The sequence below is a fragment of the Ahaetulla prasina genome, chromosome 2, assembly GCF_028640845.1.
Source record: "Ahaetulla prasina isolate Xishuangbanna chromosome 2, ASM2864084v1, whole genome shotgun sequence".
NCBI lineage: Eukaryota > Metazoa > Chordata > Lepidosauria > Squamata > Colubridae > Ahaetulla > Ahaetulla prasina.
The window spans coordinates 172,773,245-173,031,745 of record NC_080540.1 but is presented as its reverse complement, the minus strand read 5'-3'; the positions used below and the strand labels follow the sequence as shown (position 1 = coordinate 173,031,745).

Genomic DNA, 258,501 nt, shown 5'->3' with positions numbered 1-258,501 from the left:
ACCCCATGCCTCCTTTTGGTGTGCACTGCACACGTGCAATGTACGTTTGGTACACATTGAGCATGTGCAGCCAGCGAACTGGTAGTAAACCACTTTAGATTTCACCACTACATAGGAGGCCTCAATTAAACCATCGTTCCGCCTCCTTCATAACATTTTATAGAGCATCACAAATGTCATTGTCCCCCATGTGAGACCCTTCTGTATTTTCCCATTGTTTCTTCCATCTTTTCCTTCCAGAGAGAAAAATCCATTAACAATAGAAAGATAGTCACTGTCCCATTTTACACTGTATTTTTTGAACTTTCCATCCAGAGGCTTCCTGTCTGCCATTGACAGAAATCCGCCAACCCTTAAATATGGAAAACTTGCTTAGAATTTGTCAACTAACAGAAATTTAGGCTCCTGATGAACTGTCTGACAGTGACATACAAAGGGAAATACATTTACCTCAGCATTTTTAATATTGTCCATGTTTTGCATTTTGGGGGAAAAAACGTGCAGCTTGATCTTTTCCCCCAAAAAAATACAAAAAAAGAAAAGGTATAATGCTGAATAGGCCTATAGGAGTGGGTGGGGGAGACATTCAGCCTGTATCAATAACATTTTACTGAATGTAATAATTCTTGGTAACATTAAGAGGAAGTTTTCATGCTGACCTTTTATTTTGATAATTGCAACACACTTGTTTTTCTCCCATCATATCCTTCTTTGAGTAGAAGCTCCTCCCAGCTGAAGTTTGGTCCCAGAGCCTGCAGACTTCACCATCTTCAAATGCAGAGGGTAAATATTATATACCTGATTTGCTGCAGTGAATTTAGCAACAGCTTACATAGTTAAACATGGGCTGTACAGATCCAGACAACCAGTAGATGGCAGCAAAGAGATATCATTTTCTAGGCCTGGTTGCTACCAACAAGTGACCCTCATTGCTACCAGCAGCTTATCAGTTCTGAAGTAGTAGTTTACTTCTAGTTTTTTCCCTACCCCAAGATAAGAATGGGATAAATCCTCCCTCCCTTCCCTCCTTTCCTTGCCTCTTGAAATAGCGTTTTCCTTTTGATATGCGATTGACTTTGATCTCTAATTTGTTTTACCAGGTTTTCCTCATTTTGTATGATACCAATTTTCTGGTCTTCTTTCCATCTAGCTTGCAGCTGTCCATACTGAAACGAAGTATAAATTATCCTTTTTTCTTCCATTATATTTAGAGGTTTCAATTGTAATTTACCCTTTTCCATAAAAAGAAGCTCTTTATAGGTAACCACCTCCTGTTTTTGTTCTACACTTATGTTCTCTATAACGTGTCTGGGAATTGCCCATATAGGTATTTTATAGTTTAACTTATATTGATACTTTTTCCAAACCCGCAACAAAGCACTTCTAAGTATGTGACTTTTAAAAATCTTATCCACTTTCTTATCATATAATAAATAAGCATGCCATCCATATAGCAAGCCATAACCTTCTATATTCAATATTCTTTCTTCTGTTGAATTAAACCAATCACTAATAAGTGACAGGGCAGCTGCTTCATAATATAATCTTAAATTAGGCATTTTAAGACCCCCTCTTTCACGCGTATCCTGTATTATTTTTAACTTTATTCTCGGTCTTTTACCCACCCAAATAAAATTGTTAATCCCTTTCTGCCATTCCTTCAATTTTGCATCTTTTTTAAGTATTGGTATCATTTGAAACAAGAATAAAAACCTAGGCAGGGCATTCATTTTTATTACTGCTATTCTTCCCAATAAAGATAATTGTAGCTTTTTCCAATTCTTCATTTTGGTTATATAATGCGTTGATAGAAATAGATTCAGAAACGGAACTAGTTAAGGATTGTATGATAAAATGGGCACAAAATATTCAGGAACCTATAATGATGGAAACCTGGGAAACAATTTGGGTTAGGAATGTTAAATTTACACAAGCACAAAATTTAAGAGAAAATTTTTACAAAATGTTTTATAGATGGCATTTAGATCCTAAAAAATTAGCGTGCATGTATCCGAATTTGCAAGCTAAATGTTGGAGATGTGATTGCGATGATCCCACTTATTTTCATATATGGTGGACCTGCAAAAAAAATCAAATAATTTTGGATAAAAATTTGGTGGATTATGCAAAACATTTTGAAAAAGAAGATAATGTTTACTCCACAGTTGTTCTTACTGGGTATAATTACGGATTGTACGGTAATAAGAGAGTAAATTGATTTTAAATTTAATATCAGCAGCTAGACTATTGGTAGCGCAATATTGGAAGAAGGAACATTTGCCTACTATTGAAGAGTAGACATTAAAAGTAACAAATCTAGCAGAGATGGCAAAAATTTCAGCGTATTTGAAAGACTATTCACAAGAAAGATATATATTGGAATGGAGAAGATGGATTGACTATATTCAAAACAAATATCAGACCAAGAATAACCAAATAGCTTACGAATGAATAGAGTGTAAGAATTGTATCCGTATTTTTATGTAAAAGGGGAGTTAAGGTTCCAGGGGTGGGATGGGAGCTTATGGATAGATAGCGTAGTTTAGCTTATGATTGTTAGTTGTTACACCCTGTATTTTGCTCTGGGAAGTCCGGCAGGGGGGTGGGGTGTTGGAGGGATTGGGTAAAGGTGAGAGGGAAAGATAAAGTGCTATTTTGTTTTATTGTTCACATTTTGGAAAAAAATAAAAAATTGTAAAAAAGAAAGAAAGAAAGAAATAGCTTTTTCCCTAAAAAGGCAGCAAAAGAACAAAAGAAGGGGAAGACAGGTTCTTATTCTCTTTTGAACCCTAAAATAAGAGCTTAGCTTTATTATCAGGGGTCTTATTATTTTGGGGGTGCTCATGGTTGCTGTATGTAGTGCTGCTGCAGCAGCACGACATAGCCCCTCATCAGCTGTTCACCCGAGGCCGTACCTGCATCCTCACATCCCTGTGCCCAGCTGTTTGGGAGCCTGCTTGCAAGAGAGCAGCCGCCCAGCACTTCTTGCCACTTGGTGCCCACCCAGAGGACACCCCCCTCTCCAGCCAGGCAAAGTGCCACTCACCAACCTAGCGGTATCCCAGGATCACAATGTGGGTGAAGCCGGTGAACACCAGGTCCTTGAAGAGTCCACACTGCCACCATCCCAGCACTGAGGCTGGCTTCCTCTGCAGCTTCCAAACCCCGGCTGGAAGCCGCTGGAAGCCGCTGGAAGCAGAGAAGAGGCTGGTCGGGCCAGCTGCCTGTTGTCGAGTCTTCGGAAGCCAGGGCAGAGAGGCGGAGAAGGGTGAAGGGAGCCGCAACCCCGCATGGGGAGTCCCCGTCACCACCATCCCAGCACTGAGGATGGCTTCCTCTGTGGCTTCCAAACCCCGGCTCAAAGCAGAAAAGAGACCGGTTGGGCCAGCTGCCTGCTGCCGAGTCTTCCGGGAGCCGGGGCAGCCGCATGGACCTGGAACCTTGCAGCTGCCCTGGCTCCCAGAAGACTCAGCAGCAGGCGGCTGGCCCAACTGGCCTCTTCTCCACTTCCAGTGGCTTCCAGCTGGGGTTTGGAAGTTGCAGAGGAAGGCAGCTTCAGTGCTGGGATGGTGGCAGTGTGGACTCCTCAAGGATCTGGTGCTCACTGGCTTTGCCCACATGGTGATCCTGGGATACCACTCAGACAGTGAGGGGCGCTCTGCCTGGCCGGAGGTGTGGTATCCGCTGGGTAGCCACCAAGTGGCAAGAGGTGCCAGGCAGCTGCTCTCTTGCGAGAGGGGTGGGAGTTTTCAGGCGAGGGGGATGGATGGATGAATGGATGGATGGGAGGTGGGCGAGTGCCAAGAACGCTGGGGCAGCTCCTGATCAGCTCAGCTGATCCACGGGTTGCCATTAAGAAGCCCAGCTGCTATTAGCTGACCGGGAAGGGAAAGGCTGCCTTCTGTTCTGCCCATGCCCAACCCTTCACTAGGGCTTTTTTTGGGGGGAGAGCGTATATTCAGCCCACCCCAAAAATCAGGCTTGGCCTTATTCTTAGGACATGCTGTATTTTTGGGGAAGCATGGTAACACCTCAGAAGATAGACTCAAGATCCAGATGGTTCTTGACAGATTTGAACACTGGGCACTATCTAACAAAATGAAATTCATTATAAAGAAACATAAGGTTTTACACTTAGGCAGGACAACACAAATGTACAGGTACAGATTAGGTGAAACATGACTCAATAGCAGTAACTGTGAGTGGCATCTTGGAATCTTGGTGGACAATCACTTAAATATGAGCCAGCAGTGTGCAGCAGCAGCCAAAAATCCAATGCAATCCTAGGTTACATTAGCAGAGGGACAGAATCAACTCCAAGTAAAGTGTTAGTACTGTGTTTCCCCAAAAATAAGACCTGTCATGTTTTTCGTGTGCGCCTAATATAAGCCCTACCCCCAAAGTAAGCTCTACTTAAGCATCTGTGCAGCCAACTGGCTGCCCATTCCATTGGTTGTTTGTGGTGGCACGCTGAAAGGCGAGGTGGGTGGAGCCATCCACACCCCGACGCCTGCCTAGCCTCGTGGCGGCGGCTCCACCAACCCCATCCAGCAAGACCTTGCATGGTCATTGGCCCAATTTTTCTGCTTGCTCACGTAGCCACAACAGAGCAGGAGGCCGAGCAATGTGGTCACGAGGCGAGGCAGGTGCCAGGGCATGGATGGCCAGGCTGCAGGGGCCCTGAGGTAAGCCAGTGCGGCGTGCAAGGGGCAGTTCTACTCCCTGCCTCACAGCAGCAGCACTAACTAGAGCAAACAGAAGAAATGGGCCTTCTGACATCCCCCCAAAATAAGCCTTAGTGCTTATTTTGGAGCCCCCCAAAATAAGACAAGGTCTTATGGAGCCTTAGTAAGACCACATTTAGAATACGTCATCCAGTTTTGGTCACCATATTATAAAAAAGATGTAGAGACTTGGAAAGAATTCAGAAAAGAGCAACGAAGATTATTAGGAAGCCGGAGGGTAAAACATATGAAGAATGGTTGGAGAAATTTGGTTGGTCTATTATTGTGAAAAGAAGGACATGATAGCAGTGTTCTATTATCTAAGGGGTTGCCACAAAAAAGAAGGTGTCAATCTATTCTTCAAAGCACCTGAAGGCAAGACAAGAAACAATGCATGGAAACTAATCAAGGAGAGAACCAATCTAGAACTAAGGAGAAATTTCCTGACAGAACAATTAACTAGTGGAATGGCTCGCCTTCAGATGTTGTGGGTGCTCCATGACTGGAAGCTTTTAAGAAGAGACTGGACAGTCACTTGTGTGGAATATATAGGGTCTCCTGCTTGAGCAGGGGGTTGGACTAGATGAGCTCCAAGGTCCCTGTCATTCTGTTATTCCTAGCCAATTCCTGAATGGAGAATTGCAAGTTATGATGGCAAGAATTGTTGTCTGATCCAAGTTGGGAAAACCTGCTCTATACAATTTGAAGATAATATTTTTGGCATGGTCTAAAAAATGAGGCTGGTGTTAAAGATACAATTACAGCAGCCTTGTGAAAGAGGTTCACTGTCTGCCATAGCAATTCTCTGGAACGCTCTTCCCACAAATCAGGGCTCTGATTACAACCGCAGTTGGGAGCAGATTTTTTATTGCTGAGCAAGAGAGTTGTTAAATGAGTCACGTCCAATTTTACAGCCTTTTTTTACCATGGTTGTTAAAGCAAATCACTGTAGTTAAGTGAATTGTGATTATTAAACAAATCCAGCTTCCCCTCCCCCCTTTGTCGGAAGCCAGTTGTGAAGGTCGCAAAAAGGGCAATCACATGACACCAGGATCCTGCAACTATCATAAATACGTGCCAATTGCCAAGCAACCAGATTTTGAGCATGTGACTATGGGGATGTGGCAATGTTATAGGTGCGAGGACCAATTTAATTTGTAAGTCATTTTTTCCCCCACTGCCTTTGTAACTTTGAACAGTCACTAAACCAACGGTTGTAAGTTGAGGACTACCTGTCTGTGCTTTTTTATTTTTTGCAAATCTTTAAAATTCATCAAGTTTTCAGGAATGGATTGTGAAGTTACAGGTGCCAATATTCATTTTATTATATTATAGTTTTTGTAATTATTATTATTCAAGTGGTAGCAGAGGTTGATGGATCGAAATCATTCTCTACTACCACTTGTATATCTGTATATAGACCTCTTGTATATAAAGCACTGTTTGTAAGACAAACCTCTGTGTCCTGTATTTTGCTCCTGGATTGTCTCAAAATAGTAGTCGCACTATAAACACTCTGATATTCTTTTTATATTATCTTATTACAAGGCTCTGTATACTGCCCGGAAGCTCTCTGGTTTGAAGCAGTAGATAAATCTTATAAATAAATAGGAATAAATAAACAGAAATATATTTCCTGCTACAATAAGAGCTATTCTAGAGAAGTGATACTTATAGGCACTGCTGGCATACCACAAGCTTTTCTGCAGAATTCCACTTAGCATCCACCACAAATATTTTTGAAATATTCCACCCACACACATGCACACTTGCCCAATAAAAATATTTTTTTTAAAAAAATATTCCAATTGTGTGCATGCAAACTGGGTCATTGTTTTAAACCTGGGCCCTCCCACATAACACCCTTGTGCAGCACACAATTTGCATACTGGGTTGCAATGCCCCTGGGTGCACATATGGCTCTGATGTGGAAAAAGAGCATTATAACACTAGAATGTGGAAATATGGAAATATAATACACGGATTCCTTAAAAAAATCAAAATAATAAGTGAATTTGCTAGAAGCAATAACATACCCTCATTATTTTCCATTTGGGCAAAGAGAGGTTAAATCTGTCACCCTCCTTCTTTAAAAAGGAAAGAAAAAAAAAGGCTTCCCTCTTTTATTTCCTCATGTTGCACAGTGAAGAGATATGTGGTAAAACCAGTGCCACTTATAGGTCAACTATTCCCAGAAACCACAATAGAAATTCAGCTTCTTTATTAGGAACGGCTATTCAAAGCACAGAAAAGTAGATAATGTAGAATAAAAGAATCCTGGCTGTGAAATAAAAGAGCTATGGTCACCTGGTGAGGAGGAGTCGAGACAACCTGCTCCAGAGGGAGACAAAAATGTGGGGGGGAATGGAATCAAAACACAGGGCTTCCTCATTTAAAATTAAAGGCACTTCCCCAGGACTGCAATGTAATAGCCAAGTGGATCGCACTGCATTGACCTTCCAATATTTTGGGCCACAATAGCCATAATCTATGAATATTGCCGCGTTCATTGGTGCTGATAAGAATTGACATGAAACATTTGGAAGTGTGGATTAGAGAAGGCTGGCCTTAGCCCTGTTACCTGCAGTAGGGATCTTCATACACTTTCATGTACTGTATTTTTCGGAGTATAAGACGCACCTTTTTCCCCGAAAAAAGGGGGGTGAAAATCTAGGTGCGTCTTATATTCCAAATGTAGCCCCGGCCAGCTTCTCAAACGGAGGTTTCAGAGATTGAAAAAAAGCATCAGGAAAAAAGCTTCAGAAAAGAAGCCCCCAAACAGAGAGGCTTTTTTTTTCTGAAGCTGTTTCAGAGGCTTTCAGAGGCAGGGAAAAAAGGTTTTTTCTGAAACTGAGTTTTAGAAGTTTCTGAGGCAGAAAAAAAAGCAAAAAAAAGCAAGGCACAGAGCTCACAACCAAGGAACCTGTTGCTAAAATTCACCTCTGGGAACAGCTGATTGGGGGTGTTCCGGGAGGCCAATCCACCTGCCAATCAGCTTTTTTCTTACTTTCCTCCCCAAAAACTAAGGTGTGTCTTATACTCTGGTGCGTCTTATACTTTGAAAAATACGGGTATATTGGATAATTATACAAATTGGCCTTGCTAAACTTCCAGCATACAGGCTGCCTGGTGCAAAACTTCAATCTCCCTGAATAATTCACTGCCCAAATGTTGGTGGGATGAGACCCATCACTGCCAGGGCACAGGCAGGACAAAGAACTCTCAGTTCTTTTAAGAGGCCTTTCTCTGACAATGCATAATTTGCTAATTCCTCCCCACCCCCTTCTAACTCACTTAATTTGGTTTTTTGTTTTGCCAGATTCTGACCTGCGTTCTTGCAATATGGCAGGGATCTCTGGCAGAGAAGGGTAAACAGACACTCCTCAGTGAATGTATCAATGACCGGAAGAAAGTCACCTCTCCTCAAACCACCCCTCAAACAAGCAACTTTGCAAGTACCTAAATTTGCCATTCCTAGTGTTTGCCTACCATCCTCTGACCCCTCCTATCCACACCTCCTGTTGAGAAGAGCAGTTGATAGTCTTTTTGCCCCTAGCATGTGGCACTTGGGGGCAGGGGAATGAAGCCTTGCCTCTAAGGACAGCACCATTCCCCAATTTTCTTACTGGGGCAAAATGCAGGGAGCACAGTTCATGCCGGCATACTTCTTGGACAGCTCAAGGACTAACAGAGGGTATTTTAAATGCAGGCATCTGGAAGATCCTTTCCCTCTTCTTGCCTGGGTAAAACCATTTGCTCTGCTCCCTCCTCTCCCCATCCCCCAAACTAATATTTCTTAGAGGAAACCATAACAAGTCAAAAATCACAATTTATTATTTATTTATTTGTCAACACGTACAAGGAAACAAGTAACAGTATCAACATAGACATGGACACATGGAAAAAAAATTAAAGGATATAAATAGGCAAAACATAGCCATAAACACATAGAATGATTACATATAATTGGGAACAGTAGGACAGGAACGGTAGGCACGCTGGTGCACTTATGCACGCGCCCTTAGGGACCTCTTAAGAAACATAAAAGGTCCATGGTAGTTTAAGGTAAAAGGTATGTGGACTAGAGAGACTAACAACAGGATCAGGTAGAGTGTTCCAGACATTTACTACTCTATTGCAGAACTCATATTTCCTACAATGAATCACAAAACACAGCAACACCAGCATTCATCACCACACCAAGTCCAACCCAAAACAAGGATGCTTAAGGTGAGTTAGGCAATCCTTTGGGGCCAATGTCCACAGCTTTAATGTTGAAAACGTAACATGAACATGGTACTTTCATGCTGTCATGAGAAGGTTGATGGCAATGCCATGTTCCTCCGAATGAATATGAAAGAACATGAGGCAGGTTCCTGAGAACATGAAAAACATGGCACAATCTTCATGCCAAAATATTCGTTCAAAACAGTGTTCGTTCAGCTTCAGTTTAGTTGAAGTTTCCTGCTTTACTATTGGTGGCTTGTATGTTCCCTGAAGCAGAAAACATCTTAAGATTCACTGTAGCCCAATCGGTTGACCAAGGAATGAATTTACAATGGCAGTATTTGAACCTCTTGCCTCTACAGCCAATGTATTTATTTCATGGAATGTTTTATTTCCTATTTACTGTATGGGAAATCTTTCTCCCATAATAGTATGCTTCAGTAGCCCTTTGCTTCCAGAAACCACAGTAGCATCATAAGCATTATGATGATTTTAGGGCCAGTCTAGGTACCAAGCATACAAATGTAGTATGGATAGTGCTCTTTCCAGAAGAAAACCAAGGTTTTGAAAGTAACAGGGTTGGACCATCGGGCTGTATAATCTAACCTAGGAAGTTGAAAAACATCCCAGAAGAAAGCAGTGGAAATTAATGAAGGAATGTCACCTGTGGAACCAATTCTGTATTACTACTGCTAAGAAAACTACCATGGAGTGTTCATGAACTCATGAAGCATTCATCTCAGTTCAAAGGAAACCTTACTTCACATTTGCCAATTGATTCAGGATGAAATCTTGGTTTGAACATAGCAGGTGATGTGAACATGCCGGTAAAAGCTTCGTTTGGTTAACTTAAATTTAAGATTTAATTTTGTGAACCCTGGTGTTTGCTTTTGAAAAGCCTAATGAGCAATAGAGAAGTACTGAATATTTTTTGACCACTTATTTTAACCTCAATCAAATAAACCAACCTTGTATTCCTTCCTTTTACTTCTAACCATCTTAATCTTTAATTTAATCAAATATTGTCATATGATTTGATTTCTCTTCTCTTCTTCTTCATCCTATCACCTTCAGGTTTGGGATGATTTCTTCTAGACTTTAACAAGGCTTTTGTAAATCCAATAGAAAAGCATTTTTCAGATCATTATCTTGGTTTATCATTTGCATTTCCCTTTTAGTTTTTAAATCTTCAGTCAGTTTATTTTAAATAACTGCCAAAAGTCCTCATTCGAGTCATTCTCTTGTCCTGTTATTTGTAGTTCCACTTTCAGTACTTTATCTGTTTTATTAAATAACATTTGTTCCACAGGTGACATTCCTTCATTAATATCTTTTGGACATGGTTTATCCAGAGAATCAGATATTAATACTGACAGTATTGATATTGTAGTTACTAATTTCTGGCTCCATTCTCTTTTAGGGTTCCAATAATGTAACATTTGGTATCATTTCGTAAGTCCTTGCATTAATTGACATTAGGAACAGACATATTTTTTCTCCCTTCTGCTTAGAACCTTCCATGCCCGCTAGTGTTCACTTTCTAAAATAATAAAACTTTGTCAATAGCTAGGAATAAAATAAGTCTTTTTCCAACAAGTAGCTATTTATTTTCCTAATTAATTCCAAAATCTTATAGTAAATAAAAAATATAGTCAATATTCTAAACTTATAGAGACTCTTAGTCCATTTGTAACTTTTTAAAATCAAAATTTTGGCTTATCATTCTGAAGTTTTCCTATAGCTTTAAGATGGCTAGTAAGCAATTTCCAAAAGTGATTAGAATGTAAGATTTGTGAATTTAATGTCTTTTAAAAAATTAATGTCTTCATCTTTAGCCCACTCAATTAATGTAATATAATTTAATTCCCCCCCTTTTTTTTCTATGTCCCTTCTCACAAGCTTCTTCAAAGATTTAATAAAGCTCTTTTGTAAATCTAATACTGCATAAAAGAATTATCCAGGTTATTATCCAAATTATCCAAATTCTCTTGATTTATTATTTGTAGTTCTCTTTTGATTTTTAAAACATCAACCATTCTTTTGTATATCTACTAGGGAAACATCCTTTTCCATATTATTCTTATATCTGTCTTTTGTGAATCTATTTCGATGCTGTCTCTGTCTTATCAAATAAAACTTATTCCTTATCTGCCATTTTTTACATAGCATCTTTTGGTATATGGTACAATCTGACCATAGAAACATCCAATGTTATTAATATTGTTGATAATAACCTCTGTTTCCATTTTTTCAAAAGTGTCCTTCAATATTTTCAATGTTTAAATGTTTTGCATCATTTTATACATGCCAGTTAATTAGCTGTTAATCAGGCTTGTGTATTTTTCTCTTTTAACTAAAATCTTTAGTTCCCTCTAGTGTCCAATTTTTAAAACTTAGCTTATTGCTGTTTATTTATTTGTCACATAGTACATATAAGCATAAGCATGAAATAACTATACAATATATAAGCATACATATAAGCATGAGTATGTAATAACTATATTAATTGGATATAACGAAAGGAAACAATAGGACAGGAACGATAGGCATGCTTGTACTCTTATGCACATCCCTTACAGACCTCTTAGGAATGGGGTGAGGTCAATAGTAGACAGTTTTTGGTTAAAGCTTTGGGGATTTTGGGAAGAGACCACAGAGTCAGGTAGTATATTCCAAGTATTAACAACTCTGTTACTGAAGTCATATTTTCTGCAATCAAGATTGGAGCGGTTAACATTAAGCTTAAATCTATTGTGTGCTCATGTATTGTTGCAATTGAAGCTGAAGTAGTCTTCGACAGGAAGGACATTGTAATAGATGATTCTATGAGTTAAACTCAGGTCATGTCGAAGGCGGCGTAGTTCTAAATTTTCTAAACCCAGGATTTCAAGTCTGGTGGCATAAGGTATTTTGTTGTATTCGGAGGAGTGGAGAACTCTTCTTGTAAAATATTTTTGGATGTGTTCAATTGTATTGATGTCAGAAATGTGGTATGGGTTCCAGACAGTTGAGTTGTATTCAAGAATTGGTCTAGCAAATGTTTTATATGCTCTGGTTAGTAGTGTAGTGTTTTTGGAGAAGAAGCTACGCAAGATTAGGTTTACAACTCCTAAAGTCTTTTTTGCAACGTAGTTGCAGTGGTTTTTGACACTTAGATCATTTGATATGAAAACTTCAAGGTCTTTAACAGGGTGGGGATCATCTGTAAGGTAATGTCCATCAAGCTTGTATTTAGTATTTAGGTTCTTTTTTCCAATATGTAAGACTGAGCATTTGCTGGTTGAGATTTGGAGTTGCCAAGTTTTAGACCATTCAGATACAAAGTTAAGGTCTTTTTGAAGGGTAGCTGTATTGTTGGTGGTGTTAAATAGTTTGACATCGTCAGCAAAGAGAACACAATTACTTGTAATATGGTCACAGAGATCATTAATGTATAATATGAAGAGTGTTGGTCCAAGAACGCTGCCTTGGGGAACGCCACTTTTGACAGGAACAGGATTTGATAGAGCATTGCCAATTTTGACCACTTCTTGTCTGTTTGACAGGAAAGCTGTTATCCAATTGTGGAGGGGTCCTGAGATGCCATAGGATTTATTTTATTTTATTTTGTTTATTTCACTTTTTTAAAAAAAATTTGAAATTTATGATTACAATTTTCCTTCATTAAGGATTGGAACAAAACTCACCCAACATTTTTATACTTGTCAATCCAAAAGTCTCCAATAACTTAAAAATAGTTAATAATCAATTTCTGAATGTGGGTTAGAAAAGGAGGTTCGTGAATTTATTGTCCTTTAAAGCAGGGGTCTCCAACCGTAGCAACTTTAAGACTTGTGGACTTCAACTCCCAGAGTTCCTCAGCCAGCACAGCTGGCTGAGGAACTCTGGGAGTTGAAGTCCACAAGTCTTAAAGTTGCTACGGTTGGAGACCCCTGCTTTAAAAGGTGCCAAGTACAGTCTCTCAGGCCCCTCTGGATCTCTAGAGAGATACTGTCCTTCATGACACTTTCAATCTAAATTAAAATGTATAACTTCTTTTTCCTGAATAAAATGTAGACTTCCTGGAAGATTTGTAAGACCTATAATGAATTTTCACGCCAGATGAGGTTAAAGTGGAAAAATAAAAGCCTCTTAGCTGGGATATCTGTTACTTCCATGCTAAAACTTTTTAGTATTGAATTGTTCTATGCTCAATTATTTTCACAATCATTCATGTAATCCAATTATTTAGGGCTACCAAGCTGAATAACTTCAGACGATCACTGCATGCATTTTTTTAAAAAAAAAACCTCTGTGCTGCCATCTACAGGGTGCCCAGACCTTTGTAATTAAATAAATAAATATAAATGAACATAATTTTTATGTTGCTTTCCCAAAAGTGTGCGTATCTGTGGGTACCATCATCACTCCTTGCTTTATCTCTTTTTAAAGGAAGGGTGACTCAGCAAAGCAAGCAGAGTTGCGTAATTTGTAGAGAAATACATATCTATTCCAGAAATGTATTCCAAGTCTGTGGGGAAACAGCTGCTGATTTAACCATTTTTTTTCCTTTAATAATTCACAGAGCTATAAGACAAAAATGAATACAATGTCTACTGACATGAATCAGGTTTTTTGTGCCATTCACTTTTGATTTATATGCACACTGAGAGCATCTGCACCGGAGAGAAATTCCTTATGTGTCCAATCAACACTTGGCCAGTAAAGTATTCAGTTCTATTCTGTTCTGTTCATAAGACCATTCACCAGAAATCGTAATTACTATGACTGAATTCCTCACCTCCACTGCAAAATAGAACAGAGAATAGAGTGAGTGGTTTTTTTCAAGCAAGAAGACCTAAATATTTAGCAAATATTCATGTCTCTTTTCAACATAAAATTCCCAGACTGGTTTTACTGTAAATATAAGACCAGCTTCTATGGAAAATCACATCTTGCATGGATATTTCAATCCTATCAAATGACTTTTTTTGTCTGCAGCAAGTAGTCTGAGGAGTGAAAGCTTAATGATCAGCATATATCTTTAAATATTTTTATACAATACATACTCGACTTGAATAGTCATTGTAGTCTATTGGGGATTTTAAAAAATTGAAAAGCAGAGCCAATGATGTTCATCCATCGTTTTCAAAGAGGACCTTGACATCTAATGAGTTGTGGGCTGTCCACAGTGTGTCCGCAGATGGCTGGTAAGGCCTATACGGGCACAGAATGTTCTGCCACCTGTCAGGCAGACATGTACGGGCACCACTATTGCAGCATTTGCAGCTCTGGCTTTGCAGAGTGCTCGGTTCTCTTGTGCTATGGTTGTCCTTCTGTCTTCAAATGTCTGGCAGCCTTGGTGGATCAACATGCACCATGTCAATCTATCTTGTGCCAGGGTTTCCAAGGCGGTGGCGTCGATATCCAGGGACTTGAAGGAGGCTTTCAGCATGTCTTTGTATCGCTTCCTTTGTCCCCCATGCGATCACTTTCCTTGAGACATCTCCCCACAGAGGAGCTGTTTGGGGATGCGGTGGCCTGGCATCCTTGCAACATGGCCTGCCCAGTGTGTCTGGCCTTTGATCAGCAGGGTGTGAACTGATGGCAGATGTGTTCTAGAAAGGACTCCTGTGTCTGGAACTTTGTCCTGCCACTGGATCCTCAGAAGTCTGCAGAGGCAGGTCGTGTGGAAGTTCAATTGCCTAGCATATATACAGTCCAAGTCTCACTGGCATACATCAGGTAGTTAGCACTACTACTCAGTAGACTTTGAGCTTTGCAGCAAGGCTTATTCCACGGCGGTCCCACACGTTGGTCAGTGGTCTGCCAAATGCAGAGCTTGCCTTGGCAATTCTGCAGTTAACCTCGATGTCAATTGTCACTACAAGGGAGAGGGTGTTGCCAAGGTATAGAACTTTGCCGTCTTCAGTCTGATCTAAGCATAGTACATAAAATCATCTGCTACAATGTCCTACCAGCCAATGAATACTTCAGCTTCAATCAAAACAATACAAGAGCACACAATAGATACAAACTCATGGTAAACTGATCCAGACTAGACTGCAGAAAATACGGCTTCAGTAACAGAGTTGTCAACGCCTGGAACTACCTGACTCTGTGGTTTCTTCCCCAAATCCCCAAAATTTTAACCTTAGACTGTCTACTGTAGACCTCACCCCATTCCTAAGAGGTCTGTAAGGGGTGTGCATAAGCGCACCAGCGTGCCTACCGTCCCTGTCCTAATGTTTTCTTTTATTCTTATCCTTTACATGTATTTATAATTATGTTTACACTTGTATCTGTCATAAAATACATGCTTGACTAAATAAATAAAATAAAATAATAAAATATGTAAATTGGTCTACTGCTTGCAGCTTTTGTCCCTTCATGTGATGATGGGCTCTTGGTGTTGGGCATTCAGAGCTGGCTGGTACATCACTTCGGTCTTCTTTGTGTTGACGAGGAGGCCAAAGTTGTCGCATGCTGCTGCGAATTTTTCCATGCTGGCTTGCATTTCCTGCTCTGATCCAGCAAACAGGGCACAGTCATCAGCAAAAAGAAGGTCTCATAGCACAGTCTCCTTTATCTTGGTGAAAGCCTGGAGTCTTCGCCGGTTGAACAGTTTGCCATCAGTCCTGTATCTCAGGCTGACTCCCAAGGAACTGTTCTGGAAGGCTTCCGACAGCATATAAGCGGAGCCAATAACTGCCATCTCTGCCCACAAGAGGGAGATGTCAAACCATAGAATTCATCACATTCACTAGGAATGGCATGTTCAAAATAACCTTCAAGTCTATGTGGGTTTGTTTTAAGCCATTTTATGTATCACCTGGATTTTTTTATTTAATGATATTTCTAGTTACACTTTTACTGGCTTGTTTTTATAGCGTTTGACTGCTGATTTCTATGTAGTATTTATTGGGTTTTTCTTGTGTATTTTATTGCCATAGCCATTTTTTTGTGGGAAAGGCAGAATGTGAATGTAACTGAGGAAATGTAAAAAGAAGGCTCGGATAAATATAAAGTATTTGTAGAATCTTACCTCCCCATAGAACAAGTTACAACAGCAGCAAGAGCCAGATATCTGATAGCTGCCCAAATTAGTCCGATAGGGAGTTTTTGAGTCGTGCTTTACTTTTATAGGGTGAGGTCATGTGATGAAGGGGGAAGAAAAGGATAGTAATGAATATTAGTGCATAAAGGGCTATTCCAAGCATTTGAATGGCACATCATCACCATCTGTCCAAAGAAAAGCTAAAAGCATTTTTATTGCTTTCTCCTGGCATAGTTGCTTAGATGGTGGGAAGTATGTGGAGGCAGTGAAAGCTACTGGTGCTGCTATCTATTGCTATGCCAGCCAAAGAACAGTTGTGTCACCAGCTTTTTTTTTGGGGGGGGGGATTGTTTCAGTCAGGAAGTTGGGATACTTCCAGTGGTGAAATCCAAATTTTTTTACTACTGGTTCTGTGGTACTGGCTTAGTAGGCGTGGTGTGGCTCGGTGGGTGTGTCAGGGGAAGGATACTGCAAAATCCCCATTCCCTCTCCACTCCAGGGGAAGGATATTGCAAAATCTCTATTCCCATCCCACTCTGGGGCCTGCCAGAGGTGGTATTTGCAGGTTCTCTGAACGGCTCGAGATTTCCGCTACCAGTTCTCCAGAACCTGTCAGAACCTGCTGGGTTTCACCCCTGGATACTTCCTGGGTTGCATGAAGTCCAGGGGAAAACCATTGTTAGCCCTTAGAGGTAATCCAGACCAGAAGCACTAACCATGAGTACTAATGCTGCCTTTATTGTAAACTTACAGTGACAAAATCTTATAAATGTGAGCACACATCCCTGTTCCTTCTGTTCCTCCTCCTCCTGCCTCTCAGGGACATTCTCACAGACCATTACAACCACTAATGCAAAGACTGGAACTCTGGAACATTGTAGAGAAGCATGGATATGGCTATGAGGAAGAAATTCATTAGGTAAACTTAGAAGAGACTGAGAAGGAAACTTAAGATTACCCTGTTTTGTGTATAAAAGATTCTCTTGGGTATAGGAGATGGGGGAATAAAAGCCTTTGTCAGGCTTTCAGTATCCTGTCATTATAATCATTATATCCTTTAACCCTAACCCCTCACATCCTGGACATAAACTGTTTCAACTCCTACCCTCAAAACAACGCTATAGAGCACAGCACACCAGCACAACTAGACACAAGAACAGTTTTTCCCGAATGCAATCACTCTGCTAAGCAAATAATTCCCTCAACACTGTCAAACTATTTACTAAGTCTGCATTACTATTAATCTTCTCATCCCACTACCACCCATCTCCTCCCACTTATGACTATATGACTGTAAAGTTTTTGCTGGTATCCTTAAGATTTATATTGACTATTTCCCTATGACTATCATTAAGTGTTGTACCTTGACGAATGTGTATTTTCTTTTATGTACACTGAGAGCATATGCACCAAGACAAATTCCTTGTGTGCCCAATCACACTTGGCCAACAAAGAATTCTATTCTATTCTATTCTATTCTATTTAATAATACAGTACCAGTAGTTCCTGTGGTATCTTCAATATTTCCTGATTATATTGAAATATTGAAGGGCTGAGAAACATGGAGAAGACCCAGGTTTTTCCTCCATTGCTACATCACTCCCCATTTTACAGGAATAGAGCAATCTGGCCACTGAAAGAGATACTTGCAACAATGTGCCCATGGTGGAAGAGTTTGTAGATTATTTTATTAGCATTTGAAGGAAAAGTTCAACTTTACTCTATGCCTTCCAATTAAAAATGATGTTTGTCTCCACTTTCACATGTTACATTTGAAGTGATGCGCAATATTTCTGCCTGCCATGTCGGATTGTGACAAAAAAATTTTCACCTAGAGCACAACTACAAGCATGTGTGAATGTCACTCTCAGAGCAAAGCCCTTCTCCTCAGGGATTCCATCGCATGTTTTATTTATTAAATTCCACCCCAACCTTCCTCATCCAGAGATCTTTAAGATCTGCTGGACTTCAATGATAACAATTCCCAGATAACATGCTGGGAATTATCCCTCTCTAGGAATTAAAAGGATTGCAATCAAAGACATCTGGAGGGCACCAAATGTTGATGTCATTTGCTGCCCAGAAAGGGCATAATTTTGGAGGTAGTCATAAGGAAGAGTGTAGCTGTTATGTCATTTCTGATTTGGACTATTGGACCATGTCCAAATCCTCCTCTGCTGTTACAATATAACTGAACAATAACTCTTGTGTGACTTTCTATTCCCCTCTCTTTTCCTCTAGTTTTATTACTAGAGGTTCCTGGTCCTTTATGTGGGCCCTGAAATCTTGAACATTAAACTAGGAAGCAAAACTAACTAGACCCCCACTAGAAAATGCTGTGAAATTGACAAGGAGTCTTGGGGTTGGAAATGTTTCTGTCTAGTTTTTAAGGGAGGTTCTCCATCGCTGAGCTGTCCACCAATCCTCAGGTCAGCAGAAAACTCTACCAGCATGGAATTGCCTGCCTGCTCTGAGTCATTGCCGAATGATGCTGTGCTAATTTTGCCTGCTTGGCATACGATAGGCAAAGTGATCGGTTGAAGTCCCCCAGCTTTGTTGTCCTCTGCCTCTACAGCAGCTGGCAAGAAAAGCATTGGCTAATCACAGCACAACAGCAGGAATGGAGCAGATCTTACTGCAAGATTCTGTCCATCAGCTTTAGAGTCCTTCTTGGGCTCTCTTCCCCCCCCCCCCTAAACTCCTTTCTGTTGGAATTTGAGTTGCATAAAGTTGCTGATGGGACTGCAGTCACATAGGTGCTTGAGCCCCAAGCAGTGTTTTTATTTAGGATTTCTATCTCTTCCAAACTCCCTCACTTTTCTTTCTCTGTGTATTCAACAGATGCAATTTTCAATGTGCTCTTGTTTGGTTTGGAGGCAGTTGGAAGGAAGTTGGTGCCACCAGTTCAAGGTTGCACCAGTTCACTATTCCTCCAGTTCACCACTTTGGGCTCACATTACACCTTTAAGATCTATAAGGCATGGTGAAGCATAACAGGTTTTAGCCAGTTTGTGACAATCTTTGATACTGTTTACCAAGGGGAGAAATTGTTCTTTACCATTGGGTACAATTTAGGGTGACTTAAATCTGCTTTATTCATGGGCTGGTGATCCAATGACAGAAAAAAAATGGTACTAATTTAATTGCATTGGGAAAGTTCACAGGGGTTCCTTCACAAAACATCTTATGGGTCTGTAAATCAGGGGTCCCCAAACTCTGGTACCATGGCCAGCCCATGAGGAACCAGGCTACATAGCTGGAGGTGAGCGCAGGTGAGTGTAACTGCGCATGTGCAGGATCTAAGTTATGTGTTCCTCACCACCACCACCACCCGGTTCCATAGAAAAATGGTCTTCTATGAAAGCAATTCCTGGTGCCAAAAATGTTGGGGACCGCTGCTGTAAAGCATACCCTTTTCTGGAATGGGCTTCAGTGGATGGTTATGGATGAACTGCAGAAAAAACAATGGCTAGCAACCTGCCTTTGTGGACCTGTATACTGCACGAGTCAAAAAGGGGGCTGTGAAAATATTTACAGACCCCTCACATCCTGGACATAAACTGTTTCAATTCCTATCCTCAAAATGACGCTATCGAGCACTGCACACCAGAACAACTAGACACAAGAACAGTTTTTTCCCGAAGGCCATCACTCTGCTAAACAAATAATTCCCTCAACACTGTCAAACTATTACTAAATCTGCACTACTATTAATCTTCTCATCGTTCCCATCACCCATCTACTTCCACTTACGACTGTATGACTGTAACTTTGTTGCTGGTATCCTTACGATTTATATTGATAATGATTGTTCCTGATTACTTATTTGTACCCTATGACTATCATTAAGTGTTGTACCTTAGAATTCTTGATGATCTTTTCTTTTATGTACACTAAGAGCATATGCACCAAGACAAATTCCTTATGTGTCCAATCACACTTGGCCAATAAAAAATTCTATTCTATTCTATTCTATTCTATTCTATTCTATTCTATTCTATTCTATTCTATTCTATTCTATTCTATGATTGCTTGGGTGGGAGCAGTTGGGCAGAAGAGAGGAGAATAGCCTTATACAGAGCTAGCTTACACAGAACTAACTTACTCTAACTTTGTTTTGAGACCATATCCTAAATGAGAGCGTAAATGCTGGAAGAGAAATGGCAGTAGGGGTACCAGATAGTTACCAAAAGGAAAAAGGCATGACTAAATTTCTGAGTAAACTTATGATAAAACCCAGGAGCAGATCACATGACCAGGTTTTCTGAAAAGAGACACACCCTTTTTGTTGCGATAGGAGGCCTTTCGTGGTTTAGCAGAAAAAACAACAGATAATCCCTGATGTGATGATTTAATAATTCTAAACTGGGACCTAGATGAGGTCTGTGTTACACGATCAAGGAGGATCCTCAGAGCTGCCAGGACTGAGAAAAATGCTATTGGGCTTGGTTTGTTGGATAATATTGAAAGTCTGGATTGTTGTGGTGGTCCTGAACTCTGGAATAGTCTACCTACTATCAGGCAGGTAGCGTTCTTACTGATCCAGTTTATCATAAGATGTCACTTCAAGGCATTCAGTCAGACTGACCTTAAGCAATGTTTTAATCTCGGAGCTATTTTCAGGGCAGCCATTGTCATAGCTGCTTTTATTTAGATTTATAAATACATAAAATCAGCAGTGAAATCCAAATTTTTTTACTGCCAGTTCTGTGGGCGTGGCTTGGTGGGCATGGCAGGGGAATGATACCGCAAAATCTCCATTCCCATCCCACTCCAGGGGAAGAATACTGCAAAATCCCCATTCCTACCCCACTCTGGGGCCAGCTAGAGGTAGTATTTGCCGGTTCTCCGAACTACTCAAAATTTCCGCTACCGGTTCTCCAGAACCTGCTGGATTTCACCCCTGCATAAAATATTGGATAATGAGCAGCAAAACACGGAGCAGAATACATATCTGAATGCCTATGGAGCACAGCTGCTGCTGCTATTCTTCCCAAATCCTCAGAAGCAGTTCTGCTCTGGGCCACATGGCAGGAGGATGAAGGAGAAGAGCTTAGAATGGAGGAGTCAGCCACTCTCCCTTAGGGATGTTGCTTGGGGGGAGTGTTGTTCATTCTGGAACCTTCTCCTTCACAGCCCTTCTCATTCTCCCATCCTTCCTTTTACATTCTCTCTTTTTACATGATTTGTACCATTCATATTTACATCTATATAGATTTTTTAACATTTTATATTTCTTCCCACCTCATCTCTTTGTGATGATCTATGACCACAATAAAAATTGATTGGATTTTGTCTGAATCTGGTCCATTTCCAAACTTGATTTTGCCTTTTTCAGTTTCCATCACAAACACATGCAAACATCAAAAATGTCTCTTTCTGTTCTGATTTCAGGAACCTGTCCTGCTAACATAGTCTTGAACTCCATCACATAATTCCTTTAATTCCTTGAGCTAGAAAGAATAAAAAGAGTTGAATGAGAAGGAGAGGGAAAACATGAAAAGGATCACTGAAGAGAACTTAGTAAGCAATATAAAATACAATCCTGCAGAAAATGATCAGCCATAAATACAACCCCTTTTTTCTTACAATATAAAAATACATCCTTCTAACTCAGCACCTTCACGGTCTAATGGACATCAGGTCTCATAATTCCTAGCTAGTAGCCTGGATGAGATAGCAAGGATAGTTCCTCATCCAGATCTAGAATCTCCGGATCTAGTTGATGGATGCTGTATAGATCATTTATCTAAGGATAGCTGGTTATTTCAGAAGCTAAGAGCAATGGTTTTCAAAATTGTTTATCTTCAGCTGTCCTTTTCCTCCCAGCATTTAAACCAGGGGGTCCCCAAACCTGGCAACGTGAAGACTTCTTGACTTCAACTCTCAGAATTCTTCAGCCAGCTATGCTAAGTTGAAGTCCACAAGTGTTAAAGCTGCCAAGTTTGGAGACCTCTGCTCTAGTCTAAACCATGCTTCCATGTTTATGATGGAGGGATTTTACTGCTGCTACAGCACCTGAGTGAACTTTTTGTAACCACTCATCTGTACCATTTGACCTTGCAATTTGGCATTACAATAGACTGCTGGCTTAACATAGAGTACCTGGCTTTGCATATAAAAGGCCCCTTGTAGATTGTACCTGAAACTTTCCACAGCCATTCATTACTAGACATTATGCTAAATTATGCTAAGTTAAAAACATCAGCGCATCATCATATATTCTTAAGTAACAGTATATAATTTCATTTCCTAACTTCATGCAAGATAGCCCTTTAAAGCAGGGGTCTCCAACCTTGGCAACTTTAAGCCTGGTGGACTTCAACTCTTAGAATTCCCCAGCCAGCTAAGCAAAGCTGGCTGGGGAATTCTGGGAGTTGAAGTCCACCAGGCTTAAAGTTTCCAAAGTTGGAGACCTCTGCTTTAAACCAAGACAAAAAGCAGGCCATATTTTAAGACTGCTCTTAATATATTCTATGACATGTCTCTGGCTCTATGACCCATTTGATTTTTTTTTACTGTTTTAATTACAATAATAATAAAAATTAAAGGGAAGCTAGCATACTAAGGAGCAAAATGCCAACATCTGCAGAAAGATTTATGTCCAAGAATGCATCTGGGTCTCATCTGAACACCAGAAGCATTTTTAGAAACTAAAAAGAATAAGTGACAACAGCTTAGTGTCAGGATTCCAAGTAACGACCCCGTCACAAACAAAACTCTGAGGCAGATTCTCAAAGAACAGTTTTATTTGGAGACATCATCTTGGCATTAATAAATCATGTTGGCATTTTATTTGGAAATGTGATCTCCTGCTCAAAAGAAGAAGACAGCTGCTGATGGGACTTCAGAGAGCATCTATGAGGACTAGAGGAGGCAGTAAGGAACAACCTCATTGGTTTAACCTGCCGCTAAATGGGTGCTTTGTGATATTAGGTCCTCCATGGCAACCATTTTGTGAGCATTATGACATGCTATTATGACATGTCTCCAAATGGTTGAGGAGCCCTGCTTTGTCCCACATGCTTTTGATCAGTTTGTGCAAGGACTTCATTGGCATTAGTGACCACTCATATCTCCAATTCCTGTGAGGGCATATAAAATTGGTGCTGGGCTACTTGTTACTTGGGTAACCTTAGGAGTTTCAGATCTTAATCCTAGCCTTTGTATCAAATCCCAGTAGAAGGACAAAGAAAATCATCTTCAAAATATGTTGATGTCATTTGTATGAAATCATCTCCAACCCCATCACCGTTGTACATCTCACAGTTACTGGAACAGTTTCTAAAATTAAACAGTGTCATAATCAAGGTCTTTGTTAGCATAGATTATGCTCTCTTCCCAGGTAATGTTTCTGGTAGTCAAATCCCTGATTTAAATCTCTCCCAGCACTTACACAGAACTCTTATAATATAACATGCTAGCACTCAAATATTTCCAAGAATTCTTCATCATAAATGATTGCAATGCATGGAAAAGAAAGATGGGCTTTTGAATGCAGTGGAGATATGGGGTAAAGTAGATCCAGGCCCACACTGCATGACAGACTTTCCTGGGCGACTTTGGATCAGTTATTATCTGTCAGGCAATCTCCTTCCAAAATGCTTGCCTCTTTTTCAACGAAGAACATTAGGAGTAAAATAATAGAAATGTGAGGAAAATCTGAAGACCTGCTTTGATGTTTTCCATACCAGCTCTCTGGCTCCAGTTTCATTCGGGAGTCCTAGCTCCCATTCAGGCAGATTAAGTTAGAAGCAAGTTTTACTGAGTTCAATACAGTTCTTTAATCATTTTTATTCTTAAACAGTTTGTTCTCAGAGAAAGAGTATCTTCTGTACCCTTAAACTATCTCTAACATAGGTAACCCTTCTGTTATTCTTAGTAAGCACCCAGCCCTTGCTAGATTTTTTTTTTTTGGCTGTTCCCAAATCCAATCTTTTCCCAAATAGGCGCCTTTCAATTGTCTTGGGTGAACTCCTAGCCCTCTTAGACAATGAAGTCCGCAATCCAATCCATCCGGAGATTGCCAGAGTTGGGGAAGCCTACCAAAATCCAACAGATCCACTTATCCAAGAGAGCGACCCGGTGCCCAAATTCATTCAACCCCCGCCTCCTCCTATCCAGCAAGTAACTGCAACGTCCTCTCTTCCCCGAAAAAAAAAAAGGGGGGGGGGGAATCCGAGTCACCGCTTCCCCTCATCCACTCCATATATCATGACATCATCCCCCGTCCTTTGCCCACCTCGCCGAATGGTGCTCTCCATCTGGGAGGCTCGCGTCTCCCTATTGGCCAGCGGGAGCTGCCTGTCATTCTCAGAAGTAGGCGGCCCCACGCCGCTCTCCCTACAACCTCCCTCCCTGGATCTGGGACTTCAGAGCTTAACAGCTGATAGTCGGAGTTGGGCACCAACCCCCAGCAAGAGGAAGACAAGCCCGATTCGGTCACAGGCAAGCGGGTGAGTGAGCCTCTGGGTACCACATGCCGCTTCTGAGGGATGCAGTTGCTGGGGGAGATGGGATGCAGGAGGTGGGAGGGAGAAGCAGCTAGGCGGAAAGTTTCTCCGTTTGGTCTGGTCCTCTTGCTGACCTAATTTCTCATTCCGCTAATTTGGAGCCCAGCATCTTCCTTCTAGCTCCTCTGGGCTTCCTTGATGCTTTTTGCCCATTCCTTTGCTCTGTCTTGCATTCTCACTGGTGCACCATCCCCAACTCTACTTCCTGGCCCCAAGACAATATGCAGGGAAATTGCTTAGCTCCTGAGCCGCCTGCATGGTCCAACACCTTACCTAACGGCAAGGAACATAGCCCTGAAGTTGCTGCTTGTTCTTACAAACTGTTTGTCTCTGAATTAATTTGAAACAGCCCGAACAGTTCTTCCACTGGCACAGAAGGAAGAAAGGCTGTGAGAAAGATTGTAGTAATTGTTAAGCAGCATAATTGTTAAGCTGCTCTCTTTTTGGGATTGAAGAAAGCCCGGCTGGGATCTCTCTCAGAGAGCTCCTGAAGGAAAGTCAGAGAGGGAGGGCAGCCGAATTAGAGGAAAGAGTGCTAGAAGAAATCCTTGCAGCAGAGAGGGACAATAGTGATTGGGGGCCCCGCCTTCCATCCACCCACCCCCCACCGTGCCATGATGCCTAGCCAACCTCTTGTGATTTTTAAGGCATCTAGTTGCTTCTCATCTATTTAATCATCCATTTCTCCTTGCTTTAATGTCAAGGGCTTTAGAATTAATTGAACAATCCCAGATTGCAATGAAGGGCATGATGTATCAACAACCATTGCATACTTAAGTAACTCCATTACTTAACTCTGCTGCAATGCATGATTTACATCAAAGAAGGGCATGACTGTGTGGTCTCTCGCTTCCTGCCATCCCCCCCCCCAACTCAGCATCCTTTAAAAGTGGGGTTAAGAAGAAAAGCTCTTCAGGCAATCTGACCCTCATTAAAACTCTTTTGGGAGGAGGCCCACTTGTGGCCTGGACTGAGATTCCAAAGTTGGGTAAAACTCCAAGAGGAGGACCAAATTTCAAAAGAGGAACTGGTTGAGAGGGAAGCTCGAAGGATCGGTGAAATGAATTCCCATAATCTAAGAGGCCTTGGGCAGTTTGACCTTGCATCTGCGTTCATTTCTTCTGCTTTCTGCTTTCACTTTCTTCATTCCTTTTATTGCTCACCAGCCTCTTCCTCTGCCTGGTGCTTGCTGTATGTGTTGGTACTACAGCTCACAGAATCTCCAGCCCACCATGAATGAAGGAGTTGTAATCCCAACACAACCAGGGAAGCTGTTGTGCTGGTTGCGAAAGAGCGGGTGGCTGCTTCCCTGTTGGGAAGGAAGGTTTAGTTTGGTGAGGAACTGCAGCCTGTTTACTGTTAGATTGTTAATTTTGTTTCTTGTAGGAGAGCAGTCTGGTTATTTATTTAGCATATTTTGGTGGCATTTTTATCCATAGGGAGGGGAAGGGGTTTTTGAGAATGATTCTGCCCCAGTTGTTGAGAATTGATGCAGGGACAAACCATGTGAGGTAATTTGAGACAGGATATCTAAGGTAAGGGATCCCCTGCCTTACCTGCCATTGTCTTTTGCTCCATCCAGTTCTTCAGATTTTCACACATCCACAGTAGCCTATGTTTATTCATTTCTATATCTTTTAGTTGTTAATTAGCATCCTCCCTTTCCTCCAAGAACTCAAGCCAACATTCTCCCTCCTTCCTCTAATTTTTCTCACAACAACAGCCCTGTCAGGCAGACCAGACTTAGAGAAAGTGAATAACCCAAAGTCATGCACTGAGCTTCCATAACTGAGGGGAGATTTGAACCTGGATCCCTGGTTCTAATCTAACACCTTTGTGGTTAGTTAAGATTTTTTGGATAGGCCTGAAGAAGCAGGTGCCATTGACTGCTCTGCCTCAGGCAGCAGAATGCCTTGGCCCTGTCTTGAAGCCAGTCAGAATAATAATAGCAATAGCAGAATAATACCAATTAACAAAAATAGGAGGGGAAAGATAAGCTAGCAAAGCCCTTTGAATCCTCCCCCAGTAATAGGTTCCTTTGGGCATCCTTCCATTGAAGGATTAATATAATCATTCAATAATTCTCTACTGTACTGATTCGTCATCAAATTCCCTCGGAGCTTTGCTTCTTTCCCTGATTCTTTCCCTGTGCAGCTCTGGCTTGTGGGGAAAGAAATTAAATATTCCGGGGATAAATCAGATGGGATCTAGAGAGGGCATTAGCAGATAAAAGAAGGGAGGAAGTAAAAAAAGAAATGGACTGTTTTCACAGCTTTGAGTAACAAGGGATCCTTGTTCACAGGAAAGGTTAAAAACTGAAATTGGCAGGAAAAGGAGGATCTGCACTCCCGCCACTTACTAGACCATGAAGAGCAAAAGGCTTCTGTGCCAAAATGCCAAAATAAATAAATAAACAAAAAGAAGACCTATTTTCTTGCTGGGAAAAAAACCCAAATAAACAGAGTTCATTAGTTGTCCTGAATACATAACTGTCCAAATTGATTTCAGATGAAATTGTCGTGATCTAACACAGAATGCAAAGCTTTTCAAGGTGCCCTTTTGAGCTATCTTTCTGGGACTGTTGGTGACTCCTGAAAATAATATTCTGTAGGACATGCTTTTATTTATTGTTTTAATTCAGCACTAAGTATGGCAGAGTACCTTGAGCTGTACTCTACTCGCTTACTGTTCTATACAATTTCTATTTAGTATAATAATTGCTTTCTAGTCCAATTGCTTAAGTTCTTTTTTAATATCATAACAAAAGCATGAGTACAGTACTGTTTAAAAATCACAGCCCACCCAGCTGTGCCTGAAGTAATAAGAATTTTTAATAGATGGTAAAAGAAACATCCAGCAACGGCTCAGTATGGCCAGCCCACTTAATTTGATTATTGAATTAATTTATTTTCCAGTTGTGCCAAATGCTAAATAGCAAAACAATAAATAAATACATAATAATAATAATTAATAGAATAATATCACTACATTGAAAAACAAACCAAAACAGGCTAACACTGAAGATGGCATTTAATTTCGTTGTACCGTGTGCAGTGACAATAAACTAAACTAACCAAGGTTAAAACTGTTATGGTGTGAATGCATCTATTAAGTCTTTAACTGGATATGTTAAGCGTGTTGTGGATAGCCACCATTAATAAGAAGTTACAGGAAACTCAGGTTCCCAACTTGGCCTGTCATTTTGGTAATTCTCTCTCCTTTCCATTATTTTCAATAATTCTCTCCTTTCCAATTAATATAGTTATTACACACTCAAACTCATATATATATGCTTATATATTGTATAATTATTTCATGCTTATGCTTATATATACTGTGTGACAAAATAAATAAATAAAAATAAATAAATTTTCCTACAAAGTGAGTCATAACAAAGGGTTTTAAAAAAGCTGTTAAAACATCAAAGGCTTTAGGTTACCATCAGTCTCCTAATCCAAGATAAAGACAAAGGACACTGAAGGAATTAGGGTCTTTGAACAAGTCAGTTAAACCTCACCCGTACCCCGGCAAAATAAATTGTCTCCTTTAAGCAGCAATTATTGAGGTAATAGGGGGACAGGTGGGGCAGCCCAGTGTGACAGCTCATTCTGAGAGGACTGTAATTAAGGGCCTCAGTGACTTGGTGACAATGCTATCGTATATTGGCTGATCTTTGGAATATGGAAATGGCCACAGTTCTGGGTCGGATTGCTCCTGCTAGACCTCATCCTAGTAGCCAACCTCCTGTAACTCCCCGATATACCAAGAAGTTGCAGATGAAATGGATGTGTCTAAGTACAGGTCCCTAGCGCCACGTAAGGGGTGAACTCCTGTTACTTGTCTCAGCTTCTGCCAACCTAGCAGTTCAAAAGCACGTAAGAAATGCAAGTAGAAAATAGGGACCACCTTTGGTGGGAAGGTAACAGCGTTTTGTGAGTCTTTGGCGCTTAGTCATGCTGGGCACATGACCACGGAGAAATCTTCGGACAGCGCTGGCTCTTCGGCTTTGAAAAGGAGATGAGCACTGCCCCCTAGAGTCAGGAACAACTAGCACACATGTGCGAGGGGAACCTTTACCTTTAGCTTTAAGCAGAGGTATGTGCCCATGTTAAGATCTACACACAGGTGATAAGAATGGCAAAGTCTCTGCTTTCCTGTGGGCTTAGTGCAGCCACAGTTTTCCAACAAATGGCTCTAGTCAGGATGACTTGATCTCCAGCCATCTGGAGGTTTTTGTGGGGTACCTTATAAGGGAAGTTCTTTACAAGATGAGGATTTTAGTTGGGCGAAGCCAAGTAAGATGAAGAGAGGTAGAATCTGTGACCTTGAATTCGTTTTAGCTGGTGCAATCCAGGAAGAGTTATATTAGATAGATAGATAGATAGATAGATAGATAGATAGATAGATAGATAGATAGATAGATAGATTATATATATAGAGAGATATAGAAGATATAGGATAGGATACAGAGTATATGCCCCACCACATATGGGCTGGATCTAGACCCCTCCTCACTTCTTTTGTGTGTGTGTGTGTTTGCCCTTTATTTTCTTGTTGTAGCTTATAATAATAGAATCCTGAAAGCCTGTCAGAGTTTTCCTATGTCTCTCTTCTATCTCTTTTTTTTTTAACTATATGTTTCATTGGTACATTTTTTATTTAAAAACATAAAAAATTCCATGTCTATTTGAACAGCGTGTTGTATGAGCATAATTAATTTTGAGTAAAAGTACAACAATAACCATAATCATACTAGTAATCTTAATAAACATACCAATATTAATCATAAAATAATAAAACAATTGGTTTGTCCATCTTACAATATTTTCAGTAATTTTTTGTTTTCTCTTTAAATTCTTTTTAAATTCAAACTCTGTTTTTGTTGGTTAAACATTGGTAAAATATATCCCATGTTAAAAAGTATTCTGTTTCTTTCTTTTCTTTTCTCTTAAGTGTCAATCTATCCATCTCAGCACATTCTAATTTTTTTTATTACACTTTCATCTGCCGGGACCTCTTCATTTTTCCATTGTTGTGCAAACACTATTCTTGCTGCTGATACTACATGCAAAATTAAACATGTCTTTCCTTTATTATACTGTTCTGGTAGCATCCCCAGCAGAAATATTTCTGGTTTCAAATCTGTGTGTTGTTTTATCATTTTTTCTAACCAATTATGTATTTTAGTCCAATATTTTTTTGCTTTTGGGCATGTCCACCACATATGATAATATGAACCTGGTATCTGATTACAGTTCCAGCATTTAGCTGATAAGTTTTCAAACATCTTTGCTAACATTGCTGGTAGTAAATAAACATTTTATATAGATTTTCCTTATAGGCCGTTGACATTGTTAATTTACAGTTTCTATCCCACAATTTCTGCCATTTGTCTAGTTCTATTGGGTAAACAAAGTTTTTAGCCCATCTTATCACTGTTTCTTTCACTTGCTCTTCTTCCATTTTAATACTCAGTAAGTAGCTATACATTTTTTAAATTAATTTTTCATCTGTCCCTAGTAATATCTGGTCTACTTCTGTTGGTTTTTTATAAAAACTGTACATTCTTGCATCTTTCTCACATCTAGATTGTATTTGCACATATGGCCACCATGCTAGATGGATCCCTTGATTAATCAGTTCTTGTTTGGATTTAAGTTCCCCTTTATCATTCAAAATGTCCTTATATCTTACAATTTTTTCCATATTAATCACATTCAGATGAATCAGTGCCTCCATTGTGGAGAGCCAGACTGGTATTTTTATATAGTGTCTTTCTTTAATTTCCCCCCATACTAACATTAGTGCATTTCTAACAAGTGCCTTTGAAAATATCCATGTATTTTATTTTTCCCGTACCATAAAAAGGCATGCCACCCCAGTTGGAGATCATGTCCCTCCAAAATTAATAGTCTTTTATGCCTCAAGTTTATCCACTCTTTCACCCAGACAAGTGCAGAGACCTGGTAATATAGCTCCCAGTCTGGCAAGCCAAGGCCCCCTTTCAGTTTAGTATCTTGTAGCAGTTTCAGTCTTACTCTTGCTTTTTTCCCTTGCCAAATATATTTAGTATCATTTTGTTTAGTTCTTCAAAAAAAAAAAATTTCTAATTTATATCGGAATTGTTTGAAATAAGAATAACAGTCTCGGCAAAATGTTCATTTTTATTATAGCTATTCTTTCTATCAATGATAGCTGCACGTTTTTCTATTTCTCCAAATCTAATTTAATTTGTTGTAATAGTTTCATATAATTATCTTCTTTTATAGTTCCACATCTCGCTGTTAGCTGAATTCCTAAGTATTTAATTTTCTTAACTATTTGAATATCTATTTTTTCCAGGAAATCTTTTTTTGTTTGTTGTTCTGTGACAGTTTTAACTAGTATTTCAGTTTTCTCTTTATTCATTTTCAGTCCTGGAACTTCACCATACTCTGCTATTATTTTTATTAACTTGGGTCTAGATTCTTGTGGTTCTTCTAAGATAAATATCACGTCATCTGCAAATGCCTGTAGCTTATATTCTTCTGTTTTTATTTCCATTTCTTTTATTTCTGAGTCTTGTTAAATGTTTCTATTAAGTACTTCTAATGTTAATATAAATAATAGAGGGGACAAGGGACATCCATGTCTCATGCCTTTTCTTATGTTAAAGTTCTCGGTCACATCCCCATTAACCATTACCCCTCTTCACTTCTGAGTGGAAGTTTTATTATTGGATTTAGGACTTGGTAAATTCTTCTCTGAGGGAAGACATTATTCCATCAACTTTGAAGGAGGTAGCGGTTTCTACTTGTAATGGTATGTGGCAATGACCTTGGGAGACAGGAGGAAAACCCGCACACTGGACAATGGTCAGACAAGCTCCAGCTGAGTCTGCAGTAAGAACGGCCAACAGAAGAGACGTTCCTTAGTTTCTTGGATTGTAAAGCAAGGAGTGAGAAATGCACTTTTACACTTGCAAGACTGATGTCAGCTTTGTAAGGCACTTCAGACAAGAAACCTTACAGAAATACAGGCTCTGATAGAATCTTGTAAAACTAAAAGTACACCTCTACTCCCTTTCTCTATGGTTTTGTCTGCAGATATTCTTCCTGTCTTTCAAGGTCATTCCCAAATACTATTAAAGTACCCCTCCAGAAGAGACCATCCCTTGATCCCATCATATTGGAGGACATGGGGCTGGGAGAAGAAAGAGGTCATGACTGCTCCAGTGTGAACTGCCACAGGGTTTCCTTCTGTCTGTGTCCTCCATATTATTTACTACTTATATGAAATCACTGGATGAGGACAACTACAGATAGTCCGTAACATACGATTGTAACAAAGCCCCAAATTTCTATTGCTAAGCAAGACAGTTATTAAGTGAGTTGGTCCCATTTTATGACTTTTTTGCCACACTCTTTTTTGCAACGCTCTGGAATGAACTCCCCCCTGGTCTACGTCAAGTGCCTGATCTTCGGACCTTCCGTCGTGAGCTAAAAACATATTTATTCATCCAAGCGGGACTGGCATAAATGGATTGATTTTAAATTGGGTTTTAGTAGTATTTTAAATTTTAAATTCATTTTCATTCTGAGCCATTTAGTAATTTTATATTTTAAATCCGTTTTAATTGTATATATTTTGTATTTTACTCTGGCTGTACACCGCCCTGAGTCCTTCGGGAGAAGGGTGGTATAAAAATTTAATAAATAAATAAATAAAATAAAAATAAACAGTTATTAAGCAAATGCAATTGCTAAGTGAATCCAGCTTCCTCCATTAACTTTTCTTTGTTGGAAGTCAGCAGGTAAGGTTACAAATGGTGATCACATGACCTCAGGATAGTGCAACTTTCATTTATCTTAACAACTGTGACAAGCATTCCAATTTTGATCACATGACCATGGGGATGCTGCAATAATCATAAGTGTGAAAAACGGTCATAAGTCACTTTTTTCAATACCATTGTAAGTTTGAATGGTCACTAAACGAATGGTTGTAAGTCGAAGACTACCTATATTGGTTGGGAATGAGGCATCGATAAATTACTGATGATACCCAATTATACAACCCATCCCAGAAAACCATGAAGTCCTAAAGCAACGTTTTGAGGCTCTAAGACAGGGGTCTCCAACCTTGGCAACTTTAAGACTTGTGGACGTCAACTCCCAGAGTTCCTCAGCCAGCGAAGCATTCTGGGAGTTGAAGTCCACAAGTCTTAAAGTTGCCAAGGTTGGAGACCTCTGCTGTAAGAGATTGAAAAGGCCAAAACAAATCCAGGTGAAACCCAAGGAAGACAGGTGTTGATCATCTGTAAACATCTTGCCTATCTGGAAATGTTGGTCTTGAAGGTTGCTCTAGACAGGTCCACGTTTCCCCTTAGGAAGCAAGTCCATAAACTGGGGGTCTCCCTCGAGTCACAGCTCTTTCTTAAACAGCAGATGCAGGCCATGGCAAAGGGACTTTTTACCCACTGGTGCACCAGTTAGAACTCATTTGAACCAACAGGCCCTGGTGATGACAAGAACATTACATGACTGGACTACCGCAATAGGGTGCCTTCTATGTGAGGCTGCCTTTGAAGACAACCTGAAGCTGCAACTAGTTCAGAATACAACAGCCAGATTCCTGGTGAAGGAAATCTGTTACAGCAGCAGCCCCCAACCTTTTGGGTACCAGGGACTGGTTCTGTAGAGAGAGGTTTTTCCATGGACCGGAGGGGGTGTAGTTTCACATACTGCCTGCGTCCCACAGATGGGGTTTCACTTGTTTACGTGGCTCAGTTGCTGGCATGCTGCGGACCAGTACTGGTCCACAAAACGGGGATTGGAAACCCCTGTACTACTTTCTTCTGTACTACTATGTAGTAACTAGTCTCATGGACAACAGATTTCCAAGCCTGATTCGGGGTGCTGTTTATCACATATAAAGCCCTGCCTGGAACAATACTGGATGATATCAGTGACCACTTTATGGTCACTAAATATGATTCTGCCTCTCCTATCTTTACAGTTGGAGAGGGCCTGCTCTCCCTGCAAAAGAGGGGCTACAGTTCAGAAGATAATGCTGGTCTTTTTTGTAGTAGCTCCCACATCATTGAATATCCTGACCCTGAGATACATCTTATATTTCAAAAGACTCTGAAAATCATCTTGCCTCAGCAGGCTCTTTTGGTCCTTGTGAGGAAATGTGAGCAAAGCAGACAGCTCTATGTTTTTGAAGTCTGTTTAATAGTATACTGTGGATTGTCGCACAGTCAGCCAGATGTTTAGACTACTGCATTTGGCATTTTTATCTACCTTCCAAGGGGCCTGGGACAAGCAGGTGTTATTTGATGTTGTTAAAGGTATTATTGCTTGGTGTCCATCGTTAAAGAGTAATGCTGCCTTTTGCAGTTGACTGATGGTGATTTTGTCAACAAAGATCAGAGATGGGTTTCAGCAGGTTCTGATTAGTTCTGGAGAACTGGTAATGAAAATTTTGAGTAGTTCGGAGAATCGGTAGTAAAAATTCTGAGTGGCCCCACCCCCATCTATTCTCTGCCTCCCAAATCCCAGCTGATCGGGAGGAAATGGGGCTTTTGCAGTAACCTTCCCTTGGAGTGGGGTGGGAATGGAGATTTTACAGTATCCTTCCCACATCCACCAAGCCACACCAACAGAACTACCATTAGTAAAAAAAATTGAAACCCACCACTGACGCGGATCGTGTTCAAATGGGGCTCTGTAGGGTTTGGGATTGCACCCAAGGCACCCATTACTATTGATACTATCTTTGCTTTATTTTGCCACAGTTGTACTACTTCTACTTGGAGGTCTTTGTATTTTGTGATTCCCCTCCCCCACAAACCAGTTCTTTCACATCTATTCTCCAGGCACTACCAAAGTCTTTGTTTTTGTTATTGACAATTGTTAAGTCTGTGTGGCAGATGCTTCAATGTTTGCATTTTAAAGTACCAGAGGACTTCATCTTCACTTTCTATGAATTTGTGTAATTTGTGGTCCCAAGAGTTCTTGTTTGCAAGCAAAAGGTATTTCTTGCAGATATTGCAATGCACCGCTGTTGCTATATTGTTGAGCCGTTTTCAGTACTGTATGTGTGATCTTCTTGCAGCAGCTAACTAGGCAGTCCACTGTTTCTTCAGCTTCTATGCAGAGATAGCATTTGCTGTCTGTTGCTGCCTTCTCAACTCTGGCTTTGTCTGCATTTGTTCTTGAGGCTTGATCTTATACAGCCAGAATTAGCCCCTCTATGTCTTTCTTCAACTTTCCTGCTCTTGGCCACTGCTGTTGTTGTTCTCTGCTTTGCCTGCTAATGTAGTGGCCATATATTGCTTCGCCTTGCCATGTCTTATTTCTATTTCTATTACTTCTACTGTTCGTTAGCCTTTCTTGTAGGCCAGCTTGGTCTCTCTACTATTCAGTAAACTTTCATGGTGTACTACCATAGCTTCAGTAATTCTCTTCACTGTCCTTCAGATATTTTTACAATGCCCTTTTTTGTCTTCGACTGTCTGGTGTACTTGCAATGTTTCACACCCACCTAGTTCCTTGGTAAGTAGAGTCTGTCAGTGTTGCTGCGTGGAAGAGATTCATTGTCATTATTTTTCTGGTCTTCTAATATCCAGGGCTTTTAGTTCTGCTTGAATCCAGTACACTATTCCAGCTATGTATCTAGTGACTGGAATTGCCCAGGTGTTAATTGCCTTGATAGTATTTCTTCTGCTGACTTTAAGATCTCCTTCACTCTCTTGATGTATTCACTTCTAACCTCCTTCTTGACTTCAGTGTACTTAATGCTATATTTGTAGTGTTCTTCTTCACCAAGACTCTTGATGTTATTTCCATAGGGCATTTTTGATTTTTTTAGTGTTTACTGGTTTTCTTCTATTGATGGTAAGGGCGGTGCATCTGTACGGTCCAAACTCCACTGAAATATCTTGGCTGTATATACAGTGTTGATCAGTGATTCTATTTCAGATGGTGTTTTTCTATACAGCTTCAGTAAAGAAGGTTGAAGGTTTTCTATACAACCTTCAGTTGTATCAGTGATTCTATTTCAGATGGTGTTTTTCTATACAGCTTCAGATCATCCCTGTAAAGAAGGTTGGATAACTTAGCGGATGTTTTTGATGTTTCATACCATGCCTGACTTGTTCAGTACTGTTGACAGAGGAATCAATGCAATGACAAACAGTAGTGGTAATAGAAGGTTTCCTTGAAATATTCCTCTCTTGATATTAACCTCTCCCAGTCTATCATCATTGACCAGCAACGGTGTCTTCCACTGTGCCATTGATCTTTGCACAAAGCTTCTGATGTTTCTACTGACTGCTGTTATTTCTAGGCACTTGATTATCCAGAGATGTGGCAAAGAGTTAAATGACTTCTTGTAATCAGTCCAAGATACATTAAGGTTGGTCTTCCTTCTCTTGCAGTTTGTCAATTAGAAGCTGGTCTTTTGTTCCTCTGCTATTTGGACAGTTTCCTTTCTGACCAGGTGGAAAGAGCTTCAACGACATGCTGTTGGAATGCATCAGGTACAACACTAGTTAGCAATTTGAAAACCGCCACACATTTGAAAACCTTCAAAACCACAGCCGAGAGAAATTTGAACCTCTCTGAGACTAAGAGTGAAGGAGGAAAAAAAACCTTTTGCAGAGAAATTAAACTTTTGAGAAATCGCCAGGCTGATTTCAACACATTAGTTCCAATAGAGAAGGCAGAAATCATTGCCATGATTTCTCTTTACCCAAACTAGGGATCCCCTCCCCACACGTTTATGCTGAGGAGTGTTTTGGTGCTTTTGAGATGAGAATCTAAGAGAAGGCATCCATGTGGTAAAGGCATCAGACTAGAAACCAGGAAACCATGAGTTCCAGTTTCTCGTTGGGCACAAAGCCAGCTGTGTGACCTTAGGCCATCCATACAGTCTCAGCCCTAGGCAGCGGGCAATGGCAAATGAGTTTGGAAAACAGCTTGTCCAGTCTATCAGTAGGGATCAAGGCAAAACAACAGTAATAGATAGCCCTCACAAAATGTGTTTGTGTTTGTTTGTGTGTGTTTGTGTGTGGTGTACGTGTGTCTGTGTGAGAGAGAGGGGGGAGGGGGAGAGAGAGAGAGAGAGAGAGAGAGAGAGAGAGAGAAAACCACTCAAAAAATATAGATTTACAGAATATTCACCATTCATGTTTGTTTGCTATTCTGTGCGGTCTGCCATATTAACACTGCTTATCTTCAACCTTTTTCAGGAGTAGAGGGAGAAATTTCAAATATACTTCAATCATACTATTACTACTACTTTGTTTTCACTTTCTAAGAAAGATCTAGGATCTATTTGCAGCTCAGAGGGATTGCTGGAAATACAGATAAGGGAGGTTGACATTTCACTTTTTCAACATTCCAATTTCTTTTTTAATTAAAATAGATTTAATATTAAAAAATTCAGGAGGAATTGGAGCCTGACAGGCAGTAAAAAAACTGTAGGCATGAACATTATTGCTTACATTATATATTTCTGCAAAGGAAGATGCAGAATTCTAAGACGCTTGGGAATGCCTTGGGAATCGTTAGTCCAATTTATTTTGGAAGGTCCGGATTTAGGAATGATACTTCAGTTTCACATTGTTATTAGCCAGTTTAACCATCTCACAGGAGAGGGGAAGTTGTAGGCGTTCCTTAGGCATGAAAACTGGATGGGTGGCTTTGGGCCAGTCCCGCTCTCTCAGGCCAATCCTGAGAGATTCTTTTTTGATGTGATAGAGAAAATAGAAGGATGAAGTAGTATTAAGTACCAGTATGTTTGCTGCCTTGAATATATATTAAAAATGGCAGGATAAAATCTAACAATAACAACAGCTATCTGCCCACAGTAATTGCTTTATAACTACCTCTTAGAACCATTTACCCTTGGCATTTTGTAAGTTTTTGCTTGCTTGTTTGATTTTTTAACTTTTATCTTTGGCTGAAAATGTGCCAGGGTAATTTCAGTCTCATAAGTAAATTCCTACTTTCCAGAGTTACATTCTTAAGTCTGGGTGCACCACATTTATGTCTTAGCCTAATGTGTAAACCCAATTATTGTGGTTGGTTAACCAAAATCCGTATGTAATGTTCTGGATGAAGTCAGTCATTTCTGATATATTCAGTGAAAGCATCACTAAAATCATGGATGCATTATTTGAAAAAGTTATGAGGTTAAAGCAGACAGAAGGGGAAAAGAAGCAAAGGCAAATGTTTAAGGCTAAACAGAGGTTCATAGAAGGATTGTCAAGAATCCAGGACAGCCCACATTTTCTGGTTCTTCTCCCTGATAAATCAGTGTCTTTGACATAGCCTTTTGTGGGAATATCTTCTAAAAATGTTCCAGTGAGGATGACAGCTGCCATTTGTCAGGACTTGGCTCCTACTTCATCTCTGAATGATTTCAAACACACAGACGCACACACTGGGCTATGGAGAGCTTTGCACAAAGCAATCGTGCTTTTGTATCAGTTGCCAAAAGAATAAACTCAATTGGGTTTTTAAATCAGCGATAGAGATGTGGCTGGGGAGTAAATGGAAATAGCAGCCAGTAGGTTGCAATCATCACAATATACAATAATCAGGGGAAGAGGCAGACTCAGACATCTGTTAGGAGAAGAGGGCTGTCTCTATTTTCATCTGTGAACAGACAGAGAATTCGAAGCAAGCTAAGATTTCAAATCCTAATTAAGTCCAATGGTAATTAGACTGTGATTTTTTTTTTAAATGTAGAGACCAATCAGCATCTTCTTGCCTGCAGCCCAGCATTTTAGCAGTCCAAGAGTAGTATTGAAAGAGTTGACTGCATCCTCTCCTTTGGCTAAATGTGTTTGGAATGAGAAATAAACCAGGAGAGATCAAAACTCTTCATTTCCTGCCACTTTCAAAGTGACAAGCTGCCTTTAAATTTGACTGTGAAATTCCAGCTTTATAGATAAGCTGCTGACTTAAAACTGCTTTTTTATTAACGGGGAAGAGTTTTTTAATGGAAACTTGCAGCAGATTTGCTCCAAGACCGAAAAGAGCTGAGGGGTGTGCATGTAGAGACGATGTGCAGTTAATTAGTTGTGCCTGAAGATAGGACAGGTGGTTGGAAAAAAAGCTGTCTTTCTCCAGCTAATGAGAAATACACTCTGCCTCCCACCCTGTCTTTGGCTCTTGTGGATTTAATGGTGGGAGGTGTGCAATTTATCTGAAGTTGGCCTGGGAGATGTCCTTTTAATTGGGCCTCTTTAGGGTACCGCTTCATCTGTATAGCTGAAGAAGCCTATGGGAGACAAAAACTGTAAAAGGGAAGAGAAGCAGCTCTGAGATGCTGTTTCTAGAGATGTAGGCTTTCTTAGAACACAGAGCCAAAATAATGGATGCTCGAAAATGCCGAATTGATGGAAAGGGATAGAGGTCTTTTTGTCCTCCGGAGTTTAGAGGACAGCAGACACCCAGATGGCTTGCAGCCCTTATTCTCTTGTTTTCATCACTGAATGTTCAGAACCAAGGTTCTGAGAAATATGTATATATCTGTCACAATTCACATGCGTTTCCTTGCTTAAATATTTTATATTTCATTCTTTGCTGCAGTGAGCCAAGGAGGGAATGCATATTTTCCTTAGACACAAGATGGGAAAACCAAACATTATGAAATTATCTTAACAGCTAGATGCAAAATCTGACTGAATCAATGCCTAAAAAGCTGTTTGAAATATACCAATAAATACTTTTCATAGGCATCCTAAAAATACCGTGTTTCCCCAAAAATAAGACCCTGTCTTATATTTTTTGAACCCTGAAATAAGCGCTTGGCCTTATTGCCATGCACTCAAAAGCCCGATTGGGCTTATTATCAGGGGATGTCTTATTTTGGGGGAAACAGGGTATTAACTTGCATGGTGTGTAGCATTGTTTTAAAAGGTCTCTTATTTTTAGCATTTAGATTTAAATTAGATTTTAGGTTTAGGTTTTTTAAAAAAACCGCCTTTATTCCAGGCTACTGGGTATTTCTGAGTCATTGACTTTAACTTTTGCATATCAAGAAATTAAATTTGTAACAAGAAAGGATAGCTTCATAAAACCAGAACAAAACAGATCAGTCCATCCAATGAATGAACAGTACCCACTGAAGTGGGGTCTGTTTTTATACTGCAGATCCAGAATAATTTCCAAGTTAACTCTGCAGTAGTTCTTACTGCATAGCTTAGGCATTTCTCATGGCAACTATCACCTTCTCTCTGCATGAACATCAGAGCAAAAACATCTAAAACAACAAAATCTCTCATCTGGACGATTAATTCTCAAGACTATGCTATGTTTCAACATGAATTTATATACTACAAGCATAGTTCTTAGGACTGTGCATGCTTCAGAAATGATTAACCAAGAGCTACATTAACTTGAATGAGTCACTGGCTTAAAACAACCATGCATCCTTTTTTTCAGACTCACATTGAAGCCTGACAAAAGTTAGACTGCATTAGTGAACAGGATCTCCCTTGCATGGATTCAGAAGCATTTCTTACAATCATTTTTGAAGCACATACAGTATAGCCCTAATGGTTGCCTCTTTTCTCAAAAGGAGGTAGCTCACCATGAGCTCATATATCACCTTCCTCTTTATTAATGGAAGCAATTGTCCAGGACCTTTAGAAGTCATTTGGGTGGGAAATGTGAAATTAAACTAAGCTAGAATTATGTAGTCTTTGAAAACCAACAACATTTCTTCCATTCTTTTCTGTCTATCTATCTAACATTTATCATCTACTATTCTATTCTATTCTAGTCTAGTCTAGTGTCTTAAATGTAGACTTGCCATCAAAGACTTAAGGAAAATGATTACCTCTATAAAAAGTATGATTATATAAACGCAAATACACATTTGCAAGTTATTCACTCTTTAGCCATAAATGGGCTGCATATGACATCTGCATATGGATGCACAACAAGTTGAGGCTCCCCCCTCGCTCCCAATCTTATAACACTGTTGTTGGGTGCTTATAAGTCCCAGTTTATCCTGGTTCCAATCGCAAACTCTCTATTACTCCATAAATATTGCTTTTAAGCAGCAAGCACTGCTGGACACATATAATCATTTTATCATGTTGTCTTGCATAGAGTGATTTGGTGATCACTGAAGAGGATCCCTAGCTTGACCTCCCTTCCATTTCCTGGTATCCTGACATGGCGGCTGAATGTCTTGTCTAGGTAAAGGGGCCCAAATCCAGTTTAGCTACTAGGACTGTATAAATAGCTTGTAAGACAAGACTGGCTTGCCACCATGTTGAACCCAGAAACCCATTATCATTTCTAGAAAGCCATGGCCTTATTTTTCGATATGATACTCAAAGAGCAGCGTGATGCACTGGTTACTAATTGACAAGCATACACTGGCTGGCTGATAGTTTTTTATGTTTAGCTATAGGCTAGGGAGGGAAAATTCTCAGTGGCTTGTAGACACAACTGCTCCCTTGGTGTTCTAATAACTTTCAGTTTTAGAAACAGTAAGAATTAATTTTCCTGCATTTTAATAGTGGAACCAAGAAGATTTCAGGCAACGGAAAGAATGGCTATCTCAAAAGAACCCCTGTTTGCTCCACTATCTCTTAAGTTTTATATTTTATATCTGAAACTGTATATTAATTTCATTCATTCATTCAGTCATTCTTTCATTCATTCATCAATTCATATTTGTAATTGAGCTTTACAAAATATATATTGACTGATGAAAATCTTGAATAACATAATTGCAGACTTCCTACTGATTTGGGAAAGGTACAGCCATATGATGATACACTTTGTATTCTCCACTTCATATACTATTAGTCTTGTCTGGATGAAGCCACAGGGTTGTTATACTTTTTCCCCCCAGTTTTCTGGGAAGAATAGAAGCACTTTAATCATTCTGTCTTCTGAGCATAAATTGTCTAAGTAAAACAGAGGAGAGTAGTTCTGTGCTATTAAACAGAGAGAAATATCACAGGGATAGCTCTCATCACCTTTGCTGAACAAGCCTCCGTTCCTACAGAACAGCAGCCCCTTTCATCAGCTCATCTGAGGGAAGAGAGGCTTCACGCACAAAGGCATGTATGCAAATAAGCCCAATAGACAAAAATCAGTGATTCTCAACATTTTCTTTACCATGGACCCCCTTAAAATATCTTTTGTGGCCACAGACCCTACAAGACTTAACTCAAGATTTAAATCATAACATTTCTTCAAGGCTTCGTGGACCCCCACCCCCTGTGACGACATCACAGATCCCCAGGAGTCCGCAGACCACAGGTTGATGTTGTGGTCCGCCAGCAGCCTGCGGAGCTAGCAGCGGAGTCAGACAATGAGGAGCTGGGGAGGACAATGGGCTGGTCCTTGAGTTAGGGTTAGGGTTAGTTAGAGAACCATTGGACAAAACCATTGTTCAGGCTCCAGGGTAGAAATATCAGCGCATTATATTTTAAAAGAAGTATTGTTTGGTCCAGTAATAGAGAGCAAATGACTATCTACAAAGAGGGACAGCTCAGGATTGGATGGGAGGGGGAAAATCAATTATTGAGGAGACCAATTCATATGCTTAAGTCTTGGGCACCAAACTGTCAAAAATTAACAAAGAACAAATAATACTTTGTGGACAGGTGAGGGGGGGGTAACTCACTTCTTTTCTTGCTGGTGCCTGGCTTAGGTGGGATTTTTCTCAGGTCAAAGTCCTGCAAGTGATCTCGCTCAAGTGCTAAGAATAAAATATCATCGTACACAGGTATCTTCAATTCTAACAACCATGAGAATTAGAGGGGATTATGGATCAAGAGTCATGTATGAGCTTGAAGCAACCTCCTGTGTAGCAACTAAACCCATCCTTGAAGATAGCCCACTGCCACCTCTAGGCCACACAGTCTTGTATATATGTCTCCCCAGAAGTCCAAACAGTGGGGAAAGGTATCCAGCTGACTTCAGAGTTTGACACTATAATAAATTCCAGGGTACTTTCTTGCTAGGTGAACCGAAATTGAATGTGAAATATCAGCTGTTTAAGTATAATAAGTAACAAGTCAACAAGTATTCAAAGCAACATAATACCAGGTAAACAAAATTAAATGGCTGTCCAGAGAGAATAAGACAGCCGCCATTTTGCATCCAAATGGAAACAAACGTACCAAAGAAACATTTCCGAATGTTCTTTAGAACGTTTCTAAAGAGGCAGCTTGCTAGAGGAGAAGTCTTGTTTAGAGTGACCGCCTGCTTAATTTCCATTGTCAGGCGCATCCAGAACAGGGCTCCTCATGAAAATCTGAGGAGACAAGCTTGGGATAAGCTCCTATCAAATCTAGCCAATGCCAATTCCTGTGCAAGAGGCCCCAGAATTAATCCAAACAATTAGAGGCTGCATGTTGCTGTCGGGTACTGACTCTGTCCAAATACATACCAATTCCTGCCATTTCATCTTTTCTGTCACTTCCTTTCCCCAGTGAATGCTGCTACTTAAAGCGAGCTGCTTCACTTTGTTACATGACACAGCCTTTCCTAAGATGCCTTTCTCTTTTGCCCAAATATCAATAATACAATCAGATATATACCATCACTTATTTGTTTGGGTGACAAGCTTTGCCAGGAAACCCTTGAAGTCCAAATATATAGAAGGCCCGCATATTCGGAAACTCAGCCAGTATCTTATTCCAATAAATTGGGATTAAGAAATAAAGGCTTAAATAGACATGTTTGCATAAAACTTTTATCAGTGGGTTGGGGAAATGTTGTGACTTGCCCTGTGGCTTTAACAAGGGTGTGATGTGCAGAACCCAACCAGCAATGTTCTTCACTGCAGAGTCCCCTTTAGCAAAAGAAGCTGACCAATGTTGGCCCTTTTCCTGCTCAGGCCTCAGGTTATGCAAATTCAGGTAGGCCGGCAGATGTAATAGAGTTTTTCATTTTCTGCACAAGTGCAGCATGTTTTTCTACAGATCAGCAGTCCACCATTACCTCAGGCCCCACTGCCAAATCGCACGCACGCAACCTGTCTCAGTGTTTTTAGCAATAACCTGGCAAACAGTAAAGCAGCGGGTGATGCTTTCTCTGGCGTGAAGAAACTGAGCAGGTGCAGCCTGTCATGGCAAGGAAATGAAAAGTGGCAGCTGCCAAACCTTTTTTTGCAGGAATGTTCTCCGCTTAGGCATCTGCTCCCCCTGGTTATTGCAGACCCCATTGTTTCTTGTAATGACAGGCAATTACTGAACAGCAAAAGGCAAGGCAGAAGGTGGCTTGGCTTAATTTCTTGCTTAGGGGAAATCTGTGTTTCCTGACCTTCCCATGCAGGGCTACAGTCTGGACTTGGAAGCCACAGCAGAAACATACTGGTAAACAAGGGCTTGCTAGGGAGAATGGCTTGGAGCTGATGGTTAACCAATGCAATGACCTGTTTGGAAAATGTCACATGAGCTGCGGTTGTTACTGGTTGTGTGAAGGTGTGAGAGACCCTATGGGCTTTCGATGGTTTACATTACAGGCTTCAAAAATGAATTCCTACCATCTGATTGGTTCTTCCTCATTAAAGAATTCGGAAGTTCTTCTGGCCATAGAGCACAATTTTAGTTGGAAAAAAACAGACTCTTTCCAACTGGAAGGCAGCCCTCCAAAGTATGCTGTTGTATCTCTTTTAGTAGTGTTGTATTTAAGGTCCATCTATTTCTTCTCTTTTGTCCTTTCCATTTCATTGTTATGGGATTATGGTCCGCCCAAGTGTTAGTTTCTATCTCAATTTCTTCTGTAATGAGTGTCAATTGCACTGTCATCCATATCATATCTATTCTGGACCATGATAAATGTCTATTCGAGTAAAAAGTATATTGGTTATTTCCCGGGTGTCTTTCTCTCCATGCATCCTTTAAGTTCATTTCCTCAACCATTTTAAAAAATGATCTCGGAAGAGTCTTTCTATTTTGTTTTGTCACTTTTTGGGTTCTATAGTCTAATTTCCCATCAATCACGCCATTTAAGTCTCCCATCAAACAAATATTATCATATTCCAAATCAGTAATTTTCACATGTAACTTCTTAAAAAAGTCCTCTTGATTATCATTTGGGGCATATATTACTATCATAAGTATTTTCATATTGTTATTTATTATTTCCACCATCAAGACCCTACCATTTTCATCAGTATATACTAACTTGGCTTCAATTGTATCTCTTATATATAATACGACTCCTCTTTTTTTACATTCTGGCAGGGAGGTGATAATTCTCCCCAATTTTGGGTGGATCAGTAAATGCTCATGTTGTTTTTTAATGTGTACTTCTTGTAAACAAATTATATCAAGCTTTAATTTCTCTAACTTATGAAATATTCTTTTTCTCTTAATAGCCAAATTAAGACCATTTATATTTACTGTAATCAATTTCCTCTCCTCCATTTATACTTTATAATTAGGATTTATAGCTCTGGTTGATCGTAGTACACGTTGTGGCTTAACTTCCACCTCTCCACCAACAGCGCCTTGTTCCTTTTCAACCATTGCTAACAACTCTGACTCTTGTAGTTCGACCAATGTGACTTCTCCGCTTGTATCCATTTCTTTCTCTTTAAAAAACTCTGCATGGAATTCTTTAGCTTTATCTATTGAATCAATTTTGTATCTTTGTTGTTGCCATGTAACCAACAAACCCTCTGGTATCAGCTATTTGTAGTTCACACCTTTCTGCAGCAAGATCTTGGTCAAAAAATTATATTCTCTTCTCATCCCTCACTCTTCTCAGTACTTGTTTTAGTACCACAATTTCTTTATCTTTATATTTTAATGTTTTACCTCTTGCCACTTGCAATATTTGTGTTTTAATCGATTTTTTGGTGAACCTTATATGAACTTCCCTTGGCAGGTTATTCCTTGTAGCATATCTAGTATGGACTCTAAAAATCTCGTCAATACCATCAATCATCTGTTGTATCTCAAATGAGTCAGACAGAACAGTGCTTATTATTCAAAGCAATAGCTATTTCACTAGCTTCCCATCCCCATTCTATTACTTGGACCAGATTTCAATTATTATTATTATTATTATTATTTAAATTTTAATGGATTGACTGCTACTGTGGTGTGGTAGTTAAGACCTTGGTTTATGGACTAGGATTGGAAATATTTAGGTTCTTCCTTCCCCACCCTCCCCATGAGGTGACTTTAGATCATTGCTTTCTCTTTTCTTTTATGTACACTGAGAGCGTATGCACCAAGACAAATTCCTTGTGTGTCCAATCACACGGCCAATAAAGAATTCTATTCTATTCTATTCTATTCTATTCTATTCTATTCTATTCTATTCTATTCTATTCTATTCTATTCTGTTCTTAATCCAACCTACTTCACAGAATTGTTATGGAGGAAAATTGGAGGAGGATTTTTTGATATGTAACCTTGAGCTCCAGAAGAAAAGTAAGATACAAACATAAATCAATAAATGAAAAAACAATGCTTTTACTAATTAATAAAAACAGATAGTTTAGAAAAACAAATGCTTTCATAGGTTGCAATGAGAAGAAAGTGGTGGTGGGGAGAGTATCAAGTGTATATTTGCCCCCCCCCCGGTAAAAAGACACATTGTGTGTAGACCATTTCCAATTTCTAGAAGGCTTATCTCCAATCTTCTTTCCCTAAACAGATCTCCATAAGAAGCTCCCTTTGTAATTGGCTTTCCAGCAAAGCTGGCAAGAGAGGCCACCCAAGAAGGTCCATGAGGTCAGGATTCAAAATGTTTCAGTGGTGGAAGAGAACCACCACAGTCACCCTGTACAGTAGCTTACATCAGGGATAGGATCCAGCCAGCCTGTACAAATGTATTCCTTCTAGCCACCATAGCCAAACCAAGGGAAGCATCCAAGGAAGACCTGGGCCAGGCTCAATGTTATGTCTCTTCTGAATCAATTGACAACTTGGGTGCTGACCTTCATTCTCTCAGCCTTCTTCAGGATTCCTATTCTCCCCTCTGCAGTTCCATCTCTCCCTTTCTCTCTAACACATCTCTATTTTTAGCGTCCCCTTCACAATGTTTGGTTGCTGTTGCTGCTCTCAGCCCTTGTGCAAATGAGCTCACGCTCTACCTCACACAGCTCAGTCACAGCACCTTCCGGGCTCGGTGCCAATTCAGCAACTTGGGGAGGGGGGAGAGAAGGGAAGGTGGCGGAAGGAGAGGCAAGAAGGAGTCCCCATTCTTTCAGCCATTATTAAGAGGACACAATTATTTGCACATCTGTGCAAGTAGGGCTGAGGGGTAGGGCTGAGGAGACTCAGTTTCTACTCCCTCCTAAGGTCGCATTATGCCATGTTGAATATGCCGTTTTTTGTCAGCTTGAGGACCTTGTCAGGCATCAAATGCTATTTCTTACTTCAAAGATGAGTAAGGTCAAGGTTTATGGAGGGAAAGCGTTTGAGGCTTTTAAAGTTGTGAAGCTTAGAACACTCATTTTCACACGTATCCAATAATAAGGAAAAAGGCAATATGTTTTAAGTCATACAAGAGGCCCCTTTTAACATGGGCAACCCAGAAAGCCAAATCCAAGCCAAAGATTTGAAATACAGATTTATTCAATGAATAAATCAAGAGAGTTACTTTTACAAGGGTGTCCCCAAGAGGTCCCCCCATCCCCAAACAGGGTTGGTGGTGAGGAGAGCATCATAATATGCTAATGAAGGGTGGTGGTGGTGGGGATCATCCTATTGATTTCTTGCTTTCCCAGCACTGAAGTGAGCACTGAGGAATCCCTCAAGGATTCCATACCATTTTGAAAGCAGCCCCCACTGTTTTCTAAAACTGGGCCAAATTATTTGTAGCTCAGCTGTGGTGCATCTAAAACTGCAGTGAAATGTGTTGTTGTTGTTGTTTACTTAAAACACTGCAGTTCTGTGAAATTTATGGGTCGTCTGTTTTACTATTTATGGGGACTCTTGCTTTATCCTGTCCCCCCCTCCACCCCTTGGGCTTTTCAAGGAGAGAGGCGGCCTTGATCACTTTCTAACTCTCCCTCATAGGAACTGTTCAGATTAATTTATTTATGTATTGCCTATTTATGTATGGACGGATAAGATCAGAAAATGAATTTCTTTATAGAATAGGATGAGGGGAATTCTGCTATTCATAGACTGGCAACTGTTCATTGAACGGGACAACTCCTATTAACGGTGTTTTGAGATAGGCAGTTTTGAAGATGATAATGGTGATGGCTCATCTTCAAACTTGCTTTGAGGAATTGGGGTGTGAAAACAACCATAAGCAGACTGAGCCTGACCACCTAACTTGATCTCCTTTGTAACCAGTATGAATTAACATCTCTAAACCCACATCTCCATTTTGGAATCTGGCCTACAGAAGTGTCTGGAATTTTGCAGCTGAGTCTAGATATGGTAAACGAAGTTTTGAGCTCTCCTTTATCATTTATCTCTCTTAGCAATTGCAAATCCTGTGTGCTGTCACATTCAGGCAGTCCAGAAAGTAGATCAGGTACCAGCCATTCTACACAGTGGTTTATCTAGGTCACCAATTATGCAGCAGGCACTCTTTTCACCAGCATCACTATTAATATTCAAAGAACTGACGTGGAGTTTATGGCCAGGACTAGCAGATTTTCTTTTTTTTTTCCCCTGAGTATTTTTATTAAAGATAATTGCAAAAGTAAAAAAATTAATGCAAACAGACAGAGAGAAAAATATAAAGAGTACAAGGTGCAAAGAGAAAAAATAGGAAAGATGTAAAGAATAGACAGGAATAGAAAGAGAAAGAAAGAAAGAAAGAAAGAAAGAAAGAAAGAAAGAAAGAAAGAAAGAAAGAAAGAAAAAGAAAGAAAGGGAAAGAAAAGAATATAGTAAACAAAAAGAAAAGAAATATGTAAGAAAATGACTCCCAATCTTCATCACAAGTATAAAGAATTTTAGTAACTTTTTGTCTATTGTTAAATTACATTGAATGAGCTCTTCTGCCCATATTCTATATCTTGTCTATTTTAAAAATCCATAAAGCATTGTTATCTCAGTTCTGGTGTCAGCAAAATTTCATTAAAGGTTATCAAAAATAACAGCATATTTATTTTAACCTTCATGAAATAAATCAACTTTATACTCCTTCCTTTTACTTCTAATAACCTTTATCTTTAGTCCATTCAAATAATGTCATAGAACTTGCTTTCTTTTTTATTATTTCCTCTTTATCCCTTCTCATAAAATTCTTCAAAACTTTCATAAGTCTGTTTTGTAAATCCAATATAGAAAAATTATCCAGGTCACTCAATCTTGCTTTATTGTTTGCATGTCCCTTTCAATTATTAAAAGATCAGTCAGTTTCTTGTATAGTCAGTGTAAAATCTTTTTTGATGTCATTCTTGTAGCCTTTCATTTGTAAGTCCATTTTCAACTCAATCTCTGTCTAGTCAAATAAAACTTGTTCCTCTTCCATAACATATTTTAAATATAGTCTATCCATAGAGACAGATGTCACTGTTGACATTGTTAATATTTTCTGACTGTAGTCTCCAAAGATGTCCTTCAAGAATTCCAGTGTTAGAATATTTTGCACTCTATAACTGTCATTCATGTATTCTTCTCTTTTAATTGAAAGCTTTATTTCACTCTAGTGTTCAAGTTTTAAATTTATTTTGCCAGGTTATTTTTTAAAATTCATAACAAAAGAACTTTCCCGCAGGAAGGATTATCATTAATTTCAAAATCTTATTTCAAATTTATTTGTACAGTTAGTCTGTGTTTAGCTTTCTAAAATTAAAGTCATAATCAACCTTTTGCTGTTCTTGGTTAAAAAACTAAGTTATTAAGTTTGAAGTTAAATTTTTATTACACTAAGCTCTGAAGGCAGACCCATCCGGTGTTTTCATACCTGTCGATTCAAAAATTTCTCAACCTGGAAATAAGGAGAAATTTTCTGACAGTGAGAGCAATCAATCAATGAAACAGCTTGCCTTCAGAAGTTGTGGGAGCTTCATTACTGGAAGCTTTCAAGAAGAGACTGGACTGCCATCTGTCAGAAATGGTGTACGGTCTCCTACTTGGGTGGGGGGTTGGACTAGATGACCTACAAGGTCCCTTCCAACTCTGTTAATCTGTTAACCCTGCACTAGCACAAATAAACTCAGAAAGTTGTACTCAACACCACACTCTTGCCTCTGCCTTTGGGAAGATATGCTTTCAAGTGATTTCAGGATATCATTAGCCAGTGAGAAAAATATCCCTGGATATATTTGTTTTGCTGCATTTATTTTTGTTTTACCTTGCTACCGCATCTTAAAATAGAGCGGCCAGTAATGAAAAACAACCAGTTAAAACAAATGACAGGCTAAAACTATAACATATTAGGAACCAGCAGCAATATGGGTCGTTGTTATCTGGCAACAGACACTATTTGCAATGGAGATGAAAAAGTAATTCTTCTACGTCTACGACCTTCAGAGGTATGCAAAACAAAGGAAAGCTGAAGTATATTCATAAGCATAGTTACAGGTTTACTTAGCAACTGCTTCACTTTACAAGCAAGTTGCTGCTCCCAATTGTAGTTGCAACTGAGAACTATCTGTAATCATAGATGTTAAACTACCACCACCCCTTCTCAATTTTACTCCAATCAGATAAAAAAAGTAATTTCATTACATCTAATAAAAGGCTGGAAGACAAAATGAAAAAGACTTCTGGCCAGGACTCCAGCGTCAAGCATAGCCTTTTAAGGTCATCACTTATTGTTTTCCTCTTGAGAATTAGGGGACTCCATATATTTCCATTCACTCTCTGGAATGGCACTTCCATGATCAGCAGGAATTGTATGTCCTTTTTTCACTCTAGGTCGGGGGTGTTAAACTCAAGGCCCAGGGGCCGCATCTGGCCTGCAGGGTGCTTAGATCTGGCCCATGGGGCTGCCCTGGAAACAGCAGAAGTCCGGCCCGTAGTGCCTCTGCCAGCGAAAACTTGGGGGGCTCTGTTTTCGCTGGTAGAGGGCTGCAGGAGATTGTCCCAGCCAAAAATGGAGCTTGCCAGGGCTGCGCATAGCCCCACCAAGCTCCGTTTTCATTGGCAGAGGGTTGCAAGAGGCTGTCCCAGCTGAAAACGGAGCTCGGGAGCCTGTTTTTGTTGGCAGAGTGCTTGGGCCACAGGCGCTCCTGACACAAGTGATGTCAAGCTGGCCACACCCACCCCCGGCACCCCTAGGTCAAATACAACCCTGATGCAGCCCTCAATGAAATCAAGTTTGACACCCCAACCCCCTTGCTCTTACACACTGGCAAACCTCACAAAATGTAACATTCTGCTCAGTAGAAATCACAATGAACGAACTGAGCAATCACAAAAAACAAACATCACCTAGGAACATCTGTGTCTCCTATCTTTGCCGTGGCTGGTGGGTCAAGAGGAAAGTGAGGATTAGCATTAAAACTGGGGTTTTAAAGACAGGATCCAATGGCCCAAGAAGGAAGTTGCATGTGAGATACAGTGTGTAATTGAGATGCGCAATCTGTGGCTCCTTAGACTACAATTCCAAGGAACCAGTGTTACACAAGATTCCAGATTTCAGTTTATGGTCACTCATAGCCCGTTGAGGCACACAAATCTTGTAAACCCCTTGCTTGATTTGGGTTTTCAAGATAAGTGCAGCTAGAGACACATCTTCTACTTCTTCTTGTGCCATATCAGTCATCGGACGTTGGCATCATGTTGGTGATCCTATTTTTATCAATAGCGGCACGAAAAATGCTGCTGAGTTTTGTCCAAATCAGTCCGTTAGATTTTGAAGCCATGATGTTCTTCTTCTGCCTGGACCTCGTTTGTCTTTCCCTGAAGGATTAAGTGAAGTACGCTGTATTTTTCTGGGTGTTGCATCACATATCCAAAATATTCTAACTTTCGCTTTTTTATAGTTTTAATGATTTCCCTTTGCTTTCCCAGGCGGCTTGGTCAACAGCCAGAAAATAATTGGAGAGTCAGTCTGTCTGTCTATCTGTCTGTCTGTCTCTGTCTCTGTCTCTGTCTCTCTCTCTCTCTCTCACATACACACACACACACACACACTAACGTCAGAGGGATGGAAGCTGCCAAGTCTGGATCCCCATTTTATTGATTAGCTAGGATTTGGTTTTGGGGTTTTTTCCCTGAGCTAAGGCCCTGCTTTGTTTGCCTGGTTCAGGAGATATTTTTCCTTTATTTCCTTAACAACTTGTTTCCTTCTTAGCTATTTCCCTGAAGGGATCTTTTAGCAAGATTCCTGTTTACGTGCCAGCTTCATCTTTTGTTATAGCAATTTCAGCCTACTCTCATACCACCAAGAACAATGCTAGGAGATGTAGGGAGCTGGATTGTTTGGAAAATAACAAATCCCTCTATTCCTGCAAAAAGAAACACCTCTCAATATACTTGTCACTCAAGAGTAGACAAAACATATTCTGCTGAAATTTTGTTTTCCTTACAGTCTTTAAATATGTAGGATCCTTGTTCTCTTTTGCATCTAGTTACCCTAGTGTACCAATTAAAACATACCTATTTTATGCCCAGATTAAATTCCTTTTTGGTGAAAAAAGCATCTCTCTCTATATAATAAGAATATGAAAGCTCACTAAGATTTATTTAAAGCAGAAGTATGATGGGCATATTGATGACAAGGTACTCCCTCCATGCCTTTGGGATGTCTACATTAGTAAATCACCTCCGTTTAATCCCTGATGGATGAAAGCAGTTTTTAGCAGTAACTACCTGTATATATTTTGCATGTTCCACTTTGTCATTGTCATGCTTACAGCGAAAATGCATTAAAATGTCACCTATGAAAAACAACTACAGTACGGAATCTCCACACTTTCAAAACCTCTCTGGCTTTTAGATATTTGGAAACACCCAGTGATCCCTTCCCTCACGTAAGCCATTAAGCTAAGGGCCAGGCAAATCCTGCAAAGAAACAGCACATGGTAAGAATTAGGATATAACTGCTGGGGGCAAAGATGGAATTTAAAGCTTTCAAATTAGGATGCGAAATGAATTTTCAGAGTGCTAATCTTAGAAAGAGATGGAGAAGATAACTACCATTTGGCCGAGCTGAACTGCCTCAGGAGAACAGCAGTTTATGAAAATTCACATAAAGAATTCCTCTGAATTCCCACCAAAGCATCTGCCTCACTGAGAGAGGCATAGTCCATAATCCATCAGCAAAGGGAATATATATTATCTGAAGAGTAGCTTTTGCCAAAACGGTCGCTGCTCCCCAAAAGAACATAACTTTTGCCTGTCAAATATCTGGCTTTGGAGTGTGGGGGGAAAAAGCTGAATATTTCCACCAGACACTTTAGTCGAACAGAGATGGAAGAAAGATGAGGGTGATGGGCACATTCTAGTGAACGCCTGTGGTCTCACCCAATCATCTCCTTGTCCCTATTCAGTGCACCATCTTCACAACTTTAAAAAAGACAGCTCTTGTTTTATAAGGAACAAGAAGGCAAATGAAGGGTGTAGTGCCATATTTAAAAAGCATATATGATCGGTTAATAGCAGGTAGTATCTGCTTACCTAAAATATGTCGGATGTACATAGTAGGATTTATTTCTTTAGGAAATTTATTGCAGACTGAGAACAGACCGACATTCTTGGAGAGAAAAGTAAAATCAGTTCAATATTCAATTTGCAACCACATAAAGTAGGTTATTTCTTTTGTGCTTGCACATTCTGTCATTATCCTGCTAGAAACTCAAGGAAGCATGTATAGATTTTCCAAACAGAATTCTATCCAACTATAAACTAGAACCATGATGGTGAACCTGTGGGCACATGAACTGTCCACCAGCTCAACTCCACTGTGCATGTGCGTGCGCCTCCCGCCAGCCAGTTGATTTTTGGGTCTCTGGAACAGGGCGGGGCACATGCGGAAAACGTGTGCATGCGCAGGGGTTGCAGTGTGCTCCCGCACCAAAACGGGCCACAGGGAGATGTGGCATGCCCCCCGCGACCCGTCTTTGGTCCCGGGAGGCTTCAGGGAGACCTACTAAGCCCAAAACAGGCCTTGCGGGGGGTCACACGCGCATGCGCTGGGGGAGGGGGAGCATGGGGTGGTCACACGAGCATGTGCAGAGGATGGGGCGCGCAGGGGGCATTGCATTATGGATATGGGCATGCGCATGTGCAACCCCCACCGCGCTCCCCCCCGCTTTTGGCACGCGACGGCAAAAAGATTAGCCATCACTGAACTAGAACCTGATTTTCTGAGCTTTTAGGAAAGACTAACAGAATAATAGAGTTGGAAGGGACCTTGGAGGTCTTCTAATACATCATCCATTGCTCATTCATTGTCCATCATATATCATCCATTGTCCAACCTCCTGCTGAAGCAGGAGGTGATGAATTACATCATCCAACAAGATGATGGATTACAGCATCTATCATCTTCTTGTTCTTATTCCATCCAGATATATTATCTTGTAGTAGCAACTACTCCATTTCGACTGATCTCAAAAAAAATGTTAGGCAGAGTCAGATCTGGCTAGTGCTTGGGTAGGAAATCCCAGAAGTGTAGGCTGCATTGAGGAGTCAAAAGGACAAAGAAAACTGCATGGATGTAGCCTTGTAGTCCTCAGACGTTGAGCTACAATTCACCACTTCCTTACCTTTCTGTGTATTCATTAATTGAGACGGTTGTCTGTATCACCAAGTGTTTTGATGGGCAAAGCAAGACAGAAGGCAAATTGCGTTTTAGTGCAAAATATACAAATGTGCAGTTCTTTCTCCTGCATCAGTAATATCAGCATCATTTACAAAGATCAGTTCAGAGAAGCATTCGTTGCCACTTTTCACCATACAGAAAAGATTTTGTCCAGCTGCCTAACTAGTTTATTCCAGATAATACCAGCCATGAGGGAGGAGGTTGAGGACAGCTACAGTGGATCCCTTGTTTTAGCTCTCTGCTGTCTTGACCATCTTCCAATGCTCCGCAGATTCTCTTCTTGTGGATTTTCCATCCTAATGGCCACAGGAAGGGCTGCATTGGAGAGCTGCCTTTCAAATATATACAGTCACACAAAGTGATTGCATAACAAAGAGTGCTATGGTATGTTTTAGTGTGAATTACTACCATGTTTGAGTGAACTGTCATGCCGTGGTTTATATACATTAAACCCTAAGTCAAAACAGCGGTCCGTTTTTGGTCGGCAGAATGCTGCAGGAGGCTGGGGAGGCCAAAAACAGGTTGTGCAGGGTGTGTGTGTGTGTGCACGTGGACTGTTTTGGCTGGCAGAGGCACCGTGGGTTAGTCCTTTGATATTTCCAGACCAGCCCTGCAGGGCAGATTTAAGCATCCCGCAGGGCGGATGCGGCCCACAGGCCTTGAGTTTTGACATCCCTGTTCCAGGGGTGAAATCGACTTACCTTCCTTACTGGCTTGGAAGTCCACACACTGCATGTAGCGCGCTTGCTTTGCTCGCGCGCGTGCGTGCGTGTCACATACTTGCACATGTGCATGTCGCATATGCGTGCTGACCTGCACATGCGCAAAACCTTTAAAACTAGGAAGTAATGACACCCGGGCGGCGGGTGTCACCGGCCACAATCACTACCGGATCGTGAGATATGATCAGGACCGGGAGCATTTCCCTCCTGCCCTGTTCTAGATTGTTCGTGTTGGCAGCTGCCTTTCCCAAGCTCTGTGCTTTTAACTATCTGTTTCTGATAAGTGGTCCTGCGTATCATTATCTAAGAAATCCTAATTGCATACCAAGTTGTTATTTCAACTCAGGCTGATGGCTGATCCTGAAGTATAAAGATTGTCAGAATAAATTCTGCTGTCTTTAATGAATCATGTAGCAAGCAAGCTGAAGGAATTCTGTTTCTCCTGAGTATCTTAAAGCAAAGAAACAATCACCAATCACTGGCTGGATGACTTTCACTGCATTAGGGAGTCTGGCAAATTCAGGCCTCCTCTTTTAATTTTTATATATGGTAATTGATGCAAGATTATTATATGCACAATGATGCAAAAATACTGAAGCACCCACAATGGAGGAATGGATAGCAAAGATGGCAGAACTGGCAGAAATGATAAAACTGACCTGTTTGGCCAGGGACAAAATTATAAGTATTGATGGAAACAGTTTATAGACTTTTTTTCTGAAATAGAAAAAAAGTGAAATGAATGTGCGACTTGACGATTGAAAAAGGATCAACTAAAGGACCAAGGGATTTTTGTAATATTAAAAGAGGGTGGGCAATGAGTTTGTCTATAAAATTTATTTTTTCTGGTTCTTGTATCTTTTAAGTTTCTCTTCTTTCTTTCACCGCATTGCTTTTTGCAATTTTCTTTTTTCTCTTTTTTGTTATATACCGGTATATATTACATTTGTCTTTTATCTAAGTAAAACTCTTTATAAAAATCACATTAGACAAGTTTTGCCCTTTTAAAAAATTGCTGTGACATTTTCAAAGCAAACAAAGCCACCCTTAGTTTATTTATGTAGTGCATATGAGGTTTAGTAATCTGGTCTGTCATTTTGTGGTAACAATAGGTGACCTAAAATGCCATCAGTCTGAATTTAGAAATAGAATCTAAACTGGGGTTATGAATGGAGTTTTATGTGGCAAACTTAATGCAAGCTCTCTAAGGCCACAGACTTTCTATGGTTTAAATCTGTCCTGAAATGAAGGAACTAAACAGATCTGAGCTTATCACCTCAGCTCAGAGTTGGGAAATGGATGTGAATGATATGAGGAAAAACAGGAGCTAGGAGAGACGTAAGGATCACAACGGCTACAAAATAGAGCTTGATTATTACAGAGTTTCGCTTAAAATTTCTGACTGAGGTTACCTACCTTTTGTTTTATAAAATAACATGGAATAGGAACCAACTCTAAAAATTAGTACTTGTAGAAGTGCACCTTTTGTAAAACCGAGGGTCACATTTGGATTACAAATGATATTTCCAGGGCTGCACTGTAAAACATTAGCAGAAAAAGGACAACTGATGTACATAAAATGAATAAAATTAAATATAGTTAATATGACATTCAGTCATTCATTTTCTCTTTTCTCTGTTAATGCTGCCACCAATTATAGTGGGTGGACAATGTTTGGAGAAACTTTTTGAACTTTTAAAGACCGCATCACCTCCAGACCCAAGCTGACTGCTGACTAGACTCTCAACAGCTTTGATGACTTTTCAGAATAAATGTTTACCCTAAGAAGCCTTATACTTTCATATCTATCTTTTCTTTTCTCTTCCAGAGATGACAAGGCTCCATAGGCTATTCTGAGCTCGTCTGATGGATTAAAGTCATCCTTTATATCCAAAACTACACCACAAGCAGCCGGTGGTCAAGAAGGCTCATAGCAGGGGAGAGCACCATGTCCTGTCTCCCCTTGTATGCTCTGCTGTTGCTGTGTCTACAAGGATCACTGTTTGCCACCCACACCTGCCCTCCACAGTGTGTCTGCGAGACTCGCCCATGGTTCACTCCCCAATCCATTTATCATGAGGCCAGCACAGTGGACTGCAATGATCTGCTGCTCACCCGGGTACCCGGCAATCTCTCCTCAAACACCCAGGTCCTTCTGTTACAGAGTAATAAGATCTCCAAGGTCAACAGGGAGCTCCAGCACTTGTCTAACTTGACTGAGCTGGACCTCTCCCAAAACCACTTCTCTAGAATCAGTGATGCTGGGTTGGCTAACCTTTCACATCTCATTACACTTTACTTGGAAGAGAATCAGGTGGAGGAGCTTTCCAACCACTGCTTAAGTGACCTTACTTCGCTAGAGGAACTCTACATAAATCACAATTGTATCTCCTCTATTGAGCCATTGGCTTTTGCGGGCTTAACCAGCTTGCTCCGGCTGCACCTCAACGCCAACCGTCTCCACGCCATTGACCATCGTTGGTTCCTCCCACTCCACAACTTAGAGATCCTGATGATTGGAGAGAATCCCATCTCCCAGTTAACAGGGGGGAGTTTTCAGCCTTTGGAAAGGCTTCATAGCCTCGTCTTAGCTGGGATGCAGCTAATTGAAATCCCTCCTGATGTTTTCCAAGGCTTGGACTACCTGGAGAGTCTCTCCTTTTATGATAACCACCTTTCATACATTCCCACCAAGGCACTAAGAGGCCTACCTCTCTTGAAATTCCTGGATCTCAACAAAAATCCTATCACAGAAATTCAGCCAGGAGATTTCAAGGACATGCTGCATCTGGAAGAGCTGAGCCTCAATGGCATGGAGGAACTTACTGGCATCCACAAAGGGTCATTTGAGAATCTTCCAGAATTAGCCAAGCTTGAGCTGTGCAACAATCCACATCTCTCCTACCTGCACCCAGCTGCCTTCCAGGGGGTGCCAGCTCTTCGCACTCTGCTAATCAGCAATACAGCCCTTGGCTTTCTTCCCTTGGGCCTGAGAGATGCCTTGCCAGCTTTGGCTGAACTTAGTCTCTATGGGAATCCATTGCGATGTGATTGCTTAGAGAACTGGAAACCATGGACCACAGGACACGTTCGGCTGATTGAATCGCAAACTACTCTCTGTACTTCACCTTCAGAAGCCATGGGTCAAGAGCTCCAAGAAGCCCTAAAAAGTGTCAGGGGGGGAGGTTGTTTGCCAGAAATCACACCTAATCTTCCAGAACACCTGGAGGCATCATCTGGTTCTACAGTAATTCTGGATTGTCAGGCCAGCTCAGAGCCGCCACCACAATTCCACTGGATCTTACCTTCTGGGAAAAAAGTGACTGCTGGAACTGGGAAGATGCATCTTAGGGCTGGTGGAACCCTTGAGATTAACAGAGCCAACCCAGCAGATTCAGGAGTCTACACTTGTGTAGCCCGGAATGAACTGGCCTCTACTAGCCACAGTCTGTCCCTCAATGTCATTGGAGAAAGACCTGTAACTCCTGCCAGGCTACTGATCTTTGCCAAAAAGGTGCAGTCACATTTTGTGGTGTTGGAGTGGACCACATCTTACATAGAAGGGCATAAAAACGAGAGAGATGAATCAGCCACTGCCCACCCACCACCTCCTCCACCCTGGTCATCAGCTACCATGCGCATCCATAACCCCCATTTTACCTACACCTCACGGGTTCCTGTTAGCATCCGGGAATACAACCTCACACACTTGCAACCTTCCACCCGTTATGAGATTTGCCTTACAGTCATGTCTTCCATTCCCAAGTCCTCAGTTGCTGCCAGTTACACTGATGTCCCGTCTGCCTCAGCAGCTTCTACAAACTCTCCTTTGTCTTCTGTGAGTTCTTCAGAAATGGTCACAGCAACCACAGGTGCTTCCGCGCCATCTCTGAGCTCTTTGATAATCCCCAGGGGTCCTTCCTTGTCTCTCATGAGTCATTCAACTGTGGTTTCTCCAGGAACTTCCAAACCTTCCTCTGCACCCATGACAAGTCCCGTGGAAGCTTCTGCAGGTCTTCCATCTGCTTGGTTATTGCCCCACGCTCAGCACGTCTGCCTCAATGTCACCACCAAAGATGCCTCCCTCTCAGTGGAGCTGATGGGAGGCTGGGCCGGAGGGGCAGCCTTGGCTGCTATTACTGGTTCCTTATTAGCAGCTCTGAGTGCTGTGCTCCTGCTCCTTTGCGCTTCTCGTCGACTCAAGGAGAAAGGGTGTCGCCATTCACTCAAAAAGTACATGCAGCATGCAGCTGCCATCCCACTCAACGAGGTCTACCCTCCCCTGATCAGCTTGTGGGATGCAGAGGGAGACCCTTCCCTCCCAATGGCCCCGTTAGCACAACTGGCTCCGCCCACACCAACCTTGCCACCTCCCCCTGCCATAGGTGGGCACACTGTTTTGCTGCCATCTCCTCCTGGCCAAATTGACACTTCCAAGACTTACCTATGGCAACAGCCATGAAGGAATTTGAGGTGTGCCGGTACCCGTACCTCAACACAGACATTGGTGGGAAATCTCTCCTCCCTGCGGCTTTTAGGATGTCAGAATTGGGTCTCCAGGCCTTCCCAGTTCAGGTTCTTGCCTTCCACTTTCACCCCTTGTACTCACCTGTGCACTATATGTACCGAGGGCACGAGGAACTTGGACATTTTTTAGCCAAGGTTTCACTGTGTAGTTATAGCCAATGAGGGAGGAAAGTATCAGGCAGATAACAGGGCCCCTGGGACAGTGTAGCCCCTGGGGGGCAGGTAAAAAAAAATGAATAAAATTGAGTTGGACAAAATCTAAAATGTGTGGATGTGTTTGTTGGGGAAGGAGATATATTGAAAACAGGCAGTGCAAGGAACCAAATCTCTTCGCCTCACTCAGGATCAAGCGCCTTTTTTCTTTCACCCAAGAAGATTGATATGCTGCCCTCTAGTGAACATTTTGGGGATAATAAGCCTGCTTCTTTTGAGCAAGATGACAGGCTCCCATTTCAAGGGTCAAAAATAGCAAAATAAGAGTGAATAGAAATCTCGTATATCTTCTAAATCTATCCTTCCATTGTCAGACAGGAAGGTTTGTTATTTTTATTGAGTGATAATATAAAGGCACTATGCATATGCCCAGAGCCCCCTAATTATATTATTATTATTTCACATACTGTAGGGCAGAAGTCCCCAGACCCTGGGTTGCGACCCACTACCGGGCCTTGACCTTGAGCCATTCAGAACTGAGCTGCAGAAGCGGTGAGAAAGCGCATACACCCCCACTTGCACAAGTAGTGGGCGAACGCCTGCGCGCTTGCTTGCCTACCAATCATGCAAAACCATCCCCTCTCCCTGCCACCACTCCCATTTCACAAAGCTGGAAAGGTTAGGGAATTCTGCCCTAGAGGCATGAGCAATTAGGGAAAAGTGACAAAAGGCCAGGAGTAGTGGCACCATTGGGCAGGGTGAGACAGGCCTCCAGTGCAGTGCTAATTTGCAATCTTCCAAAACTGTTCTTTTGGAGGACAGACCTGAGCATGTGCAGTTTGTCCTGGGGCTGACAAACTAAGCTGGTGCTATGGCACAAAGAAGAACATTATCCTATTACCATCACGGATGTGCCGGTCAATTATTAATGCAGTCTACTTCTCGACTAGAAAGGAGACACCATAGTATTATTATTGTGTCTTGTCTTTTGCCTTGTGAAGCAGCAGCAAATTGTCTTTGGTCCAACTCAAGTCAGTCTTCGACACCACTTACAGGAAAGGGTTCTGTGGTTCCCACTTTTTTTCTTTTACTATTATTTTCAGCAGTTATTACACTACCCTATAAGTATTGGGGAGTGAGGTTTTCAGTGGGGGTGGAAGGTATTTTTCAGGGTTTCTTTCTCTCTTTCTTTTCCTGTTTAATTTCACTTCACAAATTGGAAGGCTTCAAAAGGCTTTATTTTGTTTCCATTAAAACTGGCAGGAAATCCCCCTAGCAATTTCTCACTGAATTTTGAGAGTCCAGTTCTCAGGGGTTTAGGAAACCACAAATGTAGTGCAAGCTGAGCTGTGAGTTCCTTCCCCCAATTCTATGTGCTCAGGCCTGACACTTGTTGGCTTGGATGTTGTTTCTGCTAAAACTGTTAGCTCTTGTTACCAGAGGAGGCAAGAGAGCACCAGGGACCAGGCTTCTTATTTTATCAACAGGGTTTTGCTGAGATTTGCTGAGAAACTAACTGGGGGATGCTGATACCTTCGCTATTCTTTCTCCAGGGCAGACCATTTCTTTAAAAAAACCTTACCAAAACTGCAGAGACTAGAGTCTATCAGACTCCAGGCAGTCTAAGGAGCTTCACCAGGAGCTAAGACTGACTTGAAGGAGATACATACGTTTTTAGTCTTCCTCCACTACCCCCCAACACTTCATGGCAATATGTGATCATATCTTAAATCTTGTTTTCTTTATTTCTTTTCTTAATTAAGCCACTAAGCAACTGCATTGTGGCTCACAATGTTTTTGAATCTAATCATTGCATTCTCCGGTCATCTGGCATCCTCAAAGGGCTGATTCTCCTCCCCCCTCCCTTGTTTTCCTCCCTCCTAATTTATGTGAGAGTGTGAGAGAGAGACAGAGAGTCCACAGAGAGCAAACATATGTGTTCTTTTGCAAAGTTCTTAGTTCTCCAGGCCTGCTGATACCAGCTTCTTGAGGCGTTGTTATGCCTCAATGCCTATAATAATAATAATTGGCAATTGGAATGAGTTTGTTATTATTATGCTCATTATTAGATGGACTACCTCTTATCTTATACACTTAAACACTAGATCATCAGGGGAAGTCCATCACTTTTACACTCTGTTTGTGACAATCTGGAAGAAGCTGGCTGGCTGCTAATATAAAGAAAAGAACTAGATCAGCCTTTCCCCACCCAGTGGATATAAGAGATAATTACTCTCATCATCTCCCAAAGGGTACTCAGTTTCTAAAATGAATCTGGACTCTGAATCCTGAATACTGGCTTTTTTGGGGGACAAACTTCTGCTTTTAGGATCCACAAACCTTGAAGTCAAGCCTGGAGATGCAGAGTGCGTGTTCCAAATGACCTTCTATATTGCATTATACAGATCTGTACCTGTTATTGTGCGTGCTCCGTTGCAGCCTCTGCTGATTGGCTTACTTGGCACAACAGTGCACAAGGTCAAAATCCTTCCATATGTATTTGTATGGTCAGTGTTGCCAGTCTGGTTTCTTTGAAGTAATGACGATTTGTCATTTGGTTGAGACTACAAACATGACAGGGCACAGAAACCTCGGGGCAGCCTGGGAGTCAGGAAGTATAAATAGCCTACATAGCTTAGAATAAGAGGGGCTCTGTAATATTGCCATAAAGGAAAACACTTTGCAGGGCAAAAGTATAGAACAAGATGCTGGTTGTCAGGGATACTACTGCTATAAATGCAAGCATTGCATATGATGGAAATTCTACCACTTTTATCATTTGATGTTGACAGATCAATGTGATCTAGATGGCAACCTGAGGATCAAGAAGATGAGTGGAAGTAATTTTACTTAATTGTCCTATTTTCTACCTTAAGGGGAAGTCAAATTTTGGTGGCTTGCAAATGGCTCCATAGCCTTAGAGCAGGGGTGTCAAACTCAAGGCCCAGATCTGGCCCATGGGGTGCTTAAATCTGGCCCCCAGGGCCTGCCTGGTAATATCAAAGGACTGGCCTGCGGTGCCTCTGGCAGCTAAAATGGGGCCCAGGGGAGTCGCGCATGCCCCCCCATGCCCATTTTCGGCCTGGACAGCCTCCTGCAGCACACTGCTGGCCGAAATGGGGCACGGGGGGGAGGGCAAAGTGCTGCAGGAAGCGTCCATCCCGTCTCCCCATCCCCAGCTGGCCTGCAAAGGAGAACTATAGATTGTAAGCCGCCCTGAGTCTTCGGAGAAGGGCGGGGTATAAATGTAAACCAAAAAAAAAAAAAAACTACAATGCTGATCCTCAAAGAAATCTAGTTTGACACCCCTGCCTTAGAGCATCCACTTGTGCATATAAGATTCCTGGTGAAGAAATAACACAGTTTGTATAATCAGAAACACCATTTTGCTATTCTATTGTTTGTTCCAAAGTGGAGCTGTGCTAGGAAAAAAAAAAAAAGCTAGCCCTAGCAACATTCACAGACACCTCACACACAAAATATTAACTGTGTGGAAGATATAGATGATCACCACAAGCTGTTTATGGGTTCTGGATACAACAAATGATGTGCAGTTTGTGTTGTGATCTAGGCTTCCTGAGTCATTAAAACACACGAGTAGTCCCAAAAACCTCTTTTATTGTGAATTACGTTCATTCACAGCTGAGTCCCAATTAGTTGCAAAAAGTCCTGCGGGAGCTGCCAAAGACCTACTTGGCAAAGCCATACTGAGTCCAGAATCAAACTGGGAACAGAATTAACAATGTTGCTTTCCTGCAAAGGGCCCACGTGCCTTTGCTCCTTTTTTAAGCCTTATGGGAGGGGCCACTCATCTCCAGGCCTTACTCCCGAATCATCTCGTTTTAACTGTTCTTGCCTTCTGGCAGCCCTGCACATGCACGCACTAGGAACAGGCTCCTCCTGTTCCTCTGGCTCTCTTATGTCTGATTCTGGAGGTTCCAGAGTCTGTGCATAACTCCCAGATGGCCCTGGCCCCATCTCTGCCTCCGACGCAGAGCCCTCATCTAGCCTTTCGCAGACTCCAGGACTGGCCCATGTTCCTTCCCAGCTTCCTCACTGTCCGACTCCACTGCCAGCTCTACAGGCTGCTGGCGGACCACAACAGTTTGGCAATGAATAGTGAAGAGAGTACCATGATGAAATTAATCATTGCTAGACTTGGTAAACCACAGAACCAGGGACGGCAGGATTAGAAAGATCCAGAATGATTCTTGGCAAAGAAGGAGGACTAATATTACATTTAAACAAGTTGGGTTTCTTCAACACGCTAGGCTAAAATTTACCTACCAGTTGTAGTCATAACCAGCCAGGATAGTTGATCAGAGAGTTGTTCCAACCTGTACATTGATGAATCACTAAACCATCGTTCAGTTTAACTATAGATTCATGTTCTGTGAATTTGCAATGTGCCAAAGGCTTAATAAAATTCTTAGCAGTTATATAACTATTTCTGGTGGTTTTGCAGCACTCCCCCCACCCTGCCACAACACTATAAATTGGGTCAGAATTTTTATCATCCTACTGTATTGTGCCAATGAAGGCCTGAGGTAGAAAAGTTGCAGCTCTGCTAATGTTTCCTAACCATTGACCAGCGATGGTAAGATTTCGGTGAAGAGTCTTTAACGGAACAGCTGTTTCCAACCCCCAATGCCACATAAGCTATAAGAAACAACTCCCTCTCCTCTTTTGTTAAAAAACTTGGCTTGAAGCAAAGCAGCCAGAGCCAAGGGTGCCCAGGTGGGACAGAGAAGCTGGAAGGAAGACAAAGCAAAGTAGAATAGCAACCTTGATCTCCAAAGCCAGATTTGGCATCCACCCACATTGCAGCAGACTAGAAATATACTGGCATGAATTAAAGAACAAAGAGACCAGGTACAGTAGCTACATTTAAAATGAACAGTTAATAAGCGCCAGAGGGAAGGAAAAGGTGGAGCAAGTGATTCACCCACTCATTAGACTTAAAGCTGCCAACTTTTCTATTACTTCCTGGCAGGGCTCCCCATATTTTTAACAGCAGTGTGACAGGCTGAATTTCTTTTACATACAGCTGTCTCCCCAGGCAAAGTTCAGCTGAATGTCTGTTATTTGGAAAGCTTAAAGACACAGAAGCCATGCCAGAGAAGAAAGCTGGAGACCCAGAACTCCTTAAATCAAGGCTGCAGGAGCTGAAGAAACAAGAAGTTCAGGAAAGAGACAGAGGAAAGGGCAGATTGAAAAGCAAGCTTAGACTCTCTGGAGGCTAAGCTCTCTAGGGCTCTAAATATGTTATGTTGTATGTCAGGGAAATTGTGTGAAAAAAGCATTTGACTCTGGGAGTGAATATAAAGTTAATACATAAAAAACATTTTATGAATATTTATAGTGATTGCTTCTAAATTTTAGAATGACAACCTGAAGGATCTGTGCAAAAACATTCTATGTGCCCCTCCTCCACTTTTCTTTTTTTGTTTATTTCATTTTGTCACAACAGTATATACAATCATCAACATAAACAATAACCCATCATGAAAGAAAAGTATATATAAGTAAAAGTATAAGTAAAAGTATGCATATAATACTATAATGAAGGGAACAATAGGACAGGAACGGTAGGCACTTTTGTGCTCTTATGCACGCCCCTTATAATCTGATATATTTCTTAAAGGAAATTATTTCTTAAAGGAAATCTATTGGTGCTTTGACAAACTTTGTGCTAGATAGATAGATCTTTCTCACACATACTAAACAATCCACAAAGTAAATAGAATCGACTATACAGTGGTACATTGGTACTCAACTGCTTTGTCACTCATCTAATTTGGTACTCAATGCATTCGGATGTGAAAATTTTGTCCCAGTGCTCATCCTTTGTTTGGTACTCAACACACAAGCTAGAACCTGTCAGTGTCAGCTGCCTTGTGACTCACTACATTATTCCTTACAGGAAAATTTTGTTTGGTACTCACTGTTTTTGGTACTCATCGCAGCTCCCAGAACTAATTAACAATGAGTACTGAGGTACCACTGTATATGCAAATAGTATAATCACATGAGGCACAAAACCAAGGTGGCAGTGCTCTAACATTTCTTATCTGCTGTTCTGAGATTCATTTGGAGGGCTAGGAATAGATGGCCGTGTGGCTCACATTCCTTTACAGACAATCATATATCGGAAGGCAATTATGATGTCGAACTTCAACTCCCAGGCTTAAGCAGGCTGGTCAGTGGTAAAGGATGCTGGGAATTGCAACAGAGCCCCAGGTTGCCCATCCAACTCAAAGGGCTGTGGATGTAGGTCAGATATAAAAAATCCGGGAGTGCTGTGTCTGCGCCCCCCGAGCTGGGCCTGCTGCCAGAAAGTGACTTGGACAGTGAGTGGGAAGGGCCGTCAGGACTTACCTCGGGAGCACCGACTTGCCTGGCTCAGCTCCAGGAGCCAGAAACAGGCCAGGTGGAAGAGATAACGAGGCCTCCATCCCCTGACTCTTCCCCCCCCCCAGGCCACGCCTGCAGATCCAGCTGACGGCAATCAGGCTTGGTTTCGTAGGCAGGAGAGGAGGGAACAACAGAAGCAAGGGTGGGGCAGGCCTAGGAAGTGCTGAGTCATGGAGCCACACCCCACAGGATATAAAAGGCAGCCAGAGCTGCTGTGTCTCTTTGTAACAGGCAAATCCACTGATTAAGAGCTGAAGTTTGTGACTCACTAGTGTCGTGGAAGATAACGGAGGCTCTTGGCAGACGCTGGCTATTCTGCTGCCAGAGCTGATAGTGACACCTAATTAAGCCATCATTCGGACGGAGGCGAGGGAGGACAGAACAGGGATTATATGAAGTGTACAGACTTGAAGTTGTCTATTAACAGGAAACAACTGGGTAACAGTTGGAACAGATGCATGAATTATCTGATTATATAATAATAATCTATATCAGATTAAAAAGAATTGTCTACATTGTATAGTATACGACATTGTATAATTATTCCTAGAGTGTATTTGCTGTATACACACACAGAAAGCAAGTTTATATACATGCAAATTTTGTGCACATCTACACTCAGTTGATCCTCTTTTGGGCATTACCCATGCAGCTGTTTTCATTGGGAAGAAAAAGCAGATAGTAGATGCCATATTGGGAGGGGATAAAGTGGGAAAACCTGAAAAGGGAGCAAATCTGAAATACATTCCGAAGGATTTTAAAAAATTGTAAACTGTGCTTTACAAAGGAAAAATGAAGAGCAAAAAAAATAAATAATTATATTAAATAATTCTAAAGGACTGCTTTCTGAAATAAAGAATGGTCTTTTAAAATAAAGGATGTATTGTCATTCTAGGTATATTAAACTTCCAAAAGGTGCAACACACCCAAAATGAATCCTTCCTTGAGTATTATTAAACCAGATCAAAAATTCTACTCATTGAGGCCTGAGGCAGATTAAAAAGTTTTTAAAAAATAATAATAATTTTCAACCATGAAATGGTCCCGTGCCTCTGCATTAAGATGAACATCATTTGGGGGAGAGTGGGGGACAGGAGAAAGAGTGGTTGAGGAAAGCCTGTACCTTTTTTGCCTGCAATTTACCTCAGAACAAAAAATAAAAGTCATGCTGGTTTTGCAGGTTTGCTTGAGCTGTGGTGAGGGTAACATACCAACATGTGTAAAGATACTAAGTTTAACTTAGTATTTAACAAGACCTAAGTTTAACTCATAGAATCATCTATTGTAATGTCCTTCCTGTTAAAGACTACTTCAGCTTTAATGCAATAATACAAGAGGAACCAATAGATTTAAACTTAATGTCAACCGCTTTAATCTAGATTGCAGAAAATATGACTTCTGTAACAGAATCATCAGTGCTTGGAATACTTTACCTGACTCTGTGGTCTCTTCCCATAATCCTAAAAGCTTTAACCAAAAACTCTCTACTATTGACCTCACTCCATTCCTAAGAGGACCATAAGGGGCGTGCATAAGCGCACAAACGTGCCTACCGTTCCTGTCCTATTGTTTTTCTTTTCTTCTTCCTATATATATATATATGCTTATACCTCCTAATATTTACTCATATATGTGTTTATATGCTATATAATCTTTTTGTATGATACTTACATATACTGTTGTGACTAAATAAATAAATAAATAAATAAATAAATACTTCCTTGTGCCTTGCTGTTTCTAACTCTCTCCCAGCAGATGGAGTTTTTTTGGAGAAGGACGCCGGCACATAACAGGCCCTGAGGGAAAAAAACTGTTGGAAAGAGCAAGTTTCCCTTTCTTTCTTATCTCCATTGTAAAGGAGAAGCCATTCTCAATGTGGAGAGCACTGAGAGAACACAAGCAGGAGCATTTCAGGCTGAATTCTTCCTGCACAGCAAGAACAAGGGCTACTAATAAAGGATATAAATTAAATAAATATTATGTCAGTGTGATTTTAGGTTTAACCAAAGGTTGCCCCTCTGGGGCCGAGCTGAGATGCAATTCAGGAAGGGTATTTTGTGTTTTAATCCCATGTAAGCAACCTTTCTCTCCCCTCTTTCTGAGTTCCTCCTTGCTCTTATGAAAAACATGAAGGTAAGCCGAAGGAGGAGAAAGAAGGAAAGGATCCAAATTACCGTATGTGCCAGTTAGTGCCTTAAGGCATGATAAAACCTGTGTTAGTTGTCCTTGCAAAGATTCACAAACATTCATATTGTTGATCCAAACACACAATGCTTTTGAGTGTGCTTCGTTTTATTCTGTATATCCAGTTTGTTGTGGGGAAGAGAGTTAACACTTAGGGTTAGCCCTGAAAGGATCATTTTGCACTCCATGTAACATGTACGCCGCAGTGGTGGGATTCAAATTTTTTTTACTACCTGTTCTGTGGGTGTGGCTTTGTGGGCGTGCCATGGCTTTGTGGGCGTGGCTTTGTGGGCATGGCATGGGAAAGATACTGCAAAATCCCCATTTCCTCCCCACTCCAGGGGAAGGTTACTGCAAAATCCCCATTTCCTCCCAATCATCTGGGACTTAGGAGGCAGAGAATAGATGGAGGTGGAGCCAGTCAGAGCTGGTATTTACCAATTCTCCGGACTACTCAAAATTTCCACTACTGGTTCTCCAGAACTGGTCAGAACCTGCTTAAACCCACCTCTGGAATACCGTACTGAGAGGCCATGTCGCAGGGGTGAAGTGTTGAACTAAGAAGGAGGCCACGGTTCAGTCATGAAAGCTTATGAGGTGATTTTGGGCAACTTATTTTCTCTCTTTCAGCCCAACCTACCTCACAGGGTTGCTGTGTGAGGACCACTAAGACGAGGGAGGGCTTATGGATGCTACCTTGAGCACCTTTAAAAAAAAAAAGGCCAAGCATCCAATAAATAAATAACGGTGCTGTTTGGGAGGGTATTATTTCTGTCATTGTCTTGTTTGGCCACCAGGTTGGTAGAATACTAGAGGCCAATTGGGAGACAAAAGTAGAAATCCTGTCCTTGCCCCCCTTTAAATATGCCACTGTTAAGGAAGTTTTTGCTGCTCCCAGATGTTCCATATTCATCTACAAACCTGTTTGTTTTCTCTCAATACCAAAGCCTACCACATATGTGGAAAGTTTCCATCTCTGCTGCTTAACCCTCTCATTGCCATCGAATGCATGATAGCAATTGCAAAGCCCCCCCCCCCAACGATAGCCGGATGTGTGTAAAATATTGGTGCTGGTAGTCCCAAAAGTGCTTTTCCAAAAGGCAACTGGACTTCTTTGGTTCTTTGCCTTGAAAAGTCCAATTGCTTCCTGAAAAAACCACCTTTGGGACAACCATGACCTGGCTGATTGAGAATCTCTAGATTTTCCTTGAGAACGTTTTGCTTCTCATCCAGGAAGCTTCTTCAGTTCTCTCTTCTTCAGAACTGAAGCAGCTTTTTGGATGAGAAGCAAAATGTTTTCAAGGGGGGAAAAAAACCAAGTCCAGTTGCCTTTTGGAAAAGCACTTTTCGGACAACCATGACCTACTGTAGGTAATTGAGAATCTCCATAGGCCTTGGTCCTTGTAGTCTCAGAGAATAACATTTTGAATTTCCCACTGTTTCAGGTATGGCAGAAGCAACTTCTTTGTATTGGCCTGCTGTGGTCTGTTCTCCCAAGCTATGTATCCTGTTGCAATACCAATGAGTTCCCTATAAAATGGATTCCTATCTTCCCAAGAGAGGTGTAGAGGCATGGAGGCAGAACAGGGAGGATCTGCATAGAGCACCAGTTGCACTATGGCAGAGCTCATACCACATGAGAAATGGCTGGAACTGCATTCTTGTGATCTGGTGTGTTAGCAGCCACACTGGTTGTTTTGCACCCCAACAGCTCTTCCCTAGAATTATCTTTTTTCCTTCCTTGACCATTGACTGGAGCACCCTTACCCCCCTCACTGTGAGAGACAAAAGAAAATATCTACTTTGTCCTTCTTGCCCTAACAAAATGGAGCATTATGTAGCCTATACCACCAACATTTGGAAGTGGAGTTTGTGGTGTGAAAGCAAATTTGTACGTCCAATCAAAACATAAGGTAAGGTTGTCTGGTGAGGGTCTGTCCTTTCTGAATTCTTCTCTTCGCAATGGCAAAAGTAACCATGTTATGGAGTCATTTTTTTAAAATTATGTTGGAGCATATGCACTAGGATACCCAGGGAAAGGATTGCTTGAATTTTGGTTCATCAGATAGATGCTGATCCTCCAGAAAAGTAAATATGAATTAATCACATGGACCAAGAGAAGGAAAACTTTCCTGGAGACATATAGAACTGGAGTCTGGTAGAGGAAACAGGAAAGGAAAATAAAAAGAAATCAGCAATGAATGAGTTTTGTTGAAAAATAAATTTATTTACAGGGCAGGATCCCAGAGAGTTTCATCATAAAAATAAACAGGATCCAAACCCCAGTGCAGAGGTAAGTAGAGAGGGACAGATCCCTATCACCTCTGGCTCAGGGACCAAGACCAGTTCAACAATGAAGAGAACAGGGAAAATAAATAATTTCCCAGACCATCTTGTAGGACTTCCTCCATGGGAAAAGAATCCCAACAAAATATCTACTTCAACCAAAAATGTTAAATCCCTGGATTTTGCCGTTCTTTTCACATTATCTCACCAATCCCTGCTACACTGACACTCTTAGCAACTCAAAGTGCCACTGCGAAAGAAAGAAATTCTGAATATCATAGACTCAGCATGTTCAAGTGAGAAAGGCAAAAAAGACATTCCTGGTTTTTAGTATGTGTTAGGTACACTCTCTTGCTATAAATTAAATCAAATATTCTTGAAATCAGTCGTGCAAAATATCCCATTCAGAGCCTAGGAGGGAATCATCATTTTCCCCTGACATTCTCCCAATTAAATTTGGAGGCTACAGTCCTATTTCTATGGTCAAACATAAGCCCGAAAGATGTGGATACACATTCCCATCAAAGCTTTGCAGAATGACAGATCAAGCTCTTAGCCCTTTTCATCAAAAATGGCCACGCCAAATTAATGCAGGTTGGCTCCAGCTTTATTTTATTCAAGCCCTATGGGGATCGGAGATCATCCTATCTTCTTGGTCCCATCTTTTCAAAATCATCTAAAAGCAGCCTCTTGAAAATATAAGACCAAAGGCAAGCTGAAAGACTTGCAGAATGTAGGCAGCATGTGAAATGGAATGAAATTAAGTCATGGTGCTTTATATAAACCACAGAACTGAGCAACAATATTTTTCCTGGATTGTACTCTCGTTAAACAACAATGCTCCACCATGTCCCATTCTCTACCACCATCACTTTGATTTCAATTAAAGAATAAACAACTGATGTACCAGTTGGGCATTGCAGAAAAATACACTTTATAATGGGAGCAAAATGTAATCACAGCTGCAAACCCAGTGTACATTCCAGGGGGGAAAAATGCTACACCCGATTCTTTCATGAGGAAACACAAACCTCAATGGGTCTTTAAAATTAATGATACTGTGATATTAGCTCTTTGGGATGGAAGCTCATTGACATTAAATTTTGTGTCCTAGTACATTACAGTTAATAAGATTTTATGATGCTTTAAGATTCCTGGTAGAGACTGGGGGCTTTTATTAGTCAAGTGAAATTATTTGATCTATAATTTTATTTTCACTTGTTTATTTCATTGCAGAGACTTGGATCTTTGCTGGAAGGTCAAACTTTAGTCTTAAACAAGGGGCTTGTTTTGAATTCACTAGCCATACATTTGAGATTGAATCTTGCATTATTTTCCAGATTCCTTTTCTACAAGGTCTTAAGTATGCAAGCTGGATGGCTGTCTTTTAGGACTGTCATCATGAACAGTATTGAACAATTTCAGGGCAAATAAGGCTGCTCAACATCCAACTGATAATGGCACCTGCTCATTTCTGCCTTTTGTGCACTGTCGAAGAATTCCTGCCTCTGTTTATAAAAATAGTGGCAACTTTTCCTATTAAATTTACTCATTTCGAAAAGTTGGCCAGCTGGCAACCAGAGCTTCAGCAGTTTTTAGCCATTATGTAGAAATACAAATTTTTCACAGGTACCTTTTCTCTCTTCTACATCAAAAGCCACCTCCCTTTAAATGTCATCTTGTAAGAGGACAAAGTGCCTTATTTCATGGCTGTAAAAAATCTTGTCAAAGAAACACACTCAAACCAATTGTTTGAGAAGTGTGAGGAATGCTATGTATTGTGCATTTTAGGATTTTACTGGAATGGAGAGAAAATATACTTTCGTGCTCATCTGATCTAGAAGGATGTCTCCTGATTTAAACTGCGGGGGTATTTTAAGGATACTGCTGCTTCTCTCTCATTTAACGTTTTGCCAAGCAGATACAGTACACAGTTTATTAAAGTACTTCATCTTTTCACCAGGAGGAAGGTGTAAAAGGATTCACATCTACTGCCTTCACCCAGTTCAATTAAAATTTTTGGAAGCAAACCCATGGATTTCAATGGACTTAAATCATGAAAGATCCCCATTTAAGATTAATTTACTTTTGTGGTAAGAATACTATCAGCTTATAATTACTTTTATTAATGTTATTTGAAAGACATTAAGCACTTTCAGAGTAAATTATCTAAATTACCTGCTTTCCCTTTTTTGAAGATAAAGGAATCCATAGCCCTATGAATCCTGAAGAGTTACTTATGAAAAGAATATAAATATATACCTATGTGTCTGTATTCTGAATGTGTGTGTGTGTGTGTGTGTGTGTGTGTGTAGGTCTTTGGTTATTTGGGTTTTCTCCCGCGTAAAATTAGAAGTGTCTTGGCGAACGTTTCAATGAAGTCCTTTATAAGGTAGGTAAAATGAGGACCCAGATTGTTGACTTTGTATATCATATACAAATGGATGAAGACTATTGCTTAACACAATGTAAGCCGCCCTGAGTCTTCGGAGAAGGGCGGGATATAAATGCAAATAATAATTTTTTTTTTAAAAAGTCTCATTCGTCATCTTCAGGCTTCAGCTTCGTGCTTCTAGGAGCAAAGGCTTCAGCTTCACAAAGCTGAAGCCTGAAGATGACGAATGAGACTTTGTTGAAACGTCGCCAAGACACTTCTAATTTTACGCGGGAGAAAACCCGAATAACCAAAGACCTACATACAAACACCCGCGAAAACCTCAGAAAACATATATATATGTATCTTTATATGTTTGTGTGCTTCCCTGTGTGTGTATGTGTGTGTGTAAAACGTTTGCAATTTTCTTTAATAGTCCTTTTGCAATTGCTCCTTGAACATGCCGCCATAGCAGGGATACCTTTGTTGTATGTGTCAGCAATAATATATGGCTACAAAATATTGTCTTACTCTAGCACAAAGTTTCTGAAAGCTGCACAAGTTGAAGTGAGGAAAGACTAGGAACCTAGCGCTACTGTTTAGCTCTGGGAGCCACACCCTCCTAAGCCCTATTAGGACTTTAAAGCAATTAACCCTGAAGACCAAGCTTCAGGATGGAGGGTGCCGAAGCAGCCACTGGACCTAGACAAGATACTTGTAAAGCTACTTTGCTGGGTGCTCTCAATAAAACTGGGCAAGCCCAATGGCACCTGCATGAGAAAAACAGAGGTTTAATGTGGAAAGCCAATGACTTAAGAAAGCAACCATACCCCAAAGGGTTTTAAACATTTGTATCGGCTTCCACATGGCTTGACCATAGGTCAATAATGGCTTACATGACTTATTGTTTGCATATGGTGTACTCAAAGTATAACCACATTTCACTTACAGTTTACAAGAAACAATGTTTGCAATTTTACTGATGGCTACTCATGGTTTACCCATGGCTTGCATGTAGGAAGGCTTAAATGAAACTGAAGGTTATTGTCGGAAAGTACACAGCAGATCCATTACAATGCAAATACTTACTCTTGATGTACTAGTGGCATTACATAAATGTGCCACAAAATACCTGTTTGTTCATTTTTTACACATCAGCTTGGATGCTTTGTGCTCAGCCACAATATAGTCTTCCTTTCCATCTGTTTGCTGAATATATGAGTATAGCAGGCATGTGTGCATATGTATATGTGTGTATGTGTGTTGTGTGTGTATATACACTCACATACCCACACCCACACACATGCATGCTGTGCTCACAGTTTACTTATACACAAATCACATACAATTTACACATGATTTGAATGGTAACACCCATGAATTGTACCTGATTGTTTTGCAGATTGCTGATTACACAAAGTGCCTAATTTATTAAATAAAACTGTAAACCACCTCTTATAAAGCACTTAGATTTCTCCCAGGAGGAGGCAATAGGGAAGTGCAACAAAAATATAATCATCATTATTATTAATGCTACAGAATAGGATGATTAAAAATAAACCATATTTTTCTGGCTATATATGTTCGCTTTTGAAGCCTTCCCAAATCCGGTATCTAAAATATTGATTACATCTTGAATCTTCTACTCAGTTTCATCTCTTTCTTGCCAGAATAAATCCAGGTAGACTTGCTTAATTCTCTATGAAATCGGATTCTATCCCAACACTTCAAAATTACAACAGCGCTCCATTGGGCATAAATGTAGCATATCTTTTAAACTCACTTCTACACCAATCACTTAGAAAAGTTGGAGCAGGGAGTGAGTTAAAAGCAAGTTGGCATCTAGATGGTGAAATCCTGCTCCTAGTTCACCTCTCTGCAGTCAGTTTTCCAGGTAATTTAATTAAAGTTTTACATACTGAATGAGACTTCTGCTAGCGCAGAGATCTTCAAACTTGACAGCTTTAAGACTTGTGAACTTCAACTCTCAGAATTCTGAGAGAGAATTCTGAGGAGAATTCTGGGAATTGAAGTCAACATGTCTTAAAGCTGCCAAGTTTGAAGACCTCTGTGCTAGAGGATAGAAAAATCAACTTGGGAGTACAGTACAAATTGTAAGCCTGTTAGTTTCAAAAAATTCAGGCACATTCTTCTTTTGCTTTTTTAGCTGGGTCCCTTACCCTGCTGCCCATTTTCATCATGATTGACTCATACGCAAGATTTTAACCCACAAATGTTCTGACATTCTAATCTAAATCCCAGTGATCACTAATTTTAGTGAAGTCATTCTCCAATGACAGATTTTCTAAATCTAGAGTCTGGCCTGACCTTCTCATCAAATGTTTGCTTCAATCCTTCCTATTGGTATTAATGTGTTGATTTGCTCTTACAGAGCCCATTTTCGTTATCCGTATTCTAAGGAACTGCTCAGTAGCTGTTAGTATTCCTGGAATGATACCAAGGATTCCAAAGGACAGTGTAGGGAACACTTTCAGCGCAAGACAAGATAGTGTCTATGGGACCGCACACTCTCTCCAAATACACCCTGGAAAAGGCTTCAGACTGGTGTCTTCTCAATAGTTTGGACTAAAACTTGAGATCTTCAACCATCACAGTTGGAAACTGCTCTTATAGAGAACCTGGTCCATCATTACTGAAGTTCCATTGCAAACTCTACTGGGAATAATTTCAAAATCACATTTTTCCACACTACGCCCTTATCTTCTTTTCACTTCAAAATTTGTACACAGGTACATACAAACAATTAGAGAGCCAAATGCTTTCCAACTTCATTTTAAAAGAATCTTCTCTCATTCCCATCCTGCGGTTTAAAAAATAGCTATCAAAATGGACAGACGAAAAGATAAATATAGATCTGAACCATCTCCTTTTCTCTTAATACAACTCTCTTGACAATAGATAAAATTGTGATATATAGATATAGATACTCTGTGAAAAAATAGAAGGTGCCAGGAACTCTGATTAAGAATTGGCTGATACCTCTGAAATAGCATATCTTTTATGGCATTAACAAATACTTATGGATAATCTCCAAAAAAACCCCACAATAGACTAGTGATGAAATTCTTGTCATCTGAATATATGAGTTCTAATAAACCCACTGACAAAGAGACACAGCCCTTTGCAGAGTCCCTTTATGATGCCTTTGAAATAAAATGTGGAACTATAGAAATATACCATTTCCACTGTTTCCATTAAAAAAAGCTTTTTTGGTTCCAGAAGATTGTAAGATGGTGGATTTGTCATTTGCTGTTTCCAGGATGACTCAAGAGTTGGAAGAAAACTGGAGAGGTATGTGAGATCAGGATCAATCTGTAATTAAACATTTTCCACCATAATAGCTGATGCCTGATATTACTTCTATGATGACAGAAATGAAACCATAAAAAGCAGTCAAAAATGGAGAGGGTTAAGACTTCCCCTTTGGCCATTTCTGTCATGACCTCTGATCGCCAGTAAATAAATTAAGGAAACCATTCTGCTACAAAAAAAATAGGTCTTGAATTCAGTAAGCAGACTTCATTCTCTGGTCTCCATGTTGACGAATCGGTGACTTTTGACCAATGGGGGGAAATGAACAAAACCTCCCCAGCACCACCATTTTGGTGTCAGATGGAGAATTTTTCTCCCAAAGAAATACCAGAAACATTCCAACTTCAGTGAGTAAAAAAACAAAACAAAACCCACAATTAACTGAGTTTAACCTAAATGCAACTGATGCTGTTGCTTTTGCTGGTCAAATAGAAGATGGCTGACAGTTTATTCCTACTGTGTTGCACAGCAAACACATCCTGTTATTTTTCCCCCCCTCTATGAAACCAAATCAAATACAATAATGACTTGTCAGTATTCTTGGAAGAAACATGATCAACAGTGCTTCCTCTTCTCTACTTTGTTCACCTGCAGTTGCTTTGGCACTCCCACACCTACCCATCCAAGATCAAAGCTGACCAAAATTCCTTACGATTGTATATCCTGCCAAAACAAAAATGGCTTGCATATCAACGTGTTGTCCATATACAGACAAAACAAATAGGACTGGCACTGGTTTCTTTGTATTCTCCTAAAATGAACCTGGCTGGCAGGATCTACTTACTTCTCTAATAATTACTAAGCTAAAAGTAAGCCAGTTTTAAAAAAAAAAAGGTAGAGATGAAGTGAGAGACTTGATTTATCTTGCAAAGTGGATGAAGATTGGTAGCCTTCTTGACCTTGGACCATCAGATGAACTGTTATTAAAAGTGATTACCACCACAGGGGACAGATAAAGAAAGCCATATTGCCACAACAGTGTCAAATAAGGGCAGCCTCTTGGAGAGGAGACCAAATAAAGCTTATATTCTCGTTGCCCTCACAGACGCATTTGAGGGCTGCCTGAATTTTGCAACAAGAAGCAAGTGCGACACATCAAGTGCTTGATACCAGCAAAACACCATTTGGTTTCAAAGAAAAATTCTGGCAGATCAAAGATTAATGGATGAATCTGCTTGCTATGCCATTTTCATTCTTCAAGCTGACGCGGCTTGAATCATCAAAGGGTTCTTCCAGTTAACGAAGGGACACATAGCTGTCTAGCTGAAGTAGACCCAAGTGCTTGAAAAGAGACTCAAGCCAGTTCTTTGGCAGGAGTAGAGAATATGGTGATGCAGAGGAAAGATTATGGCTTCTGGGGACCAGGAGAAAGGACTACAGGAGTGGAGAGTCCATCCACACTGAGTGACGGGATGTGAACCTGTGAGCTAGAATTACTGGGAAACTGAAAAGAGAGAAAGAGGGAAAAACTTAGGATCTACCTAATAATCATTACGCAATCGCGTAGCCTATGAAAAAACAATTTTGAAACGGCATGATTTGAAGCGTGAGTGTTGAAATGCTCCATCTTCTCCTTTCCTTATTCCAAATCTCCATACATGCATACCACATACACAAACATTGGCTTTCCAACAAAAGCCATTCTTAAAAGAAAAAGAAAAAAGCAGTAGCTTTGAAGACCTGGCTGTTCTTCCAGGCCTGAAGTTAGGATGACTGGAACCCCTTCGGAGTTTTTTGTTGTTGGCTAGGTTTGACACCCTACACTTTTATTTTAACTACTTTCTTATCTCTTGCTAGTTGTTGTTTTTTAAAATATTGTTTTTAATTTGTATAGTATTGCAAGCTGCCCAGAGTCATTTGGAATTGGGCAGTGCTAAATTAAATTATTAAATTAAATTAAATTAAATTAATACAGAACAAACTTGGGGCTATCGGGGGCTGAAACTAATATTTTGTAATCCCGCTGTTGAACAGATTGTCAAATTTGTATTGTACATTAGGTCCACGCTTGACTCAATTAAAAATAACATACAAAGAGGTCCATCAAGTTTATTTTAGGATGTTCGTATCCTCTTGAATTACATTCCTGTTGCATGGAAGCTGATATCTGGACCCAAAAAAGTGGATTACTTGTGTCTTACTTATAGCTCTAAGATTCATTCAGCATTGGAAAGATAAGAGCTCCAACTACTCAATTGGTTAGCAAAACTGGTATTATTAGTAACACACCACTTCTTGACATAGATCAACTATGGATGATTATAATGAAATATAACTTTATTTTACTGAAGTGTTTATGTAAAATGTTTATATATGTATAGGTATCTGGTAAAATATGCCTTATACCAAAAACCTAACCAAATTCATTCCCAATCCAAACTAATTCTTCATTCCATACTTGCTAACGAAGCCGGCAAACATCCCAAACACATACAGCCTTCATGTGTTCCTTTTATGAGCCAAGCTTGACTATTCTTCCACTCTCTCAGGAAATTATGCCTTCAAATTCATCCACTATTTTTGATCCCAATCTCAAGTTTTACCTTCCCCTCACAGACACCTTTTCTCTCCCCTCACAGATGACATAGATTTCAAACCATACCTGGAAGGAAAGCTTGGCTGGGCTACGTGGTGCAATGGGGCTCAGGGTACTCCAGAAATGGATGGTGGGTGGCAAGGAACTTGGGGTGAGCAGTACTGGAGTCTGCAAAGAAGATCAGAATAAAACAACAACAAAAAAATTAAAAAAGGAAAACTAGCAACATCCCAATTCTTCAAAAAGCCACTTATTGCACTGGCCATTTTTTCAAAGTTTGGTTCTCATGAAGAAAGACAAGGAATGATTTTGAAGGAAGGGTTGGCACTCTTCCCTTGCGAATATTCTCATTTTTCAACAGGTATTAAAGAGACATTTTCCTTCTTTGCATACAGAGAAGCATCAGTGCTGTGGACAATCTTATAAGCTGTTTACTTTGGTGTTTATCTGGTTATATATATATTTTAAAATCATGATTTATTATTGAAGAGACATACTTTTTTAAATTATGCATTATTATTTGACAGACATAACCACTTGCAACACTCAGGCTTATAATTCAGCTACAAGCTATTTTTGGAACTTGGCAAACCATTTTTCCAATCTCCACCCCTCAGCAGGTAAGGTATGCACAATTATCAGTAAACACCAACTTTCAAAAGTCACCAATACTAAATGAGTTGGGCTTTTCTAACTATAATGGCCATTTAAAAAGCCTCTTCAGAAACATCTAGGTAAAAGTATCAGTGAAAGGGCATAAAACTATAAATTTTCACCTAGACCAGGGGTCTGCAAACTTGGCTCTTTTAAGACTTGTGGACTTCAACTCCCAGAATTTCTCAGCCAGCTTTGTTGAAGTCCACAAGTCTTAAAAGAGCCAAGTTTGCAGACCCCTGACCTAGACTATCAGAGACTCCTTTCTAATATCCAGAATATCTCCTCAGATTTCTCTTGTGTTTGGTCTAGTAAGTACAAAAATCAATTCCTGGTGTTTAGGGAGCAGAGTTGATCCTGAAGGTCCTAGCTGTCCTACTGTATGGGTTTAGCTTTTAGATATTGATGATAATGATGATGATGAAATAATAATAATAATAATAATAATAATAATAATAATAATAATAATAATAATAATAATAATAATAATAATAATAATAATAATAATAATAAACATCAACAAGTTGCAGCTTCCTGCAATAACACCAGCGGAACTGCAAAAATGTGCGCTCCTTGGAACATTGTACATTTTAAAAAGGTACTTGGTTGATACCTAGGACGCTGGCAGAAACCCGTTAGCAGCAGTCAATGGTATTTGTGATGCCTTTTTGAATGTTCAGTTGACTGAGTTTCATGTTTAATGGATAAAGATGATAATAATAATCTTCAAAGAAATTTTAAGCAATTTATTTAAATCAGATTTGCTCCTTGCAGTTTGGAAAGCACCACCAGGTTCTATCCCAGGTTTAGGGAACAGCTTAAAACTCAGCGGAACCTGCTGTTAAAACAAGAGAACAGCCGCAAGACTTTTGATTGCTCAGTATTGGAAGAAAGAAGAATTACCTACAATTGAAGAATGGACACTCAAAGTATCAAATCTGGCAGAGATGGCAAAAATCTCCGCTTACTTGAAAGATTATACACTAGAAAATATATATTTTAGAATGGAAAATGTGGATTGATTATATTCAAAATAAGTATCAGATAAAAAAATATCGAATAGCATATGAGTAAATTTAGGAAATATTTTGTATTAGATATATTTTTGAAGGAGAGGGGAATTGAGAGTGTGACTAAGTGTGGTGTGACTAGAGATTATAATTTCGGAATTATTTTAGATTATGATTGTTAGTTTTGATACCCTGCATTTTGTTCTGGGAAGTCGGGGTGGGGGGTGGGGGGTAAGGAGGAGGGAATTGGGGGTTTGGTAGAGATGGAGTGATGGTTAATGTACAGGGATTATTGAAGATGTATAAATATAATTAATGTAGGGTCGGGTCTGCCTAGTTACCATTTTAGAACGGTGAGGAGGGAGAAAAGAGAGAGTAGGAGGTAGGAAAGAGGAGAAGAGGAAGGAAGAGGGGTAGAAGAGGGAGAAGGAAGGAAGGTGTAGGGTGGAGGGAGGAGAGGATGTAGATAAGAGAAGGAGAGGAAGGTCTGGAAAGCAGAAGAAGGTAGAAGAGGGAAGAGTGTTAAAAAGGGGGGTGGTGACTGGGCAAACCCGACTAATTGTATATAACTGTACATTGGATGAATTATTTGATATGATTGTAAAAATAAAACTTTTTATAAAAAAAAAACAAAAAAAACAAACAAAAAAAAACAAGAGAATGTCACACGGTATATACATTTAATGTGTGCTGGCTTGCAAGATTGCCAAGCTTGCAGAGAAGAACATGAACATGTCTGGGGATAAAAATAGGTTTTGGCTACACATGTGGTATACTGGTTAAACTATTGTCAAACTTTCCTTTCAGCAGGCAATACTATGGGTGGCCCAGATGCAGTACAGTAAGTATCTTACTAAGAAGTATTGTGTGAATGCCTTGATTAGTGGCAGAGGTCAATATTTCTGTATTCATGTAGTAATCACTTTTTTTTCCTAATTTATAAGTTTTTTTACACCAATCCAATCCATTGAGCCTCTAAATGGGGTATAACCAGTGGTGGGATTCAAATAATTTAACAACTGGTTCTCTGCTCTAATGACCAACTGGGTAGGCGTGGCTCAGTGGTCATGTTACTGTTACCATATGCCTCCCACCAACCCGTACGCTCTCACAGAGAGGGACTTCTCAGGGTGCCGTCCGCCAAGCAATGTCGGCTGGCGGCCCCCAGGGGAAGGTCCTTCTCTGTGGGGGCCCCCACACTCTGGAACGAACTTCCCCCGGGTTTACGCCAAATACCTGACTTTCGGACCTTTCGCCGCGAACTGAAGACGCATCTTTTTATTCGCGCGGGGCTGGCTTAAATTTTATGGATTGTATAGTTTTATTATTAATTTTAAACGGGGTTTTAATTTCTATATATTTTAAAATTTTAGGCAAATTATAATAAGTTTTTTAATTTTGCATTTTATAGATTATTGTCTTGTCTGTTTTTATTTGCCTGTACACCGCCCTGAGTCCTTCGGGAGAAGGGCGGTATAAAAATCAAATAAATGAAATGAAATGAAATGATGTGACCGTGTGGGGGTGGCCAACTCAACGTCACTCATGTCGATGGGTGCTTCGCCTTAGCTGTTACAATATAATAAGGGTTAAGCAAAGAGGCAGTTTCTGTAAGCAGGGCAATAAAGATTAGGCTAGAAACATCACCAGAATGTTTCCTTCCTGCCTTCCTTACAGGATTAGCCCTGTAAAGTGGGAGAAAAAAACAAAATAAGATTTCTTCCAGCAACCGGTTCTCCCAACTGCTTAGAAAGTTAACAACCGGTTCTCTCGAATAGGTGCGAACTGGCTGAATCCCACCACTGGGTACAACCAGTGGTGGGTTTCAAAATTTTTTACTACCGGTTCTGTGGATGTGGGTTAGTGGGTGTGGCATGGCTTGGTGGGCGTAGCTTGGTGGGCGTGGCAGGAGGATACTGTAAAATCTCCATTCCCACCTGACTCCAGGAGAAGGTTTCTGCAAAATCCCCATTTCCTCCCGATCATCTGGGACTTGGGAGGCAGAGAATAGATGGGGGCGAGGTCAGTCAGAATTTTTACTACCGGTTCTCTGAACTACTCAAAATTTCCACTATCGGTTCTCCAGAACTGGTCGGAACCTGCTGAAACCCACCTCAGGGTTATAATGTACACTGGGTTTTTATGTACTCAGGGTTTTTATGTACACTGAGAGCATATGCACCAAGACAAATTCCTTGTGTGTCCAATCACACTTGGCCAATAAAAAATTCTATTCTATTCTATTCTAACAGTTATATAGTTAACAGTTCACCCAAAACTGGCTTGATGGAATTTAATTGTAATATGTGGTCAACGGCACATAGAAGATTTCAACTTGACATGTAAGAGAGGTAAATGCTAAAAAGTCTTATGAAATGAATGAAAGAAAAACTGATACATTTTTTGTATGAAACCAAGAGAAATGGGAAGGATGTAATGGATATGAATGAAGGTGATTTGGTCTTGTGGACTGGAGTTGCTGCATACATGCAGGTATATGAAAGTGTAGGCTTAATTATGAACAAAATGGCTGAAGTGTACGTCTGGAAGAATGAATTGATGCCCCTTTTACACTCTTTTGAAGATCTGTGAAATCAAAATATGAAAGAGACATCTTATCCTCCATTGATTTGGAAATCAATAGAAAAGAATCAGGGATGAGTTTGAGGAAAATTGTGCAACATTCTGAATGGATGTGATGGGGGGGAGGAATTATTCTGAGGGGGACATGGATGTGTGGATAGATAGAAATAAAATGAGAGTAAAAAATGTGATTGGGCTGTTAGGAAACCCAGGAATAAATAAGAAAGATAACTGATGAGCATCTGTTTAAAAGACATATGCAGTATTATAACTATCATGGAAAAGGGATAAATCAAAAAACCTGATGAAAGACTAAGATAGTGATCATTATGTGATGTAGATCTTGGAGAAAATGTACACAGAAGGAAACAAAGCCAATGAAAGAACAACTGCAGGAAAAATAAACAATATGAAAAAAATGTATGAAAAGTATTAGCTTAGCCTCCCAACAGAACAAATAGAAAGGGGACATGGGGAAAGAGGGCACGAAAACCTCTTGGAAGAGAGAGAGAGAATACACTTTGCATTCCAAAGTGTATAGAAGGGAAAGTATGAAAAAAAGATGCTTGGTGGAGTTATGAACTGAAAGAGGCTGGGTAAGAGAAATTGCTCAGAGAATTACTGTGGCAAAAATGGGGATGAGATAAAGATGTATAGAGTCAGAGAGAATAAAAGATAATGGCATAAATTAAAACCTTGGTCTTTTTAAAAAATTGTCTAATTAACAGGCTGCACAAGATGGAACCGGAAAAAACTGTTCCTACATGCCCAGGGTTCAGCCTGCACTGCTTCTCACATGCAACCTGTTTCCTTCGCATTCTTTCTTTTCTTTTCTTTTCTTTTTTTTTGAATAGGGGCCATGGTTGTTCTAGAAGGACCCTAGAATTTGCTTCACAAGTGATCTACACTACAGCAGTATGTTACCACTTGGGGAACTTGAAAAGAAACTCAAGTTACCAATCAATGCACACCTTAAGGAAAGTGATTGTAGAGGTTTTTTCCCCCCTTCACGTAATGCTGGCTACTAGAAGGAAAAACAAAACCGGAGAATGGATCAACTGAGGCCTTTGAAGTGTCCCACATTAAAGCTGTAAGGACAGCATCATTTGCTTGCACCGAATGCAATTTTGTCAACATGCTGGCACAAGAGTGCAGTTTTGTCAACATACGCTTTGCTAATTTAGGAGGAATGCACATTAAACATGAGGATTCAGGTTTTTGCTGTTGGGCAGATCCCTGATAAATATATGAACATGAGAAAGTCTAACTCAAATGTATTAACTGAGAACAAATGTAAGATAAACAAGTGCCTAGTGTGGAATGTTTTCCATAAAAGTGGAGTTGAAGGAAGGTTGCTGAATGCAACACAAGTGGCATACAAGTAAAATATATTAAATGCTTCCTGAATCATTCCAACACCAAGAACAGCGCAAGAGAATATCTGATGTTGTACCTGGAGCCAGTGGCGGTGTGGTTGGAGGGAAAGTGGGTCAGAAAATGCAATAAGTTAATAAATAAGGAATGGTTGTGGTGATATTAGAGATGTGCTAGTCAGAGAAGTGAATGTGTATGTCCTTTTGTATGTAGATAATTCCATTTACTGGCTGAGAAGCTGAACAATTTGCAATTATGTTACATCAGTGATTGCTAACCTTTTCTGGACTGAGTGCCCAAAGCGCGCATGCGTGTGCCCGAACCCCCAAAATGCAATGTGCGTGCGGTCCCCACTGCATATGCCCCGCCCCACACACATGCGTGTGTGCACCCCGCCCCCTGCACATGCACTTTTGCCCCGCGCATGCGCAGCAGAGACCCAAAGAGCAGCTGGCTGCCGGGAGGTGCGTGCGCATGCGCAGCAGAGCTGAACTGGGGTGACGGCTCACGTGGCATAGGTTCGCCATCACGGTGTTACATGGTATGTGATGTAGGGACAATGGAATAAACATATACAATTAATACATAAAGGGCAAAAAGAGCAACTGGATAAATGCATACATTTAGTGAATGTTTATCAATATGGGGAAATGGATGGAATTTTTTAAGATATGCCCATCCTTTTGGAAAAGTAATGGGAAATATATGGTCAGCTGCAAGAAACGAATGTTTATCAAAATGTACAAAAACATGATTCTGCACACTCTATTATATGAGTGTTGGAAATGTCAGAAGAAATATAGTAGTATTTTGAGTGCAATGGAAAATAATATACATAAGAAGTGTGCAAGTGTACAAAAAGAGGTACGGCTGGGAATGAACAAGTGATGAAAGGATGTATGAAGAATGCAAAAGTTAAGTGCCTGTGTTAAAGAAGTACAATGAGGTGGTTTGGTCGCATAGAGAGCATGAATCAACTATATTAATGTGCTTTCCTGCCATTCCTGAATTGGAAGTATTTTGACATATTTCCTTCAAAGCCTACCTGCAGTTTAATGTGAGGCTGTTTTAGAGCAATGATTGGTGGGTTCCCTGCTACCCTTCTCCACCCACCCAGTATTGTCTATCAATGGTAAAACCAACCATCAATCACTTTTCTCAACATGTAGCAGGGTAAGGTAGGACAAGGTATTCATTTGTATTATTTCTGCATGTTCACTGAGTGCTTACCATGGCAAGCTGAATCACCTGTGAAGTAGTCTTTTTCTCTTCTTATGGGGGATGGAATTCATGTAATGTTTTTAAAAAGTTTTTGCCATAGGAATAGCGCTCTCTTAATTTCTGAGACGAGACCGATATGCTTGTTGCAATTTCAATAGAAAACACCTCTTCCTCAGTTTGGTATGCCTCTCTAAGCAGTCAGGTAATTTAAATAACTAAGCCAAACTGCACATTATACGTCAAGCACTAGCCATGATGTGGATAGTAGACAGACGGCTATATCACTGGTGAAATCTGAACCGGTTTACTACCGGTTCGCTGGCTGTGCATAAGCAATGCGCAGTACACACCAAATGCAAGGTGCGCGCATGAGCACAGTGCACGCCAAAAGGAGGCATGGGGTAAGTAGAACAGCACGCGAGGGGGATGATCAGCTGTGGTGCACAATCTTTTTTTTTTACTTTTAAAAGCATTTTTTTTAGAACCTATTCAGCCGAGGTTGTAAAAAAATGCTTTTAAAAGTAAAAAAAAATGGCTCTGACGATCAGGTAGCTCAGCTGGGATCGTCAGAGCCTCCTTTTTTACCTTTTAAAAGCATTTTTTAAAAGAAGCGGCAAGCGGGGAAGCGGGCGACCGGGCATTGGGTGGGCATGGGGGGTGGGCGAGGATTTTTGCTACCGGTTCTCTGAACCACCTTTACCATCGCTACCGGATCAAACGATCCGGTCCGAACCGGAAACATTTCACCCCTGAGCTATATGTATGGTGGTGACGATAGGAGAGAGAAACTGTAGAGCTGGGTAGAGAAAGTTACAGTAGGGGAAGGGGGGCATTCTGATAGGCAGGTGGGAATAAGAGAGATGTGCCCAAGAAGAGTGACTGAATCAAGAGGAAAGGGAAATTCAGGGTGAGACGGAACTGATGAGGTTCTCAAAAAGAGAAAGATGAGACGTTTAAAGAACAAAAGACAATGTAGGAATCAGGAAATGGATGTGGTGGAAGCAAAGATAGACTGTAAGGAAGGAACAGTAGGAAGAGGTGTAGTCAGTGGTGGGATTCAGCCAATTCGCACCCCTTCGGGAAAACCGGTTGTTAACTCTCTGAGCAGCTTGGTGAACTGGTTGTTGGAAGAAATCATTAGGGCAGAGAACTGGCTGTTAAATTGAATCCACCACTGGGTGTAGTGAATGGATGGAACAGTTTGGTGCAGTAGTTATTGGGGTAGAAAACATGAGACTGTGAGTTTAGACAAAAAAGCCAGTTGGGTGACCTTGGGCTACTCTCAACTTTAGGAGGGAGACAAAGGCAAACCCACTTCTGAAATCTTGCCAAGAATACTGCAGGACATGTTCAGGCACTCGTCAGGAGTCAAGACTGACTTGAAGGCACACACCCCACCACCCCAAAAGTGAACAGTAAATTAGAATTAGATCTTTTCTTCTCTGTTATCTCCTACCTTTAATTCCTTTTACTCATTGCTTTGCATTTATTTTCTGTGTCTTAAATACTACAGCTAATCTCTGCCCAACCCCAAGAAACAGTGGGATAGGTCTGTCTGTTTTTCTGCCTGGCACTCCAAGGAAACAGTTAAGCATCCCGTTCAAATTAGATGTATCCACAACAAAAACCAGATCCCTTTAACTTCAGAAAAGGGATCCCCCAGTTCATCACTATCTCATGGGAACGGATCAAAATCCAGTAAGACCTGCTGAAAAATATGGTCTCACCAGTGCATGTGAGGAAATAACCGTGGTTGGTGTCAAGGTGCTTCCCGTTCCACCCGGCGCCAGGAGGCTGTTAACAGCTGCATTCACTTTTTCTTGAGTTGGCAGTGAAGGAAGCTCCAAGACTTTAGGCTTCTTGCCCTTCTGCGGCTGTCCCTCAAGAGAAACAGACACCAGGCTGGGAGATAACTGGGCTTCCTTCTTCAGTAGCCTCTCTCCGTCTTGTTGTAGATCGGCCTCCACAGATTCCTTCTCTGGAGCAGACTTCTCCGGAGGAGCCGTCTCTTCCTTCACTCCGCCATCCATTAAAACCATCAGAGCAGCTGCTTCTTCGTCAAGGTCCAGGTTCTCCTCCACTTTCACTAGCACCTTCTCATCAAGGGCAGGAGTCTCCAAAGGAATGGGCTCCACTATGACCTGGATGGGGACAGAAAACAGAGGTAATAAAAGTGATGCTACCAGGAGAAGATTTGGGAGATCAAAGAGAGTCTCCTAAACAAAGCAGAACCAGTTTACTTGGTTGGGAGTTAATTACTGTTTCCAGGGGAAGTCCCAAAAATAAAACCCAGAGCCTAATTTTGCTCAAATGATTCATCTGTAGAATAGTTGTCAGGCACAGCTCAATTTTCTTCCAGAGTTCTCTGCTAATAACCAGTCCTATTGTAAAAAAATAATAATAATCAGTACTCACTCTTGGTCTACTGATCTAGGACTAATTTGTTTGCTCTATTTTCCTTAAAACTGAGCTTTCATAAAATGTATCTTACATTCTCTTTCTTTCAAAACACTGTCAGATTATTTCAAGATGGTCATGACACTGCTCTCTCCTGGTCATGGTCATGGCCACGGTCATGAAACATCCTCTCCTGACGCATTCGGAAACATATTGTCTCTACAAAACCATTTTCCCCAATCTGGCGTCCTTCATATGTGCCAGAAATAAAGTTCCTAAAATTCCAAGCCAGGATAGTCACTGTCTGTATAGGCTGGGGATTTTGAGAATTGCAGTTTCAATACATCTGGAGGGCACAGGGTTCAAAAAAAACTTCTGTTAAAAAAAACTGGATCCCAGGAAAAAAACTATTAGTAGGCTGGTTACAATTTTAATTAGAAGCTCTTTCACTATGTCCAACAGTCCCTAGGTTACCACATCAACCTAAAATACCATATGAGTTTTTCCTTAGTATGTTATATGAACCAATTGATTTCTAAATCATGATTTACATTACAGCATAATCTATGATGCTGCTACAGAAATGTGCTTAGTCAACAAACCATTTCTAAGCACATAATTTAGCATAATATGAGACTGTAATCATTGATTATATTCTAAATACATCGTTATTTTTTATTGTCTAGCTCAGTGATGGCTAACCTTTTTGCCGTCATGTACCAAAAGTGGGGTGACGGCGGGGGGGGTGTCGCTTGCGCGTGTGCCCACATCCATAATTCAATACACTCCGCTGCCCCACACACATGTGCACATGACCCTCCGTGCTCCCCCCACTTTTGGCACGCGATGGCACAGTGGGCCCAGTAGGCCCGTTTTTTTGCCCAGAGGCTTTCTTGGAGCCTGGGGAGGGCGAAAACAGCCTTCCCACCCCCCTGGAGGCCCTCCGGATCCCGGAAATGGCTTGTTTCCCAACTTCTGGTGGACCCGGAAGGCTGAAAATCAGCTGGCTGGAGCTGAGCTAGAGCAACACTCGCGTTCCCACAGATATGGCTCCACGTACCACCTGTGGCACACATGCCATAGGTTCGCCATCATGGGTCTAGCTCCTCTCTCTTCTCAGGCTTCTTCTAAACATGTTCTCCAGTCTAAATCCACTTCATAAGCCTTTTCTGGCTATGTATTATCCCAGCCATTATTCTAGCTATGGCCATTTCTATATTGGCCGACCCCTTTCTCATAATTTTAGTTAACATGTTCCTTATGGTGCAGACAAACAGAAAAAGAAATAAAACAAGAGCCCCACTTTCTGATCCTTGTTTATAAAGTTGTTGGACAGTTATTGTTCATTGTGATGTACAATTTAAACATAAAGCAACTTTAGAAAGCTCTTCTCAGTTTTTGCTCTTCATTTCCTTGTGTGTCTGTTGCCATCTCCTTTCAGCCACTGCTTTTATACTTACTTGCTTTATATATTTATAGTTAAATGTAGTTGCTTTCTGTATGACTTTTATACACATACACATGAATGCACATATGTGATTTTTTGTAAAAATATAAATTAAAATAATATTCTTTTTTAAGCTTGGATTTCCTATGATGGGTCCTGTTTTCCCTACATAGTATCTTCCTTTGCTTTTTATATTATAGTTTTATACTTCTATAGCATTTGTATATTTTACTGCTTTATTCTGGTCTTTTGTCATAATAAGGGTTTTGTGTGTGTGTGTGAAATTAAGAAAAGCCCTGTTGGGTCACGGCAAAAGCTAGTCTAATTCAGCTTTCTGCAAAGTGCTCAACAATGAATAGCTGTTTGCAAGTGGGATACATGTCCAATAACACTGTCAACTGGTAATTGGGACATGCGATTTTTGATTCTGGAGGTTTCTGTTTAAAAGATATTTCCCCTTTTAAAAAAGCATCTAATAAAAGGTCATGACCACAGCTGGTAGCTGCAAATTCGATATTTACCATAGCTAACGGACAGCTACACATTAAATGTCATAAAGCAGAAGAAAAACATCACATGATACATCTAATACATTAAAACCAAGACAGAAAAATATTTTAAAATACAGAACCTAGCTGCATTTTAAAGCCTTTTAATACGTGATGAAATAAAAAAAATGTAACTGTCTATTTAAAACAGAAGAACACATACAGAGTGCCTCTGTTTAAATGCCACTTAAGGCTCTTAAAATCCTTGAGAAAGACCCCAGAACTTCTCTAAAATTCCCAACAAATAAGAACAATAATAATGGTAGGTAGATAAAAATGCCAAATCCAGTCTAAATTTATGTGACTATGCAATGGACCATAATAATTGAATATATGGTGTATATATATATTTTAAGAAAATAAAACAAGAGCCCCACTTTCTGATCCTTGTTTATAAAGTTGTTGGACAGTTATTGTTCATTGTGATGTACAATTTAAACATAAAGCAACTTTAGAAAGCTCTTCTCAGTTTTTGCTCTTCATTTCCTTGTGTGTCTGTTGCCATCTCCTTTCAGCCACTGCTTTTATACTTACTTGCTTTATATATTTATAGTTAAACATAGTTGCTTTCTGTATGACTTTTATACACATGCACATGAATGCACATATGTGAATTTTTGTAAAAATATAAATTAAAATAATATTCTTTTTTAAGCTTGGATTTCCTATGATGGGTCCTGTTTTCCCTACATAGTATCTTCCTTTGCTTTTTATATTATAGTTTTATACTTCTATAGCATTTGTATATTTTACTGCTTTATTCTGGTCTTTTGTCATAATAAGGGTTTTGTGTGTGTGTGTGAAATTAAGAAAAGCCCTGTTGGGTCACGGCAAAAGCTAGTCTAATTCAGCTTTCTGCAAAGTGCTCAACAATGAATAGCTGTTTGCAAGTGGGATACATGTCCAATAACACTGTCAACTGGTAATTGGGACATGCGATTTTTGATTCTGGAGGTTTCTGTTTAAAAGATATTTCCCCTTTTAAAAAAGCATCTAATAAAAGGTCATGACCACAGCTGGTAGCTGCAAATTCGATATTTACCATAGCTAACGGACAGCTACACATTAAATGTCATAAAGCAGAAGAAAAACATCACATGATACATCTAATAATTAAAACCAAGACAGAAAAATATTTTAAAATACAGAACCTAGCTGCATTTTAAAGCCTTTTAATACGTGATGAAATTAAAAAAAATGTAACTGTCTATTTAAAACAGAAGAACACATACATGCCTCTGTTTAAATGCCACTTAAGGCTCTTAAAATCCTTGAGAAAGACCCCAGAACTTCTCTAAAATTCCCAACAAATAAGAACAATAATAATGGTAGGTAGATAAAAATGCCAAATCCAGTCTAAATTTATGTGACTATGCAATGGACCATAATAATTGAATATATGGTGTATATATATATTTTAAGAAAATAAAAAGAAAATCAAAACTAATCTTTATGTGAAATATTACCTGGAGAGTAAGGAATTGCAGAGGTTATAGAACAACTCAAACAAAGTGTCATGATTATTGCAGAGAAGATCAAGAGATGTGACAAGTGAGTATGAATATTCCAACAAATTTTGCAGGTTAGAGCAAATTGGCATCAATTCTGTAAAACCTTTGAAAATGGGAAAGGACTGACAAATAATGAAAAGCCTGACAAAAAAAGATCCTAAAGTTTTAGAAAGGTTCTTGGGGAAAACAATACAAGTCACAATAGGAATCCAAAATAGATTAAGCAAGTTGAAAAAAACAGTGAGAGTATTTATATGGAAGACATTACAATAACTGAGAAATGGTATGAAAGCAATCAGAGAAGATCAAAAACTCCTGGACTAGATGAGCGCCGTAAAGGTAAAGGTTCCCCTCGCACATATGTACTAGTCATTCTCGACTCTAGGGGGCGGTGCTCATCTTTGTTTCAAAGCTGAAGAGCCAGCGCTGTCTGAAGATGTCTCCATGGTCATGTGGCCGGCATGAATTAAACACCAAAGGCGCACGGAACGCTGTTACCTTCCCACCAACGGTGGTCCCTATTTTTCTACTTGTATTTTTTACATGCTTTCGAACTGCTAGGTTGGCAGAATCGAACTGCTAGGTAGGCAGAAATGAGCGCCATAGATTCTGGCTAAAATCGATGACAAATCTACAGTTGAGACTGGCAGGCTACATGAATAAGGTTTTGGAAGCATCAGAAAACAAACAAAAAATGCCTAACAACCAGAAGGTTATTCCTATTTCAGAGTGAGAAAGAGAAGGGAAACAAGCCTGGAAACCATAGGCCCATCACCTGTTTGCCAACAGCATACAAGTTACTTACAGGCATAAATGCAAATCAAATCTATAGTGATTTGAAAAGAAATGATTTACTCCCTGTAGAAAAAAAAGGGTGCTCCAAAATTTTGAGGGAACAAAGGACCAGTTATTGATTGACATGCTTTTAAAGAATTGGGGGGGGGGGAAGCAAATATGTTTACACTTGGATAAGCTGCAAAAAGGCATTCAATTATCTTTCACATTATCTGGATGGGTCATAATTTTTGGAATCAGCAGAAACATGCAGCAATTTATGAACACATCAATGAAGTTTTGGCGAACGAAGCTAATGGCTAATAGGGAAGAATCTGAAGACGTCAAAATCAAACATGAAATTTTCCAAGATGACTCATTATCACCTTTGCTTTTCATACTATCAATGGCCCTGCTGAATTTTAAATGACAAACTATGGACATGAATTGGCCAAAAAGGAGTAAAAAATTCATATTTATTTATTTATTCTATATAGATGATTGATTGATTGATTGATTGATTCATTCATTCATTCATTCTATATAGATGATTTTTATTTATAAATAATATTTATTTATTCTATATAGATGATTTTAAACTATTACGAAAAACAAAGGTTAAACTTGATTCCTTATTAAAAAGCACAAAAGACATCAGTAAAATATTTGAATGAAATTTAGCATCTACAAGTGTGCAGCCATAGCCATAAAGGCAGGCAAAATTGGTGAACACAATGAATGCAACTTAATGAAGATCTAATAAAGATGGTAGGACCAGAGAAGGCTACAAATATTTGGGAATTTTGGAACTGTCCAATTTATTACAGAATCAAGTCAAAGAAATGATCATGATGACATTATCTATTCTAACATCAAACAAGTTCAGAAACTTTTCAAACTAAAACTAAATTGTGGAAATATCATGAAAGCAATTAAAACCTGAGCAGTTCTTGTTGTTTGCCACATAGAAAGAATAGTTGACTGGACTCAGATGGAATTTGATAACTTGGATTGGAAGACAAGAAAATTAATGACAAGACGCCATACTTTGCTCCCAAAAATGATATTTATTGACTATATTTTCAAAGAGCTGACGAGGTAGAGAACTTCTATAGGTGAAACAAACTATGGAGGAAGAAAAGCATGGTCTGAATGATTAAATTAAGAAAAGCAAAGAAACTAAATGAACATAGTTATTCAAGGAAAACTCTTAAAACAATAAAAGTGAAGGCTGAACATAGATAAAAATACAGAATTGAACAATTGGTTAATTGGAAGAACAGGTCAATGCATGGTCAATGCTTAAAGGATATAGAAGGAAAAGCTGATTTAAAAACCCATATATAGTTGGATAAGATCAGGGGTGTTAAAGAAAGAAACTAAAGGCTTTATTTTAGTGGCTCAAGAACAAGTTTTGACAACTAACTGCATGAAGGTAAAAATTCAACATGTAACAAACAAATGTCATCTTTGTGGTAAAAAAAAAGATGAAACAATTGACCATTTGATCAATGGCTGGAGGAAAATTTCACAAACTAACTACAAGCACTATAAGTCACGACCAGGTTGCCAGAATTATTGATTAGAAACTTTGCCAAAGGTTTGGATTTGAATGGAGTAAAAACTACCAGGACCATGAAGTTGAGGTGGTTTTGGAAAATGAGAGGGTTAAGCTATTACAGGACTTTAAAATCCAAACAGACAGTCATCCTCTTCATAACATGCTTGATATAGCAATTATTGAAGAAGCAAAAGTATGATTCATTGATGTTGCTATTCTGGATGATGCTAGGATTGAGGAAAAACAATTAGAAAAAAATTATGAAATACTGCAAGTTGAAATTTGACTTTGAATACTTATGGAAAAGGAAATCTGTTGTTATACCAATCACGACTGGAGCACTTGAAGTGATACCTAAAGGACTTCTTAGATATCTGGAATATTCAATTTATCAGACCTGAATCACCTTCCCTGGAACTGTCTATATTCTTAGATGCTATCTTAATAATTCTTAGGTCCATGGTTACGACTTGAATTATTAAGTATCTCCCAGTTTTAGACTGTGAGTCTAACTGCAGATTACTCATACATAACAATTAATAATTGCACGTTGCCAAATCTTTCCAGACTCGTGCAGCTAATAGTGAGACACCGAAACCCAATAAATGTATATAATAAAGTAGGAAAATTAATCCATAACCACAAATAGTATCATAATAAGAGCAAAATAAAAACTACAATTGTAGTGTAATTAACATTCAGCTATCGATGTCAAGCAATCACTCCCCAAAGCCACCTTGAAAAAGTTTGGTCTTCATTTACTTCTGAAGCACTATCACCAAGGGAGCCAGTCTAGTTTCTAGAGAGAGAGGGGCAGAGCTGGTATTCAGCAGGTTCTGACCAGTTCTGGAGAATCGGTAGCGGAAATTTTGAGTAGTTCAGAGAACTGGAAAATACCACTTCTGACTGGCCCCGCCCCCATCTATTCTCTGCCTCCTGAGTCCCAGCTGATCGGGAGGAAATGGGGATTTTGCAGTAACCTTCCCCTGGAGTGGGGAAGGAATAGAGATTTTACAGTATCCTTTCCCTGCCACGCCCACCAAGCCATGCCACATCCACCAGGCCACACCCACAGAACCGGTAGTAAAAAAAATTAAACCCCATCACTGGAGAGGGGGTTCATTGGTTCCATCCCATCACTGGTGCCATGATTGATGCCAGCATTTTCTGGCATCAAATCCTCTCACTTCACTACATTGGGGTCCCACATTTGGTTGCAATAGGTGGCCCTGAAGATGCATTTTATAAGTCAAAGTAGAACTTTGAATGGCACCAAGAAATCTACTGGTAACTAACTCACAACATACCCGATCGATGTAATCATAGCAATTATTGTATGCCAGCCAGCAAAAGGCTACTGCATTGTGAACCATCTGTATTTTCAAGGGCAGCTCCATGTAAAACACATTGCAAGAGTTTATAACCTTGTGGTGAAAAGGGAATGAATCACTGTGGTAGGTCTTCCCACTTCAGAAGGGCCATAATTGTCTCACCAATCACCTTCCTAGCCACAATAGCCAACAATCTATTCAGTTATAGCTGTGAGTTCTGGAGGTTGACAGAGAACCATATACAACTATGTCTTGCTATGTAACTTAACCTGTCTTGTTAGGGCTCAATTTCCACCTGTTTCATTCCATCAAGATCCCAAACATCTTCAAACAGCGGGAGAAATTTTATTCAGAAACTCCAATGAGATCCAGACACTATAAAGATTAATATCATCATTCTATCATGGAAGGACCTCTCCCAGCAGTTTCACACACATATTAAACAGCAAGAGGAGTAGACTGATTCCTTCAGCATCCCACAAGGAAGTGACCACCAAGCAGATATCTCCTTCCCTACCAGATTGGAATTGCCCATTGAGCTAGCAACAGAACCACTGCAAAACCATGTCCTTGGTCCCCTACCTCCACAGGAAGTCTAGGAAGATTCTATAGTTAATAATACCAGAAGCTGCATGCCCAGTAATGTGCTGGAGTCAGCTCACACTGGCTCATGAGAACCAATTTAAAAAAAATATATATATTGCAAGCCAGTTGACAGCAGAGGTGAGCCTAGCATGCCAATTAGCTGTTCTATGACTAGACCCACAGCACAGCAGTAGTAATGGAGTGGGCAGAGCCAATCCTTAAAACATTTAGCAGCACACCACTGCCTATGCCCCATGCCCAAGCTTGAACTCTCCCTGAAAGGGGCACAGATAATTTACTTTCTATGAAGTGCAGTTGAATCTCCACCATGCATTCAATGAAATTCTGTAAGAAGGTAAGAAAGGAGGCTGGGTTATAATTCTCAAAACACTGCAGGATCCAAGGAGGGCTCTTATGGATTGGGTTCACACAACAACCTCCTTTAAAGCTACCAGCAACGTACTCTCCTGAAGAAAGACCCCAATCCTCCTGGATCCACGTCATCATGTCCATGTAGGAGGCAGGCAAATCAGCACCAAGATGCAATATTTCCTCTTTTACTTTTTTGCTCCATTTTCTCTCCATGCAATAATCTCATCCATTTTCAAGTTTAAATGAAAACTTTTTCTGTGTTCTTCCTCCCAAATTAAACTGACCTTCCTTCAGTCACTTTATTTATACATCTGTACATACAATAAAACAAAAATAAAAATAGCCGCTACCACTAAATGACCCTACTAGAAAAATCTAAAGAACATCCATTTGTCACTTATTCCTAATCCAAATATGAATCCAATTTAAGCTGAAGATGAAGGATGAAAGCCAAAAGAACTGGCATAGAAATATGTCATGTGGTCAACAGAGGAAGGGGAAAAACGCAAAAAGCAGAAGCTGCAGTTTTCACTGTTTCAAGAGTCATTCACTGCTAAACTTGTCAAAAATATTTCAAAAGACAGGATTAAAACAAATTGCTAAAAGGAGGATAGCCTTCTCTTGAAAAGATAGCCTTCTCTTATATTGCTTCAGCCATACAAGCTGAAGCAAAGATGATACGGGTAGTTTGGGAACATTTAATTTTTTTTAAAAGTAAACCTGTAGAAAAAAGTTGAAAAAAATTGGGATACAGTGTTTATTCTGTAAAGAGCAGCCAGAGAATCAAATATTTGCCATTTTTTCCCCTTTCTAACAGTGAAGCTACAGTGAAGCAAAGAGCTGCATTTTCTATATAAGGGGTCCTCAACCTTGGCAACTTTAAGACTTGTGGACTTCAACTCCCAGAATTCTGGGACTTGAAGTCCACAAGTCTTAAAGTTGCCAAGGTTGGAGACTCCTGTTCTATATGATATAATGCTGTGATATCATCCAGCATTCACAAAAATAAAAATGTGCTTCTTGGACAGGGAATACCCATGTCTCTGTCTCAAGCAGGACCTTCCTGAGGAGAGAGGCTTTTAGCATGTCACAAAAGAAGCCATTCTCAGAACCACTCCCTCTCCAAGTAGAACAACTTTTATTCTTCTGAAAACGACATATAAAGTTCTCTGAGAGAATGAAAAACAAGCTCAGTACAAAGCCTTCCCGAACCTCTGAAAAAAAGATTACAATCTACATTAAGCTGGGAAAAGGCCCAAAGCGAGAAAAGGGACTCTGGCTTCAGTCATTAGATTATTCTAGGGAACTTATTGTAGGCAAGTTGAGCTAGAAATACTGCATGCAATTACTTCTATTTTGAATCTCTGCTTTTTTAGTGTAATTTATTACTTCTTGTATGTATTGTCTACTACAAATTCAGTGTCTTTATCTTCTGACAGACTGGAACTCCTATATAATAGAATTAGTTCTAAATAGGAACAGGCCAGCATTATCTCTAGTTAGCCAAACCTTTCTGTTTTCTTAGGGAAAATCCCTTTAAAATGCTATCTGAGATTCAGCAACTTTTTTTTTTAATTTGCTTTGCCTTTGAATATTTTGCTTCTGACTATTTAAAGACAAAAATAATGTTTACATTCTCCCTTTTGTTTTTAAATGAGGTTTTATTTTATTTGCCTCCCGTGAGATTGACCTAGCTCCCAAGAGGAGAGGGAAGAATGGGCTATTTTCAGGGGTGAAATGCTCCCGGATCCAGTAGCGATGGCAGCGGGTAGTTCAGAGAACCGGTAGCAAAAATCCCTCCCCCCCCACATGCCCAGCTGAGCCGCGCAATCATCAAAGGCTTTTTTTTTTACTTTTAAAAACATTTTTCCTCTGCCGAAAAAATGCTTTTAAAAGTAAAAAAAAAGCCTCTGATGATCGCGCGGCTCAGCTGGGATCGTTAGAGCCTTTTAAAAGCATTTTTTTACAACCTCTTCAGCCAAAGAGGTTGTAGAAAAAAGGCTTTTAAAAGTTTTTTTAAAAAAAAGTTGGCCACACCCACCCAGTCACATTAACCCCCCCATCAAGCCACACCCACAGAACTGATAGCAACAAATTTTACATTTCACCACTGGCTATTTTCCATAATCAAACAAACCTCAATACTACATGGACAGAAGATGGTGTTATAGAATTTATTTTATTTATTTATCTCTCTGTTTTCTTCATTTTAAATTACCAGAAAGTGACAGAAGGTGTGAAAAGCTTATCCTGCTTGTATGCCAGGATCAGTGGAGAAGATGCTAGGGAACAAGTCCTAGCACATATGTGGAAGGGGAAGCTTTACCTTTACCTTATGCTAGGGAAAGCATTCCCAGCAAGAATTACCAAACTGCATACCAAAGCAGGAGGTGGAGCTAGGGTGTGTAGACCCAGAAGGGGAGAAGAGCTGAGACTGCCAACCTTTCATCTCGCAGGCTTAGTCCTGCTGTCACAAACATATAATAATTAAAGGCCCAAAGATAAAACCAGAAACAAAATGGCAACCCCAACCCCAACGCTGTACAGGTAGTCCTTGACTTACAACCACAATTGAGCCCCAAATTTATGTTGCTAACTGAGAAACTTGTGAAGTGAATTTAACCATTTTATGATTTTTCTTGCCACATTTTTGTTAACTGAATGACTGCAGTTGTTAAATTAGTAACCCAGTTGATAAGGGAATCTTTGACTTTGCTTGTCAGAAGGCTGCAAAAAGTGATCACATGACCCCGGGACACTGCAACCGTCATAAATGTTAAGTCGGTTGTCAAGCATTCGAATGTAAATCCCGTGACCATGCAGAAGCTGCAATGGCCATTAAGTATGAAAAATGGTTGTAAGTCACTTTTTTCAGTGCCGCTATAACTTCAGTCACTAAATGAACTGTTGTAAGTCGAGGACTATCTGTATGCACAAGGTTCCCATGACTGCCAAACGTGTGCATTATATAGTTCAGTCAGCACTGCTGGCCCTACTAAAATCCCCTTTCCTGCTGGAGATGGCTATCCATTTTCAGAAGCTGGTTCCTTTTCCTGCTGTTCTTTGCTAGCCTGATTCATTTTTCTGCCCTGGCTAAAATATCAGTATTTTTCTTCACAAGGATGAAGGGGGAAAAAAAGCAGGCGCTTTTAATTGCTTTGCCATTTCCTTGGGTGTTTTAATCCAATACAGGTAGTCCTCGATTTACAACAATTTGTTTAGTGGCCGTTCAAAGTTACAACGGCACTGAAAAAAGTGACTTATGACAGTTTTCCACACTTACAACCATTGCAGCATCCCCCCCCCCAACCCGTGGTCACATGATCAAAATTCAGATGCTTGGCAACTGGCTCATATTTACGACGGTTGCAGGGTCCCATGGTGATGGGATTACCTTTGGCGACTTCCTGACAGGTGAAGTCAACAGGGAAGCCAGGTTCACTTCACGACTGCGATACTAATTTAACAGTTGCAAAGATTCACTTAACAACTGCGGCAGGGGAGGTTGTAAAATGGGCCAAGCTCACTTAACACGTCCCCCTTAGCAACGGAAATTTTGGGCACTTCGATTGGGGTCGTAAGTTGAGGACGACCTGTATAGAAAGAGAGCAAAGGAACAAAAAGTAACAACCGCTGCAACGGATGAAGCAAATCCATCCAGGGAGCGATCTGCTGAGATCTTATTCAAAGCCCCCTTAAAATCTGAAGCTAGCTCTAGTCTTCCCCTTCCAGCAATCTAGAAATCTCTTTTCATGACTCACCTGCAGGGACTCTTGAGAGTCCTCTGGTTCTTCAATGCTGATATGTAGTTGTGGGAGGTCCTCCACTGGGGCCATGGAAAAGGGGGCCATTGGCTCGGGAGCAGCAGCAAGAGGAGGCACCACAGGCAAGACCTCTGCCTCCTGGCGCGAGGGCCGTCCAACGGGGGAAGGGTTCTGTAGTGACTGAATGGTGAAAGTGGAATACAGTCCGGAACGCATGTATTCATTTCGACTGCTACGTGGGGCACCTCCGCCTCCTCGCGGAGCTTTGGAGGTACCAAATGCTCCTTCAGCCCCTTTGGCCTCACCTGGGACCTGCTCAGGTTTTTTGGTACCTGCCTCGTCCTTCATGCCTTCCATACTCGAAAGTTCCGGGTAAGAGACAAACTTGTAGACAAATTTCTGACCACTGACTTTACGGATGATATTCTGGAATGGACAGAAAAGGATGGCTGAATTAGAGCGGCAGAGACAAAGTAATACAGCTACGTTTTTCATGAGAGAACATTCTATTGATTAACGTTTTCTGGAAAAATATTTGAATTTTAAAAATCCAGTGTATTCTGAAATGAGCTAGAGTGCAGTTGATACTTTCTGACTTGTAAAAATATGACAGTAATTTGCATAAATGGGTTTTACTCGGCTTTTGAGACAATTACGGATAAGGTGCACATGTCTGTATCCTTTAAAGGAGAGTAGCTTTGAAACCTTCACACAATAATAATGTGTAGATGGATTACTATATAGTACCCATGGGATTATCTTGTTCAATGAGTCTTACTTTAAAGTACGTAAGCACAGATTTACAGAAGCAGAGAATGAAGATACATGGGATACCAATCTCTCTTTTTATAAAATCTAATATCAGGTAGTCAAAGGGGTAAGGAATTTGTAGCTCACATTAGCTGTTGCTGAATTTCCAGCATTTGATAATGACTGGCAATATCAATTGGAGCTACTGGTAGATTAGCAAAATCTGAGGGCCACCAGATATTTATGGTGTTTGTTTCCATTTATATATTCCATAGATTCACAAAGTTGGAGGAGCTGTTGAGTCCATCAGGATTTGCCCATCTGATGCAGGAATCCTAATTTAGCATCCCAAGCTAAAGCCTAGCATCCGTTGGAACAAATACAAGAAAACACCACCCTTCTGTGTTAGTATTAATTCCACTGTCAAACTGCTCTTGCTATTCAGAAGCATTACCTAACCTTCAGTTGAATTCTGACTTCTATTGTATTTTATTTCCTGCATTCATAATGACAGAGAATGGGTTTTGGCCTCATATATATATATGTATAAACCTCAATGGGCTTTCTTCCAAGGGGAAAAAAAAATCAGGTCACTCAGCTCTGGAAAGTGGGATGCATATAGCAAAAAAGGTATGTTAGTTGCTAGATGCCTCTAAATCTACTTTGTTTTCCTACAAATAATTACTCTTTTCTTACCGAGACACAAATAATTTTCAGAGATTTCATATGATTTCAAGCTTATCTTTGCAGGCGTAAGAACATACACACACACCCCAAAAAAAAACGGGGGGGGGGAGGAAAATAAACTTGGGAATCTCAGAAGACAAATATAGACTTCTAGCATTTAATTCTTGCAGAGATTCTCAAAACAAAGCCTGTGCTTTGTTTTGTCCATCATTTACTCCTTCCCTATTGATCTGTAAGAAAAGTTCATCTGCCCAAATATTCATTTTGAATTTACAAAGTGGTCTCTCACTTTGTCATAGTAGTACCGCAGGGCCCGGCTCAGCTTGTCATAGTTCATGTTGGTCTTGTTCTTCCGTAGGCCCCAGAGTCGTGCAACCTCTTCTGCATCCACCAGCTTGAACTCCCCATCATTGGATGTCCATGCAATCAGATGCCCATTGCTCTGCTGTTCCAGCAATTGCAGAAGAAACTGCCACAGAGTGACTGAAGGATCCATGACTAAAGGAAAAAAAGGAAGAGCAAAAGGACAGCCAATTCAGGGATATGAGCTCGTTGAAGGGCACAGTCCTTGATAGGTAACAAATAATATTTGCAAATTAGAAGAATCCAGTAATAAATGCTATTGCTGAGGTTGACTAGAAAGTGTGGGTGAGGTAGAACTTCATTCACAGAGAGAAAAAACAGTATCTAGGAAAAGATTGAGCTGAATCATTCTTTGACATACTTGCCTTCTACATGCAAGGAGATGGGGGGTGAGAATGGGGTTCATTGCAAAGCAATCAGTTATTCTACCCTCCAGAATAGAATAGAATAGAATAGAATAGAATAGAATAGAATAGAATAGAATAGAATAGAATAGAATAGAATAGAATAGAATAGAATAGAATTTTTTATTGGCCAAGTGTGTTTGGACACACAAGGAATTTGTCTTGGTGCATATGCTCTCAGTGTACATAAAAGAAAAGATAACTCACACATGTACTCTCACACCCATGCTGAAGAGATAAAGTTAAAAAAAAGTGTAAGCACATGATTTGGCTAAAACCAGTTTGGTGAATACTTCCAGATGTGCTTTCTAAAGTTGTATCCAGTCTATTGAGCTGGGAAGCGAAGAGCAGCCTAGGATGGAAAACAACACTCCACAAATACCACAAACATCAACTCTTTTGGCTACTTGAGAATCTTGATACATAATGTTTAAACAATGCTTCATGGCTTTCATCAAAGACATTTGATTTTTATAGGGAAACTCTGAAGATAACAGTAATCTTTTGTCCAGGTTCCACAGACTTAAAAGAACTGCAGTCCTCAGCCTTCCTGGAGAGTGTTTCATCAGTTTTCAAACAACAGAATGGATTCTTTCTTTGGTCTCTGGGTTACACAGGACTTTTGAGTGCTGGGTGAGAAATGTACTCTGAAGAGTGAGCATGGCCCAAGTTAAAGTGGAACCAAAGCCAAAAAGATATTTCTTTTCATATAATTAAATTTACCCAGTTACTCCCTGTGTTTTTATTAATTTCCTTTTATGTCACCTCAAACTTACAGTTCAGCAGTAGTTTTTGAATGAGTTTTTGGGATAATGTGTAACTCTGGGAACACTGATTGGAGATTATTGATATAATAGCACACACGGTTCTCAAATAACCAGAAGTGAGACCAAAGAGCACTGGCTATGGCGATGAAGTCACTCCCTTGCAGGCTTTAAATATAACTTCTATAGCTGTAAATGATTATTTGTGTGATGCTGTTCCTTTATCACTGGAAATTATACAAGCATCTCATGCAAAACCTTGATATTTTTTTTTGCCAGATATAATCAGGGGGAAAAAAATCTCTATCATCAATTATGCATGCAGTATCATTTCATCAGTTTACTTCATCAAGGACTATGAAGATAATCCTTGATTATCCCAATCTTTAAAAATAATGCTACAACTTGTGCTGGGACATAACTATTAAAATAGAACAATGAGTAACAACAGAGCAGATACCATTCCACCCTTCAAAAGAGCTATTATAATAGATGTTGCAGTACTACCCATACACATATGTACACGACTGAGAATGGGTTAAAAACACAGTTTCACCTCACAAAACAAGGCTCCCTCCCAAAATTAGCCATGGGAATTGTTCCAAATGTCTTGAAGCAAAATTAATTCATGGAGAGCCAGCAGTCCTATTCAACATCACAAACACACAGTCATCCTTTACTTTAGATCCAGGTAATTCCTGAAGAGCATCTGGCATTTTTTCCCTTTTTCCCCCCTTTGGAAAGGCTTAAAATATCATATTGTCACCTGAACAAGACCTCATACATCCAAGCAGAAAAAGAATGTGATAGCAAGGTCCACCATCTTTTACAATGGGGTTGCTGAAGCCCATATTGAACCTCTGAGAAGAATGTCAGGGGCCAGGCCCCAAAAAGTACGTGAGAACAGATGAAAATGGGTGTAAACAAGGACAAAAGTAACTTTTGTTTTGCATTTTATATAAATGCAAACTGAATTAAAATGCATTTAATTAAGGAAAATTCACTTCCCTTTAGTAAAATTTTCCCCTTCTCTCACATTAATTATTCTAATTTAATAGCAAGTTTTGGAAAGGTCCTTGGGATATCCAAGACTATTAAGGGCCTAAACAACCTGTGGGCTGCTGGTTATTTATTCTTGCTTTAGAATGTAACGTTTTTTTTTAAAAAAAGAGTTAATTCTATATTTTCAACAACAAGGGAGAAAAGCTAAGGATTCATGCTTAAAGATCACTAAGTTAGATGACTTAGTGCCAGATTATGCAATGAGGGCTTAAACCAAAGCTTCACAGAAAGAGTAAATTTCAAGAAGGCATTTGAAGGAAGTGATGACACTCCATATAGATGTCTAGAATGAATAAACAAGCAAGGAAAAGGCAGTTGTCTAATTCCTATAGTCTTTAGTTTTGTAATCACTTTTATTCTGTCCATTATTTATTCTGATATTAAAAAATTACATGTTAAATAACTATCTATTTCAGACATCAGGTACAATGAAGGATGAGTTGATCCTACAGTACATCCGAATGCTCCTGTCCTACACTGTGTCTCATTTACACATAACCAAGTGTTGCAAAACAAGACAGTGTGAGGGAGAAAGAAGACAGAAGATTATATACAGAGAATATATACAAAGGACATAGCCACAGGTACATTGTAAGAAACAGATACTTAACAGAAATATGTAAGTGGCTGTTTAATCACATTTGCATATATATGAGATAAATTTTAAACCATTGTAATTCATACTACCATATCTTAACGCCTCAAGCAGCAATCACTAATTTCTAAAATGGAATCACAGAGGTCAAAATTGCAGCTTCTGTTCTGAAAAGACATTCTTCAGCCCAGGTGTACACTAAAGAGCTGAGGTATTCAGGGGGAACAAAATGCACACTACATATGCTTCAAGAGGTTTCAGGAGGCTGAATCTACCTGGGTGCTTCCCAAACTTAAATCCTGAACCAAAACAGAGATAAACCCCATTCCTTTCTGAGCTACTGTAGTCTATTTCCTCTGTCTTATGTATCCATGGGATTTCTATGCACTGTCATAGTGAGAGACCTTCTAGCCATCCATATTTTTTAAAAAAGAATTAACTTGTGTTCACCTCTTTCATTTTCTCGAGAAGCACACAAAATACCCAGTTTGTTGTTTCTTATTTTGGAGGAAAAGTATTCACCAGATCTGAGAGAAGAATCACACAGCGTAAAGGCTTTTTTCACCCACTCATTTCTCTCCTCCTGCTTCCTCTGCTCCATTTGTAAATGCCTATCTGGATTTGGCCTAAAGAAAGGATTTTAAGGCTGGATTTCATAAAAATCTCATCAAATGCTGTAATCCAGCAGTTAATGTAGTGAAGGCTATAGGGAAAGCTGGGAAAGACTACAGACCTTATCAGAAGAGATGGAGGAACAAGTAAATACTTAGAAGAGAGGTGGGAAAAACCCAGAATTATTTTTGACATCTAACTGACATGGGTTTGATGGTAAGAGCATTTTGGTAACCTATACTTCATGGGATTTTATTGTATTTTATGTTTGATGTCTTGGTCCAAACATGTCTTGTTTGTGTATATATAAACAAACAAACAAATAACAGGTAGTATTTGAACAGGAGATCCTAATAAAAATAGCTAGTGGTAAGACTCAAGATGTTCTTGTAGGAAATCAATGGGATGAAAGTGCCACGAACAGGAGAGATATGATACCCCATCTCTCCTTTCCAAGTGAAAACAAAATTATTTTAAGGTAATGAAGCATATGTGACAGAAATTTCTTTGGCTGCTAGGAGTCCCCATCTCAAATGCCCAGCAAAGGGGACCCACAAATAAACACATACAGTTCCACCCTGTTTGCACATCAATCCTGTCTCTCTCTCTTTTTCCCAGATTTTAACAAGAATGGGTTGACAATAATCTGAAAATGACTTCAGACTCAAGATTGGCAGAAGGACAGGTGTGCCTTCTTTCTGTCACTTTCCAGTCATGGGAGTGGGAGGTGGTATCACTTGCCCAAAATGCTGTGCCCATCTTTTCCCAGGCTGCCTAACCTAAAACCAGCTGTCAGCTGTGTGGAGGGATCATTACCTTCTGGATCTCTTAAGGTCTTAGACTTAGAGAAGAGGCATGGACAGAGGTCTCTCCTTCTCCCTCCATCGTCTACTACTCACCAGTGAGCATGGCAGTGCCCCCCAACCCAGATCCCGGCGGCTCCATGGGCTGGGTAGGGGGGCCCAGCTCTGCCGCCGGGAGGTGGGTGGCTTGCCAGTCCGCTTGCTGTTTCCCAGGCGAGAACGACCCTTCTTGGTCCCCTAGTTCCCACTTTTCTTCTCAGTTCGTCCGCTGGCCCTGTTGCTCTTTCCCACCACCTCTGCTGGTCCCACTTGGGGTTGCAGACCGGTCTCAAGTTGAGGCTCTCTCCGCTGGGATGGATCGCCGTCGGGAAGGCTTGGCGAGGCGGGCTCTCTCCCGTGGGGAGGCGGCGAGTGTCCCCCGCAAGACCTTGACGTAGCCGGACCGCCTTGCCACTCGGCGTGGGTGCTCTGGGATGTGCCGGGGAGGGTGAATGGGGGAGAAGGTGCGGGGAGGGGGAGAGGGGGCGGATCCGCTCTTCTTCCTGCCTCTGACGAGCCGTGCAGGCCGCTGGTTGCAGCGCCGGGGATGCAGCAGTGACGGCGCCTGTCACATGGAGAGAAGGCGGAGCCGGGCAGCGGGCCGGACGCCTGGTTCCGTCAACTCTCTGCTCGGGGTTGCACGGTGTCCGCGGGTAGGAGCGCTCCAGGCAGAGTCTCGGGTCCGGTCTGAACCCCGCGGAAGACTGGCGTGAGCCCGATCTCTGCTAGAACGAGGCGGGAGAAATTGAGGGTCTCTGGATCTCTCTGCTCAGGCCGAGGCGGGAGATCTATTGAAACCAGGACGCCAGGGATTCTTTCCTAAAGAAGGGGTTACGGAGAGCCGAGAATCCCAGGCTGGGCTGACCGCTCTGGACTGGCGGGCTCGAGACGGCACCAGAACTCCCTGGGTTGAAGATGGAGTGAGCGCAATCCTTGCGCTTCCGGACTTCTCGACCTGTTGGATGCCAACTGCGGGAGGAGAGATTCCAAGGCATCTAGGCTTTGCCTTTGCACGAGGGAGTCCGCAGGGCTCTTGCAAATGCGGAGAGGGACGGAACTCCTGCAGCTGTGTTAGGACTAACATTCCCACCATTCCCAGACGCCATGAGGATACCTGTTTGGAGAAAGCTGGGCTGGAGATAGGACCCAGGCGTGAGATAGGCGGGACGGGCGGGGGGGGGGGATGTCCACTCCAGCCAAAGACCGCCGCCCCCTCCGCCTACCCTTGCGAGCGGGTAGATCTTGCCTTCGTGGCAGCCAGCCCACGACCTTCTCGCCCCCTTCGCCTGATCCTTATTTGCCCCGCGGTTACCACGGCAACGGAAAGCCACCATGACAGCGGAGACAAGGGGAGGGGGAAAGAGTGGGTGGGAGAGAAATAAGATGCTGCCATGGTAACCTCTGGCCCCAGAAGGATAGGACCGTTCAAAAGGCTCCGTGCCTTTCCTAAAGGAAAGTTTCCCAGGCCTAGACTGGCTCTGGAAAGGGATGGAAGGAGTGTTGATGACCTTTGGCCTGCTAGGAGGCATCATTTTGTAAGATGAAGGGGGAAACATTTTTTTCTCCCCAAATGCCGTCAGAATCAGGAGGAACAACAAGGTCATAGTTCATTTTTTGCAATTAGTCATAGGGAAACTATTTATCACAGAAGCAGTTCATCAGTGATTATAAGCAAATTTTGGGGTGCTTGTCAGGATTATTAAGGTAAAATATTAGAATTCCTTTAACCAGAGTTCAGTGAACTATAAACTCAGACTGATTTAACAAACAGAAAATCCTACTTTTCAATAGAAATTAAAGGAAGTTGCTGTCTTTGCTATGCCACTGAATTCAGTGTACATCCTAAATCTTAGTGATCTAGGCAGGCTTTCACCTTAGCAGTTTAATGCCGTTGGTTTCATTTATACGTACAGCATTTATTAGGCATTCTTCAATAGAATTTCCAAAAGGGTTAAAATTAAAAACATAAAAAACATTAAAATGTTGACATAAATTTGCATGCAAATGCAAACTGGCAAATATGACACATCAATTGGTTTTTATATCCTGTTTCAGAAAAAGTCATGGTTTTTAAAGGTTATCCAGCCAGGGATGTTACAGATTCTTATAAAATGATCAGAATAGTGTTCTGCATTCAAATATGTAGATTGCACTGAAAAGACATTTTGCATCCAAAATGGTTGAATTTGAGAGATTTTGCATAAACCTAAAACTAATTTATCACAAATTTCAGCATTTTTGGACTGCCATTTAAAGAATCATCTTCTAGTAGCTAACTTGGGAATTATCATTTGGTATACTTGTGTTTCAAAAATCTTTCATCTAATCAACTTTTACAAACTTGGAACTCTATTCTGATCCCCCAACTATTAGCATTATTGCACCTTGTCCAGGATTCCTAAGCATGGTAACTTCATTATGAGAATGTTGCTCCTGAAACTTTTTTACCTTTCTCTCCTTATCTGCATTTTTTTCTCATACATTTTGTCAGTGTCCCATTTCTTTCCCAGTTCCAGCCTTCCAGAATGCTGGCCTTCTTTGTCTTCTGGGCCTTGTACATATCTCATATACCTGATTGCTCAGAGAAGGAACATCACATTTTGCAATAAGCTTGATGGAAATCCATAATATCCATTAAATGAAGAACTGAAAAGTCAACGATAGAGGCACAGACAAAACAAATTATTACTCAATGCAAGATAGCAAAATCAAGATCAGTTTGTTTTTATTTATTTTTATTTATTTATAATTAATTTCTATACTGCACCATCTCCCGGAGGACTCAGGGCAGTTTACAGCCAAACTTAAAATACACACACCAATACAATATAAATATAATAAATAACAATATTTAAAAACAATTAAAAACAAATATTTACTGGCCGAATCACTAAAACGGTCAGAGACCGATTAAAACCCATTAAAATTTCGCTAAAATATGTCTTAAGCGCTCCATGGCTTAGGGCCTGGGTACTTACGGGACCGCCTGCTGGTACCTTATGCCTCCCATCGACCCGTACGCTCTCACAGAGAGGGTCTCCTCAGGGTGCCGTCCGCCAAGCAATGCCGGCTGGCGGCCCCCAGGGGGAGGGCCTTCTCTGTTGGAGCACCTACGCTCTGGAACGACCTTCCCCCCAGTTTACGCCAAATATCTGACCTTCGGACCTTTCGCCGGGAATTAAAAACTCATTTATTTATTCAAGCGGGATTGGATTTTTTTTAAATTCTAAATTTTAAAGTTTTAATCCTTTGCATTTTATATGGGGTATTTTAGGTTAGGTCAATCTGACGGTTTTAATTCGGCCATTATGGAACAGGTATTTTAAATTGATATTTTAACTTTGTATACTTGCTGTTTTTATTTTTGGCTGTACACCGCCCTGAGTCCTTCGGGAGAAGGGCGGTATAAAAATTTAAATAAATATAAATATAAATCTTAGGCTAGTCCCACTCGGTGAAATAATGTCTTCAGTTCATGTTTGAAGGCCCGGAGGTCGGAGAGTTGGCGTAACCCCGGAGGTAGCTCGTTCCATAGGGCTGGTGCTGCCACAGAGAAGGCCCTCCCCCTGGGGGCCACCACCCTACATTGTTTGGTCTACGGCACCCTGAGGAGGCCCGCTCTGTGGGAGCACACAGGTTGTTGGGAGGCAATCGGTGGCAGAAGGTGGTCTCGCAAATACCCCGGTCCTAAGCCATGGAGCGCTTTAAAGGTGGTAACCAGCATCTTGAATTGCACCCGGAAGGCTACCGGCAGCCAGTGCAGGCCGCGCAGGATGGGTGTTATATAGAACAGCGGTGCCCCTCTATCACCCGTGCGGCCGCATTCTGGACTAGCTGGAGCCTCCTGGTGCTCTTCAAGGGGAGCCCCATGTAGAGAGCATTGCAATAGTCCAGGCGGGAAGTGACGAGGGCATAAGTGACCGTGCGTAAGGAGTCCCGATCAAGGAAGGGGCGCAACTGGCGAATCAGGTGAACCTGATAAAATGCTCCCCTGGCGACGGCCGTCAAGTGTTCTTCTAAAGACATTCCAGGAGAATGCCTAAGTTGCGCACTCTTCCCCTGGGGGCCAGTACTTCCCCCCCAACAGTCAGCGATGGCGTAAGCCAGTGGTTCTCAACCTTTATAGTGCTGCGACCCCTTTAATGCAATTCCCCACGATGTGGCAACCCCAACCATAAAATTATTTTCGTTTTGAATTTATCGCGCCTGAAGCCGTATTGGCTAGCGATCTGAACTGCTTGCGATTGCCTTGAGGATGGAGGCATTAAAGCGGAGACTCCTCCCCTATTAAGTTTATCGCGCCTGAAGCCAGATTAGGCTAGCGATTGGGAGTGATTGCAGCTTGCTTGAGAGGGAGACATCAGAGCAAAGATTTCTCTCTTTTTTAATTCATCGTGCCTGAAGCCGAATTCGGCTAGCGATTTGAAGAGCCTGCAGCTGGCTTGTGGAGTCAACCATTGGAGCGCGATTCTTCGATTCGCAAGTATACTTCCCATATTTCCGATGGTCTTAGGCGACCCCTGGCAAATTGTCATTTGACCCCCAAAGGGGTCCCGACCCACAGGTTGAGAACCGTTGGCGTAAGCTGACTGTACCGGGACGCCGGAACCCACAGCCACTCGGTCTTGGAGGGGTTGAGCTGGAGCCTGTTCCTCCCTATCCAGACCCGCACAGCCTCAAGACACCGGCCCATCAGTTCTGTTCCAGATTTTGGCCAAGAAAAAAAATCAGGAGTCTTAGGAGGAAAGTAGAACTAAGCTAGGAGCCCTATTTACTTCTTCCATTGTAATGATATATGATAATTATCTTGGGAGACAAGAGGAAAAGCTGCAGATTAGACAATCATCATGCAAATTGTATCTCAGTTCACAGAAGCAGAAAGGTGTGAAAAATATTTCAGAAGAGACCATAGTTTTCCGGAGAGTAAAAACAAAGAAGAGAAGCCTAAGTGGCTCAAGTGGCTAAGACACTAAGCTTGTCTATCAGAAAGGCTGGCAGTTCGGCAGCTCGAATGCCTAGTAGAGGTCTCCTGTATGAGCAGGGGGTTGGACTTGATGACCTCCAAGGTCCCTTCCAACTCTGTTACTAACCTTAAATAGTTTCAGACTTGCAAGAGTCTGTTAATGTAACCTTAAATATAGAACTAGTATTCATTGCTATGCTTCAGGGATTATTCAGGTACTTCAAAGGGCTAACATCTAGCTTGTTGAGCAGCCCGCATGTAAATGATCACAGTGCCTTCCTATTGGCTGTCTTGAATTTAAGTAATACATACCTCCCAACCCATCACCTTAGTCACCATGTATCCACACAGCTCGCCATCTTACTTACCTTTAACTACCAGTAACAGGCATGCAAGCTCCAGGTCTGTGCCTGGTTCACTCCACAATTGCAATACTTTGCATATCCCTCAGCAGCAAAATTAGATCAATCTACTGGGTTTATTCAGAGACTACATTTTAGCAGATCAGCTAAATACTGAACAGGTGCATTTGCACATGTTAAGCTTGGCAATAATTTTTACTGTATTAGATTTTGTTTTTCGAGTGTGGCTTAACATGTTGGGTAACCCAGCCTATTTGAACAATGTATGGTTTAATGTTGATCAAATTGAGCTATGAAAATTGTGATTAAAAAGAAGGGGAAGGTCTACCTAGAAAATGGGCTAACTCAATCAGGTGAAGAGTGTTATGTGAAAGGACACTAAGTCACTAGAGTAAGAAGCTGGTAAATCAGCCCCAACTCCCTATTATCTCTGTTTCTGATTTATACATGGGAATCAGTATTTTATAATCAGGACAGGAAAAATTCCTATTAAGATAAGAGTAGCTTTGCTGGATATGATCAAGGCCAATTTTGTCAGTTCTTTCATTTCTCCTAGTAGCCAGTCAGATACCTTTGGAATGTTTGCAAGATGAAGGTGGAGACATACCCCTCATTCACTTCTCCACTCTGTTCTTCTGCAAGAGGTATTAGGAGGCATTGTACTTCCAGCCTGGATTTATCCTTTATCAAATGTGGTAAACAAAAGTACTCACAATATTCCAGATGCAGTGGTATCACTGATTTGTATAAGGGCATTGCACTGCAGGGTTTTTTTCCAGATTGTTAATTTGAAAGAATACAACTGAGGTGTATGACTGATGGCAGTTACGTTTTGAAAGGGAGGTCCTCTCTTCTATGTTGAAATTTCATTATCAAAAAAAACAATAAATAATTGCAATACCAAGATTGTTCAATTCTATCAAGTATCAAAAAAGTTCATGAAATCTTTCTATAAATCATACAAATATATCTTATTTTTACTTTTTATATTTTATTTATTTTAATAGGAATAAAGGTTATAAACACAAAATAAGGGAAAAAAGTAAGGATGCCAATTTTGCACAAGTAAAAGCAGAGCTTATTTTTATAAATTAAAATACAAGTGAATGGAACAGATACTGAAAATGGAAGGAAGCTAAGAGACAAGAGTCCAGTACAAATACAGAATCTTTATTAATACAATTATTTTCAAAATGAAACACTAAAATTGGAACCAGACATGGGAGGAAGTTCAAAGAGCCTAACACCCTCACTAAAAGTGGAGCTTCTCTTCCCCATCACTACCTCATGTCACTGTCTCTCATTCACCAGTTTCTCCTCATGCATGCAGCCCCTACTGCAGCAAAAAAGTCCACAATCAAATTTTCTTCTAGAAAACAAAAATTAATTCCTTTGGATCATAGAAGACGGATACCTAGAGGAAAACATCCATTCTGTTCTCCTCAGGCAGATCTCTGAAACCTTGCAGTTCACGTAATCCCTTCAGAAAAAAAAGGAAGATGAGACTCAGGTTTCTCTACTGATTCCTTTTATTTTCTTTTACAGCACAATTGTGATCTATAACACATACTATATTAGAAAAAAAATATCCTCTTTGTCCCATAAAGGAGCTTTCTGGATCTGATGTGGGACCAAAGCACCTAACCTCTTCAGCCTATATGTTACATGATCACACTACTTATGGAAGATGGAAATAGCCATCCAACATATCTGCCAACATTGCAGTTTGGGAAAGTCAGTCATAGAACACTAGCCTATGAAAGAGCAGTTCTTGCTAATTCTTTGCAATTACTCTTTTCTTCAAGTCTAGTTTCAACCCACCATCATTTCTTGCTCTGCCTGCCAGAAGAATGAATGCCATCTGTCACATCCCCCCATTTCTTCCCCAACAGTAAAAACTTTGCTGACCACATCCCATTACCTCTAAAACCATCCGGATATTGGCTTTTATTCTGGCAGAATCTTTGGTAAGAGTTTCACTGAGCCTGTTAAAAAACAGAAAAAAATCCACAGGAGATAATGGAGAAGGAAGGATTGGCCTGTTAAACTGTAACAGCTCTTGACCACCCATAGATAAAGACCGTATGGCATACAGGGAGGACCTGTTTTTATAGTGCATGCTGGAAAATTTATATGAGTGAATACGAATGCAATCCTATAAGAACCCATCAAAGTTCAAACTCCACTGAATACAAACATGGATTAAGCTGCACAAAAGGACATATTTGTTTCTGCACAAGAGACTTTATCTATGCTTGCTCGTCTCAATATTTTATAGTTTTATATTTTATAGTTTGCTGGAGCCTATAGAAGTAAAAAGAGGACTCGATGTAGAGTGTAGCTGCCCACAATTCAAGCTATCCTCCACAAAACTGGCTCTCGCATTTTCAAAAGTATCCAAGTTACTGATATCACTTCACTGCCCATTTCCAATTCTACACTGCGAACAAGTCATTTTAATTGTGGTTTAGTTTTAATTCAGTTTGGTTATTATTACAATTCAGTTACCATTCCTATTTTACAAATGATCTATTTTCCATCATCTTTGGTTTGAAATTGCCTTTACACTTATAGAAAGGCACTTTTTAAATGCCTTAAATGCAGTGGATAACATGGTCTCAGCAGGAAGAAAGAATTTAGAAAAAGTATTCCCACTAATGGCTAGTGTTTAAGGATATATTCCAATGAGCAAAATTATACTCCATAAATTCCAGATTCAGCAACTGCACTGAAAACCAGTTTAGGAGCCTATCTTGCTTCTAATCATACACTTGCAGCCTCCTCCTTGTTCTTTCAATCTCCTCACTTGTTGTAGCAATGACTAATGATAGATAGCTGCATGAAATTTATACCAATACCGTAAAGTTGCACTGAGTTTACATTAATATATATCAGATGACATTTTTTTCAAACCCTGTGAATTTATTTTTGTGATGGCCGATGACTGTCAGATTCCTTAGCCTCATGCACAACAATACAAACTGCAGATTTTTCTGTGCTAGACAGTTAACCATATTAAGTCAATAATACGTAGATGCTCTAAACGAATACATGGATCTACTGAATCAAATATTTATTTTAAAAATTGGCTATACTATAATCTAATCCCATCTTGAACATATATTCAAGAAGCTTGTTCTGCTTATAGCAGCCAGAAAATATGCTACTAAAGAACAGCTAGAAAAGGATACTAACCCTAGGTTTTATCAAATAGGACACAACAGAGCAAAGCATCTTTCAGTAATGAGGTGGGAATAGAAAATATAAAGACTAAATTCTTCTACTCACTCATTAAGCAACTTCGTCTTTTTCTCAATGAAGGTTAGTGCCTCTGGTAGAGTCAGTTCCACAAAGAACCCATAACCCAGAGCTACAAATATGGTGGATGTATCAGGCCTATAGGCAGGAAAAGGTACAATTGGCATTTAATGTAGCCACAGAGATAACAGAAATAGCAACTGGGATTCTATGAGTATAAAAGCTCAGGTCACATGTTCTGCTAAATTACATGAGTTTGTTTCATTTTGAATTGAACAGTTCTAGGCATTTATGATTTCTTTAATAAAGGCTAAGGGAACCATGGTTGCATGTTACCGTACGTAAATCCAATCACAATTTATATTATTAAAAAAATTGGCAAATATATCTCAGAGAAAATGAGCCATCTGTTCCTATTTTCTTCATGAAAGGTAAACTGGCAGATACTAGGAAGATTTGAAACGTAAAATATACCATGTTGAGATAGAATATACTGAAGTTAATGAACCAAGAAAAAAATGGGAGTATAGTAAACAAAGCATACAATGTAAAGATTTCCTTCAGTTGAGATCAACCTCGGTAACTACATGAATATTAGCTCTGTTGGAAGCAAAATGGAAATGGTTTGCCACTGTCTTTATCTGGGACTTTTTTCAAGCTTCCCTATCTAGCTTCCAGATTCAGGATTTCTTGATTGTCTCCTATCCAAATACTACCCAGATCTGTTCCTATTTAGCATTTTTTGGATTGGTTAAAGCCATCTAAATACTGCCCCCTGCTGTGTATCTATTGTTTCTTTTTCCAGTTTTGAAATATTTGGGTGACAGCAGTATAACCAAAAGTAACAAAATAGATGGGATGGGTTAATTTTTTTCTATAAGAGGAAAAAGATCTTAGAGCAGGAAAGCAAAGAGAAAAAGAGTTGACTTTGTACATTGTTTTCTATAAACTGTTGTACTTCCCTATGCCCATACATTTATCAGTAGTGGATTTCAATTTTGTTCGTTACTGGTTTGTTCATGGGCGCATGCGCCCCACACGTGACACTTCTGCGTACACGCAGAGACATCCGAGTGGGTGGGCGGAGCCTCCTGCTGCCGCCACCAGTTTGCCCGACCCAGGGCAAACCGATAGCAACCCACCACTGACATATATACATGTAAAGTTAGCTTTCCAGCATATTATATTTGTATCACTGTAGGATGACATTGAAAGAGTGCACCATGCTGTCCATTAAACCACCAATACCTTTTAATGCCTTTTAATGCCAATGCCTCAACATAAAAGAAGATGATAAAAGAAGAAACTGTTGAAAAGAATAGGCACAATAGAGTGCAATAACAATCTGTCTGGTGAATTTAGCCCTTTTTGTAATCCCAAAGGTGCTTTTTCAAGAGGCAACTGGACTTTGTTTTTCTTTGAAGATGTACATCCAAGAAGCTTCCTCAGCTCTGACTGGATGGTTGGAAATTGAAGGATTTTTGCAATGTTTCAACAGGGTTTATTTCTTTTCTGTTCTTCCCAGCTACTTCTTCCCCTTGTCTTATCTCTATCCAGTTTTCATCTTCTTTCTTTCCTCTCCCCTTCCCAGGGCAACTCCATGAGACCCACATTGTGTGGAAGGAGAAAACATGCTCATGTATATAGGTTATACAGTATTTGAAGATAGCAATTACAGGTAATCTTTGGTTTATGATCATGTAATGATGGTTGAAAGTTACAATAGCCTTGGAAAAAGTGACTTACAATTTGTCCTCACATGTGACTGTCATAGCATCCTCGTCACACGATCACAATTTGTGATCTTCCCAGCTGGTTTCTGACAAGTCAATTGGGGAAGCTGGATTTACTTAACTAAAATAGTAGTTTATTTTTACCAAAAATAGGTAAATATAAATGTAAACCCAAGTCTGGTGACATGATGACTCACTGTAACATCTGCTCTGATAGAAATTCCTGTCCCAATTGTTGTTGTTAAGTTGAGGACTACTTGTAAGTTCTGAAATAGAGTTAACTTATTTTAAAGACAATTTATGAAAATTAATCAATTTTTAAACCCTGAGAGATTATCTTATTCATCAACAATTACCCATCTTTGTTAAATATTTTTCATTCTTATATAGGATGCCAGCTTTTCATCATTGCGTTTTTGTTTGGCAAACACAATCTCTTTCTGCTTACACTTAATGTGTGTTCACACTATCCTTGGCCCTCTGCTATTAGGAAGGGGAAAGAATGAAGTGTTACTTCACACTCAGCCACCTGTCTAGTGGGAAAGCAGCCTAAATTTGGCTCTCATTCTGCACATCATCTTTCAATGCACAACCTTTTGTTCTTAACCAAGAATGGGTTCATCTGGGGATAAAATACCCACAAATCATCATCATCTATTCGAAATGAATTTATAGGTTTCATAGCACTAATATTTAGGGGAAAGCTGAGAACATTTTTATACCATATTTTCCCAGGCTGAAAAAGGAAATTTTAATATTTTTTATTTATAGGGAAATTTGGTAAAGAGAGTTAACACCCTTCAGACACATATTCTGAAATATGGGGCGGGGGGGGGGAAGTCAGGAGGACTTTCGCTGCTTGTCTCTCTTCTGACTTTGCCTTTTTTCAGTGTTTCATCTTCTTTTCATTTCTAATACCATTTGTTAAAAACAATGCTTCCTAAAATAGCAGAGTCGCCTCAGACAGCAAGATGGGCAGCATATAAATTTAATAAATAAATGTAAATGTACAGTATATATTTTTTTAAAACCCTGAACCTAAAAACATTTTATTGTGCAGCCCAAAGAGTTTTCTGCAGAATGTTTTACCACTAAGAATAGCCTGAGTGTATGACTCATCATTCTGAGCATGTTTCCTGATTGAGGGGATGGAGAACTAAAGGTCCAAATAATACAGAGAAATTGCAGGCAATCTCCTCTGCAGATTTACCCATTAGTCCAACAAGAATCTTTCATTAAATCATTTTTCACACTTCACTTAGAGCTTTCTCATGCAATTCAACATGAAAATTATGGCTTTAGAAAAGATCTGGATGTTTTCTTTGGGGATTAGCCTCCAAATTACAGCATACAGTATATAAACGGTGCTCTATAAATAAATATCAACCTTTACAGCTGTCCTATGACAGCCTAACCAAAAAAAAGAAACCATTTACAAGAATTTAGCAGAGATTACTTTCAAAATTTTAAGTTGGGAACCCTATTGTGCTATTATTTCCTTACATTTAAAGAACAGAATTTTAATTTTCTGGTTTTTTTTTTCCTAATGAAATGTATTTCAACCTTTTGAGAAGTGTTTCAGGTTAAGAAAAAAAAATAAGATTGGGCCATGAGAAGATGTATAGATTCCTTGTCATATTATAAATAAGGTTATCTAATACTAGACTATAGGGGCATCCAAAGGTGGGAGAGTCAAGACAGAAAAATAATTTTCAATAAGAAATAGATAAATCTGAAGATTGAAACTATCAGTGGTTATTAATTATGGCAGTTATAAAAATCTGATACCTATTGTGAATATTTCAAAAAATATTTTTAAGAATGGCAGGAAGTTACCTGGCCTTTTAAAATCCAAACCAAGACAAGATATTCTGAATACAGATAGTCCTTGACTTACAACCACAACTGAGCTCAAAATTTGTGTTGAGAAATTTGTTAAGTGAGTTTTGCCCCATTTTATGACCTTCTTTGCCATGGTTGTTAAATAAATCACTGCAATTGATAAGTTAGCACGGTTGTTAAGTGAATCTGGCTTCCCCATTGATTTTGCTTTAAAAAGGTTGCAATAGGTGATCACATGACCTTGGGACACAGCAACGGTCATAAGTATGAACCAGTTGCCAAGCATCTGAATTATTATTTTTTTAATTTGAATTTATATCCCGCCCTTCTCCGAAGACTCAGGGCGGCTTACACTGTGTTAAGCAATAGTCTTCATCCATTTGTATATTATATATACAAAGTCAACTTTACGCATGTCCAAGATGGCGGCCGCACCGCTGAACAGCTGATGCGGCGACGGGCCTATTTCGGGCCAGACCGGGTGGGGGGGGGTCCTTTTGACAGCTTGGACCCCCCGCCCGGGTAGGTGAGAGTCCGGGGAGTCAGAGGCTGGGCAAATTGAGGCGGGGCGTCTCCGGGTTCCCTTGGGAGGAGTCCCGGAGCGCTCTCCCTCCGGCGGCGCGGCCGACGATGGCGGCGGCGGTGACGGCGGCGGCGGCCCGGCCTTTTCCAGCGGCCGGGCCTTTTCCAACAGCGGCAGCGGCAGCGGCAGCGGTCCGGCCCTCTCCAGGCCGGGCGGCAGCGGCCTGGCTGGGTGGCAGTGGCCGGGCTTTTCCAGCGGCGGCGGCGGCGGCCGGCTTTTCCGGCGGCTTTCAGGCGGCGGTGGTCGGCGGTGGTCGGCGGCCTGGCTTGGCCCTGCTTTGGGAGGGGCCTAGAGCCTCTCTCCCCTTTGTCCCCCCTCGTCTGCGGTGCCCGTGTGGGAGCTGCCTGGCCCCTATCCAACGGTGGCGGCGGCCGAGTCTTTCGGTGGCGGCGGCGGCCTGGCCTGGAGGCTCTTTCCCCCCGGCAGCGGAAGAGTCGGTGTCGGTGTCGGTGACGGCGGTGGCGGCGGCCTGGCTGGACCGGCTTGGCTAGGGCCTAGCCTGTTGGTGGTTGACTGGGTTCGGCGATTCGTGGCATGACCCAGCAAACCTGGCGGGTGAGTGGCCTATTCCAGCTGAAGGCCAGGCTTAGCGGCCACAAAGAGGCCCGATGGTCGCCTTCTTTGTCATCTTGAAGGCTGTCCACGGGTCCAGGGGACGCCCTCGCTACCACCTGGAGGACGTCTATAGACCGTCAGTGGGGGCTTTTTGAGTCCTTTGCCCCCCCCCGGACTTGTCGGAGAGAGATGCCTCGTCGGTGGAGCAGCTTGGCCCACTAGGCGCGTGTTTCGTCCTCTTTGTCAACTTGAAGGACGATCACGGGCCATGTAGGCACCTTTTTTACCATCTTTGAGGATGCCCATGGGCTGGCTGCAAGGGGATCGTTTGAAGACCTTTGGTCCCCAGTGGGGGAATTGAGGATGGTCCTGGACAATCCTAGCTTGACTATTGTAGGACTATATCCTCTCCCCCCCCCTTTGTGCCCACAGACCACCCCTCGGGACTGGAGAAGAGGGGTTGGAGCTCTGACTTAATCATGGCGGTTTGTTCATCTACCGCCCAAGACCTATATCCCGTCTTGTCTTCTACTCGGAACTCCTGGTGCGTCAACTTCCATCTTGACAGGTCCAGGATGGGTCCGTTTGCCGGACTTTTATCATGCGGACATTTACAGCGGCTGACCTTCTTGCCCTGCGAGATTCCCCTCTCTCGCGGGTCTGGCCCTCCACATTATCGAGGGTCCATCTTGAGGACGGGTTTTGGAACCCCGAGAGATGGCATGCCAAAAATAGGAGACTCAGGGGATTTTTAATTAATTATTTTAATAGGGTTTTTAAAGGGAATTTTAATGGGAATTTTAAGGGGGGGGTAGGAACTGACGGGTCTGGGTTGGAGGGGAGGTAGTGTTGGGTGGGGTGGGAGGTTAGGGTGGGTGAGGGGTAGCCCGTCGGGTGGAAACCAGTTCCAGCGCATGCTCGTGGCGACTATCAAATGGGTTCGGAGGTTATGGGGGAGTGTGTTCCTTTGTGTGAGGGTGAGTCTATTTGCACGGTAAGTGGGAGGGGCAGATATGGCGGAAGGGGGGGATCGTATCAACATAGGGGGTCACGCGTTCGATGTTTACAGGCGATCGCGTGCCCCGGTCCCCCTGACTTTTCCCGTTCCCCGGATGGTCAAGACCCTCAGAGCCTGGGCCTGCGTCTGATGTTATGCAACGCACGGTCCGTGGCCAATAAGGCCCCCCTAATACATGATCTGATTCAGGGGGGTGCCGCGGATATTATAGGCGTTACGGAGACCTGGTTGGGCACTGAAGGGGGTGTGCCCCTGGTCGAGATGTGCCCACCGGGTTTCCGTGCATTCCATCAGCCGAGGGCCCAGGGTAGGGGTGGAGGGGTGGCGGTTGTTATTAAAGAGAGTCTAGAGCCGAGGGAGACCACTGTACCTCAGATCGCCGGGTGTGAATCCCTCTTTGTGAGGTGGGGTCATAGATGTCAGATGGGCTTGCTGGTCGCGTACCTGGCTCCTTGCTGCGTGACAGCTGCCCTGCCCGAGCTCCTGGAGGTGCTTGCCGGGGTGGCAGTGGAGACCCCCAGACTGTTAGTCATGGGGGACTTTAACTTGCCATCTGCCGGCTCGTCATCGACGGTAGCTCGGGAGTTCTTGGCCTCCATGACGGCCTTGGACCTGACTCAAGTAGTGGATGGCCCCACTCACATCGGGGGAGGCACACTGGACCTGATTTTTGTCTCTGGTCAGTGGTCGAGAGATCTGGACTTAAAGGAAATAGTCATTGAACCTTTGTCATGGTCAGATCACTCTCTCCTTCGCCTGGACTTTCTGACCGCTACCCAACACCGCAGGGAGACGGAACCATTACGATGGTACCGTCCCAGGCGCCTGATGGACCCAGAGAGGTTTCGGACGGAGCTTGGGCCACTTCCTGAGGGTCTGGCTCACGGCACGGCAGAGGAACTAGCTGCAGCCTGGGAACGGGCTGCGGCCGGGGCCTTGGACCGTGTCGTGCCTTTGCGGCCTCTGACCCGGCGCAGATCCCAACCGGCTCCTTGGTTCTCCGAGGAGCTGAGGGGGATGAAACGCGGAGAAGGCGCCTAGAGAGTTCCTGGAGGTCCAGCCGTTCAGAGGCTGATCGGACACTAGTTAGATCCTATACTAGGACCTACCTAGTGGCACTGAGGAAGCGAGGCGTTCCTCGCCTCCTCCCTCATTGCGCCGGCAGATAACCGCCCAGCTGCCCTGTTCCGGGTGACCCGCTCCTCCTTCACCAGGGGAGGCGGGATGACCCGATGCGGGACGTGCTGAGGAGTTTAACGGTTATCTATCGATAAAATCGTTCAGCTTAGGGACGGTCTGGACCAAAATTGTGGCGATTCAGACGGGGTATCTGAGCGCGGTCTTGGTGATGTTGTTTGGGATGAGTTTGACCCTGTGACTCCCGAGGACATGGACAGGTTGCTGGGTAGATTGAATGCCACCACGTGTTTACTGGACCCGTGCCCCTCCTGGCTGGTGCTGGCCACTCAGGAGGTGACACGAGGCTGGCTCCAGGGGCTTACGAGTGCTTCCTTGTTGGAGGGAGTCTTTCCGGCCGCCTTGAAAGAGGCGGTGGTGAGGCCCCTCCTCAAGAAGCCTTCCCTGGACCCGGCTGTTTTGGGTAATTATCGTCCGGTCTCCAACCTTCCCTTCGCGGCGAAGGTTGTAGAGAGTATGGTGGCATATCAGTTTCCCCTGCACCTGGAGGAAACTGTCTATCTGGACCCGTTCCAGTCCGGCTTCCGACCCGGTTACAGCACTGAGACGGCTTTGGTCGCGTTGGTGGATGATCTCTGGAGGGCCAGGGATAGGGGTTATTCCTCTGCCCTGGTCCTATTAGACCTCTCAGCGGCTTTCGATACCATCGACCATGGTATCCTGCTGCGCCGGTTGGAGGGATTGGGAGTGGGAGGCACCGTTTATCGGTGGTTCTCCTCCTATCTCTCCGACCGATCGCAGACGGTGTTGACGGGGGGGCAGAGGTCGGCCCGCGGCACCTCACTTGTGGGTGCCGCAGGGTCGATTCTCGCCCCTTCTGTTCAACATCTATATGAAGCCGCTGGGTGAGATCATCAGTGGCTTCGGTGTGAGGTACCAGCTGTACGCTGATGACACCCAGCTGTACTTTTCCACACCGGGCCACCCCAATGAAGCTATCGAAGTGCTGTCCCGGTGTTTAGAAGCCGTACGGGTCTGGATGGGGAGAAACAGGCTCAAGCTCAATCCCTCCAAGACGGAGTGGCTGTGGATGCCGGCATCCCGGTACAGCCAGCTGAGTCCGCGGCTGACTGTCGGGAGCGAGTCATTGGCCCCGATGGAGAGGGTGCGCAATTTGGGCGTTCTCCTGGATGCACGGCTGTCTTTTGAAGATCATTTGACGGCCGTCTCCAGGAGAGCTTTCCACCAGGTTCGCCTGGTGCGCCAGTTGCGCCCCTTTCTAGACCGGGATGCCTTGTGCACAGTCACTCACGCCCTTGTGACGTCTCGCCTGGACTACTGCTCTGCTCTCTACATGGGGCTCCCTTGAAGGGCATCCGGAGGCTGCAGTTGGTCCAGAATGCAGCTGCTGGTGATAGAGGAGCCCTCGTGGCTCCAGTGACACCTATCCTGCGCAGGCTGCACTGGCTACCTGTGGCCTTCCGGGTGCGCTTCAAGGTATTGGTGAACGTCTTTAAAGCGCTCCATGGCATAGGGCCGGGTTACTTACGGGACCGCCTGCTGCTACCGAATACCTCTCACCGACCCGTGCGCTCTCACAGAGAGGGACTCCTCAGGGTGCCGTCGGCGCGACAGTGTCGTCTGGCGACACCCAGGGGGAGGGCCTTCTCTGTGGGGGCTCCCGCCCTCTGGGACGGACTCCCCCCAGGGCTTCGTCAACTTCCGGGCCTCCGAACCCTTCGCATGAGCTCAAAACTCACTTATTTATTTGCGCTGGACTGGGTTAGCTTTTTATGGGTTTTTAATTGGGTTTTATCGATGGGTTTTTAATGGGTTTTTAATGGGTTTTATTATTTGCTAAATTTTAATTGCGGCCAAATTGAATAAGTTTTTTAGTGGTATTTTAATAGTATTTATTTTGTAATAGGAATGTTTATTTTATCTGGCTGTAAACCGCCCTGAGTCCTTCGGGAGAAGGGCGGTATAAAAATTTAAATAATAAATAAATAAATAAAAATAAATATTGCCCCCAACAATCTGGGTCCTCATTTTACCTACCTTATAAAGGATGGAAGGCTGAGTCAACCTTGGGCCTGGTGGGACTTGAACTTGCAAGTAATTGCAAGCAACTGTGTTAATAACAGACAAACTTAGTCTGCTGAGCCACCAGAGGCCCAATTTTGATCACATGACCACGGGGATGCTACAAAGGTCGTAAGTGTGAAAAATGGCCCCAAGTCACTTTTTTCAGTGTCTTGTAACTTTGAACAATGTCATTAAATGAACAATGAGTTGGAGTTTAAGTGTATTATGTAATAGTTATTAAATATTTTATTTGTTAAATTGTTTTATCTAATTCCAGATTAATTAAATTTATAACTTGCTTTTGGGCCTTTTGGTCATAAATCAAATCATATCAGCCAAGGAAGAATAATACAAGAATCTATAGTGTTTCTGTTCTTTTTATTGACTTCATAGTCAATGACTGTGAAAAACAGGATGCCAGTCCAGAAAATATTAATCTAGCACGCAATTTGTTTATCCTCCACCAGATATTCTTTATTAGCTGAAATCCTTCAAACCTATCACACACAGATAGATCGAATTAGTTTTATGAAGAATCATCATCACCAATAATAATCATAAATTTCAAAGTACTTTGTATATCTAATCTCACTATAAAAATATTATCATTTCTATTTATCTTCATTAAATCCTTCAGACTTTAGTATTTGTATGATTGGCAGTCATTGAAGAAGTGAGCCTTCTTCTCAATCATGAAGAAAATTAAATAATCGGTGAATAAACTGTCACAATTGATTTGACTATAACAAACTTAACTGCTAGTAGGTACACAAAGGTCACTTCTCTTGCAAGAGAAAATTGGACTAAATAGCCCTCTGTCTCATTTCAACTTTTACGATTTTACCAGTTGGTTCTTATGAAAGGCATAAAAATAGTATTTTTAACTGAATTTCTCAAAAGTTGCAGAACATATAAAGAAACCATAAAAGACTAGAAAGTTGTTGGTGAGCTACTCACACTTCTGCATTGACATAAAAATGGCAACCTAGATCCACTTGGGTTTTCAGCTCCTGGCTTCCTGTTTCCTAAAAGAAAATAACCAATTTACCTGGGGCACAACAGCTCTTAATTCTTATCTCCTGTGTCTACTACAACAGAGTACTACATCACATGGTTGCAAAGTAGTATAAACGGTATATTCCATAAATCTTTCCAAAGTAATTGGAAAGAGTTTTGAATTACCTGTAAACGTTCAATAACGTTCTTGAGTTGCAAATACTGAGCAATCTTTTCATAAATCTCATCTCGCTGCTCCAACACTTTCCTGTAGGGAAATATCAATGTCTGAAATATCCATATCAATGACAAAGAAACCTAGAAAGCATGACATATGATGGGTTAACTGCAGTGAGGTAGTTAAAAGGAGGACTTGGAAAGTATTTTTAAAAATCACTCACTTAAGGTCTCTCTGCAAAACATCACTGATAAATGCTTCATACTGAAGCACCTTCTCTTGTAGCTGCTGTTCACTAAGCATCACCATGAGACTTCCACAAAAAATATTAGTAAATAGTCCCTGGAGTGGAAAATAATAAAACAGTTAATTGGAAAAAATATCTATAACCAGGAAAGAAAAAAGCAGATTTTTAAAAAGGGAGTCCACCCGACCTGCTTTTGCAGATGGTATTTTGTATTGCCTACAAAAACCCTGTAGGCAAATACACCCCCATTTTTCTCCCCATCTTTTTCTCTCTTCCGACAGTTTTTATAATTATCTAATTTGAATATTTACCCCACGTAAACCAGATGAGCCCATGAAACCAAGGGTGAAATCCAGCAGGTTCTGACAGGTTCTGGAGAACCGGTAGCGTAAATTTTGAATAGTTTGGAGAACCGGTAGCGGAAAATTTGAATAGTTCTGAGAACTGGCAAATGCCACCTCTGATTGGCCCCAGAGTGGGGTGGGAATGGAGATTTTGCAATAACCTTTGCCCAGGAGTGGGTGGGAATGGAGATTTTGTTTGTTTGTTGTTGTTTACATTTATACCCCGCCCTTCTCCGAAGACTCAGGGCGGCTTACAGTGTATAAGGCAATAGTCTCATTCTATTTGTATATTTTTACAAAGTCAACTTATTGCCCCCCCAACAATCTGGGTCCTCATTTTACCTACCTTATAAAGGATGGAAGGCTGAGTCAAGCCTTGCAATATCCTTCGCCCAGGAGTGGGGACGGAATGGAGATTTTGCAGTATCCTTCCCCTCCCACGCCCACCAAGCCACGCCCACAGAACCGGTAGGGAAAATTTTTAGATTTCACCCCTGCATGAAACCCAGAAATGCACATTCAGGTACAATGAGGACAGGGCAGAATTCCTAGTCTCTCTACAAGCAGCAGCACCAAAGAGTCCCGTCCCTTCTCTACATCCAGAGTCGCGTACGACTTTAAAAGCGAGGTTAACGTCTCTCCTCGGACTCGGGCTCGCTTCCAAGCAAGTCAGAAAGGAAGAGAGCTAGAAGAAGGAAGCAACTTTTGCCCTCCCCCACCCGCCCCATAGCAGCTTTATGTAGCCAGTGAAAGCCGCCAAATGACCAAGAGTTGCCCGGGGCAGAAAAATGAAAACAACGCTCTTCTTTTCCTGCTATAAGACAGGAGGCGGTTCCACTCGACATCTGAGGAGAGCTCAAGTGGTTTTATTTTCCCAGTTTAATTATGGGGCAGCCTCGCCTGACCTGGTGAACTTCCAGATGTGATGGCCTTTAGTTGCCAATAGAGGCTGGAAATAGGGAGAGGGGGCACCAATTAAGGGCAACTACTCTGCTGCCCTGTTTAAATGGGGGGCGGGAATAATCGCTATCGCTTATGATAGCAACGTGAGGGCGGCCATTCCTCCTTTACCCGAGTCTCCCTCCAGTTTTCATTCGGGCTCTCGAGATGGTAAGGTACATAAACATGACACCGGAAGTGAACTATACTTCCGGTTGGTTAGGCGGCGCTCCCGCCGCCTTCGTCTCGTTGCCTCCAGACTCGGCTCGGCTCGGCTCGCTCGGCTCAATGATTAAGGAGGCTCTTTCTTTGCTTCCGCCGTCTCTCTCTCGCCATGTCGGTGCCGGATCTGCGGCTGGATCCTTCCATTCGCTTCTGGATTTTGCTGCCCGTGGCCTGGATCGCGGTGGCTGTGGGGATCCTGCGCCTGCGCGTGGCGAAGTTGCTGCGCGGCGATCGCAAGCCGGCCTGGCCTGAGCAACGGCAAGACACGTGAGTCGCGGAGAAGGCTGCGAAGGACGAGCCGACGCTCCAAAAGGGTTTAAAGCAGGGGTCTCCAACCATGGCAACTTTAAGCCTGGAGGACTTCAACTCCCAGAATTCCCCAGCCAGCAAAGCTGCCTGGGGAATTCTGGGAGTTGAAGTCCTCCAGGTTTAAAGTTGCCAAGGTTGGAGACCCCTGACTTAAAGGACGGGGAGGGGGGGGCTAGATGCGTGAGCCCGCTGGAATGGTTGAAAATCCGAGAATTCTGTCGCACTTTTGGCATTCTGGCGGGGGAATTCTGGGACTTGAAGTCCACACGTCTGAAAAGTTGCCCAGTTTGAAAACAACCGGGCAAGAAATAAGTAGCAACCCCTCCAAGAATTCTCTGCCAATTCTTGGCAGGGTTCCTACTTTTCTCTTGCCCGGTCTTTTTTTCAGACCTGTGGACTTCAAGTCCCAGAATTCCCCCACCAGAATGCCAAAAATAGGAACCTTCTCCCAGACTGGTTAACTACAACAATTCATTTAGTGACCATTCAAAGTTACAAGGCACTGAAAAAGTGACCTACGGCCATTTTTCACAGTTTACAACCTTTGTAGCATTCCCGTGATCAAAATCCAGAGGCTTGGGACCAGGTTCATACTTATGACCATTGCTGTGCTCCAAGATCATGTGGTCGCCTTTTGCAACCTTTTGACTAGTCCAGTCAATGGGAAAATCAGATTTACTTAACAACTGGGTTACTAATTTATCAACTGCAGGGATTGACTTAACAACTATGGCAAGGTTGTAAAGGGGACAGGATTCAATGTCTCGCTTAACAACATAAATTTTGGATTCAGTGGTCGTAACTCGAGGATTATCTGTACTCAAAGCCTACTCAGTTTAATATAAATCTAGTGATAATATAAAATCAAAATACCCACCAGCGGCAATAAATACAACAGTAGAGCAGACTCACAGCCTGCCCCCTCTTTTAATCTGCCTGAAATGATATTTTTCACTTTTCCTGAAAAACAGGGTGAAGGGTTGAAAAGAGACCTTACATTAAAAAAAAATCCATTATGTTTACATTAGGGAGCAATAGCCTTTTTCTTTTTTAATGTTTCTCAGCTAAGAGTAAGCAAATATAAACTTCAAGATAATACCATGAACCTGTATTTCTTAAACTATTTCCCACAAACTTCCTCAAAAATACAAAAGAACGTACTACCTTTTTCTTCATGGTGTCTTTGTGTAAAGTGGATTTTCAGCAGGCTACAATCAAGGTCAAACATCAAGAACATTATGCTCATTTTTTTAAAAAAAACAGTTCTCATTCCAGATATAGAAAAAAAATACAAGTTTGCACACTATTAATGTTTTATAATTGGTGCATTAAATATAAGAGAAAATGAAGAATATGAACATATGTTTATTTCAATATTCTTTGCATTTCCCTCCCCCTTTTTAAAGAAACAAAGTATTGTTTCTCCCTATAAGAGTATTGTACTCCCTATAAAAATATTTGAGGATATTTCTTTTGAAAAATTTTGAAAAGTTTCAGAAACATTCATGGAAACATATAGATATTTTCAGCTATATAGCATATTTTATTGTGAAGTTCCAAGGCAATCCCATTGTATTTTTTAAATCACTTACAATACTATGTCTCCATAATGCAACTCTACGGTTCCCCAAGTGGCTTCCAATAATATCCAATATAAACCTAATCTTTATATTGTAAATATAAATATATTGTTAAATATTATAAACAATAGTATATTGTTGTAAACCTAATCTTACGTAGTTTCTTCCCCAGAAACACTATACTACTAACCAGAGCTTATAAAACATTTGCTAGACCAATTCAGCTTGCCTGTCTGGAACCCATACCATATTTCAGACATCAATACAATTGAACATGTCCAGAAATACTTTACAAGAAGAGTTCTCCATTCCTCTGAATACAACAAAATATGTTATGCCACCAGACTTGAAATCTTGGGTTTAGAAAACTTAGAACTCCGCCACCTTCGACAGGACCTGTGTTTAACTCATAGAATCATTGCAATGTCCTTCCTGTTAAAGACTACTTCAGCTTCAATCACAACAATACATGAATAAACAATAGATTTAAACTTAATATTAACCACTTCAATCTTGATTGCAGAAAATATGACTTCTATAACAGAGTTATTAATACTTGGAACACACTACCTGACTCTGTGGTCTCCTCTCAAAATCCCCAAAGCTTTAACCAAAAACTGTCTACTATTGACCTCACCCCATTCCTAAGAGGTCTGTAAGGGGCGTGCATAAGAACACAAACGTGCCTACCATTCCTGTCCTATTGTTTCCTTTCGTTATATCCAATTAATATAGTTATTACATACTTATGCTTATATATATAAAGGCATAGGATGCTGACTTCATGACAATTATAGGAAGCTGTTGTAAAATATGCTTTTTTAAAAAAAAAGATTTTTTATTTTTTTAAAACAAAACACATAAACATAAAAACATTTTCAATCCAATTACTGTGTGTCGGTGGGGTGGTTACATATCTCTTATGCGCATTCAACATAGAAATATCCTTAATTCATCTAATGTTACATTACTTCCATCTAATATCTGATCTTTTAATTTACCAATGGCTATAACCTTTCGTTCTCTCATTCCATATACATGTCCACAAATATATATTTTATCTAATAACAAAATTCATTCCATTGTTCTAAAACCATTCAGTTTAATATTTCAATTAATAATAATCTTCCTCTAATCTTTACTAACATAACTTTCCTTCTAGCCATTGATAAAATAAATCCCATATCTTATAATATTGCTTTTCTTCCTGCTCTCTAATTTCAAATGTCAGTTTACTCATTTCTGCACATTCCATTATTTTCCTAATAAATTCATTTTGCAAAGGTATTTTCTCATTTTTCCAATTTTTAGCAAACACAATCCTGGCTGCTGTTACAATACTCACCATAAGATATTTCAATTCTCTACTATATATTTCTGGTATGATCCCCAATAAGAAAACTTCTGGCTTAAAATCTATATGTTTTTCAATCTTTTTTTCCAACCATGTGTGTATTTTAGTCCAGTATCTTTTAGCTTCCACGCATGTCCACCACATATGGTAATATGATCCAGGTGTCTGATGACATTTCCAACATTTTTCGGATTTATCCTTGAACATTCTGGCAATTCTTGTTGCGGGTAAATGCCACCTATGAAACATCTTACACAAATTCTCTTTATATGCCATAGACATTGTCATTTTATAATTATGTGTCCATAATTTTTGCCATACCTCAAATCAATCCCATAATCAAAATTCTTCCCCCAAGCAATCATCGTTTCCTTAACTTGTTCTTCTAGTTTAATCTCTAATAAATATCCATTCAGTTTCCTGATTAAGTTGACATCAGCACCTGTTAAAATCTTAGCAAGACTAGTCAAATTACTATAGAAACCTTCTGTCTTGGAATCTTCGTCGTATCTGGTAAAATATACTTCTTGAGTAGAGTTATTTTGCTGATCATGAGGAATCCTAAATGCAAAGAAGACTTGGATACCAACCGTTTTTTAATTGCTTATTTCCAGTGTCATATTAAAAGACATTTGAACCAAGTCAACTAACAGCTGCAAAAATATACTAGGGAAAGTCACAGTGGGAATCGTGCATAATACTGCAAAAATCAAGGCTTCTGGTAGTACCTTTTAAAACTATTGTCAGTTTTGGAAGGCAATTTTCTTTTTGCTTCTTAATTGCCATATACTTTAGCTGGGGAAGTTGGGAGGGGTTGTTGTTGGAGCAGTAAAAAGTTAGTCATAACAGTATTCCGTATTCAAGGACATCCTGCCTCTGATGGAGACTGCCTGAAGATTGTATCCAATTGAGTGTGAAGAGTTGATTGGACAATATGTTGAACTTGTGGGTGTGGGGCAGGGCTGTGAACTGTCAACTGGGTGTGGAAAACCTGGAAGCTTTCAGTTTCGGGTTTTCCCAGCTGTGCCAACATGACATTTCTAATAAATTGGAACTTTGAGGAACCTCAAGCCTCAGAGCTTTATTTCATTGGGGGTGTTCCTTGGAACCTGACAACTATCACATTTTATTAAAAGGACTTCTCATTTTTGATACCAACAAAGCTTTTCTCCTACAATGTCTATAATATTTTATGGGATTCTGAGGGACCAATTATGACTAAATTTCATAGACTACTTCATCAGTGCCCTTAAATGCTGCCTTAAACAACTGTATACAGGTGGATTGTGTGGGCGAACAGAGTGTGGTTTGATGATATATCTACAATAGATTTGCACATCAGATAATCTCTTGGGCTAACAAACTTTATTAGTATTATAACTGAACTGAGTGCTCTATCTGTCAGGCAAATTCTGACTCGCAGCCGCCTCTTGAGAGAAAATGGACGGTTCCTAACTCACCAGGTGAGCGAATGAAATCAGCCTCTTCTTGAACATCCCTATTCCTTAGACCTATTTTGGCAGATACCCATCAGAAGTTTCTTGGCATGGAGTTATCTCCCAGCATTTCAAGCTGCATGTGCTTGTTCCTATCAAAACCAAAACTTTGATAAGGATGCAAAATGAACTAACAAACAATAACCAAAGTGGATTTTGCTGGGTGGTTTTTTTTTTTTTTTTGGTGATACTTACCTCAAGTTCTCTTGGATAACAACTATTCCCGAACCAAGACTGTTTTGGGATGACTTTTTCATTGAACTTTATTTTAACTTCAGTATTGTTGCTGTCTTCCAGGATTCTAGAATTGTTGGACTTCTTGCTAGTTTTATTTAAGGTTGTTCTTGTTTTGTAAATTGTTCTGGTAATACTATTATTTTAATCAGCCTACCTTATTTGACCTTTGCCTGTGCATCTCCCCATCCACCTGACCCAAATCAAAATGATATCCATCATAATATGGCACTACAGACTATATAAAATTATGTGCTTATCTGGAATTAAAGCTGGCTGCTCAGTGTGCTTGCTTTCTACATCTAGATGGATAGGATTGAACTTTAAGAGACTAGCTGAAGGCAAACCTACAACAGTGCTCTACCTATAAGTAAGGTATGCTGAAGATTTCAAATAGAATGCCAGAGAGGTACTGTATGCACCTCTAAATAAAGGTAAATTTAAAGGAGATTATCAACATGAACTATGTGTATTTTTTTTTCTGAATAGCCCAACTCTCATCTCAAGTTCTGTCACCTTTAAATTTTTTTCAGGGTTTTCTTATGCGTAAGCATTACTTCAATAATTCTGAGAATGGCTTCTTTCGCAAAACTAAACGCAAACTGCAGTCCCGAAACCCACTGACAGGTAACAAGTATGACTGGTTTGTACTCAGAGGAGGTAGCAGTAGCACCTCAAGCCAGTTTTTGCCATTTTCTGCTCTGGTTGAAAAGATCGTTATCTGTAGAAAGAGTCTCAGTTCTGGGCATCAATATTGACTTTTAAAATGTTAATGTTTATCAGTGTTTTTCAAAATTGGCAACTTGAAGATATGTGGACTTCCACTCCCAGAATTCCCAGCCAGCTGATGTATATGGCTATTATTGAAGCTTTCTCAAAATAGAGCTGTCAGTTTACAGAACAAGCTCTATTATCACCCTTCTTGCTTTTATCACTGTTACATAAACCAGCCAAGGCTCCCCCATAAGAAGAGGGGGGCATTAAACAATGTTGTCTAAAGGCTCTCTTGTAGACTCTCTTATGGAAAATATTTCTGTGTTGCTTCTGTGTGTGGCAGAAGGCTGTCAAGAAAGTTCACAAGTATTACACTCCATGATTTGCAGGGGCATCCATTTGACTATGTATTCTCTATTAGCCTTCCATCTTTCCAACACTAATTTTGCCATGACTTAGAGAATGAGAAATCTAGTGAATGGTTGGTTCAGATTTCCCTTTGCTTTTAACTCAGTAGGTAAAGTAGGAAAATTGCTCTGCTTTCAGTTTGCTCCCTGCACCCATTCCTAATACAGAAATCATACTGCACTCTCCTTTATCATACTGATAGGATTATTGGATAGACACACCCATCACCCTTTCCCTTTTGAGGGAAGCACAGCAATAGATAACACAGAAAAATAATACAAAATAGTATGCTAAAGGACTAAGACATGAGAAGGTAAATCTAGCTGATATTAAACCATTCAGTAACCTTGCCTCCACCATAACCTCACTGCTTTGCAATTGTCTTTTTAAAAAATTTGCTCTTTTTCCATCTCATTGAGGTTCCTCCAACCATACCAACATGGTCTTCGTCTTCTCAAACCATTTGCTCTTATCTCATACATATTAAAGTCATACACATTCTTTGGAATATAAACATTAAATTATATATTACTAAATTAGGCTAAGGTATATGATTATCCCTGCAAAAAGAAATGAAGTTTTGATAAAAGACAAGATTCAGAGCAGGGAGCAATTCTATTCCATCTTTGACTGTCTTTGTCATCTTGACTGACAGCAGCTTTCAAAAGCAGCTCTAGCAGATGGTTTTCTTAGCCTTATTGGGATGCAGTGTCTCAAACCTGTCTTTTTCTGAATAGTACATAAAAAAAAACCATGGCCAATTTATGCTGCCTCCTGCACATGTCCTCCATTGTTCTGCCATTGAGTCTGGTTTCCTTATCCTTCATCCCATCTTTCCTCAGTCTTCTTATCGATCTTATTGGAGGGGAACTATCTGAAATGCCTGGGAATGTAAGCAGATCGCTGCTTCTTTGGATCATTTTTGTCAGACTGTCTTCTTGCATTAGCACCAACTGGAAAAGGAGGGAGGGCATTGCCAAATTGGTAGCCACTTCATAATAGGCCTGGAGGCTCCAGGCAATATATTTCTCCTAAGGCAGAGACACATAGCTTTTAGAAATATTCAGTGTAGACTCAATCACCTCTCCAAATCCTCTCTCATAGGTTGTTAAGTACATGACAGCAATCATATTGACTACAGTATTCAATTTTAAGTACACAACACTAACTTTAATTTTTGCCATTGCTCCAGCCATTAAATGTCAAATGTCAGAAGTTTCATATCCGTGCCCTAAAGAATTTCTAATCTGTCAACTAAAATAAGTGCTTTAGTGTAGGACTCAGGCTTAAGTGTTTGCCAACATCCTCTGCAACTAGCAGACTTTGGTGGTCTGTGTAGTAGGCTAATTAAATACATTTTGTGTTTCATCAGATTCTTCCAAGCAGAAGAGAGCTCTGTGGGGCACCAAAACACTTTCCTTGGTTACCATGGTTCAAAATTGCCACCCCCATCCCTGTATTGTAATATTTAAGTACAGTAAGGATTACCTTAATGCAACCACCGCAGATCAAAACTTTAAAAATAGGCCTGAGTGAAAGTTGACTTGGAGGCTCACTTTAATAAGCCTTAAACATTCGGCAGTTTTTCTATACTGTTAAGCATGTTATACTGCATGGTTAGGGCTCTAATTTAACACTTCCTTTCCTTTTCCTTTAGATCCCACAGTGGTTACAGAGATGATGAAGGGCAACCTTATTGATGTTCTGCCCATGATTCTCATTGGAGGCTGGATCAACTGGGCCTTCTCTGGCTTTGTGGCTAGTGAGTGGAGGGGAATCATTGAGGGGAGGTGACAAAGCATTTTGTCTTTAGTTTCCTATTTATTTGATATTTTCTGTTATTCAATGTCTCCAATGACCTTCAGGCTTGTGAATATTGAATTTATATTATTAGCCTGCAATATTTGAAGAATAACCGTTGAAACAGAACCATTTTAATTAAAATAGTGAAACTGACGAGGGGAGCAAGATGACTGCGACAATAACTTTGCTAATGTACAGTGTGATTTATAGTTCTTAGTTTAGCTGGTCCATGATGTAAACCTAGTTTTATATTGTTACAAATGTAGAAATGCAGGGGATTGTTGCTTGCTGCCCTCCAGATATGCTGAGACCCCATTTCCCATAACTATTCAGCCAGAAAGCCAGCTCAGCACATCTGAAAGGCACAGCCTGGGAATTGCTACTATAGCATCTGAACCACGAACCAGGATTTTCACTTTGTTTAGTTCTACCTTGAATTTTAGGTTAGCCGTACACTGCCCCATGTTAATTTATAATACAGGAAAGAGAATACAGCATTACCACTGTAGCAACATAATGATCAGGTTTGGAATGCCTTGGGAAAGGACTAGATGGTCCAGCAGTTTTAGTGGAGATTTTCATCTGATCTGGTGTCATATCTAAAACAACAAGGAACAGCAATTTCAAAAGGTTGGGCAATGGGGGATTGAGTGGTAAGAGTAGAATTTGGAGGGAGAGGCACTCTAACCCCTCTCCCTCCCAACCTTCTAGCTAAGGTTCCCTTCCCCTTGACCCTGCGATTCAAGCCCATGTTGCAGCGTGGAATTAACCTGCCTTCCATGGATCCCTCGTGGTAAGCCGCCATCTGCCCCTGGTCTAGCCAGTCCTTTGGGTGGCAGGATGGGAAGAGGACATCGGTACAGGACTGGTGAGCAAGGCTGTTCAGGATAGTTACTGAAGATTCTTCTTTTCCCAGGGTGAGTTCGGCCTCCTGGTATTTCCTCAACGTCTTTGGACTCCGCAAAATATACAAACATGTTCTGAGAGAGGACCCTGGTGAGAAATTGTTCAAAGGGAGGGACTGTATGCGGGCTTAGAAGCCTTTCAAGTGAGCAAGCTAACCTTAAGAGACCAGGGTATAACGCTTGCAAACTCCCAGCTTCATGATTGCATTGAAAACAGGAAGAAAACATTCTGTAAACAATAGAGTTGAGAGTGCTAGAGAGGACAGTGTAGCCTTAAATGGAGTTTTAATTGCTCCCAACTTACTACATTCTCAGATCTGGCTTTCAGATCTAGCTTTGTAAATGGTTAAAGAAATAGGATGCTGTGCCTCCTACAAGTCCTATTTGCAGAACAGCATCTGCCACCTTCCTTTGTGGTATAATAAAAGCTCACTTGAGGCATTGAATCACGAACTAGCCAACCACATTTTAGCTTAGCCTGTGGTATAAATTTAGTTTGCATGATTACCTTATGGTTCAGCATGTTGTGTGAATCTAGCAGTTGGGTTAAATAAACCATCTTATGGGTGCAGCATATGAACTAAGTTTTATTTCAACTTTCAGTCTAGTCTCTATTACCTTTTCAAGCAAGATTCAATATTTCAAGATTATTTTGACTGATTCTTTTCCCAAAAGAAAATATCCAGCCAGCATTCAGTAATATCTTCATTCTAATTTTCTTAAGAATACATATTATCTAGTTATGAATGTGCACTTCATAGTTTTTTTGTCATAATTACAGGGAAATGATTTCAAGGATAGCTATATCAGTCTGCTATAGTGGGGAAAACCTTTCTAGTATTCTATAGTCTCAGATTCATGGTACACACATCTTCATAGAGTAAATCTCACTAGGCAATTATAGTTTCCATATGTTCCCCCGACTTCTCATGCTCTCCTAATACTTAACTCTGCTATAATGTAGAGACCTTACACTTATTTAAATGTGATCTGCTGCATGTTGATGTTAGTTTCCTTTTTTCATTCTCACATATTCACACTTACCTTCCTTTCCTTCACCACAGAGCCAAGTCAGCTATTGCTCGAAGTTCAGTTCATGGGCCCAGATATTCCTGCTCCACCAGATCCCAACAAGGCCTTCAAAGTAAGGTTCTTTATTCTACTGAATAATTCTACTGCAAAGCGTAAGATAGGTGCAGGGAGCCAGCTATTACCAAACTGCAACTCCCAAGATCCCTCACCATTATTTATTTTTATTTTTTTATTTTATTTTTTTATTTTATTTGCATTTATATCCCGCCCTTCTCCAAAGACTCAGGGCGGCTTACACTATGTCAGGCAATAGTCTTCATCCATTTTGTATACTATATACAAAGTCAACTTATTGCCCCCCAACAACCTGGGTCCTCATTTTACCTACCTTATAAAGGATGGAAGGCTGAGTCAACCTTGGGCCTGGTGGGACTTGAACCTGCAATATTGCAAGCAGTTGCTATTAATAACAGGCTGCATTAGCCTGTTGAGCCACCAGAGGCCCATTTATATTGACCAGGCTTCTATAAAAGTCATAGAGGATAATAGATTTTCAATTCACTGTGTGAATTTAAGTTTAAATATGATTGGTCAAAATTTCCTTTAGATCAGAATATGCTCTGTCAGGAAATGGATGGGAAAACAAACTTATTTCATGTAAAACAAAACTATAGTAAAAAAACCCAAATCAAATCAAATTATGTTGGATTAATATGGAACAGGAACAGGTAATCTTTTTAAGGAAATGGGCAGACGAGATTTTGAAAGCATGAGCAAATGTCTTCATAAAATGCCTTCCAAGGCAGGCATGGCTATCACAAAACACCTTTTCAGTAGGTGACAAATGGGTGGTGTTACTCACATTATAGATACAGATGCTTCCAAATGCTACGGTTTAAAACTTTTCCCCTTTTTTCTGGATAATTGGGCACTCTTCCCACTCACCATTTATTTATTTATTTTTAAAAAAATTCTTCCAAGATGTGCATTTTTTCTTAATGTAAAAACTAAATCTAGTGAAAGTCACTTAATTCGAAGGCTGGACTTCAGTTCTGCCGCTCTTGCAGTTGGTAGTGCATTGGTGGATGCAATAGTACTTGAGTGTTAAAGCTGGATTCGCAAATTACCAACAAACCCTTTCTTTTCTTTCAGGCTGAGTGGGAAGCCTTGGAATTGGTCTCTCACCGCTGGGCACTTCAGGATGTTGAAGAACAGCTGATATCACAGGACCTCAAGTTGACTGGGATGTCCAGTCCAGATTGAGCTCTATCAGTCCACTCTGGAGTACAGTCCTACGGGATGACAGTGCCCAGAGATACTCTGTTCATCACTATGAATTGGTGGCCAAGGATCACCTATTGTGCATGGTTTGCTAAAGTTGTGAAGCTGTGCTTGATTTAAATGGCAAAAGGTACTGACAGCGCTGAAAATCAATGATCAGCAGTCTGATCAGGAAATGGTATTAGAAAACTTGTGAAGAGCTAAAGCATGGAATAGTGTCTTCTGCCATTTCCTGATGTGCAGCAAGAGAAAAAAAATGTGATAAATGTATTTGGAGGCTTCAGGTAGAAATTTAATGTATATGGTATTGCAGAATACTGGGTAATAAACCAAGGTAGCTGCAACTTTTCCTGATCAATTGGTATTTGTTTAGGGACAGATTATAAGAGGTGCTAAATAGATCCTCTGTCAGCTTTGGAAGCCATACTAGGCCCGAAGGCTTCCACACGCTGCCACATTCTCCTCTGTGGGAAAGGAGAGGAGGTAATGTCAAGGTTCCAGTAAACCCCTCCTGCAGAAAAGACTCCTAAGCCAACATCTTTCAAAGTTTTTTTACTAGCATAGGTAAACTGGTACAGTTGGATGAAAACTGAAACTGGGGATTCCTGTTCGTCCCTCAGTAATACAAACCCCAAGATCTCCACTGTCATGACTCCTCTGCCGGTCACATGCTCCAATCCTCAACCATCCCATGTCGAAGCATCACTCCAGCCACTCCATCTCCAGATGCGAACCCAGCCTGACCTTGACCGGCAGGAAAAATGTTATGTCTACATAACCATGACATACCTAAGGGTCCTCCTGAAGGACGGAGGGGGGGTTAGAGGGGAACATACCGGGCGTTAACCCCATCTTTTGCTTTTTGTCTGTTTTGTTTTCTAGGATGTGTTTTCTTCTGCAAAGCGGGGGGACACCTGTCAGCTTTGGAAGCCATACTAAGCTGAAGGCTTCCACACGCTGCCACTTTCTCCTCTGTGGGAAAGGAGGGGAGGAGGGTGGTAGTGCAAGGGATGATTAGACATAACATTTTTCCTGCCGGTCAAGGTCAGGCTGGGTTGCATCTAGAGAAGGAATGGCTGGAGTGATGCTTCGACATGGGACGGTTGAGGATTGGAGCATGTGACCGGCAGAGGGGTCATGAGGGTGGAGATTTAGGGGTTTGTATTATTGAGGGAGGAACCAGAATCCCCAGTTTTGGTTTTCATCCAACTGTGCCAGTTTACCTATGCTAGTAAAAGAACTTTGAAAGATGTTGTCTTTGGAGTCTTTTCTGCAGGAGGGGTTTTCTGGAACCTTGACACCCTCAGTGTAAATACTGTTAACACAGCACTGAAATAACTTGTGGGCACTACAGAGTATCTCCAGCAAAAGGGAGATCTAGATTGCAACTCTTAGGAGCTACAATTGCCTGATGTCAGCTGAGAAGCTATCAGATGTGGATGTTCTTGGCTTTACTGACAAAAGCAAAATAGAAAGATAACAAATCTTTACAGACCATGGTTCAAAGCCTCCCCCAAAGGGGAATAAAGCTAGGCAAAAATGTACTGAGTGCGTATCCTGTAAGGGATAATACCAAGGGAAAAGAGAGTCCATATGCCTTTTAAAAGAAATTATTTTATGTACACATGCCAAAAAATATTTTCTTCTGCAAGATAACTTCAAGAGAAATAAAAGCTCAAAGAGTTAAGTGAAGGAATAATCTTCCAAACTCTTTAAGTAATTAAATGCACTATGTGCTCCTGCCAACAGTGAGTGTCCTGTGCTTGATCAACACTGCTTCCTGCTGTATTCCATCCACTGCATTGCACACACAAACCTATTTACAAACTAGTGCAATCCCTGAGCCTAGAAGTAGCAACAGCAGTGGCAGCAGAGACTCAGTAAGGGGAAGAAGTCCAAAGTTTTGCTCGAACGGGGATACACCTGGTAGGTATCAGGCCAACTGAGAAGAAACTTCAAGAGCTGGTAGTTAAGTTTCTCCTACAGTCCTTAGGCTTAAAGGAACTGTAACACAGTACAGACTGAAAATGGCTGTCTTCCCAAACAGGTTTGGATGCAAGAGTAAAAAGTTGGATTTTAGGGCTCAGTGGCTCACAGTCACCTTAATAACTGGAGGGAAGCTTCAGAAATGAGGAATAATACGAATCCAGAAGCATGCGACTTGCAGATTTCTACCAGATGCTGGAAGATGGGTGGGACAATATTGGAATTATTGCTTAATTGGAAAGCTAAAAGGAGGCACTTGGAAGGTAAATGACAGGAAAGAATATGAAGGGCCATTTATCCAGACTTATCCAATGTCAGACATAGGGCAATAGCAGGGAAGTGACCCAATTAGCCACAGACTACACAGGAGTTAGTATCTCTGCAAACTCCTCCCAAAGCACAGGAACCAGCAATGGAGAAGTGGAGGTGAAGACATGAAGTCCCGAGCAGCAAAACAAGGGCAGATACCCTGATCAGAGAGTGGCCTAATACTGCGGGCAATTTGGGGAGGGGAGGAGTGCACAGCCAGCATAAAAATGATGCATTTAAGTTTCCTTCCACATAGGAAACCTAGCACTAATAAAAGCATCTCAATTTTGAGATGTTTAAAAAAACAGGGAATGGAGGAGACAATCCAGGAAGCCTATGTTCCCTCCAGCCATCTTATTATGTTGATGTAAGGCACAAGCCTTTTAAAGGGTAGTCAGTCTTCCCCTCCACAGTGGGGAACTGTGCAAAGCAAAGAGCCTTGCATTTTGGGACACAGGAAGATGGCAGGTCTGCTTGTGCTGGTAAGGGCCTCTATCTCGTCTCCTACATCCCTGCCCTGGCCTGCCCTGCCCTTATTCCAAGGCCTGAAATCCAGCTGCCGCCTTCAGTTCAAGGAAGGAAACGTATATGGCTCTCTGCCTGTTGCAAATGGAGAAGGGAAGCGAGGTGAAGGTCAGTCCACATCCATGAAGTCCCGGTTTGCTAGCTCTTGAGGGTGAGAATCACAGCAGGCAGCATAGTCCTCATTCCCGCAAGCAGACGTACTCGTGGATGCAGCAAGGGGAGTTGGGTGGCGGATTTTGTCCTGGCGTTGATAGAAGAGGACATAGGCAGCTTTGGACTGGCAAGAACAACAGGGAAAAGTTAATAAATGACAAAGAAAAAAACAGCCTGGAAGATACACTTGGGAAAGCAGCTTCCAGGGCAAAGAAAAGGGAAACATTAAATTGACAATGGTTTCCCATGTGTGTAAATCCCCCGAACTTGATGGACTATCAAAGTGGCCGTGGAAAGACTATAGGTCCAAAAAAAAAAAAACTGGACTTGTTTATAAAATTTTGCATTGCTTTAATGTAAGAGCCATCATAGGAGATCAAGCTTTGCAGTGTCATTGTTTATTCCAGCTTGGCCACTATAGAAAGAATGAAGATTCTGAAGCATGTCCTCAGAGCAGGCTTCTTCAGTCTTAAAATTTAATCCATGGCTTTTTTACCTAATACTAGGATGTACTGAAACGGACCCCTCCAGAATCTGCAGCCCATAAAAAAATCACCATGCTAGCTGGAAAATCCGGGGATGATAATATCTTTAAAAATACCAAGGCATCAAAAGCTGGGTTTAAATAGTTAATTTTAACAAAGGACATTTGCAAAAAGCTAGAGTCACATTCTGCGCTTTTACTCCCACTGCAGGTGCAGCACACTTCTTACATAACAATCCTCCATCTTACAATGCCCTAAATTGATCGCAAGACTAAGGAAGCAATCCGAGGTAAATAAGCCTTCTTTCTCCCCTATAGTTGTCCAAAATGACTCTTTAGAGACACCGGAATGTGTCCCATTTCTTAACAAGAATATATAGATAATTTATTTCAATTTGCTTCCACTAAAAAGCCCAGCCTGCTTGGAAACATGCAGTTTCCAAGATTTCTTTCAGATTTTACCCATAAAACAAATGCAAGTCAGAATATATTGTGTTGCAAGATCTGACAATTTGTGTAGCAAAAAGGTATGAAGGAGAACAGTGCTTTGATTATGCAGCAAGGCGTTCGCCAGCAAAGTACTGAAACGAGCCCATCCCAATATGAAATGCCTTACCTCAATCTGGTTATTTGGGACAGGAGACACGCTGCTATCATCAAAATAAAACCATGTCCCAGTGTCCTTGTTCCGGGCAAAAGTGGTGTCTAGAGAGTACAAGAGATGAGTCAGATCATTCTGCATTTTTTTGTTATCCACCAAGAAAACAAATGCAGCCTTATCACAAAGGAATTCAGCACAGTTGTGTTTTATGTCTGTTTTTTTTTTACAATTCCAGTGAATATATCCCCTGGGCTAAGCGCTCCTCTTTTTTCACTGTTTTTGCCTTCTAGTCATCTTGGGCTAAGAGAGAATGACAGCCAATTCGGTCTAGTGGTTGAGGCACCAGACTAGAAATGGTGTCTAGTCCTGCTTCAGGCACAAAGCCAGCTGGGTGACCTTGGGCCAGTCACTCTCTCTTAGCCCTAGGAAGTGGGCAATGGCACAGCACTTCTGAAAATCTTGCCTCAAAAAACTGCAGGGACTACTCCAGTCAGTTGTCAGGGATCAAGACTGGTTCAAAGGAATTAAAAAAGGGTGATCTTAGTCTCCTTCCTAAAAGAGGAAGAGAAAACAAGACTCTTTTCTTAAAGTTAGTTGAGGATTGGTACCGTTGCCAGCAAAAAAATGGAGCAAGTTTTCAGCTATTACTTTGCAACTACTGTAAGGACAAACAGTCCTCATCCATCAGATGAGTGACAGGCAGCTTGTGACCTCCAGATGGAGAGGAGGAGGAGTGTGACAAAAAAAAAAAACTTGGCAGATGGGTTCATGGACCTGAAAGCTATAACTGAAGGCAAAGTTTGGTAGGTTCTGAAAGAGAGAGGCTGGGGAAATCTTGTTTGCTTGTTTAATAAATTTATATCCGGCCCATCTCACTGATAAAAGCGACTCTGGGTAGCTTACACTCTTATATATAACTATCCTTCAAATATTTGCACATATCCCTTACTAAGAGCAGTATATTTTTATGGGATTATGCTTCAGTTATTCTTCTTTGAGGCCCCGAATTTATCCCCACCTCCTAAAATTGTTTTATTTCCTCTAGTGTCAGGATACATACAATGCCCATCCCGGAGGCCACCATAGTGGTTGGACACAGCAATGAGGTCATATTTGTACAGAGAAGCATCAGTTTCTTTCTGGGGTTTGATGATGAAATCAGAAAAGTCCAGGCCCCTGCAAGAGAGAAATTACAAAGCCACTTTGTTTTTTCCAACAGTTGAGTAAGGATACCCCAACAGCAACCCCTTTGGGGAAAAATCATATATGTGCACAAAGGAATTGCTACTATCTCAATGTGTGTTCCCAGCTGCCACAAAAACTTTACACCAATGCAGCCTTCCACCTCTTGAGCTTGAGATGTGTCTGACAACAAATTTCCATGCCTCACTGAGGCTGAATTTTTGATGGCCTCCAAAGTAGAAGATGAAGGCTTTCAATCAGCTTTCACAATTTCAGAGGCCATAAATTATCACTCATCTGCTTCCTCAGGTGAAAGGATGAGTGTTCCCCGATTACATTTTTCATGATCTATGCCAGGGGTGTCAAACTCACGGCCTGCAGGCTGGATGCATCACGCACTGGCCATGCCCATGCCCGGTTTAGCGAAGGAGAAAAAAGTTGTGATACGTCACGGGACGACGCGAGTTTGATACCCCTGATCTATGCTATCCAAAGACAGCCACATACAGCATCCATCCATTTCACCCCTAGTTAACAAAGGTTAATGACTAGGTCCCCTGGCTTACTGGATAGGGAATTCCACGAGGGTATCAAGTTTCTCCCGGGATAATTTGGTGTAAGAGAAACGCTTGAGGTGAATAATCAGAATCTCCGGTAGTGACCATAAATCCAGCTTCTTGGTGGCAAGCTGGTGTTTTTTGCAGGTGGGACAATACCTGTAACAGACAAACCCGTAAGCCTGACACCTTTTTCTTCAAGAGAATTAACATTCCACAAATTGCCCCCTTTCCCTCTCCCCAATCTCGAGAGACAGGTTTTAGCATGGAATGATCTGATAAGCTAAGAGCTTATCATATATTCCAAAATCTGCTGGATTTTCTATTTAATTTGGATTATTATGAAATAAGATCCACATGGATTTATTTGGCTCAAGCAGCATCCTTGTTTTGTTACCTTTATCTACTGAATTTTGAAGTGTTGACCAACACTGAGTCAGCATCCAATCACCTCACACCCTTCCCTGCCATCTCAATGGAAGAGGCTCTACCATACACAGGTTTTCAATTCTCACCAGGGATTTTCCTCCTCTAGCGTTTCCATGGTAGTGAACAACTCAATGCACTCCTGCAGCTTAACAGGGTTCTTCTTCAGCGTATAGCCCATACAGTCATGTTTGACGTAGCCCTAAAGGGAAGAACATCCATACGTGACGGATAAAGTGATCAGAGCCCAACTTCTTCCCCAAGGCAGAAAGGAAGAGCGAGGTTATTTTCACGTTTATATCTGAGAAAAAGTTTTGAGAGTCCGAGATGTCATAACATTAGGTGTTACTTTATTATCCACACAACTCTGCAAGATTGATAAAGGGTGACTAAGCCTAAGACCTCCCGGTGAGATCTGTAGTAGACCTACACTTGAAGCCAGATTTCACTACAATAGTCCGGGTTGAAGAACGTGATCACAATACTACAGGAAAAAGAAGAAAAGAGAGGGTTCCCTACTTAGAAAGTTGCACACTCACTTCGGCCTCAGCCTCATTGTAGTAGCGCTTCTTCATTTCAGAATCCCAGTCCAGAGCAACATATGGTTGAGCTGAAGCAAAGGATGAGAAATTGAGTCAGAAATCCAGGAACGCTGCATGTTCACTACATAGGTTCAGCAGACTGGGCCCAGGCATGAGTGCTCTGTTGCCTCGACTTTCTCCCCAGCACAGACTGAGAGCTGCCAAGACAGCATTCACCTTTCCAGTCCTTAATGCACCATACAGTAGCTGTTTCTGTGGACGTTTGGGCCCACCTATAAAATCCCAGGACCAAAGGGCTAAGAGACATTAGGTCATCCCAGTAAGAAACTGCTGAGATTAATGGAGGGGTTTGAATGATCTGACGCAATGGGAACACGTGAGAAGATGTAAAGCAGGGGTGGGAGAACTATGGTCATTTTACAACCTGTGGACTTCAACTCCCAGAACTCTTGAGCCAGCCGTAGCCACCACCACCCCACACTTCTGATCTAAAGTGATAAGTGACGTAGGAAGGGAAGCTAGCAGAGACAGGGAGAGAAACTCTCATACTGCAATAACAGAAGTAAGTCTGCCTTGTGTAGCATCAACAAAGCCTACAGAGGCAAACAAGTCAGCATTTGGGGTTTCTGTCCTGACCTCCTATCATGTATTGAGGCTCACAAGGACAAGACTCTTAGCCTTTCCTTCAGTGCCGCCATCACAGGATTCCCTCGGCAACCCTTTTGTGACCGTGCCAATGATGTTTCCTCACATTCCCAATTTGGCCACCAACCCCTCAGACTTCCCGTCTCACCCACCCCTGGCCTCCACCACCACCACCAAACGTTTTCTTAGTGGAAGCCTTTGCTACCACAAACTTGCAGTTATTCTATTGAAAGGCTTACAGTTGAAGGAGACAGGATTGCCTTCCTCTTGGCCGGCCAGCCAGTCACTGGTGCCATTAGAACTGACGGGTCGGAGTGTAAAAAGCAATTTTGGCCGCTTCTGGGGTAGACAGCATTTGCGCTTCGCCTGGTTGGCTGTAGGAGGGCTGGGACTGGAAGATGGCACACGAGGAGACTGGGGAGCCTGCGGGGGAGATGTGTTGGGGCTCCGCCTCTCCTCCATACTAGCCCCTTCCTCCCCCACTGATGTGTCTGAAGGGGTTTCCTCTGTCCCTGAGCTAGGGTCTTGATTGGCAAAGCCTTCTGCTGTTGTTTCCTCGTCTTCCTCCTCATCCTCCCCTGAAAATTACAGGTAAAGAAAGCAGGTGTGAATTAGAATGAACGTCTAATTTTTCCCTTCCTTCCTATTCAACACTCTTGTTACCTCACCAGTTTTCCTCACCTTCACTCAGCCCATTGGATCTCTTATTGTAGAGATCCTCTTCTTCCTCTTCCTCTTCTTCTTCCTCCTCCTCCTCCTCTTCCTCCTCCTCCTCTTCTTCCTCCTCCACCTCTTCCTCCTCACTCTGTTCTTCCTCAGAGTCTGGCCATGTCACATAGCGGCTGTCAAAGAGAGAAGCAGATCACATCCTCTGCCTGACACAGGGAGAAAGAACCTGCCCCTGTGACACTAATCCAATGAAAGGAAGAGTTGTAGAATCAGGGATGGACAGGTTCCAGGAGGGAGGGAGAGATATTATGTGGTCAGATGCCTGTCAACACTCATTCTTTTTCTTTTTTTAAAAAACCCTTACAGTTTAGTCAGATTTCTGATATAGGATCAGCTTGCTCTTAAGGACTGTGGAGTTTGTTCTCAGCCATCTCCAGAATCTTAGGCTAAGCAATTCCTATTATTTTATGCAAATCTGTATGCTGCCCGACTCCCATGCCCGACTGGATGATTCACAAGTGAACAACATTAAAAGGAATAAACCAATATAATACTAGATATAAGGACAAGGAATAAAAGACAGCAATCAGATAAGAAGAAGAAACTCACATCAGTTAAAGGAGTTTCAATCACTCCTGTCAAAGAATCAGGTTCTGAAGGCCCTCCAAAAGACCAATAGGGAAGGGGCTATCCGAATGACAAGAGAATCTCATTTCAAAGGGCAGGCATTGGGAGAGAAGACAGATTTATGGGATCCCGACAGTTGACATCATTTAATTAAACTCACAGTGCACCACTTTGCAGGATTGAATCAGCCAGGCAGATACTATGGGAAACAAGAAAACTAGGCCCTGTGGGATTTTATAGGTAACTCCAGGGCTTTGAATCATACCGGCAGCAATCTGGCAACCAATGCAATTCACAAAGCATAAGTATGGCATACTTCTGCTTTGTGAATTGCATTGGTTGCCAGATTGCCGGTATGATTCATATAGGCATGCCCATCACTGCCTATACTGCTGCCTTCTGGATCCGTTGTAGTTTCTGAGTGGTGTTCAACCCATGAAGTCTGAGTTGCAGTAGTCAAGCCATGAGGTACCAGGGTGCAAGTGTCTGTTTGAAGGGCCTCCCAATCTAGGAAAAAGCACAACTGGTGCCTCAGATGAAGCTGTGCAGGGGCCTTCCTGGTCGCAGCTGCCACCTGACCAAGAAGCAACTCTGAGTCCAGAAAGACTCCTAGATTGCACACCCTTCTTGAAATGGGGAAATGCTACCCCATCCAAATATGTCAGAGTCATCCTCTCTGCATACTTGGTTTGAGTACAACTGAATGAGTATCCTGAATGTTGTACTTGACCAAAAGGTAGGCGGCTGAGATTAAACGGCAGGCCATCATTTGGCTATGCAAAGGAAGCTCCAGGACTGGACTATGCAAAAAAGCCACACAACGCACCCAGAGGGGCACCTGCCAGTCCTGTAGCAGTTCTTGCACTTTTCATAGCTACAAAGTCCAATTCTCCTCTCAGGACTGCTTTTTCCCAATAGCTAGTTAAGAAAATCTATCATCCTAGCCAGGTTGCCAGCCAGCCTGCTTCACCTCCCTGTTTTTTTGCCATGACTAAAATCAGGAAGTGAACTCCAAACTAAGGCCAGAAAAATGTTTTTTGGCCAAAATCAGAGCTTGGATCTTTCAAACCAAATCAATACATCAGTTGTAATGGTGTAAAATAGAAGTGGGTTCACTTTGAATGACTGGAATAGCACTGAGTATAGACTTCCATTAGGCCATTATTTTCCCAATCTAGCCATCCCGCCAAGTACGTGGACTTCAATTCCCAGAATGCTCAGCAATGGCCCTATTGGTTGAAGAACCCTGCAAGTTCCGAGACTTTTAGTTTGGGGGGAGAAGCATCCGAATTGGAGAAAGCTGTTTCGGGGAAGCATTCTCGTACATCTCTCCCTTCATAGCCCAGCTGTGAAGGATCTGAGCTAAGCTATCTCAGAGATTGAACCCACTCACGAGAGCCGATGCAGCAGGAGCTGGTACAAGGCATCTGAGGAGAGCTGATCCCGGGGCACAGATACCAGAAGGGGGTGACCAAAAAGCACAACCCCATAGTAGCTGTTGCTGCAGTCCCGGCCCAGGGTACGCTCCCGAAGGTAGATTGGCAGAACCACTGCGTCTGCTGAGGCCGGATCTTCCAAGCAGGAGACAGAAACCTCGTATCTGGAGGAGGATGGAGAGACACGCTATGAGGAGGAGAGGAAGGAGAAGCAGGGAGGAGACTACTTGCTTGTTTATAGTGTTTCGTTTCTCAACCTAGCCTCCATTTAAACGCCGTTCCAAGGTAATAAGCAGAACCAGAAATGCACGATACACATACAATTCTATAAACACGGTAAAAATAAATACTTTATACACCGCAAACTGAGAGGTAATGAGCCATTAAACAGTAACAGGGGGAGCAGCGTCAATTATAATTACAATTGGAAGACAAATACAAAGGCCTCAACTTGATGGCCCTCGACTCACAAGGGTTCATTTAGTACCATTCAGAGTTACAATGGCACTGAAAAAGGTGACTGACAATCATTTTCACATCCTCATGGTCAAGTGAGTTATATTCAGATGCTGACATCTGGTTCACATTTATGACAGTTGCAGAGTCCCAGCGTGAGGTGATCATCTTTTGAGACCCTCTGACATGGGGAAGCCACATTCACTTAACTACCATGTTACTACCATACTTTTCGGAGTATAAGATGCACTTCCCCCCCCCCCAAAAAAAAGAGGATGGAAATGTTGGTGCGTCTTATACACTGAATACAGCCATTTTTTGCTTCCCGAAACCCCGCCCCGTCCATCCTGTTTTTGGATTTGGGAGGCCAAAAACGGGCCCGTTTTTCGTAAAAACAGAACTATTTTTTTGCAAAAACAGGGTGCGCGCAGTGTTTGGGAGGCCTGCAGAGTGCTCCTGGGGGCTGGGGAGGGCAAAAACACTAGTTTTTGCGAAAAATGGGCCCATTTTGGGCCTCCCAAACCCCCCACGCATTGCGTTTTGCCTCCCAGCCCCAGGAGCACTCTGCAGGCCTCCCAAACCCCCTATGGGCCCCGTTTTTGCAAAAAAATGGAATGTGCAGAGAGTTTGGGAGGCCTGCAGAGTGCTCCTGGGGGTCGGGGAGGGCAGAAACTTTTTTTTTCTAGTTTACCTCTTTGAAATCTTGGTGCGTCCTATACTCCAGTGCGTCTTATAGTCCAAAAAAATAGGGTAATTTAACAACTGCAATGATTCACTTAACAAATGTGGCAAGAAAACGTGTAAAATGGGGCAAAACTCACTTAACAGATTTCTCATTTAGCAACATAAATTCTGAATTTATGGTCGTAAGCCAAGGACTACCTATACTACTATAATGGTGGCCTCAATCAAATTTCCTTAAGGAAAGAAGATGCTCAAAAAAGCAACTTTGGGGGTAAGAAGCAGATACACCCCTAAGTGAGCAGCTTCAATTTTCCATGTATACTGACATTTCCCAACTTGTTTCTGTCACCGAAGAAAACGTCCCCTAAACTCTTAACGGTGTCCACCTTGAGCTACATCCCAAGATTGTCCTTCTCTACCTACTACTGGGATAAAATAACAGGACTCTATGCATGTCATTCTCAGACCATGCCAACCCATTGAGCAATGACATATTTACCTCTTATGCTCATTGCTGCTTCTGCTATCACAATTGACCTACCTCTGCTTGCTGTGAACCTGGCTATTCACTACAGTAAAATGCAAGTCTGAATTATAGGTACATCTTATTATTCAGACTCATTGTAGTGGAAAATGCTCCAATAAATCCTATAGTGAGGAGGGGATTGGCTACCTGACTCCGAGATCCCTTTCAACTCTTGTGATTCTATGATTTTACTAGCTCTCACTCCTTTACCTTATTTTATTTGGGGCTTTCCCAGTCTGGGCTTTTTAGCCACGTCAACTGTGCTGAGTAATGAAAGTTATAGCTTATCACACTGGAAGGGCATCAAGGTAACAACTGCACTGCCTTATATTATTATCCCCTCCCCAAACTCACATGAAGATGTCATCTCGGTCCAGGATACAGCTGAGAGATTCTTCCCTCTGATAGATTTTGTAGAAGCGGTGGCTGAACACATCGGCCACCATCATCTGGAGAGGAGGCAAAGAAACAATCATGAGAAAGGGAAAACATAGAACAGGCTTCTACAGTCAATTGAGTGTATCTATCCTTCACCCTCCTGGCAAACTTACCCGCTCAGCAGGAACATCTGTGTGCTCTGATAAAGCATGACAGAGGTCTAGCATTTTCCCAGCTTTTGGGACAATCAGCCTATGCTGCAAGTACAACAACAACAAAAGAGGTCCAAACTAGTAAGAAAGTCAATTGAAAAACAAACCCTAAACCCAAGTCAAATTCCCCACTAGGCTGAATCCATCTCCAGAACAGAAACTGATCTGGGGACAGACCTATAGGTCTCAATTAAGTGCAAAATCCATAGTCAGATCTAAAGTGTTTATTTATCCACCATGCATGCTTGCATTCGCTACCTTTCGGCCTAAATTATAAAAATAAGTTGAAGCTATATAAACTCTGGTCAAATTTTGGTTCCATTTGGTCATGTTATCCAAATAGCTGGGTTTCAGTTGGGAACCCAACCCTAGTATCAAGCTTGAAAATTTCTACATATATGACAAGGGCTCTAGGGCCGTTCCCCCACACTCCAGAACTCTCAAATCTTAAATATCTGAATATAAAGACGTGCCACAATTTTCTTCCCACATTAAGGCACCTTCCAGACAACTTGTTGGTACCTGTTCAGGTTTCTTACAGGGATCCATGGATACAAAGAAAACCTCCATCACTCGGTCTTTGCTGATTGGCAGAGGGGCACTGAGGTAGCAGAAGGGATCAAAGGTCACCGAAATTTTGTTACATTCAGGGCAAACCAATGTTGATTTGAAGAGTCCATGGAAGATATCAACAATGATGGAATTGTTGCGACGTTTGTGGTTGCGCCACGCTTCTTCTGCTACTTCCTGAACAGGAAGAGGTAGAATGAATAGTCTGAAAAGCTACAGCCTCTCTCTTCCCATGCTCACCCATTTTTTTTCTGAATTACAATTCTCAGCATTTCACTTTACTGAATACATCAGCTCAAGCGATGTTAACCACAACTTGAGGTCAAAGGCAAGTTTCCTGTCTCTTCCTAGATGCTTACAAGCAGAGAAGTTTACTTTAGAATTTTATCATGGAGTTTGGTAACAAATACCTCAGAATTAACAAATCTCAACCACCTCCAAAGGACTTCTTAATTTTCCCCTGCTACCTTTATCTTTAAAGTATAACCCAATTATTCATGCTAGTCTTCATCTGCTGCTGGGGAAAAACTGCAAGGGAGTAGGGGGAAGAGAAAGAGGTTGTCTATTATATCAACCCCCAATTAATGCATAGCATTTGTGATGGAAAACCTCAGAGAATGTATAAGTATTATAAACTGAGCACAGGAGTCTGAAGCAAGGATTTCAGAGAAAGGAATAACTGATGCATCAATACTATTCTTTCCCAAAATGCTCCAGTCCTGTCCACCTTGAAATAAGGTATTCTGAGTTTTCCTGAAGTTGTACTACATCCAAGGCTCTTGCAACAAGCACACAGAGCCCGTTCTGAGGTCAGGACTGAATATTCTGCAACTCCCACAGCATCAACCCCTAGTGAAAGGACATCCCCAGTTCACTGCAGTAATGGAGTAGTTCTTATGGTCCATTCTTTATGCCTCATTTCAGCAGACTCCAAGCTGTCAGCTATGGAAACCATATTAGGCCGGAAGCTTCCGTGCTGCCACTTTCTCATGTGTGGGAAAGTAGGAGGGGGGATTTAGTAAAAGGGTTGTCTTTAGACATAACAGCATTCTTTCTGTAGGTCAACGTCAGGCCGATCCTGCATCTGGAGGAGTGGTCGGAGTGCTGTCTCGAGATGGGACAGATGGTGATTGGAGCATGTGAGGAGTCAGGGGATAGTTTTGATTTACTGAGGGAAAACCCGGACCTCTCCGAGTTTTCCCAGATGTGCCAGTTTACCTATCCTAGTAAATAGAACTTTGAAAAATGCTTGCTTCAGAGTTTTTACTTGGAGTTGGGGGTTTTCCTGAAACACTGACACAAGCCTCATCAAATTACATCCAGCTTCCTTTCTTTTTTACTGCCAAATCTCTATCTGATTACTACAGAGCCTTTGGGAGCCTCCCTTTTATCACTTTACTGCCCTGCTCTTGCTCAGAAAGAACAAAAATTTGATTTTTATTTCTATAGCCATGCTAAGGTTTCAAGATGTGATTAAATGTGATTTAAATGTGATTAAATAAATAAATAAATAAGAAAAATCTCCCTCTCAGGAAATTTAGATATAACAGATTAGACAAAACCAATAACACTTAAAGAGTTCACTGAACTTTGGAGTTGAGGAACTACTATGAATTCCTCATTGGACTGCACTGGGAGTAAAGGATTGATTGGTTGAATTTGCTTAGTCACTTGCATCTTATTTCTGTGACTCTGGGAAGCTTATGAAGTTAACCATCCCATAGAAAAAATAAACCCAAACTGTAACAAGAGTCACTAGAAACAGTAAAAACCAAAAAAACCCATAATCTGTGGGAAAGCACCACTCGTTTTTGTAACATCACTACCAGATCCCCAGGCCAGATGACAAAGCCGTGTCTTCAGGCCCTTCCAGAAGGCCAACGAGATCAGGGCCAGTCTGAAGATGTTCCAAAGGGCAGGTACCATAGCAGAAAAGGATTTCCTCTTGGGTCCTATCAGATAATATTCCTTTGTGGATGTGACCCACAACATGCCCTTTCAGCTAGACCTGATGGTACAGTAGGTGTGACTGTGGAAAGGTCTTCCCTCAAATACCCTTTTTCCATACCATGATATAAAAATTGAGATATGCTATGTTCCTTCTTGCTTCAAACGCTCTACTATCATCCCAGTGCCGAAGAAGCCCACCATCAAGGAACTGAATGACTACAGACCAGTTGCTCTAACATCTGTAGTCATGAAAACCTTTGAAAGGCTAGTGCTGTCCCACTTGAAAACCATCATGGATCCGCTGTTAGACCCTTTGCAATCTGCATACTGACCAAATAGATCAACAGATGACGTTGTTAATATGGCTCTGCACTCCTACAACATCTTGAATCTCCAAAGACCTATGCAAAGGTCCTCTTTGTAGACTTTAGTTCAGCATTCAAAACCATCATTTCAGACACTCTTCTAACTAAGCTAAACCAGCTACAGGTACCTGAACAGACTTGTAAGTGGATCACAAGCTTCCTAACAAACAGGAAGCAGCAGGTGAAGCTAAGCAGAATCACATCAGATACCTGTACAATTAGCACAGGGGGCCCCAAGGCTGTGTGCTCTCCCCACTTCTCTTCTCTCTGTATACCAATGACTGCATCTCTAACGATCCATCTGTTAAACTACTGAAGTTCGCAAATGACACAACAGTGATCGGTCTCATTCGAGACAATGATGCATCCGCATACAGACGGGAGGTTGAACGACTAGCAACCGGAACAATCTGGAACTGAACACACTCAAAACCGTAGAAATGGTGGTAGACTTTAGGAGAAACCCTTCTATGCTTCCACTTCTCACAATACTAGACATACTTCCATAATTCCACCTCTCACAATATTAGATAGTATCAACAGTAGAAACCTTCAAATTTCTAGGTTCTACCATATCACAAGATCTAAAATGGACACCTAACATCAAAAACGTCATCAAAAAAGGACAACAAAGAATGTTCTTTCTGCGCCAACTCAGAAAGACCAAACTGCCCAAGGAGCTGCTGATACAGTTCTACAGAGGAATTATTGAGTCTGTCATCTGCACCTCTATAACTGTCTGGTTTGGTTCTGCAACCCAACAAGAAATACACAGACTTCAGAAGATAAAAACAATTGCTATCAACCTGCCTTCCATTGAGGACCTGTATACTGCATGAGTCAAAAAGTGGGCTGTGAAAATATTTACAGACCCCTCGCATCCTGGACATAAACTGTTACAACTCCTACCCTCAAAACGACGCTATAGAGCACTGCACACCAGAACAACTAGACACAAGAACAGTTTTTCCCCGAATGCCATCACTCTGCTAAACAAATAATTCCCTCAACGCTGTCAAACTATTGACTAAATCTGCACTACTATTAATCTTCTCACCGTTCCCATCACCCATCTCCTTCCACTTATGACTGTATGACTGTAACTTTGTTGCTTGTATCCTTACAATTTATATTGATATTGGTTTCTGATTGCTTATTTGTAGCCTATGACTATCATTAAGTGTTGTAAGTGTTGTACCTTGATGAAGGTATCTTTTCTTTTCTGTACACTGAGAGCATATGCACCAAGACAAATTCCTTGTGTGTCCAATCACACTTGGCCAATAAAAAATTCTATTCTATTCTATTCTATTCTATTCTATTCTATTCTATTCTATTCTATTCTATTCTATTCTATATAAAAATTGAAATGGACCAGAAGAACACATGTAAAGATCACAATGGAAATTCAACAGGTAAGATCTCCAGCTTCCAAGTTTGATGATACGTTATTCCTTCTACAAATATACATGTACTATCACCACTGGCTGGAATCCAGTTTGGACTCTCTGATATTTCCCTTACAGTTCATGCTCACCTCATCGGGTCTTCCTGCTGCATCCTTTAATTCAATGTACTCTTTCTTCTTGACACGGTTGAGGTCCTCATGCAGACCATCAAGCAGGAAGGAGAGAAGCTCCTGGGAATCATGCTGCTGATATCCAAGGAACTGAGAGGCAAAATGGCCTACTTTGGTCTGAATGGGACGCAAAAACAGGGCCTCTGAGATCAGCAAAGATTCTAGATACGGACTGCAAAAAAGCAGTAAGACAAGAACGCAACTAACCTTGAACATTCGGGGCACGATGGAGCGGTGGTGGCCAGACCACTTCTGTTTAATGAGATCCGCATAGGCTTCAGCAATTTCACCTTTCATGCCAAGAGGGTTGCTGAAGTTTAGTTCATCCAGGTAATTATTATTGAGGAAGTATTCCGTCAGAGGGGGCACATTGCTGAGACACTGGAAGAAAGAATGAAAGCATGCCAAATGTAGTGTTAGGTGGTAGTTCACTTTTCAGAATGAAGCTCTGGGGAAAAAGGAATCTTTGACACAGAATCTTTTCTTTGTGAAAACGAATGAAATTTAAAGTAAGTTTAAGCAAACTGATATTGACCCAGAAGTGTAGCACTTTTCCAGTAGCCATTTTTCTCATATAAACAAAAATAATGTACACCAAGGACAAATGTAGCTTTGACATCTATACAGCCGTTATTTTTATAATGGGAACACAAACTCTCATTATTAAGGAATAGGTAGGTGCAATTTAGCTTTTTTTAGTTTCCAATAGCCAAATGTCAGAAGAGTCCCTTATGTTCTTCTTCCCATTGGGTAAAAGAAATGTTTGACCGCATTATTATAATCTGTGTTGTTCTACTTTCCCCAGTTTAAAGTTAAGAGAAAAAGGAGGGAATTGTTTACAAGGGAATTTAAAAAACAGAAATGAGAGCAATCTTTAATTTATCAATCATTCCAAGTCATGATAAAGATGCTGTAATCAAAATTCCTTGAACTAACAAATTCAATATTCTTCCACAGATGGTAAGCATGCTACTGGTGGTACAAAAGACCCTGGATGGGTCGCAATTCCCTCATCCAAATCCATGCATGGGAGAGAAGCAGGAATTTCTAGTCATCTTTGCTGAGACAGTTGATTTTGTTGATCAAATGCTACAGTGGGCAGGAAAAACCTATAGCTTCCTTGCTGTAAAGGGTGGGAAAGACATTGTGCCTCCCTGGTTGTAGGAGACAGAAATGAGAATTGATTACAGGTGGTACTTGGGAGTGGAAGGTAAATATAAACAAAGAGGTGTTGTTATTACGGTTGATATTAGGTTAGGACTGTACAGAGACTGATACAAGCAGATTTTATTTATTTATGCTACCTTACTGTAGGAGAGACTGTTTTCTTTTGACTAGGATGCTGGACAATTAAATGCAACCAGAGGCTTATCAACGAGAGGTGGCTGGTGATAGCATCATAGCTTTCCAGATGATTGAATTTTCATTTTTATGGTTTGCTGGTCAAGCAAAAGCTGTTGTATTGTACTTTTTACAAGACTGACATTTATCATAACAGATAAATATATAAGTGCTCTTCTCAGAAAAGAGTGGGCTTTTTTTCTCCTGGAAGCATCCAGGGATTGGTGAGTGTTAAGAATTACAATGCCAAAATACATAACCCATTAGTACATGTGGGCAGACATGTAACCGCACTGGCAACGCAACTAACATACTAGCAGAATGTGAACAAAGTTTTCCTTCTGCTTGATGGCAAGTCATCACAGTACCCAAAGTTTGGCACCAAAAGTCACTCGCATTTCTTACTTGCAAAGCAGAGTTCATGAAGCATGTGTTCCCCAAGTTGGTAAGGCCACAAATCCCTGGCTGGCCCTGGTACCGCTCTTCCTCATCAATGGAATTCTTCCTGAAAAATGCAGGTAAAGTGAGACTGTGAAAAAGAGGAGGTGAAATCCACAGCCTGGTTCCTGATGGAGCAGAACTAGATCAGAAGACAGCCATACCTCCAAAAGCTCAGGCAAGTTGGGAACTGGAATGCTGCCCAATTTTTAAAGTACAATCCAGCCTAGACAAGTACACCTCAGAAGAGTGGAAATGTGAATATAAATGTTAGATACTCACATGATATGTGGTCTGGAACTGGGCCAAGTACCGTCTTTACTCCTGGTCTCCATTATCACAATCTGAAGGGAACAGATGCAAGTAGGTAAAGGTCAAGAGAAGCACAATAAAAGTAAAAAAACAAACAAAAAACCTTGGGCTACATTAATTAGTATATGGCTGGGCAACTGTCCATGACCTGTGGAGTCCTTGGGCCTCTCTGAATTTGGCTGTTTCATTACCAAACCAATACTTATGATGTGACCTAGTTTGGTAATGAAATGACTGCAAGAAAACAACCAAGCTTTGAGAGCACCAAGGATCCCTCATTTCAACCCTTCAATCAATTTTTGTGACTTCCAACCTGAATTACCATTTAGTCAACCAAAATTACTGGCTAATAAAAAGCATAGCATCTGTATTATTCTAAAGTTGCTGAAGCTACTCAAACACATTTTTAAAACCCACAGAAAGCAAGCATGCAATACTGCTGTTCAGTTGAAAGCAATTGTATCTCTCTCCTTTTTTATTGCTTTTACATCTCCTTGCTCTTATCACCTATCACTATTACTTGCAAGCCCAACAAGTGGATCAAAGCAACATAATTTTCAGACCATTATTTGCATATCAAAATAGTGCATGGCTCAAGGGCAGCACAGGCACTCCTATGATTTGTCAAAGATACCAACTTATCCCTCATTTTCTCTCTTGCTGCAAGTCAACTCTCATAAGGTTGAACAAGATCAGCTAAAATTTCACAGGTTAACGTCACAAATGCTAAGTATGGTTAATTTTGTGTTGCTGTTTTTGTTTGGTATTTTGTGGGAACCCATCCTACTTACAGTAATTCATTTATTGTTATATATGTGAACCCAAAAAAATTACTATTAACCAATCAGGAAAAAGCCTGTTATGTGAACCTGGATAGACACACACACACACAATCCATTCCATCTATTTTTCCATGATGTTTATCTTATATTTTTTCTATTTTGACTTGATGACTTCCATTTAATTGAACATTTTGAAGCCATTGGTGAATAATTTTTCTGGAGAAATTATAATGCGAAACATAGCTGTTTCCAGCAAAAGCAGTATTTTATCACTAAGAGAGCACACACTCTATTATGGCACTGGAACATTCATAAACACCTAATTGTGGTCAAAGAGCTACCTCCCCAATTTCCAGATATGATTGTGATCATACATTTTCTTCAATGTTAAAAGCAAACAGAAATCTGAGATAGAAAAGTTTTTGGAGGATAGCAATAGCACTTAGACTTATATACCACTTCAGTGCTTTACAGCCCTCTCTAAGAGGTTTACAGAGTCAGCATATTGCCCCCAACAATCTGGGTCCTCATTTTACCAACCTCGGAAGAATGGACGTTTGAATGTGTGATGTCAAGAAATATAGAAGGTTTACAATCAAACTAGCTGCCCAGAAGTTCTTTCCCTTGTTAAGATCGGTGTTTGAGAGGCCACTAAATTTCCCTAAACGGAAAAGCATTCTGCATGTCTTCCAATATCCTCCCTCAGCACACATGTTTTGAGACCCTCCAAAAGAGATTTCCGGAAGGAGTCCTAATCACACAACTAATAGGTCTCCTTACTAAAATTCACCTAGTGTTCAAGGGTGTGTGTGTGTGTGTGTGTTCGTTTTTTCCAAAAAGTAATTTTTGGATCTAGATCCAAGTATGCCAGTTGTGTAGGAGATGCAAAGAGTGGCTTCTATCCAGTTGTTCCCTTAAATTGGGTTTGCTATTTAGATAAGTGCACTCCACTGTAGTCTAAACTTGCAGTCCCTCTCCAGGGACTCTGTCTGTCTGATTATCTCAAATCCAGTCTTTGGAACAGATAATCTCAAATCCAGTTCAAACTGCTATCTTCCAGATGGCTCCACCTTTAGCCAGCCTGCTCAAAGTTGATTATAACAATCAAACACAGTTGAGGAGCAACAGGCTGTGGAAAACCAATTCATATAAATATGCCAGAGACAAATCTTGGCACAAAACCAATTCTGCCTCTTTTTGTATACAGGCCAGCCTCAACCTGGTGACAGCAGCGTTACCTGCCCTGAACTTAGGCAGGCATCCAGCACAGTCATCTGCAAGTTTCGTAACCTCTCATAGGAGCCATCAGCATTTTTCACCCAGAGTCTTGATTCATCTTCTGCTGGAACTGAAAACTGATTCCGGGCCTCTTTTAGCACTGTATCTAAGGGGCAAGAGACAAGAGGACAAAGAGAAAATGACTTCTTGGCACAAATACCCACTATTATTCCCTCCATTTTTCCCTCCCAGCTGAATTCAGAATTCCCAAGACCCCTTACCAATGGTATCCATCCGGCTAAATTGAGCGACCACATGGTTGTCTACATCATTGTGCTGACAGAGGTACAGCTCCACTAAGTAAACCTCCACCTTCTGCATGCTAGGAAGGTCTACCACCTGGGAAGGATGAACCAAAATGAAGAATCAAACAAGGGACAGAATATCATTAAGAGAAATTGGGGGAATTAGTAATGGTAGATACTTATTGCTCAATTCTCTCTGAATAGAGACTCAGAAGGGGAAAGTCAACCCATTTATAAAGCCGAATGGCCCTTATTTATCAGTAGAACACATAGTTCTTTCAGAAAAGTTACGTAAAAAAAAGCAAAAGCTGTAAAACTAGCAAGAACCTAGCAGAACATCCATCAGTATATGGACTGCACAAGGAGCATTCATGGCAAGAATGAGATCCATGAACTAATAATCTCCCGTAAGTTTTATTTTCATTACATATTATAAGCCACTCCCCATTCTCTCAACCCCTCCAATTTACCATTAGCAAGAGCTAGATAATGCTGGGGGAAAGATTGCTTTAAAAGTAGCATATAAATTAAATATTAAATTCTATCCCTAGAAAAAAAGTCTTCCACTCACATAGGGACTCTTTCCAGTTTTCATTCTCTGGTCACCTTTTCTATTAACTGCAATGGAAAATGCTGCAGGGCACGCAAAATTCCAAAGAAAACCTGTGCTTCTCAACTCCAAATTTCTCACCTTTCGTTCAATGGCTGGCTGGCCATGTTCAATGCCATACCAGCTCACCAACTTGTCCCACACTTCCTCTGGCACCAGAATGTACTCTTCATGTTCTACCAGTCTATCCTTCAACCGGTAAGACTCCAAATCTGGAGGGAGGAAGAAGGCAGGCGGGCTGAAATCATGGAGGACTCACCCTCTTTAAAGAAGCCCATAGCATAAGAGCAACTGAGGCCTCACCAATTTTGACATTCATAAAAAGGAGCCAAGCTTCTTAGTAATTGCCAAGTGCTTAACAAACATGGAAATATTTTTTCAGCTTCCATAGAAGGCCCCTTCTCATAAAACCAGTATGGTGCAGCAATTACTGCTGAAATAGTGCAGAAAGCCAGATTCAAAGTCTATGTTACCTGGGAAATATACTATGTGAAATTGGGTCTATAATTTTTCACACATTGTGCTAATTATTTTATCTAATTATATTGGTTTAGCATGCCATATGAACCCACTCGTTTGTCTCTTATTCAGCAAACCATATTAGGTAACCTCTGCTGAAGGACAGTGAGAAAACCCAATGTCACTTTTCATTAACCCAACATATTTTATTGGTTTATTGCAATGATCAAATGTATTGCAATCTGGAGCATTCTAGAGGAAGAAAAAGAAAAATCAAATAATCCATATCCTCCTGATTAAGTAATGTGGGAATTTATCTGAAAGGCAGAGAAGCAGCCTCAAATAAACGAAATAAGGCAGAGGAAACCGTACCTTCAAAGAGTTCAGCATTGTTGATCCGTCCAGGGAAAGCATTTGAATTCTGATCTCCAGATTCCACATAAACTTTCCACTGCTTGTACCAATGATTTTCCAGCAAATACCTGAGCAAGGAAGCAGATAGCTCAAATCTAAATCAAGACCACAGTCTAACACACAGTCAGGAGCAATTACCAGTAGCAGTTCTTCTCCCTTCATTCACAATCACAAATAGGATTATAAGAAGTCCAGGCCTCAGACTGAAACACTGGCTGGCTATATGCATCTGATTATGCTAAAGAATGGCAAAATTCTATTCGTAGTCCTTATAGGCAAACTCCCAAGAATCCTAAATATTTTCTAAAGTTTCAGATCAACAGACATAAACTTACAAAGTCAAAAATCTTTTCAAGGGCTTCTTAGAACCACAACATGATAATTTGTTCCATTCCCTGTAACATCTTGCATGACATAGTTGCAGCTGGCATCTCTCATTCCCTTCCATGGTATTTAATTAGGATGGCTTGGGTGAACAGGGAGTAACAAACCATGTTATAATATAATGTAACAACAGAGTTGGAAGGGACTTTGGATGCCTTCTAGTCCAACCCCCTGCCCAGGCAGGAAACCCTGCACCATCTCAGTCAGATGGTTATCCAACATTTTCTAAAAATTTCCAGTGTTGGAGCATTCACAACTTCTGCAGGCAAGTCATTCCACTTATTAATTGTTCTAACTGTCAGGAAATTTCTCCTTAGTTCTAAGTTGCTTCTTTCCTTGATCAGTTTCCAGTTTAACAAATGTTGTTTGTTAATCTATCATTCTCCAAACTGGAATTTATGCCACCAGTTATTCCTAATTCAAATCTCTATTATTAGCTGTAAACTTGCCAAACCAGTCACTGTCCTTGTGCCATAGTTTGCTAACCCTTCAGTTGGCCACAACAGATGGAAGTGCAGACAAATATGTATGAAACACTTGGGAATCCTTGGAGAACCTTCCATTTATAAATGGCTAAAATCTGGCCTTCTTAGTTATCTGCTTATTTTCCAGTTCCCAATGTTAAATGTTTGGACAAGTCAGTTTGAATTTTCTGCTCAGCAGCAAACCATAATCCTCATTCTTCCTAGCTGTTGACTACTCCATTAAAAGGAAAAAGCATTCCATTCTCAACACAATTAATATAGTGCGCCATTGTGCTGCAACATGAACAAATCGGGCCAGGCAGGCTTTAAAAAGAACTTTCCCTTGGTTTGACTTGGGAAAGTAGAGTAACGGCCTCCGAAGTCTGTAAAAAGTAATAGGTAATCTCAGTGTAAACCGCTACCATTGGCTACAAATGAACGGCAAAGAGAAATCTATCAGTTCCATCTGCCTCTTTTCGAGTAACCCAACAGGCTACTATTGGCATACCAAGTAATGTAGAGATTTATTAAAAAGGAAACATGGTGTAAAACTGGTTGGTAAATAGCTTTTTGTATCAAATCTATTTGTCTACAGCAAATACAATTTAGGATGTATAGTTGTAAGTCAAGGTCTAGCTGTAACTTGATTTAGTACGGACAGGCATTGTAACAAAAGATGACCATGTATAGATGCACTGCTCCCAGCAGCTGCTAATACTTTCACTAAGGAATACTGGGAACACCTAGAGGGCCATAATATCTTAAGGCGCCCCAGTTTGGTGTTAATGGCTAAGATCTAGAAACTTCTGACAAGTTTGAGTCCCTCTTTGGGTATGCAAGGTAGGTGGGTGATTTTGGGACAGTCCCTTTCTCGGCCCAACCCTCCTCACAGGGTGAGTGTTGTGGGGAAATAAGGAATATTAAGTATGTTTGTTCCCTTGAGTTATACAAACAAAAGGTGGGATGACTAATTATATGACCACAAAGTGGGTATATGACCACAAAGTTTTAAAAACTAAAAACCTTATGGCTGAAGCTGATGTTGAAAGTGCCATGTGTATGCACATTTTCAAGTCAGTGATGACTCCTGGCAACTGCCTGGATAACTCCCTGCGGGTTCTTTGGAAGATTTCAGACACGGCTTACCATTGCCTGCTTCTTGGGGCTGAGAGCAAATGACTGGCCGAAAATTACCCAGCTTTGTATATAAAGTTTCTAGGCTGGTGCCTTAACCACAACATCAAACTAGCTTTCTCAGAAGTGCATTTGTTATTTATTACCTCTCCCTTGTTTTTCTTCATGCATTATTTTTTTCAGCAGGCTACAATCTACATACATTTATTTAAAAGCAAGGTCCAAGGAATTTAGTGGGAGTGCTTTCTAAGTATAATAGATACATAGGCTGAGCCTGCAATCTCATTATAAGAGTGTAAGATATAAATGTGTAAGAGAGTTTATTTTGTAATAACACAGCAGAGGGGGTTCCTATTCTCTTACTGGGTTGCTACTTCCTGTTTGTCTCACTCCAGACATAGCAGGCAAGTCAGTGTGTAAGGAAAGACTCAAACAACATCACTCTAAAGCCCATCCATCAGGATACAAGAACAATTGAAATAATTCCTATTGTGAGCTCAATTTGCTTCATAAAATAGGAAGTCTGCTAAAATGATGAAGAGTGAAATCAAAGTCACTTTCTTAGAAAAGCACTACTTTAGGACAATCACAAGTAGGTCAACTGACTATATAAAATAAAGGAAAAAGAAAGCAGAACCGGCATGCAGTTTTGCCTCTAAAGTGAGATACATCCCCAGTGGAAAAAAACTTTGTTTAGAAACATAGGATGTCATCTTATGTTATTAGTATATCAATTATAACATCTACCTCAGCATGCAAAGCAAGGGTTATTACATTAAGCTGCAATATTCTCAAAAAGGCATATAAGCAAATAATTTAACACAGGAGCCACAGAGCACACCCATGGCAATTCATTCTCTGAAACAGGCAGGCCTTGTGCTGAATTCCAGTAGACTTCTACACCCAATTCAAAGTGCTATTAGTTACCTACAAAGCTATATGATGTAGCTTGGTGGCTACATCAAGCTCATCTAGCCATCTCATGAAGAGAATATCAGAAAGATCAATTAAGAATCCCACTCTTTATTTGAAGTCAGAAGAACATCTTCTGTGGCAGTGACCATACTTTGGAACTTCTAACCTACAGAGGTTCATAAAGCCCCATCCATGATATCATTCAGAAGAGCACTGAGATAGTTTTATTTCACCAAGACTTCAACCCTAGTTAAATGTTACTGATCTCTATGTTAGGGGTAGGTTGATTTATAGTTGTTTTAAATTAACATATTGTAACCAGCCCTGTCTTTTAAGTTGAGCAGAATCTAAAAGCTATAAAATAAATAAAATTAAGATAATCTAATGGGTGAGATCATCCATCATCATGGACTGAGGTAACACCAATATACTGATGATACTCAGCTGTATGTCTCGGCCTGGAGGCTGTTAGGGGCTAGATGGGAAGCAACGGTCCCCACTGGATGAAGAGCAACAGGTTGAAACTAAACCCTGGCAAGACAGAGTGGCTCTGGGTTTGGAGATTGTTGTCTCAGGGAGAATTGCCATATTTGGTCTTGGATGGGGTCAAAACAGACCCTGTGCGTAATCTGGGGGTTCTCCTGGACTCACGACTCCTGCTCAAAAAGCAGGTGGCAGTCGTGGCCAGGAGGATCTTTGTGCAACTGCGGGTTGTGCACCCGTTACGTCCTTTCCTGGACCAATAATTCCTATTCACAGTCACTCATGCCCTAATCACTTCCCGTCTTGACTATTGCAACGTGTTCTACATGGGGCTGCCCTTGAAGAGCATCCAGAAGCTCCAACTGGTGGGAAATGCAGCAGCCCACATGGTTTTGTTCAGACCCCAGCGTGCATATGCATCATCTCTCCTGTGGGAGCTGCATTGGCTGCCGATTTGCTTCTGGGTGCAATTCAAGATGCTGGCCGTCACCTTTAAAGTTTGGGACCAGATTATCTGAGGGACCGTCTCTTGCCAGTCACATCTATCTGACCTATCAGAGCAGGGAGGCAGAGAATGCTGCTGGTCCCATTCCCAAGGGAGATACACCTGGTGGGACCCAGAAGGGATGGCTCCCTCTCTGTGGTGGCTCCCTCTCTCTGGAACATCATTCCCCCAGATTAGAACGGCCCCAACTCTAATACTCTTCCGGAAGGCGCTGAAGACCTGGTTCTGCAGTGGGCCTGGGGAACCCAGAGTGGGATGGAGCCAATTAAATGACTTGTGTGATCTGTTGTCACTGGGGCGGGGTGGGTGGGTGGTGATTTTATTATATTATACTATATTAATTTATTTGATTCTTTTTATTAGTTTTACTGTTTTAAATGTGGTTTTATATTCTGTAAGCTGCCTTGAGTCGCCATGGGTGAATAGGCCGCAAAATAAATTCAATAAATAAATAAATATTTTAAAACAAATATCAGATCTGCCATGCACTAGTCTGTCACTCAAAGCTACACTCAAAGCTTGAAATTCTGCTAGTTACAATGGTAAAAAAGTACAAGATTTCTAGGAGAAGAAAGAGGAAGTGACCAAAAAGAGTCAAGTCGTCCTGTATAGAAGAAACTAGCCTCCTTTATAGGAATGACAAATTGGTTTTTAATTGTTTCAGTTTCCTTCCTTGATTGGTAAAATAAGGGACGAACATTTGATGATTGCAGAGAAGAAATCTATTTTTATTCATTGTGATACCATTGAACCAAATGGAAAAGAAAAGAACCACACTTGGCTAATTCAGGAAGACATGCTTTCAGAAAGTTATTCCAGTTTACAATAGTTAAGGTTGCTTAGATCCACCGTTCTACACCTACCATATATTGAGAATACATGACACACTGAGCATCGCTTAACCAACCCAACAAGGAGCAATTTAGGGAAAGTATTAGAAATATAAGCAAAGGGAACAAATCTAAATAAGGTAATTTGGAGAAGGCACTTTGGGGGGGTGGGAGAGAAAGCACAAAAGGCCAAAGGAAAAATGGTACCTAATTCATCCTAAAGTAAAACCTCATTCACATTTGCCTCAGCTCAGTAACTGAAATGCTAGGGCTAATTAGCCCAACCCTATTATACTTACTCGAGGAGTAAAAAAAAAAATTAAAATTAAAATCCTACTGCATTCAGCAAAGGGAACTTTTTCCCCCCCACAAACCACGATGATCATAAATCTATGGTTAAAGCAAAAAAATTTTTTTTTAAAAAAAGGCGCTTTTACGCTACTGCTGTACTTCCTCAGCCTTGGGCGCATCTCGAAGACCACCTGAATTTGTACAACCTGCAGCAAGCCAGGAGTGCGGCGGGTCTCTCGTAAGGTTGGTGGGGGATGTCGCCTCGGGTCCCAAGGGGCGGGGGGCGTCCGCAAGCCCCGAATCAAGGCTTCGCCGAGGCTGGGAGCAGGTGAAGCCGGTGGAAGCGAACGAAGCGGGGAACGCTCAAAGGCTCCCCACCCCACCCCCAACCGACCCCAAAGCCCGAGCAACCTCTCCACTCGGGACGCCCCCCTTTGCACTTACCACTTCTCTCCCGCTCCCAGAGGTCTCTTCCTCCCGGGCTGGCCCGGCCCGTCTCCCTCTACCTGCCGCCGCTGGGCCTCCAGCCCGGGCAGCCCCCTCTCCGCCATCGCCACCCACACACCTCCGCCGCTCCTCCGCCAGCCCGGAAACGAGAAAGGGAGACACCTTATTTCCCTCTCCCGGCTCCTTCTTCATGGCCCCGCCCACCCGCTTCCGACCGGCCGGATAGGTGTGGCAAACGGGACGGAAGAGAGCGGACTCAGCACCATGTTGAATGCGGCCTTACGGCGAAGGCGTCACGGCGCAAGGCCTATCCGCTATCCGCCCTGCCCTATTGGTAGGCTGGTGGCGCGGGAAATTGAACGAGAGGGGCGGGGCGGAAGGGGAGCGTTGCGCTTTGATTGGATGAGCGCGCTTACGCCGGGCAGAAACAAGAGGCGGCGAGATTGTCTTTCCCCTAATTAGGGCATATTTAAAAAAAAAAAATCGTAAAAAATGCGGGCGCCCTGTTAGTGTGTTGATCCGCTTCCGGCACTACTGACCTTCGTCCCGCGTCGGTGACATAATTCTTGCGACTGAAGCAACCAATAGCAGGAAGATAGCATGCACGATGCTTGTAGTTGCCATTTTTACTAAGGGAAAGTTTTAAAATGCTTACTCGGCATTCAACGCAGCTCTTCAGGTTGCCGGTCGAAATGAATTTTTGGGGTTGTCGTGTTTGGAGAACCAGGGAGAAGGCAGAATCGAAACAGCAAGCTGCCTATCAACTTTAAATTGCTTTTTGAGAGATATTAAAATTCTCTCTCCAGCGGTTTTTAAAAGTTATTTACGCATTTGATGGCACACTTTCTAACCAGAGGATGTCACGATTGTTTTAAGTTCCTATGCAGATTTGCATAACCTGAATTCGAGCGTGGTGTTTTGTGTGGAGACAGCTATTTTGACTTAGAATAACAGCATAATTTGTAGAATAGCACGTTATTGAGAGTCCAGACTTAATACATTTTGGGAAGCCAGTACTATAGAATGGGCAGAAGTAGACATCCCTGAAATGCAGCCAAGTACCCAATTTTATTCAAAAAATGGGCTAGGCAAATTATGGCTTGGCACAATGCATGCAATTAAGTCTGTAGAAAGTTAGCGCCCAACCCCCTCCTAGAAGAATTAAATATTTTAGGAAATATTAAAAAGGCAGAATATTATATTTCCCCTAAAAGAGAAATAAGAAATCTTGAGATAGAAACTCAAGAGCCAGAGTTCCAAGCGGATGCTAAACTGAGGCCTACTTTTAGAAATGCAGATTTGGTAATCCATTCAAGACAGGATATTTTGAACAAGTGCAAAATTAGGTAGAATGGCAGGATCAGCCCTCACTCAAGTCCAAGGTTGACTCAGCCTTCCATCCTTTATAAGGTAGGTAAAATGAGGACCCAGATTGTTGGGGGGGCAATAAGTTGACTTTGTAAATATACAAATAGAATGAGACTATTGCCTTACACACTGTAAGCCGCCCTGAGTCTTCGGAGAAGGGCGGAATATAAATGAAAATAAATAAATAATAATAATAAATAAATAATAATAAGATCCAAACCAGGGAAGCCATTAAGACACAATAGGAATGATCCAACTCCCTTTCAGAACACAAGCCTCTTCATTGCATCACCCAGCAGGCTTCAAACTTGATTCAAACTGATCCCACATGGCCAAATGAGAGCCTGACTACATGCGCTTGCCACACGATGCTCAAGGGCAAGGCCCAATAAAGGGTATAAATAACTGTATAAATAACTCTCCACTCCATGTGTTCAGCTGCACCAGGACCTCAAACCCATGTGGTCGTGTCCATCAATAAACCATCTTTCCAATCAGCCTCCATGTTTCCAGTCTTTTCTCCCCACTTGGAACTGAACCAGATGGATATTTCTTCCAACAAGTCCATGCAGTTCTTTCACTGACTTTTCTTGCAATACCTTGTCTCTATGTAGCAACCCTCTACACTACATCTTACTTTTATCAGTTAAAGGTGATGCTAGAACAGTGGGCTACTTTTTTTTCAAACTACCCTTCCTATGCAACACAGTCCCTGCAGAACAGCTTGAATATACACATCGCTTAAGACTGTCCCGTTTAGAACTATGGACAAAACTTCAAAGCATACTTTCACTTTTATAGCATTTAACTTTGTGTAGATTTACTCATTGCAACGATGAAACAAAATGTCCTGTGAAGAAAACAGGTTTACTAGTCTGCCGGTTCCAACTGTAAGTGCAAATTCTAAATTGTTATTTCTACTTCAGTGGGCCAAACATGGCAATCATTTCCTAAGCTATTAGCAAATGAGGCCAGGATGAAGCAGCTTAGCAGTAATCCTCACAAATGTTTCCCACAAACCATGCCTACTCATACCCTTCTTGGCACCTGCTAGCCTTATTTTTTAGAAAATAAAAACACCTGCAGAAATGCAAGGCAAGATAAACAGGGATTATAGGAATCACTGAGGTTGTGGGTAGCTTTAAATCCATCTTACTTTTTAAGAAACTGATAAATTTGTGGCAGTCCTTTTTGTATAATAAAGTAACAATTTTAGCCAGCAGACTCATTTTCTCAAAATTCCAAACATCAACTCCAAAAAGTTGGGTAAATAGGCCTTAGCATGTTGCATGACTATCTTCCATTAAGCCTCAGGGTGCCGTCGGCCAGGCAGTGCCAACTGGTGACACCCAGGGGAAGGGCCTTTTCTGTGGGGGCTCCCACCCTCTGGAACGAACTTCCCCCAGGACTTCGCCAACTTCCTGACCTTCAAACCTTTCGCCACGAGCTTAAGACACATCTATTTATTTGCGCAGGACTGGACTAGAATTTTAAATTTTGAATTTGGTTTTAACGGGGTTTTATTATTTTTATTGCTATTTTTAAATATTCAGCCTTATTTAATAAGTCTTTTAATTGATGTTTTATTCTGTATTTATGTTTTTTACCAGGCTGTACACCGCCCTGAGTCCCTTGGGAGATAGGGCGGTATAAAAATGTGAATAAATAAATAATAAATAAATAAATAAGCCATGTTGGGTCACAGAAAACTATATTCACCTCAAAATGACTCATTTCCCCAGATGTCCCATGACATGTATGAACAGAAATTATGTTTTTCAGCAGGACAAGCTTCTTTCCAGTGGATCTTTTGATGTATACTGATAATACGATATTCTTCATGGAAGACTGTTATCTAATCTGGCAACAGTCAACTGGCTGGCACTTCATGAAGGCAAAATCCTGATTTGGAGGATTTGTCAAAGCCTCATCAATGAGCAAACTTGCTTGTGAGTCAGCATGTAATTTCCATGGTTTGCCCCCGAGAAATCTGAAAGTGCTTTGCAGTGCCTATTGATATGAACTGAGCATCTGGAAGTTATCAGTAGCAGCAGAAAATACCTAATAGGGAATCAAAGGTTTTCCTCTTCTACTGAAGGAAAAAAATCCCTTAATCCCAACTCAAGATTAAATACAACACAGCATACACTGAAAATTGTTGGAGACTTTTAATCAGTTCCATACATTTGGATATGGTGCATTAATTAACCCCAAAGAAGGTGGACAGAGCATGAGGGGGGGAGAGAAAAGATTGTTCATTTTGTTCCTTAGGGATTTTTCTTCTATAAATGATCTTTGAAACAGAAAGTTCCTCCCCCAATTCAAGTTATGTACAACAATAGAGTTTCTTCTTCCATACTAGGAGAGCTGAAACTCCGTATCTCCTCCACTGATGTGGAGGGAAGCAGGATTGAGGTGGGGGAGGCCCATGGAGATAGTCCATTCCATATGTTAATGATTATCCATTCCTGGGTTTCTGTTTCCTGCAAGAAGAGGTTGGTTGCTTGTCTCCAGTCTAGAAACAAATTTTGAGGTTCTGCCCTTCCCCACCCTCCTCAAAGCAACATCCAAATCCTCTGTACATTCATTATCCAACAGAACATATTCAGTTTTCTTCTCACCTAAAGGCTCTCATAATGGATTGTATTAAGAATATATCCATACTATAAGCAAACTGGTTTAGCCATCGTGGATGGCATTTGTTCCTGCTGTCACTTCTGAGAATTCTGAATCCTCAGTTTAGGACTTAAACTGCTCCCAAATTCTCAGCATTATTCTGAACTCACACTCCCCCAAATTCCTGAAAATTCAATAAAGTCATTTATGTTTGGAGAATACCTCATGTATTACATCTCGGCTACATTTTTCCATATTCTACAACCTCATTTCTTCTCTTTCAGCAAAGACTGAGAATGGGAATTCCATGAAGTAAAACCAGATTAGATTCTGGATCCCTTCCGCATAGGTAGCCCTGTATATCTTGGCCATATTTCTCCATTAATTTACTCAACCACAGCGTAATATGAGTTCCTGCCAGTCCCATACAGATTCAATACTTAATCAGCTATGGTTTGTGGTCCTTCACTAGGGTCAAGAGGTCTGTTCAGATTAACAATGGATAAAGAATGCAGCAAATCAGCCCTTAAAACTATGGTCTCAAGTGGGGTCTGAATCCACAGTTTGTGTTACCTATGATTCAACACTGCATTGAGTAAATCTTAGTTAAACTGTCTCCTGATCTCTCCAGCTTTTCTGACGACTCCTTATATGTTCTCTAAGAGCAGGATTTTCAACTGAGCAACCTCAGCTATAGACTCACTATACCTCTACAATCAAGATTCTGACAGCAAACCAAGTCTGGTGCTGTATATTGTATTGACAAATTATGTCTGCAAGAATGGAAGTAACAAAACATACATATTATGATTGTTGAGTTCCTGCTGGAAGTATGACCTCATTTCAGACCTACTAAGGACAGGTCAGTTTTGAGGCAGAGAAACTTTTTGAACCACTAGGTCCAGAGCGCTTCAGAGACATGTTCCAGGGAGGAAGGCGAGAACTCTGATTAGAAGGGACAAGAAAATGATCTAGAGATTTCAGAACTAGAGGTTTCTGATTCTAAGGTGCGGTTGAAAGAGGAGACCAAAGAAAGGACCTGGGAGGCCATAGTCAAAAACCCAGTAGGCAGTAACTAAGGGAAGGATCATGCAAGCAGGTTATTGGGCTAAAAAGGACCTGTGGATATTCACTAGGTTGAAGGAAAGAGGCTGGTCCTTCCTGCTTATTAGGATGCCTGTGTAAACACAACCTTCTTATCCCCTGAGCTGAGCGCTGGTTACTTTCAACCTATGCACAGAGGCTAATGCTGGGCAAAGTAATGTAGGCTATTTTTTTTTCCCCCAGATGTCCCCATTACATGCAGCATCTGAATGCCAAGGCAAGAGGTCACCAGCACCACAAACTCCTTGCATCCCAGGGCACAAGGTAGGCTACATCTCTGTAGGCATTTTCAGAAATCCTTTTAAGTTGCCTGAGCGTTGTAACAGTAACTAGAACAGTTCATCGTATGGCTCTCATCAAGGGAAGATCTTGGAACCTTATAAGCGCTTCATGCTGCATATAAAAATGGTTACATATGTACATATATATATATACACAGACATACGCACGCACGCATACATATATATAGGCTGTGATCAAACAGCAAAAATTGGTACCGCCTTGTCTAATACCTCTGGAGCACAAACTCTAGGAGATGGATCTCGCCCCCACCCCACCTTCAGTTCTGTGCACCAAAGTTTCTGTGCCCTGAGCTCAAAGGAACAGTCCTGGCCTGGGGAGCTGTGACACTGTGGGGCATTTCCCTCTTCCTGTAAATCAGCTCTCCTAGTTGTAGGAGAATTGGAAGCAGAGGGAGCCCAAACAGTGAAAATACACAGGCAGGTCCCATGGAGACTTTTTTTGTCTAAATATTGAAGGCTCTGGCATACAGAGCTGAATCTCTAAAGACTGCAATACACAGAGCAGAAGGAAAGGGCATCAGAGTCGTCTGAGTAAAGACCAGAAAATCCATCCAAAAAGCAGATAGTTTTGGAGGGATGGTGGTTAAAGCAAAAGGGGCGAGTTGCTCCAGAAGAAGCACAGACAGGAGTTGATCAATCTTTGAAACCAGTGAAGACACAGCTGGGGAAAAGGGCCCACTGCCTCTTAAGTATCTCTGATTCCCAATGGTAGAAGAGGTAATTGGAGTGGCTAACTGCAGAACAGGTGTTCTGTTCTGGTTTACTTTGGATTCAAAAACAGAATGGGAATTAATGGAAATTATGTAATCTACACAACTAAGGACTAAGAAACTGCTACTGTAAATTGTTACAATGATAACCACAGGGTGAAAATTGTAGGAACTGATGTGAAAATCTAAGCAGCACTGAGCCAAGGCAAATGATTTGCATGAAGACCAAATAAAGGTTGGCATTTTATAGCCCTACATATGTTTTGGATGATTACTTCCATATTCCTAAACTGCTGATCCTGCTGACTGAGGATGAGGGGCGGTGTTGCCCAAAATTTTTGGAAAGTGCCAAGGTTTTCATACCAAAATAAAACACAGCATCGGAGAAATATCTCGATGGGCCCGTTCTAACATAGTTGTTTGGCTGTAAGAAATGTTAAGACAAGCTACAAATCATGATCACCTAGGAACTGTAGTATACATAAAAAACAAAGAACAGGGGTGAAAGAACAAGGCACAATCCACTGGGAACTGGATCCACCATCCTACACAAGGCCTACTAGAATATCTGATGCTTTGTGCCTGGATTAGAAGTCAGTGGACTGCGTCTGGAAAGGCAATGGAAGAAATGCAAACCCTGAGTACCAAGCAAGTAATATAAGAGCCGTAACAGATGAACAGGAGCTAAGCTATGATTGAGAGCACTAACCAAGCACAAGCCCAGGCGAGGCACCAGTCAAGACCCAAGGGATCAAAAAGGAGACTCCACTTTGGTGTGAGGAGGAGATGGAAGCAGCTCCAAAGCTGAGCAAAAAGGGGTTTGGAAAGAGGGCGCCCTTGCAGCCAGAAAGTCCCAGTAAGAAAGAAGACAGGAAAAGAAGGACCATCTTTCCAAAGATTTGGAGAATTCTCAGAGGACACCTGGTTGCCTGGTCCTCCCCTGGATTTCAAAATACACGTTTAGGCCAGGAAAACAGAGCCCCCGCCACGTCCAAAGACAGTGATTATAGCTGGGAAGGAGTCCGCTCATTCATCCTAAATACTAACAACTACCCCAATCCCATCGATTCCTAGATTACGGAGTGCAAAGGATGGAACTACTCTGGCCCCAGTGCTTCTCCTCCTTCCACCTGGCCCACTACTGGGATGAGATAGGGAGGGGATTGGCTCCCTCATAGTTAATACTGTACACTCCCCATTACTGGAGAGGATAGGGTGGGGGGGGGTGTCTCTCTCTCTCTCTGTATAGATATTTGTAAATATAATATTTATAATATTGCATTGAAAAAATAAAACTTAAAAAATAAAATGAAACACCATGTGTGTGAGAGGGAGGGAGGGAGGGAGGGAGAGTCCGTCCCAGCGGCACAGAGAATTGGTGGCTGGCTTGTTGATGCCAGGAGCGGTCATTTTCTCCTCAGTTCCAGGGCCCCCCAACCTTTGGCCCAGCAAATTCCCAGCACAGGTTCTCAGGCCATAGTTCAATACCAAGAAGCCACCAGTGGAGACAGTCCGTGGGGTGGAGGTGGGGGTGGGGGGGAGAAACCTGGCTTCTTTCTACCCTTGCCAACCCAGAACTGTAGGCTTCAAAGCAGCAGGCTTGGTCGTCCATTCTGACCATTCACTGTAGGGAAACAGCAAAAGTGTTATAGATAGAATGCATTTTGTGCCTTCCCCCAACTTCTAGATCAGCGTTTTTTTTTCCAAACTTGACAATTTTAAGCTGTTTGGACTTCAACTCCCAGAATTCCCACACAACTTAAAGTTGCCCAAGTTTGAAAAACACTGTTTTAGAGGATGTGATGCCAGTAACATTCCCCCAGATTCCTTTGAAGGTTTCCTCCCCAACCTGGTAGCTCACCTCAGCCGGGGTCTTCTTATCTGCTTCCGAACACGGAAGAAGAAATACCTCCAGCCCCCAGCCCTGGCTCCATGCCCAGACAGGCTGAAGAAGAAGAAATACCTCCAGCCCCCAGCTCTGGCTCCATGCCCAGGCAAACGGAGCAACTAGATCCCTCTCCCTCCTCCACAGCATGTGAGCCTGAGGAAGGTTTATTACCAACAGCTGCCGACTGGAGTGACCCTCGCGTCAGAAGACTTGATAGGCGGAGGCAACAGAAGGAAGGGAGGGGCAGGCCTGGATAAGTGCTGAGTCATGGAGCCACACCCCATGGCCTATATAAAGGATCTGCTTTCTGGCATTCTCTGAGTCAGGCAAAGTCTAAACATATCTTGCTGAAGTCACTTTCTGATCTCCTGCCTGCCCTGAGGACTTTGCTAGGACTTTGGCAGAGCTGCAGAGGCACGCCTGATTCGGATTTCCCTGACCCAGCCGTCAGCGGAGGAGTGGGACACGACAGTAGCGTCTCCCTGTCTCATAGTAATACTCAGCCTTGTCATAATGCTTTGAGCAATCTGGAACTACATTTTGTGTGTGTGTGTGTAATATGGATGCAAATTTCACCTTCTCTCAGCAATCTGATGAAGCAGACACATTAGGTAGGTCCAATATTTTTAGCCCCATTTTATGGATGGAAGAACTGTGGGCTAGAAAGTGCAGCTTGCCTAACACCGCCTGACAAAAGCATCACGAAGTTGGGTTTTAAACAAGGGCATTTCAATCCAATTGCAACTCAGCCTCAAGATCATAAGGTTCCAAAGCCACATGCTTTTTGACTCCTGGTTCCTTCCCCACCTCCCTTCATCATTTTGCTCCACTTTCCCTACTTCTGATCCCAAATTTCTTTAGATTTGAACTCATGGGGAAAACTTTGAATTGGGGATGCCCTGACCTAAAAAGACTCAGTCAGTTCTGAAACAGAGTTGCCAGGAAGACTCTAGTCAGGGTGACTGAGAGAGGGGATGGTGCCAACTCATGATGATGAGAACAGGAAGACGTATGAATGGAAGTGGATGGGGCACAGATATCTGGTCTGGTGGCTACAGTTCAGGGTCCACTAACTGCAACATGGTTGCTACTTATTATAGGAGGGGTGAGAGTGGTTGATAACCAACACACACACAGATGTAGTGTTAAGCAGGGAGATGGGAAAAGACTGCTTGGAGATAGGAAGGGACTATCAAGGTGCCCTTTCAGTACCAAGAAATGTGGGCCACCCATTCAGGGGGAGGAAGAGACTTTTATTCAAAACTGAGGGCTAACGAAAAAGCGGAGGGACTCCTGTTGGCAGAATTACTCGACAACCACTTCTCACCTGATTCAGGCAGGGAAGCAGATCTCAGCCCAGTCTCTTTCTGTAACTGAATCTCCTTTAGTGCAAATATTGATGTTGCTACAGGAGAAGAAAAGAAAGACACAAAGCAGTGTCAGTGAGATGCAAGTCTAAGGAAAACACCCTTCATACAATGTGCCAGAGAGTCAAATGGTAAACATCTAGCTCAGGGGTGTCAAACTCAAGGCCCGGGGGGGGCAGATGTAGCCTGCGGGGCCGGCCTGGAAATATCAAAGAACTAGCCTGTCGTGCCTCTGCCAGCCAAAATGGGCTGCATGAGGGCCGCATGCAGTCCATTTTTGGCCTCCATGGCTTCCAGCAGCACTCTGCTGGCCAAAAATAGGCCGTGTGGAGGTCTCACAGGGCCTCCATGGGGCCTGTTTTTGGCTGGCAGAGTGCTTCTGGAGGCCGGGGAGGCGAAAAACGGGCTGCATGTGAGCCTCCCGAGATAGTCTTGCAGGACAATTTTTCAACATATCCCTAAAACAGCACAAAATTTCAGGATCATTGATCTTGGGTTGAGCATCTGATCAGATCTTTATCACCTGGAAGCTGATAAATGATACAAACAATACACTTGAGTAACCTTTATAAAACATTACAAGGCAGAGGTTCCAAGAAATTTATTTTCCAACCATTTTGGAATTAAATGGCCACTCTTCAGACAGTACTTTCAACGAAGAAAATCTGCTCAGAACAGAAACATTGTATTTGGGAGAAGGGAAGCAAAGGCGTTTACAAAAGTGTAAACACACACACACAACTGGAAACCAAGTTATCAGCAGTTACATGCCTGCAACTTTTTGGATAGGGTTGAAAGAACTGGGAAAAAAAACCTATATCCAATTATTAGCACCCTGAAGAACAAGTGAGTTGCACTGACCTAAAAAATGTGGGGAATTCTGAAAAGTGAAATCAAAGTCGTATTTAAGATTTAGGGCAATTTTATTGTTAAGGCCAGGGGTGAAATCCTACCAGTTTGTACCGATTCTGGCAAACCGCTAGGGATTATGGGCATCAGTTCACCGAACCGGTAGTAATTACTCCTCCTTGGCCCCACCCATGCCTGGCCGGTCACGGCTCACCTCTTCCGACCACTCAATATTCCACAGAATTTAATGTTAAATGCAGCAGAGAGAATGCTAACTTTTCTCCCTCCATTCAGAACGGAGCTGCTGCAGCCTGTCCTTTTAAGGTAGTCCCCAGGAGGGAGGGGGACAGGGAGAGCAGCTGGAATGGAGCCATTTTTGTGAAAGGCAGGAAAATGGGAAAGGGGATTTTCCTGCCTGTCATCCATTCCTCAATCTCAGCATAGCTGAGGGAAGGATGGTAGGCAGAAATATTCCCTTCCCCATTTTCTTGGCATTCGCGACAAGGAGTAGCTGGGAGGGGAGGGGCCGGGGAAGAGGCCCTTGATGTAAGTGATGTTCAGTTGGCCACACCCACCCAGTCACATGACCTCCCCCCACAAGCCACGCCCACAGAACCAGTAAGGGAAATTTTTTAATTTCACCCCTGGTTAAGGCACATAGGACCCTAACATTAAAATCACTTGGCAGTTATATTTCAAATTATTATTATTTACTATTAAACTCTCGGATATAAATTTAGAAATAAAAAGTTTAGTGGAGTATGAAGAATAAGCAGTAAATGTTTGCCCGTAATACCTGGTAGAAGAGATAGGAAAATGGTTATAGGAAAGAACTGTGGAAAGAAAAAAGGGAAAAAGAGCATCTTGAGCCTGTGTCAAATGTCAACCACGACCACATCAGTGGTGGCATTCAGCCGGTTATATCCTGTTCGGGTGAACCGGTAGCAGTAGCGGCAGGAGGCTCCATTCACCCGTCCGGACATAATCACATCTGTTTTTGACGCTCTGCGCATGTGCAGAAGGTCCTGCACATGCACGAAGGTGGCGCATGCACTCACATTTGCGAACCGGTAGCAAAGGTAATTGAATACCATGCCCACTATGAGTACACCCACCCCTGGCCACCCAGCCCCCGGCCCTCCAAGCTCAGACACAACCCTGATCGGTCCTCAATGAAATTGAGTTTGACACCCCGATCTAGATCTTCTGTCTTTTGTGATTCTGAATTGACAGGAAGTATGAAGGTAACTTTTATATGCTAAAGCAACTGATCAGATTTGCCCTCCGGCCTTTAGCAATGTATTACACTAACCTACTAGATGTATTGAGTAACAAAATAACTGCAAAAAGAGCATGGGTGCCCTTAAATTCTTAGCCCATCAATGAAAACATCCTCTCCAGTTAACCACTACATTGTAACAGATGGAACTGAGAAGTTAAAAGAAGTGAATGGAGATGTCATTCATGGCAAGAACTGGTCATAGCATGCCAATGAATTCATGGTCATTTTATCATCCACTTTGTGTTTGCATCACATGCCCTTCTCTTAACCTTGTTCTCATTCACTCAACGACATCTCTGGCCTCCCTCCCTCTTCAGCCTGCACCTACTGTCTGGAAGTTTGAGGACCCGCTCTCCCAGACTGTGGAAGAACAGGTGACGCATAGCCTCATCTGCAGAGATCCGCTTCCTGCCCTCAAACTGCATTTGGGGAGAGAAAAAACAGAGAATAGAAAAGAGATCAATCTTAGTGGTTCGATGATGGCCACTAATCCGCCCCCCCCCCCACCAAAAATTATTACATTGTTGGAATCACAGGTTAAATTGTGCCCCAAATCTCAAAAAAGGAAATAGTATAAAAAATTCCCCATAACATCAAAACACAAGCATCTATACCGCTATCTCCTCTTCCCAATGCTTATGACAAGAGAAAACTCAGAACAAACTGAAGTGCTGATCCAGAATGCAAGGAATGTGCAATGTATGTTGTTTTGATTAATATCCCACCTTTATTATTTTTACAAATAACTTAAGGTGGTGAACATAATTTAACACACTTTCCTCCTCCTATTTTCTCCACAATAACCCCCTGAGGTGAATTGAGCTGACAGAGTGGCCCAAGGTCACCCAGTCGGCTTTCATAACTAAGGCGGGACTTGAAATCAGTCTCCTACTTTTTGGCCTTAACAAGTAGACCAAACTGGGTAGAAAAGCCGAAGGATTTTAACTATCTTCAGTTACAAGATTACTGTGAATTGTAAAATATTTCTAATCAAGTCTCAACTACATACTGCACAATTTTTTTAAACACATTTCTAGGCAGGCTGCAAACAACCCAAAGGGGCTGTATATGAAGGACTGCCAATCAATGCCTAACGCAAAATATTTGAATTAGTGGATCAAAGGTTTCACCTATTTTGACCAAGAGACAACTGAATAAAACCCTGCCAGCAATGACCTGCAAAACAAGCAGAGGGGCTGAAACTCATAGCGTTCAAAAACTCTTCTACTTCTCCATCTACAGTCACCTGCCATATTAGCACCCACAGGAATGAAGGCAAACAAAGCAGAATTATTTCTGCAGGAACACCTGCTCTATGATGGATCCACTTGATGGGATTCTTTTTAATGTACTCCACTTTGGAATTTTTTGTTTTTGTGTGTATGCACGTAAGTGCAGACATTCCCAAAGAATAGCTCTGCAACAGTCCTTGAAGATAAGCAGCTTTACTTGAGGTCACTTGAGGTCCTAATTGGTAGCCCATTTTGTCCAGTGCATTTATTCTTTGGGGACAACAAGACAATACTTTCTTTATATGATCTCTATTTGTTAATGAGTTGATTGTTGCTTGCTTGCCGTGGCAGGGAAGATTTTTCCACTGCTTAGGGATGGGAAAGGAATGTTAAGGAGTTTAGGATTCCTAAAAGAAAAAGTCAGAGACCTCAAAACCTTAACTCTCCAATAAAATAAAAAATAAAACGAACAACTGCTCACCTGCAGCAGCTTTCCTAAAAGGTCAACCCCATCATTGTCTAGCCTGTACAATTAGGAGAGAAAAAAAAGGTCAGATTCATTAATTTCCCGAGGAGAACTGAGGCTTTGCTTCCTGGGACTGTTATTCTCTGACACTGATGCTGCTATCCAATGTCTTTCCAACATCTGAAGATGTAAAATAGTTCATGTCCCTAAGTCAAGTAGTTATTTGGAACTGCACCAAAAAGTCAACGGCACCCACAGGAGCCAAGGCCTAAACAAAGATCTTCTTAATCCCCCTTTCTTTCCAATAAAGCACAAAGATTTTAACCAAATGCTCATTGATGCATCCTGGCAACTCACACCCGTGTATTTGGGTCTTGCCTGGAATTCAACAGAGAAGGTACCCCAGGCAAAACTCTTTGCCTACATCTCTGCTGAAAAAAAAGAGCAACTAAGCAGGAAATATCTTCAGTACAAGATCCTGGGAGGACCTGATCCATGGGCTATCTTTACTCTTTCCACAATGAGAGGGAGAAAGCAAGAAAAGCTACCTATGGCTGCACAACAAGTCCATATGTCTCTTTTCTTCTTCTTAAAGAAGTCTCCATTCTTAATGGTTGAAAGGATTATGTGAAATTGTCCAGTCCAGGATGTCCTATCCCAACTCTTCTGAGGATGCAGCCATCTTTCTCCTTCTCTTTTATGAGATGACTAAAGTAGCTTGTCACCCATCAAAAGCCACCAGATTTGAACTACAGGCCGACACTCACCTTGGGGCGTGGTTGATCAGGGCCTCTGAACGGTATTTGGGGTAGTTATACGCTCGGAATTCTTCATTGGACAGGATTCCAGGCCATGTCTCTTCATTGGGTGTCCCTGGCAACAGAGAAGAAGCAGAATTCTGAAAAGGAGTTTTTTGAAAAAGGCACTTCCAATTTTCATATCACATGAAAGTAGCAAAAAGATGAGAAACAAGATCATTTCAGCAGCATGGCCAAGATATGGGACTTTCCTTCTCCTGGATAGTTTTCACGCCAGCTGATAGGGATGATTCCCCCTCCCCTTTGTTCCAAGCTCCTTTTCTTCTTCTGAATTGTGTCTTTCAAATTCCAAGTGAGGTCAGCGACAATTTTTTTTTTAGTGACAGACAGGCTGATCTGGGAGTGTTTTTAAAAAATGTACTTTGCGCCTTTGATTCTCTTATGGCGTTTTTAATTGGTATCCCTGAAGAAACTCTTAACCTCTGTTATTAAATTACAGATCAACCTGTCTGATGGTCTTCCTTTCCTCTGCTTCCCATTTCTTCATTGATTTCTCAGCAATGCAACCTTGGCAGATATTTACCCAATATCCGAAAAATGAAATGCAGCTGCTCCTCAACTGTGGAGCCTGGGAAGAGAGGCCGCCCTGTGGACATTTCATAGAAAATGCAGCCCACACCCCTGTGGAGAAAGGTAGGCAGATTTCAATATCAGCACGGAGAAAATGGACTTTAACTTTCTGCTATCAATTAGAGTTCCTAACTTTTTACAACTTTTGTCTGCTGTGATGATTGAACGAAATCACTTGCAGACCGACAAAACATTTCTATGACCGGATTTTGCTGGTCAGCCAATGATTTTGACATTTGAAACTATCTTTCTAAAAATCTGCCTTAAAATATATAATAAAAGGTAAAGGTTCCCCTCGCACACACGTGCTAGTCGTTGATAAAAGTCCACATCAAAACGGGGGTGGGTGGGGGGGTGTTAAATCTATTTGTACATTCTGCTAAAAAAAGGAGCAATTAATGTTTCTAATGACCCATGTGTGGTTGCTCACAAGGTTAGAATACTGGGCTGACAAATTAGCAGTCTCACGTTCGAGACTGGCTGCTGCCATGGGGCGGGGTAAGCTCCCATCACATACTCCAGCTCCTGCTGACCCAGCAGTTTGAAAGCGGGCAACTGTAAGTAGATTAATGGGTACCATTTCGGTGGGCAATTTCACAAGGACATGAAAGGAATCCCCAACTGGGCATCCCTTGGGAAATGGTGATGTCACCAGCAAATCCTTTAGCCATGGAAAAAAATATGTGGAATTTTGAAAATATCCGAAAATACACTTAGGATTTTAAACAGAGCACTGAATTCATCTCTACAAAGTCAATCCATGTTCCTTGAGGAATGCAGCAGAGGCATTCTAAGAATGTTTGCACTGCTCACCAGTAAAGACCATGCTGACAGAACCAGCGAGCCACAAATTATTGTCCTCCTCAGAACATTAAATATTATCACCTATATATTACGGTAAACATCAATCCAGGTGAATAAATTGACTTGTCTGCCAGAAAGAGCCTCTGCTTTATAACACTGATGCTTTGCTTCCTGAAAGCCCCACACTGCAGTTTAAAAACCACTAGAGGTAGCCCTCATCTAACGATGGTAATTGAGATGGAATTTCTGTCACTAAGCAGCGTGGTCACGAAGAGCGACATCATGTGAATGCACTTAGTGACAGAAATTCTGGCACTTCTGCTTGCCATCGTTTAGCAAATCATTGCAAGTTGTTAGATGAGGATAACACATTGGCTGCCATTTGCAACCATCTACTTGCTTCTCCCCTGGCAAAAAAAAGTCACAAATTCATGTGACCGTGGGACACTGCAATGTCATAACTGCAAGCTGAGCAACCAAGCACCCAGATCGCAAAGACACAGTGACCAACATAAAGACCAGTCTACCACTTGTTCATCATAATTTTGCAGTCACTGAACAAATGGTTGTTAAGCAAGGACCACTTATACTCTATTGGAGGAAGAGTTAACTGGAATTGGGGAGACCCAAACTGAGGTTAACTGCTTTAGGGAATCAGCAGCTGTGCGTTTAGCACTTCACTCTAGCTTCAATCCTCTTTTTCTGTTCTGCAACAATTTCCTTCCTGAACTCTAAGTGGTTTAGAGTGTGTGTTTATTAATGAACAAGGCACAGAGCCTCAGTTCTGCATACTGTTGTGGTCCGCCAGCAGCCTGTGGAACTGGCAACAGACTCGGATAGTAATGAGGTTGAGAAAGAGCGTGGGCCAGTCCTGGAGGCTGGGGAAGGCCCGGATGAGGGCTCTGCGTTGGAGGCCTGGGCCATCAGGGAGTGAGGTGCGGACTCCAGAGCCTCCAGAGACTGACAATAGTGAGGCAGAGGAACAGGAGGAGCCTGTTCCTAATGCACGCATGAGAAGAGTTGCCAGAAGGCAAGAGCAGCTCAAGCAAAGAGGACGACTCGGGAGTACGGCCAAGAGATGACTGGCCCCTCTCATAAGGCTTAAAAGACCAGAAACAGCATTTGGGCTCTTTGCCGGAAAACAACATTGATAGCTTCGTCTTGTTGCATTTATTTTGTATCGGTGTCTTCTGAACTTTTGCCAAGAAAGGCCTTTGGCAGTTTGCCTAATTGGACCAAGGTTGGTGATAGGATTGAGGAATTGTGTTGGGAGGAATTTGCTTTAATTTAGTTGAATTACGCTGAGAATGAAGTAATTCTCAGCTGTTCAAATAAAGTTTGACTGACTGAGTTTATTTTATTTATTTATTTATTTTATTTATTTGATTTTTATACCGCCCTTCTCCCGAAGGACTCAGGGCGGTGTACAGGCAGAATAAAACCAACAAAGAACAATATACAAAATTAAAATCAGTTAAAAACTTATTAAATGAGCCTGAAAAATTTAAGAAATTTACCATAAAACCAATAACCCCATTAAAATTGCTAAAAATTTAAGTTTAAAATTTCATTCAAGCCAGCCCCGCGCGAATAAAGAGATATGTTTTCAGTTCGCGACGGAATGTCCGAAGGTCAGATATCTGGCGTAAGCCCGGGGGGGAGTTCGTTCCAGAGTGTGGGGGCCCCCACAGAGAAGGCCCGTCCCCTGGGGGCCACCAGCCGACATTGTTTGGCGGATGGCACCCTGAGGAGTCCCTCTCTGTGAGAGCGTACGGGTCGGTGGGAGGCATGTGGTAGCAGTAGGCGGTCCCGTAAGTACCCAGGTCCTAAGCCATGGAGCGCCTTAAAGGTCGTGACTAACACCTTAAAGTGCACCCGAGAGGCCACAGGTAGCCAGTGCAGCCTGCGCAGGAGAGGTGTTACATGGGAGCTGCGTGCAGCTCCCTCTATCACCCGCGCGGCTGCGTTCTGGACTAACTGAAGCCTCCGGACGCACTTCAAGGGGAGCCCCATGTAGAGTTCCCTACTATTTACTTGGGCATGGGTCATAACACATACAAGCCAGGAAGAACAAAGCCTGAACCTTTTCAAAGATGATGGAAAAAATGCAAAACATATTTTCTGAAAACCTATAATTAGCTAAATTATTTTGTGCAGTTTTTAAAATTTAGGAATACTTTTTTGAATTTGGGTATCATTGAATTGAGTGCCCCACAGTGTGTTAACACAGTATGTTAACTAGTTACCCTAGGAACTATTTTAAAAAAAGACCATTCAAGGAGTCATATATTAGAATCCGTACCACATGTCAATCTGGGTGGAATATTCGGTCGAGCCCAGCAGAATATCAGGCGGTCGGTACCAAAGTGTTACCACCTCGTTGGAGTAGGTCTTGGTGGGGATAGATTTTGCCCGGGCTAATCCTGTAAAACACAGAAATGTATTTGCAAAACCTTCCATGGAGCAGAAAATAAGATTTGAGAGGTTCCTCCTCCTCCTGCTCCTGTTTTAAAACTATGTTACAGCTGATAGAATTGTACCAGTGAAATTTGGTAATATATTGCCAAACATTGGAAGTGCGATGGGAATGAAAAAACGGGTTCAATCCTCTTATATTGCTCCTAGCCTCGAGGCCATCAGTTACCAAGAATAAGAAGAGCATGTCAGCCCAAAGGTTGTTGGGATATAGATCAAAAAAGGATTTGATAATACTTACCAAAATCTGCTAGTTTGAGCTCCCCTCTCTCATTAATAAGCAAATTCTGGGGCTTCAAGTCTCGATGCAGCACCTTCTGACGGTGACAGTAGGCTAGGCCACGTAGCAGCTGGAACAGAAACAACTAGAAGAGGGAACAAAGCCACCTAAGTGAATTTTTCTAGGCAAGCACAATTTCCTACCATTCACAGAATAGTTCATACTGCGCATCTTTTACACAGATATTTATATACAGTAATTGATCTGTACGTTGCTTTCTTTTCCTAATATACTTCCAGATCACACAGCAGTGCCACTGTTATGTCTATAACCAACATAACATGAAAGAAAAATACAGGTAGTCCCCAGTTCTGTTCCCAAGATCTGCCCTTTAGTTGAATTTGCATGTAAATCAGAACCAGTATTATTGTATAATACTGTGTAACTAGTATTGTGTAATGATTTTGAAACATTGTGTATTTAACTTGAATTATTGCTACAATAGGCTCTGTACTTAACTATGGGTTATCCATAAACTGAGGTATTCTTAATTTGGGGATTTGCTATTTATAGTTAAAGAATAAAAAAATATTCTCTTTACTGGGCATCATTGCTTGTGATCATTTGGGGAATATGAATCTCCAAAAGCACATTTAGTACATTTAATGTAGGAATGCCCAATAGCAGTTCCATTTGAGTCCAAAATTTGCACCATAGACAGGAAGGCTATGCAGAGAGTGGTGAGGACGGCAGAAAAGATTATTGGAAGTTCATCATCTTCTATCCAGGACATGGCATATAAGCAATACTTGATCAGGATCTGCAATATTGTCTGAGATACAACACATCCTCTCCGGTTTTCTTTGTTACCTTCTGGGAGGAGGCTTCGCAGTATCCGAAGCAGAACAAAGGGATTCTGTAATAACTTCATACCATATAGTATCAACTTTGTTAAATCTCAAGTCTCTTTTTTCTGCTCTGTATTCTAAATCAGGGGTAGTCAACCTTTTTATATCTACCGCCCACTTTGTATCTCTGTTAGTAGTAAAATTTTCTAACCGCCCACCGGTTCCACAGTAATGCGCCATGTATCGTCGTCTGCGCGTGCCTCTTGCACATCGTGGATTGGGTGCCAGCTACCAGCTCTGCTTGTCTGTTACAGCTGGGTGGTGTGGGAGGAGATGCGCGAGCTAGTCTGGGATGAGGCTCTTTTGTTTGCGGTTGCACTATAGCGCCATTTAGTTTCATTTACGTAATATGAACTAAACTTATGCGCGGGCGATACAAATAGTATATTTTCAGAAATTTAAATTGTCACAGAGAATTTTATGAAAACCTAATGAAAATGTTTTTAAATAATGCTATAATTTTTTTTAAAAAAGTCAATTAAATTTTAAAAAAGGAAAGTGCTTCAGTATTGGACAAAACCCCTACCACCCACCATGAAAGCTGGAACGCCCACTAGTGGGCGGTAGGGACCAGGCTGACTACCACTGTTCTAAATGGTCTGTGGTTGGGGTGTGTGTGTATGTGTGTGTGTGTGTGTTTGTGTAGTATGTGTGTGTGTGTGTGTGTAGTATATGTGTGTACACACACAATACACCTCTTTTGAGAGCGGGCATCAGAATTTCATTTTTTAATGTATGCCAGTGTGTTCACAGAAAAAATCACAATAAAGGTTAGCTTATCTTATTTTATCTTATCTTATCATACATTCAATTCTTCTCACATATCACATAGGATCCATGATGTATTTTTTTGGATTGTAATTGCCTGGACATACACCTACAAATATTTTAGCCCTGAACATGTGGGACTTAGAAGCTCTGTTCCTTTAATACCATTAAAGAGAGAGAGAGAAAGAAAAATCAAGATAGGATCATGAAAACAGCTTGGGAAATCCTGGTACAGTACATCTCTTACTTTTCAGTAAAACATTAATAATATATATGGAACATTTGACTTAGTGTGATGCTTTTTTTCCTACAATGGAGGGAGGTTTTCTATAATTGCTTCTCCTACTCACTCCATCAGACAGGAACAAATATTCTTTGATGCCCCTATATACAGAGAGAGCAATCTCGAAGCCTATCAATGGAAATATCAAACAACATGAGAATTCCAAGATTAGTAAGAAGACGGAGTAAAAAGCCCTGATGTTCACAAGGAAATGGACATGGAAGAGTAGAATACTTCTGCCAACTGCATAAAAAAAAAACCTTTAATGATAGTCCAATGTTTATTTTTCCAAAGGGGAGAAGGATATCCACAGCTGGAATCTACCAAAATTTTTCCAAAAGTGGCAAGGGCAAACTATTTTGGCTCTCTGACTGTCATATATATGTGGAATATATATATATTCTGCCAAGGCTGTACACATCTAAACTGTAATGCTGCACAACGGAAGAGATGAATGATCATGCAGCTGCCTTACTAATGTCTAACAGGACAACCTTAGGGACAAGGGCTAAAGTACCGAAATGGCTGTAATCTTAGTAGAACAAGTTGTGGCCCTGACCAACACAGCAGCAGAGCAGCACTTAAAAGAACTATGCAGACCAAGATTCACCTGCAGAGAGTTGCAAACAATTACTCTGTGCCACAACAATGGCTGTTGAAATAAAACAATGTGAAACCCAAAATATAAATCTTGACAGTTTGCCACATCTAGCTCATGCTAGTCCTTTTTAACCTAGATAAAATAAAAGTTGGGAGGCACAACCCCTATGTATGCTGAAAACATACATTTATGCATAAATGAAGATCTTCGGCATAGCTAAGGTCCTTAAGCATAAAGGATAGCCTTAAGTAGGCATAAATTCCGTCGAGAGCTGAAGACCTATTTGTTTGTTCGCGCAGGACTGGCATAGGATTTTAATAGGATTTTAATTAGTTTTAATGTTTTAACATTCTATAATTCGGGGTTTTATTTTAAATGTTTTAATTCGGCCATTTGTATAAGAAGTTTTTTAATTATGGTTTTATGTGTATATTGCTGTTGTTTTTTATTATGGCTGTAAACCGCCCTGAGTCCTTCGGGAGAAGGGCGGTATAAAAATTTAATAAATAAAATAAATAAATAAAATAAATGGTGAAATAGTTCACAAGCACGCACAAAATCGTATGTGGCACTTCAAGTTCAGAAATATGACAGGTTGAAATAACAGCAATTAATTATTCTGAACAGCAATAGAAAAAATGAAGTATAAAGCAGGTTTGGAGGCCATTCAAGACTTAATGTCTTCCACGGCTGCTGCCTGTGTGGAGAATCAGAAGAAATAATTCAGCTTTCAGTTGGCGACATAAAGAGAGGTTTTCCCAAGCTTCATAGTGATCCTTATCTAAGATCAAATGGACAATCAAAGCAATCAGCCGTCAGTGGAAAAGACTTTGGATGTACTCCACCAAAACAGAAATCAGATGCAACCACTGATATCATAATTTGGAGGTCTTCCTTACACTTACTACTTTATTCAGGTCAGATATGTATGTAGGTTGTGGTGTTTCCACCAGGAGCATGTGGTAATGGTATAGACCAGGGCTGTCAAATTCCCGGCCTGTGGGCTGGATGCGTCACATGCTGGCCACGCCCATGCCCAGTTTAACAAAGGGGGTGGGGGGGAAGTCCCAATACATCACGTGACAACGCCATGACAACGTGAGTGTGACACCCCTGGTATAAAAGATGACTGACGCTAAGCAGAGCCAGATGAATGGCCTCGAACTCCAGGAAGTTCATATGGAAGAAGCCATAGCCCTCAGCTTTGCAGCACAAATAAAGCCACTGATAGCTGATCTAGCTAGTTACTACTGTTGGAGGAACACATAACCACAAAGTTTTTCCCTGCTGAAATCATGGAGATGTTCGCTTAAAAAAGGGCAGCCAGAACTGGTAGGTGGTTAGCATACACCTTAAGGAAAAAACAAAAACAATGTACTATAGAAAAAATAGAATATAAAGGCAAAGAGAGATATCAACAGGATAAAATTAAAAAAGCTTTTTTAGAATATTACACAAATTTATATCTTAAAGATAATATATTGAACAGGGATATTGATAATTATTTGAAGGAATATAAGGTTAAAAATTTAACTTTAGAACAAAAGGATGAACTGAACCAGCCTATAACCTCTGAAGAAATTATTTTGGTAATTAAACAATTAAAAATGGGGGAAACTCCTGGTACAGATGGGCTTACAGTTAGTTATAGGAATTTACAGGATGAGATGTTAGGTCTACTTAAGAAATTATTTAATCAGATACAATTAGGAGGGGGAATTCCCCCCTCATGGAGAACCTCTTTTATTTCATTGATACCAAAAGAGGAACAGGATTGTTCTAAACCTGGGAATTACAGGCCAATCTCACTTTTAAATAATGATTATAAGATTTTTGTTAAAATAATAGCTAACAGATTAATGTTGATTTTGCAGAGAAGAATTCATAATGATCAATCTGGATTTATAAAAGGGAGACAGATGAGGAATAACATTAGGCAGATTGTTAATTTACTGGAGTATTTAGAAAAGAAAAATTTTATTCCAGCAGCATTTATTTTTCTCGATGCAGAGAAAGCTTTTGATCGATTGCATTGGGATTTTTTATTTAAATTAATAGAAAAGATGCAATTTGGAGATGGTTTTACAAGAATAATTAGGGCAATTTATGGAGAGCAAACAGCACAGATTATAATTAATGGTAGTTTAACAGAACCTTTTAAGATTACAAAAGGAACAAGACAGGGATGTCCTTTATCACCATTATTGTTTATTTTAACTCTAGAACCATTATTGGATAAAATACGAGAAGTAAAGGAGATAGAGGGAATTAAAGTTAGACAACATGAATATAAGCTGAGAGCTTTTGCAGATGACCTGGTGATTACTTTAACAAACCCTATAAATTCTAGTATATTTTTGTTGGAAATAATTGATCGATATGGGAAGGTTTCAGGGTTTAAGGTAAATCAGAAAAAGACAAAAGTGATAATAAAAAATATGGCCAGACAACAGAAAGAAAAACTAGAGGAAATAACAGGATTTGAAATTGTAAAGAAGGTTAAATATTTAGGGGTCTATATTACATCGTCAAATGTGAAATTGTATAAGAATAACTATGAGGTTTTATGGCAAAAAGTTCAGAAGCAGTTGATTGTTTGGAAAAAATTGCAATTATCTTTGCTGGGGAGAATAGCTGCTATTAAAATGAATGTTTTACCTAGATTTTTATTCCTCTTTCAGATGATACCAATAATGAAGAAAGATAAGAATCTTGAGGAATGGCAGAAGGGAATTAACAAATTTATATGGGAAGATAAAAAAGTTAGGGTTAAAATAAAAATAATTCAAGATTCTCGGGAAAGGGGAGGTTTAAAAATGCCCAATTTTAAATTATACTATGAAGCAGCTGCTCTCTCTGCAATAAGTGATTGGTTTAATTTAACGGAGGAAAGAATTTTGAATATAGAAGGTTATGACTTGCTATATGGATGGCATGCATATTTAATTTATGACAAAAAAGTGGATAAGGCCTTTAAAAATCATGTGTTAAAAACTGCTCTTCTGCGTGTTTGGAAAAAATACTCTTATAAACTAAATTATAAGGTTCCTATGTGAGCATGTCCTAGATATACAATAGAGAATATAAATATAGAACAGAATCAGGAAATGATTACATATAAAGATCTTTTGTATACTGAAAGAGGTAATTTGTAATTAAAATCTTTGCACGTACTAAAAGAAGAAGGGAAAAATTATACTTGGTTTCAATATGAGCAACTACGTGCTAGATGGAAGGAAAATCAGAAAATTGGTATAGAGCAGAACGAGGGAAATTTGGTAAAGCAAATTAGAAGTCAGTCTCAGGAGCATATAAAGAGATTGTATAATGTGTTACTTGAAATAGATTCTGAAAGGGACCTAGTAAAGGACTGTATGATAAAGTGGGCACAAAATTTTCAGGAGCCAATATTATTGGAAACTTGGGGAAAAAATTGGGTTAGAAATGTTAAATTCACGCAGGCACAGAATTTGAGGGAAAATTTTTATAAAATGTTTTATAGATGGCATTTAGATCCTAAGAAATTATCGTGTATGTATCCAGATATGCAAGCAAAATGTTGGAGATGTAATTGTGATGACGCTACGTATTTTCATATTTGGTAGACTTGTAAGGATATTTTGGATAAGCCTTTTGGATAAAAATTTGGTGGATTTTACAAAATGTTTTGAAGAAGAAGATAAAGTTCCTGCCGCAATTTTTTCTGTTGGGAATTATTACGGACTGTACAGTAATTGAGACGAAATTGATTTTAAATCTAATAACAGCAGCAAGATTATTAATAGGACAGTACTGGAAGAAAAAAGAAGTACCTACAATAGAAGAATGGATACTGAAAGTTGCCAATTTGGCTGAGATGGCGAAAATATCAGCCTTTTTGAAAGACAATACGCAAGAAAGATACTTAAAGGAATGGAAAAAATGGATTGACTATATTCAAAGTAGATATCAGACTAAGAGTTATCAGACTGTCTTTGAATGATTATGATGTATTATTTCTGAGTGTTTTCGGGGGAAGTTAGGAATTGATGATTGTAGGGGTATAATTAAGTTGGGTCGAAATTTTTTTAGCATATGTTTGTTTTATTTTTAACTATACCTTGTGCTCGTTCCGGGAAATCGGGGGTTGTGAAGGGAGGGGGGAGGGGAGGTGGGGGGAAAGGGGGGAAAATTTTCTGTAAAACTTTTTGAATTTTTTTAAAAAAAAGAGCAGCCAGGCAGTGACTCCATGACCTCACAACTATTTCCTTCAGAAATGGCAGAAGTTCCAACAGGAATACACAAGAATGATCCTTCACCCATGCCTGCAACCATGACTTCCTAGAGATGAGCTAGAGTTAGCATATGTAAAAGCAATCTGACAAGGTTATTTTTCTCCCCTGTTCTTTGAAATACAGGCTGCAGTTAAATTTTTAATACTGTACTCAAATGCCAAATGAGTAAGAAAAAGCTGTGTCTTTCTAGGTTGCCTCCTATCCCCAGACTGATCAAACACAAAGTTATAGTCTCACTCAGCAGATGCTAAAACAGACCTCATGAAAAAAAATCATCTAGGTAAAGATAAACATGAATTCCCCAATCCCACAGAAACATCACCAATGTAAAGAGTGAATGTTTTAGGAACCAACGTCAAGCTGAAGGAGAAAGTATCTTGAAAACAGTTCTCCAAACATTTTAACCAGAGGATCTGGTGGTGAGAGGGGTAGATCAAAATATGCAGACCGGCCTCCTGAAGATCCAGGGAAGCCAGAATGTTTCAGTCTATGAGACATTCCATGATGGAATCCAATGGCTCCATACAAAGCCTGCAGTATTCAATGTGCTGATTCCCCCACTTCAAGTCTAGTGTTTTAAGAAAAACACTGTTGCGTTATCCTGTTGGGACGATGGAGGTTTTCTCCAGCATCATGCCTGGAGAATTGGAGCATCCACCGAATGGTTTTCTCCAGCATCCATGCATGGATTATTGGAGCATCCACCGAAAGAATCTTTAAGGCTTCAAAACAGAGAAAGAGATAATGATGTCTCGTCATTGCTGGTAATTTCTTTTGAGTGAAACGTATTTGGTTTTCATGGCCAGGTTGACCAGTTATTGAGAGGCTCTTAAAATTAGCCTGTTACTGACTTCCTTGGTCAAAAGTGAAAAATCCATGAAAGAAAAAAGGCTCTGAATAAGCTGTTATTTTGTTGTTCTCTTCAGCCAAAGATTCTCCAGCTTCCCTGTTAGAGGAAAAGGATGGAACTAATTTACGTAAGGCAGTAAGACATTCTACTATTTCCTCTCTGTCAAGTACTGGGGAAACCAGGAGATTCAGGCAGTTCAAATGAGTATAAAGATTTATTGCAAGCTTACGCTCTCTACTAATGGTCAAGGGAAATTACCAGGAGTTCAGAAAAGAATTGCAGGTGGACTGGACTTAGATCTCTTGTTGCAGGGACTCATGACACATTTGACCCCTCCCTCAGACTCAGCCTAGTCATTTCCTATGCTCTCAGTCTTCAGGGTGAATCCCAGTTTGAAGTTTTGCCCAGATGCATTGGATTAAACAAAGAGGGAGAAGACACCCTTAGAAAGATGGGGTCACTTATGAAACAACTGTTTAAAACAGCAGCTCCTGCACACCAGATTACTCATAAAAAGTGGAAGCAGCTGAGCAAGATGAAGTTTCCTGATTTCTCTTCCAAACATCAGGGATGTGACTATGAGGTGAACTTTGAGGAGAGCATGATTCGCATTTTAGAACCCAGACAGCGAACAGAATTGAGAGGAGCAAAGAATTCTATGATTACATGCCTAATCCAACTTCATATTCCAGATGGAGGAAGCACTCTCCCAGTCATCAATAGTAGGGAATCAGTGATCATTCACTATAATCCTTAGGAGGTGTGAGGGTTTATTTCATACCCTAAAAAATGCTGTGCACCAATATCTGTTGACACCGGTGTTCCTATGAATGTAGGTTGCAACAAGGGTGAATAGTCAGCCCTCCTGCAAAAGTAGCAAGGCAGAGCCCTGAGATAAGTGATCTTAACTCCAGGGTAGCATACCTGAATAATCCTGCAAGAGCTCCCTGAGAAATGGAGCTAGAAAACCATCCTGGAGGTTGCTCTCTCTCTCTCTTCCTATAGGGAGAACAAGAAATTCGCAGCCCTGCCTGTTGAAAGGAGTGGAAGGGAGGAAGTCAACTAAGGATACTCTCCTCCACTACAAGAAACACATCAGATCCCCCAATGGAATCTGCACCTACAGGTAATCCTTGACTTACAACAGTTCACGTAGTGACCATTCAAAGTTACAACGGCACTGAAAAAAGTTACCTATGACCATTTTTCACACTTACGACCGTTGCAGCATCCCCCATGGTCACATCATTTGCATTTGGATGCTTGGCATTCGATTCACTTTTATGACCGTTGCCGTTTCCTGAGGTCACGTGATCACCTTCTACAACCTTCTGGCAAGCGAAGTCAATGAGGAAACCAGATTCACTTAACAAGTGTGTTATTAATAAAACCACTGCTATGATTCACTCAACAAATGTGGCAAGGAAAGTCATAAAATGGGGCAAGACTCACTTAACAAATTTCTCACATAAATTTTGGGCTCGGTTATGGTTGTAAATTGAGGAGTACCTGTAACCTGAGTCTTTGCTGGCACGGTAAGCAATTCTTCTATCACTGAAGAAGCAGAAAGCAATCACTGAAAGGAAAGGATCAGCTGTACTAAGAATTAACCCTTACCTTCACATTGTGCATATTTATTACGTTCCCACAATCATCTAGATACTGTTTGAGGTCTTTATCCTGTGAAAGAAAAGGACAGGATCTTATCTCTGGTACATTTAGTGTTTCAACCAGATAATATTGTTCAACAATTTTAATCGGAAGGTCGTAATGCCGGGTAAGCCAACACAGACCGGCAGACACAGCTTTACGGCTGGAAGATACAGTGCGTGTTGTTCCCACCCCTCCCAAGATATAATGGGCCAATACAGCAATCTGAGAACCTGTGGTACCCCAAGCATCTACCTCTGCCTCAACAATATTCCAGCTTGGAGGGTCGCATCAGATACTCCATGCCAGCTGGTTCCCAGACTGACATCTTAATGAAGGCATGTGCAATGAGTAGAATGAGCTTAATCGAGCACTATGGTGATCCCCCTAAAGATACAGGCAATTCTTCATCCTCTTTTAATGACCCCATAATCCCTTGCAGGGTGATGTCAGGGCAACTGAATGGAGCTGAGTGTTTACTGGCTGGATGCCCTTCCTGTCACCAATGCGGAGTTTTTTTCAGCAGATATATTCTCAGAGAGAGAAATATCTGCCTCTACCTAGGATCAAACTCCTTTTTTGTGAGACGAGGTCTCCACCTCTAAGCCACTGCACCACTCCCTGTAGATAACGGCAATTGAATTAGGAAAATGAAGCATGGAAGCTGATGGAAGCCAGTCCCTGATCTAATTCTTTATTCATAACTCCGCCAAGAAGCATTGACCAAAGGCATTACAAGCCACTTATCTTTCAAGCACATAAACTTCCATGTGAAGCAAGAAAGCAACCATAGAGATCTACGATATATACTTTTTTTATTTAGAGGTCAAATATATGAAACACTTTACCTTCTTAGAAGGACGAGTTACTGTGTCATTTATTAAGCTTTTGGAACTTAACCTCTGAGAACTACGATAGGTTCCACCCAAGCTACAAAACTGGCTGCCGAACTGGCTGCTCCAAAAACAAGCAGAAAATTCTCTCAAAAGTACTTGAATTCTCCCAGAAAACTACAATTTCCAGAGGTTTTCAGAAGAATGTCTCTACTCCCTGGAGTTTAAAGACCATTGTTTTTCAAACCAGAGTGGCAGCTTGTATATAAGTAAAGAGGGTGGTGACTCTTAATTTTCTAGATCTTAGTGAGATCTGGATTTTCAGACATAAAAGAAAGTTGCGTTCCAATTTATTGCATTCCCTCCCCCCTTCTCCATATACTCACTAAATACTCGAAGACAAGAGTCAGGGATTTCTCTGTATGGATGATATCATGCAGGGTCACTATATTGGCATGTTTCAAATCTTTTAGAAGTGAAACTGTAAGAGAAAGAGAGATGGGAGACATGAGATCTGCATCACAAACACGTCTAATGCAATCATTTCCAAAAACGTGGCTTTTGAGAGAATTATTTGAACATAAAAGAAAAATATTCAAGGTTCCTGTGAGCCCAAAACATACTTAACGGGCTATCTGTTGCACTGCTCTAAAGTTAAGTATTCTAGCCTTGAATTCAATTATGGCCTAGGGACCAACTTTATACTCTGTGTAGAAGAATGGAACTGCAATCCAGGGCTGAAAGGGATATGACTGCAGGAGTGCTTAGCTACGTACATTGACCATTTTGCCTCTCTAATATCAATAATGTTCTTTCTTTCCTCCTTATGCAGATACAAAGGGAGGGAGGCCTGTCTTCATACATTGTTTTATAGGGCCAATGAAACTGGAGGAGTTTGGGAAAGAATGGTCAAGATGAAAGGGTTACATCCATCTGCTGAGATCCAGGAGAGAATTTGCTAAACGGTGTACCCATTGGCTTGCTTTTTTGCTCTTTCATTTCTCCATATGGCTGCATGCCTAAGCACTTTTACTTTTTAATAGTTTGAGAATCAGTTGCCCTGTTTTAACGTTGGTGTCAACATCTGCCTTAATTACATTAGAAAATTTAGAGTCCTGCTTGACAGACTAGCAATACATTTCTTGCATGTTGGCAGAAAGACTGCAGCCAATTCTGAATTCAATTTACAACCACAATTGAGCCCAAAATTTCTGCTGCTAAGCGAGCCATTTGTTAAGTGAGTTTTGCCCCACTGGACGATCTTTCTTGCCACAGTTGTTAAGTGAAACACTGAAGTTGTTCAGTTAGTAACATGGTGGTTAAGTAAATCTGGCTTCCCATGGGACTTTGCTTGTCAAAAGGTCACAAAAAGTGATCACATAACTCCAGAACACTGTCATAAATCTTAGTCAGTTGCCAAGCATCTGAATTTTGATTGTGTGACCATGGGGATGCTGCAACAGTCATTAACGGAGGAAAATGGTCATAAATCACAGGTAGTGTACAGGTAGGTAGAGTTGACAGGTAGTTCTCGACTTGCAACCATTTGTTTAGTAACTATTCAAAGCTACAATGGCATTGAAAAAAGTGACCTATGACTGGTTTTCATACGTACGACAGTTTCATCATCCCCATGATCATGTGATCAAAAATCAGGCACTTGGCCACTGGCATGTATTTATGACAATTGCATTATCCCAGGTTACCATTTGTAACCTTCTGTTGTGCCTCCGGCTCCCGAGCCTGTCCTCATGGAGGAGGATGACTCTGAGAGTGAGGGGGAGGAGCCGACGAGGCCTCCCTCTCCAGGTCCCTCCTTTCTGGCAACGCCTCAGGTGCCAGCTGAAGGCCAGGAAGAAGGCGTGTTGGAGCCCCCACAGACAGAGGGTGAGGAGGATCAATCCTGGATTGATCCCAGGCAGCGTCAGAAGGAGAGGCATGTGCAGCAAAGGAAGAGGTGTGGCAGGCCCAGAGATTGCTGAGTCACTGAGCCACACCCCACAGGGGATAAAAGCAGGTGGAGTTGCTCTGTAGCCTCTGGGACGGACAAAAACTACAAAGCATGAACTTCGGATTGGTTGTTTTTGAGTTAAGGCCTGGACTGAGTGAAGGAATTATTCTGTGAACTCTTGGCTGCCCCAGCAACGGCCTATGGATGGACTCCTGTCCCTGCCAGTGATAAGGAACTTGGCAGGCATTTGAACTGTAGCTGCCAAGTCTTTTATCCATAAAGGAAATTCAGGTCGGTTGTAGAATAAATGACTGTTAGACGCTTGCTCCTACGTTCTTCTATGTGAGGTGGGGAGGGGGACAGAACACCTTCCAAGCCAGCTTCCAACAAGTACAATCAATGAGGGAAGCCAGATTCGCTTAACAACTGTGGCAAAAAAAGGTTGTAAAACAAGGTGCAACTCACTTAACAACTGCCTTGTAGATCTGTCTCTCTAGACATCTAACTCATCCAGACCTTGACTGAATTCCACTGCATTTCTTACTATGAATTTTTTTATTTCAAGTACAGTGCCCCATCTACGGCAGCCTTCCCTGCTTGGACACGCTCTAAATTGCTCAGGATTCCATGCCAGCAGGACCATATCTGAAGAATATGGGATTAGGAAAGGCTGAACTAAATGTTTGGTAAATGACTCCTCTATGTACAGTTATGGCTGTTTGGCTCAGTCGAATGCTATGCTTTTCTTCGCTTTTAAGGTCTACAGATTCTTCTAACCTCCCATTACTTTATAGCTACATGGAGTTCTCAAGGCAGCTTACAAGCGGTGCAATTCTATATCAAGCCAACCAGTTTTCAGGATTCTTTTCTTTCAAATAATACCTTCCCACAGCTTCTGTTAAAAGACAAGAAAATGCAAGAGTTCTTTCAAAGCCCTGGAAGAAGCGGCTACAAGTTTATACCTTCCCGAATGGCTGTGCAAGGGGCGCCCTCCTCATGCTCAAGACGGATCTCCTTCAAGGCCACTAAGTTGTCAGTGAGTTTACTCTTTCCCTTGTATACAGTGGCATAGGTTCCCTGATGTGGAAGAGGCAGAATTTTAGTTAACACCCAACATGGTACTTGTAAACTGACCAGAGTCTCTAAGACAGCGAGATGGCTGGTATACACATTTGATTCAAATAATTTTTGATAAATAAATATCCTGTCATCTTCTATAAGCACATCCCATCCCTCAGTTCTTGCATTTCACCCCATGCTTAAGATACAAAACTACAGTTTCAACATGAGAATTATTTCAATGTATATCTTCTTTCATTGTCTCTCATTCCCTTTTCTCATCCTCATCCAATCCTCAAAATTCCTATCTTCCCAGGCTTAAACTTTCCTAAAACAGAAAAACTTGTCATTTCAATGAGAACAATCCCTACTTTATTGACTGTTCACCCAACTTCTTTGCTACCTTTTCACTAGTGGCAGTGACATTTATACTCTTCCAACAGAAGAAAATATACGTAACTCAGGGTTGAACTGTGGAGTCCTTGCTGTTCTCTGAGCTTAGTTGTTTCATTACCTGACTAGGTAACATCATCAGTGCCAGTGAGTGTGGAATTTCCTCTTTCCTTGGCAAGAAAACCACATGCCCACCAAGACTGGCAGAGCAAGTTACTGCAGAGCAAATTCCATTCACAAGCACTGATGATGTTACCTACCTATCTGCAAGCAAACAGCCAAGCTCAGAGATTACCAAGGACATCACATTTATACTCTTCACAGCCACAGTGGTAACTATGTCCAATTTGCAGCAAATATGTGAGTCCATTACTTGGGTTTGGAAGCCCCTCCAAGGCTTGTTTGGACAACAATAAATTAACCATAGCACTAAGTGCACATAGTGGTAGAAAGATACCTGTAACCAGTCTAGTTTTATCAGGACAGGAGAATCTCTGACCCGGAATAGATGGGAATATTTTGTTCTTGACTTTATAACTTCAAAACAGTTAATGCTTTTCTTATTTATCCTTTTAAAACCCTGAAGTAGGTCATTAATAAGTCATTCGACAGACCCTCAAAGATGAAATGGGGTGACATTGGAGCTTTGGATATTAGCTGAGAAATATAAACTTCTAAGTGCATGTGCTTCTTTTCTTGGGGGAAGGGAAACTGGGTCTCTGTCAAGGACTTCGAAATACTACATTTGACTCTCCCAGACAAATCTAATCCTAAAGGTGGCTACCAAGATGATAGGAATTTTTTAAAAAAGTATTAGAATAAAAGATCAAATAAAATATACACAATTTGCTCATGTGCTATACGAGGATGGTGAAAGCAATAGTGCAGTTAGAAGTCATGTCCAAAATCAGAACACGGGAGAAGATTGAAGCCCGGGAGGTGGGCTTTCTTCCCACAACAAATGGTTTGGTCATGGCTACTAGAGATGGCAAGAAAACAATCCACTGTATGATTCTGTTCTTCCCCATTAAAAGACTGGCAAGATCCAAGACCAAATAGGAAGATAAAAAGATGGGAGCTGAAATCACCCTGAACCCCTATACACCAAAACCCAATGTATGTTAAAACAAAAAAACCACCATTTGTGAACTGAATTAAAATCCAGTTCTTACCTTTGACCAGTCTGAAAAGGGCCAGTTCACAACACTCACCTCTCCCAATTTGTCCAACTTCACGTATGTCTCCAGCTTCCCAAAGCCAATCTCCGACTAAATGAAAAGGGACCAAGGAACAAAGTGTAATGAATCTGCTCTTTTCGGTCTGAGGGGCTTAGGGAGTCAGCAACAGCAGCAGTTGCTGACCTGCAGTACTTAGTACTGGTCCCGCACCAGTGAAGGGGGAACACCGAGAAGTAGGAAGGAGAGGCAGATGAATCCTATTTACCAAAGAGACTCTGCGTAACCGCCTGCTCAGGGGCTTGTCAAAGAGAGGACTGTTGAGGGTCAGTTTCTCCAGGTAGCCTTCAGGCAGACGGATGTCAGCTGGGAGTGACAGGCGCTTGTTAATATCCTGGGAAGCAAGGGAAAATTAGTGAGCTTTTTTTTTATTAAAGCCTCCCAAAAGTAGAAGCCTAGATGGATGGATAAACAGACTGACAGATAGTAAAAGGAAATACACAGGCTAGAAGTGAAGAAACAGAATCTCCAGTTTCTCCTGCACTAGCCTGATACCAAAAAACCCACAACCTCTCCTTTAACCAGTATGAAATCTATGCAAAGAGAAGACTAGGTACCGTATTTTTGGGGGTATAAGATGCACCTTAGTTTTTGGGGAGGAAAGTAAGAAAAAAACTGATTGGCAGGTGGCTTGGCCTCCCAGAATACCCCCAATCATCTGTTCCCAGAGGTGAATTTTAGCAACAGATTCCTGGTTGTGTGCCTTGCTTTTTTTTTTTTTTTTTCCTTGCCTCTGAAGCCTCTGAAGCTCTGTTTGGGGGCTTCTTTTCTAAAGCTCTGTTTGGAGGCTTTTTTTCTGACGCTTCATTTCTGATGCTTTTTTCAGCCTCTGAAACCTCCGTTTGAGAAGCTGGGTGGGGCTATATTTGGAGTATAAGACGCCTCAGATTTTCACCCTCTTTTTTGAGGGGTAAAGGTGCGTCTTATACTTCAAAAAATACGGTAAGTCCTGAGAACAGCATCAATAACCTTTGGATTCTTCAGGACATTTGGGGGTGATCTAGAAATCTTGGTAGGAGTTTCCTGTGCAATCTCACAAACCCATATATATGGGAATACAAAGAAGTCACAAAGAACGATCAAATTTTACTGAGCAGTTAGACTCACAATATGTTAAACTCGGTATCTGGTTAAGAAATAGTAGATGTAAATAAACCACTAACAAATCAACCCCAGTTTAATTTAGTCTAGCATGCAATGCAAACCCAGCGAGGAATTCTGCAAAATCCATGCACTTATCATTTGTCTTACTTTATCTGAGGTTACTTGGAGTAGACTTTGCATTCCCTAACCTCTGAAGTTAACTTTGGGGAGTAAAAGAAGAGAATGTAACTTGAGAAGCAAGACAACTTTATTCCTTTCACATCTCTCCATACAAAAACAGCCCATTATAATGGGAGACACAGAACTCTTTGTTCCCACCTTAAGCTGTCCCTCCATCGTTACCAGCCAGCACCCACATACCTCAGTGGAAATCTTGCGCGCCGGGTTGTTCCGCATGCGCACTCGGACTGGAGACTGCACCTCATCTGATGATGTTCCTGATGCCTGATCACTCTCACCATCCGAACCCATTTTGAGGTCCTCATGAACAATTTCTGCACCAAGGAGAAATGCAGATGAAGACACGGTGGGCAGAGAGGACTCACCCCATTCCCTCCAATATTTGTAAGGCTGGGCTGTAGAAGGAAGCAACAGATCAGCCCAATGTGCTGGAACTAGAACTCCCACCATTCCCCAGCCATGGGCTATGCTTAATGAAACCTCTAGAACTGCAATCCCATTACAATTGGTGGGCCCTAGTTGGGAAGTGGCTGCTGTCAACCCCCTAAGCATAATGTTTTATATGTAAAGTCATAAATGTTTTAAATAAATGTCCTTCTTTTAGTTCGAAATCATTTTATGAATGTTCCACATATAGCAACCTAACCCTGATATAGCAACCTAACCCCCCCCCCCTTTTTTTTTTGGCAATCTCAATTCCATCTCTCTAAAAGGTTTAAACATGTTGCCACCAGGAGTACCTCTCCAAAGAAAAGTAAGGCTACATGGCTATAGATCAGGGGTCTCCAACCTTGGTCCTTCTAAGAGTTGTAGACTTCAACTCCCAGAGTTCCTCAGCCAGCTTTGCTGGCTGAGGGACTCTGGAAGCTGAAGGCCACAAGTCTTAAAGGGACCAAGGTTGGAGACCCCTGCTATAGATGATAGACTGGATTTCACTTTTTAGTTCCCTGTATATAAAAAGCTACCACAATATGTAAGAGCCTTTGTTTGACTTTCCTTCTGCCATGTAGTTGTTCTATAGCAGCAGGACCTTAAGTTCTACATCCTACTCAGTTATCTTACTCAGCTATAGAGGGTATAGGTAAGATCAGAAAACGGCATAATGTATTTGCCACCCATCTTATTTCAAAGCGACTCTGGGCATAAAAAACATTAAAATCATCCCGTATAAATATACACCCAATTATCCCCCGATTTATTAATCATTTCTGCTAACATAGTTTGATTAGCTGGGTTACTTATAATTACGTTGGTTCCACAATTTCATGTAAAAAGTTCTCTAAATGTTCAGTATCATAATTTAAGTATGTGACAATCAAAAGTATATACCACTGTGGGCCAGCCTTCCTCAACATGATGCCCTCAAGAAATGATAGCATCGCGCATCTTCCCCAGACAGCATTAGGCACTGGAAAGTATAGCCCAGCGTATCTAAAGAGCACCAGATTTAAAAAAGTTGCTCTGGGAATGGGATTACACTGTGCATCTTTTAAAAGACAACATGAACCTTGAGATCTGCTTCAGTATTTTTTTAAAACAGCTATATGTTGAATTCAGGTCAGTGATACTCTCAGGAACCCAAAACAGTATTTTCTGATCTAATGCTTTTAACCCCCCATATTCCCAGCCTCCATAGCCACTGTTATATGTAATAAACCAAAAATGTCTTTTTTTGGAATCAGGAAGCTTCAAATCCCAGTAAATTAAACTGAATTAAATTATAACTCAAATCCTCTGGAAGTTACCTGGTTGGGAAAGGCTGATTTAAAAGACAGCAAATCATTTCATATTGAGTAAGGCCACTGGTCCAGCTGCTCAGCACTCTCTAGAGCAGGGGTCTCCAATCTTGGTCACTTTAAGACTTGTGGACTTCAACTCCCAGAGTTCCTCTCTGGAAGTTGAAGTCCACAAGTCTTAAAGTGGCCAAGGTTGGAGACCCTTGCTCTAGAGAGCAACATCAGGGTGGTCTTATGAAAAGATTCCCACTTTATTCCTAAAGCACCTCAATCTTTCATCTCTCACAGAAGACTGTGCTAATCGCTTTCTGCTCAAAATCATCTTATACAGAGGATGTGCCTGGCATAAACAAGACATGTGGAGGGCACTTAGAATAGCCCAGGAAAAATAATAAAAAGTAAATGTGGCATCATGGCCCCATTATGCTAAGCCAGGATTTTGAACCATAGTTACTGAAAAAAAATCCACATTTAGCTTTAGGGACAACACCTGCTGTAATAAGAGTTTCACGTATTGGGCTAACAAATCATACTATGCATTAGCATAGTGAGTGAGACCAGCCAGAATAAAACGCACAAATTCAGAATGATGCACTAGGTAAGACCAAGGCTAATTTCTCTTCAAGTGAGCCCCAGCAATTTGAGACTCCAACTTCCTTACCAACCTCATCCTGGAGCAGAAATGCAAAACTCTGGGTCCACCAGACTCCTTACTCAAGGAATTGATGTAGTATCCCAGCTTGACACAAGAGGCTCAGGTGCATAAATTAAGTTAACGGGGACTCCGAAAAGCCTCTTTTGAAGTCAGACTGGCTTGACTTGTGGCCTCAACCCACAATGGGGAGCCCTTATTGGCAGCACAGTGGGAGGTGCGATAGTCACCTAATCTGGTGGTACGGCCGAGGTGAGAGCTCAGGCTGCGGCTGATGGCCAGACGGGGCCTGCGGAAGGAGCCTGCGTAGTGGTGCAGGAAGGCGTGAACGCTGCGGGAGGTGCTGGGATGCACACTCTTCACTGTGGGGCCTGGGGGGGGGCAGGAGAAGGAGGGGAGGAGGAAAGCCCACAGACAGACAGATGGGAGGGAGAGATATGGGAGATGCAGGAAAAATGGAGGGATACACAGGTGGCCGGGGAATGTGGTGTCAGGACAGTGAAGAACAGAACATCAGCAGAAGGAGAGAAGGGGAATGGTGGGAGGGGAAACACCAGTGAGAAGCAGAAGTTGCAGCAACAGAGGGAGAAGGAAGGTGGGATCCCAGAAAATGGAACACCAGAAGAATATCCATCTCCACCCACCACAAAAAAGAGGAAGTATAAACAGGGCGAGGGAGGCGGAAACAAAAGGGAAACCCAAGCAACATCCAAAGGAAGTGATATGGAAAAGACAAGTGCATGAAAGGCGGGAAAGGAAAAGAAGAGGTTGAGTAAACAGCCCACAGCAAAGAATCGAAAGCACGGGGGACAGACAGTGGCCACCACATAAGCGAAGGGATTGATGCCGCCACAGAAGAAGAGAGGCCAATATAAACAGAAAAATGGAAAAAAAAGAGGGGGGGAAAAAGAGAAATATGAAGGAAGGAAAAACAAAACACAAATCAAAGTAGAATGGAAATCAAACTCAAAAGACAGCCCTCAGCCAAGGGGCAGGATCAGGGATATAACGGAGAGACAGGACTTACCTGAGTGAGACAGCCTTCTCCCTACAATTTTAATAAATGGAGACCCCACCCCTCAAATATATTTGAGATTGGAATATTTATAATATAGCAATGAGTAATGCTGGTTTGCTGCACTGTTTCAACTCACAAAATATGTCTTCTAGTGTAGCTTTTTATCAGTTTAGCAAATTCTACAGAATCTCAGCTGCATTCTTAAAAGTGAAAGGTCAATATTCCAGAGCTCACTATTACACTAGTAGCCCTGACCCAGCAAAGGCAAGATGGATTGAGTAGTCCACAATGAATTTCCAGATGTCTATCGGCCTTGACCATGCATATCCCTATTTTTTTAGTGCAACAGAAACATCTTAAGTCATACTGACTTCACCTGCACTAATTGTTGTGTCTTGCCCGCCCTCAGAGCAGCCGGGGCCTTCTTACCTGCTCCCCAACACTGAGGAATGTATGCCTTCCGGCCCAAGTCCTGGCTCCATGCCCCCACAAACTGCAGAAGAGGGAGCATCTCCCTGCCCCAGCCCTGACTCCATGCCCAGGCAAACGGAGCAGCTAGACCCCTCCCCCTCATCCACAGCAGGTGAGCCTGAGGAGGGTTTACTCCCAAGAACAGCTGATTGGAGTGACCCTCGCATCAGAAGATTGGAGAGGCGGAGGCAACAGAGGGAAGGGAGGGGCAGGCCTTAATGAGTGCTGAGTCATGGAGCCACACCCCATGGCCTATATAAAGGAGCTACTTTCTGGCAGTCTCTGAGTCAGGCAAAAGTCAAACTTATCTTGCTGAAGTCACTTACTGGTCTCCTGCCTGCTCTGAGGACTTTGCTAGGACTTTGGGCAGAGCTGCAGAGGCAAGCCTGATTCGGATTTCCCGGACCCAGCCGTCAGCGGAGGAGTGGGACACGACACTAATGCTCAGGATCAGACTCAGAACTGCTTTCTATGCTATTCTGTATCATTCCAACACGTCTTTCATTTTCTGCTATTTATGAGTTTAGGATGGTGAAAATAGATCCTCATGCTGGCATAGAGAGAAACTGGATGCATCCTTTTCCCCTTCACCTTTATTACCATCATTTTTCACTTCTAAAGCTGTCCATTACTGTAGCCTAGGCAGCTCAGTTCTTTAGATAAACTAGTTTCACAGCTGGGTAAAAGGGCCTCCAGGCTGCAGGAAATTATCTGACCATTTGCAAAGGAAGTTGCTAAAACTCTTCTTCGAAAAAAGCATTCTGCTGAATGTGCTGATTCTACAGAATGGGGGCATATTTATGTCATTTTAACACAGAACAGCCCTACTTAAGCCAGAGTTTGGCAATGTTCAAGAAGTCAGGAGTCACAATTCTGCCTCCTTATCTTCCAGAGGGCTTCAGGAATTTGTCCATTTTTTAGAATTGGGGGAGGTGGGGTGGGGAATGTTCAATGGTAGAAATGGAAGAGCCTCCAGGAAGCAAACCAATCACCTCTCTTTAAATTTCCAAATGCTAGTTTGAAAGCAGCTTCCAAATTGTCCCTGAGCTGGTAAGGAAGTTAAAGATGAGAACATGAATAGTTTGCATCCAGATGACTCACGTTTCAGTTCCCATCCTTCAAACTGAAAATATTCCCCCCATCCCCACACACAAAAGTTAAAACCAGCCTGACAAATGTACTGGATATATTTTTTGTCCTTTTTAAAAAGCCTCTTGTACCCTGTGGGATTCTACTCAGGCTTGCAACTCGTTGGCCTTAATAAACTGCCATGACACTTCCATGGGACTGAGTGAATGGAGTGTGTGTCCGTATGTGTGTGTGTGGTGTGTGTGTGTGTGAGAGAGAGAGAGAGAGAAAGAGAGAGAGAAAGAGAGAGAGAGAGAGAATGTGCATGCAAGCTGTATAAACTTCAGCATTAGAAATGTGCTTTTTCAAACATATTTTCAGTACAAAGGGCAACCATCATGTTCTGTCCTGGATGTCCTACCCCAAAATGCATTCTTCACTCCTTTGCACACCATTACTCCGCCTGTTGCAGGACCAGTGATGGGGCCTATCTCCAAAGACAGTCCAAAAGCTTCAGTGAGCAAAAAGAGCCCCTGCCCAGAGTTTGAACAAGGCCAGTAGATCAGAAAACATTCCTTCGATTTTGTGCCATCTCCTGGCTGTCCAGAAGCTTTCATTCCTAATCCCAGATGCTATCTTAATTTCTGAATACCTTGGAGGCTTGATTATTTAAAAGATTAATCCCATCCGTATAAATCCTCTCTATCTGGCTATATAGTCATCTATAAATCCGACTATTTAATAAGGTTTACATTAGAAAATCTTCTGGGTCCATTTGCCAGTGCATAAAAGTTTCGCATCAGAAGTTTAGACAGGCAGCAAAGTCTGATACCTTCAACTGAATTAATAAAAAGCTTAAGTTTAAAGAAGCTTTGCCAAGCACCCTATGATTTTGCTGCTATAGCCATTCTCCTTTGTGGGCTTTATAACGTCATAATGTTCTGTTAAGGGTACAGCCAAGAAAAGTGACTGTAAATAAATCAGAAAAAAAAATCTGTCAATTCTCCCTCCAAGGAAGATCAAGGAATGAACTCACCATTGTCGCTGCTGTTGTTTTCCTCTATATTAATGGGTTCGTTGAGGTTTTTCTCTACAGTTCGGCTCCCCCGCAGCGTCATGGACAGCTGCCTCTTGATCTTCTTCATCCGATCCATGATGGGGAAAGGGCTGGAGTCACTGCTGAAGATGGGATGAGGAAATGTTATCCAGGGGGTTACACAAGCAATTTTATTTGGTATAGAATATGTCAGTTGTAGGAAAACTAATGCAGCATTAGTTTCTGACTGCAGCTCAGATTCTTAGCCAAACAGTGGCTGGTAAAAACTTCAAATGAATGCCATCAATTAAAATGGATTAAAAAAAAAACCCAAAGTGACTCATCAAAGTCCTCCAAAATTCAGGGACAGCTCTTAGAGACTTTCGTATGTTATCATCATATGATTTTTAAACAATATTTTTTAGATACATGGAATACATCGGTACAAGACAACATAGTCTAACTTCCGAAAGATTACAGCCAAAGACTTTACTGGAGATTTCAAACCAACATCAAATCTCTTACTTTACTTAATCCCCAGGTTGAATAGTTCAAGGTAAAGCAACCTATGATCCCAACAGCTCCATCCAACTTGACCAAAGGTGCCTAAATTGCTCTGTATTTTTTCATGTTTCATCTTCCATGTTTTTGTCCTTTCTATTCACTCCTCTGGAGAACTTCCCTTTTCACATCTCAACCAGCATTTCCTAATCCACAACCTGTATTCCTTGGCTTCCCTGGTTTCACCTTAGTTGGGACTCCTCCTTTTTCCATCGTTGCATCCCTAGGTCTACCTGCTCATTCCCCTTCTTGGCTTTGACCAGCTTTTCTGACTATTTGTTCTTCTGGGAAAATAAAGCATGACAGCCAATCACTGCCAGAAACTAGAGAAGCACCAACTGCCATAAATTCCCAGTGCCATTACCATGTAGTGATACAAATAAATATATGGTTTTAATTTTTAGGGAGACTGGAGAATAAAATAAATTCTGTTTCTGCATTACAGAAGGTCAGCGCAGATATGAATGGCAGGGGAATTGCTCACAGAACCAAGAGCATGCTGTTTATCAAATTAAACTAGGGCAGACCACAGCAAACATCCTACACAATGACACTATGAAATTCACTATGTACCGCTATCTACACTGGGGATTAGATAGCTTCGTAAAGAATACAACTGATAGTAGCTGTACCTCCAGTACAGAAGCTTGTATCTCAATGACTGTTCCTTGAGGGAAAGAGAGGGAACCCTATTAAACTTGTATGATGCATAAGGGGCTCCTGAAAGCATCTGATTATCTACCATCTGTGGAAACAGAGCACATTGCCTAAGTGGCCTTTGGTATGATTTAACAAATATTTTGTTGTATCTTCCCCCCCTCCACCACCCCCCGGCAAAAAAAAAAGAACATCTGAAAATCCAGGAACACAACCAGCCTTTCCCCCCCCCATCTTATGGTAACCCTCTTGCTAGAACAAGCCAGGTGGATGGCAGAAGCAGCAGAGCTTAGTCTTCGTGGTCAGACAGTGTTGTGGTCCACCAGCAGCCTGAGGAGCTGGCAGCAGAGTCGGATAGTGAGGAGACTGGGGAGGACAATGGGTCAGTCCTGGAGTCAGGGGAAGGCCCGGACGAGGGTTCTGCGTCGGAGGCAGAGATGGGGCCAGGGCCATCTGGGAGCGATGCGTGGACTCGGGAGCCTCCAGAGATGGACAGCAGAGAGGCAGAGGAACAGAAGGAGCCTGTTCCTAGTGGACACATGCGAAGAGCTGCCAGAAGACAAGAGCAGCTAAAGCAAAAAGGACAACTCAGGAGTAAGGCCAGGAGAAGTTTAGCCCCTCCCATAAGGCTTAAAAGAGCAGCAACGGCTCTTGAGCTCTTTGTAGGAAAGCAACATTGCTCCAATTATTTCTAGTCGGTGTCTCTTGTTTCTGAACTTCATGGGGCTTTGCCAAGAAAAGACTTTGGCAGCGTGCCAAAGAAGACAAAGGTTTGTGATAAGGCCGAAGGACTTTTTCTGAATTTGTTTTCTGATTTGTTTTGGAATTAATTTGGACTAAGTGAGAATGAAGTAATTCTCAACCGTTCTAATAAAATATGTTTGTTTAGGATTGATTGTGTCTGGTAATAACTACCTGGGCCTAGGTCACAACAGACAGACTTTACTTAGCTGTTTGCACTTTTGTCCACAAGTAGTCCTCAATTTACGATCACAATTAAGCTCCAAATTTATGTTGCTAAGTGAGAAATTTGAAGTGAATTTTGCTGCATTTTACGACCTTTCTCGCCACAGTTATGTTAATCACTGCAGTTGTTAAGTTAGTAACCCAGTTGTTGAGTGAATCTGGCTTCCCCATTGACTTTGCTTGTCAGAAAGTCGCAAAATCAGTTATCACAATACCAGGACACTGCAACCATCATAAATATGAACCTGTTGCCAAGCATCCGATTTTTGATCACATGACCCTGGGAATGCTGCAACAGTCATAAATGTGAAAGTCACTTTTTTTTCAGTGCTTGTAACTTTGAACTGTCATTAAACAAACTCTTGTAAGTCGAGGACTACCTGTACTGTGCTTTCTCTGATCAGCAAGATTCCTCAGACTTATACTGGCTTCCACAAAAGTGAGGCAATATTTCTCTTCCAGGTAAAAAAAAAAAAAAGCAAATACTGTAGTTTAACACCAAACATTCTCTTCTTTATTATATCTAAAAAAGTCAGTCAAAACCTCATGAAATTGAGAAATTCCCCACAGTGCTTGCCCTTTTCACCCACATCCACTGAAGGATCTATTCTTAAAAGCCACACTGACCTCCAACAGGAAAGAACTGAGGAAGCCAAAACAAGCCTAGATAGAGTGGCAAGAACTCAACAGACAACTTCTTTTTATAGTATGAAATCATTGAATGACAGGAGGTAGAATGGCCTGAAGGGGACATGGTGGCTCAGGGGCTAGGACGTTGAGCTTGTCGATCGAAAGGTCGGCAGCTCGGCGGTTCGAATCCCTAGTGCTGCCGTGTAACGGGGTGAGCTCCCGTTACTTGTCCCAGCTTCTGCCAACCTAGCAGTTTCGAAAGCATGTAAAAATGCAACTAGAAAAAATACGGGACCACCTTTGGTGGGAAGGTAACAGTGTTCCATGTGCCTTTGGCGTTGAGTCATGTCGGCCACATGACCACGGAGACGTCTTCGGACAGCGCTGGTGCTTCGGCTTTGAAATGGAGATGAGCACCGCCCCCTAGAGTCAGGAACAACTAGCACATATGTGCGAGGGGAACCTTTATCTTTACCTTAGAATGGACTGAAGAACGAACATAGGTAAATGAAAGGTAAATTTAAGTAAAGCTTGCCAGGAGGCAATCTCAGGAGGCAACTCTCCTTCGGGAGGGGAAAAAATTACAAGCAATACTGTTTATGTTTCCATCTAAATGTGATAACCCCACTGGATATCAGAGTATAATGCCAAAGGCAGCTTATATGAACCATCATCTGGACACTGTAGAAAACTGAACACACTAACAATAAAACAGTCAATGGCCTGAGGACAGAACTAGTTCCTGGGATACCTGCCAGAGGCTGGAAAACATCAACAGATTGGCCCTCCACCCTTCCCCAAGCTTCTGCTCTCAGAGCTAATTATTTAGTGATGAAGGAAAAAATAATGCGTGCCTCAAAGGTGTAGTCTCAGTTCACGTGGAATGACACACAGGGCTGTCACTACAAAAAAAAAGGGAAAGGCAACTTCCTCAGAAGGCAGAGCTAGGTGGAGACCTGGAATGGTAGCGAAGCATGGAAGGAAAAAGAGCTCTTATGTCCTTGGTCACCTGCCCTGTAACCCAATTAGCCAGTTGCCCTCGGGTACATGGAAGAATGTTGTATAACTAGCCTGGGTGCGTGGAACCAGGCCCAGACAGATGAGACCTAAGAGGTACGCCAAATCTGCAGCTTCCAGAAAAACAGGCACAGAGTTTATGTAGGAAATGGTAGGATTTCTAAAGTAACAACTCAGATGAGAAGGGTTTTTTAACAGCAGTAGGTTTGACTCCTCCATTCATTTGGTGAACTTTCTGCACGTCAGGGAGAAAATAAGTCTTTTTTTTTTTTTAAAGAACGGCTTTTTATGTCATACTTATCACCAAGTGGGGATCTGGGAAAATGTTCTGCCCTGGGTCACTGTGGCTGACAATACAATTAGCATAATTGATGCTAAGCACATAATTCGGAGGGTGTGAGTGCCGGCAGAAAGCCTCCCTTCCCCATCTGTAGCATTCCTGAGGGAAAGAGGATGACATCATCTGAGGCCGGAACAAGCTATGTTTGGTTACGAACCAAATTGGGAGGCTTTCTTGCTCTCATCTACTTCTGGAGCATTTATGAAATTTAAGCACAAAGCATGGTAGCGAATAAGGAATCTGCCCGGTCTAGCCAGGCACTTCACAGATGAGATCCAAACCCAGCTAGCAAGCACAGGAACTGGATCTGCAGAAGGTCATAATTTATCAGAAGTGGAATAAGCTTTCCCTCTTCACAACGGGGCCTACATAGAACTTGGACAAGTCTAATATCAAAAAGCCGTCATTTGCCATATTTTACTGCAAGGTGGCCGTGACATTCCTAGTATTAGCCACATTCAAAATGCTACATCTGCTTGTAAACAGAACAAATGACTTTCCCCCCCCCCCATTTAATACTCTTGTGTATTTACTGTCTTTCCTACATGCAGACTTTGCAAAACGCTTCAAGCTACCAAGACAGGCACAGCCCATCAGCCACGTACAGTGGCTAATGATTTATTCAAATGCCTCCCCATGTTTCATTACTACAGGCAGACAAAAGCAAAAAGAAAAAAAAAAAAAAGAAAAGAAACCCTTCCACCAGATTTATTTATATACTCCACTACATCCTAGGTAGCCATCAGACCAGCCTGGCCCAAACTTGTACCTTGACTGAGTAGCAATCAGAAAGGAAAACTTCTCACAGCAAGGAAATGAATATGATTGCATATTTATGCCTGTTGTTAAAACTGTAGCAGCAAGGGGCGTGCAAAACATTTCAAATTCAAAATGGCTCAAGCTCACCATCCTCTGATTTGAGTTCAGAACACACACTGCAGGTGTGAAAAAAGGAATTCAAATATTTTGCACATTTTTACTTTTTTAAAAAATCCTTTATTTGGGATTATCAGCACAGTCTTTCTATGTTGGTATAGGACACTTGTCCTTTGTAAATATTCAGTAAAGCAAGCTTTTGAGTTGTATATATTGAATGGTAAAAAGGAGATATTGAAACCAAAATCTCCAGTCACTTAGTTCAGCAAACGCCTCAGATCATGATACACAAAGTTTGCCTTCCACAACCTGGCCCCCGTATATTTGTAATATTCCAGCTCCAACTCTGGACCTGCATGGTCATTAGAAATCCAATAGAGCAAATAAAGCATATTTTAAATTTTAAGTACGTCTTTATGGCATAAACAATACTCAGCACAATCCCAAAAACTATGTATAAATAGCACTCCTATTTTGAGTGGAATTTGAACAGACAGCTTGAACATTAAGGATGCAACTTGCAATATTGAATGGCTTAAGCATTAGATACATTATAGTTTTGTACCTTCTAACCTTGAGCTCCTGAAAGCACGGCAGGATATCTGATAAATCCATACCTTTAAGGGTAATGCTGAGGATCAGAGGAAGACAATTTGATTTTGCTGAATACTAACAATGCTGGAAAGGGAAATTAATGCTCACTTCTGGTTAGAAAGGACTATTTCATAAATAGTGCTCCCCATTTCCACAATGCATCTTCTCCAGCAAGCTCCGGATGGGAAAACTTGGGACCTCTACCCAAGTTTTTCCAATTACCTACCTCAGCTATATTCCTGCCGGCCCACCATCCTCGAATCAAAAAGATATGACATCCTGGGAGCCTAGGATTGTGAGACAGGCAATGAACAGTAGACAGGCTATGGAGTGAAGATGACATCCTTCACCTCAGTTTGTCACTTCGTGTTAAGAAAGAGCAGGAGAAGCCCTCATTAGCTTGGGATAATTTTAGGATGTAGAGCTATTGCCACCAGCACTCCTACCAGAAAATGTATACAGGAAATATAGCAGTGATGTTATCCAATGAGGGGTGTCCATAAGTTCCAGTCTTCCTTTGGAAGCACTAGAGTTTGAGGAAGTATGCAAAGTATGTGTATTTTACTTCCTATTTCTTCAGAAAATATATATATATGCCATCCAGTTTTGATAGTATGATCAGGGGGAGCCTTGGCTAGAGGCCACATGTGGTCTTTGGGTTGTCCACCATTAGTCTACAGCAGCAGTCTCCAACTTTTTTGGGTCTGCAGACCAGCAGTAGCGGTGGCAGCAGCGGCAGCAGCAGCGGGGGAGAGGGGATGGCTGCGTGGGCACAACCTAACCCAATACATGCACATATAAAGCTTTCCACACTTGCCCGCAACCTGCGTGGCCCCGGTTCCCAACAGCCCAGGGATTGGGAACCCCTGGCCTACAGAACAAAGAGCGGCTCTCTGAAATTTCATACAGAGGTTTTTGCAAGGCTTCATAATTGTTTTATATCCTTTGCCAATAAAACGATGAAGCCAGCTCAAAGCAACAAGTCATGTTAAACTGCAGTCCTTTGTGTTCTAACAATCACACACCAACACGGGTTCTTATCTATAGTATAGTCTACTCTTCACCATTTCTGGCCCATAGATGTTATAACTGATACATTTATCTGGGTCACAGTTATGCTGGGATTTGTACGTCACACTAATCCATGGTTTCTTTAACCATGTTTACCGAAGAATTCCTATTAAACAAGAGTAAATGGGCAATCCTCTTCCAAAACAAATTGCAGAGTGAAGCAACCAAAAGGTCTCTGTCTCAGGGCGAGACCAGCATTCCTTCCCTCTTTTATCAGAAGTAGTAATCTGGTCAGCCTAGGGCTCTGATAAGCAGATCCAGTCCTTGACCCCTTGGTTTTAGAGGGGTCAAGGAAGGAGAATAAATGTAAAAATTGCAACTTCGGATGTTTTGCCAACCTCAGCTCCTAGGGCAAAAGATCAAAAGGGACAGATAACCAACAGTGGTCTTCATAGAGGGAATTCACATCACCCATTCCTGGAATGACAACAAGCACAGTGGATCAGCCTCAATTATTTCAATTCAATATAATTTCATTAATTTAGGAACCACCCATAATATCTCATAACATCAAGCCATGGCGTCCACCACTTGAAAATAAAAATTAGCAACCCAACAATCTTTGACATATACCGGAAGGGGACCACAGGAACACATCTCCGAAGTGCTAAATGGATAGGGGGGAAGAAGTAGAGAGAGAGAAGTTGGATTAACACACTATGCTGAAACCATATGTATTTTTCTTTGTCTAAATCTGTTTACCTGATTCAGGAGACCATGGTTCATCAAATCATGTTTTATCACAATAACCAGGTAATTACAAGAGCAAGTATCTTGATATATGTCCTCCGCCAATAGCAACAGCACTTAGATTTATATACTGCTTTACAATGCTTTGTAGCCCGCTCTAAGCGGTTTACAGAGTCAGCCTATTGCCCACAACAATCTGGGTCCTCATTTTACTCACCCTGGAAGGATGGAAGGCTGAGTCAACCTTGAGCCTGGTGAGGTTTGAACTGCCGAATTGCAGGCAGCCGGCAGTCAGCAGAAATAGCCTGCAGTACTGCACTCTAACCACTGCGCCACCGTGGCTCAAATCATGGGCTTTGTTTTAGCCTTGGCATTGAGTCTGATCTATTGTGTAACTCTAGTTCTCTTGGGTATACAATAAACACAGAGCCCAGATAATAGAAGAACAAAAAGTGGGGAATAATTCAAACCACTTTTAAAAACATATCAATAGAGCATTTATCTTGCGGGCTCCATCCATGTCCAAGTACTTCAGCATACTATATCTGACAGTTACAAGGCTCAATGATAATAACTATCTCTTCCTGTATATCTCAAAATCTGATCCTCAGCCATAAATACACACATATGTGCGTGACAGAGAAAGTATATACTTTCTATAAAAGGAAGTCCTCAGCATATTGTACAACTGCTTGTTTAGTGACGGTTCAATGCTACAACAGCCTTGGAAAAAGTGACTTCCTGACCAGTACTCGACGTTATGATCATTGCATCACCCCCAGTTACATTATTGCAAATCCAGCACTCGGCAACCAGTTCACTTTTATCACAACTGCAGCAACTTGCAGTCGCATGATTGCAATTTGCAACCTTCCTATCCGCAAAGTCAATTAGGAAAGTCGGGTTCGCTTAATGACCACATAATTCACTTAACAACTGCAGTGATTTTCCTTAGGGACCATGGTAAAAATGATTGTAAAATTGAGTCTTGTCACATGCTGACTCAATTTACAATCACAATTGGTTTATGACAGAAATTCTGGTCCCAATTGTGGTCATAAGTTGAGGACTACCTGTATAATACAGACACTATTTCACTCGTGCTATGGTATACTCTCTATCAACAGCTACAAATAGGTCTATTTTTAAAACTCTATGTAGATTCATTTACATACGCAGTAGAATGTGGTCACATAACTCTGACAATGTACCGCTACAGCATTATTAATGCTCACTATGCAGGGTGGGGGGGAATTTCTGCCATTTAAAAAAAACTAGGACAGTAGAATGGTATGATTTGTAAAGGTTTGCAATAACAATGACCAAAAGGAGTACAATATAGTATTGTACCCCTAACTGTGATATCACGGTTTCCTACTTCTAGGTATATTTTAAAGATTTTGTACGCCTATACTATAAACCCACAATAGGTCTATCTCCGCTTTACCAAAAAAAGCAAACATGCCCTTAAGTCAAACTTGACTCTTGGGAGATTACATCTACGCAGTGTTCTTGGCTGTCAACAGTGATACTATTATCTTATTTCAGATTTATTTATTTTTTTACCTTCTCAGCCTCAAATTTCTGGGTGGTTCTTCATCAAAGCACTAATGAGAGTTAACCCTGTTTAGATTTTGAAATCAGCCAACATTAGATGTCATCAGCTGAGGTATCTTCTTTGAATCCTCCTCAAATAATTCTGGGGTTGATATTTTAGTGAGAATAATGTTATAATTCTGTATAAAGAGACACCACTATGCATTCTACTTCATCGAAGTGTAACTCCCAAAATTAGCTGGAGGAGAGTGAATGGCTATTAAACTGTGGCATGAATGAATCCTAAGGTCAAGATTGGGACACACTCAGCCTATCGGTGTTGCTGACTAACAATTCCCATCAACATCCCAAAGGTGCCTTTTCAGGAGGCAGCTGGACTTTCCTGTTTTTCTTTGAAGGCCGAAGCTTCTTCAGCTCTGACTAGATGATGGGAAGGGCAGGGATTTATATTCCTTGCAGATAGCTGGTCATTTGCATTCTTTTAGAGAGTCCTTAAGGAAATCCTCTGGAAATCCATTCAGAAAAACAGAGAGAAGCAGAGCTGAAGAAGTTCCTTGGATGAGAAATGAAACGTCTTCAAAGAAAAACAAGAAAGTTTAGTTGCCTCCTGAAAAAATACCTTTGGGACAACCATGACCTGGATACCTGAGAATCTCCATAGATATTTAGCTATGCACTTTGGGATGAACACCCTTCGAATGGTGTTGGGAGTATAAATGTATTTCCAGAAAAACTGCAGACTACAGGAACCATTTGTGCTTCAATCTGAGATACAGACAACACAGACTCATCCCCAACAGCCTGCGCTTGTCTTCAACAGTGAAGGGACACAGGGCAGGAAACATCCTGCAGTCAAGAAGGCTCCACACCCATTTGCAATACTCAGGTGACCCAGAGGACACAGATAAACCTCCAAGTAGCCTCAACGACTCTCTAAAAGAGTGCAAGTGATCAACTGTCTGCAAGGAATATAAATCCTTCCACTCCCCACCATCCAGTCAGAGCTGAAGAAACTAAACGAAACATCTTCAAAGAAAAACAAGAAAGTCCAGTTGCCTCCTGAAAAAGCACCTTTGGGACAAACATGATCTGGATCAGGGGTCTCCAACCTTGGTCCCTTTAAGACTTGTGGACTTCAACTCCCAACTTCAGCTTTGCTGGCTGAGAGACTCTGGGAGTTTAAGTCCACAAGTCTTAAAGGGACCAAGGTTGGAGACCCCTGATCTGGATGACTGAGAATCTCCACAGATGTTCAACTCCCAACAACCATCTGACCAACAGTGAGGACTGTGGGGAAACAGCTCAGTAAAATTTGGGAGACTGTAGATTCCCCACCAATGACTTACACAACTGAGCATTCAACATGACATCCCCCACACCCAAGTTTATATGGTACAATGCGATCACTCTCTATGGGATTAAAAAGTCAATCTGTTCCAACATATGGTAGTCAACTTGTTTTTTAAAAAATATTATTATTCTGTGTCTTGAACTTCATTTGGCCATTTACACAGCAGATTTTATTCACATAAATCTCCATGGAATTCAGGCTCATCAGACAAAGGTTTGTCATCAAACTTTTCCCAGCTTTACAAAAACTAATTAGGCTGTAGGAAGACCTAATTAAAAACACACACACACACTTCATTACATATGGGTATATAACTGAATTCTGATGACAGTTCCAGCAGCATTCTCGAAGCTGCAACTTAGAGCAGTCACATGCAAGAAACGGTATTTTCAGAATCATATTTCTGATGGGTGAGAGAAACTTGGAAATGTACTTGTTTCACTTTTATGAAAGACCCTTTGACATTCACTGCTACCACTTGTCATCTTCTGCAAACCATTTTCTGCATGCCAAACTTGCAGAAGATGCCACTTGCCCACAAATAACAAACCCCTTTCTTTTCAGTTGTGTTTTAAATCAGAAACAAGACAACCAAAGCAAATGTGGGAATTTGGATTTGGGGAAGTAGTGAAAGAGGCTTTGATTGATAAGTACTGCGAACCAGTGAAAAGGTTTAGGAAAGGACTGAACTGTGCAGCTCTTCTTTCAATTTAAAGCGTGGTTGTCCAATCTTTTGGCTTGCCTGGGCTGCATTGAGTGAAAAGTACTGTATTTGTCTTGGGCTGCACATAAATATATTAACATAGTGAATGGTTATAAATAACAAACTTCCTTTGTTTTTGTACATTTTGTATTATCTTCTGGGGCCTCATTACTAATTGTCCAGGGCCAGACCTGTCTGGCTTAAAGACAACCATTCTCAGTCACCACCACAAAAAGGGAATTTTAGCAGGTTTCCTGGTTCAATATTTGACATGCAGGCAGCCCTTGACTAGAAGTGCTGATTAGATAAACACGTCTGAGAGTTCTGTTTCTTTGCAAATACAGATTTCCTTGAAAAATTTGATTGCCACTTTGTTTTCTGCCAGAAAAATGAAATATGTTAATTACGATAAATGTGTATCTGGGGAAACCCTGGACAAATGGGGGCGGGGAAACCCTGGATAAACTGGGAAAGTATTCAGGTCTCTCCTATTTCCAATTCCAAAAACAAAAAAAAATCACCACTACCCCCAAAATCAGCTCTGCTTCAGCAGCCTAATTTTATGACTACAACCTAGTCTACAAGTCAGTATGGAAAACTGTTTGCAAACGATTAAGTGGCAAGAATTTTAGCACCAGAGTTTTTAGTGGTCTTCTGCAATTAGCAGAGGCAAAGGTCTTTGCAAATACTTCGCTATTCTTCTGCCAGTAGTGCTAGTCTTTGAATATATGGGGGAGAATTATGGATACTGTTTATGATTGGAGGGAGAAGCCTGATAGAAACATACTTTCATTTGGAAATAATGCTGCACATTTAGGAATTGCCCAGTCTCCTTTCCTCAAAGCATGCTCACACTCAAAAATCTAGTCGCGGAACATAAGTCAGTGGGGATCAATATCTATAACTGCCTGCCCTTATCTGATGTGTTTTGCAGAGGTCATTCTGACCGTTCATCATACAGTCAGATATATCTTTATTATGGACACTGATCAAAATATACCATTAGTCACAGTAGCTAGGAATTCAAGGAGCTCTAATCCCCAAACATTTGGAGGTCACTAGTACTTTGTAAAGGGTCAGTACAATAGCACTAGCACTTAGACTTACATACCGCTTTACAGTGCTTTACAGCCCTCTCTAAGCGGTTTTACAGAGTCAGTATATTGCCTCCAACAATTTAGGTCCTCATTTTACCCACCTTGGAAGGATGGAAGGCTGGATCAACCTTGAGCCTGCTGAGATTTGAATTGCCAAATTGCAAGCAGCCAGCAGTCAGCAGAAGTAGCCTACAGTACTGCATTCAAATCACTGCGCCACCTTGGTTCATCAAAACATCATCAAGTATGAATTCCTCTTTTCCATAAAAAATTAGCTTTCATTTTGTTTTGCTATATCTTCATAAATCTGACACAGCAATGATGGATGGGCTAATTAAATTTTTAGTTGTGGAGATTCAAAGCTCTACACACCAGGCTTAATGATAATAATATAAATAATTAGAAAATACATAACCCCTTGGGCCATCTTTCATTTTCTCACCAGTTTCCTCAGTGCCTTCAACAATAAGAGAACTTCTGAAGGTAGTGTAGTGGTTAGAATGCAGTATTGCAAGCTAACTGCCTACTGCCAGCAGTTCAATTCTCACCGGCTCAAGGTTGATTCAGCTTTCCATCTTTCTGAGGTTGGTAAAATGAGGACCCAGATTGTTGGGGCAATATGCCGATTCTGTAAACTGCTTAGAGAGAGCTGTGAAGCAGTACATGTGTACTTTCTTCACTGGAAAAGTTGGGATACATGCAGAGTCTTGAAAATAGCTCATGTGGAACTGTACAGCACAGTCAAACATCAGTGTAGGAAATACTTTATGACATTTGGTATTGTGTCATAAATTGACTTTCATTATAGGTAGTCTCACTTCATAACCCTAATTGGGATTGGAATTTCTGCTTAACAAGCCTCAACTTGGCATGTGTAAATCTAACCAATGTATTAGGACTAGCAAATGCACAGTTTTAAAAAAAAGGGTCTTGAAAAATCATCATACCCAAGATCGGGATATAATAGTTAGCCCTCTGTAGTTCCGCTCTAAATAATGCCACAAAAAAACACCAATAACAATTGAGAAAGTCCTTTAACAATCTTCTCAAAATGTCCAGGTTGCAGCTCTTGCCTTAACCTTAAGAAAGAGCTCTTTTGTCACTGAAGCCCTAGCTCAATATAGAAAAGGAAGATTCTAGAATTATCTGTTTGGGGAACATTTCAGAGCAGCTTTCCTCAGAAATCTGGAAAGCAAAGGGCAATCTGATTTTGAAAGGAAGCTTCTTAAAAATGCTTCCAATTTTGCAAACTTCTATTTCTCTGTCAGGAATCTGAAATAAGGCCAAACCTCTAGAGCTACAGCTGATCAGGAAGGCCATCCTGCGGCACTTACAAGCTCCTGGAGAAAACTGGCAGCTTTATGATTCATTTTGATAGAGGTGACATTCAAGCTTGCATCTCTTGCCTTAAATTAGATGTTGTGAGATATCCTCAGCCTTTCCCTAACATGAAGGAAAAACAATCACAGATTGGGTTAAATTCTACTCGCTACTTACAGAATACTCAGCGCTTGGGGTAACAGGTCAGTAATGTATTTTAAAACATTGTTTATACTAAATTTCTTGAAATTCCTTCAAGGACTTCCTTCCTTGAATTACTGTTTTAAAAATTGCATTTAAATAAGATGGGCAAAAAAGGGTAAAAGGTTTGTACTGGAAACTAACAGTACCAAGGGTACATTTGTTTTAGAAAGATCCCTTTGAAATGGAAGATAGAGGCATTTTTTTCAGTATGTGCATATTAAATAGTACAAAGCAGGGTGCCACACCATGCCTCCCTGTTGACCCATCCTAGTTCCCATCTGCCTTCTTTTATATTTCATACGCAGCAAAATATACCTCAAGGAACCTTTTCATACACGGCAGGAAGCAAAAACCACATGGAAATTCTTTAAACAAGTACTGACTTTAAATAAATGCTGACTTCTCCTGCTATGAGTGAAATAGAATATATGCATCAGGAAGCAAAGGAAATAAAAATCAATTATTTTTTTAATATCAATACAAATTTATATATCCGTTTGTTCATTTGTTTGTTTATGAAAAGTTATATGGCCGCCCACTCATTCTTGGTGACTTTGGGCATTTTACAAACATAAAAACCCAACATATAAATATTAAAAACAATAACCTCTCCCACCTTCCTGGCGCCACAATCAATCAATCAATCAATCAGATAAGCCACTTGATGGGCTCCATCCCACTCTGGGTTCCCCAGGCCAGGCCTATTGGTAAAAACTGGTCTTCAGGGCCTTGCCAAAAAGTGGGGGCTAATCTAATCTCTGCAGGAATGATCCAAAGGAAGGGAGCCACCAAGGAGAAGTTTTCTGGGTCTCACCAGATGTACCTCCTTAGGAGAGGGTGCCTGCAACATTCCCTGCCTCCCTGCTCTGGTGGATCAGGTAGATGTGGCCAGGAAAAGACGGTCCTTCAAATAACTGGTCCCAATCCAGGTAGGGCTTTACAGGTGACAACCAGCACTTTGAATTGTACCTGGAAGAAAATCGGCAGCCAATGCAGATGATTTTACCACACATTAAATCATATACATACACACACACACACACACACACACACACACACACACACACATATATGTTTTCTGAGATTTTCACGGGTGTTTGTATGTAGGTCTTTGGTTGTTCGGGTTTTCTCCCGTGTAAAATTGGAAATGTCTTGGCGACGTTTCGACGAAGTCTCATTTGTCATCTTCAGGCTTCAGCTTCGTGCTTCTGGGAGCAATGTGTGATCGCAGCTGTTTCTTCCTTTTAACTGCTAGTGGGGGTTTGAACTGATTGGGTGGGAGCTTGGCTGTGCTCTGATTGGATGGAGGTTTTTTTGTGCTCTGATTGGCTGGGGGTGTGTCCTGTTTGGGTGGGGGTTTGGTTGTGCTCAATTTAGTCTGTGTTGCCGGGGGATTTGAGCTGGTGAGCTGCATAGCTGTTGTTTGGCTTTGTGGTGGTGCTACATCTTCATAGTGGGTGTCAGTCTGCTGCATGTATGGATTGGAGGGGTTTGAAATGGCTATATATAAAAGGCACCACAGACAGAATCAGCAAGATCCTCCACAAACACATCATCAAGACAGCATTCTGCACAAACCAAAAAATATCCACCATCCTAAGAAACCCCAAAGACAAAATTGAGTTAGAAAATCAAGGAGTATATGAAATCCCATGCACCGCCTGCCCCACCACATACATCGGACAAACCAACAGAAGAATAAGTGCACGCATTGAAGAACACAAGAACTCAGTCAAAAAGGAGGAACCAACTTCTTCCCTGGTCCAACACTTTAAAGTCACAGGACATGATATTGACTTTAAAAAGACCAGAACTATCGCCAAAACTGAACACTTTAACAACAGAATAATCAGAGAAGCCATTGAGATAGAAAAACGCCCACACAGCATGAACAAACGAGATGATACCTCCCGCCTACCAGCCATTTGGAAACCCGCCCTTATTGACAAACGAGTCCCTAACACGAGGAATGACACCAGACCCACACTCACGAGGTCCACACAGGATGTCACCACCACACATCCACCCAGAAAGCAGACCCAAACCCACACTGATCATGAAGCACGACCAAGGACCAGAAGCCAGACCGCAGCTGCAACATTAGCCATTTCAAACCCCTCCAATCCATACATGCAGCAGACTGACACCCACTATGAAGATGTAGCACCACCACAAAGCCAAACAACAGCTATGCAGCTCACCAGCTCAAATCCCCCTGCAACACAGACTAAATTGAGCACAAACAAACACCACCCAAACAGGACACACCCCCAGCCAATCAGAGCACAAAAAACCCATCCAACCAGAGCACAGCCAAGCTCCCACCCAATCAGTTCAAACCCCCACTAGCAGTTAAAAGGAAGAAACAGCTGCGATCACACATTGCTCCCAGAAGCACGAAGCTGAAGCCTGAAGATGACGAATGAGACTTCGTCGAAACGTCGCCAAGACATTTCCAATTTTACACGGCAGCAAACCCGAACAACCAAAGACCTATATATATATATATATATATATACATATATATATATATATATATATATATATATATATATATATATATATATATATATATATATATTAAAAAACCTGAATCACAGACATTGCATTATTATGAAAGCACCATACAGAAAAGTTTGGTTCTTTCTGGTAAACATGATACTCAATGTGACACTACAAATTTTATATATATTTACTTTGGGAAATAATTTTTACCAAAATAAATAAGCCATACTTTTGACCAGTTACATAAAGATTGAGTTCTGTCTAATATATATATTGTATTATTGAAAATATCCTATAAAAACTGAAAAGTATCTACATTATTTACGTTAGATTTCCACACCTATCCCAAAAACTCAGTAAGGTGATCTGGGATTCTTGTTTTATTATCCTAAAGTAAGAGTACCCTCCCAGATACAGATCTCACATTGTGCTGCAGCTCAGAAAGAGACGGTCCTCAACTTAGGACCACGACTGGGACAGAATAATTCATTATTAACAGTGTGACTGTTAAATGAGTCATCGCATGACGGCAAGTTGCAACAATCCCTGCAAGCTTCCCACTTGGGAAGCCAGTGAAAAGGCTGGAAGTGGCGATCACATGACCACGGGGATGCTGTGACAGTTACAAGTGTGAGGACTGGTTATAAGTCACTATGTTCAGCACCATTGTAATTTTGAATAGTTATTAAACAAATGGTCATAAGTCAAAGATTACCTGTACAATGGCAAGCAATTTTCTGGCCAAGAAGTGAACATGAGATTGATTATGTCAGTGGACACAGGCAGAAATGATAAAAGAGATAAAAGAGAATATTTCTAGTTTGGGGCTGAATTCTGGGGTCCTTGATGCTGAGTTTTTCTTGCAGATGTTTCATTACCCAAATAGGTAACATTATCAGTGCTAAAAGAGAGTGGGAAATGATAGATATGGTTGTAGATGGCTTAAATAACTAAACTTTATTATGGTCTTAAATCAGCGATGCTGCACATAGTTTAACTCCACATGAGATAAACCCTTTATAAGCTCAAGCACAACCTTGGATTAACAGGGGCTCCTAACCTAAAGGGCTCCATAATAAATCATTAAGATAACACTTGACAAGGGTTCAGTATTCCTTTCTACATATCATTAGATATGAGGTAAAAGTTATCATCAAAACAAACTTTTGCCTGATAACAAACAAACCAACTTTAGACAGTGGCTTCTTTTACAAATTAGACTGTGGCTTAAACTACAGTTCCCAGAACTGAAAAAAATAAAAACTGTAAAAGCTGAAGGTAATTCATAGATAATTTCTTCTATCAGCTGCTTGACAAAAATAGGAATGTAGAAACCTGCAGCTCAGCCACGTAATGCTAAATTTTTACCCATGTGTGAAATGGGTAAAAATACTATACTATACTGGATACTATAAGTATCATCATGAAGCTGAATAAAGAGACACAGAGAGGAGTATGTGTTTCAATCTCAGTGGAAAGCAAAACCCTGAGAATTAAATTTTTTTGCCAAGAAAATTATCTGGACATCCATGAAGTGAATGGAAGCCAAGGTTGACTTGAAAAAGATTCTTCTTCCCTTATAGAAAGTCTGAATTCTTGTAGGCATGCTTACTCAAGACCAAGTGCTATTTTGTTCTATGGAAGATATGTCAAATCACTTGAATTATTTGTATGACTTGTATCATTTGTATTGCGTTGTGCAAGCGAGATCTACGAAGAAGCCAAACTGTAGCTCTGTCAACCAGTTACTGTACATGCTTAAATTAAATTAAAATATGCATACATACTTCAAGTGAACAAGTTCTAAAGAGTGTTAAGTGTTAATCTACTCCTGCAAACACAAAACGGTACCTTAGGCTCATTTATTAGACCATACATATTTTTGTGAACTGGCTTCAAATAAATGAAGCATATCCTCAGTTGACTTTTGGATTTATGTGAGAGAAAAAGAGAGCGCACATAAATGTGTACATTTGTAAACCTTTGCAATTCTGTCAGAGGATGATTAAATAAAAGATCAAAATAATTCCACATTTACCCGAATGTAACAAGATTAAAATAATCATTCATCAAGAAGTATTCTAAACAACCTGGCACTGGTAAGCTTTTATTTATTTATTTATTTATTTATTTGATTTTTATACCGCCCTTCTCCCGAAGGACTCAGGGCGGTGTACAGGCAAGATAAAACCAGCAATACAATATACAGGTTAAAATACAATTTAAAAAACTTATTTAAATTAGCCTGGAGATTAAAAATTTGCCATACTAAAAAACCCCGTTTAAAAATTAATCAATTTAACATTAAAATTCCAATTTAAGCCAGCCCCGCGCGGATAAAAAGATGTGTCTTCAGTTTGCGACGGAATGTCCGAAGGTCAGGTATTTGGCGTAAACCCGGGGGAAGCTCGTTCCAGAGTGTGGGAGCCCCCATAGAGAAGGCCCTTCCCCTGGGGGCCGCCAGCCGGCATTGTTTGGCGGACGGCACCCTGAGAAGTCCCTCTCTATGGGAGCGTACGGGTCGGTGGGAGGCGTGTGGTAACAGCAGGCGGTCCTGTAAGTACCCAGGTCCTAAGCCATGGAGCGCTTTAAAGGTCGTAACCAACACCTTAAAGTGCACTCGGAAGGCCACAGGCAGCCAGTGCAGTCTGCGCAGGAGGCGTGTTACATGGGAGCTACACGTAGCTCCCTCTATCACCCGCGCAGCTGCATTCTGGACTAACTGAAGCCTCCGAGTGCACTTCAAGGGGAGCCCCATGTAGAGAGCATTAACAGTAATCCAGCGAGAGGTAACGAGCGCATGAGTGACTGTGCATAAGGCATCCCGATCAAGGAAGGCGCAACTGCGAACCAGGCGAACCTGGTGGAAGGCCCTCCTGGAGGCGGCCGTCAAATGATCTTCAAGCGACAGCCGATCATCCAGGAGGACACCTAAGTTGCGCACCCTATCCTTTGGGGCCAGTAACTGCCTCCGACAGCCAGCTGCGGCTGCAGCTGACTGAATCGGGTGCCGGCATCCACAGCCACTCCGTCTTGGAGGATTAAGCTTGAGCCTGTTTCTCCCCATCCAGACCCGTACGGCTTCCAAACACGGGACAGCACTTCAACATTGGGGTGGCCGGGGTGGAAAAATACAGCTGGGTGTCATCAGCGTACTGCTGGTATCTCACCCGAAACCACTGATGATCTCACCCAGCGGCTTCATGTAGATGTTGAACAGCAGGCGAGAGAATCGACCCTGTGGGACCCCACAAGTGAGGCCCCTCGCGGTCGACCTCTGCCCCCTGTCAACACCGTCTGCGACCGGTCGGAGAGATAGGAGGAGAACCACCGATATCGGTGCCTCCACTCCCAATCCCCCAACCGGCGCAGCAGGATACCATGGTCGATGGTATCGAGCCGCTGAGAGATCTAATAGGACCAGGGCAGAGGAATAACCCCTGTCCCTGGCCCTCCAGAGATCATCCACCAATGCGACCAAAGCTGTCTCCGTGCTGTATCCGGGTCGGAAGCCGGACTGGAACAGGTCTAGATAGACATCTTCATCCAGGTATTGGGGTAGCTGTCGCGCCACGGCACTCTCTACAACCTTCGCAACAAAGCGAAGGTTGGAGACTGGACGATAATTACCCAAAATAGCTGGGTCCAGGGAGGGCTTCTTAAGGAGGGGTCTCACCACCGCCTCTTTCAAGGCGGCAGGGAAAACCCCTTCCAACAAAGCGTTGATAATCCTCTGGAGCCAGCCTCGTGTCACCGCCTGAGTGGCCAGTACCAGCCAGGAAGGGCACGGGTCCAGTAAACATGTCGTGCCGTGAAGCCTCCCCAACAACCTGTCCACGTCCTCGGGAGCCACAGGGTCAAACTCATCCCAAATGGGCTCAACAAGACGTGCCTCCTCTCCCTCGCTTGGATCATCCCAAATTCGGTCCAGACCGTCCCTCAGCTGAGCGATTTTGTCGTATAGATAACCACTAAACTCCTCGGCTCGTCCCTGCAAAGGGTCATCCCGCACCTCCTGATGTAGGAGAGGGCGGGTCACCCAGCTGGGGCGGCGGGCGGTTATCTGCCGGCGCAATGAGGGTGGGCGTGGGCGCCTCGCTTCCCTCATTGCCACTAGGTAGGTCCTAGAGTAGGACCTAACTAGTGTCCGATCAGCTTCGGAACGACTGGACCTCCAGGTGCTCTCTAGGCGTCTTCTCCGGCGTTAAATAAAGCTATTTAACTCATGTGCTAGAAAACTTAATTTAAACCAATTCAACATGGTGGTAAAGGTTCTGTCCATAAGAAAAGCTAAAGAAAACAGCCAGAGGTTTTGTTGTTCCAAGAGCAGTTAATATATGATGTGGAATTTTGTGGCCTTGATGAAGCACCAACTGGCTGAGCTGTCCTAACTTCATAGGCAGATAGGATGCTAGATCAGAAAAAAGTTCAGCGTTTTATATAGCGGTTGATCAGATGCCTCTCTCTTCGCCCCCCCGGCCACCCCCCACTCCCTCCCCCAACTTCCAAATGTGTCATAAAGTCATCTTATCCCTCCTTTTACTGTTCCCCAGCAAACACCAGTCAAATCCAAATTCTCCTCAACCCATAGCAGAATGCAGCCATTATAATCAGCTATCACCAATAGCCTCATCTTCCACTACCTGGCCTAATCCCGTTTCTAAAGTATCATTGCTTATGTGTGGCAGCAAATTATATCGATTTGTTATATACTGAATAATATCGATTTGTTATATACTGAATAATTTGTTATATACTGAATAATGATTTCATTAGATGACCTCAGATGGGAGCATTATAAAAAAAGGTAGATCATGCATTATGTTACCAAAGTGGGCCAGGTACCTTCTTGCTCATCTTTTTTTTTAACAAGCCCAACATTTCTGTTGTTAGGCGAGATATTTGTTAGTTTTGCCCCATTTTATGACCTTTCTTGCCACAGTTGTTAAGTGAATCACTGCATATTGATAAGCTAATAAGCTGGTTGTTCAGTGAATCCGGCTTCTCCATTGACTCCAAAGTTGATCTTGGGACCCACCAACAGTCATACATATGAACCAGTTGCCAAGTATTTGAATTTTGATCACATGATCCTGGGAAAGTGCAAAGGTCATAACTGAAAAACAGTCATCCCATTTTTCAGCGCCGTTGTAACTTTGAAGAGTCACTAAATGACTGTTGTAAGTTGAAGTCTACATGTAGTTTGACCTTTCCTCCAAGAAAAGGGGTTTCCTTCTATCTCACCACCACCATTACTGTGTTTACTCTTCTTCCAATTCTTTCACACACATTTAAAAGGCAGCCATTCATTTCAGTGCCATATTTCAAGTATGGTCGTAAAGAGATTTTTTTTTCCTAAAGGCATTGTGATAGCAGTTATTATTTCCTATCCCTTGGTTAATCATTCCAGGAATAGAATTTGCCTTCCCACCCTCCACCCCCACCCCCACAATTGCTACCCATCAGGTTGACATTTTCAAGTTTCTCTGCCTGCCAGCTTCTGAGTTGCTCACATCCTTGAGCTGAAGAGGAGAAACCGAAGGGGATAGCAAAGCAGAGCCAATGGGAGCTAAGAAAAACAAGGTCTGGCAACAAGGTTTTAGCTTAATATGGCACCTAATGTTTAATCCCACAATCCTATAATTTATATAGATAAGCCTCATTGATTGTGTGTGTGTGTGTGTGTGTGTGTGTGTGTGTGTGTGTGTGTGTGTTTTCAGCCAATTAAACAAGTGCAGGGCCCAAGCCATTCCAACTATGCTAATAAAGTAAAAGGGAGATAGAAAATAAATTCAAAACAGAAAAAATCCTGCTTGAAGGTCAGAATAAATACTTATTTTTAAAAAATTCTTCTAAATGGAGTATTTAAAAAAGCAATGTATGACTAGCAGACAATTGTTTTTAGAACTGGCATACATCCAGCTGTTAATAACCTGAAGAAGAAAAAAAAACAACAATCCCAGACAGGAAGAAGAAGTTTCTGTTAAAACATGCATTGTGTCTTGGGGTGCTGCCACCGCAGCTTTCTTCCAGATCAAGCTGCGAGGACAGCTTTCAAAGCCAGCAGCACAGATAGGAAGGTACAACTGTCAAATCTTCTTCCTAGGTAAAGAAGGTGCATAGGATCCCATCTCAGAAATTAACTCCTGAGGGAAAAAATGGTGAACGCTCAAAAAAACACATCATTTCAAACTGCACCCAAGGACTGGACTGCAGCTCTGAGGACAGATCTGATTCGGAGCCTCACTCTGCGCTTTATATTTGGTGCAAGCTTTAAGGAACACCAGTTATCTTCTCAGATACAAGGCAAGAAAATCAAACCCATCCCAGAAAACAAATGGGGGGAAAAAGAGATCTGTAATAAAAGGACAGGAATTCGCTAGGAATGCTTGCTGGAGTCATAAATGCTTTCTTTATCTCAGCTTCTCTCAACAATAGGTGAGGTCACCCAAATTGGAAGACGGTCTAAGGAACCAGCCTTCCCGTTAGTGAATTATAATCATTATATTCAGACCTAGGTAGATTTGATCATACTGTCTCCTACAACCGTGGCACTGTGGTCTATTCCTCAAATGTTGGCAAGTATAAGCAAAACAGGAAAGATATAGCCCTCTAAGCAGGAAAGCCACAACACCAAAGTTAGCTCTCTAAATAAAAGCTGGGAAAAGACATGCTGACATGCATTTGACAGCAGGGCTGGCCAAGCAAGGCAAGACAACTCTTAAAAGTCTTTCTAATTCAGCACAGCTTCTCCAGCAGCCAATAAAACACCCAGCACCCTCCCGGTGTCTTAAAGGGACAGATTCAAGGCAGAAATGGGATCCTACCTCACCAAGAGGTTCAGAGCCAGAAGCCACCAACTCCATTGAGTACGCAAGGGGCTACACTCATCATTCTATTAATACTCCTGGGGATAATTTGGCCAATGAAGCGGCAGGAAAGCAAGCCTGCTAAGTCCAGGGCATACAGCCAAGGATTGTCTCAACATAGGGAAGGCTGTAGGGGGGAGGAGGAGTGATTATTTTCAATAGGTCTCCTTGCAATCCAATCAATTAAATGGCGCTTGGCTTTGGTCCAACAAAGGACTCCACAAACATGAATCACAGGGTACAGGCAAGACCAGATTTGACCTGGTTTAAAACAGCGGGTATACTTGGGCTGATCACTAGAAATCTTTTCCAGACAAAGCTGCTGTATAACTCACAAACATGTGATTATAGCCTTATCCCACTTCTCAGTCAAGAGAAATAACTTACAAGCAAAATCCAAAGAAAGGAACAAGTTCATAAGGTATATAGAATAGATGGTATGTGCTGAACTTCTATTCTGGCTCCTGGTAGGTTGACGAAAACAGATTCTTTTTGCTAGAAGACCAGGTTAGAAAGATTGGGAATGCTGAAAAATAATCAGAAGATTGTGCCAACCCACAAAGAAAACAATTCGTATCTTCACAGTTTAGCCCGAAAGTCCAACATTCTAGAGGCACTAAAAAGGAAATCCTGAGCACTTAATTACCTTGGACAATGTCAGAAATTACGAGACCAATGTCCAAGAATCTGTAAGACAATTTCTAAGCTACGTTAGCCCAGAGACTGTTATTTAGAAACTAGCATGTCTAAAAATTGAAGCCCAAGGCAGAGCAGTATGAACTGGAGTTGGCTCAGTTCTCAATAGTTTCCACTGAGGTTAGGTTCACAAATCATGCGGAGCCACAGTTAAGTCGTAACTCATAGCTAATAAACCACTGCAAATCATACCAACTAATCTGAAAACTAACGATCATATTAAGACCCACTAGAAAGTGTGGATCTCATCTCAAACACAGTTCAAATAATATTTTTTTCCATTAAAAGACAACTGAGGCTGAGATAAGCTCCCAACTCACTGCTCCCTTGAACGCTCTGATTTAGATAAATGCAAATGAAAAGTTTTACATAGGGAAAAAAAAAAAAGAAATCAGGCAACATTTTGGGTGGTCCTTCATGCAGAACTTCCCAGCTCTATAGTGGAAGCAAGCAGAAAATAAACAGAGCGCCATTAAATTTGCTGGGGGAGGGGGACACACGACATACAAGGGAAGGCTAGGAGATTTGTAAAGTAGGTGTGGTATCCATCGTTTACTGGGATGAACTTGTGCTTCAAACCACTCTACCATATTCATGTTTTTTTGGACAGAACTTTAATGGGTGAGAAAATCTTACAAGCCTGAATTCCATTTGCCTCATTCTTTTGCAAGCCAGCCCTAAGAATTCAAGCTTCAAAGTGATCGCTGATCCTTTCTCAACATGATCAAATCTCAAGAGGATGCATGTGAACAGGTCAACAACAACAGATACACAAACACACTTACATATTAAGGCTGACTCCAGACAGTACCTCAAGCTGAAGCATATGATACCTGAACACATATGATTTGTAAAACTTGATTTATGATTAGGTGTGTACTGTGAATCAGCCAGTTATAGTTTATTTAATAAATTGTGGTTAAGCTCACTGAGGCTTACTATGTGTTAACCCGTTCTCTCACAGATAGACACAAATGATTCCAAAGCAGTATCAGAAACAAATCATGTTCATTAACACCAGCAACACCTTTTAAGGGGAATAGAGATGAGGGCTCTTAAATCCCTGCAATTCCACCAATTTTTTCTGGAGCTATGTAACTAAATGAAAGCTAGTATACATAGCCCTCCACTTACAATAGCTCATTTAGTGACCGTTCAAAGTTACGACATCACTGAAAAAAGTGACTTATGATCGTTTTCCACGCCTATAACTGTTGTAGCATCCCCGTGGTCATGTTATCAAAATTCAGACGCTTGGCAACCGACTCACAGTTATGATGGTTGCAGCCTCCCGCGATCATGTGATCTCGTTTGCGGCCTTCTGACAAGCAGTCAGTGGGGAAGCCAGATTCACCTAGCAACGGTGTTACTAACTTAACAAGTGCAGCGATTCACTTAACAACTGTGGCAAGAAAGGTCGTAAAACGGGACAAAATTCACTTAACACCTGTCTCGCTTAGCAACAGAAATGTTGGGCTCAATTGTGGTTGTTAAGTCAAGGACTCTGTACTAATCTATGCAGCTGTAGCAATAGCACTAAGACTTACATACTGCTTCATAGTGCTTTTACAGCCCTCTCTAAGCAGTTTACAGAGTCGTCATATTGCCCCCAATAATCTGGGTCCTCATTTTACCCACCTCGGAAGAATAGAAGGCTGAGTCAACCTTGAGCCTGGTGAGATTTGAACTGCTGAACTGCAGCTAGCAGTCAGCTGAAGTAGCCTGCAGTACTGCACTCTAACCACTGTGCCACCTTGGCGCAGGGTACATCTTTCAAACTTGACTCTCTTCATCAGTGGCCTCAGAGTTGCATGCTGTTCACCACCACCTCCATGTCCTTGCAGAATGAAACATCTCCCAGATTCTTTGCAGGGCACAACAAAAAGTTTAAAAGATTCTTAATCCCTCCCCCATACTTTTCCATCAACGGAGGCCCTCCCCAGCACGTCTACACAGGGATGGGCTTGGTTTACTAAAACCGAAGAGATGAATCAGATTATCAACATTAGTAACACTTCATTCAACTCCCTGAACTTCATCCTGGATTAAGAGACCATATAAACAATAGCTGCATCCTCTTTGGAGGGTGGCGTTCGCTATTTCATACCAAGAACTAGTTTTACTGGAGGGCCACTTCTGAAGCAGCACTAGAGAAGGTCTAATGCTGCTGATAGGGACCATATTTAACATTGGTGGGGTGTAGGCAGTGAGGACCACAAGGAGCAGGAAGATGACACAAAGTGGTTTAAGAGGCATCATGCCTTTCCATTTTGTTTTTCTGGAGGGGTATTCATTATGTAAAGCCTATTTTAGAGTTTACACTGCAATATGTATGTATTCTTATCTCCCCTTCCCCTTAAACTGCAGAAAATCACACAATGATCTTCGGCCCCACACAAAAATCTAGGGGCTTCAAATAAAGAGAACCTGATAGTTGCATATGGTTCTGGTGCTACAAACTGCCCATCTCCACTCCAGAAGATCATACTTCTATTTCTAAAAGCTTGTCAGTAAATCCACTCTCACTCCTTCCAGTACAGACAGACTTTTTTTTCAAAACTGACAATTGAGGGAATTGTTGGCATTCTCCCCACAGGACATACATCTGGGTCCCAGGACCACTAACTGCTACTTGCTAATGAGAGGGAACAAGCATTATGAATGATTCCATTCAAGGCATGGATTTTTTTTTTTAACCCCAAGCCCAAATAAAGCTGGACAATAAAAAATGAGCAATCCCTCATTAAGCTTTCACCTTATCCAAATAGACATTTGGGAGTCCCATTACAGAATTTGAGAGGGATGATATGCTTTAGGGAGAAGCAACATATAGGCATCTAATACAAGGGTCCCCAACCCCCAGTTCGTGGACTGGCATCTGTTTACGGCATGCCAGAAAGCAGGCTGCACAAACAAGTTAAGTCCCATCCGTGGGGTGCAGGCAGCACGTGAAACCACACCCCTCTGGTCCACGGAAAAACCTCTCTCCACGGAACCGGTCCCTTTTGCCCAATTGGGGGGGGGGAATCGCTGATCTAATACATCCTGCAATATTTGGTTCTTGCAGGTAACAGTTGCTATCTCAGCCAGAGATAAGCCCCTTTTCATTTGCTTGGGCTTTGAGCTTTTCTCAAACTGCGGTCCACCTCATCCCATCAGACTATAGAAAATTAAAAGAGGAAACATTTAAAAGCCCGAGAGGTTTCTCTTCCACATCAAAGAAGAGCCAAGCTGTTTTTTTCCAGACTCAGTTGCAGACTGTCTGGCGAACAGAGTAGCAGCTTACCTATTGGACAATGCAGACCTTCAAAAAAAAAAAAAAAGCACCATTCTCTCCCAGTTTCACATCAAGATACAGTCTAAGGTAGGTACAGGGAGGGAAACTCCATAGCTCACTTCGGACCTATGTTATTGCCAGCCCAAAGTTTGCTTCTAAAACAGAGTTATCCGGAATGACATGACCCCATGATTGTGGTGAATGTACAGCATCCTAGGCTACAGTTGCAAAAGGAGATGGACGTCTGTGGTGTCCTAACATGTTTCTGTCAGGGGTGAAATCCAGCAGGTTCTGGAGAACCGGTAGCGGAAATTTTGAGCAGTTCGGAGAACCGGCAAATACCACCTCTGGCTGGCCCCAGAGTGGGGTGGGAATGGAGATTTTGCAATATCCTTTCCCTGGAGTGGGGAGGAAATTTTGCAGGATCCTTCCCCTGCCACACCCACCAAGCCACACCCACCAAGTCACGCCCACAGAACCGGTAGTAAAAAAAATTGGATTTCACCACTGGTTTCTGTCTTGATTTGCACCCAGTTACCCGGAGATCCAAAGCAAAGCATTCGCAAAGGAAAGCAAAGGAGGACTTGGTCAAACAAGCCATGGTTGCTTTGTTCAAGACTTAGTGACTCTGACTTCTTTAGCAAACAGTAGCTAACATGAATAAAAAATTAATGCAGGGGCTGGCAATCTCTCAGCAGCTGAAGAGCTCACTTCTCGTTTTAACTTGGAGGAGACACCTGAAGGCAACGGTGGATGAGTCAGTAATATTTTGACAGCAATGAAGCGGACAGAACTCGGATTTCCAATTGAGAACATGGTTTTGCTGCTGCAAATTTTAATTTTCTTAATAAAGAAAAATTGTATTGGCTATCTCGCATTCCCTTTTACTGAGCATGAGGGAGCAGACAAGCCAGGGCTGAGGAACTCTGGCCGAGGAACTCTGGGAGTTGAAGTCCACAAGTCTTAAAGTTGCCAAGGTTGGATACTCCAGTTCTAGCCAAACTTTCTCCTACTTAGAAAGAACAAGAAATGGTCTCCATCTGGAGGAAATGGCCTGAATTCACTACTGGAAGTTCAAACAACTAGAATCCACAGCAATAAACCTATTGTCCATCCAATTAAACTGAACATCATTTCTGGACTGTAGACCAAGCCTGTTGCTTTAGGCTCATTTATAAAAATAGAGGCAGTCTACAATATCCAGATGATGATAGTCCTATCAATTTTCAAGTATGAGAGGGCTTGCAAAGTAATATTCAATGAGTCAAATTCATGTTATCACTATGCTTGTTGCTCCTTAATAAACACAGTTCGTTGAATAAACTGGCTGTGTTCACACAGCACACTAAAACACAATGAAATTAACGGTGCCATATGCTAAATAATAATACATAATAAATTAACAGTTATGGCTTATGTTATTACACATGAATTCCAGCAGAGACATTCATCAGGACAAACACATACCTTGGCCTGCGAATGGTGGTAGATCCAGCCAAATCTTGCCCAAGCTATGTACTCATATCAATGCAACAAAAACATTACTCAAAAAGGCTTCATTACCTGAGGGGGCCCTGGCTGGATTCTAAAACAACTTGCTGATAAAGTTAATTTAATCCAAGGCAGCACTGGAACTTACCTCAGGATTGCAGGTCCCTAGAAAGGAATACAGTGCTAGAAACCACAACCCTGAACTTCACAAGGATAGGCTTAATGAAGGTAAAACAGCAGAAAGCTACCCATACCAGCAGGAAAATTCCTCCACCAATCCTCATCAGACAAAAGAAACCAGCAGAAATCGGGAATTGACTTCTTTTTTAGTTTTTCCTGTACATTCAATTGCTTTTTTTTCCAACCAAGGCCAGTCTATTGAGTTGAACAGGTCAGTAAGATTCAGTATATTGTTATTTAAAACAGATAATGCCAAGGATTTAAGTTATGTCAACCTTCCTTTTAAATATGCAGATTTCTAGCTCTTCCATGGACAACAGGGGAAACAATTACTGAAGACTGGAAAACTCAAATTCAGCTCAATGTTTGCAAGATTTGGGGGGAAGGGGTTGTCCCAAGGCTGCCAAAGGATTTGTTTGGATCTAGCAACTACATACTATCCTTATCTACTTTTGAGGTATGACTTCGAGGTTTCATCCAAATTGCTGTTTTCCCTTCATCACATCTGTTCTCAACAATCACTAAAGTGGACTCAGGAAGGGAGGACCGGCTCTCTGTACCAGGCTCCAAAAGAATGAAAATACCAAGGCAGCTGAACCAGGATATTTCAGATGGGAGCATGATATACCATAACAGGCCGTAATAATTCAGGGACTAAGCTTATTTAGGGCTAAACTCACACACAGCATTAAGCCAACACTGGAAAAGGGATTTGGTTTCCTTTTCTTGAATCTATCCTTTATAAATCCTAAACTATGATTTATGGTTCAGCATGGGGTATGAACTCAGCCAACTGCGCTTTATTCAAGAAACCACAATTGAAGCAAACACATCTTAGGTTTCTGAATGCTGCCCAGAAATCAAAAGGGAGTTAAGGCAAAAATGTTAGGGTGCTTTTGTCAAAGCAATTTCATTTAATCTTTAGCTTCCCCTAAGCAAGGGATGGTTTAAAATGGGCTTATAAAATCCATAAAACTCACCAGGGTGGAACCAAAAGAAGCTGTCTTTTCTTTAAGCCAATTATCATTGTTTTTGAGCCCCCAAAAGATAAATATGAAGAATGCCACATATGTTCTATGAGCATCTCAGAAAAGACAGGATGTAGTATAAACCTATACTAGCAAATTGTTGATAGACAGTGTTGGAAGAAATATCCATCTGGGTTCAGTTCCAAGTGGGGACAAAGACACTGGAAACATGGAGGCTGCTTGGAAAGATGGTTTAATGGTGGTCAGGATCACATGGCTTGAGATCCTGAACAGAAAAGGGCCCGAGATCCTGTGTGCTCCCTGGTTTTATGATTTTTCTGAGCTTTGACCTTTCTGGGGCACAGGAAGAGTATCCTGATTGGTTGTCACACTCCCAGGGGGTGGGGGTCTTAGCTAGCCTTGCTGGCTGTCTCTCAAGCTTGCTTGAGCCTTGCCATGTGGTGAGTTTCAGTTGTATTGTGTTGCAAATCATGGGGGGATTGAGTGAGCTTGGTTGAAGCCTTAATTGCCCATTGACAAAGGTGGGGAGAATGAGTGAGCTTAGCTGAGGCTTTTAATGGCCCATTGACAAAGGTGGGGGGGAGTCAGGAAGTTGCAGGGAGCTCCTTTGTCTTTAAAATGTTTCTCCATTTCTCATCCAGGAAGGTATAATATTCTGCTTTTTAAAATATTTCCTAGAATATTTCATTCTTCTAGGAGGGGGGGTGGGTGCTAAATTCCTACAATCCCTACTTTTTTTTTTTTTTCAAAACGTGAGTTTTGAAACATGCTCTTGGCAAAAATTAAAATTGATCAAATCAATGGGTGCTTTTAATTTTCCTGATGCAAAGGAAGCCATTGATAGAGACAACAGAAAAAAAGATTCCTTCAGTGGCTCCCAAAAGCTTTCAACCATGAAGGTCTAGCAGCCAGGGGAAAAGTTCTGGTAAGAATTTTACAGTATCCAATTTTCTATGCCAATTAATTTCAGCTGTTAGATATCACTTTCTGAGAGCTTCCAGTCAGGTTAAGCAAGCACACATCCCAAAATTTTCACAGCCATGGTTTTCCTTTAAATTACAGGCTGCTCATTTCCAAGGGTTGGTTACTAAACCTGCCCTAGCTCTTACTTTAGTCTATCCAAGATTTTTTTTTCCAGTCCAAATTGAGGTTAATCAGTGTGCAATCCAGGCTTTTTCCTTTCTTCTTTTTTTTTTAAAAAAAATTACACACAATGAGCCCTGGGACTTCTACTCATGAGACCACCAGTGCAATATATCTTGCTTTACTGGGCAACTGGGCAGCATCATTTGTGAGTCATAGTCAGGGCTTGGGTTTTGGATATCACTTTTTCTGCTATCTCTTCAAGAGAGGAATTGCCTGAGGGGGATGCCCCTCCCCCATGGAATTAGCAGGGAGATCTGATTCCTTGGGCTTTTAGTGCCACAGAGCAGAAATCAACCTAAAAGTCTTGTGTGGAGGTAAGTGAAGGGAATAGACTAATTCTGAATGGTGTGTCTCTCTGTGTGTGCCTGTGTATGCAGCTACTTTTACAATACAGGCAATACAAACATTTTGGACATATTTCCCTCCCACCAGACAAAATCTAACGTGTTCAGAACTTGCTGTGGTAGCCACTCAAATACAATCCTTACATGAGTACTTTAGACTGATTACAATGTAAATGAGACAAGACAGAAAACCTTACAATGAATTTCCACCCTTCCCCATAGTCTTTCCAGTTGTCTTCTGGGAATTGAAAAGAGTCTTTTAGTCTTTACTTGTACAGCTCAGGGTCCTTTCTTTCATATCTGCTGGGTAGCATGCTTGGTGGTCAGTCAGGTTTGGAAAGGTCTGCTCCAAATCTGGTTGCTGCAATGACTTTCAGTGGGGGCTGGATTCAAACTCAATTCCTGACTCCAACAAATGGAAGGTCTCCTCTGGAGGCAGCATCTGGAACCATGTGCTCTGCTTCCACAGTTGCAGAGTCATCTTTTCAGGGCTGAAAGACATTAGAACAGGATCTCCTCCCCACTTTTGTGGGTAATCTCAGGAAAGGCATTGTAACAGGATTAAAAAGTTGGGGAGGGGGTAGATATCTTGCAGGCAGAGTTTGAAAAGAAACAACACATCAATATTGCAGTTACTAAAAGGTAATGCAGTTTCAACAAAATGGAGACACTACTGATGAGAAAGAAAAAACTTCACATACTTCAGGAAGAGGATGAACAGGTAAAATCATTTAAATACACAGTAAATGCAAGACTGAATTTTTTTTTTCTCTTGTAAGTGAACTTAAAACGTTTCCTCATAAACTTATCTTGTAAGTGAACTTAAAATGTTTCCTTATAAACTTGAGTTGTTACTTTAAGATAAAGAGGAGGAGAAAAAAGCAGAAATGAAAAGTTCTGTACCCCATTCCAGTTGGCCATACAAAATAGGGCAAAGGCTTTCTTTCTTTTCTCTCTCTCTCTTTTCCCTATTTTATTGCTTCAACCTTTTGTTTTTGTTTTCCCTAACAATTTAAAATTCTTGTCTCTAGAGATCAGATACATTTTACAGTTACAATTACTTCAAGGGCCCACAAAGACAGACATACACACATAAAAACAAGGAGGGCAGAGAGGAAAACAAAACTCTGAGATTTACACACACACTGATCATTCCCGCCATAAATCTCAGTTAAATTAGGGAAGGCACAAATCTTAACAGACAGACCACGTGGTTCCATAGAAGAAAGAGAAAGAGACAAACAAACAAACAAACAAAACAAACAAAAACCCAAACATTCCTATTTATATATTTCCCTTTTCTTTTAAGTACCTTTATTTAGCCAAATTCGTTTCCTATTCTCATCTTTATTACACAATTTCCTCAATTTCTTTTTCCGCATACCAGGTAAAACTGGCAGCCTCCGGGCACTCCAGGCCCCCAGCAGGTCTTCCAGGGGATTTCCCTCCACCCTCGAGCTACTGCTTCCCATGTTTCCCTCTCCGATGTGAGGTTTTATTTTTCACTTTGGCCTAGCCGGGTGGATCCTCCTACAATTTTCAGAAAAAAAGGTTCTGGGAAGGACTTCGACTCCCTTCTGTCGAAGTATGGGCACCTTCCTGTTAAGGGAGCTTCCGGTTTGGATCAAAAAAGGTGATCCCAGAGGACCTACTGCCCTGCCAGTAGGTACGAGCACCTCTTCAACACTGCTTCCTGCTTCCTTTTTAGCATACCAGGCAGTACTGGCAGCCTCCGGGCATCCAGGGCCCCAAGCAGATCTCCTGCTTCCTTTTTTTTCTCCTTTTTTTCTTTTTTACTCTCTTAATTGCTTCATTCACACTTACTTTCCTCTCGCTCGGCTTCCGTTCCTAATAAACACAAAGTTCCACGTTTGGCTTCCCCCCCTTGCTTTCTCTATCCTACCGGTCATGGCTCGGTGGAGCTAGCAGTAGGTAGAGGTGCGGCTAGAGGTTGCTCAAAGAGGCGGAATCAGACTGTTTCCTCAGGTGGAATCCCACACACACACTTCTTCCTTCCCTAACAGAAGGTCCTGTGCTCTGGCAAAACCCCCATGCTCTCCAGACTTTTGGTCTTTCTGCGGTTAGGAAATGCACAGAGGATTGTTGGAAGAAATATCCATCTGGGTTCAGTTCCAAGTGGGGACAAAGACACTGGAAACATGGAGGCTGCTTGGAAAGATGGTTTAATGGTGGTCAGGATCACATGGCTTGAGTTCCTGAACAGAAAAGGGCCCGAGATCCTGTGTGCTCCCTGGTTTTATGATTTTTCTGAGCTTTGACCTTTCTGGGGCACAGGAAGAGTATCCTGATTGGTTGTCAGACTCCCAGGGGGTGGGGGTCTTAGCTAGCCTTGCTGGCTGTCTCTCAAGCTTGCTTGAGCCTTGCCATGTGGTGAGTTTCAGTTGTATTGTGTTGCAAATCATGGGGGGATTGAGTGAGCTTGGTTGAAGCCTTAATTGCCCATTGACAAAGGTGGGGAGAATGAGTGAGCTTAGCTGAGGCTTTTAATGGCCCATTGACAAAGGTGGGGGGGAGTCAGGAAGTTGCAGGGAGCTCCTTTGTCTTTAAAATATGTTTCTCCATTTCTCATCCAGGAAGGTATAATATTCTGCTTTTAAAATATTTCCTAGAATATTTCATTCTTCTAGGAGGGGTGGGTGCTAAATTCCTACAATCCCTACTTTTTTTTTTTTTTCAAAACGTGAGTTTTGAAACATGCTCTTGGCAAAAATTAAAATTGATCAAATCAGTGGGTGCTTTTAATTTTCCTGATGCAAAGGAAGCCATTGATAGAGACAACAGAAAAAAAGATTCCTTCAGTGGCTCCCAAAAGCTTTCAACCATGAAGGTCTAGCAGCCAGGGGAAAAGTTCTGGTAAGAATTTTACAGTATCCAATTTTCTATGCCAATTAATTTCAGCTGTTAGATATCACTTTCTGAGAGCTTCCAGTCAGGTCAAGCAAGCACACATCCCAAAATTTTCACAGCCATGGTTTTCCTTTAAATTACAGGCTGCTCATTTCCAAGGGTTGGTTACTGAACCTGCCCTAGCTCTTACTTTAGTCTATCCAAGATTTTTTTTTCCAGTCCAAATTGAGGTTAATCAGTGTGCAATCCAGGCTTTTTCCTTTCTTAACAAAATAAATTACACAATGAGCCCTGGGACTTCTATTCATGAGACCACCAGTGCAACATATCTTGCTTTACTGGGCAACTGGGCAGCATCATTTGTGAGTCATAGTCAGGGCTTGGGTTTTGGATATCACTTTTTCTGCTATCTCTTCAAGAGAGGAATTGCCTGAGGGGAATGCCCCTCCCCCATGGAATTAGCAGGGAGATCTGACTCCTTGGGCTTTTAGTGCCACAGAGCAAAAATCAACTTAAAAGTCTTGTGTGGAGGTAAGTGAAGGGAATAGTTTCAGTCTAATTCTCAATGGTGTGTCTCTCTGTGTGCCTGTGTATGCAGCTACCTTTACAATACAGGCAATACAAACAATACAAACATGCTGGACAAATTTCCCTACCATTAGACAGAAATCTCAGGTGTTGAGAACTAACTGTGGCAGCCACTCAAATACAATCCTTACATGGGTACTTTAGACTGATTACAATGTAAATGAGACAAGACAGAAAACATTACAATGAATTTTCCACCTCCCCCATAGTCTTTCCAGTTGTCTTCTGGGGATTGAAAAGAGTCTTTTAGTCTTTACTTGTACATCTCAGGGTCCTTTCTTTCATATCTTTTGGGTGGCATGCTTGTTGGTCAATCAGGTTTGGAAAGGTCTGCTCCAATCTGGTTGCTATGATGACTTTCAGTGGGGGCTGGATTCAAACTCAATTCCTGACTCCAACAAATGGAAGGTCTCCTCTGGGGGCAGCATCTGGAACCATGTGCTCTGCTTCCACAGTTGCAGAGTCATCTTTTCAGGGCTGAAAGACATTAGAACAGGATCTCCTCCCCACTTTTGTGGGTAATCTTCTCAGGAAAGGCATTGTAACAGGATTAAAAAAGGAGGGGGGTAGATATCTTGCAGGCAGAGTTTGAAAAGAAACAACACATCAATATTGCAGTTACTAAAAGATAATGCAGTTTCAACAAAATGCAGTTTCAACAAAATGGAGACACAACTGATGAAAGAAAAAAACTGGATTCACATGCTTCAAGAAGAGGTAAAATCATTTAAACACACAGTAAATGCAAGACTGAATTTTTTTCTCTTGTAAGTGAACTTAAAACATTTCCTCATAAACTTGAGTTGTTACTTTAAGATAAAGAGAAGGAGAAAAAAAGCAGAAATGAAAAGTTCTGTACCCTATTCCCGGTGGCCACACGAAAATAGGGCAAAGGCTTTCTTTCTTTTCTCTCTCTCTCTCTTTTCTCTATTTTATTGCTTCAACCTTTTGTTTTTGTTTTTCCCTAACAATTTAAAATTCTTGTCTCTAGAGATCAGATACATTTTACAGTTACAATTACTTCAAGGGCCCACAAAGACAGACATACACACATAAAAACAAGGAGGACAGAGAGGAAAACAAAACTCTGAGATTTACACACACACTGATCATTCCCATAAATCTCAGTTAAATTAGGGAAGGCACAAATCTTAACAGACAGACCACGTGGTTCAATAGAAGAAAGAGAAAGAGACAAACAAGCAAACAAACAAAACAAAAACCCAAACATTCCTATTTATATATTTCCCTTTTCTTTTAAGTACCTTTATTTAGCCAAATTTGTTTCCTATTCTCATCTTTATTACACAATTTCCTCAATTTCTTTTCCATACCAGGTAAAACTGGCAGCCTCCGGGCACTCCAGGCCCCAGCAGGTTTTCCAGGGGATTTCCCTCCACCCTCGAGCTACTGCTTCCCATGTTTCCCTCTGCGATGTGAGGTTTTATTTTTCACTTTGGCTTAGCCGGGTGGATCCTCCTACAGTTTTCAGAAAAAAAAGGTTCTGGGAAGGACTTCGACTCCTTCTGTCAAGTATGAGCACCTTCCTGTTAAGGGAGCTTCGTTTGGATCAAAAGGTGATCCCAGAGGACCTACTGCCCTGCCAGTAGGTACGAGCACCTCTTCAACACTGCTTCCTGCTTCCTTTTAGCATACCAGGCAGTACTGGCAGCCTCCGGGCATCCAGGGCCCCAAGCAGATTTCCTGCTTCCTTTTTCTCTTTTTTTACTCTCTTAATTGCTTCATTCACACTTACTTTCCTCTCGCTCGGTTTCCGTTCCCAATAAACACAAAGTTCCACGTTTGGCTTCCCCCCCTTGCTTTCTCTATCCTACCGGTCACGGCTCGGTGGAGCTAGCAGTAGGCAGAGGTGCGGCTAGAGGTTGCTCAAAGAGGTGGAATCAGACTGTTTCCTTAGGTGGAATCCCACTATCACACACTTCTTCCTTCCCTAACAGAAGGTCCTGTGCTCTGGCAAAACCCCATGCTCTCCAGACTTTTGGTCTTTCTGCGGTTAGGAAATGCACAGAGGATGCAAAATCCAGCTGTGATTGGGAGCAGGGCTCTCTCATTCACACACATGCAGGCATACACATATTTCCCATGCTTTTCCATGCTTAAAATTAAAATTTAGAGGTACTCACCTTCTTTCCAAGCAGTCTTTGAGCTCAACACTCAAAACCCCTTTAAAACCTAGTTCCAAATGGCCAAGGTCCAGGAAAACTTACCCACAGACTCAATGGGTCTGCTGCTAGCAAGGAGGCTTACCTGGGCCAGGTCCATTGGTTAGGTTAACAGAGTCCCATCTGGGTGCCAATTGTTGGAAGAAATATCCATCTGGGTTCAGTTCCAAGTGGGGACAAAGACACTAGAAACATGGAGGCTGCTTGGAAAGATGGTTTAATGGTGGTCAGGATCACATGGCTTGAGTTCCTGAACAGAAAAGGGCCGAGATCCTGTGTGCTCCCTGGTTTTATGATTTTCTGAGCTTTGACCTTTCTGGGGCACAGGAAGAGTATCCTGATTGGTTGTCAGACTCCCAGGGGTGGGGTCTTAGCTAGCCTTGCTGGCTGTCTCTCAAGCTTGCTTGAGCCTTGCCATGTGGTGAGTTTCAGTTGTATTGTGTTGCAAATCATGGGGGGATTGAGTGAGCTTGGTTGAAGCCTTAATTGCCCATTGACAAAGGTGGGGAGAATGAGTGAGCTTAGCTGAGGCTTTTAATGGCCCATTGACAAAGGTGGGGGGGAGTCAGGAAGTTGCAGGGAGCTCCTTTGTCTTTAAAATATGTTTCTCCATTTCTCATCCAGGAAGGTATAATATTCTGCTTTTTAAAATATTTCCTAGAATATTTCATTCTTCTAGGAGGGGGGTGGGTGCTAAATTCCTACAGGATGCAAGATTCAGCTATGATTGGGAGAAGGGCTCTCTCATTCACACACATGCAGGCATACACATATTTCCCATACTTTTCCATGCTTAAAATTAAAATTTAGAGGTACTCACCTTCTTTCCAAGCAGTCTTTGAGCTCAACACTCAAAACCCCTTTAAAACCTAGTTCCAAATGGCCAAGGTCCAGGAAAACTTACCCACAGACTCAATGGGTCTGCTGCTAGCAAGGGAGGCTTACCTGGGCCAGGTCCATTGGTTAGGTGCCAATTGTTGGAAGAAATATCCATCTGGGTTCAGTTCCAAGTGGGGACAAAGACACTGGAAACATGGAGGCTGCTTGGAAAGATGGTTTAATGGTGGTCAGGATCACATGGCTTGAGATCCTGAACAGAAAAGGGCCGAGATCCTGTGTGCTCCCTGGTTTTATGATTTTTCTGAGCTTTGACCTTTCTGGGGCACAGGAAGAGTATCCTGATTGGTTGTCAGACTCCCAGGGGTGGGGCCTTAGCTAGCCTTGCTGGCTGTCTCTCAAGCTTGCTTGAGCCTTGCCATGTGGTGAGTTTCAGTTGTATTGTGTTGCAAATCATGGGGGGATTGAGTGAGCTTGGTTGAAGCCTTAATTGCCCATTGACAAAGGTGGGGAGAATGAGTGAGCTTAGCTGAGGCTTTTAATGGCCCATTGACAAAGGTGGGGGGGAGTCAGGAAGTTGCAGGGAGCTCCTTTGTCTTTAAAATATGTTTCTCCATTTCTCATCCAGGAAGGTATAATATTCTGCTTTTTAAAATATTTCCTAGAATATTTCATTCTTCTAGGAGGGGGGGTGGGTGCTAAATTCCTACAACAGCACTAAAGACTGGTGGATTGTCCACCCTCTTCTGCAATCCATTTTCTTACTGAAGAGTGACAGAAAGAGCTATTGAGAAGTAAAGGTTAGCAGAGAAAGAAAGGAGTGAGCCATTCCTTCTTTGTCAGTCTCCTCACTTGCCTGGAGAAAAGTAATGGTTGCCTGTGACTATCAGACAAACTTGGCTTAGTTTGAACAAAACAAAAACACATTTTTGTTTTGTTCAAACTGGCAGGATCTGGAAAGATGGGGAGGGGAACCCTTTCAGAGATTATCTCCAGTTGCGTTTGGAATGTGGCATCGGTCAAGACCCTGTGGCAGGGGTGGAAGTGTGGCAATTGTCATCTGGGAATCTTACGGCTTTCATGGTCCCTGTACCAGAGATCACCAGATGTGTGAGACCTTATTCATTAAGTTGGGCTCAAGGGATCAGTTGGGATTGTTGCTGTTTGAACTAACCTCCCTGCTGTACAGCAACCTCCCTCCTTGAGCTCCTTGACTCCATTTCTAGGTTGTCTGTGGAGTTCCTCAGGTCTTGGGGGAATTCCAGTCTGCTTTCTGTAGGTGTGGGGTATGAGGTGGCTTAGGAGATCATGACAACCATGACAGTTATGGGCCTATTCCACATCATTCAGAGTCCAACATGAGAGGTTGGTCACGCACTGGATCAGTTCTTCCTGTTGGAACAGTGGCTATGTGATCTGAAATGGGGAGCGCTCTTGATGTTTCCCTTGTTGTGGTCAGATCACACCCCGATTGCCCTGAGGTTCTCTAATGCCACTATCCATTACAGGGAAGCTGGACCATTAGATCGGTCTGTTCCCAACAATTAATGGGTTTCAGAGGGAACAAGGAGCTGTTCTGGCTGATCTACCGAATGATCCATCAAAACCTTGGTCACTGTTTAGAACAAGGGGCTGGCTGAGCCTTTGAATTTGATTGTGCCCATGCAACCGCTTGGCCCCAGGGATCCCATTACTCCCCATGTTTAGGGAGGAGTTGAGGGAGATAAAACAAGAGATGTCAAGAGTGTCGCTGGTATCAACAAGAGCTGAACACAACTAAACATAGGTTTGAGTATTGTGTGGCGGTAAGGGTGACATCAGTATTTCTCCACCCTTACTGCACCCATTTTCAGATGACATGAGCCCTTTTTGGGTGGGAGGGCTTGGAGAAGCTCTTACAGGAGTATGCAGAGGAATCTGTTCAGCATCTGTTGGATAAAGTTGCTTGGATTCACTTGGAATTGGACTCTGGTTTTGTAGCAGATCCAGATGAGATGCCTTGGAAGAAGTCTTGCTTGGTTATTTGGGAACACTTTGCTCCTGAGGAGGTGGAGAAGGTCATTACGACTATGAGTTCAGCCACCAGCTTTTTAGATCCATGCACCTCCTAGCTTGTTAAAGTGGCCCAGGAAGTGACACAAGTCGGTTCTAGCTGATGTTACATTCTTTGAATGAGGAAATTGTTCCATTACCTCTTAAGAAGTTTGGTTTGTCCCCTCCTCAAGACGACATCACTCGGCTCCATATTCTGGACAATTTTCATTCAGCATCTATAACCTCCCCTTTTGGGGGAAAGTGGTTAAAACTGGTTGTGCAACAACTTCAGCAGACTTTGGAAAAAATAAATTATTTGAATTTATAGTATGGTTGGGATTCAGATCGAGGTACGGTATTGTTGTGACCCAGGACCAAGTAGGTAGTAGGAAACTCAGTGAAAAAACAAACTTTATCCGAACAGCTGAGAATTACTTTATTCTCAGTGTAATTCAACTAAATTAAATCAAATTCCTCCCAATACAAATTCCTCAGTCCTATCGCAAACCTTGGTCCAATTAGGCAAACTGCCAAAGGCCTTTCTTGGCAAACGGTCAGAAGTCACTGATACAAAGATAAATGCAAGAAGATGAAGCTACCAACGTTGTTTTCCAGCAAAGCCCAAATGCCGTTGCTGGTCTGTTTTAAGCCTTATGGGAGGGGCCAATCATCTCTTGGACCTACTCCAGAGTCGTCCTCTTTGCCTGAGCTGCTCTTGCCTTCTGGCAGTTCTTCTCATGTAGGCTCCTCCTGTTCCTCTGCCTCACTACTATCAGTCTCTGGAGGCTCTGGAGTCCGCACCTCACTCCCCGATGGCCCTGGCCCCACCTCAGCCTCATTGCTGTCCGACTCTGTGGCCAGCTCCACAGGCTTTTGGTGGACCACAACAGGTATGGTCACATTGTTGGATGACCTCTAGTGAGAGTTGTGCATTCATTCTTGCCCTACTTAACACTCTGTGGCTTTTGATACCTGTCAGCCCTCCCATGTCAACCAAACAGGAAGCATTTCCCTCCCTCATTTCAGAGATATTTCTTTACCAGATTACCAGTGTCTTCAACAATAGCAGAGCTTCTAATGGTACTGGAAAAGTTCTTAAAAATTCAGGGAGGTATTGTAATCAGAGACGTATCTGCCTTGAAAGTAGCCCATGTATAGAGCACAGTCAAATCTCAGGAATTGACCAGAGGAAATGTTTTATGGTATAATACAAAATCATAAAATGCTTTATATAGTAACTTTTATGTCATAAAACGTTTTATAAAATTTGTTAAATTTCAATCCCATGGGAGCCACAGGTTCTGGATTATGGATGTATAAGTTAGCCCATTTGAGGCAGCTTGGTTGAAAACGTTTTGCCTTATGATGCATCATTTCATCCAGTTTAAGTATTCTAGTAATATAGATATTTTGGGCTCTTGACCATCATCTGAACAACAGATTAGGCAACTGCCACTATTAAATATTATTGACATTAAAAAGAAGAAAAAGGATGAACATGCCAATGTATTGTAGCACACTCCTATCAGAAACATTAAGTTATAATGTAGTTGTTGAACTTCGGCTTATGCACTGTGTGAACTCAATCATTGTTATTTAACCATGATTAAACAAACTATGACTTAGTGCAACAATGCACCCAGTCAACAAGTCAACACTACATCTGTTGGTCTAAACAAAACAGTTAATGCCATAAAAAAGCCTAGGCATGACCTACTGCTTCCTGTCTTCTTTTTTAAAGGCTTTTTATAAGCAGGTCCTATTTTCATAGTAAAAACTAAAACACCCTTTCCAAATACCCCAACAACATACACTACTCTTACCCTTCATGTAAGACAACTGTAATCTTTTTATCAATCTTTTCTGTACCTTCAGTAACCAGCTATTAGCCACATCCTATAAGCAGTTTGGGCTTAACTATTTCTACTTGGCTATAGCTGAATATGTTGAAATATGGCTACTTAGGATAGGCCAAACATCAGTCTTCATGGTGTGCCATCACCAAAGAACTATTTCCTTACAGGTCAGTTACATTTCAAGAATATATAGTTTGGAGAAAACTGGCAAAGCCACCTTGAGTCAATATTTAATAACAGTAAATATAATGGGGCCTTGTTTTCATTTTGCCCACACAGCCTGAACAAGAAAGGGACAAAAAGCAAGCTGAAATAAATGCCTAGCCACGTCCTGTCCTCTCCTTCCACCTCCGTTCTGGCCACCTGACAGACCCAAGATAGCCAAGTGATAATCACAGGCCTTCGGAGGTTCTACCAAGTTCTCAAATTGTGTCCAGGTTGATTTTGTGTGTGTGTGTGTGGCACTAACAAAAAACAGTTTTCTATTTTATTCCACTAAACATACACATACAGCAGGGTCCCCAATCCCTGGGCTGTAGACTGCTACCGGGCTGCGGCCCACAGGGAACCAGGCCACCAAAGTGGCGGGCAAGTACGCAAAGCTTCATTTGCGCATGTGCGGGATTTAAGTTGTGCTTAAAACCATCGCCTCCCCTCTATCAAAACCACCAAAGCTGCTGACGATCAACAGAACCAAAAAGGTTGGGGATCCCTGATGTACAGTATATATCCAACTCCCAACTCATATATAACCAACATGCACTGTCCAGTGTACCGATAGCACATGAAAAAAGTTGCTCAGAATGCTCATGGATGCACTTACTGCCTTACTGCCTCATGCCAACTCCCAAAAGCCAAAATTCCGCTTCAGAAAATCTTTGACTTTAGTGAGATTATGCAGTGTTTCTAATATAGGGTTAGGGCTAGGGCTACTCTTTGGAGGATCTGGGGCATGGATCTAGCAGTTGTCTGAAATTCATCTTCCTCCAGGATTCTGAAACAGTTACAGAAGGCATTCACGCAACCCCAAGAGCAATTGCAGCTGCTTTAAGGAACTGCAAACAGGTGCCATGTTTGTGTTCCATGCACCTCACAACACCTTTTATATTTAAATCAGAAAGGCAGCACTGCACTCTTAATGAGGAAATCCAGAGTGCCTGAAGGGTGTAATGCTGGCCCTACTTGACGTATAAGGAAGATTTATTTTATTTTGCTATTTAAATGACTTATAGAACCACCCATCTCATAGCAGAGGCGGAGTACAAAGGTTAAAATCAACACAACATGTAATCTATGATGGTAAGAAGATGGCTACCCCATCTTCTTATGATAATAAGAATTGATGATAATTATAAGATTTTACAGAGCTGTAGCTATTTTGTGCTTTGTACAGTGCGAAGTTCTTTGCTTTGACAGGATTTTAAAAAAAAAATCTTACAGAGCTGTCATTTGGGGCCCAAGCAGTCGAGAGCTGTACAAAAAGACAAAAAATCAGTATTCGTAGCAAAATTCTTACCATCAAAGGAAAAGCTTAACCTGTTGTTGTTTTTAAAGGGTCATAATTCTGATCTGTGGCAGAATTTTATGCCAAGAAAGGCTGAGCCCTATACATAATATGGAAATTGGGAAAAGATAGAAAAAGTTGCTTATTTAGCATAATTTATGATACTACCCAAGATGTGGGCCAACAAAGTACAAAAGGGAATTAAGAGAAGCCCATCTTTCCCTTCCAAGTTTTTGCATCATTACTCAAGCATTGTTGAAGTCTACCTTCACAAGGCAGGAGGAGGAAGAACCAAATCATCTTTTTATATTCAAGGGGGAGACACAGAGGGATGAATAAAACCTGAAAGGGCAGGAATCCTAAGGAACCCTAAATGTAATACTTCTGAAAGTGTAACCCAATCCACAAAAAGCAAAACAAGGTAAATTTATTTATTTATTTTATTTATTTAATCAAATTTTTATACCGCCCTTCTCCCGAAGGACTCAGGGCGGTTCACAGCCAACTAAAACCACAATAATAAATATATTAAAACAATAATTTAAAAACCTATCAAATATGGCCAATTTAAAATATATATAAACAATAAAACCCAATTAAAATTTAAAACCCCAATAGTAACATATAAAATTCTAAAATCCTATGCCAGTCCTGCTCGACGAAATAGATACGTCTTCAAATGAATCTGGGTGTACCCCAAAGGGAAAAAATGTATGCTTCAATACTTAAATCCCATTACATAGATCAAAGGGCACTTCTAAACACATTTAACCGTAAGTAAATCTTAATAATTCAAAGACGACTTATTCCTGATACAGATGTATAAAAATGGCAGCCTGTCATATTTGCAGGACAATTAAGAAACAGTGATAGACTCTTTAAAATTTTGTTCAGCAGTTAAGAACATGGGAATTAAGCCTTGAGGGAAGAAAAATGTCTTTAAGTTTTATTAGCGTGGAGGATGACATGTAGATATAATACAGGTTTAAACCAAATTTAAAATCCACCCATTAGGCAGCCGTGGGAAAATGGCAATATCCCATCAACTGTTCCTCATCTGAATGCAGGAGTAGTTGTCCCATAGGTACTAGAAGGATAAAGCATAAATGCCATCACAACCAATGAAAAATGATAAGAGACAGGACAACTACAAGCACTGGATTGAACAGTGGAGATGATCATGAGAGACCAGAATCAACCTCCCATGGAAAGATGATCCATCAATACAGTCTGCAGATTTAATCAGAAATAAGGCCTACTGGACTCAATAGTACTCGCTCCCCAGTCAGTTTATTCTGTGGATGAATAATAAGGGAATCAAAATTCTGGATGCAATAGTATAATGTTTTCCATTCTCTTGTTTTTTTTTTTATTTCATGCATTCAAAACATTGCAAATTGGCTCATTTACCTGCATCAAGTACAGGTCTTTTACCTTGCGGACATCCTTTCTGCAGGTGCTTTTGTCATAATGTGCTCAGATCTGCCTTGCATGGGTAACTAAAGAAGTTAAAGAGTGGCAATCTGGTACCATTTTGAATTACAGCTCTCCCAATTCCTAAACATGACCTGTATTGGTTAGGACACATTATTGAAAATATCTGGAGTGCTGTATTGCAACTCCAAGAAATATCTGATGGCTCCATTCTGATACTGTTTACAGTTTATTCAATAACAAGCCACATTCCAGGGTAACTAAAACCCACTGACCAATAAAATCCATTAAACAAAAAGAAAGTTATTCACTTAAGAGTCCTAAAATATTAAAAACAGGGGAAGAAAGGTTTTCATTTCAACCAAGCCTTCCCTTGTCTTCTGAAAACTAACTGAGCAGCTAAGATGTCAATGCAGTTCTCTCTGCAGATCCCGGAGACCTGTCCCAAATGCCAAGTCCACTGAGTGCCAAAAACCAAGAATCGATGCTTCAGTTGGCAGGGAAAGAAATAAGTTGGAAGGGAAAAGCCATCTCAACACAGAACTAAGTTCCCACAAATTCTGTAGCACCCTAATGAGCACACCAGACAGACAAAAACATTTTCCTCAAAGGTTCAGGAGCCAAATGAGGACAAGCTAACTAAGAAAGACATGACAGCAGCTAAGTTGTCAGGTCCAACAAAATAAATAGTAAAACAGGCTGACAAGAAGGAAATCTGGCCTTCTAATAAATTCTAGGTTACTTACAGGAAACAAACCTAGAAAGATCCAGCTAGGCCCACTCCCTTTTTTCAGGCTTCTGCACCAAATGTCTCCAGGGGTAATCAGGCCAGCAGCTGCCCCAAAGCAATTCCTCTCAGAACAACCCTGATCCATGCCAACCTTCCAACATTGTCACAAGAATCATTTACTTACCCACACATTATTAGTTGCAGACGCAGCGCTGCATGAAGAGAGGAGATGGAAGCCCCCCCCCCACATTACATCATCAGACTTGTGAGGCAGCAGGTGATAGCATCAGGTCTGGAGGTGGGAAGTGAGAAAACTCCCTTCCAGCCTGACCAAGAACAGCTGGAATTCCAGAACAGAGATCAGCTCACATCAGTTTGTCCTCCTTTGGAATTCAATTTCTTCTCTTTTTCCTAGCCAGAAAGCATGCTGATCCCCATTACATTCTTTCCACACACATTTCTGCACATGGTTTCCGGGGGAAAGGAAAGGAAGAGCACACAATCCTTTTCCATGTATATAAAGTGTAAAAAAAAAGTGGGGGGGGGAGGGAAGGATTCCGTAATTCTCTAGGAAAGACAGACATCCAGTTCTAACCACCTCTCCAATATTATGAAAAGAAATGCTACAAGCTGTATGATGCGACTGATGACATGCAACTTAACCATTTAGAAAGAATAACTACTTTTAAGATCAGAAGGGCAAAAGATCTCTCACCTCCAAGAAAGAGTTGTTTTATGTATCCCTGATCATGATTAGAGAGAGAGAAAAAGGCAATTTGAGAAGTCAATCTGAACATAAAGCAAAGAACAAGAGGATGTCCCTTAAAAAAACAGGAGTGAAAGATTCACTCAGCAAGTTGAAACACCTCTTAGAAAAGGACATCTAACCCTGAATCATCCAGTCACAGGATGAATATTAAATATCTGGACTGAATCTCAAAAAGGCCAAAGACAATGAAAACTTGAACAAAAAGGAAGGTCTGATAGGAATTGGGTATCTTTAGGGCCTGGCAGTTAATTGGGAGTAGTAGATGTGGGGGGAAGTCAATAATACAAGATGGGACATAAAGTGATGAAGACTCAAGATCTATGTAAGTCCAACCCTACTTTTCCTAATTTCAGCCCTAAGGAATGCAGGATACACCAGGTTCCAATGCTTAACTGAAGGGGTGGATCCCAGGGACTTTGTAGAAAGAACATGAAAAGCAGGGAAGGAAGATTAAGAAGAAAGTCCGGACTAATATCCTGAGCTAAACAGCTTGTGTTTGGGCCAAAGGAGCAGGATCTGATTCATGCAGCTTTATTGAGGAAGAGTTTAGAAATAGACTGGAGATAAATATGGAATAGAAAAAGCTGAAAAACAGATCAACATTGAGTCATTGACCTTACTTTTCCCTAATGAAAGAGAAAGACAGCCAATATTCTTAACGAGAATTCAGTAATTAATAAAAGCACCGTATTAGGAGATTGGGAGTGTTTAGGCCAATAAAGAATTAAAGAAAGGTCAACTGGACCGCTTGCACGATCAGATCTGTCGTATGAAAACGGGCGAGCCAACCTAAAAGCTGGGAGAATGATCCCTCGGCGGGGGGGTGGGGAATTCGGAACAAGGGATCAAAGGTCCTGCTGGATTCCACGACCCTCTTCTTCCCCCCCCCCCGCACAAATCTCTCCTCGGTAAAGAATTGTCTCTTACCTTGGCGGCGGTTACTGCTATTGCGAGTCCCAGTAATCCTCGGCCATGGCCGCCAGCATGGGCCGCCTCTGAACTCGGCACCCCTCAACCACCCATGGTCACCCCCCAAGCCCGGGTCTCCTCGACTCCTCCCTCCCAGCTCCGAAGAACCACCCCCAGCCCAGCCACCTCCCACCCTACGACTGACCAACGCCAACCTCCTGGCTGGGCTTAACTCTCCCCTCCCCTTTGGAGCGTACCATTCCCTGTCAACATGGGTAAAACCACCAGAAAAGCCGGAGGCCTTGCACAATTAATGTTGCCCCACACTTAAAGAAGGGAAAGGAAGAAACGGAGCCAACATTTCAGTCATTTCCAGAAATACAGAATTTTACGAATCTGGGCGAGAAACAATAAACAGCAATCCCCCTCTTTCATTTCATGTGGTAGAATCCCAGCCTTCTTACTTTCCCGAGATGTGAGGGGGGGAGGAATCTCCCCTTAATAAAAAAAAAGTCGATATTTTCTTCCGTATTTGGATGAAACTTTTTAACTGTCTGCAATCCGTTTGCAATAAATCTCAGTCGCCGTACTTTACAACTTTCAAGTGTTCAGTAGACGTGAAAGGACCGGTCTATCCTCCATGTGCATACAATGGTACATTCCACACCATCTTCCCCCCCCCCCCGTAACCGTTCCTCTTAATCATTAGCAGACGTTGCCCCACCACCGTTCGCTGGATGGAGGTGGGGTAGGGGAATGCTTTTAGTTTCGGAAAACAGATAGCGGCAACTCATATTCATTTTAATATGAATAAAATTATGTGAATTATGTGAATAAAATTAATATGAATTTATTTATGAAATAAATAAATAATAATAAATAAATTAAAGGGGCTTGAGCAAAACCACAAATCTCTTGGTATTTAAGTCCTCTTTTTAAGTCGGGACCCTGCAAATCGGTCGAGACGCATCTGGGTTACCAGTATCTAAACCCAGAAAAAACTACTATTCCAGGCTTAAGCGAAACTACTTTATCAGCTGCAGAAGAATGGGTTGCGCGACAACCAAGCGACGTCATATTAATTAGTTACGTACAAGACAGTAGTGAGGAGTTAAATAAAGCAAATTAGATTTAGGTTAACCCATAAGTATTTATTGGTGATTGCGGGATGGGGAGAGGTTTACATTGATGAATTTTTGTGCTCTTATCTCAAGCGATTAAACTTGAGCTAAAACTCTAAACTTGAGCCGAGCTTAGCTGCATAGAGCGCAGCGATCGGCGCAGCAGAATTTGGAACGTCCGTCTAAAATTTCGGGGCATTGTTTGAACATTCCAAGCTCTTCCTGAAATCTGAGAACAATGAAGTGAAAGACGAGAATAAAAAGCCGCGACTTCGCTCGCTTGAGATCCACGGCGGTTTCACCCGCGGAATTCAATTATCCTAAAGAGAAAGCGATAGACTTTTATTACTTCTTTTCCTTCCTTCCACTAATAATCGGTGGCTTTGTTCGTGGCCGATTTTATACCACTTAAATTTGCACCACCAAATTGGTGCCCTCAAATGATCTGTCTGTTGCAAGCCGTCTGAAACGTTAAGCAAATAGGTTTTAAAGTGTAACTATTACGTTTTGCATTGCCTGCTTTCTAGTAGTTTGCCGTAATTAATCCCCACTTTTTTTTTTAATTACTGGGGTTAGAGCCGGATCTAAGGGAGAGAGAAAACGCATTTTCTTTCCTTGCAGCCTCAGGTGAATAGCAAATGTGCTGTACTTGTATGGCATTAAGCCTTGCTTCTGGGCCTTGTCCTGGCTAATTAAGTTTGAGCTAGGAAGGATGACAGATGAATCATATTCCTTTAGTCTGCCACACTGCCCATAACCCAGTGATTGGTTTCAAAAGTTTTTACTACCAGTTCTGGGGGCGTGGCTTGGTGGGAGTGACAGGGGAAGCTTGCTGCAAAATCTCCATTCCCATCCCACTCCAGGGGAAGGTTACTGCAAAATCCCCATTTCCTCCCAATCAGCTGGGACTTGGAAGGCAGAGAATAGATGGGGGCGGGGCCAGTCAGAATTTTTACTACCGGTTCTCCGAACTAGTCAAAATTTCCACTACCGGTTTTCCAGCACTGGTCAGAACCTGCTGAAACCCACCTCTGCCATAACCTTGATAATATGTGAAGAAGGGACTTTAATGAGAGCCATGGTGTTGCTCTGTGGAGTTTTTCAGAAGTTTATTAGGCTGAAAAAGGCTGCTGTCATAGTAACAAGACTAAAGACACAGTACTCAGTGACCATAGGTCATAGTCACCATTCTAAAGGCAGTTTTTTCCCAGAACAGCTGGCCCTCCCAGACTGAAAAAGCCTGGATTAAATAGAGCAAACTGGAAGCCAGAGAGATAACGGAAGGATTTGTTCATCTAATCTTTTACAATACTTAATGCAGAAATCCAATTAAAATTATAATTTACAAATAATTGCCTTTTTGCTCAGCAAAGGGGACCTTTTATCTTTAATAAGCTTATATTTAGCAGAAATCTGCCTTTTTGTGACTATTCTGTGTTAGAGAAAAGGTAGATACATTTTCCAAGTACAGTTTGTCCTCGACTTACGACCACAAGGGAGCCCAAAATATCTGTTGTTAAGTGAGACATTTGAGTTTTGCCCCATTTTACGATCTTTCTTGCTACAGTTGTTAAGTGAATTAAGTGAAGTTGATAAATTAAGATTGTTAAGTGAATCTAGCTTCCTGATTGACTTTGCTTGTAAGAAGTTTGCAAAAAGTGATAATATGACCTTGGGACACAGCAAATCAAAAGTATGAATCAATTGCCAAGCGTCTGAATTTTGATCACATGATTATGGGGATCCTGCAAAAATCATCACTGAAGAACTGTCACAAGTCACTTTTTTCGGTGCCATAATTTCGAATTCTCACTAAATGAACTGTTGGAAGTCGAGGATTACTGTACTACCTTCAAATAACTTGCAGAATGCCATCTTTTCTAGACCACTGTTGTTTTTTTTAATTCGGGACATCTTTCCACTTTCAAAAACTATGGAGGTTCCCAAAAGAATTTGTGCTTATATGGTTTATAATTATCAATATTTATTATATTAAAATTGACACATTTGCTACTGCTTCTCACAGTTTTTTAATTTTAATACTGTATTTCTCAACACAGGCTGGCAAACAATTTTGATTTCATGGACCCCAGAGAGCTTTGGGGATCCCCCAGGGAATCTTAGGATCACACTTTATGAAACATTGCTCTGAAGTTAACTAAAGTTACCTTTAGTCTGTCCATAGGAGATTTAGTTTATAATCCCCTGATCCATCCCCATTTCCTTTTTTTGCATCTTAACTTTTCTTGAAATATAGTACCCCAAATTGGACACAATATTAGAGAGGAGTATGAGCAGTGCAAAATGGGATAAAATTGTCCTTTTCCTTGAGGGAAAAGATATATTTCCTTTGATTTAGCCATTTGTCTTTTTGGCAGTCATATCACATTGCTGACTCACTTTTAGTTTGTGATCAGTTCAGGTCGAAAATCATTTTCCCAAGTAGGCTTAACCAAATACTCCCCATCCTATCCTTGTACGTTTGTTTCCTCAATCTATATACTACTTTTTACTAAAATATACTAATAAAACTCTCGCTCCCATACCCTTTAAATAGATGAAATGATGCATTACAGGGCAACAAGTTTTGAACCAAGGAACCTGAGTACCTCAAGCTATTCAGAGGCGAAATGCTCCCAGTTCAGATCGGATCAGCTGATCCAGTAGTGATGGTGGCGGGTGGTTCGGAGAACGGTAGCAAAAATCCCTGGCTCCCCGCCTATGCCCACCCAGTGGCCCACTTGCCGATTCTTTTAAAAAATTCTTTTAAAAAAGAGGCTCTATCACAGCTGAGCCGCGTGATTGTCAGAGCCTTTTTTTTTTTCACTTTTAAAAGCATTTTTTACAACCTATTCAGGTGAATATGTTGTTTAAAAAATGCTTTTAAAAGGTAAAAAAATATTGCGCGCCACAGCTGATCACCCCCCCCAGTGCGCTGTTCTACTTACCCCAAGCCTCCTTTTGGTGTGCATTGTGCGAGCAAGCGCACCTCGCATTTGGTGCATGGTGCGCACTGTGCATGCGCGCATGCACAGCCAGTGAACCGGTAGTAAACAGGTTCAGATTTCACCGCTGGGCTAACTTATAGAATGTGCCCAAAATCTGGGAACCATAACCCCTTTGGAAAATGTTATAAAATGTTTTATGACATAACAATTAAAATGTCATGAAACATTCCTGTGCTGGTGACAGTGATGTATAGTTCAACATGGGCTATTTTCAAGGCTTATATATCTCTGAACATATTCCAACTTTTCCAGTGAATACAGCATATTAGAAATTCTGTCGTAGTTGGGGGCAGAGAAGAATCTAGTAAGGAAATCTGAAAGCATGAAAGTTGTATGAGTTGTCTGGTTATTTCTGTTTTTATTAGTAATGTCATGGTCATGGAGCTTTAGATCTAGCCTACAAAGACCTTCAAACACCACTTTATTAATAACATGAAAAACATTTGACCGGCATGTTTGGTGATGCTATTATATCCTTTATTCAAAGAAGACAAAACAATTGATACTACTATTGCGGACTGTGACAAACTCCTTACTCTACAGATGATTTTTTTTTTTTTGCCTGGAAAAGCAGGATGTAAAATAGGCAAACATGCAGGGCTGTGTAGCTTTTCAGTCATTCACTTTTTAAACAAAGTCACCAAGCATACAGGCCAGCCTCAGCTCCAGATATATATATATATATTTTAAAAATATGTTGATTGTGAGCCTTTTCAAACGAGCTTTAGGCCTGTTAATTTTGCTGGAAATAATTTAAATTGCTTGGACAAGGATAGGATTCGTAACATATTGTTATGCCAGCCAAGTCCTTTTTGCATGCTGGACCTAGAGGGATTCTTGTTCAAACCTTGGCTAGTGTTCTCTACGTCAGCCTCTTTCAGCTTACTATGTTCCAGATGTGCTAAATTATAACTTCCAGAATTTCTAGTCATTGGTATGAGTTCTTGATGAAGGCCTGTTCATTTTTAAAGTTTTGTTTTCTCTAGGGCTTTAGTGTTTATGGCTATTTTATTATATTTGTTATCACTATAAACATTTTTAAATTAAATTTTCATTTTAGGTAAGTCAGAAAGGCCGAAATAAATAACATATGAATCGATACGACTTTCTTCTCCACTCTTTATTATTCTTTTAATAAATTAAAAACTAAATCCGTCAAATGATGCAGATGTTTTAGTGCTGCCTTTTTGACCTGACCAATGCCAGCTTTCTCATAAAGCAGGAGTGAAAAGAATCCTCATTCATTTTGGAATCCTACCTGCCTAAGGACTAAATAAATCAGAGGAGAGGTGAAAAGGAAACAGATGGAGAAAGCCATTTTTCTGCCTCCTAGTAGCCAGCTTGCCGTGATCAATCTTCTGCCAAGATTGTCAGCTGTAAATATTTCAGGGATGGTGGTGTAGAGAAAAGAGCTTGGATGGCATCTCGATTCCATGCTTGCTCACGTGCATGTTCATATTGTTGCAAATCTTCATTTGGGAATTCGGCGCCAAGGGCATAGTGGAAAAGCTGCTTTTGTTTCATAAATAAGGATCAAGAGATATGGTTTAGTAACAAGTTTTCAAAAGCCCTGAAACTAGAATTACCAGATTGAGGCTGCAGAAATCCCGATAGCAGTAAGAAGTTAGTACATTCTGACCATTTTTCTGTCATCCGGTGACTGTTCAGATGTTTGCAATCTAAATTTCATATCCTTACCAGGAACCA

General features: G+C 41.4%; 6 protein-coding genes across 19 annotated transcripts; 2 read left to right on the top strand and 4 right to left on the bottom strand.

Moving 5' to 3' along the window:
• Window positions 1-24,349: 24,349 nt before the first annotated feature.
• Window positions 24,350-59,662, top strand: LOC131191278 (leucine-rich repeat neuronal protein 1-like). Of its 2 annotated transcripts, XM_058169274.1 has the most exons (3): window positions 24,420-24,443; window positions 35,923-36,024; window positions 56,717-59,662. In XM_058169274.1, the coding sequence occupies exon 3, from the start codon at window positions 56,837-56,839 to the stop codon at window positions 59,348-59,350; it is 2,514 nt and encodes an 837-aa protein (XP_058025257.1). In that variant the 5' UTR covers window positions 24,420-24,443; window positions 35,923-36,024; window positions 56,717-56,836; the 3' UTR covers window positions 59,351-59,662. The 2 variants fall into 2 exon arrangements, with proteins under 2 accessions (XP_058025256.1, XP_058025257.1); XM_058169273.1 differs by lacking the exon at window positions 35,923-36,024 and having other exon boundaries at window positions 24,350-24,443.
• A 10,611-nt stretch (window positions 59,663-70,273) lies between these two features.
• Window positions 70,274-107,265, bottom strand: ELK1 (ETS transcription factor ELK1). The gene is made up of 6 exons (XM_058170593.1): window positions 105,964-107,265; window positions 101,554-101,762; window positions 99,825-100,253; window positions 87,265-87,678; window positions 78,762-78,863; window positions 70,274-77,603 (listed from the first exon to the last, which is right to left on the bottom strand). Exons 1-6 carry the CDS (start codon window positions 106,007-106,009, stop codon window positions 77,505-77,507), a joined length of 1,299 nt encoding a protein of 432 aa, XP_058026576.1. The 5' UTR covers window positions 106,010-107,265; the 3' UTR covers window positions 70,274-77,504.
• A 5,115-nt stretch (window positions 107,266-112,380) lies between these two features.
• Window positions 112,381-126,410, bottom strand: UXT (ubiquitously expressed prefoldin like chaperone). 6 transcript variants are annotated; one of them, XM_058170598.1, is made up of 7 exons: window positions 126,279-126,410; window positions 124,840-124,958; window positions 124,625-124,706; window positions 124,400-124,467; window positions 114,520-114,627; window positions 113,153-113,216; window positions 112,381-112,711 (listed from the first exon to the last, which is right to left on the bottom strand). In XM_058170598.1, exons 2-7 carry the CDS (start codon window positions 124,923-124,925, stop codon window positions 112,646-112,648), a joined length of 474 nt encoding a protein of 157 aa, XP_058026581.1. In that variant the 5' UTR covers window positions 124,926-124,958; window positions 126,279-126,410; the 3' UTR covers window positions 112,381-112,645. The 6 variants fall into 6 exon arrangements, with proteins under 6 accessions (XP_058026581.1, XP_058026583.1, XP_058026580.1 ...); XM_058170600.1 differs by having other exon boundaries at window positions 126,356-126,382; XM_058170597.1 differs by lacking the exon at window positions 126,279-126,410 and adding an exon at window positions 125,554-126,272.
• Window positions 126,357-138,050, top strand: LOC131191939 (ER membrane protein complex subunit 3-like). The gene is made up of 8 exons (XM_058170595.1): window positions 126,357-126,638; window positions 131,020-131,077; window positions 131,878-131,971; window positions 134,124-134,228; window positions 134,981-135,062; window positions 135,186-135,265; window positions 136,239-136,318; window positions 137,359-138,050. Exons 1-8 carry the CDS (start codon window positions 126,481-126,483, stop codon window positions 137,467-137,469), a joined length of 768 nt encoding a protein of 255 aa, XP_058026578.1. The 5' UTR covers window positions 126,357-126,480; the 3' UTR covers window positions 137,470-138,050.
• An 887-nt stretch (window positions 138,051-138,937) lies between these two features.
• USP11 (ubiquitin specific peptidase 11) lies at window positions 138,938-165,953 on the bottom strand. Of its 4 annotated transcripts, none has more exons than XM_058170586.1 (21): window positions 165,800-165,953; window positions 160,187-160,296; window positions 159,437-159,567; window positions 158,722-158,839; window positions 158,461-158,606; window positions 156,411-156,472; window positions 156,096-156,195; window positions 154,557-154,730; window positions 154,308-154,466; window positions 150,408-150,632; window positions 149,847-149,930; window positions 149,650-149,744; window positions 147,587-147,793; window positions 145,579-145,739; window positions 145,137-145,475; window positions 144,250-144,320; window positions 143,800-143,912; window positions 143,294-143,443; window positions 142,606-142,721; window positions 141,561-141,649; window positions 138,938-140,584 (listed from the first exon to the last, which is right to left on the bottom strand). In XM_058170586.1, exons 1-21 carry the CDS (start codon window positions 165,871-165,873, stop codon window positions 140,417-140,419), a joined length of 2,892 nt encoding a protein of 963 aa, XP_058026569.1. In that variant the 5' UTR covers window positions 165,874-165,953; the 3' UTR covers window positions 138,938-140,416. The 4 variants fall into 4 exon arrangements, 3 of the variants coding, with proteins under 3 accessions (XP_058026569.1, XP_058026568.1, XP_058026570.1); XM_058170585.1 differs by having other exon boundaries at window positions 165,679-165,875; XM_058170587.1 differs by having other exon boundaries at window positions 158,542-158,606; window positions 165,679-165,875.
• A 3,249-nt stretch (window positions 165,954-169,202) lies between these two features.
• On the bottom strand, window positions 169,203-252,846 carry CDK16 (cyclin dependent kinase 16). 5 transcript variants are annotated; one of them, XM_058170588.1, is made up of 17 exons: window positions 252,684-252,846; window positions 205,823-205,965; window positions 202,460-202,600; window positions 200,022-200,236; window positions 198,766-198,891; window positions 198,534-198,590; window positions 196,833-196,947; window positions 194,306-194,400; window positions 193,054-193,116; window positions 183,774-183,897; window positions 183,360-183,480; window positions 180,207-180,304; window positions 179,633-179,738; window positions 178,881-178,923; window positions 177,496-177,586; window positions 174,997-175,074; window positions 169,203-173,405 (listed from the first exon to the last, which is right to left on the bottom strand). In XM_058170588.1, exons 2-17 carry the CDS (start codon window positions 205,938-205,940, stop codon window positions 173,368-173,370), a joined length of 1,629 nt encoding a protein of 542 aa, XP_058026571.1. In that variant the 5' UTR covers window positions 205,941-205,965; window positions 252,684-252,846; the 3' UTR covers window positions 169,203-173,367. The 5 variants fall into 5 exon arrangements, with proteins under 5 accessions (XP_058026571.1, XP_058026572.1, XP_058026573.1 ...); XM_058170589.1 differs by having other exon boundaries at window positions 169,203-169,532; XM_058170590.1 differs by having other exon boundaries at window positions 200,022-200,155; window positions 252,684-252,844.
• Window positions 252,847-258,501: the final 5,655 nt, after the last annotated feature.

Coding starts and splice junctions, on each gene's coding strand:
- UXT (XM_058170596.1), bottom strand. CDS start 125,198: ATGGGCTCATCTGGTTTACGTGGG. Junction 124,707..124,839: donor GTTTTGCAGAGAGACCTTAA/GTGAGTGATTTT, acceptor ATTTCCCTACAG/GAAAGTGTTGGAGCAGCGAG. Junction 124,468..124,624: donor ACGTTATTGAACGTTTACAG/GTAATTCAAAAC, acceptor ATTTTCTTTTAG/GAAACAGGAAGCCAGGAGCT.
- ELK1 (XM_058170593.1), bottom strand. CDS start 106,009: ATGGAGCCGCCGGGATCTGGGTTGGGGGGCACTGCCATGCTCACTG. Junction 78,864..87,264: donor TTATTTCCTCACATGCACTG/GTGAGACCATAT, acceptor TCTTCTTTGCAG/ACTCCAGTACTGCTCACCCC. Junction 77,604..78,761: donor CAGCCAAGCTTTCCTTCCAG/GTATGGTTTGAA, acceptor CTCTCTTTTCAG/TTTCCCAGTAATTCTAGCTC.
- USP11 (XM_058170585.1), bottom strand. CDS start 165,785: ATGGCGGAGAGGGGGCTGCCCGGGCTGGAGGCCCAGCGGCGGCAGGTA. Junction 141,650..142,605: donor TGGCCTCCGGGATGGGCATT/GTATGTATCCTG, acceptor TGTACTCTCTAG/ACACCACTTTTGCCCGGAAC. Junction 140,585..141,560: donor TCCCAAATAACCAGATTGAG/GTAAGGCATTTC, acceptor TGTTCTTGCCAG/TCCAAAGCTGCCTATGTCCT.
- LOC131191278 (XM_058169273.1), top strand. CDS start 56,837: ATGTCCTGTCTCCCCTTGTATGCTCTGCTGTTGCTGTGTCTACAAGGA.
- CDK16 (XM_058170588.1), bottom strand. CDS start 205,940: ATGGATCGGATGAAGAAGATCAAGAGGCAGCTGTCCATGACGCTGCGG. Junction 183,898..193,053: donor TAAATATGCACAATGTGAAG/GTAAGGGTTAAT, acceptor TCCCTCTTCTAG/TTGTTTCTGTTCCAGCTGCT. Junction 183,481..183,773: donor GCTCAAACTAGCAGATTTTG/GTAAGTATTATC, acceptor TGTGTTTTACAG/GATTAGCCCGGGCAAAATCT.
- LOC131191939 (XM_058170595.1), top strand. CDS start 126,481: ATGTCGGTGCCGGATCTGCGGCTGGATCCTTCCATTCGCTTCTGGATT. Junction 126,639..131,019: donor CCTGAGCAACGGCAAGACAC/GTGAGTCGCGGA, acceptor TCTATCTGTCAG/GCAAATTCTGACTCGCAGCC. Junction 131,972..134,123: donor GTCCCGAAACCCACTGACAG/GTAACAAGTATG, acceptor CTTTTCCTTTAG/ATCCCACAGTGGTTACAGAG.